This window comes from Schistocerca piceifrons, chromosome 2 (genome assembly GCF_021461385.2).
Source record: "Schistocerca piceifrons isolate TAMUIC-IGC-003096 chromosome 2, iqSchPice1.1, whole genome shotgun sequence".
NCBI classification, from domain to species: Eukaryota; Metazoa; Arthropoda; class Insecta; order Orthoptera; family Acrididae; genus Schistocerca; species Schistocerca piceifrons.
Window position 1 is genome coordinate 228,910,841 of NC_060139.1, and position 288,358 is coordinate 229,199,198.

The following is a 288,358-nucleotide window of genomic DNA, read 5'->3' on the forward strand; positions in this document are numbered from 1 at the left end:
GACTTAATGACGTTTGTATTCAGCACATCTTGTTCTGCCTGTGGGCTTAAGATCTTAACCACATGTCAATGTAGCTTTTAGCTGTCTGCATTCGTGCACTAATCAATTGTTGACCAATAAAAAATCAGTCAGGCCGTACAGAGTAAGGCAAGTTTCACGCTAGAGCACGTATCGTTTGAAATTAGCTGATGTGATTCAGCAGAATTTCTAAGACCTTTGGTACTCATTTACCAAATCGGAGTTCCTACTGGTACGGACCGGACGTCAGTTCTAGTTGCTCGAGTGGCAGTGTATCAGATGCCTGGCAGGCGTTTCAGCTTCCGCAGACGGTGCACGGCGCTTAGTCCTCACGTTGCGTAATTACCAAAGCATTACTGGAACAACCACCCCTGGCTGTCACGTGGTCCGTTGCAGCAGCTTACTTCCAGCTATGTAGTCTTAGTGATATAAGTTCTGCAACTAGAAGGAGACCCGCCACTAGGAAGATGTTTTCTTAAAACAATAATTGGAGCGCATAATTGTCCAGAAGTGAAACCCAATGATAAGTAAACGAAGGGAGAAGAGTTGAAAACATTTCGACTGTGCACCTACATGCTCAAAGTTAAATCTTGATTTAAAATAAGAAAGAAAAAATGCCAAAGGAAGAAGTGTGAGACATGTTTTATGGGGAAAGGAATATAAAACAAAAAACATATTAGTTTCATGCCAGGTTATTTCGGAATGAACCCCTAATTTGTATTCAGATAGAATGTGAGATTCTTACGTAGTTAACTACTCGTGTGTTGAAACTGGAATGTAGAATGACGAGCGTCTCAGCTTCACAATTTAGTGTTACATGTAATCAATAAAGCCTTATAAAGGCTGCTGTTTTTACAATGGCACCATTGCACTAATCTATTTATACATCTACATGACTGCCCTGAAATTCACAATTAAGTGGCTGGAAGAGGGTCCATCGAAACATCTTCAGACTAGTTCTGAACCGTTCACTCGCGAAGAGCGTGCAGTAAAAACGAATACTTAAATCGTTCCGTGCACCCTCTGATTTCTGTAATTTTTCCACGATGACAATATTTCCTCTGTAAGTGGTTGGGATTCAACAAAATATTTTCGCATTCTGAGGTAGGAAGTTAATGACTGAAATATCGTGAGAAGACTTCGCAACGAAAAACGCCTTTGTTTTAATGGGTGGCACCGCAACTCGCGTATCGTTTTCGCGATGTTCTATCTTCGTTTCGTGGTAATACTAAACGAGCGGCCTTTCTTTTAACTTTTTCATTGTGCTCCATCAATCCTATCTCACAAGGATGCCATACCTTGCAGCTGTATTACGAGAGTGGACGGACAAGCGTAGTACAGGCAGTCTCGTAAGAGATCTGTCGCTCTAAGTGTTCTGATAATAAAACGCATTCAGCCTTCCCCATAATATTATGCTAGTGATTGTTCCTAATTAAGTTGTTCGTTCGTGTAATCCCTAAGTATTTAGTTGGATTGACAACCTTTAGATTTGTGTGATTTGTCATGTAATCGAAAATTAGGGATACCTTTTAGTACTACTGTTGGTTTTCGTTATTTGAAGTTATCACTTTTCACACCATACGGAAATCTTGTCTAAATCACTTTACAATTGGTTGTGATGGCTTTGGTAGACGGTAAATGACAGCATCATTTGCAAACTATTTAAGGAGACTATACAGATTGTCTCGTAACTCGTTTACGTAGATTACGAACAACAGAGGGTCTCCAGAACTTCCTTGCGGAACGCCAAATATCATTTGTGTTTTACTCGATGACTTTCGACAGTTACTGCTAACTGTGGCCTTTCGTACAATAAATCACAACTCTAGTCGCACAACTGGGACCACACCCCATTGGCACCCAATTTGATTCGATGCAACTTGTGTGGAGCGGTGCGAAAAGCGTTCTGGAAATCCAGAAATATAGAATCAGTGTGCGTTCCCTGTACTTCATGAGAATAAAGAGCTCGTTTCGTGTCACATGGACGATATTTTCTGCACCCGTGCTGTGTAGAAGTAGAGTTTTCTTCGAGGTAGTTCATAATCTGGAACACAATATATGATCCTCAATTCTGCTGCAAATCGATGACAGTGATATGGGTCTGTAATTCAGCGGATTACTCCCTTTTCCTTTCCCGAATATTAGTGTGACCTGTGCGACTTTTCAGACTTAGATAGCGATCTTTGGTCGAGCTAGCGGCTGTATATTGTTGCCTAGTAAGGAGCTGTTGTATCACCGCACTCTGAAAGAAACTTAACGAGTTTACAATGTGGATCGGAAGACTTACCTTCATTAGCCTTGTGGTGCAGCTGTCTACTGCAGTGGACAGATGTTAACGTCGCTTCTTTGGACCTCAAAAAATGGCTCCAAGCACTATGGGACTTAACATCTGAGGTTATTAGTCCCCTAGACTTAGAACTACTTGAACCTGACTAAACTAAGGACATCACACACATCCATGCCCGAGGCACGATTCTAAACGTAGACTGTAGCAGCAGCGCGGTACCGGACTGAAGCGGCTAGAGCCCCTCGGCCACAGCGGCCGACTCTTTCGAATTTTTAATGTCCTGAGGCTGCAAATGTACACAAGGCACACCACCAGTAGGGAGTGTCAACAGGAGGGGACTGCGTGCATTTACAGCCTCAGGCCTTATTAAAACCGCCAGAGAAGTGACATTAACAGCTGTCCACTGCAATGGACAGCTGCACCACAGACTTGTGGCTTAAGCTACGTCGCTACACAGAAGATATCGTTTCTAAGTTACTCATGTTGGAAACTGATCTTCGTTCGAATTCTGGAATTCTTACGTCGTTGTCTTTGGTGAAGGAATTTTGGGAAATCGATTTTAGCATCTTCGCTTTACACGCTCTGTCATCGATAATTTTACGATTGATGTCACATAGGGAAGGTAGTTTACTGACTATGCCCGGAACGAATTTTTCACTCTGCATCGGAGTGTGCACTGATGCCAAACTTCTTGGCAGATTAAAACCGCGTGCCGGTTTGGCAAATTGAAACTGGGACCTTTGCCTTTCGTGTGCAAGTGCTGTATCAACTAAGTTACCCAAGAACGAATCACGATCCGCACTCTTAGCTTTACTTCCGCCATCAAAGCTCTAAGGACGGGTAGCTCACTTGCTAGAGCACTTACACGCGAAAAGCAGAAGTCCCAAGTGCGAGTCCCGGATCGCCAGACAGTTGCAATGTACAGAAAGTTTCGTGTTGATTAAGTCTTTCCACAGGTGCACTTTACATTGGATCAGAATCTCTTTGGATTTTCTGCCATTTCTGTATGGTTCTGATTCTAGAGACTGAGAAGGTCCAAAGAAAAGCGGCAAGATTCATGACTGGTACATTTAGCCATCGCAAGAGCGTTACAAATCTCTGATAGACGACGCCCTAAACGAAATGGGCTGCTCACTAAATTCCGAAATCCCATCTTCGCCGAGGATGTAGAGCATATATTATTACCGCCAACTTCCAAATCACGCAATGATCACTATTCAAAGATAAGGGAAATCAGAGCTCGTACCGTGCCGTTCAGACAGTCGTTTTTCCCTCGCGCGATCCTCGAGTGGAAAAGAGGGGGGGGGGGGGCGGCGGCGTGTGTGGCCGAGCGGTTCTAGGCGCTTCAGTCTGGAACCGCGCGATCGCTGCGGTCGCAGGTTCGAATCCTGTCTAGGGCATGGCTGTGTTTAATGTCCTTAGGTTAGTTAGGTATAAGTAGTTCTAAGTTCTAGGGGACTGATGACCTCAGATGTTAAGTCCCATAGTGCTCAGAGCCATTAAAAGAGGGGGTGAGATATGACTTGGACGCGAATTGTGCCCTCCGCCACGCTCCACTTGGTGGCTAGCGGAGTATATATGTAGATGTAGACTTGCACTGTGAAACTATTGAATGCCTATCGCACTGATGTCCGAGCAGAGTTTCGAACTTCAGTAAAATATCGCCGATGTTGGAGATATCTTGTTGGTTTAAATTGGCATGCTTCTGCAGCAGAGTTCTGACCTGTTTTGTTTATCGTATATTTAACTATACTGATGCCATACGTAGTGAACTAGAGTGGTTAGGTCAGTTTCACTGCATTACGTAGCTTCCGAAAACATGGTTTTCTGCGACTTGGAAAATAGACAGGAATGTACACTACAACGAAATGCTTTTATATTATGAAAAGTTATAGTATTACAGTGCTAATATTAATTGCATTGAAACCTAGTACAGTGGGGTGGAAGGTGGTGCCCAACACTAAAATCTTTAATTCAGGATTATGTTAAGCCACCACATTTCCCCCACATGTTAGCAGCCTGATCAGCTTGATCTCAAAAGGAAAGGGAAATTTTCATATAATGCTGGTAGCACAATGTAGAAGTTAAAGAGTTCATACCGAAATTAACCTGGTTTTCAGTGAAAGCGTGGCTACCTGAAGTAAAGGAGTGGTACTCCGACGTCATCGCACAGATCTGAAATGCGAGTATATTACCATACTCCTCAGCTCGATGTCTGAAGAACACGGCATATATGACAGAAGTAGACAATAAAATGATTGTACACATCGTTACTAAGACGTAATAAGGATTTTGCAAAAACAGACATAATGTCTTATGGGATAACAGCAATCAGTGATTTTATAATGTTACTTTAAATCCGTCTTGATTGCAAATTTTTTTTTTATTATTCATATGACCGGTTTCGGTTCATTCAGAACCATCTTCAGATCTGATATTTAAGTTACAGGAGTAACCCGTCCAATTCAGCAACTTTCACATGCTACGTCACCTTTCGGCGAAGCTCTCGCCGGCAGTGGCCAAGAGGAATGACTGTTGATGGGCTGCTGTTACGGCCCTGCATACTGTGACGTAGCATGTGAAAGTTGCTGAATTGGACGGGTTACTCCTGTAACTTAAATATCAGATCTGAAGATGGTTCTGAATGAACCGAAACCGGTCATATGAATAATAAAAAAAATTTGCAATCAAGACGGATTTAAAGTAACATTACGTAATAAGGAGATGCAGTTCTTATGTAAGACGTTCTGTGGTGGAAATGTTCTTGTTGCATATGAAAAACGTCGTAGAATGCTCCCTGAAGGCTGAAAAGTGCATGTTCATGAAGGTCTTGAATAAATAGCTCATGGGGCAGGTTACCAGCATCTTGTACGGTGTACCACCGTTTCATCATAGAGTGCTTCTGTGTCCGGCGATGAAACCTGGTGGTGAGCAGGTGCTTTCTGTAGAAGTTGTTCCAAATGCGCCCATTTCGTTAGCAGCGACTGTGGAAGTGTCGTCTTTTTCTATTTCCATAGCGCCATAATGAAGTGGATATTAATGTGAATGCTGTTGAGATGTTCCACGAAATCGTGTTTTTCACGTCCGTAAAGCCAAGTGACAAACGACCCATGAACGTTTCGAGAGAAACAAGGAAGCTTTAATGGCACCGTGTCTAAGGCCATGTCTTCGAAGTTCTCCACAAAATGATTTACAACAGCCGGAGCAAATGAGCTTCCCACTACAAAGCTGCCCGTCTGATCATAATGCTGGCCGTTGTCAACGTATGTCCATATGTGGCACTACTGCGGCCACCACCGACGTCACAGGCGGCAGCTAGAGTATGCAGGGCCGTAACAGCAGCCCATCAACAGTCATTCCTCTTGGCCACTGCCGGCGAGAGCTTGGCCGAAAGGTCGAGTTGTTTTAATCATTTTCCGGGGGATGGACGCTCGAGAAAATGTTATTCACTTTTGTAGTATTTTCGCTGCAAATCATAAGAAATGAGGTACCAAGGAAGATGCACACTAACTGAAAGCACAGTATAATGTCTATGCCGTCTGTTAATTTCTCTTTGTCAAGTTTTCTATATACACTCCTGAATCAAGCAATCGAATAATTTTTCTTTCAGTATGCATGAAGGCCGCAAGTGAAGTACATTACAACTCTATAAACTATAGCAAGACAGCAAGACCATATTCAAACATATTATTTTCCTGGAAACGTTGTCTCAAGCATGATAGCTGGATTTATTTATGTTTTACCTCCCTGAAAAAAAGAATTAAAAAAAATCATGCTATGCACATGTCGGTGAAATATAAGAGATTCAGTTCACCCGAGAAGAGTAATACAGAGTTTCTTTCAAGATTTCTTTTTTAAACTGTTAATAGTAGGCATAGCCTCGTTATATACCTATTCCATTGGGTGCAGCGTTGTGTGACACTGATAAAGAAATACGGCTCATTAAATTATATCAAGTGCCCAATGGATGTTACTATGATTTCAAAATGACGGTCCAGGTAGTGGATTATATCAAATCTTCAGTAATAGCTACACAAACAGAGAGTGCTATTGCTAGTGACCTCAGGTTGTGAGCGAACATGGTTGGAAAACGAGAATCGAATTATGATCCCTGAAATGTAGATTTATTAGTTCATAACCTCTCTTATCTTAACTTGCTTATCATGTACCAAATACAGAATAAACTTATTTTTATGGCTTCTTAGAACAGGGTGGTTTTTCCAATACGTATCATCATCAATAAGAGCTTTTCACACAGAGCATATAATTCGTTGATCCACTTTGGAGTGTAATAAACTGTAACATTTGCAACATCACAGCATTTACACCGACTAACAAGAAGTTGCAGGAGGAAGGTACGTAAGTTTCGTACACCAATAAGCGACATCATTACAAGTGGATCAAAGGGGATCAGAAACCAAGTTCGTCATGTTGGATAAAATTCCGTTAATTCTGACGAATCCCAGAGTAGTGACATCTCCCCTAGCTTATAAGTAGTGATAATGATCAAGAATTTACGTAGGAGGCAACGGTACGGTATTGTCGCGGTTGGTCCATCACCTTAAGTTCGATCTGTTAAAAGCTTAGGAAAACTGGTAGAAATCGGTTATCGACCCAGACATTCATTCTGCTTGGCAACGAAGTCTCTCATTAACGGTTAGGATGAGAATTTGATCGATGAGACACTAAAGCTTCGCAGCATCTTCTACAGGGTATAATCGTAAACCGCATTTTTAAGAAGTGTGGGATGCATCTGCCCCTGGTCACCAAGCCAGAATTGAAAACAAATTCAACGGAAAGTCACCCAGTCTCCATAAAGAAAGATTAAAACAGAACTACTCTGATATTCTAGTTACATGTACACATCCAATTACTAACTCGTCCAGAATATTATGGAGCTTACCCAGGCTGTGAGTTATGGTGACGAAATAACACAATTTGCTGATGTGAAGTAAAGACAGATAAAATCAATAAACGATGGTCCTCTACGCAGTCCTTCTCCCAGATATGATTTATGTAAAACAAACTGCAGAAGAGTGATCTACTAGACTCAATGAATGTGAGTTAGGTATTCCAGAAAACATACAGAGGGGATAGTTCATGGATGCACTCTGGAGTGTAATAAACTGTCACATACGTAACATCGACTAAGAAGAAGTTACAGGAGGAAGGTACTTAGAATTCGTACACCAATAAGCAACATCATTACAAGTGGCTCAAAGCGAGCCAGAAACCAAGTTCACCAAGTTCGATAAAATTTCTATAATTCTGACGAATCCCAGAGTACTGGTATCTCCCTTAGTTTGTAAGTAGTGGTAACGATTAAGATGTTGCCTAGATGGCAACGGTATGGTCCATCGCTTTAAGTTCGATGTGTCAAAAGCATAGGAAAATTGATAGAAATCGGCACGCACAAATTTGGTTATCGATCCAGCCATTCGCTCTAATAGGCAACGAAGGCTCTGATTAACGGTTAGCATTCGCTAGATGAAACACTCATACTAGACATTCATGAGGATAGAAAATCAACGGATCTTCTACATAGGCTAACCGTAAATCGTACTTTTAAAAAGAGTGGGTGCACATGGTCCCTGGACACCAAGCCAGGTTTGAATAGAAATTCAACGGAAAGTTATCCAGCCTCTAAAACGAAAGAATAACTGCCCTGATACTCCAGTTATACGTGCGCATCCAATAACTACCTCACCCAAAAACTGTAGTGCTTATCCAGGCTGTGGATTATGGAGAGAGGGCAACACAGGTAATCTACTAAACAAACTGAATGTGAATTAGGTATTCCAGACAATAGTTACATGACAAGCGCTACGACAGGAACATTTGACAATGTATCTTAACCTTAGTGACACATTAAACAATTTAGTAGCTCGATATAATATTCAAAACCACTCAGCTGAAATTAAAGTTTGAATTCGCAACTTCTCTATTCACTTCTATCGGAAAAGAACCCTAAAGTTGTGAATCATTTAATATTGGGACTTGCGACACAGTTTGGTCTTTCAAAGCATTCAATCTCGTTGGTGCGAGTGGTGCACGTGTTTCCTTGACACGGCGTCGTCGGTAAGCCAAGTCGAGGACGAGAACATAACAGTATCCAGAAGTCATCAGCGACAGACGCTCGGGTACGTTCTACGCGAGGGGGCGGATTTCTCGCGCGGGTTTGTTATTCTAAACGCGTTATGACGAGAACGGGCTGGTGTGTGGCGAATGCAGAAGACGGATTTCAGCGCTAACGGGAAAGAAAACTCGAGGGCGAGACGGACGGCAGGTGAGCGAGAGACGGCCAAGTTAGGGTGGAGGGGCAAGTGTGGAGGCTGGGGTGGGTAAGGGGAGGCAGGACTGCCAGAGGCGGCTCTGAAGCCACCAATCCCAGGGGGCGGCGGAGCAGGCGGACCGCAAAAGATCGCCGGCAACGGCGAACAGTCTACCGTACACTGTGTCTGGTTGAAACGTTTCACTCACCTCATAGGCAACCAACGCTAGTCTGCAATTCGTGAGATTTGGAAAGCAGAATACGCCGAATCATGCATGTAAGTTCGTTTAAAGCAGAAATTTCCTTCGTGTGTTGACTGATTGTGTGATCATTATTTGTCCCATAAATGAATTTGAAATGAATTCAAAGTCACACTTTTCTCAAAATGAATGTTACGTAAATATTAGAAAGCTGACTAAGGGTTGTTTTAGTTGCAATAGGGGCCACAGCCACGATCAATTTCTTAACTGGTACACTATGTGATCAAAAGTATCCGGGCACCCCCAAGAACATACTCCTTTCATATTAAATGCATTGTGCTGCTACCTATTGTCAGGTACCCCGTATCAGCGACCACAGTAGTAATTAGACATCGTGAGAAAGCAGAATTGGACGCTCCGCGAAACTCACGGACTTCGAACGTGGTCAGGTGATTGGATGACACTTGTGTCATACGTCTGTGCGCGAGATTTACACAGTCCTAAACATCCCTAGGTCCACTGTTTCCGATGTGACAATGAAGTGGAAAAGTGAAGGGACACGCAAGGCACAAAAGCGTACAGGCCGACCTCGTCTGTTGACTGACAGAGACCGCCGATAGTTGAAGAGGGTCGTAATGTGTAATAGGTAGCCATCTATCCAGACCATCAAACAGGAATTCCAAACTGCATCAGCATCCACTGAAAGTGCTATGACAGATAGCCGGGAGGTGAGAAAACTTTGATTTCATGGTCAGGCGGAAACTGCATCAGCATCCACTGCAAGTACTATGCCAAATAGCCGGGAGGTGAGAAAACTTTGATTTCATGGTCGAGCGGCTGCTCATAAGCCACACATCGCAATGGTAAAAGGCAAACGACGCCTCGCTTGGTGTAAGTAGCGTAAACATTGGACGATTTGACAGTGGAAAAACGTTCTGTGGAGTGACGAATCACGGTACACAATGTGGCGATCCGATGACGGGGTGTGGGTATGGCGAATGTCCGGTGAACGTTATCTGCCAGCGTGTGTATTGCCAACAGTAAAATTCGGAGGGCCGGCCGGAGTGGCCGTGTGGTTCTAGGCGCTACAGTCTGGAACCGAGCGCCCGCTACTGTCGCAGATTCGAATCCTGCCTCGGGCATGGATGTGTGTGATGTCCTTAGGTTAGTTAGGTTTAATTAGTTCTAAGTTCTAGGCGACTGACGACCTCAGAATTTAAGTCGCATAGTGCTCAGAGCCATTTGAACCATTTGAACCAAAATTCGGAGGCGGTGGTATTATGGTGTGGTCGTGTTTTTCATGGAGGGGGCTTGCACCCCTTGTTGTTTTGCGTGGAACTATCACAGAACAGGGTTACATTGATCTTTTAAGGACCTTCTTTCTTCCCACTGTTGAAGAGTAATTTGGGGAAAAAAAAAATTCAAATGGTTCTGAGCACTATGGGACTTAACATCTGAGGTCATCAGTCCCCTAGAACTTAGAACTACTTAAACATAGCTAAGCTAAGGACATCACACACATCCATGCCCAAGGCAGGATTCGAACCTGCGACCGTAGCAGTCGCGGGGGTCCGGACTGAAGCGCCTAGAACAGCTCGGCCACAACGACCGGCGGCAATTCGGGGGTGAGGAGTGCATGTTTCATCACGATCGAGCACCTGTTCATATTGCACGGCATGTGGCAGAGTGGTTACACGACAATAACACCCATGTAATGGACCGGCCTATAGAAAACCTTTGGGATGTTTTGGAACGCGGAATTCGTGCCAGGCTTCACCGACCGACATCGATACATCTCCTCAGCGAAGCACCCCGTGAAGAACGGGCTGCCATTCCCCAAGAAACCTTCCAGCACCTGATTGAACGTACGCCTGCGAGAGTGGAAGTTGTCATTAAGGCTAAGGGTGGGCAAACACCATACTGAATTCCAGCGTTACCGATGGAGGGCGCCAGGAACTTGTAAATCATTTTAAGGTGACCGGATACTTTTGATCACGTAGTGTATCGGTTTACTGTACTGATTGTTATTCTTAGGATTAACCCATCTCCTTATTTCATATTTTGCAGTGCTACATTGTTTCATATCACATGTCTCATAATTAAAATATGAAGTACGTCATAATTGTTGGTTGTTTAGGTGACAAAATAAAAGGAGAATCACTGATTCAATTCACATACATATGTTACAGTCAACGTGCTTGTCTACATCGCACAACTTTGCAAGCACAGTGCGCTTGGCCTGATATAGAATGAAATAACCACAAGTAAAGTTGAGAGTGGTAAACACGCAAAAAGGGAGGATAACATACAATAAAATAGTGAACTATAAAATAAAAATAACTACAATACCGGACTTTAAAATTATAGGTACAACACAAGTTGTTACGAAAACAATAATTACGCAGAATGGTGACGAGTGTACGGCAGAAATGAATGTTGACAACATCAGGTGGTTGATTGATAAGAAATAACCCTAAGTGGAAGATCATCTACAACTTGATAGTATGCCGTTAACTGAACTTGAATAAACAGCAAGCAGCTGTTAAGTTGTGATTATGAACGACTGGTTTCGCTGTGTTAAAGTAGCATCTTCAGGTTGTTCTGCATAGGAAAGAAAGTATAATCTATATATTAAAAAATCGATTGAGGACAGGCACTAAAAGTAAATCCAAATGAAACCACTTACAGTAGTGTCACAAAGATAAGGACTTGGAGACGCCCCCAACGTTTGTTGTCACATAATCCTACCCATTAAGATGGGGTGATATCAACAACCATTAAGCGACAGAGCATTGGGGATGAGGCACTATGGCGAAAAGAAACGTGGTTAGAATAGAAAAGACGTTAAAATTTAGCACAAGAAGCATAAATAAGATAAATCAGTGGAATGTCTGTCTGTGGAATAATATGCTCTGTGTACTCATAGAATCTTTGTTAACCACTAAACTGACATACTAGGATACACAGGGTGAAGTGAAATTCGCGCATTCGAGCCTCGCAGAGCGACTCCTACATGCGAGCGATAAAAAAATGTCTGTCACAAAATTTCGTCCGGCGAGGTTAAAGAGTGACAATCTGGCAACGCTGTAACCATATTAAAGGTAACTTTCTCTGACAGCAACTGTAACTTCTCTCGTGCAGTTGGTACAGTGGCTAGAGTTTTGGGTTAGCATGCAGGAGGTCGAGGGATCAACCCTGCACTGGGGCGATGTTTAATTTTTTTTATTTTCTAATTTCATTCTGACATTTCATACTGTAATATATACCGTTTCTTATGTCACATGTATCTTAAATTTACAACATTTTGTAATGCTGATCACAACAGATACGTGGTTAGAGAGATAAGAAATAGACAGTTGAAACAATTAATGGGACCGTGGTGATAACACATAGAAATAGTAACCGAGTTTGGGAATTATTTGCAAAGCACGTTACTAGTAAGGCCCTAGCGGAGTGTAATGGACCTGAACGAGGCAAGAATAATAGTTGGTACTAATCTATGTGAACATTAGAGGAAGGTACAAAGAAAACAGTATCGCATCTATTAGATGAAGTGGTGCGAATAAATTCGAGCCCACGACGTGGAAAGGGTGTCTTTCAAAGCTGACCAATCTTTCCATTTCTATGATTGAATATGTAAGTGCAAATGTTTTCCAGAGGACCCGCTGCAATCGCTGTTGACGATGAAGATGCGAGATACCGTACCACCTGGAACTTATTTACCAAATAAAAAAATATACTTGAACCCAGGATCGAACCCTCGACCTCCTGCACGTCAACCCAAAACAGTATTCACTGCACCAGCTGCACAGCACAGATGATCTCTTTTGATAGAGGTAGTTACTGAACATGTGGTTACAGTGTTGCCAGATTTCCACTCTTTAACGTCCTTTTTCTGCTGGATGTACTCGCCGGACGATATTTTGTGGCATGTGAGGAGTCGATCTGCGACGCCCGAGTGCGCGAATTTCGCTCTACCCTGTATAAGTGGTGGGTGGGGAAAGAAGGAACGTTGTTTTTTCAATACGTACGCGAGATTCGTAGTGTGCCACATGCAAATCTATCTTTAAGTAGGACTAATTGATAGTTACAGTAATGACACTTTTGTGACTGTCACTTGGCTGATGTTGCTGATAATTACGAATTTAGGAATCAAATGATTGACACTCAGCCACCCGGAGTATGCCCAAGGCTTTCGTCAGTCTGTAATGTGCACCTTCAGCACACAAAGAATGTCGGAGTTGTGGTCAGTTCTACGTTGCATCTCAGTGTAAGGGAGCAGAACTACCACTTAGCCCTGTATTAAAGCTTACATCACGTTACAGTGTAGAGATTTTGATTATACTCAAAGGGAAGTGTCTAATTTCTTGTATATTAGATGGACAAAAGAGGGGTTTATAAAATTTTGTATTGGTATATGATAGAAAAATATTATGACCAGGGACGCTAAATATGCCTTATACTAAGGAGTAACGTCTCTCAACGAGAGAGGTGGGAACTCACGATGCCCACTGCAACGTTGTCGAGGGTGTTGGTTTTCGCGGTCTAGGTGCCATGATGTGGGGAGGCACAAGTAGCATTGGCGTACTCCTTCCGTATGTGTTATCTATTCAGGAGTGCATTCGGCCTGATTTCATTTCTGTCGATGAGAATGCGGCACCACACTGAACAGTGTAGGCGGAAAAGCTCCTGGAACGAGAGCATTTTCGGCGAATGGACTGGGCTACCGTACCCTCGACTTAAATCTCATCGAGAGCTTGTGGGATGCGTTGCGGGTACATGTTTCAGCATGGTCACGTGCACCGAAGACCATGCGGCAGGTGTCAGCTATGCTGTTGGAGGAATGCAACGCCGTACCGCAGGAACTTCGGCCGGCGTGTTTGATACTGGTTGTCGCTTTTGGGACATTCCCGCGAGCAACAACGTGTGTGTATTTAAGTCGGCTAAGATTCCAGCCGTCTTGCTGTGAAATTTAACTTAATTTATTCCCTGTTATGGAAGTTCACCAGCTGTATCTTCTGCCTTGTGGGCGTTGACGTTCCGGTTACCTGCCCTGGTCGTTGGCGTAATCTTAGGCAATGTATTTTCCTTGTCGTGTTGTTGCTGTCCAGCGCGGCGTGTAGTTCGACAGCTGAGGTGTTGTTGGTCGTTGTGGGCGCCAACATTCTGTGTGTCGTGTATTGAAATCTTGTGGTCGCTTTGCTGGTTGGGTGGAGCATAATTGATTTGGTTGATTGGTCGGTCGGCTGTCTGTCAGTTGGGTTGCCTCCAGATTAAGAAGTTGTTGGACGGGCGTTAGTGTTACAATCCCAGGCCGACCCTTGGAAACTTCTGAACGCCTTTCCTTGTGTGCTATGTAGTAATTTCTCTGTTTGGGTTTTAGTTATTTGGTTGAAATGTGGCTTTCAGCTAAGTATCAATATCTCTTAAATTTAATGTTCACGTCTTGCCCTTAAGGCATGAGATTGTTATTCTTCATTTTATATGAAGTGTTTTAAGATAGGGCCTTCTCCCTTATAATTGAAACTCTTCTTCTAGGGCTTAAGCCGTTACATTATTTGTTGATGAGTGGCCTTCAGCCGAGTTTTAATATCTCTTAAATTACTCTCCTTCTCTTGCCCTTAAGGCATAAGATTGTTATGCTTTTGAATGGGGCCTTCAGCCCAATTTGCAATTAATGTTTTAAGATAAGGCCTTCTGCCTTTTGATTGAAACTCCTCTTATTGCGTAATATGCGACCTCCAACTTAATTCCATTAAAATTAGATTGCTAAGCCCTTCAGCCGGTTAGATTGAAGATTTAGAAAATATTCTTGGGTGAAACCTCCAGAAGAACCTTGTATTTCAATTTTGCTTAAGTCTTGTGTCTTGGATACTGAATGTGGCCTTCAGCCGATCTAAAGTTAATCAAATGAGATCGATTAAAGTTTTGCGTGTCTTGCATCCTTGTTGTAATATTGTGTGTTGATAAATAAAGTTTGTATGTTGAGTGCAGCTGACAGGAACTCATTTTGGTCCCTTTTCACAACCTAATCCGCTTTGTCCCGCTAGCTGAGGCATTTCACTGTATCACGCGAAAGTTACTTTTGTCCTTACGTTTTACACACTAGTGTATATTGAGAATGTCCAACAGATAAGACAATTAATTATTTTTCACAGCAGATAACAGTTTTAAACAAACACGTCAGCGAAGATAACGTTTCGAAAACCGCACCAGGCTTTACATTATTGCACAGCTCTTGTTCTGCTTCTGCTTTAAGAAAACACTATATCACAAGTGCATTGATCTTTCGAGGCAACGAGTTTATAGATGGATGGGAAACAGTATGATTCGTAGCAAAACTACAGAGATTGATAACGAATTACGACTGTCACCCACCTTATTCCTTAGCGGTTTCCTTAAAACCTATCAACGTGGAATAATGCGGTTACTTTGATCATTGTGAATGGAATTGTACTCATAGTCTAAAAAACAATGTTACAGACCATGGGATAAGAACAATTTAAATTCGTGCGCATCCATGCCGTGCGAGAGCGAGCGACGTTCAATGCTGTGGTGTAAGGCAAGCTAAGAATGAGCAGTGGTATCACGACAAGTGATCGCAAAAGTTTTGTTAAAAAAATCAAACATCAACAAAAAATAAAAAATCAATAAAAAATCAATGAAGAGTTAGTGAATAATAATTCTCCGCACATTCCTTGGGAGCTGAATTTCACGTTTACTAGATATATGACCACATTAATTGAAAACTGTTTAATCGCCAAAGTGTGGAGGGCGTCTAACGAAGAATGGTGATGGTATCATCAGAAAGGTTCCTCGAAGAAATTAAAAATGAATGTGTCTCATTATTTCCCACACAATGCATTACTTAAAAAACAATGAATTAGCAAACGGGAAGAGAACTCAGTAATAATGGGCGATATCCAAACATTCTACTTGAAGGAAGTAGACAAGTAGACAAGTGTAATGTGCTGCGAATAGATAGAAAGAAAGATCCCTTATCATTTAGCTACAAAATAGCAGGTCAGCAATAGCAGCAGCAGTTAATTCCATAAATTATCTGGGAGTACGCATTAGGAGTGATTTAAAATGGAATGATCATATCAAGTTGATAGTTGGTAAAGCAGATGACAGACTGAGATTCATTGGAAGAATCCTAAGGAAATGCAATCCGAAAACAAAGGAAGTAGGTTACAGTACGCTTGTTCGCCCACTGCTTGAAAACTGCTCAGCAGTGTGGGACCCGTACCAGATAGGGTTGATAGAAGAGATAGAGAAGATCCAACGGAGAGCAGCGCGCTTCATTAGAGGATCATTCAGTAATCGCGAAAGCGTTACGGAGGTGATAGATAAACTCCAGTGAAAGACTCTGCAGGAGAGACGCTCAGTAGCTCGGTACGGGCTTTTGTTGAAGTTTTGAGAACATGCCTTCACCGAAGAGTCAAGGAGTATATTGCTCCCTCCTACGTATATCTCGCGAAGAGACCATGAGGATAAAATCAGAGAGATAAAAGCCCACACAGAAGCATACCGACAATCCTTCTTTCCACGAACAATACGAGACTGGAATAGAAGGGAGAACCGATAGAGGTACTGAAGGTACCCTCCGCCACACACCGTCAGGTGGCTTGTGGAGTATTTATGTAGATGTAGATGTAGAAGACAACACCTCAGCCAAGATTGCATTTCTAAAACTTTTATTTCCAATGAACGATTTCAGTTAAATGGAGTTATCATCAGATCTCGTTGAAGGTTAGTACAAGAGGTCAATTAAAGCAATAAATGTACTCCATATTTTAAATAGCCAGGTAATTGACGTAAGATGCATTGGCATGTCAAAGACAACAAAAAAGAAAAATAAATAAATAAAAATGTTCCAACTATAGACAGCACAGATCCGCACTGTAGGAAAGGATAAAGATTATTCAGATTGCTTTCCACCTTTTGCCGTTGTAGTTGCCTACTGCTTAAGGACTAGAATGTAACTGCGTTCCGATTCCTCGAACCCAATCTGAATGCTGCACTGATAAATGAAAAGCTTACGACGTCTCCAGTTGAAGGGGAGGAGCAGAGACGGGGAAAGAAAAGCATTCGCGTGCACGTGGAAGCAGCGCAAAGCTACTTGGCGGCGCACTCAAGAAATTGGTGTCGTAGTTAGCGACCACACAAAGCGGTGGTCCCCGCGGCCGGCGCGCCATTGAGAGATTGCGGCGTCGCGGTGGGCAGGCGTCCCTAATTGAAGAGGCAGCGGCGGCAGCGCCGCGGCGCCGAGACGCCGCCGGCCAATCAGAGCGCGCCGCGTGGCACAGTGGCGGGCGCCTCCCGCGCCATCAGCGCGAGCTTAGCCGGCCGGCTCGCGTAATCCCGCCGGAATGAGCCGCGCCGGCGCCGGTGCTCCCGCTGCCGTCCGATCCCGGCGCGGCGCTCGCCGTCCCGGCGCTTCCGTTTTCAATTACGCGCCACTCATTTGGCGCCGCGACGCTGCGCTGCGAGATTGCCGCTTTTAAAAGCCGCCGCTGCCACTGTTGTGTGCCAGCGTGTGGGCCCGCCCGTGTCTGGCGTATTATCGCCCTGCCCGGCCCGTACCGTACCGTCGTCGCACAGTGGTGGCTGTGGAAACGCATTATGAGCCTCGAAAAGGCGCCACAGTTTCGTTCTGATCCGTCTCCAGCGCCCTTCTTTACAGGTGACCTACGGATCCGTGTCTGTTTTATCACCGCGTCCAGGCAGCACCGTAATGTCATCGCACAGTAGTGGCTATGGAAATGCCACATGACCCTCGACAAGGCGCCAGGGTTTCATTCTGATCTACCTCCAGCACTCTTCTTTACAGCTGACTGTGGCAATCACGCCTCAAGTCAACAAACACTCTACCCGACAGTTTCACAGAGAACCTTCGGCGTTGGTCTCATATTTAGCTTGCTTTTCTTGCGAACCTCTCCTCCAGTGCAAAGCCCAAAGCTACAGCCAAAACGCTCTGTTGACTCCCGTGTATGAGAAGGGTGAAATTAAACTCGTGGCATTACAGACCAATGTCCTCAACCACTGGCTGGTGCTAATTTTACATCCTGAATAGACTGTTGTGTGTATCTAATAGTTCAGCCTGCTGCAATTAGTACTTGCCTTTTGTAATCCGGTCTTTGGAGCTTTTGCCGCGCCCCCTTCATCTGCTCTCCCCCAGTCGTTTGGTTCCATTACACTCACATCGTTTACACCACTTACCTAGTGTCTTCCCCAGCCATGAATCCATGTCATCTCCCCCGTCTCCCCCCCCCCCCCCCCGTTTCCAAAAACTACGTCTTAACAGGCCTCGTAAGGCCCAGCTTTGCCGACCGCCCGCCGTGACATCGACTGTCGGTAAGCGTCACGATGAGGAGGCATGTGGAGGGCATGTAGTCAGCACCCCTGTCTCCCAGCCCTTGTCAGTTTTCGTGACAAGAGCCGCTACTTCTCAGTCAGGTAGCTCCTCAAATGCCCTCACAAGACAAAGTGCACCCTGCCTGCCATCAGTGCTCGGCAGACCCGAACGGTGACCCATTCAAGCGCTTAACGTCGGCGATCTGATGGAACGAGTGTTGCCACTGCCGAAAAGCCGTTGGCCTAATTCTGATACGTGTACTTTGAACCCACTCAAACGTTTTCAGTCACCTCTCTACCACCATTGCCACACGCTATGTTCCCGGCTTCATTCCATGTCCAGGGCGCCTTCCATTGTAGTACACGGAGTTAACGGCGGTGAAACGCACGGCTGACTGACGATGGTTTACCAACTGGTGAATAACGTTGGTGCTCCGCGGAGACATTTTAAACGCAATTTGTTTTCAAGCGCGATCGTGGGACCGTGATTACCTTGCTTTTTGGCCGAGGCTTATGCACTCGGCCAATAGATCCTTTTTGTAAAAGAATTCGACAGACGGTTGTTTTCCGTCGTCATCATACGAGTAAATGTTCTACACTGCACTCCCTGACTGGCTGTTTCTTATTTAAACTAGTATACAGAGTGATTCAAAAAGAATACCACAACTTTGAAAATGTGTATTTAATGAAAGAAACATAATATAACCTTCTGTTATACATCATTACAAAGAGTATTTAAAAAGGTTTTTTTCACTCAAAAACAAGTTCAGAGATGTTCAATATGGCCCCCTCCAGACACTCGAGCAATATCAACCCGATACTCCAACTCGTTCCACACTCTCTGTAGCATATCAGGCGTAACAGTTTGGATAGCTGCTGTTGTTTCTCGTTTCAAATCATCAATGGTGGCTGGGAGAGGTGGCCGAAACACCATATCCTTAACATACCCCCATAAGAAAAAATCGCAGGGGGTAAGATCAAGGCTTCTTGGAGGCCAGTGATGAAGTGCTCTGTCACAGGCTGCCTGGCGGCCGATCCATCGCCTCGGATAGTTGACGTTCAGGTAGTTACGGACAGATAAGTGCCAGTGTGGTGGCGCTCCATCCTGCTGAAATATGAATTGTTGTGCTTCTTGTTCGAGCTGAGGGAACAGCCAATTCTCTAACATCTCCAGATACTGTAGTCCAGTTACAGTAGCACCTTCGAAGAAAAAGGGACCAAAAACTTTATTGGCTGAAATGGCACAGAAAACATTCACCTTAGGCGAGTTTATACCAACGTTTAATACACCGCCTATCAGGAGGTTTAACACCATACTTCGTTCGAAATGCACGCTGAACAACTGTCGTCGATTCACTTCTGCCATACTCAATAACACAAAAAGCTTTCTGTTGAGCGGTCGCCATCTTAGCATCAACTGACGCTGACGCCTAGTCAACAGCGCCTCAAGCGAACAAATGTACAACTAAATGAAGCTTTATAGCTCCCTTAATTCGCCGACAGATAGTGCTTAGCTCTGCCTTTTGTCGTTGCAGAGTTTTAAATTCCTAAAGTTGTGGTATTCTTTTTGAATCACCCTGTATAACAAAGGGCACTCCTTTCGGCATGATGTCATACTTTCGTGCTGTTCTTCAAAGGGTGTATTTACAGCAGTATTCACAATAACACAGTTCTTCAAAGGTTTATGACTTCGTGTAACTATGATCTTTCCGTAATCGTGGATTATGCAACCTATGCTGTTCCTCATTGAACGCCAGTCAGCCACTACCTTCCATAGTATATCGTAAGACTTCGTTCACTACACATTTACACTGATCAGCCACAACATTATGACCTCCTTCCTAAATGCCGGGATATCCACCTTTGGCACAGATATCAACGGTGACGCATCGTGGCTAATGCCGGTGTTCTTGGATTGAGTTCACTGAAATTAAAAGCAGCTGTGGTAACATTAAGAGTGCGACGGGTATTCTACAGTTAAATGCAGAAGAGGTGGAAAGAGTACATTGAAGGCCTCTATGAGGGGGAAGATTTGTGTGATGTAATAGAAGAAGAAGCAAGACTCGATTTAGAAGAGGTGGAGGATCGGGTATTAGAATCGGAATTTAAGGGAGCTTGGAGGACTAAGGTAATGCAGAAAGGATAGATAATATTCCATCAGAATTTCGAAAAACATTAGGGGAAGTGACAACAAAAAGGCTATTCATGCCGGTGTGCAGAATGTATGAGTCTGGCGACATGCCATCTGACTTTTGGAAAAATATCATTAACACAATTACGAAGAGAGCAATAGGTGAAAGGTGTGAGAATTATCGCAGAGTCAACTTAACAGCTCATACATTCAAGTTCCTCCCCCCATGAATCATGGACCTTGCCGTTGGTGGGGAGGCTTGCGTGCCTCAGCGATACAGATAGCCATACCGTAGGTGCAACCACAACGGAGGGGTATCTGTTGAGAGGCCAGACAAACGTGTGGTTCCTGAAGAGGGGCAGCAGCCATTTCAGTAGTTGCAAGGGCAACAGTCTGGATGATTGACTGATCTGGCCTTGTAACAATAACCAAAACGGCCTTGCTGTGCTGGTACTGCGAACGGCTGAAAGCAAGGGGAAACTACAGCCGTAATTTTTCCCGAGGGCATGCAGCTTTACTGTATGATTAAATGATGATGGCGTCCTCTTGGGTAAAATATTCCGGAGGTAAAATAGTCCCCCATTCGGATCTCCGGGCGGGCACTACTCAAGAGGATGTCGTTATCAGGAGAAAGAAAACTGGCGGTCTACGGATCGGAGCGTGGAATGTCAGATTCCTTAATCGGGCAGGTAGGTTAGAAAATTTAAAAAGGGAAATGGATAGGTTGAAGTTAGATATAGTGGGAATTAGTGAAGTTCGGTGGCAGGAGGAACAAGACTTCTGGTCAGGTAACTACAGGGTTATAAACACAAAATCAAATAGGGGTAATGCAGGAGTAGGTTTAATAATGAATAGGAAAATAGGAATGCGGGTAAGCTACTACAAACAGCATAGTGAACGCATTATTGTGGCCAAGATAGATACGAAACCCACACCTACTACAGTAGTACAAGTTTATATGCCAACTAGCTCTGCAGATGACGAAGAAATTGAAGAAATGTATGATGAAATAAAAGAAATTATTCAGATTGTGAAGGGAGACGAAAATTTAATAGTCATGGGTGACTGGAATTCAAGTGTAGGAAAAGGAAGAGAAGGAAACATAGTAGGTGAATATGGATTGGGGCTAAGAAATGAAAGAGGAAGCCGCCTGGTAGAATTTTGCACAGAGCACAACATAATCATAGCTAACACTTGGTTTAAGAATCATGAAAGAAGGTTGTATACATGGAAGAACCCTGGAGAGACTAAAAGGTATGGATTATATAATGGTAAGACAGAGATTTAGGAACCAGGTTTTAAATTGTAAGACATTTCCAGGGGCAGATGTGGATTCTGACCACAATCTATTGGTTATGACCTGTAAATAAAAACTGAAGAAACTGCAAAAAGGTGGGAATTTAAGGAGATGGGACCTGGATAAACTGAAAGAACCAGAGGTTGTACAGAGTTTCAGGGAGAGCATAAGGGAACAATTGACAGGAATGGGGGAAAGAAATACAGTAGAAGAAGAATGGGTAGCTTTGAGGGATGAAGTAGCGAAGGCAGCAGAGGGTCAAGTAGGTAAAACGACGAGGGTTAGTAGAAATCCTTGGGAAACAGAAGAAATATTGAATTTAATTGATGAAAGGAGAAAATATAAAAATGCAGTAAATGAGGCAGGCATAAAGGAATACAAACGTCTCAAAAATGAGATCGACAGGAAGTGCAAAATGGCTAAGCAGGGATGACTAGAGGACAAATGTAAGGATGTAGAGGCTTATCTCACTAGGGGTAAGATAGATACTGCCTACAGGAAAATTAAAGAGACCTTTGGAGATAAGAGAACGACTTGTATGAATATCAAGAGCTCAGATGGAAACCCAGTTCTAAGCAAAGAAGGGAAAGGAGAAAGGTGGAAGGAGTATATAGAGGGTCTATACAAGGGCGATGTACTTGAGGACAATATTATGGAATTGGAAGAGGATGTAGATGAAGATGAAATGGGAGATATGATACTGCGTGAAGAGTTTGACAGAGCACTGAAAGACCTGAGTCGAAACAAGGCCCCCGGAGTAGACAACATTCCATTGGAACTACTGATGGCCTCGGGAGAGGCAGTCCTGACAAAACTCTACCATCTGGTGAGCAAGATGTATGAAACAGGCGAAATACCCTCAGACTTCAAGAAGAATATAATAATTCCAATCCCAAAGAAAGCAGGTGTTGACAGATGTGAAAATTACCGAACTATCAGTTTAATAAGTCACAGCTGCAAAATACTAACACGAATTCTTTACAGACGATTGGAAAAACTAGTAGCAGCCAACCTCGGGGAAGATCAGTTTGGATTCCGTAGAAACACTGGAACACGTGAGGCAATGCTGACCTTACGACTTATCTTAGAAGAAAGATTAAGGAAAGGCAAACCTACGTTTCTAGCATTTGTAGACTTAGAGAAAGCTTTTCACAATGTTGACTGGAATACTCTCTTTCAATTTCTAAAGGTGGCAGGGGTAAAATACAGGGAGCGAAAGGCTATTTACAATTTGTACAGAAACCAGATGGCAGTTATATGAGTCAAGGGACATGAAAGGGAAGCAGTGGTTGGGAAGGGAGTAAGACAGGGTTGTATCCTCTACCCGATGTTGTTCAATCTGTATATTGAGCAAGCAGTAAAGGAAACAAAAGAAAAATTCGGAGTAGGTATTAAAATTCATGGAGAACAAATAAAAACTTGGAGGTTCGCCGATGACATTGTAATTCTGTCAGAGACAGCAAAGGACTTGGAAGAGCAGTTGAATGGAATGGGCAGTGTCTTGAAAGGAGTATATAAGATGAACATCAACAAAAGCAAAACAAGGATAATGGAATGTAGTCTAATTAAGTCGGGTGATGCTGAGGGAATTAGATTAGGAAATGAGACACTTAAAGTAGTAAAGGAGTTTTGCTATTTGGGGAGCAAAATAACTGATGATGGTCGAAGTAGAGAGGATATAAAACGTAGACTGGCAATGGCAAGGAAACGTTTGTGAAGAAGAAAAATTTGTTAACATCGAGTATAGATTTAAATGTCAGGAAGTCATTTCTGAAAGTATTTGTATGGAGTGTAGCCATGTATGGAAGTGAAACATGGACGATAAATAGTTTGGACAAGAAGAGAATAGAAGCTTTCGAAATGTGGTGTTACAGAAGAATGCTGAAGATTAGATGGGTAGATCACATAACTAATGAGGAAGTATTGAATAGGATTGGGGAGAAGAGAAGTTTGTGGCACAACTTGACCAGAAGAAGGGATCGGTTGGTAGGACATGTTCTGAGGTATCAAGGGATCACCAATTTAGTATTGGAGGGCAGCGTGGAGGGTAAACATCGTAGAGGGGGACCAAGAGATGAATACACTAAGCAGATGCAGAAGGATGTAGGTTGCAGTAGGTACTGGGAGATTAAAAAGCTTGCACACGATAGAGTAGCATGGAGAGCTGCCTCAAACCAGTCTCAGCACTGAAGACCACAACATCATCAACAACAACAACATTCAAGTTGCTTACATGAATAATATACAGAAGAATGGAAAAGAAAATTGAGGATGTGTAGATGACGATCAGTTTGGCTTAGGAAAGGTAAAGGCGCCAGAGAAGCAGTTCTGACGTTGCGGTTGATAATGCAAGCAAGACTAAAGAAAAATCAAGAGACATTCACTGGATTTGTCGATCTGGAAAAAGCGTTCGACAGTGTAAAATGGTGCAGGATGTTCGAACATCTGAGAAAGATAGGCGTATGCTACGGGGAGAAGCGGATAATATACAATACGTACAAGAGCAAAGAGGACATAATAAGAATGGACGACCGGGAACGAAGTGCTCGGATTCAAAAGGGTTGAAGAGAAGCATGTAGTCTTTCGACCCAACTGTTCAATCTGCACACCGAAGGAGTAGTGATGGAAATAAAAGAAAGGTTCAGGAGCGGAACAGAAAATCAAGGTGAAAGGGTATCAATGATGCGATTCGCGGATGACGTTGCTATCCTGAGTGAAAGTGAAGAAGTGTTACATGATCTGCTGAATGGAATTAACAGTGTAATGAGTACATAATACGGATTGGTAGTAAATCGAAGAAAGGCGAAAGTATCGAAAAGTAGCAGAAGTGACAACAGCTAGAAACTTATCAGGACTGATGGCCACGAAGTAGATGAAGTTAAGGAATTCTACTACCTATGAGTAATCAACGATGGACAGAGCAAGGAGGACATCAAAAGCATACCAGCACTGGCAATAAGGGCGTTCCTAGCCGAGAGAAGTCTACTCGTATCAAACAGAGGCCTTAATTTGAGGAAGAAAATTCTAAGAATGTGAGTTTGGAGCACAGAATAGTGTGGCCGTGAAACATGGACTGTGGGAAAACTAGAACAAAAGAGAATGGAAGCATTTCAGATGTGGTGGTGCTGACGAATGTTGAAAATTAGGTGGACTGACAAGGTAAGGAATGAGCAGGGTCTGCGAGGATCGGAGAGGAAAGGAACATGTGGAAAACACTGGCAGAGAGAAGGGACAGAGTGATAGGACATCTATTAAGACATCAGGGAATCACTCCCATGGTATTTGAGGGAGCTGTAGAGGGCCTAATCTGTAGAGGAAGATAGAGATTTGAACATGTCCAGGAAATAATTGAGGATAGAGGCTGGAAGTGCTACTGTGAGATGAAGAGGTTGGCACAGGAGGCGAACTCGTGGCGGGCAGCATCAAACCAGTCATGAGACTGATGACCCAAAGAGAGAGAGAGAGAGAGAGAGAGAGAGAGAGAGAGAGAGAGAGATGGTGTGATGGAGTGGGTCGAGGAACACAGTGTCGTAACCGAGTGGATGCGCTGGTCCCACAACTCGCCATATCTGAATCCTATCGAACGCATTTGAGATTTGAGTGAACGCGGCGTCAGAACTCATCCCCCCCCCCCAACCCCCCCCCCCCCCAGTCCCCGGAATTAGGTGACTTGTGTGTACAGGTGTGGTCCCAATTTCCTCCAGCGCCTACCAAGGCCTCATTAATTCCATGCGACGACATGGCGACACTGTTATCAGTGTCAAAGATGGACGTACAGACCTTTAGGTAGGTGGTCATAATATTCTGGCTGTTCAGTGCATCTGATTGTGTGAAAGATAAGCCGTGCTCCGGACGATCACCAACACGACTAGCTACATGTGTGGAGGTCGCAGAGTCTGTCGAACGCTCGCCCAAAACGTCCATTCGTAAGGAGTCACAGGAAATGGGAGTTCCATACTCAAGATTTCAAAAAACATGAGACGAATGATTCGGAGTTGAAGGCATTTGAACTTTCGTTAGTAAGCGAACTGATAATGATACTTCATCGAGCCGGTAAGAATGCTTTGCAACTCTTGTTTCAAAGGGGAGAGTATTTTTATCGGATGAGTGTGTGATATGTCGCAGTGCTAAACCGAGAAACATTTATTTCTGGAGTGAAGAATGCTTCAAATGGCTCTGAGCACTATTGGACTTAACATCTATGGTCATCAGTCCCCTAGAACTTAGAACTACTTAAACCTGACTAACCTAAGGACATCACACAACACCCAGTCATCACGAGGCAGAGAAAATCCCTGACCCCGTCTGGAGTGATGAAAACCTACGTTTCTGTATGTCATGATCCAGGCTGCAGTGTCTGCAACCCAGCTGGTAGATCCATATTTCTTTGGCGGTGCTGTGAACCACTTGCCGCATCTCACCACGTAGCGTGACTTGCGTAAACATCTGCAAGATCGTGGCTGCTCGGTCGTGTATGGTTGCAGCAGGATGTAGCGCCAGTCGATAATGCTATTGCTCTTGAGGATGCCTAAGTGTGGTTTCCTTTTCTCCTGATAAATGGACTGGAAGATCGTCTTTCCATTTGCCTGCAACTTTAGAGCGGACACACTGAAGTCCTGATCCTTGCCACAAAACATTATGGGGGTTCACTAAACTGAAGGCTCCCTCACACATTACTAACTAGAAGACGAACTTACGGATGCACATACTGCCTTCACGTCGGAACTGCTGAAAAGAACTTCACATCATACTTGTAGGAGAATCATTATACTATATGAAAACAATTGTGAACACACAGACACTCTGGAGTTTATAAAGAATAGTCACAGTACCTCAAAGTTGTCCTCGTCTACGAAACCCACGTTAAACAAAGTGACCATGGACGCGCGATAGGGGTTACTGGGAGTGTTTGTCATTCTGCATGTACATAAATGATCTGACGGACAGGGTTAGCAGCGATCTGTAACTGATTGGTGCGGCCACTGTGGTATAAGGAAGTGTTTGTCACTGAGTGACTATAGAAGAAGTCAGGATGACTTGCACACAATTTCTGTTTGGTATGATGAATGGAAACTTCCTCCACATGTATGAAAACTAAAACTGATACAGATGAGTGATGTTCGAATACAGTGTTAGTGGTATGCTGTTTGACACAATCACGTGTATTAAATACCTATGCGTAACGTTACACAGCAATGTGAAATGGAAAGAGCTCAAGTTAGTGTTTTGGGCAGACGAATGATAGATTTATTGGGAGAATTTTATGAAAGGGCTGACAGTCTGCAAAGGAGACCCAATACAGAACACTTGTAGAACCCATTCTTGAGTTTTCTCGAGTTTTCGGGATCCCTACCACATCGGATTAAAGGAAAGCACTGATATATTCAGAGGCGTGCTGCTAGATTTGTTACTGGTATATACGATCAACATAGGAGCTTGGACTCAAATGGATATTCCTGGATGAAAGAGGGCGTCGTTTTCGAGAAATAGTTTAGAATGTTTGGAGACCTGGCATTTGCAACACTCTGCTGAACGATTCTACTGTCACCAACATTCAACTCTCGCTAAGGGACGCGAAGTCAAGATACAAGAAATTTGGTCTCGTTCGGAGTCATATAGATAGTCGTTCTCCCTCGCTTCATTCGAGAGTGGAACAGTAAAAGCAATAACTAGCACTGGGAACAGGTATCCTCTGCCATGCACCGTACGGTGACTTGCGCAGATGCTGATGCAAATTACAGAGACCATCTGAGATCCTCCCAGTTACATGTCAAATAGAACTACTGTTGCTGAATGTAAACCCCACGTAGTAATTGCATACTGCAGTCTGGCAACCACACTAGTAAACACAAATAGTTCCCTATCACCGCCGGTGTTTATCTAACTTAAAATTTCCTCGTTTGGACGCCATTGTCACTTGTAACTCTATTTAAGAACATTTCGTCCCCATCTGCGAAATACATCTTCGGTGATAAAACTGGCTGTTTTACACATCTACCATACAAAATTTTATGGAAATGAGTTGAGTTTACTGGTTTTACTGAATTTGACGTCAAAAATCATATGGCTGGAACACAACGGAGGGATATCTAAGCAAAGGCCACACTAACTGTGGTTCCTGAGGAAGGGCAGCAGCCTTTTTATTACTTTCATGGACAACAGTCTGGGTAATTTGCCTGGCCTTGTAACGCTAGCAAACACCGCCTTATTATGTTTATACTGCGAACGGCTGGAAGTAAAAGCAGAAGTTATGTTTCTCGAGGACGGGCAGTTTTACCGTGCGGCTTAACGATGATGACATTTTAGATAAAATATTCTGGGGGTCAATATAGCCCTCTGTTCAGACCTCCGGTGGCGGCCTACTCATGAGAATGCGGTCGTCAGGAATAAGATCGCTACCATTCTACGGGTCGGAGTGCAAATGACAGACAAACGTGGAGAGCTCCATGAAATCAGTATTCGAGATGAACAACACTTACCACGCAAAGAAACAAAGACCATCTGATATCCTCCCAAAAATATCTCAAACAGTTAGGGGTGTCCTAAAGCAAAACCCCTTAAACTCCACACAGTACTTACACGTTGCGATCTAGAAAAGTTGTTATCTGTCATGTCAATGACACAAAATGTTGTGGATTGAAATAAATTGAACCTTCTTAATTTGGTTCAAATGGTTCAAATCGCTCTGAGCACTGTGGCTTCTGAGATCATCAGTCCTCTAGAACTTAGAACTACTTAAACCTAACAAAGCTAAGACGTCACACAAATCCATGCCCGAGGCAGGATTCGAACCTGCGATGGTAGCGGTCGCGCGGTTCCCGACTGTAGCGCCTAGAACCGCTCGGCCACTCCGGCCGGCATTAATTTGGTCCCACAGAACTTGTAACCGACAGTGAAATTCATTGTTTAACTCTAGTTTTCGAATAACTTTTAAAAATTATTTTACAGACAATAATACATAGTTCATCCAGGTAGTGTGTAACGAATTCCCGTTAAATCATCGAAGTTAAGCGCTGTCGGGCTTGGCTAACACTTGGATGGGTGACCGTCCGGTCTGCCCAGCGCTGTTGACAAGCAGGTGCACTCAGCCCTTGTGAGGTAAATTGAGTAGTTACTTGAGTGTACAGTAGCAGCTCTGGTCACGAAAACTGACAACGGCCGGGAGAGCGGTGTGCTGACCAAATGCCCATCCATATCCGCATCCAGTGAAGCCTACGAGCTGCGGATGACACGATAGCCGTCGGGCTTTCGAGAACAGTTCGGACGAAGTTTAGCTTTTTTTACTGTTCATTGAAAAGTAGTTAAGTTTTTCATTACAAAGTTTTATTTATTTTGCTTCATATCTGTTCTTCGATTTTCCTCTCGATCTCCACTATAAATACGGCTAGACCAAGTTTCCAGGCTGATGAGAAGTAATAAAGAAAAGAAGTAACGAGAGTTCTGTAGTCTACTTATTTCTTGGTCGGATTACATTTCCTTAGTATTTTGCCAATCAGTGACTGGAATATGCTTTTCCCACAATAGGTTCTCTGTGTAATCGTTCCACTTTCGATACCTCCAGGCGGGTAGTCTTAAATAATTTTTGGTTGTTATTGTTTCCACTGATATATCACCGAAACTGTAATCGAATAGTAACGTGTGTTTTTGGTTATTTCTGTCATATTCGTGACATTTACCGGTACTTATCTTCAGGATGAACAACCAATCTCTGCATCAAGTGACGTTATCTGCATGACAGCTTCACTATGGTTTTGTAGAAGGCTTCCTGTATACGACAGCTTTATCTGTGATGAGCTCAACTAAACTTTCAGGGTCATTACATATTTATAGATACCCCGAGCAGAAACGACCGTGTAACACTTTCCAGAGCTACCCCAGGAGCTACTTCTAGATCTTTCACGCATTTATACTCGTAAGATCTGTCAACCTAGAAAACAATGCAAAATAGTAGAAGATATTAGAAATTCTTAGCAAAATAGGAGTAATCCATACGGAAAAATAATATATAATACTAGCGACCGACTCCTGCTTCACAAGTGAAGCGCTGTCTGCGACTACAAGACTTATTTATAACATGTAGTGACCTGTGATCATCTTCCTCAGGAATCAGTCTATAGGCGAAAACCGGATCCAAATCCGTAGCTACAGAAATTAGTCTTCACATGAAGACAGAAAAAAGTGGCGGAGGAATTTATCATCAGCCCTTACCAACTGAAAAAGGGACTCATCGGACGAGGCCACGGTTTTCCAATCGATATGGTCACGAGCCCGAAACTTTCTGCTAAATCTTTGGTGCTCCCTGCGTGCAGTGGCTGTTCACTCATTTTCACTCTTGATGCTGCCTCCTCAGTAGCTGCCAGCCTATAGCTCGGGTCGATACAACGAGATGTCACTCCAAACGCCAGTTACATGTAGATGACCTTAAATACGTTGAGGTGACAAAAGTGATAGGGATAACGGTGCGCACTTATACAGATGGTAATAGTATCGGTTCACAAGTTATAAAAGGGCGTTGCATTGGTGAAATTGTCATTTTTACTCTGGTGATTCATGTGAAAAGGTTTCCGACGTGGTTACGGCCGCACGACACACAGACTTTGAAAGCGGAATGGTAGTTGGAGCTATACGCTTGGGACATTCCATTTTGGGAACCGTTAGGGAATTGAACATTCCGAGAGTGTTGTCAAGAGTGCACCTGGAATACCAAATTTCAGGCATTACTTCTTATCACTGACAACACAGTGGCCGACTGCCTTCACTTAACGACCGAGAACAGCGGAGTTTTAGTAGAGTTGTGAGAGCTGAGAGATAAGCACCGTTGCGTGAAATAATGGCAAAAATCAATATGGGACGTACGATGAACCTATCCGTTAGGACAGTGAGCCTAAATTTGGCAGCAAGCACCTTAGCCAACAGCACCACGTTGCCTGCAGAGGGTCTTCCGGGCTCTTGACCATATCGGTTGGGCCTTAGGCGACTGTAAAACCGTGGCCTCTTCCGATGAGTACGGTTTTCAGTCGGTAACGGCTGATGATAGGGTTCCAGTGTGTTGCAGATGCCATAAAACGATGGAACGACGATGTCAACAAGGCATTGTGCAAGCTGGTGGTGTTCCCATAATGGTATGGACTGCCTTTATGTGGAATGGACTGGGTCCTGTAGTGCAGATGAACCGGTCATTGACTGGAAATGTTTGCGTTCGGCTATTTGGAGATCGAAACTTCCTGGAAGTTAAAAAGTGTGTGCCGGACCGAGACTCGAACTCGGGATCTTTGCCTTTCGCGGGCAAGTGCTCTACCAACTGAGCTACCCAAGCAAGACTCACACCCCGTCCTCACAGCATTACTTCCGCCATTACATCGCCTCCTACCTTCCAAACTTTACAGAAGCTCTCCTGCGAACCTTGCAGAACTAGCACTCCTGAAAGAAAGGATATTGCGGAGACATGGCTTGGAGAGGGCGCAATGAAGAGGTCAGTTCGTGTACAGAATCCTGCTCCGACAACACTTTGTGAATGGCTGTAGAGGCAGCATGGCTAAATATTTCTGCAGGGCGCTTACGACGACTTCTCGAGTCCATGTCGAGCTACTGCACTACCCCGGAAAAAGGAGATTCGACGCGATATTGGGAGGTATTTCACGACTTTTGTCATCTCAGTGTGTATCATACGTCCATGATCACCACAACTACTAAAATATACACAAAAATCATCCTTATAAATTAAAATGACTACAGAATTTTCTGACATTAGCCTCAGTGCACAGAAAGAAAAACGCGGCGATGGCCTTTAGTATATAATAAGAATAGATAGTAAAGAACTACATCACTGTATCTTGGGTTACCATCGACTGGCAGCTAAATTGCAATTATCACCCGTCAACCATCCACTAGAAAACCCACATTGCGTTAAAACTAACAGGATCGCACACCTCCATTGTCTTCCAAATCTACAAAATATTGATCCAATCCATTCTCTGCTCTGTACATGTTGTGTGCATGTCCGTGACACCTAAGGTTTACAAATCCCACGAGGTCGCTGAACGTCGTGCATTCAGCCTCGCTTTCCACATCAGTTTACGTTCCCCCTCATGGATGATCCACCAAGTAATAGAATTCCCATCTCTCCTCCCTTACAGTGAACAGCCTACATCATCCATATACTCGACTTCAGTGACCCTATTGTCCGCATCCGTAGCGTAGTGGTAGCGTTTCCGCATATCACGCAGGGGGCTGGAGTTCTATTCCCGAGAGGGGACTGGGTGTTGAGTGTCCTCCATCATCATTTTCATCATCATTGACCCGAAAGTCGCCGACGTGGCGTCCACTAAAAAGGACTTGCAGTATGGCGCCCGAACTCCCCTCACCTGGGGCCTCCCGGCCAACAATTCCATACTATCATTTCATATCAGTCATCCTATTGATTACAATATAATTTACGTTCCTACTAAGTTGCCGTTCCTCTGCTGACACATCCTGCCAGCCTTATCCTCCATATCCTCTCCCAAAGAAATCGTAACAGTCTCCCAGACTACACCACGACGTTTACACGTCCTTCCAACCATAAATTCATCCTAACTACGCTACCTAATCAGGGCTTTATTTTCCTTCCTTACTCATATTTTCCAACCTCTCTTCCCCTTACCCCTGTCTTCCTCCCCCTTTTCACTCCTTCATATTATGATCATAACACCAACCTCAATCACTCCTCAAAAATGGTTCAAATGGCTCTGAGCACTATGGGACTTAACATCCATGGTCATCAGTCCCCTAGAACTTAGAACTACTTAAACCTAACTAACCTAAGGACATCACACAACACCCAGTCATCACGAGGCAGAGAAAATCCCTGACCCCGCCGGGAATCGAACCCGAGAACCCGGGCGTGGGAAGCGAGAACGCTACCGCACGACCAAGAGCTGCGGGCTCAATCACTCCTCCCTTCCTGTCTAACATCCATTCCATCTCCATCGATATTATCCATCCTTATGCCACCATTGTCCTACCCTCCTCAACTGACATTTTTTTTTTCTCTTCAGCATCACACGACGTCCTTTCAATTTTACTGACAGCGACAAACGTCTTCAAAGGGTCAGTGTTTTAAAAGTTATAATGGTATTCTTATTGTTTCCGTTGTACTTTTTTGTTATTCTTGTTTTAAAACGAAAATGAGAGCCAAGTTTTGTATATATGAACTTCTCCACTAATGTCATCTTTAAAAAAATTCTTAATTAAATTGTAAACATCTCAGTTTTAAAGTGAGTGTTATTTCGTCCTTGTTTTCCCTTCGACAAAGAGTGGAAGATTGAGTTGAATGTAGGGCTGCCCCCCCCCCCCCCTCCCACAGTAGGCGAGCGGGGGAATTGAAAAAAACATGTGTAAAAGAAGCAAGAGGGAAAAATAAGACTGGAAGATCAAGAACCCTAAATAATTTGAAAAGAGTGAAGTCATCCACGTGAGTGCTAAAAGGAATCCGTTCAGTTTCGGTTACACAATAAATCAATCAAATGTAAAGGCCTTTAATTCAACTAAATAGCTAGAAATTACAATTAAGAACAACTTAAATTGAAAAGAAAACGTAGAAAATCTTGCGGGAAAGGCAAACCAAACAATGTTTTCTATTGGCAGAACACTTAGAAGACCCAAGAAAGAGAGGCTGCCTACACTGTGCTTGTCACGTCCTCTTTTGGAGTTCTGCTGCGCGGTGTGGAATCCTCACCAGACAAGATTAACAGAATAAATCGAGAAATTTCAAAGAAGAGGAGGACACTTTCTCTTATCGACAAATAGGGGAGAGTGTGTCACTGACGTGATGCAGGTATTGCAGTGCACATTATTAAAACAAAGGCGGTTTTACTTTCCGCGGAATTTTTCTCACGAAATTTCGATTGCGAAAATCTTTTGCTAACGCCGACCGGGAGAAACGATCACCATCATAAGGGATATCAGAGCTAGCACGGAAAGATAAAGATGTTCGTTTTTTCCGCGCGCTGTTCGAGATTGCAAGAACTGTTGTGAAAGTGGTTCGACAAACACTCTACCAGGCACATAAGTGTGATTTTCAGAGTATCCAGGTAGATGTAGAGCTACCTGTCATCTCAATTGTCAAAAAAATGGACTTGTCCTTGAGCGTGCTACATTTTTTTTCCGCACGGTACTTCACGCACTTTAACGTGGGCAATCCAACCTACATCTTCTGCCCCATATGTGGAGTTAATAAGTTGCATTGCCTATCAAGCATTTCCCGCGTCTGTTTCATTTTTCCCAACTTGTACTTAACACGCTTCTTTATCCGGTGCGCTGTTGTGCGTTGGTGCCACGCAGCCTCTCCAGGAGAGAGGCTGTTCCGGGGCTTATTTTCGCACGTATACGGGGGCGGCCAGACGGCCGGCGACTGACTGCCTGGTGGAGGGAGGGCGCCGGCACGTTCTGCCGTGTTTACGGCCCCTCTGCTCCCCAGTTAGCGGGTCTGCGAGCGCCGCTGCTCGTTGCCGTACGCCGCGCCATCATCATGCGGCATTGATCCGCGCTCCATTAAGCGTCTGAAAAATTCATCCGGCGAGAACCGCGCCACGCTACGCGCGTTTGCAATTCACGCACAAAGCTGTTGCAAAGATAAACTCCATCTCTCCACCCTTGTAGCCGGCTCGGTGCTAACGACGTGAGGGCGCACGCGTAGGAACCTTCCCTATTCCTGAAGGTGTATCTGCGTTCAAGACACACACCATTATAACTACTAAACGACTTACTACAATGTCCCCAGACCATCATTGCAGGTTGTCCACCTGACGTCTTTTAGGGCTACTAAAAACTTGGTTTTCTTCATGTAATATTATTGAGGACCTAAATAAAATTTTTTAAATGTACTCATAATCTGTTCATCACGAAGTATAATCCGACGTTGGAGTTTTAACAAAATACACTGAGGTGACAAAAGTCGTGGGATACTTCACGATACCGTGTCGGATCTCCTTTTTCCCGGCGCCGTGCAACAGCTGGACGGGGCATGGACTCAACAATTAGTCGGAAGTGCCCTGAAGAAATACTGAGCCATACTGCTCTACAGCCAACAAGTTGTTGGCTTGGTAGTCTCCCCGAGAAATACTGAGCCATGCTCCCATTACAATCGTCCTTTCCGTATTTTGCTGGCTATAAGATGCACTTTTTTCTTCGAAAAATTTCCTTCAGAATTCAGGTGCGTCTTTCAGTCGAAATTATTATAAAAATGTCCAGTGTTTGATTCTAAATTCCTGCCAGTCTTAAAAACTGGTCTATCTCTATCGGGCAACACTGGATTCTACTGGCAACAGCAGTGCACCGATGCGATGAACATGAGTTGCGCGGATTCATAAGTTTGCTAACACTCTCCCCCTCACGCCCTGCCCTCAGAAACCCAGGTCACTGTCTAGCCTATGAACCGTCAATGCAGTCTACGGTACCAGTGAACTTGAAAGTGATTTATGTTATCGATAATAGTACAATATTTTTATTAGCAGCTAGTTTCGCAATGTAAAAAATAAAAGGTATTCATATGATGCGACTATAAATTGAAAGTAACTGCAGAAGAACGTGGAAACAGAGCAGCTGAGATGCATTTCGGCCCTCCACCAACAGAGAAAACCATTCGTGACTGGCAGGCTAGTAAAGAAGAACTGAAAAGAGTGAAGAATGCCAAATTTGTGAATAGAGGACTGAATGCAAAAAGCCCAAAACTAGAAGATAGCGTATTGAAACAGATTCGAGGACATCGTCAAAATGGCACTGGAGTTAATACACAAAAGATTCAATATACGCTCGTAAGCTAGCACTACAATGGAACTTAGCAGACTTTAAGGGTGGAGTTGGGTGGTTCTGCAGGTTTATGAAGCATCATAGACCTAGCATGAGAGAAAAAAGAAAACCCAAAATATCTCAGAAACTGTCACAAGAATATGAAGAGAAAATATTATCTTTCCATCGCTGTATTATTCAATATCGAAAAAAAGTGGAACTAAACCAAATAGCGAATGTGGACCAAACTCCTCTGACACTTTATGTGCCGAGTAACAAAACTGTTGCATGAAAGGTGCTAAAAATAAAAACTGGTGGCACTCGGTCTTCCATCATAACCGCGTCCATGAACATGAGGCAGCAAATATGAGGTAGTCAAGGAGGTGGAAACGTGGGTTCTACTATGCAAAGACTGCTTGGTAGCTGCAACATGAAAACACAGTTAATCAGCAGGAGTACAAAATAAGAACGTATTTATTATTTAACCTCGTTGTATCCATGATCTGTTGGTTGACAATTATAAAAGATATTGTAACAAATAAGCCCTCGGTCACAAATATTAAGTCAAAAATTGACCTGGTTTCGACGCTACTATGAGCGTCGTCTTCAGAATTAGACTAACTGTACTAAAATATTAGGTATATAGTACATTAATAAAATTAAAGTTTGTACTGACTCGAAAAGATGCAGTACTTACAAGTCACATATTAAAAAAGATCTCAGCCGGAAAGGCGACGTCATGAACACTCGTCAGATGGCGAGCCACACCTGTCTTCTAAGACCCAGACCTGTGCTTTCCACCTCCGAAACAGACAGGCTAGTAGAACCTTGCAGATAGATTGGGAAGGAACCTCTTTAGAACACTGCAAGACTCCAAAATACCTCGGAGTCACTCTGGACCGTGCTCTTACATATAAGGAACACTGCTTAAAAACAAAGGAAAAAGTGGCTGCCAGGAACAATGTGGTTAGGAAGCTGACTGGAACAACATGGGGAGCACAGCCAGACACAGTGCGCACATCCGCATTAGCCCTCTGCAACTCTGCAGCTGAGTACGCTTGTCCAGTATGGTGCAGATCTACACATACAAAGGAAGTTGATGTGGCTCTGATTGAGACATGTCGTATCAATACGGGTTGTCTAAAAGCCACACCTGTGGAAAAACTGTACTGCTTATCCGGCATAGCCCCCCGGACATCCGAAGAGATACAGCAGCACGGAGTGAAATGAAGAAGGCATTAACATCCGAAGCCCACCCACTACATGGCCACCAACCGGCACGGCAAAGACTTGTGTCTAGAAAGACCTTCCTTCACAGTACAGAACCACTCGCTGACACTCCACATCAACACCGGGAGAAGAGATGGCAGGTCAGATGCCAGCATCTGGAGGAGTGGCTGATCCCGCAAGAAGTTCTTCCCCCAGGCCACACAGAGAAATGGTCCACATGGAAATCACTCAACCGCCTGCGTTCTTCTGTCACAAGATCCAAGAGTAATCTGGAGAGGTGGGGCTTCCAGGTGGGCTCTCTCCAGTGTGACTGCGGAGCTGCCGTGCAGACATCAACACATCTACTACAATGCACATTACCTCCAACTATGTGCACCAAGGAGGACCTCGTAAACGCTAGACAAAGTGCACTGGACGTTGCAAATTTTTGGGCATTCACTGTATAGGTTAAAATTACCTTATGTTTGACAACACAATCTGTGTCTAATCGTTTATTTCATTCTTGACTAGTTTAATTTATAAACCATAATGTAAATATGTATGTAGTAATGTATCTAATATTGTTTTTTTTCAGTTTGCTTCTGACACGATAAATAAAAAATAAAAGATGGCGAGCCGCTAAGGGCTGCTCGTACTGTGGACAAGGGTTGCAACAAGACTCTTGTCTGTCCGTAGCATCTGAATTTGTTACAGCGATGCCCCATCTTCTGGCTTACCCACAGCCTCAGCTGATCGCCCTGTGACGTCACCCTCCATCTGCATTGCTATAGAATTAACTCTCGGTACAGCGGTCCGCTGCAGCACAAAATACGGCCGTTGCTAGCCTACTGTGAATCACTGCAATACCATCTGTCGCGGCAGGCCTTGTGTCTGGCATCTCATCTGCACTGTACTGCAGCGTATCGAAGCTTCTCTGTCTATGTCGAGCATATTTCTTGCGTTTGGGCCTGCTGTATCTTGTTCCCGTACCCGTCCGACCCCCAACGTTCGCGTTATTTAGTTTAACTCCTCTCTATGGGAGTTATTTCACAGTCTATGTCCTCTTCTGCAATGGTTAGAGGAAAATCTTCCTCTGCCTAACCGATAGTGGTTATCATTCTGCTCATCGTTGCTGTTATTCCGATCGTTCCTTTCATTCCGCCGGTTATTATTCTGACGGAAGTTGTTTTCTCGTCAATGGTCTTCGTCAATCACTTTTTCTAAAAACGCAGGGAAAGTGTGGTAGTTACTGCCTACATATGTTTTGCAATCTTCTGGTATGTACCTCCAAATTTCCCATGTGATCTCGGAATCACTTCTTCGATTCCTTGAGTGGGCTAATTTCCTATACCCTGACTCACAAAATTCTTTCATGTTCATTCAGCCTTTACCTTCATACATTCTCATTATAAACTCACAGCAGAGGCTATTTTCTTTCTGCTCGGACCAATAATCGTCCAAGAACTTCTGTATGAATTCACTGAAGGTCATTTCTTCAGTGCTTAAGTTAATTACACATCGTTTAGCATCTCCAGCTAAACCACTAATTATGATGTTAACTTCTTCCTGACATGTGATATTTTCAGGAAACGGCCTTTCGCAATTCTTAATAAAATCCACAGGGGATAATCCACTGTGTTTCACGGTAAAGGTCGAATTTTTATTTCTCCCTCTAGTACCTTTTCAGTTGATGTTTTGTCTACCACATAAAGGACACTACACGTAATCTTTCTTTCTAGGTAACTAACTTTTTCTTATACACTGGAAGTGTTATTAAAACACTTTTCTTCGCAATGCTCTCTACTTTCCATTCTAGGTTTTTCTCAGTCTCTTGGAGAGTCATTCTCAGTTGAGGAATCTGTTCTTCATTCGCTTTCATTATTGTTTTCATATTGTGGGAAAACTCTTCCTCAACCTTTGACTATACCATAGATTCAACCTTTCGGTTTCAAGCCTGTCATTAATGTCCATAAATTCTGCATGTATATTACTAATAGTTTCGCCAAAACCTTTCACATCTTCCTTCATCTTAATGAGTTTCTCGGTAAGAAAACCTGTTTTATTATTAACTTTCTCTAACGTTTGGTTATTCCTTTCCATTTGTTCACTTTGTTTCTTAAGTTTCTCGTTTATACTGGCAGTGTTTATAGACTGTGTTTCCATTAGATTTTCATTTTCAGTCTACATTTGTTCACTTAAAATTGAAGCGTTGTTGTTATGTGCTATCAGCTGTGTGTACATACTGTGTAGTAATGCATTCAAATCAATCGGTTGTTGTTCATTTTGTTGATTGTTGTATACGCTTTTGTCTTACTCCTCTGAATCAACTTCTTTCTTAATCTGAGATGGACTTAACAGCACAGAAGTGTCATCCCCCAAATCAATATTTTCTGCCTGCTTTTCCATCAATAAAATCGATTCCTCTCTGTCTTGCTCCTGATCACTGTTTACAGAAGTGTCGTTACTCTTATCCTCCTGCTTTACTTTTCTATACTGCAATCACTTATCTTTACCCATTTTAATGATTGCTCAAACCACACATATAATAATATATACTGCTGTACCTTTCTCCTAACTGGTTTAACGAATTCGTGAGATCTTTATATTTCTTCCAAAAGAATCCTGTCTATCCGTAAAAAGTCTAATTGTGCTTAACTACTTATGGACTCTTAACTGCTGGAAAAGATCCTGTCACCAGACGCCACGTATAACCCTACCACTACTCTTGTAATTTAGGATGCTTTTACCTAAATAACAGGAAACACTGTCTCCATATTGCCACGTATAACCCTCTCACTAAATTTAGACTCGTTTCCAAATGAAGTACACTATGGGGGGATAGTCCTGTTAATAGGAGAAGGTAATCAGTAGAGTTGTCCTTTTTACAGCGTTTAACCATGTGTTGTGTCTAATGGATAAGTAAATTAGACTATTCAGTTCTTTTACTAGGATCTTACCCAGCGCTTAGAAAGAAATGCTATATGAATAGTATTATGTTGAAGGTAGGGCAATTCAGTTCCAAGTTAATTTAATGGTTTAAAATATGTACTAACAGTCACCAGCCTACCCAAGCAATGAAACAGTAAAATATTGAAAAAGCAGAACTATGAATTTTGCCTACTTTCTTGCTACTGTTTAAGTTTCTTCTTCAACTAAATATTACTGCACGTAAACAAGGTTGGACTACACTCCTATACATTACGTTCTTAAAAAAGAAAAAGCCCAGTAGATAACTTCGAGGAAGCTAGAGAAAATTTGGCTGGGAGGCGGGGGGGGGGGGGGGGGGGGGAGACAATTAGAACAATTAGAAAAACACTTTCCATAACCAATAAACTTAAATACTAAAGTTCTTAGATACTAATGCACATACTTTTTATACTGAACATTTCGCTTCAGAAAAACCTCTTTCTTACTGTATTTTACTTTCAAAAGCTGTAACTCTTTGAATTAAATCTGTATAGTCATTTAACAGACTCCAGTAACTTTGTTTCATTCTGACCGAACTTAACGTAAGCAAACTTTTACTATAATACTTTGCAATAGTTACGAAAATTTGTAAAAGAAGAATAGCTGGACTTTATTTTTCTGTAATGTACTAAATCATGGACGTATTATTACTCTAACTAAAATTTTCATTACGCCTTTCAGTGAAATAACTAAGACAAATTTTCTTTAACTATTGCTCAAGATGAAAATATTTATGAGCTCTTTAACTTTATAATGAAATATTACATTTAAATTCACTCTATTCCATTTACACTCTTCAACTAGTGAGATATAATTTCATTACTACAGCATTTAGTACCTCACACATGTATCGTATTATTTACACAAAATAATTTAAATGGTGCCTATTTATATAAACTTGGCACTTCATAAGTCTGTAAAACAGGATACTCGGATTGATGAAATACCAGGAAGGGACCCATATAGGTGTATGATTAGGATGAATTAACAGGGTAAACCAGTTTCTTTAAAGTTCAAGAATGATTATTCAGTAATAAAACACTTTAAATTAATGGTTCACGCTGCACAAAAGTAAAATAAAAAAAAAATCTTATCTGGTACTTGTAGGCTTGCGTGTGGCGAACAAATGTGACGGCTACACTACCCACAGTACGGCCTGCAAGCATCTTGCTGTATGGGCTCATTTTTGCTTGTTGACGTCGTTCAGTTTTACATGCAGTAGCCTAACAACTCGCAGCTATGCCGTAATCCGTTTGCAGTCTTCATCCTAGGCATTTTTGTGCAAATTTTCAGGTAAAGCTTCTCCTGCTCCACAAGGGTGTTGCCTCAATCACTGCTGCCTACAGACTGTGTGTATTACTTACCGCGCTTGCTCTAGGTAACGTACTAATTCGCCCTTGCCACCTTTTCCACTCCCCAGAGCCACTTTCGTTTCAAACAAAAGCACAATGGCTTTTACATATCATTTATTTCTTACATTGTCCTTAAGCGTGACCATTTCTTACAATTGTCAAATTTGTATCAACACGAACAGTTTACACACACAAATATTTTTAAATACAAAAGTCATGAGAAAATTATTTAATCTGCTAAACAATTTACATAGTATTTTACATACGTTACTCACATACAACGCAAAGAAGTTCAGCCTCCAGTATTGCACACTTTATTTTACACATACGGAAAATATAGTATCTATATGCGAAAATTTTAAAGCAAAAAAATTTTAAAAAAATTAGATGGACAATAAACAAATAAGGTTATGTCTTAACACTGTGGATCTCGGAATATTGAATTCTCTAACATTCCCGAAATGGAATGTCCCATGCGTCTAGCTCCAATTACCATTCCGTGTTCTCAGTCTGTGTGGCCACTATCATGTCGGAAACCTTATCACATGAATAATCTGAGTACAAACGACGGTTTCGTCACTGCAGTGCCCTATTATACCTTGTCTACGCGTTACTACCGCCATATGTAAAGATGCATACTGCTATCGCATGACTTTTATCATCTCAGTGTATGTCAAGTATTAAACTCAGAAAGTATGTACTCATATGTCTGAAGGACGTGTCACTCACAGTGCGAAAATTTCCCGCACTATATTAATCATTATTTGAGAGCGAGATCACTTAGCGACTTCCAACAAAATTTTAATCTAATTTGACACCCTTCCGAAACTTTTCTCGCTAACACGCCTGTAATATAATTACAGGATTTGGGGCTTATTAAATTTTTAGTTTTGCAGCAGTAAAACGTAAGCACTAGGAATAAAGTCTTAGCTTATGACTTCTGTGCTATCAACTCTATTCGCAACAGATTCTGTAGACAGAATCCACATATACTTCTGAGCTTATATTGTTGTACAACACACAGTTTAGGAGATATGGCGCCATAAACAATTAAGTGCCTGAAAAACTGGCTTGTCTTAAAACGGAGTGTCTTCTGCTATAAAGGCTTTACGTACTCAACGTAAAATATTTAACACATCAACATATTTGTGAAGCAATCAGACGTTTGAAGTTGTTTTACTCAGTAGACTTCGAGTCTTTAAGGAATGTAGGGCGAGAAAGTTAAAAAAGCGTTCGATAATGTAACAGAAGGAAATCGCTAATGGCCTAGAAACGTAAATATTTACATTAAAAAGATATGAGTGGCAATCGAATGAAAACCAGACACTCACCACAACGTGTCTATGGAATGGTGCCATTCAAAAGTAATCACCACAGGCGTTAAGACATTTATCTCACTGAAGACGAGACGATCAATTCCTGTTTCGTAGGAAGCAGTCGGCCGCTCACGAATCAATAACCACACCCACTCTTGCACTCTCTCGTCCGACTGAAAAAAAGTCCATAAATGCAATTCATCAGGTCACCAGAAATGTGAAAATCACACGATGAAGGATCTGGGCTCCACGGAGGCTGATTTGCCAACCAACTCACTGAAGCATAGCCTTTGTCCGATTGTGGATCCACTCTCCAGGAACTTGTTTCTACGTGATCGCCTGTGTCCTTGTAGCAGGAGGGCGAGGAACACAGGCTACGTTTGCTACACAGGTTTGTGGAGGATAGTCGAATCGCAGGCGTTAGCCATACGATATTGCGATAGCTTGAAGACCTCATTTCACCAGAACGCCAATAATCAAGATCATCACACAACAACTTCGTGCATCAGTCAAGTCGCACTATGCGGTTGCCATACCATAGAGGTACAAATATCTAAACGTAGCAACAGTGGGGCCACCTGACACACGGACTGTTTTGTGGCAGGTGTTCGGTTGCCATTTCACGGTCTCTATTAAAAGTGAGGATAAAGACATTTTCTAATTCATCATGACATTACAAAATCAATTACGAAGTACAGGTTGTGAAAAGTACGCTGACACGATATGAAACTACTGAAAAAGGAAGTAAGTGCACAACGGAGCACATAGACTAGTTCAATCAAGAAGGGGGTGAAATCATTTGTATAAGAAGCTGCTGATAACAGGACATCGACACCGCACTTCGTGTTTGGGAAGCAAAATAGTTAATAGTGTATCAAACTGCGTGCAACCTGTGGCTATGTGATGACCAGTATCGTTGTGTCTCTAAGAGGCGATGAGTACGTTTACTCTTTGAGCGGCTTGGTTGTCTGAAAGTCACCACGATGCACAGATTAGACTGTACTCGGGGGTGGGGAGGTAGTTTATGCCCACCTCGTGAAAATGTAGTAATCTAGTTGGTTACATTACATATTAAAATTTTGAAAAGAATGTTTATTGTATTTAATGAATTCTCCTACCAGTTTCCATATATATTCAAAATTTTTCCATGAATATGAACCCAAAAATACAAGTGTCAGTAGCACATGTCACCTTCCACAATTATGGCGTATTGAATATTTCCAGGTTCATGGTCTTACTTACACGTCAATATATCTTTAAAAATCACTTAGAGAATAAAAGTCAAAACTAATTAAGTAAATTTCAATTTTTTAAGTTTTTGGTGGTGCCTAAGAAGTCGGTAGTACGTGTTATTGAAAGTGCGTTGATATTACTAAGAGTGTGCAAAACCCAAACTTCTCGTTCTGAACCCTACCTATACATCGGTAGCACTTTAAAAACTGTATTATTAGACTAATTCAATGACAGTTACGGCGTTTTTTATGTAATTGATTTCGGGATGGTGATATATGTCCCTCTTGGTAACGAGCGTTATGAAAAATGCCTTGGTACCTTGGTATTACATGCTTAATAATAATCATAAATGAAAATGACAACTACAATCATAATTAAAAGAATAAAAATACATGAGATGGTAAACTGTGCTAGTAGAACACTAAGCGATGTTGAACCATGTCATGTAACGCGTTCTCCGCGATATTTCGTCAAGCAGACTTATTAGCGTCTTCGGGTTGACGCTGATGACAGATGCTCTGCTCGTGTCGGCGTCCTATGTACGGTGATTAGAAACAGTCCGGAAAGCTTGTAAAGGTGTTCCAGGGTAGGTTGTGCTGAGAAATAATTCGGTACGTTGGGCCGTTTCCGAGTTAATTAACGCAGAAATTAGTCAGCCAAGCCGCCTTGCGGCCTACCGGAGACTGTGTGGCCAAATATGTTTTTCATTTGGTTTCCTAAAATCGAACAATATAGCGATAAAACCAGAGGCTCAGCAGTCTCTTGCGCTACCATATACGCTATGGGAGCAATTGAAACTACTTGTATATAGCGGCCCATTTGAAATTTCGCGCCGGTCGGTGTGGCCGTGCGGTTCTAAGCGCTTCAGTTTGGAACCGTGTGACCGCTACGGTCGCAGGTTCGAATCCTGCCTCGGGCATGGATGTGTGTGATGTCCTTAGGTTAGTTAGGTTTAAGTAGTTCTAAGTTCTAGGGGACTGATGACCTCAGAAGTTAAGTCCCATAGTACTCAGAGCAATTTTGAAATTTCGCACGCAACGGCCTGATGCGCTAACTTCAATGCTAATTAACTCACAAAACCTCACAATGTACCGTACTTTTATTCTTAACAATTATTTGTCACCATAACCTACCACGAAACTCCCTTGCATGCTTTTCAGACTGTTTCTGACCACCCTGTACGTGCTGGTTTTACCTCCTCCGTAACTCCGCTCCTGTCGCTATCTGTACAGCTGCCAAAAATGGTTCAAATGGCTCTGAGCACTATGGGACTTAACATCTGAGGTCATCAGTCCCCTAGAACTTGGAACTACTTAAACCTAACTAACCTCAGGACATCACACACACCATGCCGAGAGCAGGATTCGAACCTGCGACCGTAGCAGTCGCGCGGTTCCGGACTGAAGCGGTACAGCTGCCGCTATGGGTTGAGGTAGTGGTGGGGTTGGCGATGCTCTGCTACAAACTGCTCTCAACTGTCTCCGCACTATCACCATCGGCTGCAGAACTCACTGTACGGGTACGCTTCACTTTTTCTGTGTACATTACAGAGTTATACACCTGACACACTGACGAAAAATGCAACACCAAAAAATAGTTGATGTAGAGTAATGAAATTTCGGGAATAGATTTTGTCTGGGTAACATACGTAAGTGATTAACATGGCAAGATCACACGTTAATGTATGCGCGAGATAAGCCATCGCAAATGTGAGATGCTCTTATATTATAACCGGTGTGTCCGACACAGTGTTGAATGAAAGCATGCACATGCATGCAATGTGTTTTACAGGTGCCGGCTGTCAGTTTGTGGGACGTAGTTCCATGGCTGTTGCACGTGGTCGGTCAATACAGGGACTGTTTTTGTTTGCAGAATGAGATTTTCACTCTGCAGCGGAGTGTGCGCTGATATGAAACTTCCTGGCAGATTAAAACTGTGTGCCCGACCGAGACTCGAACTCGGGACCTTTGCCTTTCACGGGCAAGTGCTCTACCACTTGTGGATGATGCTGGAGGCGTCGACCGATGATGTCTCATATACGTATGTGCTCGCTTGGAGGCAGATCTGTTGATGAGTGGGCCAAGGCAACATTTCGACACTCTGTAGAGCGTATTGGAATACTACAACGGTATGTAGGCAAGCGTTATCCTCTTGGAAACATCCTCTGCAGTGCTGTTCATGAATAGCGGCACAACAGGTCGAATCACCGTGTTCACGTACAGTTTTGCAGTCAGCGTGCGTGGGATCACAGCGAGAGTTCTCCAGCTGTCATACGAAATCGCATCCCCGACTATAACTCCAGGTCTAAATCCAGCGTGTCTAGCATGTAGACAGGTTGGTTGCAGGTCTTCAACTGGCTTCCTTCTAACCAACAGACGGCCTTCACAGGCATCGAGGTAGAACCAGCTTTCATCAGGAAACATTACACACCTCCACACTGACCTCCAATGTTGTCAAGTGAGAGCTCATTGAAGTCGCTAACGGCAGTGGTTTGATGTCATTTGATGACAGTGGAATCCACGCAACGGAGCTTCTGTTCGGAGCTGTCCTTGAAGTAATCAATTTGTCTGAGTTCGTTGTTACACAGTGGTGCCAACTGCTGCTCAAATTGCTGCTGCAGATGCAGTATGAAGCGCTACAGACATAGGCCGAGCACAGTGATCTTCCCACTCAGTAGTGCTACGTGTCCGTCCGGAGCTGGGTCTTCTTGCGACCATACATTCCCCTGATCACTGCTACTAGCAGTCATGTACCGTGGCTGCATTCCTGCCAAGTCCTTTTGGGGTATTACAGATCGTACATCGAGCTTCTAGTGGCCCTAGTACACTACCTCAATCAAACTCATTGAAGCGTTGATAATGGTGTGTTTTTCACCTTAAAGACATTCTTGACTAACATCAACTCACCACGACCACTCTCAGAGGTAGCTAACGCTCACGATCGTTACAGCGTGTATTTAAAGCAAACCTGATTTACACCCTAAAAGTGGCGCTACTAGAGTCACTCTTATGTGACTGGCGCTAAATCTGAATAGACTTCATCTCTGAGTTGTAGAAACCCTCCTTCCAACTTACGTCGTACAACCCCTTGTTGGTGCTGCGACATTCTTATTTCCATGAATGTAGTTCTATGACGCTATCTTTGTCAGATAGATAATCTTAGACGCTAATTTCAAAGTCCTCTTTAATACCGCAATGCCAGAAGGAGGACGATTCCCTAGGTATCTTGCTTTTTTGTACAGAGTGGCCATTTTTTGTACTATTGTCGGCCTCTGGTGAACTGGTAGTTTGGCGTAATTCATTGTGGCGTATACGTTCGGGACACTTTCTTTTTTTCCTACCACACTTACAGTTTCCTCAACGTATGTTTTGCAACACTGTCTGGACAGCAGGTTATTAGATGGCCATTGTATGTCAGGACCTAGATCATCCTTTGCTGAAACTAGTAGTCTCAAGGTCTTGGGGAACTGGCGAAATGCACATTTGACATAGTGACACTTCAAAATATTGAAGTCTGTTGTGGAAGTATTGCCGACCAACGGGATGCACGCTAGTGACTGGTACTCCTCTTTTTCTTCTTATTGTTGCCTATTTACAGCCTGTTTAAACGTGTAACTAATCTGCTCGCTTCGGAATCTGATCTTCAGGTACTTCAGCTTAATTCGAAGAATGTCTTAGAGGCAAATGTATCGCGCTCCTTGAACAAGTGAGTCAAGTGAGTGTGAAACTCCTTCACGCTAGGAGTTGTGGTGACCACTGGAAGCGCGTAGATACAGATCAGTGTAGGCCTTCTGTACACACTATGTCGCAGCTTACCACTCGGTTTCTGGCTGACCAGGATGTCAATAAATGGGAGAATGCCATTCTGTTCCTCCACCCTGTTGAATTACTACGGTGAAGCGAGTTGAGAGAGAAATTCACCTAAACTGTCCCGACCATACGACCAAACGACGAACGTGTCATCCACGTAACGGTAGCAACAGATTATTTTTCCTTGGGCTTGCTCCGTGGCATTCTCATCGAAATCTTCGATAAACAAAATCACCAAAACCAATGACAGAGGACACGCAACAGAAACGCCATCCACAGAAGTAACTTGAGGTGTGCGCAGACTGTAAGAGATTCGTCAAGTTGGTCGCAAATACCTTGCTTATCAGCTCCATGACGTCCTTAAGTGATAGCCTGGTGAATGGCAGCACAGTGTCAGAAGTCATCGAACTATATCTACTATTGAGAGGAAGTTCTGGTAAGTGCTGCACACAACGAATCGAATTACGGATGTTATGTTGGCATTTCCTCAGACTCAGAAGGGCACTTAAGTGTCTACTGCTATTGGCCGCAGTGAGAAGCCCTCTTTGACGACTTTTGGCAACCGTTACAATTGTGGTGGACCTCTAGCTCCTGGTCGAAGTTTCTTGACGATTATCGCATCGAAGGTACTGCGAAGAAGTCCGACGGGTTTCCTCAGGACGCTACTGGTCGTAAAAACACCTAAGCGAACTGTGATCAGCTTTACAAGGAGAACAGTCAACGATGCCACAATGTCGGTGTTCGGCGAAGGACTCAACTTCTTCCCGACTCCCACATCACTACCAATTGTGGACGTCGTAAGCAAGGTGGAACAGGCCACCTGCGCTCTGACAGTCAACGAGGCCGAATAAACACGGCGTGAAATATGCCGCACGCTCTCCAGAGCCACGCCACTAAAGAGCAAAGTTTCAAAAGCGGAAAGAGCGGTCATCCATGAGATACGCGACCACCCAAATCTGTTGACTGCAAAGGGATGCCTAGTAGCTTTGTAAAGTGACTTTTGAAAATGAGGTTACTCTATGCCAAAGCAATACAAAAGCATTTAGTAACACAGAAAGGCACCATGGATTTATTTTTGAAATTTTACAGTGTTTCAGAAGTTGAAGCACGTTCCTTGGGTCGACATAATATAATCACTATTTTCAGATAGAATAACAGCTTGGGGCAATGTTCCCACCTTTAAATTTATTGTATTGGATTATAAGAGTATAGTAAACTATTATTTCTGTACTTTTTAGTATAAAAAGACATAAATATAAAAATTCAAGGTACTGCGATTTTGAAATTACATTGTAAAAATGCAACGAACACAAACGACATCCGGTGTTGTTTTGTTTTCAGGCAAAAGGCCAATGTTTCATTAGCTGTTTTTGTGTGGTAAAATATCAGTGACTATACCAGGAAAATATTTTGCACAAGATCATCATTATCGACCAACTCTCTCTCTCTGAGGCAATGCATATTCCACTTTAACGTTTCGAGGAGTTTATATCTTCAAATACACCCTCTCACTCGTTAAAGAGTACATCTTTTTTGCAGGCAGTTTCCAATTATCAAGAGATGACATTATGGTATCTTCGGTTGAGCTATATTCGTTAAAACTTTCAATAATACTAGGTAATGTTTATTTGCATACTATATAACCACAAACACACCACTCTGCCTCCTCTTTCTCTGTAGACGCTCTTAACACTCCCATTTCTTATCTTCTGCACGATTTCCAATCTTCGTCTGAACTTTCGTCAAGATTTTATTCATCAAACAAGTCTTCACCAGTAAATAATCAGGTATTATCTGGAGTTTTCTCTTCGTAAGTTGTCTGCTAGCACATGGCGCTGGGTTATAAACATTTTGTGACATTTCAAGCAAGTGTTCCTTTTCTTACAGATTCCAGGCTGTTTCAGAGTCTCAGTGCCGTATTCTGCATATCGGCGAGGTACTAGCTCCTCTTTGCACATATTCCGTACAACAACATCATTAATCTCCTGTCAGTACCCATTTTCGAATTAAAAAGACTCATCCGAGGGCCGTGTTTCAAACAATATAATGGGAATACTGTCAAGCTATTTTGATCCAAAACTTCCTGGCAGATTAAAACTGTGTGCCCGACCGAGACTCGAACTCGGGACCTTTGACTTTCGCGGGCAAGTGCTCTACCAACTGAGCTACCGAAGCACGACTGACGGCTGGTACTCACAGCTTTACTTCTGCGAGTATCTCGTCTCCTACCCTCCAAACTTTACAGAAGCTCTCCCGCGAACCTTGCAGAACTAGCACTCCTGAAAGAAAGGATATAGCGGAGACGTGGCTTAGCCACAGTCTGGGGGATGTTTCCAGAATGAGATTTTCACTCTGTCTCTTCTGCAAACATCCCCCAGGCTGTGGCTAAGCCACGTCTCCGCTATATCCCATCTTTCAGGAGTGCTAGTTCTGCAAGGTTCGCAGGAGAGATTCTGTAAAGTTTGGAAGGTAGGAGACGAGATACTGGCAGAAGTAAAGCTGTGAGTACCGGCATGAGTTGTGCTTCGGTAGCTCAGTTGGTAGAGCACTTTCCCGCGAACGTCAAAGGTGTCGAGTCTCGGTCGGGCGCACGGTTTTAATCTGCCAGGAAGTTTCATATCAGCCACACTCCGCTGCAGAGTGAAAATCTCGTTCTATTTTGATCCACTTCATCAATGGTGCCAAGTAGCCACAGTTTCCCCAGAAAATGACCTTTACTGCTGCTTCCGATCATGCAGTGATAAATAATGTATCGATTACAATTTTTTGGGTATATTTCTATACACAAATGAACGTAATTTCCCTTCTGTTTAAGTAGTTTTCTAGTAGTAAAAGTACCACTTCCGCTTGGCAAAAATTACCATAAACATACATAACTAGATGTTTGATTAGTAGAAAAAATCCAAGATAGCGAGTGGCAGAAGAACTCGATATATGCACTGTTAGAAACTGTAAACTTTTGGGTAGAATCGAAACCGTTCCGAAATGTTTGTTAGTAAGGGTGATAGGTGGGATTCAATCTTTACTCAATGTTGGAGTAAAGTTACCCCTATAGATGCCAAGGAGCCACGCTTGACGGCACATATTTTATTTAAGCTTCCTTCACAAGCACACATTTCCTCAACCATTGGAGATTGTTACTTCTTGGGGTGAGGAATCATGCGCAACTTCATTGTAGTATTTTTATATTTGATTTTGTATAGTAAAACTAAAGAAACACAGCCGTCTTACACTGAAACTAGTAGAGGCATGCGTATTCAAATACAGAGATATGAAAGCATGCAGAGTACGGGGCGGCGGTAGCCAACGCCTATATACGACAACAAGTGTCTCACGCAGTTGTTAGACCGGTTACTGCTGCTACAATGGCAGGTAATCAAGATTAAACTGAGTTTGAACGTGGCGTTATAGTCGGCACAAGAGCGATGGGACACAGCGTCTTCGAGGTAGTTAGGCTGTGGGGATTTTCCCGTACTACCATTTCACGAGTGCACCATCAATATCAGGAATCCGGTGAAACATCAAATCTCCGACACCGCTTCGGCCAGAAAAAGATCCTGCAAGGACGGGTCCAACGACGACTCAAGAGAATCGTTCAACGTAGCAAAAGTGAAACCATTCCGCAAATTGCTGCAGATTTCAATGATGGTCGATCAACAAGTGTCAGCGTGAGAACCATTCAACGAAATATAATCGATATGGGCTTCCGGAGACGAAGACCCACTCGTGTAACCTTGATGACTGCACGCCACAAAGCTTTACGCCTTGCAGGGGCCCGTCAACACCGACAATGGGCTGTTGATGACTGGAAACATGTCGCCTGGTCGGACGAGTCTTGTTTCAGATTGTATCGAGAGGATGGACGTCTTCGGGTATAGGGAAAACGTCATGAATTCTGAACCATTCATGTCAGCAGGGGACTGTTGAAGTTATAAAGGCTCTGTAATGCTGGAGGGCGTGTGCAGTTGGAGTGATACGGGACACCTGATATGTCTGATAAGACTCTGACAGGTGATACACACGTAAGCACCCTGTCTAATCAGCTTCATCCCTTCATGTTCATTTTGCATTCCGACGGGCTTGGCCAGTTCCAGCAGGACAATGCGTCACCCCAGAATTGCTACAGAGTGGCTCCAGGAACATTCGTCTGAGATTAAACGCTTCCGCTGATCACTCGACTCCTCAGACAAGAACGTTATTGAGCGTGTCTGGGGTAACTAGCAACGTATTATCCAGAACAGATCTCTACCCTTCGTACTCTACAGGGTTCATGGTGTCAGTTCCCTCCAGCACTGCCTCAGGCGTTTGTCGAGCCCATGTCATGTTGTGTAGCGGCACTTCTCGCGGGGGCCCTGCACAATATTAGGCAAGTGTACCAATTTCTTTGACTCCTCAGTGTATATACAGTTAGTTTTAGGTTATTTCTGATGAATATTAGCAGAGAACGCAGCATTGCCCGAGTACTTATTTATTCCAGCCTTCTATTAGTCCATGTCCTCCTGCCTCTCCTCACTATCTCCTCACCTGTTCCTTCTGTGTTCATCTCCTCTTCACTCTTTTCCCCATCGTCTCTCTCTGTTTCTTCCTGCACTTCCTCTGTCCATCTCCTCCTCTCACCTGTGTCCACTTCGCCCTCCCCTGTTTCTGTCCATCTCCTCCTCCTTCTTTGCCTTCGCTGTTCATCACCTAGGGGCTGTCCTTTCTCCCCGTGATCACAACCCAGTAGGAGGCTGGTGGTTCTGACCCATACAGTACTTCCTTACGGGTTGTAACTAATATGTATATGAAATTTGATTGACATCCTGCTGGGAGTTTGAGATGAGCATATTACACATAGCTTTGTTGGCATGTGCACATGCTTAATATATTTCACACACATTTAACATATTCCACACCTGTCTGTACAAATATTTCACTAGTATATCCAACGAATTTCGCCTTGCGGTTTGATTTTCACGCAGTTCAATGTTTGTTATGTCATACCCTCTGAACTATATGCTGTAGAGTGATTTAATTTTGCAGGTACATCCAGTGTTATATGTGCCTATTGTCTGAAAAATGTGTTGCGAAATGAGACAGTAGTAAGGAGTAATAAATTAAAACGTAGTTCATGATACGGCAGTTTTCCACACATCTGTATTCGACGTCGTATCTCCTGAACTAAGTGACGTACAATTATGCAATTCTTCTGGTATATTCAGTGGCGTATGTCAAGTATGCTGCAATATGCTTCACGAAGACATTTAGTAATAAAGAAGTAAAAAATTACGGTTTCATGTGGCAATTTTACTGCATGAACGTCTTTTTTTTATCATTTTGTTAGAGCAGAGGGCGACGAAAGTTTCGTAAACGTTTGAAATTATGTGCAAATTTTGTTGCAAGTCTGTAAGTGCTCTCACTCTCCAACACTGGACAAGCTCGCGTCGTGGACTACACTGCTTTTTTTACGCCAGCCCCCACCCCTTTGTTAGGTGGGTTGTTCTTACCCATGCAGATATTCTTTCAAAACAATAAATGATATGTACCAAGTTTGGTCTGTGTCGGTCGAAGGGTTTAGGAGGAGTGATACGTAGTTACAAACGTTCATCGCTCTTTATAATTAATGTGCGTTAAAACAACAATTCTTACTTAAGTCCGCACTATTTCCCCACTCTGCTGATATGGCCACAGGCCTCCTGCGCGACCTTGTGTGGCATGTTTAAGTCGACGTTTACTCTTGAGAATGACCAACAAGAACGAAATTGCAATCGCGTTGTGAGATAGCAAAGGCGCACTGTTGTCCTTCGCCAAGTACATCCACTAGCACTCTTTTTGCAAGTGTGTCGGCCAAGACGTTGGCGGGCAGCTCGTGCCATCGACCACGGACCGCCACTACGCCACGCCACGCCACGCCACGCCACGCCACGGAGCTGCCCCCGCTGCCGCCACCGCCCCCGCCGCCCCCACCGCCGCCTCCCGGTGCGCCACCTCCGGCAGGCAGCAGTCTGGCGTCGGCCACCGCGCGCGACGCTCCACTCGCCGCTCGGCTGCGCTCCGCCTCCGTCGCGACGCCCCTGCCGCGCGTCGGCGCGCCTGCCGAGATACCGCCCGCGCTACACGGCAGACGGCACCCGCGTCTGTGTCCCACGCGACACTTACCTCCATAGCTCGTGATTCCTTTCCGTACACCATGTGACTGACAGATACTTCATTTCCCTTCACTGTCCACTTACGGAGGATAGACATCAGGATAACATCGCCAATTTTTCGTGACTCTAAATCTTTAGAGCGCATGCAAATTACGTGACATTTGGGTGTGTGTTGTGACTGCAACTGCAGGGAAAAGGACTAAACCATCAAAGATTCAGTGTGGCGTGTCTGCGCTGGCAGTCTCCAACAATTCAGAATATAAACATATACGCCGAGGGATGGAGTAGAAGTATGTACACATACACTTGTGTAACTTTCGCACGTATTTCTAGTTAATGCACATTTCGTTTCTTATTTTCAGCAATTTGTCGGTAAGGCAGACAATTATTCTCTACCGTGCGTAAACGCAGGAATGATTTAGGTTCGCGCAAAGCGCATAACTCGAACAACATGGCCCAATTTCTTCAATACGTACTCATATGCCTGTTCTCTGTCATGCAGTATGTGAAGGTGGCGTTCCATGAAATTTTATTCCACTGATACACACATGAACAGACGTTGAGATTCTTAATTTTTGAGCGATTGCATAACCAACACGGTAAACATAAGTCAATGGAATGTAACAATCCATCACAGTTGACTATTATTAGCTCCTCTCATTTTACAAGAAAAGCCTCTATTAAGTACGTAGTCACACGTTGCTATGTATTTTGTGTCCCAGCTCAGAAAGAAAATTGTTAACACGCCGTTAGTAGCATCGTGGATGTGAGTTGTGTCCCCACTGGAAACCAGTTCGTTCAGCGCCGATTCTGCTTGCCAACAACAGTTGCTCGCAATCCTATGCCGCTGGTGGACTAGATAAGCGCTACCCCCAAGTTACGCTTCAAACGAGCTGGAAGGACACACGAAAAGAGACTACTGCAGCAGAACACTAACAGAGAAATTGATGTTAACACTCTTACATCGACTTGTAGAGTTGGTCATCCAGTTCGATCACACTGTTTTTATATCGCAAATGTTCAGAAGTGTAACGTACAACACCACTTCGTAAATACCTAAGAACAGTCAGTGTTTCCACTCACATTACTTGCAGCTGGGCTGCGAAAGTGTATTCATTTCGACATTTACACATCAGTCACAAAATTTTTACAAAAATTTGGACCACTATCTACTTAGTCTACCTGTACACTGAAACTGACCAAGTGACCAACGCGATCGTACCCTTCTTGTGAGGAGAATAAAATAATGTACTCATTTTGTAAGGTCCTATTGTTGTTATAACTGCAGGCAACAGTAACTACTATTATTTGCCGTTTGAGGCGTTGACGTGAACGGACTGTCTCGAAATATTGGGATCCCTGAGAGGGCGTAATCTTTAGTATGTGCTAAGTGCTATATGGCTAAACCGCCAGTGCTTGAACGGTATTGTTCACATGGGTACTGGACAAATAATGCCAGTGCCATTAATGACTATCTACTGTAGGAATTTCTTAATTTATAGTAAGTTTAAGTGCGAGAAATTACTTACGTAGGTATGCTCAGCTTGGGTTTTAAGACGGATTTATGCCGCTACCAGCTGACGTGCGAAATAACGATAGTAGTGTGGCGGGAGTATTCAGAGACGGGCGTGCAACACGTGATTGAGATATCGCATGACAACGAGCTGGAGAAACGCTGTTTGTACTATTCCGTAAGATAAATGGCTTATGCCGCATTAACGACCGCATAAATCACTTTGTCGAGACACGTTTGGTGTCAATAATGAGAATTTTTTGTTTTTTGCTAGGTATTACACTAAAGCTTTATTTTGTTGTAGTGTACCTTTCTGCGAATGCGTGTTAGCTCTAACAGATAACAGCAGTGGAAATAAGGTATTTTTCCGGTTTTTGACATCTTTACTACGCCATTTGAATCGTTTTTATGGAAAATGCGGGATGAGCTATATGTTAAATATTCCGGTAATCTTCTTTCATACCTACTTTCGCTGCCTCGGTGGTTGTCGTTTGTTGTGAGGCAATCAGCTCTTCATTAGCAGTACCGCCAATGAAATATAGCCATTGTTGAATTGTTTTGTCGTAGCGGAGTAACCAATTTCCCATTCATAAAATTCATAGAATCGGTAGAGGCATTGGTATAAATAAACATTATTCTCATTACCTATACAGTATTAGCAAATCTAATGTCACCCTGTTACATAATTTCTGGAGACTATGGCACTAACTAAAAAGACGTAGAAATGATCTGTTAATTAATAACAATTAGATTAATATGGTTCTTGTACGAATGAAACAATATGGTTTCACTGAGTGTCAGTGATCTGTGAATGACAATACGCAACAGAGAAATATCTTTGAGAGTTGCCGAAGACATCCACAAGATGTCGCATTTGAGATGCCGAAGAACAACATTAACATTTAAATTTTAAACCTACTTAAGTTTCATGACAAATAACCGCAATGTACTGACAGATTTTTTTCTAAAAAACTGCCTCATTCGTGTGGATTTTTATGCTTACTACAGATATCATTTGGGTTCGCCATTAGCAATGAAATTTCTCGAAAGATTTAACTTTTGTGGCAAGCTAGTGCTCGTACCCACGTACTTTCAACTATGTTCGTAAGAAATACGTTTGATACAGAAAGATTGTTGGTGTCCAACAATCCGTCATTGCAAAGATCCCGTTTTACTCAACTTTCCACTGTCTGTATTAATTAAGGAACCTTACGCTTTTATTTACATCTTGAAGAGATTGATTGATCGATGTAGAGATAACAGTGCTTTCCATAGGCTGATATTCTATCACGAACTTGTAATAACAGACAAGTGATAATAGTTCCGTCTTCCATGCACGTCTCCATGTCATGAGATTGAGACAAAATAAAAAGTCGGAAAACAAGTAGAGTTTTCGGTTTCTGACTGTTCTTCTTGAGATAAACATGAAGATAAAAAGTATTAAATGAGGTTTAACGTGTAGATATACGTAAGAGGCGAAATCTTTGTATCTTTCACGTGATGCTGATACTTTCCGAAGATGATCTTAGCCATGAATAGCTTCAAATAAATTTATCAATGATGTGTTTCTGCTCCTCAAACTTTTGCACAATGGGCAGTTAAGAAATGGTACAGACATTGCTTGAAATCCTTCCTTTTAACTTTGCTATATCTCCTCGATTGTGTTCAACTGAACATACCTTCCACCGGCTCCCATCATGACAGTTGCCTCGAGCAACGGTAACGTACATCACAAACCCAAAATAATATTTTCACTCGTCAGTGATACCCATTATACATTCTCTGTGCCGTGGTTTAATTACTTTCCGAAAGATTACCGTCGTTGCCTCACCTGACTTCAGTTTAACAGTTATGATTTTATATGTTTACAACATGAAAAGGGTTTTGATAGAGGACAGATAGAAGTCAGCTTTCAAAAGTTTTTGGATTAACTACATGAAACGGAATGGTTGAAATACATCATTAAATGCAGTTGCAACGAGGACAGTTACAGGCTAACTTCGGAACGCTTACGAATGGAATACATGAAGCAGAATTGTTGAACAGGTATGACTCGCAATCCGGAAAACATCAGTCTGAATGAAAGCGGGCTCGTCCTGTGGTGATTTGGGTCATTCTGTAACGTACTGGCCATGCTGGACATGACCTTTAATTCTGTTTGAACAAAATAATTTATATTTTATGAAAATCATGATGAAGACCATACAGACTGTTTCTAAGAGCATTTTTTATATTGATCTACCAGTTTCGAGTTACAGTTTTTTAGGAATGATTTCAATAATTTCCATTAGATCTTAAGATTAAAAACATGTGAAATCAAAACCGCTGAACTGTCAAGTACGAGCAAAAGTTGTTTATATGTAATAGATACTGTCAAACAGTTTAATTTGAAAATTCATTACGTCAAAGAGAATCAAAGAGCGTGTTGTACCTGACACTGATTATTTGAGACGCCTTACTTCCATATTACGAGTGCTTCAGTGATGGCCATTGTATCACGATGTGACAACGTCTGATTACTTTTTAGAACAGATTGTTTAGTAACGTATATCACGTACTTCCAACTTCTATTTCTGCTCGTTTCTGCCATTACGAAACAAGAGAATTAGAAACTGATATTGTTAAGCATATTTTTATATACTGAAATCATATTGGACTGTACTTGCCTATTCCTGGTGATGAATTTGTAGATCGAAACAGGCAGCATAAGAAGAGAGATTTACTCAGTAGCTGTCACTGTTCCTTCCATGATTACTTTCATATAAAACGTTACAGCGGTGGAGAACAGCCTGTAGAAATTATTTAATATCGAATTTTTCTTTAAGGAACTTCTCAAGAAATATCGAAATTAACTGCAATATATGGAAAATGATGTTGAAGCATAAATTCGATAAGTTCAAGATTACAGACTTTTCTTATTAATTCATGTCATTATTTAATCACTTGTGTCACAGACTGAATACATCCAACTAAATATTTCTCTTCCTTTTCAAAGACGTTCAAAACTACAAAATTTACATCGCTGAGTTGCAAGCTCTTAAGGTTCTACTTACGTTATGACGAGATATAGTAAGTGTGGCCGGGTCTTCCTTGAATGTACTGGTAAAGAGCAGATGAGTATAACACTGTGTGTCATGATTCATATTATGCACTTGTTGTAATAATGAAATCGACTCTGTGGGTATGAATTTACATATTTTCAGAAACAGTTCCTTTCCATGGCTCCAGTAAAACAAATTTCACATACATTCTCATCTCATTCGCCAATTAATTTACTATTGACGCAACTGTCTTCTTTGTCTCCATCTTTATCATTCGCCGTTTAAAGACACATATTTCTGCAGGAAAATGTATCTACAAATTCCCCTCTACAACCTCTAGAAGAATATAATAGTTATACAATACCCTCTTTATAAAGGCACAAGCGTTTCTTACTACGTTCAGTCAGTCAGTTAGTACTGACTCTGCATTTGAGTCGTTGATACTCTGATTTACGTAATATTTTATTTGGATCCCTGTTAAAATTTTCTTTTTAATGCGTGACAAATTCCAGTGTAAGACAAAGTTAATTATTTTTTGAAGCTGGAACTGTTTCAAATGGTATAATGTAGTCCTACATATTTTCGTATGTTGTTTTCATCTTTTTACGTCTATGTAACCACCCAGCTTCGTATTAAACATGAATGTGTCTATATATGACGTGAAATCGTTGTACGAGTCCTTGGGCATTGTTATTATCAATATAATTGTCCACTTTGATCCATATTTTTATTTTTTAAAGTTGTATACCTTCGTAATATTCGTCCACAACCATTCTCAGAATATGTCAGTTAACAATACAAAATTTGAGAAATGGTATTGTATAAATTTTACTGTAATATATATATAGCCCAAAACGAAAACTAATAAAATTTAAAGCCTCGATACGTAGGATCATCTCACTTCTCATAGACTAGTGCTGTTCAGTTGGAAATATACCTTACGTTTCGTAACATGCAAATAGAGGTGTCACATTACAATACAAATTAAAGTCATCAGCCTTTTTTATGTGAAACATAGAGTGATATCATAAAGATACTCTACAAAAGTAATGAAATACATCTATGTGACGGTAAAAAATTTAATATCTGGATTATGATGTGTAAGGTACGGTGTAAAGTAATTTTATCCCTTTACTGCACAGCATGTGAAACACATTATCTGGCCCTTTTTGGATTTTTGTAAAATTATGATTTAAAATATAATAACTTTACTATTAAAAACCATGGCAAGGACGTTCAAATATCAACATCAAAATATTTGGGCTGTAGACTTCAGTATTGTCACCGTCTCACGTATACTGTGTTTGCTTCTATTGTTGACGTTACAAGTGTGGCCACATCTGTCGTGGTGCGTGGCCGCCGCGGCCGCATACACGGCGGACGAAAGGCATGCACCGTCTTCGACCGAGCTCCACCCACTTTCTGAATTGCTACATTTGCGTGTCCTTGAAGATGTCCAAATACAATTTTTCTTTTTTTACAGGCGCTTTGATTCTTTCCTGTGGTTAACAACGGTTTCCATTTCCTCTACAACATTTATGGTTCCTTCAGAAATGTTATTAAAGGCACCTAAAAGTTACAGCTTTAATTATGGTATATTTTCATTTCACCTTATATACGTATCACTATAAAAATTTAAGGAACGCTATTTCTTATTCGTTCTGTCATCCAAGAGATTGTAAGCATGGCTGTGATCAAAACGCTTTTAGGTGTACGACTGTTAAAAATCTAAAATTAGTTTTGAAGACGGTCAAGAATATCAAAGTATATAGCTATTCTCCTCTCTGACAGCCTCTGCTACTTTACCTACTTGGTGCTCTGCCCAGCATGTAAGGTTACCGATGCCGTTTCTGCCTCATAAATCCCATACGTGTTCCTCATTCACCAATCTTATTTTGCTGTTTATTAGGTATTTGAAACTGACTAACATAACAGTGTCGAGTTCACGCTTTTCTTCATTTACATTAATAGTTTTCAAACACACAAAGATCACCTTTCGACTTCTTGTGCAGCAAAAGTCAGAAAGATGCAAAGGCTATGAGTAGTCTAACAAAATTTTACATAAGTGGAGACACTGGTAACTAACATAGTAAATTTGATCTTATATTCCTACTCAACGACTGAGTAGCTAAATGAACAAACTAAGTAACTAACGTGAAAACTTACTACACCAGCCACTCTAAATACTTACGTGTTGAATATTCGGTACAGGGTTATTCTGGCGCCCTGCGCGAGGTCTATATGAAAACTAGCGTAGTACAGGAAATACAAAATGTTAAAATACCTGGTAATTACATCTACAGTAATAACATGAAAGGAAGTAAAACAGGTAATATGTATGCGCATTAGTGAATGAAGTATTTTGATCCAAATATAATATGTGTAACCAAAAAATGGCAAATATTGCACGTGCTATTGTACAAGTATGATATTTCAAGAAGGGTCGAGGATTCTAAAGCTCACCAAGAATCTTCTGGAAAGTTGCATTTTCTGATGGAAATATTTAACGAACTGATATTTGATTCTAGGAAGCGATACATTTTTGTAATGAGAAAAAGTTTGGCTACAAAATTTTAATACCGAGTCTTGAAAGGATTCCGTTTTAAGCTTCTAACTTCTGGAAGACGACAATTTTGAGTAGGAAAAGGTTTTTAAATACGCTGTTTTAGGAAAAAGTAAAATGTACGTTAGAAAGAGGGGACTTTCAATTGATCTTTGTCAGTTCTAAAATGAACAATTATACATAGGGTCGAATTTTGAACAGCGCCTGATTTTACTGAATCGTAAATTTATATTTCGTCACAGAAAATATTTCCTCAAAAACGAATGATAGTGTTATCATCAGTGGTGCGGGAAATATACATATAATTACGAGTTTTTCTAGGTTCGTCTTAAATAATAGCTCATTACCTTCAAGTATTCATGGTTTATGCATTAGGAGCACAGTAGAACACTGAAAATAAAATAAAAAATCGTCTTAAGGAGTGTAATTGTAACAGTTGTTGTTATTCCACTTTGCTACATTTGATGAGGCAGCAGATGCCTCATTGACCAGTGCCCGCCTCTTCCTCATCAGTAGATTTCAGCTCATACCTTTTCTCTTGCGTACTTCATCTGTCCAATTAGTTTTCAATGTTCTCCATAAGTAGCACATTTCAAGTGCTTCTAATTTATATTTGTTTCCGATAGTCAGTGTTTCTCTTTTATACAACGCTAATCAAAATTTCGAAAGTGACTTAATGTAAAGACAGTACATAGTTGCGAAATATTTGCTGAATGAATTTAATTATGTAGCACAACCTATCATACTGTTCAATAGAACAGTAGCATGAAGTTGACGTTGAAGCATCATTATGTAGCAACCACGTATAAACACATCGTCACGTAACAGGACACGCTAACGCCTAGAGTAACCACTTACAAAATTTAGTCCTAATGTTACGTTTCCTTTTGAAAAATAAATTTCAAACTAACTAAACGTAGCCTGATCATATTTGTTACTTCCAAGGCAATCATAATTTCCAAAAGTAAAAAACAGAGAAGCATGACCGTTTATAAAGCACACTAAAATAGAAATTTCCACTGCTTACCGGCGAAATGCTTCAGTTTGTTGTTTTTCACCTCAGGACCGCACCGCCTGCACATAAAACCAACGTAAGGACTCTTGAAAATTTATTGTAATTGTAATACGTCGTGAGAGCCGACAGGAAACAGTTTTCAGCTGTAATCACTTTTGTATCAGTTCGAGCAAATTTTTCTACTGCTGTATAGACTAAGCACTATCTCCCTGCCATCACACAATACCACGTATCTTTCCCAATTATCAAATGTAGTGCACCTATGTGCAGCTAGAATCACTTTGAACTATTCCACTACTCATCCGTGAAGGAGCAGCAGACGGAAACGTTCTTTTACGGTAATATTAGTAAAATTTGTGTCTCTCGTAGTTCAACACTACCTACAGACACACAAGCAAAGGTAACTTATATCAAAGGCGCCACATTAAAATTGTTTAAGTTAAAGCATTATAGTGTCTGGACACTGTTCAACAAAATGCAAATGTGTCTCACAAATAAAAATAATTGTTTAAACATCATAAAACGAACGGATGTTTGTATGAAAGATTCACGTTTCAATAATTACATATATAATACTAAAATTTTCTTTTTCAAATATGAGAAGTAAGAAGGAAAACTGCTAGTCTTCCTTTAAAAAACTGAAAGGCACGATCTTGTGTTGTTATATCTGGACAAGAAATATAACGCTGCCTCCTCACACTTTCAAACCACACGATGTCAATACTGATCATGACTGCATGGTGATTTATAAATCTTATTGTTCACTCTATATTAAACGTAGTCAATCGTCAGCAGATGGTGGAGCAAGCTTCAACGCGATCTACTTGCCTCCAGATTAATTTAATTTAAGTGGAATACAGCAGAGTGTCCTTACCAGGGATGTTAATAAAATATCGATATATCGACACCATCACCAAAAATATCGATATACGGTGGCGATGTTTAACCCCAATACATGTATGTCAAAATGGCAATATCGAGTGTGAATATCTTTATTTTACATTATATTTTTCACAATTCGTGGAAAATATTTGAAGGTGTTCTTTTGAAGCTGTAGTAGGACATAATTTTACTTTCACAATGTGAATGAGTCTTACAACTTCTTAGGCTTTCGTCATGTCTAGTCTTTCTCTTTGACAGTGTGAGGAAAGTACATCTGGCACAAAAGAAGTACTCTGATTATACTAGGAGGGGGCGGTGTGAGTGGAATAACAAGATTTCCAATGTGAAGAAACAGCACACCAGCTGAGATAAGAATCAATTTTCTCGCAACTAGTGTGCTATTTGTCACATCGACATTCTTCAAAAACAGTTGCTGAGATTAAACAAAAATCTAAACGACAAGATTGGTCATTGTGTTACACGACGACATGTGGAAGAAACGCTGACGTTTTCTTCCCAAAACCTCTTCATAATTTCACTGTGTTTTTTACTTATTTCGTCTGTCCATTTTTTCCCTGTTGTTTCCCAGGTTGGGCCTTTTTCAAGTTCCTTGTTTTTAATGTTACTTCTGAACTGTTCACTGTTCTCAATTTCTTCTTCTGAAATTCTCAGTTTTTTCAGATCTTCTTGTGTTTCACTTATCTAGTTGGTATTTAATTTGTCTGCATTAACGATGTTAAAAATTTTCTTCGTGAGTCTGTTTTCATCAATCTTATATACGTGTTGTGGTAGTTGCCTTCTTTGTTTCTTCGCTTGTTGTCCTTGGTGTCGACATAGTGCGTTGTTACACTCGTTGAAAAATGGGTCGTGGAAGTACAACACTGACTACTTTAAATGATGTAGCCGACAGGTGCACATTTGCATTTCACAGTACTTTATTCTCACTGTTCACAATCCCCACCCTAACAATAAAAAGTTATATATGACCAGTGCACTATAGATTTAACTTTTGATAAGCCTCATTAATAGTTTTCAGGTGAACATCCACATACTGCTACAATAGTTTACTATTGAACGTTTTAGAACAGTAAAAACCTAACCACAAAGTTCACAGATCTTGAAGAATAGAAAGGTACATATGGAGCAGACACAGTCATTGTTTTAACACATGGCCTAATTGTGTGACACTTATTTCACAATTACGTTGTTGCACAGTTGTTGTCCTAAAAAGCATAGGGATATGGAGCAGACACAGTCATTGTTTTAACACACAGCCTAATTGTTTGACACTTATCACACAATTACGTTGCTGCACAGTTGTTGTTCTAAGAAGCACAGGGTTCTCTTCTGAAACTCGGCCATGGACTGACTGTCTCAGGACCAAACGTCCGGTCCTTATATATCATCACAATAACAGCCCCTGAAACGACACATTGTTCGATGTTTATTTTACAGAAATTGCAATTAAAACTTACCTCATTAAATTAACTGTATACATCGAAAATTGGTTCTTTTTAACAGTTTCATCTACTACAAGGGTTAGCCCAAATTATTTGTTTAAATCATGAAATTAAGATATATAGTTATGTAAACAATACTTTTGAGAAAAATGTTAATTACTTTGGAATTAATGAAGAAATGGCTTTGCTAAAATGTTTTCGAATAGAACCAAATAAATCCTTTAAGAATAGTTGTTCCTCCAAATGTTTATAATTATTACAGAATTTTTATTTGTTTATGCATCAACAGTGGAATTTAAGTTACGAAACAATTACTGATTGTGCCCTATAATGAAAGATATTAACTAGTCATCATCATCATCTTGGACAGTTTCCAGCCTCTGACCAGGTCTGTATGGAACATAGGGCTCTCCATCGTCTTTTGTCTTGCCACCATCTTCCGTCTTCACCTTGGTCCAGTCTTCCCCTTTCTTCTGGGAGCATTACTCTACTCCTCTCAGCCATCAGTCTCTCGGTCTTCCTCTTGGTCTCTTTCCTTCCAGTTTCATCTCGTGTATCCTCTTGGGTGTCCTCTTTCCTCCATTCTTTTAACGTGTCCATACAATCTCAACCTTGATTTCTCTATCTATTCCTGTAATGGTTCCACCTTCATTAACTCTCTGATCCTCTCATTTCTTAAGCTGTCTATCTTTGTCACTCCAACACTGTTTCTCAAGAATTTCATCTAACTGGCTTGTACTTTGCTTTTCTCTCTTCATTGCATAACCCAGATTTCTGATGCAAATGTCAGGATTGGGACGTAGTACGACCATTATATAAACTTTATACTAATTTGGGGTACATCCTTGCTCCATATCAGGCTTCTGACTCTCTTCCGAAATGCTTCCGCTTTTCTACCCCACTCGTTTGTTTCTCTGTCATTTTTTCCCTCCTCAACCGTTCCTCACCAATTGTTATTCCAGTTGTTCCTCTCTCCCTATTTCTTGTTGTGATAATCATCTCAGTCTTACTTATACTAAATTTCATCCCATATTCATGTGCTGTTCATTCCCATATGTCCAACTGCTCTTGTACTTCTTCCTCCTTATTCCCCCAAATCATCAAATCATCTGCAAACATCATAGCTTTCATCTTCCTTTTAGCAATTACTTGTGCTACTGTACTCATTATATCATCTATCACTACAATGAAGAGTAATGGTGGAAGTGCACTTCCCTGCCTCAAGCCATTCTTCTGTTCAATTCAAGCTGATCTGTCTCCTCCCACTTTCACATTACTAACTAGCAATAGTCAAAATAGATTAGAAAATCAATCACATACATAAAACTAAGCACAAAATTAGATCTGGTGCTACATTCCTTAAAACTGAGGGCCAAACTTTCTCTTTTACGAAAATGCAGATTATATCCACACATGTTCATGGTTATTAGTTCAAAGTGACAAATTGAATTCTAAGGTGGCAGATGGCCAAACAAGAGGGGAAGTAAAAATATCCCAGCTTGCTTCGTCACACCACCCCCTCATTGGATTGACCAGATAGATACTGCAAAATTCTAACTGGCCAATTCAATGACCACAAGAGACCCCAGACATTTGGTTTAACAATCTATACAGGAAAATATTACATACGAAATCTTATCAAAAACTACAGTACATACATAGATTTTTTCAAATTTATACTTATATCAACTGGCCACATGAAAATCCCTATAAACATGTTTACATACAGTGTATTGTACATTTCCAGAAAACATCTACAAGCTATACTTTTAATAAAAATTAGGCATCTTCATCATAAGTGATGTTCTCCTTCTGTAAACAAGGATTGCATTCAAAGCTACATATTACTTTATACAAGTCCTGTCTTGCTAAACAAAATAAATCCTCATGAGTTCCAAAAACTACATTACACTGTGCATTGCAGTTCAATATCTTTTACAGAAAATTTCACTTACTCAATGTTTAGTAATTTTTACAAGCACTTCGACTTTTTCAATGAGCTTTAACACAGGTCCAAGTGGCAGTTAGTAAGGAAATGCACTGCTGTCAGTTGCCTTGGAGATGGTTCATCTTCACCACAGTACATGAAATAATCAGACAAAATACATAACTTTATTACACTTTCTTTTTATTTTTAACTTAAGTCTGAGAAAAAAATGTTTAATACTAATGGCAAATGATAGTCATTACGTCATAAATAGATACTAGTTCTTATAACATTACAATAATCAGCACTAAATTTGACTATAGTATGAAAGGTGTGGAGTAGAAAAAAACTTAAAATCAAATGCACATTACACTACAAAGCATTACTCCAGGTCATAACTGTCTGAAACTGCATAAACGTTAAAGATTTGGGTTTCTTTTCGATTTGCAAAATAGCAAAAACTCAATCTACATCTACATCTACATTTATACTCCGCAAGCCACCCAACGGTGTGTGTTGGAGGGCACTTTACGTGCCACTGTCATTACCTCCCTTTCCTGTTCCAGTCGCGTATGGTTCGTCGGAAGAACGACTGTCTGAAAGCCTCCGTGCGCGCTCTAATCTCTCTAATTTTACATTCGTGATCTCCTCGGGAGGTGTAAGTAGGGGGAAGCAATATATTCGATACCTCATCCAGAAACGCACCCTCTCGAAACCTGGCGAGCAAGCTACACCGCGATACAGAGCGCCTCTCTTGCAGAGTCTGCCACTTGAGTTTGTTAAACATCTCCGTAACGCTATCACGGTTACCAAATAACCCTGTGACGAAACGCGCCGCTCTTCTTTGGATCTTCTCTATCTCCTCCGTCAACCCGATCTGGTACGGATCCCACACTGATGAGCAATACTCAAGTATAAGTCGAACGAGTGTTTTGTAAGCCACCTCCTTTGTTGATGGACTACATTTTCTAAGGACTCTCCCAATGAATCTCAACCTGGTACCCGCCTTACCAACAATTAATTTTATATGATCATTCCACTTCAAATCGTTCGGCACGCATACTCCCAGATATTTTACAGAAGTAACTGTTACCAGTGTTTGTTCCGCTATCATATAATCATACAATAAAGGATCCTTCTTTCTATGTATTCGCAATACATTACATTTGTCTATGTTAAGGGTCAGTTGCCACTCCCTGCGCAAAGTGCCTATCCGCTGCAGATCTTCCTGTATTTCGCTACAATTTTCTAATGCTGCAACTTCTCTGTATACTACAGCATCATCCGCGAAAAGCCGCATTACCTCTATTAAAAACTCAAGATGTGCAGTGCATAGATTTACTGATCATTACTATATGTAAAAAGGATAGAGTCACCATCACATAACTTATTTACTATTCAGATCAAAATTACTGGGATGGAAGTTGTACCAAATCATCGCCACACTTCTCAACTCTGAGCATTACTTTCTATTGTGTTGGCAGAAGAACCAACACCGTGTTACTAGAGGAGGCCGAAATGCACGCTTTTTAGATCACGCAGGCTGGGGTGAGGAGGGAAGAACTATACTGACGTGATCTGGAACATGACAAGGAATTAGAATTAAGAAATCGGACGTAATTAGTTTCATACTTAACTTTAATCCATTAATGGTGAACGTCGCTCTTGACGGTACATGAGTCACAATATTATCTGTTCACAATAGTAACTGAATATGGCGCCTTGCTAGGTCGTAGCAAATGACGTAGCTGAAGGCTATGCTAAACTGTCGTCTCGGCAAATGAGAGAGTATGTAGTCAGTGAACCATCGCTAGCAAAGTCGCCTGTACAACTGGGGCGAGTGCTAGGGAGTCTCTCTAGACCTGCCGTGTGGCGGCACTCGGTGTGCAATCGCTAATGGTGGCGACACGCGGGTCCGACGTATACTAACGGACCACGGCCGATTTAGAGGCTACCACCAAGCAAGCGTGGTGACTGGCGGTGACACCACACTTTCATTCAAATACAAAATTAAATCCTCACAAAAATCACAAATTTTTACCAAATGGTTGACCTCTCTGAATATTCACATCAATCTGGCACCACAATTGTCAGTTAATCAGAAAAATTACTTTTCTTCGTTCCAGTATTTCCACTTTAAGCTCGTAATTCCTCAGAACACAAATGAAAGTTTTCAGATAACCTATAGATCTGATGATGAAGCATTATATTACTTGCACGTCACTAAAATATTGTTCTTTCTGTTAAGCTCTCATTACCTGCTGCATTGTCATGAATTACACAATATAAACAGTACCCAAGTTTGCTTGGTTCAAAAGTAGATCATCAGGATAGTTACACCACATTTATGTTCCATTACTCATTCAGTTCCATTATTTTACTTACCTCTCTTACCTCATTAGCTAGTGGAGTGCATTCTCAAAAAACATCCCTACTGCAGAGACAGGCTTCCTAAACATTAAGACCCTAACATTATCAATTATTTTATTATTGTTCCATTATCTAATAAATAAACACCTGCTGTGCTTATCTAATGCAAAATTGATTCTACTGACAAACCCTCCACTGTAACAGATACTTATGTTAAGGAAAACTTAACACTCATTACTGATCAGACATTTTATCACTTTGAAAAACTATTACTTTACTGTATTCCATCAAGCAGATTAAGATTCCAGCCTGAAGGGCAATGTGCATACACATCTTGCTTACTCTTTCCACACATGTTACTCCAGACAATTGTGTTTAAAGTTCTAATTCCTTAATGTTATGAAAGGCAGAACCATGACACCTCTATGAGTATATACTTATCTCAATATACTGATGGCATTGACCACAAACATGTCTATTATACCACAATTAATATTAACATCTGGTATTCAAGATGATTTTTGCTGCATTTTGCCTCTGCTGCTACACCCATGAGCTGATTACTTCAGATGTTAATTATCTTCCACCTTTGCTGACATCTTTCATTTTCTGTTTACCTTATCTCCTTTTTTAGTAGAAATTCTTTAACCATGCTACCACATTATTTTCTTCCATCCTCTTATGGTTTCATCACTTATAAGTAACAGAACATAATATATTATATCCACAAATAACATTGGAGAAACCTTTTCTAAAATATTTCTATACTAAACGATCCTGCTGTCTAAAATCACATGAAAGTAGACGATAAAATGTTTGTGATTAACTTATAAACTACAGATAGAACAGTAGAAGAGTTTGGCTGCCTCAGGAAACGTGAAAAATGAGACAGATAGCTGGGGTAAGCATTATTGTCACATAATAAATCCAACACAGAATGTTGAACCCACTACTTGCTATTTGCACAAGAAATTAGTTCCAAATATTACATCAATGCTGAGATTTTGGATCACCAACAAATTGCACTCCAACAGCTTTCCTGCCAATTCCACAGCTAATAGGGCCTCTGGTTTCACATTCTTTGGTAGCTTACCAGTGGCACCAATAATTTTTATTCCACACACATGTATCACCACTGTACCGTCTATGTTCTTAATAGATTCAAAAAAATGCCTATGAAATACCGTTCAAATCACTACCACTGTCTACTAAATACTTAACATGTATACCTTGTACATTTGCTGTTATTACAGGGTGCCAAACATCCTTTTTACTTACCAGTTGATCTTCTTCGTACAACAAATCCACATAAATCATTTCCATCCTGCTTACCAAAATAATTATCAGGCACAGTGAAATTACAGATAGCATGGTCCTCTCCCTCAGTACTACTCTCAAACTCTTACTCTGCGTTAAGCCTAACATTATCCTCCTTTACTATTTTTTACTTAACACATTGGCATCATTATCAATTATAAATTCAAATACCTCATCCTCATCACTACTGGATTCGTCATTACTGTCATCATTACAACTGCTGTCAGAATGAGACCCTTTTTCACTTTCTCTATGCTTTAGATTGTGTACCTCTTCCACCTTTTTCTCAATTTCAGTCAATTTTGAATCTACATTTCCATTTACTTTTACCGGTTTTTCCTCTACCACTGCTGCATACTTGATCTCTATCTCAGTTTCAGAATCTTTTTAATGTGACTCTTTTGGTTCTCAAGTTTAACTCTACTTTCAGCACAAAAATTCTCGGAAGTCTCCACCCTCCTACTACAGTCATCACAAAGTTTCTACCTCTCTTCTACACATTTACTAATTATTACTGTCAATTTCTCATTAGTGTTAGGTACTACTTTCTTTATACTACTCTCAACCTGATAATGTCCTTTACCATACTATTTTTCCATCTAGTAATGTTCGCTTTCGTACACATACTACTTATAATTTGCCTTAACATTGCTTCCACTTTCCCGTAACGACTATTATCCTGCGAATCAGTCCCCATTAAGTCTTTCTGTTTATTTAACAAGTTAATATGTACAGCTTTGTCCTCAGTCACACTCTCTTGTTCGTTAAAGTCACTCATTACGTATCACTTATTACAAAAGAGCTTTTGCTATGAAATAATTTATTTTTCAATCACTCGTCTCCTGCTGCTGCTGTTGCTGCAGTTGTCATCTCGATCCATCGTTTGCACGGCAGCGGCAAGTTGTAACTCTCTCGGTGAAGCATCCTGTTTATTCCCGTCAGCTGTGTCCACCTGCGTGCTAATTGGCTACTCCTGTACTCAGTGGCTGCTTCGATAAAACCCCCTCACTGATTGGTTGCTGTTAGACTGTGGCCATGAAACAGACGCACTGATTGGCTGTTGCACCACTGCACGGTAAACCGCTGCTGATTTCACTGTTCAAAGTTCGCGAGTCCTTGTTTATTGTCATACAATGTTCCTCACGTCGGGGCACCACATGTGGTGGTTTTCCTTCTTTGTTTCTTCGCATGTTGACCTCGGTGTCGATGTACTGCATTTCTACACTGGTTGAAAAATGGATTGTAGAAGTACAACATTGACTACTTTAAATGATGTAGCTGACGTGTGCACATTTGTGTTTCACAGTAATTTTCCAATAATACATAGTTATATATGGCCAGTGCAATACTGTATTAACTTTCGATAAGCCTCATCATACTGCTACAATAGTTTACTATTGGACATTTTAGAGCAGTAAAAACCTAACCACGAAGTTCACAGTTCTTGAAGAATAGAAAGGTACATATGGAGCAGACACAGTCATTGTTTTAACACACAACCTAATTGTGTAAGACTTATTGCACAGTTACATTGAGGCATTGTTGTTGTTCTAACCACCTCAGGATTCTCGTCTGAAGCTTGGCTGTGGACAGACTGTCTCGTGACCAAAAATAGGGCCCTTATGTATCATCACAATAATAGGCCCTGAAAGTACACATTGTTCGATGTTCAATTTACAGATATTAAAATTAAAAGTTAACTCATTAAATTAAGCGAATAAATCGAAAAATTGGCTCTTTTTAACAGTGTATTCTACTACAAGGTTTAGGCCGAATTATTTGTTTAAATCATGAAATTAACATATATAGTTATGCAAACAATACTTTTGGCGAAACTGTCAGTTAGTTTGGAATTAATAGAGGGCTGACTTTGCTAACAAGTTTTCGAATAGAACCAAATAAATCCTTTAAGAATATTATTAGTTGTTCCTTCAAATGATTATAATTAGTACAGAATTTATATTTATTTGTGCATCAACAATTGAAAATAAGTTACGAAATAATTACTGATTTCCCCGTAAAATGTAAGATAGAAATGTTAATAGTCAAAATAAATTAGAAAATCAGTTATATACATAAAACTAAGCACAAAATTAGATCTGGTGTTATATTCTTTAAAACTGAGAGCCAATCTTTCTCTTTTATGAAAATGAAGATTACACCCACGTATGTTAATAGTAACTATTTAAAAGTGAAAAAATGAAATTTAAGGAGGCAGATGGCAGAACAACAGGGGGAAATAAAACTATCCCAGCTTGCTTCGTTACATTGTCCAACAGAACTGAAGATGTCTGTGATGTTTGTGTGTTCGTAGAACTTCTTTGTAGGTTGTTTGATCCACGTTACTCTCTTAGTACAGGGTCGCAGATTTTTCTTAGAATATTTCGTTCTTGTTTTTCTACGTCATGAATTATTGTCATCTCTCTTAATAACTGTCGTTTCTGCCGAATATAAAGCTTGTGGGGAACAACCGTGTTGTAGTGACGTAGTTTTGTATTATGAGACGTTGCTCTTTCGTCGCACTGTTTTCACGTCAGTTTGTAAGACTTTTGCAGTTTGAATACTTCTATGTGTGGATGGTTTCTCCTAAGTACTTACAGGATGTGAGATTTTTCCATGCTGTGTTTTCAGAGAAAGTTTTCCAGCTGATCTAGTGTCCATATACTGAGTTTTTTCATAGGAAATTTGGAGAACAGTTTTAAACGACGTTTTTTGTAGTTCATATAGCGCCAGCCTCGCGCCATCTTTGTGTTGTTTCGCCGGTTCACGTCGATTTTTTCCCTCTCTCTTTTGTAATTTGGTTATTTTTGACACGTTTTACCCAGTGTCTGATATATAGTGAACACTGATAAAATGATATATAGTGAACACTGATAAAACCAACAAACTGCAGGGACGGATTCCTCTCTGGAAATGGACCAAAAAATGTCCAGTGAAGATGTGTCCTGACGAGTGGAAGTTCCTCTAACCTCGTGCCATGTGTTCCTCGTGTGCTTCTGCTGTGTTACTGACGCAGCGTAATGTAAAAAGCAGAAAGGTCAAGTATTCATGTCGGAAATAAGCCAAGATGGAAACGGTCGACAGCCAACACGACTATACCGAAACAAGTACCCTCACAGACAAATACCATATCACACAGCATTTCAAGCCCTTTTTGGCGGTTTGTGTGGTCATGGGTATTATCTGACAGAAGAACGTGCAGGGAGGCGGCGTCTTGTGCGTACACCAGACTTGGAGGACTAAGTTCTACAGGATATTGAGACGAACCCCAGAACAAGCTCCAGGAAAGTCACCTGCCAACATGGTGTAAGCCAAGTACAGCTGTGTATGCCCTTCATAACAGCCGCTACTATTCCCATCACCTGCAACGAGTCAAGGATTATCAGCAGCGTATTTCTCTCTTCAGGAAGGGTCTTGTCGATGGTTTTTGCGCCAGACTATCACAATTATGGGTTTTCTGTCACCATTCCTCTTTACTGGCGAAGCAACACAAAACATGCTGGCATCATCAGTCTGCATAATCTTCGTCTGTGGGCTACAGACAATCCTCGGGGAGCGTCTGAGGCCTGTAATCGGCATCGCTTCAGCATCAATGTGTGGGCAGGGATTCTTGGTGACCACGTACTTGGACCGGTTATTATTCCACAATGCCTTAGCTGACGAATGTACCTGGCCATCCTGCGGAATATTCAGTCTGGGCTGCTTGAGAATGTGCGTTTGGCAGTACGAGAGAATATATGGTTTCTGCATAAAGGAGCAGCACCTCACTTCCGCTTTTCAGTTTGCCGACATTTCAACACCTTCTCCAAATGTTGAATACGACGCGGAGGACCTGTAGCATCCCCTGCTATATCACTGGACTTAAATCTCCTGGATTTCTACCTCTGGGGGCATTTGAAATGCTTTGAGTGTGCTGAACCAGTTTCTGATGTGCAGACCCTTGAACAGCGTGTTCACGCCACGTGTGAGTGTATTAGGAGAGAGACCGGAATGTGCTAAGAGTGTGGTAATCCATGATGTGACGTGTGAACGCGTGCATTGTACCTCATGGAGGCCATATTGAGCATCTGTTGTGACGTGGATGCGATGCAGCTCTGTACTGTGTTACATGACGACTTGTCGTTGCACACACATCGTTCATTTCTGAGCACATTTCTTAAGACCCTTTTTCCTCTATTTTCAGTCAGGGATCCGTTCCTGCACTGCAGTTTGTCGGTTTTATTGATGATCCCTCTATACAGGCTGGTGGACCATTTTAATCCATAATGGAGAATAACCCTGGATAGAGATGAAATACAGAAAAAGGTTTCGATAAAAGTTGTAATCAGCAAAGAGGGTCATGCGTTGCCAGCATTGCTACTGATCTTGCGAATGTTATTTTCAAGGTGATTTGGATTTTAAAATGATTTTTTTAATGGGAATCGTAACATATGACAAAAAGTTTTATGTATAAAATGATACATTATTCAAGGTCAAGGCAAAGTGAAATGATGGTTAAATAAGCAAATTTGTTTTTAGTTCTAGTACGTATTGATTTGGAATAGAGGAGCGATACATCAAAATACGATGCTACATACAAACTGGAAAGGGTATGTCGAGGAATGAGTTGCGAGGGAACTCATTCAACGACTTTATTTTTGTGTATTTTATCAGGTAAATGTCAAAATAACATTTTTACATTTGAATGTTGGGCTCCACAAGGGTCCCTTTCTGTGCAGCGACCGTGGAATATAAAATTATAAATAATGTAGAAACCAGTCGCGGAAACATAGTTTATTTATCTTGTTGCAGATCGATTTCGCCTGATATCAGTCAAAATCAGTGCATTTTTCTAACCTATACCTGGCATAAGTAGAAGTACTGTCCTGATAGAAATCTGCGAAGGACACTACTCCTACTTAGTAGCCAGATATTACTTCTGTATTACTCGACAACTTTCCGTCAATTACTACGAACTCTGACCTTTCTGACAGGAAATTACGAATCCAGTCGCACAACTGAGGCGATATTCCTTAGGCACGCAGTCTGGTTAGAAGATGCTTGTGAGGAACGGCGTCGAAAGCCTTCTGGAAATCTATAAATGTGGAATCAATTTGACATCCCCTGTCAGTGGCACTCATTACTTCATGAGTGTAAAGAGCTAGTTGTGTTTCACAAGAACGATATTTTCTAAATCCGTGCTGACAATGTGTCAATAAATCGCTTTCTTCGAGGTAATTCATAATGGTCGAACACAGTACATGTTCCAAAACCCTACTGCAAATCGACGTTAGTGAAATGGGCCTGTAATTCAGCGGATTACTCCTATTTCAATTTTTGGGTATTGGTATGACTTGAGCCACTTTTCAGTCTTTAGGCAAGGAACTTTCTGTGAGCGAGCGGTTGTATGTAATTTCTAAATATGGAAGTATTGTATCAGCGTACTTCTAAAAGGAACCTGACTGGTACACAATCTGGACACACCGGAGATGTGTGGATGACGACGACCCACCTCTCGCCTCCAGATCTAGTCGGCCAAAGGAATAATGTGTCCACTCCAGTTTCCGGTGTACGTCCCTCGTGTCTGGAAGATGCTCAGCCAAACTTTGAACTCACATTGGAGGTAGAGCAAACAGCCAGCCCATTGCCACGCAGACTTGCGCCGTCCGTGATGCTTCACTCACCGCCTCGCCACACCCTCTTCACGCCAAATATCGCATTCCAGGAGATGTGGCGCGAGCTGTTGCTCAGTTCAGTATGCTTATCGTTATCCCATGACTTTTGTCAACTCTATGTACTATGGCAATTGTGACAAGTTAATATTCCAAAGGAATTTTCGATTTGCAGTAACTTCCTGGCACATTGAAACTGTGAAGTGGACCTATGCCTTTCGCGGACAAGTTCCCAACCGAATGAGCAAGGATCTTGCGGTTTAAATGCAAAATCCCGAACGTAGTTTTAATCTGCCAGGATGTTTCAAGTTGATATTGCGTGTCTGACCAGAATACGAGCCAGCATTGCAGGCATCGCACCACCCATTACGCACAGCCGCAGAAAGACGACAACCGCGTTCGACTCCCAGACAGTTATGTACATTTGACGGCACTTTTTTTTCTCTTGAGGCCTACTAGTAATTGTCGTTCAGTTCAGTACATTTACTATTGTTTACTAGCGCTTAGGCAACTAATACCTCTTCCATATATGTTGTGCAACACTTATCTATATTCAGCGACGAACAAATAAGTAAGCAGTGGTTATGCACCAAAACTTAAACAACAGCATTCGAGCTACAACTGGCACAACTAAAAAAATCGTAAGTTCTTGTGCCGAATGTATTTAGAAACATGCAAAAGATCTTCGCGTCGCTATAAAACCTTCCACATATTGAGTTCAGACATAGTTAAGTGTCACTCTCATACAGTTCGATACTTGTAGGATGAAGAAAAGTGCAGTAGATATTGCAAGGGGATCCACTGCACTAACAACGTTTGGATGACCGTGTCTGTGTGTGTGTGTGTGTTTTATAAAATAATTGTCCCAGTCACAGAGACAGATGTAAAGCACCTTCTTTCTTATTTTTCTTGAGGTTATCGGACACGAGTACGGGACCCTTACATACAGAAAACGCCTGATCATGTGTCCACTACGAAAATGTGTCTCTTATACCTTTCAAATATTAAAATTGTTTAGCTCAAAAATGTAAAAATAACACTTTGAATAAATAACAGTACAAGCCAAGTTGCTTTCTTGTATTGACCCTTTAGCATGTTACACACTTCCGTAACAATGCCTAAATTCATAGTCTTGTGTTAGAACTTAAGCCCGTCTCACATTCAGATTGATATAACTATTTCAGTGTTGCGTTTCCACATTAATTAAACAAATAATCACAAAGCACGGTAGCCTTTTGATTTACGTCCTATTGTCAATACGTCCCTCCATGAAAGTTACTGATTAACAAACACGATACTTTTCCAGTCTTAAATCTAATGACTCATCCCTCGCGCCCATCCACGAAATAACTGAATTTCTCAAACAATTTCCTTCTACGAACAGGCGTAACAGTTTCAGATTTTAATTACATTCTCTAGAAAACTGTTCAGAGTAATGGGTTAGTGCATAAGGTCGTAACATTTTTCCTTATGTTTCATAAACACACTGACTTTGGTTATCAATAATATCTTCTCCGTCACTGTTTACAATAGTCCGCGAACGCTGGGGTAACTTTTCGATTCCGCGACTGTAGATGTGGTTTTGAGGCGAAGACCTCGTCGAGCCAGTTTGGAGCGAATTTTCACCCGGAAAGGAAGTTCCTCGAAGTTGTTCGATAGAGAGGGAAAAGGTGGAAACCTGAAGGCGCAAGATGATGTAGGTGCGGAATGACTTCCCAACCAAACTTCTTTGTAGTGCTTTTTGTCAGTCTAGCAGAATGCTGGCGGGCGTTATCGTGCAGTATTATCACTACACGCAGCCCTCCTGGTCGTGAATTGGACTGCGTCAGCAAGACGTCTCAGTAGTGGCCAATAAATGACAGTAGTGATGGTTACATCTCGCGGAAGTAATTCATAGTACACCACACCATTGCTGCTCCACCAGATGCGTAACAATTTTTGTGGATGCGCGCTGGTCTTTGTACGGAGGGTTTCTGCATTGTTTGGGCTCTTCCATTCCTTTCTTTTCGTTTTGTTAACATAAAGACACCACTTCTCGTCGCCAGTAACGATACCTAATGGGAATGATCGGTGTTTTTCATGAGCCATTTGATGACGAGCAACCAGATTTGCACACATTGTCACCTGCTGAATTTTGTGACTTTGGGCTTAGACCACGCGGTACCCATACACCGATTGTTGAACCTTCCCCATTGGACGCAAATGTCGCACGAAGGTGAAATGATAGCAGCTCATCACATTTACCAACACTGTAGTTCAAGGAAGTGGATCGATATGCAATAATGGGTTTAAACGATCTTCATAAAATCCCGAAGGTCTTCTTACACATGGAGAGTCACTAATGTCAAAACTATTTTACTTAAAACGAGAAAATTACTTTCTTGCCGTAGTTTTTCGAATGGAATTATCCATATACTTGGCATAAATGTTTCTGGCAACCTCCGCTGCTGCCACCTTTCTAGTGAATAACAGAAGAGTATATCGGAGGCGTTAAAATTTCCCTACTTGGCACTCCATTTCTAGCATCCACAGCTTCTTTCACTACCTCCAAATGGCAGAATGGCGCTATGTAAACTCAGATATCAACAGTGAACTGCAAATAAAAAATTACAATCTATAAGTAAACCCGCAGCGACAGGAACACGAACATGCAAAACGAAAACGGTACTACCTCATGCGATGCGGCTGCGTTCGACGTTTCACTGATAACGCTCAAGAACGACTACCCCATTCACTGCGCACGTAATCTGTTGTTATGGGGCACTGTCGACGCTACACAGCAAGACAATGCTGCTTCCAGAAAATAAAGCGTGCACAGCTTCGAAAATTCCAGAATCCAGAGACAAGTAAGAAGAATAAGATCGCTAAGATGTAACGCGAAAGATGGCACTATGCCTTACAGTGTGTGTGCACGTGCTACCCCGACACCCCCGGGATAACAAGGCCGCCCAGCAGTGTTAGTGACGTCACACTAAGCGGCCCATAGCCGACGCAGCAGTCCACGGACACCTCCGTACAGACGCGCCTGATACTAACCATCTTCTGTCCGTCATACAGAAAGGAGCGAACTATAATTCGAACTAAAGACCAAATTATATATATTCTTGTAAACAGCATAAAGGTTCATAACGAAATACCGATTACATATACGGGCAGGAATAAGTTTAATCGATTGAGGAACTTTGCCACTATTTTTTAAATGTCAGAACACTATTTAGCTTTAAAACTCGCATACAGGTGGTGACAAATGCCAAAGCAGGACTTAACATTTTCAAGCTATTAAACTGAAAGTAAATTATCTTAAACACTGTCATACAAAGCAAAACCCTCACAACTTTCGTTTACAATAAGGTAACAAGAGTTCGCTTTATCTCATAAAACACATGACTATTATGAATTTACTCATACGTTCATGGTGACAGCTCTTTCAAGAATTTTTACAGGTGTATCCCCAGTAATAAAGAATGGAAACAAAAGATAGATATCAAATATTCTCCTTTTAACATAGACATCACTGAACACAAGATTCTGTCTTGCACTGTGATACTAAGGGACTGCTCTTTCCTTTAAGAAAAGCCTCACAATTTGAAGTTCACTCTGCTATTGAAGAAACAATATTAAAAATGTTACGAAAGGTAAGGAAATGAAAAACAATCAAGTGCATTACATGTAAGAATGTGAGCAAAAGGCTGAGGCTCTCTTTACTTACCATTTTCAATCTCTCTACAGCTTATGTCCTTTTCCACGTAGAAATCACCAACTGCAAGTCTCATTATTGCTGTCTGTTACTAACAAAGTGCTTTTCTATTTAGAAAACCTGACAATTTGATGTTCATTCTGGTACTGAAGATAAACACTTTTCAGAGGAGTTCTAGAACCTATTCCTGCCCCTATATGTAATTGGTATGTCGTTATGAACCTCTATGCTGTTTACAAGAATACATATAATTTGGCCTTTGGTTGGAATTATAGTTCACTCCTTTCTGTATGACGGACAGAAGATCGTTAGCATCAGGCGCGTCTGTACGGAGGTGTCCGTGGACTGCTGCGTCGGCTATGGGCCGCTTAGTGTGGCGTCACTAACACTGCTGGGCGGTCTTGTTATCCCGGGGGTGTCGGCTACCCAATATTCGGAAATTTTTCTGTATCTGATAGCTCCTCTTCCAACTAAGGATATTCCACATTTCTTCAAAGCTGTTCGGATTGTAATGTGGGATAAAAGCCTTATCGTAATTTATCAGTATGCGTTCTCCATCTTCTGTCCCTCTTATTGCAGACAAAATACGACTGCTCCGCTAAATTGCACCACGCTGACCTATAGTGTTTCTTCTGTCGAAAAAAGTATGCGGCACTTAACAGCAGAATAGGAATGGTCAGAAGTGGGTCGCCGAGTCTCCAACAAACACACGCTGCAGTGGCAGCTGCTCCATGTAAAGCGATCGTTTCTGAGGTCTTGCGCATGAGTATCATTTGCGGTGACGTCATCGCGCGGCAGCATATAGCTGCTGACCGCCGATAAAACCGCAGTAGTGGTCACAAGCTCGATGCGGCCTCGGCGCGCCTTAAGCTCTCCTACAGCTAAATGCCGTACATTCCACTGTTTCATGTTGCGGATTATTTGTGGACGAAAGAGGATACAACGCAGCTCTTAAGTGAGAAATAAATTCCTCTCACACTAGGTTTAGACCCTTGTAAAATAACTTGTAATTTGATTTTAGCTGCGGCTCAATTTCTGTGGACATGAGAAATTTAAAACTGGTGCCATAGACAGGGATTCGAGTCAGATTGTTGTCAATGTCTTGACTGTAAAACTGCTTCCTACTGATCGAGAACTGACTCGTGTGGGTAACGCCATAGACCTTCCAGCAACTACGACATCGGAATTCTTCGACTCAGGTAACGTAGAGGACAGCGTCTACAAGCATCGGGTGTTGTAGCAAGGTTAAGAAAGGCAAGAACACACGTTTGATTGGAAAGAGCGACGGAATAAAAGCTGTAGAGTATCTGTGTAGTCATCATAAAGTATTCATCTGTGCTGAAGCGGTTGGTAGCGTAGATCGGTAAATCGAGATAGCGTTGTTCTGGACGTCTACGGTCAGTATGTACCGAGTGAAATTCTTAGAAATGTTTAAGATTCATCATGGTACAATAGCTGTGTTAGAAAGGTGTTTCGAAAGCAAAGAGAGCTTCATCAAAGATTTAAGCGAAGCCAAAGTCTACTTTCCAAACGAAAGTTGAAATAAACCAAAATTAGCTAAGGATAGTAATGGCAGGAGAGTTCAATGAATTCGAAAATAAAAGCCAACCGATCCTTCGAAAAATGTTAAGACGTTTTGAACTCATTTTTCAGTCAATCAGTGCCAGTAGGCACCAAAACAGAAGAAGACACAACACTGGCACGGTTAAGTCGGTCTTTCGAAATTGTTTACTGCGGTAGATTTTAACAAGGATACTACTCGTACTTTCAATCATCGCTCGAAAGGTGAAAAGGCCGTTAGTGGGATTTGTAATCACGGAATAGAAATTCATGGTTCACTAGTGGAAAGCAGCCGGTAGTGGGATTAGTAATCGTCTAATAGAAATTGATTGTTCAGTAGTGGAAAGCCATGTGTACTGGATGAGATATCTGTAAGATTGTAATGCGATTATCGAAATAACTTGCACACCTTGCATCAAAAAATTATTGTAGCTCGCTACGGCAACGAATAGTTCAAAACAATTGGCAAGCAGCGCGTGTCATTCGATATTTCATTCAAGACCCGTCAAACAGCTGCAAATAATTATAGGCCTCTATTGATGGTGCCAGTCTAGTGTAGTATTATGGTTCAAATGGCTCTGAGCACTATGGGACTTAACTTCTGAGGTCATCAATCCCCTAGAACTTAAAACTACTTAAACCGAACTAACCTAAGGACATCACACACATCCATGCCCGAGGCAGGATTCGAACATGATACCGTAGCGGTCGCGCGGCTCCAGACTGTAGTGCCTAGATCCGCTCGGCCACACCGGCCGGCGTAGTATTATGAATCTGACACCGACCAGCGAAGCAAACACAACGATCTGCTTTATTGCGTTATTTATTATAAATTTCAACGCTCTTGAACGCAATCCAACCCAACGGAATTACATGAACATTCCCGATTGACCTACAACCACTTTCAAATCTCTCTTTCGCTGTAATGGGCTCTTTTACCCCTTCTAATCGCGTTCGTATTTCACCTATGGCCTACTTTAACAATAAATACTGTGGTGTGCGTAACTTAAGAACGAAACTAACTTTCCCATTACATGTCACGGCCAAGCTGCATAGCTAGATCAAACAGGAACCGTACATAGAAAGAACTGCCATAGTGTAGTACAGATCGTAACTGAAATAAATACGTTATGAGATCAAAGGAAACGACACTTTTATTGAAAGACAATAATTACCGGTACATTGAAGTCACCGCGATTCATTATGTTCCCTTGATCATTACAGAAAGCGGGACACGGTTCTTACTAGGTTGTGTGGTCACCACCGACGGAAAATCTTTCATCCTGGCCAAAAGGTCGTTAAGGAATTCTTGCGGAAAGGCGTTCCATTTCGCCACCAGTACTGGTAAGACAAACGCTGGTTGCTCGTTGGGGCATGGGGACGTGCTGCAGTACGACACGGTACCACATCCCACACGCGCTCACTGGGATTTAAATCACTTGCTGCTACCAGGCCGCATTGCTGAAATTTTTTGTCGGTTGAATGTCTAAAATACCCGTGTTTGAATCACGTCCAAACTATACTGGCAAGAATCAGTGCTTTTTGTACAGCTCCACGAGGCGTCCAAACCTAAATATACGCGCCTAGCTGTCTGTTTGACCGGCACAGGTCAAAGCCTCCGCGTGTCTCTAAGGGCCCCGCACCGATCCGTCGCATGCGATATCCCATACAATTGGTCGCACGCCCAGCTCCGCCACACACGAGCGGTTTGTCAAGCTGCCTCAACCAGACTTAGAGCGCCGCGGCGTTGTGAAGTGACTTGCTGCTGCTGCAGTGGATACTGTATTGTTGTGTCTAGTAGAAGCCGTAGCAGTGCTGCGTGGGTCTAGTAACACTCGTAAAATAAGACTTGGACCAAGAAGTGGCTTTTAAAGAGAGAAAAGTTATCACATTCTATTTCACTCAAAGAATTACGATTTCACCAGAAAGACTTGTAGAATTTCATCTATATGACTGGAAGTGTTTATCTGGAGTTGCTAAAAATTTCTACAACGGAAATACGAAAAAGAGACGCAGATATGATGCAATGATATTAGCCGACCAGGGTTTCACAGCAATTTGAAGCTTCTTAGCAAGTGGGAGATCTTATGAAGATACTCAATTTTCGACACTGATAACGACACAATCTTTGGGGAAAATCATCTTATGTAGCTGCTGCATCCACTTCCCTCACTTTATTCACCAGCAGCGTCATAAACCTTTCTCTTTTTCTTTTGTTACGATACACTTTCGAAGTTATCTTCCACAATGCTTCTTGTTCTTTGACTAGCTCCACAAATTCGATGGTAAAATCTTTACCCAACTAGCCATCCTGTTCGATTTACACAGCAACGGTTCATCTGGGTACACAAACGAACACCAACTACTTTTACTAGCAATATGACATAAAAGCATCATCCACTGTCAGTTACATAACATAATTTTCTTTTAGTGTATATATTTGTAGTATTCTCTTTACATCGCGGTGGTTAACGAGCTATTTCAATTATTAGTATGATGTTAAAGTATCAGGACCAGTCTTTCTACTTTTTATAAAAGTATTTGATTTGCAAATTTCACTTTATTGTGGGACATGATAAAACTGTAAATAAACGAGTCGCAGCCATGTAACCATTCTGCGCACACGATTCGTGTGTACGATCCTGGAAATTGCATGCGACCAGCAACAGATCGCTACGATTTTCCAAAACACGTGTAATCTACGAAGAGACAGACTGGACGAGAGATGGGTCGCTGCGATAGAGCACACGTGTTTGGGGACCTTCGGAGATACTTCTCTACTCTTTTGCAAAAATGCACCGCTCCAACAGACCATCGACTAGCGTCCGATGGTCTTTAAGGTGAAACTTCCTTTCGTATTTAATGTGTGTGCCAGACCGAAACTCAACCTCGGGACATTTGCTGTTCGTGGACACGTACTCTACCGACTGAGCTATCCAAGTATGACTCACGAACAGTCCCCACAGCTCTGCTTCCCCCATTACCTCATGCCCTATCTGCCAAATTTCACACAAGTTGCCCTGCGAATCCTGCAGGACGGGCACTCAAGAAAGAAACGGTATTGCGGAGACTTGGCTTAGTTACAGCCCGGAGGGATGGTTTTAGAATGAAATTTTCACTCTGAAGCGGAATTGTGCTAGTATCAAACTTAACGGCAAATTAAAGCGGTGTGCCGGGCCGAGACTCGAACTCGGGACGTTTGCCTTTAGCGGACAAGTTCTTTCCCGAATCTTTTTCCTTTTTTATGCTTCAATTTTTCCCTTTTTCCGTTTCTGCCTTCAATGGCTGGCTTAATCGCCATCCATTATATTTTACTGAAGGTAGTTCTAATAAACTTTAACAGAATTATAATATTTTGTGCATGAGTTGGATTTTATTGTAATGAGGACCAAAATCCATAGAAAAACTCAAACAAAATCATTCTTGGAGACAGTAAGAAGTTGGCACCGACTGTTCTTGTTTCTTTTATGTGAATGGCTGTGGTACAATCAACCCTCACTTCAGCCAGTAGGCATTATTCTCTGACTTCGATGCTAAACTGAAAGCGAGGGCCGGCCGAAGTGGCCGTGCGGTTAAAGGCGCTGCAGTCTGGAACCGCAAGACCGCTACGGTCGCAGGTTCGAATCCTGCCTCGGGCATGGATTTTTGTGATGTCCTTAGGTTAGTTAGGTTTAACTAGTTCTAAGTTCTAGGGGACTAATGATCTCAGCAGTTGAGTCCTATAGTGCTCAGAGCCATTTGAACCATGTTTTGAAAGCGAGGAGATATATTTACCATGAATTTAAAATTATTTTAAGAGCCAATCTTAGGCGGAAAATGTAAGAAATAATGCTGTCTTTAAGGGTTTAAAAACAGTGACAGACACCACAGTTAAGAACACTTGAAGAACATTACACATTTGACAAAAACACCAGAGAAGCATTTCACGACAGAAGAGATACTGACCTTAGAAAGTGGGGCTCTGTACACTTTCATTATAAATGGAAAAATTCCTGACCTGGATGATAGGTTGTTGATGGAAAGAAAGGTGGGCTCTCTCTGAGCTCTATGGGATTTAACATCTGAGGTCATCAGTCCCCTAGAACTTAGAACTACTTAAGCAACTACTTAAGCCTAACCAACCTAAGGACATCACACACATCCATGCCCGAGACGGGATTCGAATCTGCGACCGTAGCGGTCGCGCGGTTCCAGACTGAAGCGCCTAGAACCGCTCTACTACACCGTCCGGCAGAAAGGTGGGTATGAAGGGAGAAAGGAGAATGGCGGTGATGAGGACTGAGGACTCGTGAGGTGGTGATGAGACAGGGATGGCTGTGGAAGACAAGGAAACCGTAAATGGATCTGTCGAGGCATGGTAGCTTGTTGATGAAAAAGATGAGTACAAAGTAGGAGAGTGGCGGTGATGAGGGCTGAGGACTGGGAAGAGGTGTTGATAGCGGGGCTGTGAGGGAGAAGGAGAGAGGGTAGCTGATACTGGGATCTATAAATTTGAAAAGAAAAGACAGTTGTTGGGGGTGACTGAGACGGAGGAAAGGAGAAGGCGTGGAATGGGGAGAGGACGAGGAGTCAGCCATTGGGAGGAGACTTGGGGGTTGGATAATGGAGGTGGATTCATTGATAGGGTGGGTATATGTTGGGACAGAGTTCGTGGTCCGGGAGAGGGTCGAAATTTGTTTGAGAGAGTATGTGGAGGATGTGCAAGTGGAGGGTTGGTGGGACCTGTAGGTAGAAGCGTGGCAGAAAACTAGGTTTGGATAGGACAGGGGAGGCACCGGCTGAGCTACCCAAGAGCGACTCACGAAACGTCCGCACAGCTCAGATGAGATCGTCGTTGAGACCTAAGCATGGGGCGCGAGTACACGATTTGAAGGTGTATGGTCGGCCGCTGTGGCCGAGTGGTTCTAGGCACTTCAGTCCGGAACCGCGCTTCTACTACGGTCGCATGTTCGAATCCTGCCTCGGGTATGGATGTGTGTGGTATTCTTAGGCTAGTTAGGTTTAAATAGTTCTAAGTCTAGGGGACTGATGACCTCAGATGTTAAGTCCCATAGTGCTTAAAGCCATTTGAACCATTCTGAAAGTGGACGTAATTCACACTTCACACCGATTAGAAATTTGTTCAATGTTTCTTCGTGGAATTGCAATTTTAATAGCCAGAAGCATATAACAGGATTGTACTGCGTTAAGCCACTGCAGGCGGACGCAGCGTTTCTCTTTAACTGTTGAGAAAGCGGCGCTTGCTTTCAGCGCCCCCTGGAAGGCCGGCTAGCTGCGAACCCTCTGATGTCAGCCTGGCCACTATGCGCGCGAGTAGCGGACGTCAGATGGACAGGCCAGAGAACCGCCGACACGACGCGGCCGAAGCAGCCCGGCCTCGCCTCATTTAGTGAGCGCGGTTTATGAGACCCCGCAGGTTGCTGCCAAAGAAGCGGGCGCTCTCTCTGCTCGGGGCAGAGGGCTTACCGCAGCTGCCGGGCTACAAAAGCCGCTCTGCGCCGAGCTGATTCCGGAAAATGTCATCCTTCTTCCATTAGCGGCTGCTGCCTGGAGACAGTACTGAAAAGGTGCCACATCGGCGCCAGGAGCTTTCACTTCCACCGCGTCACGTAAATAAATAAATACGTAATAAGAAATTTGCTTTACTTGCAGAAAGTCTACAAATTTGAAATGTAATATATTTGCTATTCCTTTGTTCTCATTAGTGGTTGGGAAAGCAGAAGACAGGGTTTTGGTGTTTCTCGCACATCATTTAACGTCTGCATACACCAAGGTGAAAGTGGTGGGATAGCGATATGCGCGTATATGGATGGCGATAGTATCACGTGCACAAGGTATAAAAGGGCAATGCAATTGCGGAGCTGTCATTTCTACCCAGATAGTTCATGTGAAAAGGTTTCCGAAGTTACTGTGGCTGCACGACGGGAATTAACAGGCTTTGAACGCAGAATGGTAGTTGGAGGTAGACACATGGAACATTTCACGTCGGATACCGTTATGAAATTCAATATTCTGTGAGCCACAGTGTCAAGTATATACCGAGAACACCAAATTTCACGCGTTACCTCTCACCACGGACAACGCAGTGTCCGACGGCCTTCACTTAACGACCGTGTCCAGGGTCAGTGCTAACAGAGCTAACAGACAAGCAACACTGTGGGGTGCATCCATTAGGACTGTACGGCGAAATTTGATGTTAATGGTCTATGGCAGCAGACGACTGACGCGAGCGCCATTTCTAACAGCACGACATCGCCTGCAGTGCCTCTCCTGGCCACGTGACCATATCGGTTGGACCAGCGACGAGTAGAAGAGCCTGGTCTGGTCAGAAGAGTCCCGATTTCAGTCACTAAGAGCCGATATGGTAGTGTTCGAGTGTGCCGCGGACCTCACGAAGCCACGGACCCAAGTTGTCAAGAAGCCACTGTGTAAGCTGGTGGTGGCTTGGTAATGGTGTGCGCTGTGTTTATATAGAACGGAATGCGTCCTCTGCTCCAACAGGACCGATCGTTATTCGACTACCTGTTTGCAAACAATGATGGAATTTTCATGGACGACAATGCGTCATGTCACCCTATTAACGATTGGTTTAAAGGACATTCTGGACAATTAGAGCGAACGGTTTCGCAACCCAGATCGACCGATATGAATCCCACAGATCATTTATGGGATATAATCGAGAGCGCGATTCGTGCACAAAATCTTGCACCGGCAACACTTTCGCAATTACGGGCGTCTAGAGGGGCAGCATGGCTCAATATTTCTGCAGTGCTCCCAATGGCTGGTGAGCACGGAACGTCGAGTTTTTGGACTACTTCACGCGAAAGGAGGTCCGACATGATATTAGCAGGTATCCTACGACTTTTGTCACACCAGAGTAGAGCAAGTAGTTAAGAAAAAAAAACACGGATAAATATGGAAAGGAGAGCTCAAGGATTTGAAGCATTGAATCTATGGAGGAGCAGGACTTGCAAAGTCAGCGTGACGAAATGGACACTCTCTTGACAATCCTCAGTAATAAAAGATGTAAATCAAGGGAATGAGATGAAGTTGCATTAAATCATATGTTAATGCGGACTACAATGTAAGTGAAGATGACAAAAGTAAAGAAATGTAGACAAAGGTAAGCCATAAAGAAGTAAGTATGATCAAGCACATAAATTTTTCAGCTGTTATTCAGATATGAAGGGTCTTGCACAACATAGGCTGCGTCTAACCTCTCTTCAGACTGACGACCATAAGAACTTTTAAATAACAAATCTGTTAAGTTACAGCAAACTGAAGACCATGCATAAGTAGTTAAGTATCTTTGAAGCCGTAAGTTTAGATATGCAAGGTCATTATTTACCTCGGCATTTATCCACAGCATGTTTTAAACTGTGCAAAATAAAAGTTTGATACGGAAAAAAGAGAAATATCGTTAAATGAGAATTCTACATTTATTACATGCAACAATACGAATTGAAACACACACCAGAAGAAATGATCTAGACGCGCACACAGCTTGCAATGCTTCCAACCACAACCAATAGAACTACCGCCCAAGCCCTTCTTCTTTCTGTACTCCACCTGGAAACCGATCAGTGCTCCGAGTAAGAAGAAGTGGCAGTAGCTGTAAATATAAATGGAATGAGTTAGGACTAAATGTAAGCAAAGTGGCCCACTTAATCCGGCTTAATTAATCATTGCCTTCCAAAGTAATAAATAGGTACAAAACTAATCAAGAATTACAATTAATTCTGCTTATTACATTGAATGTGCACGATAACACATCTAACAAAGATTGACAAATCAAGAAAAAAAGGACCTAGCCAAGGCTCGTTAAAGGATCTCGGGTCTGATTCTAATGGCTCTGAGCACTATGCGACTTAACTTCTGAGGTCATCAGTCGCCTAGAACTTAGAACTAATTAAACATAACTAACCTAACGATATCACGCACATCCATCCCCGAGGCAGGATTCGAACCTGCGACCGTAGCGGTCGCTCGGCTCCAGACTGCAGCGCCTAGAACCACACGGCCACTCCGACCGGCGGTCTGATTCTAATAAACACGTCTCAGTACAAAACAATTATGTTTACGAATACGCACCGTGATTGCCGACATATTAGTATTAAAAGGTAGCTAGCGCTATAGAAGAGTATACGTTTGCATCTACGGTCGGAGTAGAAAGCATACCGATTGTAAAATCTGCAAGGAAGCTTTCCAAATGAAGCATGAAATTACCGAAACTCAGTAAAAATGACCGGACTGTCCCTGTGCCTCATCTCGCTGTCAGAGCTATATCTCACCAACTTAATCCGCAGGTGAAGCCTGAAGTGTCTGCGAAATCACTTTGATCGCATCAGCGACTAAGCTCAGCTCAGCCGAAAAATGAAGTCACCTGCTCATCTGATCGGAGAGCCACCTGACTTTCGGCTAAAGAGGTGCAGAGAGAGAGTATGGCAGAGACAAACCTTGGCCATAAAGAACCCTGGCAATAAAGTGATTTTGTACCGACTGCTTCCAAAAAGGAAGGCTCTTATTTTCGTGTTTTCGTTCGTCACCTCAGTTGATTTGGCTATACAATGGATATTCTGAGTGCCGATCACTGAGAGATGCCTCAAAAGAAGCTGGTCCGGTACCCTGACAGTTGTTTCAGGCAGCTAACCAACAGCACACTCCCTCACTCCCTAACACTTACCACTAAAACACTGTGTCCTGCTCTCTTTCTTTCTGTGAGGTCAGTGAGGTGGAACCTTATCAGCAGATTTGAGCTTCTGTCCCTATCTTCTATTATTTACGTTATTCGGTCCTGGCTGTTCTTACATTATGTTAAATATTTAGTTTTTATAGTGCCTGCGTTCGGCAGGATCCAATTTCATCAAAGGTGGCTTAATACATGGGTTCTCCATCCGTTTGCTAACGTTAAATGCTGGGTGTCGATGAATTTCGAAGAAGCTTCTGCTTTCTGTATTTTGTTAGTAGTAGCACTCTTCTGGGCCTCACCGGAAACGGTACTCCTCCTCTTTCTACAATGAGGCTGTTCAGAACTGATATTTCCGGTGGTCCTACACTACAGAGGATCAGGGGATAGTATTTGTGACTTCTGGAGAGCAGTGCCCGGGGTGGTTCTCCAAAGCAAGGCCAGCTGACCAAGTGGCACTGATCTTTATCGCTTCCGCTGAGTGACTTCTGAGAATTCTCCCTCGGAATGGTCTGACCTGTTGACCTGCGTGACCAACTGCGCCCGTGCACTTGCAGCTCAGTTTATTGTGTCTGCACAGTGGCAACTGCTTTAGATGAATCATGGAGTTCAGCATAAATATATGAATTATAGTAATTGAGTACTAACATTCGCTGGTACTCATACACATCTCATTTATCGACGGGGGATTAATTATTCCTATTTGATTGGTATGTTTGATTCTTGTTTCTATCGGTTATCGGACAGTTCTGGAAAAAGAATGGCCGCATGATTAGCTACATTGCAAACCGAGATCAGCCGTAATGTGTCAAAACCTTCATGCAGCATGAGGGTTTACTGTATAATCGCCTACTGTTGGCAGTGCCTGCTGTGTCTCACCTCTGGCTACACCACAGGTACTTCGACGACAGCATCATGACTGTCATCACAGCTAATCATCATAGACTTCCCACATCATTCACTTCTGGGGCCGGTTCTCTCCATACTATTTATCTGTGATCTGAATCGTGACTTTCTCCATTACTTTATAACAATAATTTTTTTGTGTGCGTCTGTAACTTGTAAATTACATTGAAGCGCCAAAGAAACTGGTATAGGCATCCGTATCCAAATACAGAGGCATGTAAACAGGCAGAACCCGGCGCTGCGGTCAGCCACGCCAATGTAAGACAACAAATGTCTAGCGCAGTTGTTATTTAAATCGGTTACTACTGCTACAATTGCAGGTTTATCAAGATTTAATGGGGTTTGAACGTGGTGTTATACTCGGCGCACGAGCGCTAGGACACAACATCTCTGAGGTAGCGATAAAGTGGGGATTTTCCCTTACGATCATTTCACGAGTGTACCGTGAACATCGTAAATCCGGTAAAACATCAAATCTCCGAAATCGCTGCGGCCGGAAAAAGATCCTGCAAGAACGGGACCAACGACGACTGAAGAGAATCGTTCAACGTGACAGATGAGCAACCCTTCCGCAAATTGCAGCAGGTTTCAATGCTGGGCCATCAACAAGTGTCAGTGTGCTAACCATTCATCAACATGCGCTTTCGATTACATAAAATCTTACGCTTCGCCTGAGCCCGTCAACACCGACATTGCATTGTTGATGACTGAAAACATACTGCCTGGTCGGACGAGTCTCGTTTCAAATTGTATCGAACAGATGTACATGTACGGATATGGAGACAATCTCAGGAATCCATACACCCTGCATGTCAGCAGGTGACTGTTCAAGCTGGTGGAGGCTCTGTGACGGTGTGAGATGTGTGCGATTGGAGTGATATGTAACCCATGATACATCTAGTTACGACTCCGACAAGTGACACGTACGTAAGCATCCTGTCTGATCATCTGCATCCCGTCATGTCCATTATACATTCCGACAGCATTGGGCAATACCGTCACGACAATGCGACAGCCCACACGTCCGCAATTGCTACAGAGTGGCTCCAGGAACACACGTCTAAGTTTAAACACATCCGCTAGCCACCACGCTTCCCAGACATGAACATTATTGAGCATATCTGCGATGCCCTGCAGCATGCTGTTCAGAAAAGATCTCCACCCTCTCCCACTCTTACGGATTTATGGACAGCCCTGCAGGATTCATGGTGACAGTTCCCTCCAGTACTACTTCAACATTAGTCGAGTCCTTGCCACGTCGTGTTGCGGCACTTCTGCGCGCTCACAGGAGCCGTACACGATATCAGGCAGGTGTACCAGTTTCTTTGGCTCTTTACTGTATTTGCCCCTGAAAGTAACAGTTCCACAGATACATTGTTTTCTACGTTTCTTTTTCGCTATATATTCTCTTCCATTCATTATCAGTTACTCAATTGCAACGCTAAAGAGAATCAAACCGTTTGAGACGTGATGATACTATAGATGGGTGTTGACAGTTAGCTGAACTAATAAAATAAGAAATGACGTTCTCCGCTGAATCAATGACGGAAGAAATATATGGAAAGTAATAAGCAACAGGATGATAGGCGTATGTTAAAACATCAATAAATAGGCTCGATACTACGTGTTTAGGGGAAATATGTATGGAGACAGATTGGAATATATCTCATTACAGAATTATCGTGCATTTCCAGAAATGACTGGCTGTGAGTCAACTAAACTGCAGATTTAACTTTATCGAGCATGACAGGAAATCCTATGGCTTTAGCAGTAGCTGTAAGTATAATATGAGTCTTCTTAGTTGCCATGGCAGTCACGGCATATTACATGGCGATACCTTCCTGCAGCCGCGGTTCCAGTTCTGTCTGACAGTCCAGATGGATGCGAACTCAGTCCCACTGACTTCATCAAGCTACAGAAAGGAGTCGATCCAGTACCCTGGTGCTTGGATTTCGTCACCAACTACAAGCACACCATAAATATTGCAACTGGCTCATACCATAAAGACGCCCCTTCTCATGGAGACACAACGCCATCACAAAGGTAGGCTACCATTTATATGTGAACAAAAATTCTGTACGGCTTGCTGCAGTTCCACATGACAGAGGTACAGTAGTACGTCTGTCGATTCTAGCAACCACTTTTGGGGTATTTCTCCCGTATTTACCATGTATTTCAGTCATGTACTGTACGTGGACAACGCTGTTACCGAACCAATTCCCAAAAAAAGTACTAGGGCTAATCGAAAGTAAGGCCCGACAGGTACGAAATGGAAACTACCGAGAGGCATTGCACAGATGTGTTGGGCAGTGTCTCTTGTATGTCTGTTGATCGCATCATGTCGCTCTTTTCAGTAGTAAGCGTACAGTGAGCACGCGAAGATATCTAGAAAATAGTGTCTCCTCCCGACTATGATAGCCTGGTGAGACAGTTCGCCTGACGTCATGCAGTCCACATAACATAACTGTCATATGATTTCTTCTTCGTAAAAATTCTCGGCGGCATCCAGCATGAAGATATTCCTGCAGCGTTTTCAGTGGGAAATGTTTGAACAGCCACAATACAGCCAAATATTGGCTTCCCATGAGTTGCACCTCTGCTAGTATGAACCGTTTGGGATGAAAATATTATGCCACCGACAACGAACTGTAGACTGGCGTAGAAAATTGGCGGAAAGCACACGCGGCTGCCTTCTGTGACGAGGGCATTGGAAGGTTGTTACAACGCAACGACAAATATCTAATTCGGTGCGGGCACTATGTACAGAAGTAGCTGCAAGTTGTAGCAAAATTTCGCTCATTAAAACATTTTTGATTTTCACAGTAGTGATTTCCATCTTGCTATCGATCGGACCTTACTTTCAGTGTAGCTCTCGTATCCTTAAAACACGTTTTATTCAATTGTAGTTGCCAGTCAACATTAAAAAATAGAAGCATGAAAGAAAATAAAAATAAAATGAAAATAAATCCATTAACGTGATCAGACATGATGTTTTGTAAAGAAAGAAATTGAATAAGCTTTTTTTAGAAAGTTCCCCTCTTTCTCCACTTCCAGTGATATTAGTGTGGCGTTTTTGTTGATTAATTTTGTTGATATTCCACAGGCTATCCTCAGCCATTATGACATCATAATATAAGTAATTTATTGTGTGAATATTGTCTTTATTTCGTAACTTACTGGGCATTGTTGATTTAGTCATATGAGACTGTCGGATTAGTCAAGAAGGCAGCACACATTTTAAGATTATTCAATGTCTTAATTATACTCTTGTAAAAAATTAAAGTCGCCTAATTTTTCTTAATTCACAGGCAAATATCTGCAACCCTGCTTCACTCAGAAATCCCTACGCCACATTACCGTAGCACACCGTTATACTGTACCAACACAATATTTAGTGGCCCACTGATGAAGTGAAGTACAGTGTGGCAACAGCAGAAATGCAGATGCTGTGTGAGGTTACTCCAGACGCCCTTTGTTTCCTCTCCTCTAGCAGTGTGCTGCGGGAATGTGGCGTGAGGATTTCAGGGCGCACCTGGAAAGCAAACATTTGACAAGAAACAAACAACAAAATTTCAGTGTGGACCTGGAATGCAGACGTTTGCCAAGAGATAAACAAGAAAAATAAGCCGGCGCACACTGACTTACATCTTAACGCCCAGAATTTTCACCATCCATTCCAGAAGAAAGCAGAAATTTTTCGACGAGGACCACTTGGAAACCGAAATTAATCGTCTGAATTACGTGTTCCGAAAGAACGGCAATTGGTCAGGTGTTATGAAGACAGAGTTGTACAAGAAAGGAAACGTGAAAATGTTGAATATTCACGTGACGAAACATCTACTGCATTCCTTTCCTCCTGCGGCGCTACATCCAGCAAAATAGGCAGAGTCCTGGGAAGACAAGGTGTCAAATCCGTTTTCCGACTTCCTAAGAAGATAAAGGAGATGATGATAAGCCCTGTTAAGGACCCTCTCGGCCTCAGGATCTCTGGGATTTACATCCCTTGCGAGTGCGGATGCAATTACATCGGTCGGTCCATCCACACCGCCTCCGAAAACTGTGCATAACATCGACATATTTAAAATCGACAGCTGGAGAAACCTTCAGTTGCTGAGCATAGCCTCGCAAACAAAATACTGTTTCACGAAACAAAATTTTTGTCTCAAATTCCTACACACTAGTCGTCTGTGATTAGAGAGGCATATAAATAAGAGTGTGTGAGAAAATCTTTAACCGTGACAGCGGATATAATCTCAGCAGTGCATGGAAGCGAGATCTCGATCCAGAAAAGAGCCAGAGAAATTCGTCGTAATTTTACGCTACGGCTGGAGCAGTAGCGCAATCAGCGCAGACTTTGACACCAACTGCGATAGTGCGACGTAATTGCCGACCATTCAGAAGCCTTTTTTATGGTTAGAAGACCAGCACAGCAGCATTTTTGACTATCAGTTGCTCCTGACAAAAATGATGGAGGTAATTGTCGAATGCACGAGGTTGTACGCCAAACTGACGTTACATACACAAAATTAATTATGTATCTTTAGTTTTCCGAAGTTATAGTTAAAATTTCATAACTAAGCCTAGGGTCCGTGTTAGCAACATGAAAGGGAGTAGTTGGCTGTCTCTATACTGTTGTTCCCACGTAGGTATTAAAGCAATCCACACTGAACATATTAGTAAATATCTATCCCTTGTTTGAGGTAAAATAAGTCTTGTGAACTTTTCAAATTTAGTTCTTGGGGGCACGTCACATTTTCAAACTCATAGAATCAGTTCTGTCAAAACTGGAAAATTCAGAACTTTGCTTTTTCAGGTAAACATTTTTACCCGCATGATCATTTGTAGCTGAGAGGCAGACTGCCGAGTACATTCGTGGGAACTTTCACCAACACTACTATTATTGTAAATTTCCTTAAGTACAGTTGTTTACGTAATGGTCCCCATATTATCGTAGCACACTCAATATTTGATATTCATACCAATACTCTTAATATCGGTATTATCGAGGGTTCTTGAGCATGATGTTAGTTCTAATACAATAAATTTCCTTCAGAGAGAAAGTCTCCAGAAATAAGCACGAATTTAGAAAAGGATCACTCGTGCAGAACTCAGCTTGCGCTTTTCTCGCACCATACCCTGTGAATCATGGATGAAGGCTAACAAGCAGCTTCCACGCTGTGGGAAAGCGTTTTATGTAGTGCCAGAGTGTAGGCTCTTATCGAAGGTTCGAGCATAGAGAATACAGTCTGAGACACGTAAGTTTTAAGCAACAGAATCCAGTAGGTTGTCCTCGACGGCGAGTGTCCATCACAGCGAAGGGTGTCGTCAGGAGGGTCCCAGGGAAGTGTGGTTGGACTGCTCTCGTTCTCTTCATACAAAAACGATCTGATGGACAGCGTAAGTAGCGATTTGTGTAGTGACAAAGCTGAACTGTACGGAGAAGTGTCGTCCTTTCGTGAATGCAGGAAGATACGGGATGACTTTGATCGAATTTCTACTGGCTGTGACGAACACCACATTTTTTTTTTTTTTTAATTTGGTAATTAATGCTGATCAGTAGGAGAAACAATCTTTTTATAAGGCAGTATTAATACATGCTGCTTGGCATATTCACGTCGATTAAATATCTAGGCGTAATGTTGCAGAGCAAAATGAAATGGAAGAAGCAGGTGAAGACGACTGTAGCGAATGCCAGTGCTCAACCTCTTTATTGAGACGATTCTAGGAAAGTGTAGTTCGGCTTCAACGGAAAACGCGTACAGAAAAATAGTGCCACCCATGCTGGAGTGCTGATCGAGTGCTAGGGTTCCCTGCCAGGACGGATTAAAAGAAGTCGTCGAATAAATTCAGAGACGTGCTTCTAGATTTGTTAGCGGTAGATTCGGTGAACATAGGAGTGTTACGGAAATGCTCCATTAAGTCAAATAGGATTAAGAGAAACATTCAACAGCCTAGATCGCATAAAATATTTCATTGCTTACAACCGTTTCGACAGACTTTGATGTCATCTTCAGGCCTTAAAAATCTTTTTGTTGTAAAACGTTTTCATTTTACGTTGAATCTCACGCCAAGCTGTCAAGTCAAAAAAATTCAATCATATACGAATGCCTAGAGAGGAAGATCCTGTTTTCGTGAGAAACTGGTTTAGAGAACCGGCGTTTGCGACAAACTACAGAAGTATTTTACTGACACCAACGTATATCTCGTAAAGGTAATGAAGACGTAGCTAAGGTATAGACTGTCGCTTTTCTCTGGCTCTGTTTGTGAGTGGAAGAGGAAAGGGAATGACTAGGATCAGTACATTGTACCCTTCGCCATACACCGTATCGTGAATTCCGGATTATGTATGTAGATGTAAATTCACCATTCGTGTTAGCAGCGTCCGACATTTTGACAGAAGCGGAGCCTTCGATTCAGTTTCTCGCTGGGCAATTATCGCTGTCATCCGGCACGGTTCGGCGTCTGGAAGCGGTCCAAATATCGGCCGGCCCTTGTCGCACACAGCAGCGGAGCGTACCGGCTGTTATGTACTGCCCGAAACACGACGACTTGTTTGCCGCTGGGCCGTCGCCTGTTCTGAACAGGCCCCACTACTGCAAAACTATAATCAAATACTATCGTATTATTTGGTGCGCCCGATAAAACCGCTGCGACGAAAGTTAATAATTTCTGTACAGGTACATCAGGATCATTTTATACATTAAAATTCCTGCAAATAATGAATATGGCCCACAAACATTCGTTGTAATTCACTAATGATTTTTAATTCAATGCGCTAAACAATTTATCTCCATAAAAGCGTCAATCGGTAAAATTTTATAAATTGTTAATTTGTTCGACGAAACAAGCGCATGGCTTTCAAATTTATTACACTGGTAATTTGTTTGATAAAATACAGATGGTGGCTATCGTAGTTTCCCGAAATTCAAAGCCTGTATTTACACTTCTGTTAGAAAATATTTTGCAGATGGCTACAATTTCCGTTTACTTACTTCGCGACTGCAGGGTGGTAATAATTAAACTTTCGCTACTTGAGGCACTGCAAACGGAAGATTATTTACCGTATGGATTCGTAACTTTATAGGAATGATGTTCAGGCTGTGCGCTACAGGATTTGTGTTGTCAGTAGTGTTAATGTCACGACATGCCGTTACGCACCGGTAATGGTACGGCGACGAAGGGTTGAACCACATGCATTCGTACACATTACTGTTGCAGACACACAGCATGGATCCGGACAAGGTGAGCAGGGCTTTATTCGTAAAGCTGTTTTATCAAAACAACAATAACCGTGTTGGGGCTCTTCGCGAGTACGACGCATTAAAGGAATAGGGAGAGGTCCTCTATCCGCACCTAGGTTGAACAACATGATTCGGAAATAGAACATGATTCGGAAGTTCAAATCAACTGACGGAATTTCGGAACTACTGGTGGGAGAGGCCGACGGTCAATTGCGCAATAGTTGAAGATGTTACTGTTCGCGTGGCTGAAAGACACGAAATAACAGACGATCTAAACGTTATTATGTGTAAGCTGCCCTCTGAGGACCTTTGTATGAACTCGCTGAAAGTAATCGTTCAGGTGCGTGCTCTTGCGAACCTTGCTCCGTCCGCCGACACCGCCACATCGTAGTTTGTTATTATTGTTCGTTCTATTTTAGATGTATTTTAACGATATTACCATCTCTTTATACAGAAATCTCTCTGAATATGTATTACTATTATACCGCACTGCTTATGGTCTAAACTACAGACGGAAACTAATTGCCTACAAAATAAACATCAGTTGGGATCGACACTGTTTTACTGACTTTTAATATTTTACACCGATTGCTGTTTTACTCTCCATTGAGAGAATTTTGTTTTTTAATTTTAAATACTAAATAAAAAAATAATTACGGTGTTGGATTTGAACTGGCGACCCACAGCACGCAGGCCAGTGACGCTAACCACTACGGCACTCTGCATGAAACACACTTTGTGTCAGTATCATTCAGCAACAGACTTGTCGCGGCTGTATCAAAAATTTAGTGACGTTCATGATCTTTAGGATTCCGTTAGATACGGGTTATTTCATTTCTTTACTATCGCAGTTGCGAGGGAAGTGTTAAAGAGAGGTTATAAGGTGCCAACAAAAGTGAAACGAGGTTAATGGAGTGCAGTGAAATACCATAAAGTGTCTGAATTTGGTTAGGATTGAGACACTGAAGTAGCAGGTGAATCATGCCATAGCAGCAGAAAAATAACTGACCGTGGCCAAAGAAGAGAGGACAAAAACTGAAGATTGACAGTAGCAAGAAATGAATTTCAAGATAAATTTTTAAACATAGAATATATGTCTAGGCGTTAGGAATTTTCTGTATGTATTTGTCTGCAGCGTCATCTCGAAGGGAAGTGAAACATGGACGATAAGCTGCTCAGATAAGAAGAGATTAGAAACTTTTGAAACATGGTGTTTTACAGAGCAATGCTTCAGACTGCATGGGTAGATCGCATGATGAATGAGATAATGAATAGAATTGGTGAGAAAAGGAAATCCTTGCAAGACTAAAGAAGGGGGTGGTTCAGACGACAGATCGTGGGACATCGTTGAATCATCAGTTTGGTAATGGAGGCGACAATGGATGGTTAAAATTTTGCAGGAAGGCTAAGGTCTGACTACAGCGCGTTCAAACTGATGCAGCTTGTTGTAGTTGTGTAGCGATGAAAAGGCTTGCACAGAATAGAGTTTTGTGGAGAGCTGCATAAAACCAAACTGAAGACCATAACGATAACAACAACAATACCAATAACAACGATAACAAGAACAAATTGATTAGTTTCTATTATATAGTTTATTTTTGGATGTTAGCAGCTGCTTCTTTTGATAGCCTTCTTGCCTTTTGTAATTTCTGGTACTATGTCTTATGTCCATTGTTTGCCTGGTACTATACATTCGTTTCTCTTTCTCGTGTCTTAGAGCTAAAGGCTTTCCAAATACAGATTATTCTAACACATGTTTGTTAATATCTCCCAAAGTAATTCTCTATATCTGGATTTTCGAAATAGTATGCCACATAATAATTAAAATGAATAATTGTTAAAATTTCGTTTATAAATGCAATGCTTCCTTTAGTGGTGTGAGCCTGCTATCTGTCTAGTAGCACGTCGCTTCAATATGATTGCCATAGTGTAGTGTGGGGGACATCTACGCAAATAAATAATCCAAGAACAATAGCTGCTTTTATTAGGACACAATTAGCCCTTCTTGGGGAAGGTAATTTGCAATTACTGATTCCAAAACTTGACATGCAGTACAAGTATGACAGTTGCTCATACAAGTCGGTATTCACCAAATTATATTCCAAGGTGACCTCCTGGAGGTCCACTGTACTGGCAGTGGTACCACTCTCCGATGACTGCCATAGACAGTAGCTCGCTGGCTTCTTAGTGTTGACGCCAACCGTGGACTGGCCTCACAGTGAACTCTTTGTGAACTCAAGGGAGACAGAGCGTAGTCGCATTCTAGGGCCTGGCGGTACTACTTAACTCAGTCCGAGCAATTGGGTGCCACTGGACGGGATGATAAGTTGCTTGCTCATTGGCCCTCAGCGTAACGTGATCTCATCTAGTGGATGACTGGAGTCTACGGAAAGGGTGGCAGTGTAGTTCAGTTCACTGCGGTGCCCTCTTGTGGTGGCCTTCGCTACCAGTCTTCCCGGAATGCAGTGCGTGCTGCTTAGCCATTCGATAGACAAATTGCATGAAAATGGAAAATTATCAGTGGTTCTCATCTTTGCCTTGCTTGTAATTTAAAGTCTGTCCACTCATCATTTCTGTTCAACCACATGAAGTTTTAGTAATCACTATAAGATAACTGTATATTAAGTTCTTACAAAGACTAGTCAGCTAGGCTGTATTTGTGCAGCCTTTTCATCGCCAATAAATATATTCTCTTTTCAACTTGTGTTCACCAACTACATTATACAAACAGAACTGACCAACGCCCACTTTCTTCTGTCATATTTCTTTCTCATATATTCGCAATCAAACGACGAAGACGTATCAGTAGCAAGCACCCCCGATATCAAACGAAGACGCAGGTAATTACGCCACTTGACCTCTGGCTATGCGAGTCGGTCGTCTTGGGGATTGTGAAAATGGCAGTATAAGCGATCGCACAGCCGGTGGAAGTGAGTTCTGTTCTGCCAGCTACCTCAAGTAGCCCACCATGTAAAAGAAATGCGCACATCAACAAACACCGGCCGAGTGAAGGAAAGCTCGGAACACAGTCTCAATCCTGTTTACCCGGCGTAACAAACCAGGTGGATTCTTTCAATCTGTTATATTTCTCTCAACCTCCACCCCCCCCCCCACAACCCCCACCCTTCCACCGAAAGTTTTTATTTATTTATTTATACATTTATTTATTTATACATTTACTTTTTTTGCAATTATCTTCGAAATTATCACTGGTGTGGCATCTGCACACAAACAAGAATCTCAAATATTAACTCAGAGCTTACCTATCTCGACTTAATTATCTGGTACATTCATTTAGTTAAACAGAACGTCCTGTGTAACTAGTTTATCTAAAATTATGCTTATTACAAGTAACTGGAATTTCCAAATTCCGTTACCACTGTTCATACGTAAACATGTATCTCATTACTAACTTTCAGTAAAGTAGATAAAAAGTATGCATTAATAAATGAAGTATACCTACAGTTAACGTTGGAAATATTTTAGTAACATTTGCCCTCATTTAATTCAGAGTAATTACAATTTTTAGTTAAACATTGTTACTGAAATAGAACCCCATATTTTTGGCAAACCAAGACAGTAGATTTTAATAGCAGTTGCTGTTTTATCTAAAAGCCCACATTTCGAGAAACCTTCCCTTACAATTCATTTCCTCAGAGACATATATCTTTAATTGTAAGATAGCAAACAACAATAGCTGAAAGTAGTATTCATTATTGTAATCTTATAAAAAAGAGGCTTCTGGGGGCCATTTCAGTCACTCTGCGCCAAGTTACGGAACGACCAAGATCTGTATCTAAAAAGTATCGCTGATGAATTAGCACAAATTACAATTTGTACAATGTTCGCAGTTTCATTTAAATTTCGCATCCGGAATTCTTTCTATAATGCAGTGAGCATTTCTCAGTGATTGGCTGTAAACTTGCACTTAATCTCAAGATATGTGTGTAACTTCGATAATGCATTCTGAAAACTGTGACGATAGTACTGAAGAGTGAACTGTGTTATTTCAAAATATTTACTGTGCACATCATTTTTCATTTAGATGTGACTTTATATATGGAAGGACAGTGTAACTAGAGAATTTGCTGTGATTTAGTTGCCACATGTTAAGTTATGGATCACTTTAGAGCTAGGTTACAGCGCTCAAACAAACACAATATAGGACCTTTACTGACTGTAGTATGAGGCTAGCTGCTTCTCCGTGCATAAATTATAATGAATGAGACTCGATCTGGCCATAAACCGTAGGCTATTCAACAACAAAGATCAATTAAAATATCCGACCTGAAAACTTGATGTAGATCACACGTACTTGAGACAGTCACTTTTCAGCCAGATTCGGCATTGTCGCACTTAGCAGTTACTGAAAGCACATTTACACAGATAAATATAGCAGCGTCTCACTGTGCAGCTCTAAATCAATAGATCATCATGTCTAAGCGTTATCAAACAGCATCCGCATCTGCATTGCTACAGATTAACAGCTGTGCCCAGGTTAAAGCACCCCAATGAGCTTTCGCAAGTTTAGTTTTGCTGGTGCTTCCTGAATGGAGTGAAATCGGGGCTTTTGGGGGCTCAGTTTTTCGTTTCGGAGGATGAGTCGTGATTTAGCCTGTCAGAGTACGTGATCTCACAGAGCATGCGCCATTATGCTACAGTATTCCGATCAGTATCTAGACAAGCCGTAGGATAATCTCAAGATTAGTGTCTGTTATTTTCAACGTAAAATGATTCTCTTACCAAACAGTTTAATGCTACCCTGTGTGTCCAGAAACATTTTAAAACGTATGTGAATCAAGTAACAGAAGGTGAACGACCATATAAATATTTTTAGCAAGAGGGAGCAACAGCATACACCGTCCTAAGAACACTTTCACTTGTGGATAAGATATTAAGTGTCATGTGCACTCAAATAACCATCACACAGTGCAAGAGTGCTATCCCTCAGGAAAAGTTGCTAATCGTGTCTCACAGTTTGATCAGTTGTGCACAGGCGTCAACACTGGTCATTTCCTGCATCTTCAGTCTCGCCTCAGTTCTTTTGTAAATGTTTTCCAGGTCAGCCTTTTTTTGTCGACCTTGTACAATTAGTCTAGCATATGGATTAGACATCAACCTCAGGAAGTCCAAACTCAAGATAGTTGATTCAGAAGAACAAACCCATCTCACAGGTCGATTAAAGGAACTGGAAGTCGTGCATTCCTTCATCTACGTTTTGTGAACCATCAGCAGCACGGGAAGTTGCGAAGATGAGATAAGAAGACGGATCACGCTTGGGCGAATGGCGATGAAGCAGTTCACCAAGATCTGTCAGAATTGAGCAATAACAAATAGCACAAAGATCCGGCTAGTAGAAACACTCATCTTTTCTCTCTTCTTTTATGGTTGCGAAACATGGACACTCAAGGCCAGAGACAAAAAATGGCTCTGAGCACTATGGGACTTATCATCTGAGGTCATCAGCCCCACAGAACATAAAACTAATTAAACTAACTAACCTAAGGACATCACACACATCCATGCCCGAGGCAGGATTCGAATCTGCGACCGTAGCGGTCCCGCGGTTCCAGACTGAAGCGTCTAGAACCGCTCGGCCACTCCGGCCGGCGGCCAGAGACAAACAGTTCATTGATGCGTTTAAGCTTTGGTACTGGCGTAGGGTGCTACGCGTAAAATGGACCAAAAGAAGAACAAATGTGTCCATTATTGAACAGCTCGATATCTCCAGACGCCGTTCTTTTCGAGTCACCGAAAAAATACTGTAGTTCTTTGGCCGTATTCTGAGAAGAGATGGAGAAAATGTAGACAAAATAATCTTACAAGGAAAGATCGAAGGCACGAGACCAAGAGGAAGAGCAGCGAGCAGATGGATAGCAACCGTCCGAGATGGAGACGCTTGGTTCATGGGGTCACGACGCTTAGCAGTGAGCACAACGATTTATGATGATGATGATGACGTAGAATACAATGCAATAAATAATAAATCCTAATTGACTGTCAATGAAAATATTAAATTAAGCAGAAATATATGAAAGTAATAACTTAGTTTTTAAAATTTTCACCAGTGTAGCATTCTGTTGACTTTCGGCTGGTCTCTGCATCGATATGACTCCGGATCATGCGCCATGAGAGAATATTTTCTCCATGTACAGCTACGTGCACATGTTTTATTTACGTAATGAAAACTGCACCAGTTACTTATGTTTTGATGCTTAGCGCAACGCGTTTCGAGAGCTTATTCTCATTTTAAGTGTATTTGTTTACGTGAACATGTTTGGTGATATTTGCATGTGTGATTTTCTGCTTCTCTTGCGTCGTTTCAGACAAAATAAATCTTTGAGTGTTTCTAAATGCTAATGTTAGAGATGGTATTTTTGATTTTCTAATTACGAATATTGTGCCTCCTCCACTATACAGAATACCACATATACGCAAATCATCACTTACACTGCTTGATTACAAAACATGCTACAAAGACATTACGAGACTATGGTTTACAAAGAGTTTGTACACAGTCTGATGTGCTACCGTGGTTTCGGATTACATTATTCATGATTGTCAATTATAAAATGTCCTTATGCTTATGTTGCATAGATTTCTGATACAATAGAAACGAACCTTCACTGATCTCACATTTTACCTATTTTGTCTGCTACAATGGATTTATGCACGAGGATTCGTGTCCATTAACTACAATCAATTTCTTCCGAACTTCCACGAAACTTTAGTAAAAGTTAATCAGCTATTATGGGTGCACTGCAAGTTGAATAAATCACAGATAAACTGTGAACTAAGTTACTTTATCCACAGTACAGTGCACATTGCACTTAGCATCGGTGGTAAACTGAAATAACGTACCACACCTGGAGGTCAAAGAATTTTTACTTCCATTGGCATGTTCCACCAATTCTGTGGAGGTGGATCTCTCGGATGCGGAAATAAGTCGATGTACGTTCCGTTTCAGAGCAATTTTACTGTATTACAATGTTAGGATTAAATACATAATAACGTAAACCATTAATTTTTAGATTTTTGTGGAATACGAGAAATTTCAGAACAGGGAGTTCTGTAACTCAGTTTTTGATTTCACCACATTGCCCAAAAGATATTTAATATGCTCTGGCAAGTTGCTGAATACATGTGTACGCATGTGTCAGACTCTAGTCTGTAAAAATGTAAGCCTTTATAATGGGTTTCCGTCTTCGTCGTAGTATTATATTCACATTAAGCACTACTTTTTTGATAAATGAAAAATACTGTTAATGACAAAGCACATTGCTGAAAACAGTAGCATGCTGGTTTTGAGAAGTATTTACAAGATGTTTTGGAATTAACATGTAAAACAGTCTTGATAGTCTGTATTCTGAAAATGCTACACTTGTATTTTGTGTTATCCAAAATGTGATACTGTAATCCATTAGTGAATGGTAAAATGCAGAATAAATTGTGTACTTCATGTTCACCTATACCCATGAACATACATACTACAGATGTAGGAAATTTGCTTTATCAGATTTAGGGTTGACTGTTTCTCCAGTCAGTTGGCAGATAATGGTTACAGTGCTGACACTTAAGTTTTCAGGCTTCAATATGGCGCATTCACGCGCTGAAACTCTTTGCAAAAAAATAAATACTGCACTACTTTAACGTGTTTCTGGAGTTCTACGAAAGGTATCGTATTGCAAAAAATTTACCAACTTTCGAAATACTTCATTATTTGTCGTTTCAGTAAGGATAAAGTACTAATCCGAATTCCTGTCTGGAATCGTCTGGACAAAATATGAATTTTATTACACTGGAAATGAAAATAATTTACGTTTATCATAAACCAGAGTGGGCCTAAACTATACCCCTTCTGTACGTTAAGCATGATTGCTTCGTCGTTTCCTAAGTTCCTATTCTTACGGAATCAATACAGAACCAATACGCTATACTTTCCGCCCTCCAAAGAATATAAAAACCTCACCCTTTGCCATTTGAGCCACAAGATAATGTCTCAGGGATCCTCTATGTAATGTTGTATGTTGTGTAGAATTTTTCCCAGGGATCCTCTACGTAATGTTGTATAGTGTCTAGAATTTGTAAAGTGATCTTGATAAAAATATGAGTATGCTGTGACTGTAATACGAGCGGTATTTGTAAGAGGAATAGAACAAAGCAAAGCGAATTCATCAAATTTCGGCAGCGAAATAAATACACGAACCTCCTGCTTCATGTAATTCGATTTTACGAAGCTTTTAAACGATTCATTCCGGTGTCTAAACAGCTTTAGCCGCGTGTAAAGGGAAAAATTCAATTTATCTCTTAGAGGCTATTGGTTTTTCATCTCATGTGGCGCGAGAGAGGTCGGTCCGATCCCCGACATGAAAGGACTCGATATTTGCTCGATTTCACGAGTGTAGCCAGACAAATGTTTGAAACGGGATTGCAGCCGATGTTGAGCGAACCGTTTATTTTCTTGTATGTGCATGTAGTCAGGCGGAATAGTCCATCTCTTTAACATGTTCGGCTGAGATTAAGTTAGGGTGTATATGAATATATTCTTCCTTCTCACGTTTGTTAAATGAAACGGCATGTACTAAACATAGCAAAAATTTTCTTTTTCTCTTTTTACTCTGTGAAGGAATGTGGTGCTCACAAACATGCAGCTTTCCACTCAATGGTACACCGTCTCATATCTATCCCCACGTCCAGAGATGATTTTAAAGCAGAGTTAGATACAATAAAATTTATTGCCACAGCCAATGGCTACAATCCAGTTCTTATAGACCACATCTTGCACAGGAAACAAAAACGGAAAATTATACCCCTCCTCTATGCTCCACCTGCTTCCCCATCCATTTTCTGCAAGAAAAGGTGTACACTACCAATTCTAGGTCAGGTATCACAGATTGTAGCCAAAGCACTGAAATCCTGCAAGTATAGGCTTTCCTACTATGTCAGGTACACAACAGCCCGGTGTGTTTTTAATAGCAAAGACAAGATCCAGTTATTAGCCAACAGTGGGGTATACAAAATCACCCGTTCTGATTGTGACAAATTTTACATTGGTCAGTCAGGCAGGGATATATCAACTAGGCTGGCTCAACATGAATGCAGCTAGAGGTTGCAGAATTCAGACTCTGCATTTGCTGAGCATGTACTGAGTGACGGTCACAACTACCAGCCAGTGTCCCATGTACTTCACTTAGCAAACAAAGGCCATAAACTCAACCTGCTGGAAGCCCTGGAAATTAACAAACATCTTGCTCACAGTCCAGATCTCATCCTAAATGACCAGACACAGGCTCAACACTTCCCCTCTCCTACACTTCATATAATCATCTTTGTTGTTCATTACTTCCCACACTCTCTCTTCCTACATATTCCCATTTTCCTGTATTCATTAAGTTGTTTTGTTTGGTGAAGTTGTCTTTGTATTCCACATAGACTGTAATTTCAATAGTTAAGGCTTTCTTTTAACTGGTACTTGTATTACTGTCCATGTTTAACACCCCTTGTAGTTGTCTCATCAAAAACTGTTCATATTTTACTTTGCTCATTTATTTAATGAAAATTGGTACACAGCCATTGCTTTGAATGTAATGTTAATGTTAAAATGCACCACACTCTCAAACTGTAGGTTCCCTGAAACACCTCCATTTTCCTGCATTTATTAATTTCTGTTTATCTTATTGATATGTATTCTGAATTTACGTTGATAACTGTCTCTTCTTTTAATTGGTTGTGTATCACTCTCCATGTTTCATACCTCCTGATGCAGCCTTGTCTAGTACTAATTTTATTTTATTAGATTTGTTTATTAATAGAAACTTATGTAGGCATGCTATTCCTATTTTGTGCTAAAGGTTTTCCTGTCTACTCCACTGTTATTTATGTACTGTTCAGTTTTTACTTTTTCATTGCAAAGATGTTACTTACTGTATATATGTTTCTACTTCAGTCTAGATGTGTTACTTCTCTTCCAATTTTGTCTGCTAACATGTAACTTATTTGGTGATAATACTCAGTAAATGTCTGAAGATGGCCTTGTAAGCCGAAAACCGGTTAACAATAAAAGTAATATTGTAGAACGAAAGCAAACTGGTGCTTTTCATTTATCAAATAAACAGTTTTTAGTCCGAAAAGATTATGAGAATAAGGTACTCACATGTAGTAATTTACGACGAAATTTAAGAGCAGTAATGCTCTCGCCACATAAAATAGTTCATTAGGAAGTTAATATTGAAATCCCATAGAATTAAAAACACTGAAACTGACATAAGTCTGGTAACGTGGTGTAGCACGGGACGCGCCGCTGAGTGCAGCAAGAGGCAGCAGTCACTGGAGGTGGCATCAGACTGAAACGCACATATGCCGAAGTTAACACGAAGTGAACAAGAAATAAGTCGTGCCATCTAGTAGCAATGTAAAATACCAACTTCCTAGTTAACGAAAAAATACTTTAAATAGCATGTAAGTGGTCATCTCACATACCAGTACCCAGTATTAAGCAAAATGAAAAATTATGTAGGACAATGCAACAGGAAATATTAGGTATATTTTTCTACGAAACGATTACAATGCAATAAATGAAGAAAACAGAGGAAAACGATATTTTAGAGTCTACTCTGAGGAAAAAAAAGGAGTGACCTATAGGCATTTCTATGTATTCCATGAAAAAATTTTGTTACGTAGCTGCAACTATTTATTAAGGAAACCGTCTTTAAGACAAAGGTGTTGGAAAATTTCTAATTTCTCAAGAATATTAAAAAGATTGTCTGAAGACAAGCCGATTAAAGAACAAATATTTCAGTGGGTTTTACAAAAAAGGGACAAGTATCGTTAACTCACCGAAATATTAGAGAACAAGTATTTCGATAGGTTGATAATACCTATCGTAAAAAACAGAAAAAAAGCGATAGGTATTGCTAACCCACTAAAATATTAGAGAATAAATATTTCGTTGGGTTAACAATACCTATAGCATTTTTTTTTTTGAAAACCCACAGAAATATTTGTTCTTTAATTGGTTTTTCAAACCACGATAGATCCAATAGGGGGACTCAGGGTAGAATGGGTAACGGGTTACGGGGGCATAACGTGATTTTGCTGTTTTCTAGTCTAGAGAATGGTAGAACTTACGGCAGTGGCATGTAACTACCTGTACGTCTCTGAATAAGGAATACCTTTTTATTTGTTTTGGAGTGAGATTTGTAAATGACTGGATGTCCTTCACGTTATCCGTGGTGTTTTTAAATTTTTGATGAGTTTAAACGCAAGATGAGACGTTAATAATTAACTGAACACCTTTAAATGAAATCCAAATGGTTCGCGTGCCTGGTATAATTTTGTAATACAAGAAAGGCCAAGTTTTTATGCCTGTGGTACAGTAATGCTAGAACCGTAACAGAGCTAAAGAGTAAAAGAGCTTCCATTAAGAAATTGACCGTCCTGACCGTCAGTGGGATAAATGTACTTTTTAGCAGCTACGGCGATTAATTCTGAAATAATAAGCGGAGTTCTTACTTTTCTTCCATCTGCCTTATGTACATTTGACTGCCCCTTATAAAATGTTCCTCTGCCACAGACTATTTTTTTTGGTTCCTACAGTTTAAATTCTAAACGTAACACATTCATTCAACTTTCCACGCCGTCTTTGAGAAATTACATGATAACACCGACCAACATCTTGCCCACAGGAGGGAAATACCAGCGGTATACGAAGCTGCTCTCAGTCAATACTTGTGAGGAACAACTTCTCTTTTATAGACGAATATTTTATTTCCAGGAGATTAACAAGCATTAGTCGTCCGGTTGGACAGTACAAACATTAGAAATAGTAGCTGCTATTAATGTTACCTGAAATGGTTAAAAGATGAAACGGTGGTAATTGAGAGAGACACACTGTGCATTTGTCCGTCATTGCCACACGCGATGGACTAGTGCAGGCATATGTTTCCCTTTTTTTTCTACTGTAACCATGTGTTTTTTAATTTCTGAAAATACTTAGCGATAGCTTTTCCTGCTCATGAATTCTGCATTACGGAAACATTATTTAGATTTTTGTCCACAGTTTCACATCATTCTCTCAATTTGTACTGCACGTGTTTCCATAATACTAGTTTTAATGACCCTAAAAGTGCCGTTTCCACTCTTAAAGCGAATATTGCAAATGCAAAATGCGTTAAAACCGGTGTTCCAGCGCACATTTAATATCACAACGCTCTGATAAAGCTATTGTGGCTGGTCCTGTGCTCGTAAAATTATTACTCTTACATGAATAATTATCATACCTGTTTGCAATTTCATTGTGGACGGCAACTGTGTTTCAGAGCAGGTTATAATATTAATGTACGGTCTCACGATTTAGTGGCAAATGTATCCGCAGACAATAAGGGATCAAGCAGTGGTCAGCTTCACATACACTTGACAACAATATTATGCTCACATTTTCCGTGCGATTTCGACCAAGAGACTTCTACGCTCGTAGGAATTATGAGTCAGACGGATGCTTCATCTTTCGACGCCATATTTAGAGATTCTGAATGTCTAACAAGAAGCAAAATTTCAAAACTCTCGAATGTGAGCACTGTTGCTTAGCCACTCTGCCATCTTACTCTTAACGAGGTACTGAAGAGTTAGCGATATTAGGAGGGTCATTCACATGAAAACTTTAATTCTTTGTGTAAATAAAGTAACACATAAAAATTAAAAAGGAAACTTAACTCCACCCGAAAAGACCATGAAGGCCTAACGGTACCGACCAGCCGCCGTGTCATCCTCAGCCCAAAGGCATCACAGGATGCGGAAAAAAAAGATATATAATTTTTCGGTGTGGACTACGTGACGTGTAAGGTTCGCATTCTACCTCTTCGGAGGTGCATTGGTACTCGTTAGAAGAATTCTTTTGGTTGCGAACGTAGTCACTCATGTACTGTGGCTTGCACCTCTTTATCGCTTCTGAAATGCTTTTCTTACCATTACGGACATATGACAATCTAAAGGACCAGTGGTTTGCTGAAATGGCCCAATAAACCAATTTCAAATAAACAAAAATCAGTAGAACAAAATCTGTGTACTTGTTATTCAACCTTAAGTTTCTGGAGGGTTACGTGGGTGTGTGAGACATTCAAATTTGATATCCTGCACTGCTTCCACAGTTGAACGTGCAATAAGGATACGAGCATTGTAGTGTTATACCAGAACACGCAGTGTCCGTCTTTTATTCGTGTATGGAGGGGAAGTGTCTATGTAGCAGATTTGAGTATGAATGTGGTACGACTGTTTAGATTTTACGAATTGTCCGACTTGTTACCTAAAATTACAGGGCGACGTCTTTAATGTGTTATCAGGATGGCTGGTTCAGGCGAGATTTTGTAAGTGATCATCCAGTCACATATTCCTGTCGATCTATTTTAGTTTTCCTCTTGTCTTACTCAGATTTATTTCACATTTTTAGAAAAGCTGAACAATTTTGAACTCTGTCTCCCATTATGTGAGCTAGTGTGATCGCATGGATGATCATGGTTGAGGCTGGGGGAGAGTGAATGGGATTTTACCACAGACTGCTTTTTACCTCTACTCTCACATTTTCTCCGTTTAAACCACGTTCGTTTTCCACTGATTTATAAGCACTCATCACCCCGTCATCGAATGCCCCTAACCCACAAACACAAACACATGAATTACTCGTCACTGTTAACACCAAATACCAAAAAAGCCGCTGTTGCGTCCCAAAACATACTGAGCATGACTGTTCCTGTCATTGGTTCAGTGAGGAATACTTTTCGTTTTGGTCATAAGACATACGCTATTTCTTGCTCTATCTTTTCGTTTCATGTTATTGATAGTGCACCCAGTTCTCATTTCATGTAACAATTCAGTCCGAACTCGTACCCGCCAGTTAATTTATAACTGAGATGACACCGATCTCGCTGACACATCATTGATTCGCAGCACAGACGATGTTGTGTGCTGAAACAACATTAATATCCAAATCGATTATCAAACTCTGTAGCACTGGTACAGCAACCATGGTACTGTTACAGAGAGATTTCAATCGTGCTTGGTTCAAATGGTTCAAATGGCTCTGAGCGCTATGGGACTTAACATGAGAGGTCATCAGTCCCTTAGAACGTAGAACTACTTAAACCTAACTAACCTAAGGACATCACACACATCCATGCCCGAGACAGGATTCGAACCTGTGACCGTAGCGGTCGCGCGGTTCCAGACAGAAGCGCCTCACCGGCCGACGGTCGTGCTTGGAGTAACGATGGTTTTATTACTTCTTCATTTGTGAAGCGTGTCGCCTGTATCTGAAGGTAGCTTCAGACAATCGAACTATGGGTAAATAACCATTTTTGCCTGGGTGTAATTTTATACGTTTGACACATCATTTCATGAGATGATTATTTACCCATAGTTCGTTTGTCTAAAGATGCCTTTAAATACAGGCGAAACACGTTCCAAATAAAGAACCAATAAAATCATTTTTATTGCCGCCACGACCGAATTCCCTCCTAATAGCTAAATCGTAGATATTTCGCTTGCAGTAACACGCTGTTTGACTTCGCAAGCTCTTCCAACGCGGTACTGTGTTCGTTCGTCTCTGCGTTGTTTGACCTGCTCAAGCGCAAAGCAGATCCCGTAGAAGTTAAGCCACTTTCAAAATTTCTGCACCATTCTTACACTTGCTTCAGGAACACATAGGAATATTCGTACCGTGAGTCCATCCAGTGATTTATTTCCACATCCACATCACAGATCGCTGATCCAACACGGTGTAAAACGAGAATGGGGAGGTCATCTCGCACTGACACAGCTTTCTTGTCTGTGATGCAACCATCGGCTGCCAAGTGTTGCTTGTTTGCCACGCAAGGCTGGTTCCTACCGACTCTCAAATCGACAGTACAACTATTATGACGTTTATTGTATTTTGAAGGCTCTCAGCCGGCCGGAGTGACCGAGCGGTTCTAGGCGATACAGTCTGGAACCGCGCGACCGCTACGGTCGCAGGTTCGAATCCTGCCTCGGGTATGGATGTGTGTGATGTTAGGTTTAAGTAGTTCTAAGTTCTAGGGGCTGATGACCTCAGAAGTTAAGTCCCATAGTGCTCAGAGCCATTTGAAGCATTTTTTTGAAGGCTCTCATTTGAATCAGCTTCGTAGTTTAGCACCATCTGTTACGACTCCTCTTGCCCTTGATAACTTATGAGCGAGTAAACAGCCTCTAGATCTGGTGTCTAGTTGTTGATGCAACAGTTAAAGCGTCTAATTAAGACAAGGTTGGTGGAGTTAGCAGAATGTAACCTTCGTTCTTTATAAAAATTCTAAGTGAATTTATTGAGCCAGGCACCGAGTATTCTACTCTTGTAGTTTAACCCTTTCATGGATAAAATTCATTTTTTCAGATTTTTAAAATATTAAGGTGATAACAGTTTCTTTTCAGTCCCGTTATTATATTTTCACTACCAAAATATTTTTTAAGTCCTCCATTTTTTCACAACAGGAAGTGGGACATTTTTGTCCCATGAACCAACGCAAGATACCTTTTCTGGTGACTGACTGATTTTGTAATTTTATTTTTTTAGCCATAAACAGGATTTTCCAGAGAATAAAATAACTACAAATTATACATGCATGTAATCTTTTTATTTGTATAGATCCAGTGTAAAAAATATTCATTACATTTCAGTTTTCAAGATACATGATCAATACTTACAAAACTTTACATGCCATGAAACTTGGAAAAACAAGGTGTGGCACAGAGTGGTACACCACAAGCAGTGCAAACAACATTTCTTCTCTTCTCTTTAGAGTGCTGCAGAATCTGCATCGCTTCCTAGTGCCACTGTCTTTCTGTACATGTTTGCCTACGTTCACGAGCCGGACGTCATCTGGCACACTAGAGACTCCTCTCTTTGCTGGGAAGAAAGTGGGCATTGATCCCCTCTTTCTCCTGGATGAATACCCATTAATCAATTGTCTTGCTAATCTTTACAAATAATGTCTGCTGGGACACATGTGTCCCACTAATTTTATTTCGATTATAAGATAGTACAGCCGCTGAGAAGTACATTCCACACAATGATTATTAAGTTAATAATAAGATGAATTACTTACTTCAGACATCGCTGGAAAGTGAGAAATGATGAAAACTGAAGAATGACACAAATAAGTGGCGTTGCAACGGTCAAATATACACGCCAGTCAACAAAAGTAGTCACCGCTTCTCTATTGCCTTTGCAGTGCAGTCCCGATTTTTTTCTTAGGTTCAGTACAGTCGTCCCTAGATGGCAGCACCGTGCAGAGCTGGGTAGCATATATCCCGACTTCGAATTGGCGCTCAAAGTTAGTGGGACATATATGACCCATCAACCACGAAAGGGTTAACTTGTACCTAGAAGGAGCAGTGAAGAGAGTTAAAGGAAACGCCGAATGAAGAATAAACGCGAAGCGAAATCATATTCCAATGCTTAAGTTCACAAACGATAAAGCCCTTGTGGATACATGTAAGGATGCCTTAGCGGACTTGGGGCGTTCAATAAATAATGCGATAGTTCCTGTTTCTCAAAGAAGGTTAGTTTGATTCGAGATTTAAAAAAAAAATGGCTCTGAGCACTATGGGACTTAACTTCTGAGGCCATCAGTCCTCTAAAACTTATAACTACTTAAACTCAACCAACCCAAGGACATCACACACATCCATGCCCAAGGCAGGATTCGAACCTGCGACCGTAGCTTTCGCACGGTTCCAGACTGTAGTGCCTAGAACCACTCGGCCACTCCGGCCGACTCGGGATTCGAATACACCACATTATTCTTCACTCCATTGGCTAAAAAGCCCTATGTTTCAACATAACTTCTGTTCAGTGCGACAGCCTTACAACACCTTACTGGGAGGGCCTGTATGCCCCTGTGGTACCACTCTACTGGTCGATGTTGGAACCAACGTCTTGTTGCATCAATAACATTACCACCAGTCTCATGGAGAGCATCCTTCAATCAACCAAACAGATGGAGGTTGGAAGGCGCGAGACCCCGACTGTAGGGTGGATGAGGAAGAACAGTCCAATAAAGTTTTATGAGATCTTCTCTGGAACGCAGACTTACGTGAGGCCTTGCGTTGTCATGGAGAAGGAGAGTTGGTTTGCGCTCTTGTGGCAACGAACACGCTGAAGTCGTTTCTTTAACTTCCCGACGGTAGCGCAATACAATTCAGAGTTGATCGTTACACCGTGAGGGAGGAAATCAAGCAGAATAACCCGTTAAGAGCCCTAGAAGACTGTTGCCATGCCGTCATCGGCTGGGGATGCGGCTTTGAACTTTCTCTTCGAAGGTGAGGTGGCATGGTGCTACTCCATGGCTTGTCATTTTGTTTCCGGCTCAAAGGGATGAACACACGTTCCAAGGCCTGCGACGACGTACGACAGAACATTATCGCGATCAGCTTCGCAACGCGCAAGCAATTCCGCAGAGATGGTTCTTCGTTGCTCCTTATGGTCTTCTGCTATGGTGGCGAGGAACCCAACGACCACACACATTTGAGTACCCCTACTAGGGGATGAGTGTGTAAGTACCGCCAACAGAGACGTCAAGTCGTGCGGCGAGGTGTTCGATTGTGATCCGTTGACCACCTGCAATGAGAGTGTCCACACGTTCCAACATTGTGGAGTACAGCTGTGTACGGCCGGCCGGCACGCGACGGATCGACAGTTTTGCGCGTTGTGTAAGCACATACGAGTATCTACGTTGCTCTGGTTTTCCGCAAAAGAAACTCAGTAACAGCTCTCTGCTTGGAACGCACCTCAGCTATAGGCGTCATTTTGAAGGCTATATATAGCGCCGCTATCCATCGGAACTTCATGAAATTATAGGAACAGAAGTGGGAATATTCCACAATATCTCACAACAAATTCCGCATTATTTCAGTCGGAATTTAGCAGGGAAGACTATGTCGTATTACTTATTGAACGCCCCTTGTAGACAGCACAACAAAATGTGACAAAGAGAACAAAAGCAAAGTCAGTGGGGTGGAAAGGAAAAAAAAAATCTATTTGTTTATCAAAATTTGGAACGACACATTAAGGGAAGCTGTGAAATAACAGCGTCTGGGAATCAAGATTACAAAGGTCGGCCGTGCAGAAAGATGGACTAAGCATTATTCAATGAAAGAGAATTAGAAATATTTGCGGCTTTCGAATATACTTTTTTACTACTTCAGCCTACCTTACCTGCTGTTAACGGACAGCACAGGTAGCTTATTCAGCGCAGTGAGAATAGTTCTATTACAGATAGCTATGCATTCCTATGGTATTCCTTTTGTTTCCGCCATATGTTTCTGAGTGTAATAGTCCTCGTCAATGATTAAATTCTGAAGCGGGAATTTCATGCATTTAAGAAATCTTAGATCTGTTCAGTTACTAAGTGCTTGTGATCCATGCCCATAAACCAATTTTGAATGGGAGTTCATACTTGTTAGTCCACTTTTGATAGAAAGTTAAAATTCCTGCATTTATTTTGACTTGTAATTTTGACAAGTGTAGTGTGGTTGTATGTGGTAGAGTTTGTGGAACTCTGTTTCATTTCCGTTGAGTCTCTGGTTATAAAAAACCGATTTCAGTCCATATGTTCTTACTTGAAAAATGGGATTTGAAGAGGTATTGGAAGTGAAACTACCTTTCTTAATGCAAATAAAATTTTCTTCATGAGTGTGAATTTATTTTATTCCATAATTAATTTCTGAATAATTAATTTTTTGTTTTATCCTTAAATGCCACTCTGTTGTGCAGAACATCCGATTAGGGCTCCTAGGCAAACAGAACAAGGTTAAAAATAATTCTACTCTCTATGATAATTTTTGATTTCTCAGCATCTCTATTACAGTAGTGTTTGTTTGTCTATACGTGTGCGTACGTGCATGCGTGTGTGGGGGGGGGGGGGGGGAGGGGGTGCCCTGACATCTGCCACCTTTTACAATCGTCAGTTTAAATGTAGAATAACTGTTATACAAATATAAGCTAAACACTTATAGATGTTCAGCACATAGGTACACTTAACGGTGATAATTTATGTTACTTTTATAAAGCTCCTGGGGCGTCCTAAATCGTAACAACGAATCGCTGGTATAATTCAAGGAGTAAAGCTGATGAATATGTGATGTTTGCATGTCACTTACCCATATCAATGTTTAGAACCCTATAATATATCACTGTTTTCAACATAGCTAACAGCAGCAATAATAAATAAATTTTCAACGAATGTAGTATACAGCCAACCGCTTGCGTAAGTTTACTGTAAGAACCTTGACTAAGTTTCAGTATCACTAAGGGTATCTTTGTCAGAAGGGGAAGTCGCCTATAAAGTTTTAACATATTATAACTTAAAGGCTAAAATACGTAACTCTTTACAACGCTGAAATGGAGTACGTGGAACAAAACTGGACTGACATAAATAAATTACATGACGTTAAAATTGTAAACACAGATGATGAGTTAAGAAGCTCAAGCTAAAAAGCAGAAAATATGAAATACATTCATCTAAGGAAACAGTAAAAATTGTTACACAGTAACAACTTGTTAAAAGACCAAACATTAGACTCAACGTGTAAAAATTACTTGCAATGCCAGCTAAACGTGTTGTAGAGCGTAATACGTCAGTATGATACTTATTTAGATGTTTTAAACAGGGTAAATTGTGTGTAGCATAAAAGAAAGCATATTTGAAATACACAAAGGGAATAAAATAAAATATCAGAAGGAAAAACAATGTTTCCGAAATGGAAGTGGAAAGAAACATGAGCCAACAAATCATGCAGTTGCGAGCAATGACTTAAAAGAGTTAAAGAATCTTTTATTTTTTAACTTTAGTTGTTCATTTAAAGTGAGGCCATCTTTGATGATCTATATCCAAAGATATAAAGTTCTTTCACGACATTAAACTTTCACACTTTTTTTCTCTCTATGTAGAATCGCCATTTCGTCTACACCTTTTGGACTGTGTTCCGGTATTAATGCTCCGTGACAGTAGAATTATGAACATTGGTACCCTTCTTCCCTTAAAAGTATTCTTTATATCTTATGTTAAAAGCCCCATGAGTTTGTCAGATGTAAAAAAAACAGGGCACGTATCACAGGCAATACTGTAACTCCTGAGCTACGAAAATTTTGATTTGAAATTTTTAAATTGTGAAGTAATTGGCTTGATTCAAATGGCTCTGAGCACTATGGGACTCAACTGCTGTGGTCATCAGTCCCCTAGAACTTAGAACTACTTAAACCTAACCAACCTAAGGACATCACACACATCCATGCCCGAGGCAGGATTCGAACCTGCGACCGTAGCAGTCGCACGGTTCCGGACTGCGCGCCTAGAACCGCGAGACCACCGCGGCCGGCTGAAGTAATTCATTTGAGAACTGTTGTAATTGGAGAACACAACCTTCCATCCCTATTTATTAACTAGCAGACGCTGAATCCTATATGCTACGTTACCTAAGTAAGGTACTGAAGTACATTTTCCTTTAATAATCTCTCCATTCAGAATAATTCAGAATAATGAGTAATCCATAATTTAAAAACTTCAGATGAATGTTTACGTAGCTCCGGAATTTACGAAATTGCTTGCGGCGTGTGGCTGGTGTTTTATATCGGACAGACCGGTAGAGTCTTTAACATAAATTACGAGGAACACCTGTTACGAAATAATGGTACCAATTTTCAGAATTCCACCTTCGTGGCACATTTATTAATATCGGGACACTATCCAAAAGCAGCAGACGAAATGACGAAACTACATAGAGAGAAAAAAGTGTGGAAATTTGATGTCTCGAAAGAACTTGAGATATTTAGACATGTGATTTGTAAAGACGGCCTCATTTTAAATCAACAACTGCATGATGTTTTGGCTCAAGTTTCTCTTCGCTTCCATTTCGGAACATTGTCTTTTCCGTTTACGAAGTTTACTCTGTTTTTTCTTAATGATAGAACGCCAGACGGCACTGTATATGACGTCCGGTTTCTCGGATTCTATGTACAGTTTGTTTCCCCTACTCCTGCTACAGTACAATCTTTATTCTTTGCTTGTTTTTGTATTTAACAATTTTATTCTTGTTTTATGCTATATATTGTAGTAGTCATATTTACAAAAAAATGTTTTATTTCTTTTGTGTATTTTATACGTGCTTTCTTTTATCCTACATCCAATTTTCCCTGTTTAATATATTTAAATAAGTGTCATACTGTTTCATTACGGTAACAGTTGCGTATTTCATACCGTTGAACGTTTACTAGGCTACTAGCGCCCAGTAAGTGACGCGCTCTACACTATGGTTATCTGGCGTCGCTACTAACTGCTTTACGTTCAGTCCAGTGTCTGCACTTTAAACAAGTTGTACCTGTGTAAAAAATTTTGCTGTTTCCATGGAGGCCTGTATTCCATATTTCCTGCTGTTTAACTTCAGCTCCTTAGCTCATCAAATATGTTTGCAATTTTAACGTCATGTAATTTATGTAACTGCCACTTTTGTTCCATTACTCCATTTCCGTGATGTAAGGTACTAAATGTTTCACGCGTTTTTTTTATTACATGTCTAAAACTTTACAAGTGACATAGGTGACTTACCTTCTGAAGAAGATATCCCTAGTTGTACTGACACATAGTCAAGAGTTTTACAATAAACGTATACAACCGGTTAAAACGTATATCTGTAAGTATCTTCAGCAGCTTTCGCTGTCCCACATTATAACTGTTAAACAAACAAGGCCAACAACTGTTGTGTCTAGACAAGACACCCTAGACACAATGAGAGGAAGCCGAAAGGCACGCGTTTAGCGGCAAGAGATAGGTCTGTAACAGGATACGTAATGAATGCTATAAAGAAAAGTACGTAGCTTCTGTAGTACTTAACTTTAATCCATCCTTGGTACATCTGGAGATTGTGGCGATACAAGTGAGACTCTTTAGATACATGCAATGTTACTAATGGCGCCTTGCTAGGTCGTAGCCATTGACTTAGCTGAAGGCTATTCTAACTATCGGCTCGGCAAATGAGCAAGGCTACGTCAGTGTAGTCGCTAGCAAAGTCGTTCGTACAACTGCGGCGAGTGCTAGTCCGTCTCTCGAGACCTGCCTTGTGGTGGCGCTCGGTCTGCGATCACACAGTGGCGACACGCGGGTCCGACATGTACTAATGGACCGCGGCCGATTTAAAACTACCACCTAGCAAGTGTGGTGTCTGGCGGTGACACCACATTCCTCCCCAGCAAATCGGCGAACGGTCTGTTATAAGGCTTCCGCCCGCTGTGGGGAGGACCCCATGTTGACGTATGCGATGAGGTGGGGAGCCTAACAACAGGCGAGGCTGTGCCACCCGCACCCGGCCATTCGGTCCGAGGGGATCTAGGAAACGCCTGAAAACCTAGTCCAGGGTGCACGTCAACATGCGGTTTATGCGCCCGTAAAGAGACAGGAGGGGCCGAAGGGTCGACCTCCATTGCGTCGGGGTATCCGACGCGCGATGACGTCATGTGGTCCGGAGCGGTCAAGAGTTCCATGGCGGAGGACAGCTGGTCACGGGAAGCGATCGGCAGCGTCGGTAACACCTGGGGATGAGGCGAGCCAGTAGATGGGTCCCCAGGGCGCTGACCGGACGGCACCGTCGCTGAAAGCAGACGGGGAGCGGCAGAACCCGTGCGACGACAGAGGCGCAGCTGATTGAGATGCCGACGCACCTCACCAGAGGCCCCCAAAACCAAATACATCGCGCGGCCGAGGCAGCGAAGAATGCCCCCTGCGAGCCAACGCTGTGAACCTCGATAGTTGCGATAGAATACAACGTCGCCTGGAGCAAAAGCAGGAGTCTGCCGCTGCACAGGAACCTGATGCGGCGGATGCAGCAAAGACATCAAGGTTCGATGAGGACGACCGTGGAGCAACTCAGCCGGCGAGCGACCATCACGGGGCTGAGAGCGATACGAAGACAAAAAGAGCAACAATGCGTCCTCCCGAGAATGCGACTCTTTCAACTTCAACATCTGTGACTTGAATGTCCGGACCAATCGTTCAGCGGCACCGTTTGACTAAGGCGAAAACGGCGCGGATGTCAGATGTTGAATACCATTGGCCTGGCAGAATGACTGAAATTCTGCGGACATGAATTGTGGGCCATTGTCGTAAACAATAGTCTGCGGAAGACCTTCAATGCAAAAGATAGCAGACAACGCTTGGATGGTGGCAGTTGACGTCGTGGAAGACATCCGGACAACAAAAGGAAAATTACTGAAGGCATCTACCGGAACCAACCATCGAGCATTCCAGAATGGACCAGCAAAATCGATGTGCAAGCGTTGCCAAGGGGAAGTGGCTTTTGGTCATGCAAAGACTTTCCGCGGCGGTGCGGATTGTTGTTCGGCACACGCCATGCAAGAAGAACACATATTCGTAATTGCAGCATCGATTCTGAACCAAGTACAGTGCTGACGAGCAAGTTGTTTCGTTCGTACGATACCCCAATGTCCTTGGTGAAGAAGCCGTAAAACAGAGGACTGTAACGAACGTGGGACCACGACTCTGGACTGATCATTATCAGAACGCAACAACAAAACACCACGTCGAACAAAAAGTCTCTCCTTGTGAGCAAAACATCGGCGAACCAACTGATCCTCGATCCGGGACTTTGACAAAGGCCATTGCGTAGCAACAAAACGCAAAACGGTAGCAAGGACCGGGTCAGCAGCTGTGGCTGTAGCTACACTACGAAAATCAATCGGAAACGATTCGACCACTTCATCGGTTTCCGAATCAATGAACATGCAAGCAAGTTCGGAAGAATCGAATGCTCTATCCTCAGCAACAGGCAAACGGGACAACGCATCGGCGTTTCCGTGCTTAGCAGTGGACCGATACAAGATATCGTAGTGGTACTGCGAGAGGAAAATAGACCAGCGAATGAATTTCTGCGCTGTACGCGGAGGTACAGGCTTGTTCGGATGAAAAAGCGACGTCAAGGGTTTGTGGTCTGTGATGATGGTAAAGTGACGACCATACAAGAAATCATGGAACTTAGTAACACCAAACACGAGAGCCAAAGCTTCTTCCTCTATCTGTGAATAATTTCTTTGCGCAAACGAGAGCAATTTTGACGCAAAGGCAATAGGGCGATCATGCGATCCATCTCTGTGCGCAAGCACAGCACCGATCCCGAAATCCGATGCATCTACCATCAACAAAAGGGATTTCTGGGGATCGAATGGCGTAAGGCAAGTATTAGAAAGCAACGCCGATTTCAACTTTCGAAAGGCGCGTCGGCAATCCGTCGTCCAGACGAACGGAACACCTGTACAGCGTAAGCGATGAAGTGGAGCTGAAATGGAAGAGGCATTGCGCACATTCACTCACACCTTGTGATTCCAAATCGTGTAATGTGCTTGCGACCTCATCACGCAATGCGTGGGGAACATTGCGCGCTCTGAAAAATTTCGGTTGCGCGTTGACTTTCAGTTCCAAATGTGCTTCATAGTTCTGAGCGCAACCTAAGCCCGGTGCAAAAATGTCTGCAAATGCTTCAGACAGACGAGAAACGCTGTCTGAAGGCACAGTCTGATTCACTGATAGGACCTGATTTACAATAGACATGTTAAACAACTGAAATAAAACTAAACCAAACAAGTTCACTGCAGAAGAAGAACGAAGAACGTAAAATGACACAAGTTTTGTTTGTCCCTTGTATGTTGCAAGAAGAGTGCACTGTCCTAACACAGGGATATTCTGACCTGAATAATTATTTAACTTAACATTTGCGGCACGCAACGGAGGTTTGCCCAGTTGTTTGTACGTGTCGTGATTGAGCAATGAAACTGCAGCTCCGGTATCGAGCTGGAATGGTATGACCTTGCCATTAAAGTCCAAATCTACAAAAAGTTTATTGTCCTGCCAACGACAAGAGCGACTGTCTCGTGCAATTTCAACTGATACAGGTACAGCATCACTTGCTAATTGACGTGATTTCCGGCGACGTCGACGCACACTTTGTGTGGGACGAACACAGTCACTGTTAGAGAAAGTGGCACTGGACGAAGCGGAATTAACTACATGAATGCCCATGGGCGAAGGTTCACGAGCCTGAGTGTCCTTGGTTCGATTCCGGCGCGAAGCAAAGGGCCTGGAATGATTAAGAGTGTCTGATCGGAGCTTTTTCTGGCAAACACTTTGAACATGTCCTTTCTTATTACAGAAAAAGCAAATAGCTTGGCGTGACGGGCAATTTTCACGCGAATGTCTAGTAGCACACCGCGGGCATGATTTCACTGCATTTGTATGCTTGCTCGGCACACGTGGCTTAGAGCGTGGCGGCAGCTGCGCGGACGTGTGCGAGGGCAGTTTACCGGGCCGTGCAGCGCGCCCGGCGGGCCGGGTAATGTTACACACGGCTGGCGAAGTTGCAAATGATTCCTGAGCAAAGTCAAGCGTGTCTTGTCTATCCAATATGTCTATCACCTGTTGAAGGGAGGGATTGACTAGTTTCAAAATCTGTTCCCGTATATGAACATCAGAAACGTTCTGTGCAATTGCATCACGTACCATTGTATCTGAATAAGGGAGTCCACATTCACACTCAAAAGCACAATCCCTTGTAAGGCCTTGCAATGTTGCAACCCACTCCCTATTGGTTTGACCGGCCGTACGTTTTGTACGAAAGAAAGTATACCTTTTTGCAACTACATTAACTGTTTCCTTGAAATAGGCATCTAAAGCAGACAAAATTTCCTCGTAGGACAGAGTTGCTACGTCGCGTCGGGGAAATAATTGCACTATCATACAGTACGTTTGCACCCCTACACACGACAATAAGTGAGGCTACCGCTCGTTACCTTGAATTCTGTAGGCGGCGAGATGAAATCGAAACTGGCGTGACCACTCCGTCCATGTTTCCTTAGCTGGGTCAAACGGCCTAAAAGGCAGTGCAACTGCGAGTTGTGGCTGCGGTAGCGGTGGAGCGGCGGCTGCCGCATCGTTTTGCAGTGCACGTTGACCCTGGACGAGCTGTCCAAGGGCATCCAATAACGCCTGCGTCTGCTGATTCTGCAAGCGATAAAATTCGGACAGTACATCTGGCGAAGCCATGACACAAGTAAATGTAAGCAATTAGAAAGAACAAGACCCTTTCCGTTGACTCGTCGCCAAAATTGTTGTGTCTAGACAAGACAGCCTAGACACAATGAGAGGAAGCCGAAAGGCACGCGTTTAGCGGCAAGGGATAGGTCTGTAACAGGATACGTAATGTATGCTATAAAGAAAAGTACGTAGCTTCTGTAATACTTAACTTTAATCCATCCTTGGTACATCTGGAGATTGTGGCGATACAAGTGAGACTCTTTAGATACATGCAATGTTACTAATGGCGCCTTGCTAGGTCGTAGCCATTGACTTAGCTGAAGGCTATTCTAACTATCGGCTCGGCAAATGAGCGAGGCTTCGTCAGTGTAGTCGCTAGCAAAGTCGTTCGTACAACTGGGGCGAGTGCTAGTCCGTCTCTCGAGACCTGCCTTGTGGTGGCGCTCGGTCTGCGATCACACAGTGGCGACACGCGGGTCCGACATGTACTAATGGACCGCGGCCGATTTAAAACTACCACCTAGCAAGTGTGGTGTCTGGCGGTGACACCACAACAACAATGACCGCTTGTACAAAATTTTAGGCTAGTCTCTTGGAAAATGACACAAACGCCATTCGGATGTCATGTACATGTACATACAAGCAAATGATTACAATTTCAGAAAACTTGTATGTCCACCTCTGGCCCTTGTGCGAGCAGTCAGTCGGCTTGGCATTGATTAAGAGGTTTGTTGGATGTCCACCTGGAGGATACCGTGCCAAATTCTGTCCTTTGGCCCTCTAGATCGACAAAAACCCGAGCTCGTTAGAGGGCCCTGCCCATAACGGTCCAAACGTTCCCAATTGGTCAGAGATCCGCCGATCCTGCTGGCCATGGTAAGGTTTTGGCAAGCACGAAACAAGTAATAGACAAGTAATAGAAACCCTAGTCGCATGCGGGCGCGAGCTGCCTTGCTGAAATATAAGCCCGGTGAGCCGTTCGTGGCTCGTGTTCCCGCCACCATGTATTTTACACCCTGTTTTGAACGCACTTCCGTCTCACCATGTTGATTAAATTACTACTGTCAATGAGTTGCTGCTTTGCCTGTCCGTGACCGGCGCTAACAGCTCGTATCGATACACCCCTCTCGTAGTATCTTTGCTCGACTGCTATTACTTACCAGTCGTTGTCTGTCGTAAGGCAGATCGGATCGCGAGTTTGGGCTGCCAGTGAGTTGGAACGCGTTTGGAGCGCAGTCCAAACCTGCCAGTCGGAGAGTTGCAATGCTGCACTAGTGCAGTCTGGTTGGAGCAACAGTGAGGTCTGCGTCGACATGGCTCGCCCGACCATTGCCGCCATGCATTACTTGAGCTGGGCCACGGTCTTGGTGGATCGTCGGTCGGTCGTCCTACCGGACGACTCGTTTTGGCTCGCGGATCTTTCATGAGTCGGCTGTGTGTGCGTATCGACTCCCGATGAGTCTTCGTGCGTGCTAAGTTACTGTTGGGTATCTTTCAAGTCTTCGTTGAGTCGGTTGGTTGCTGCGGACCAGGGAAGTTATCTCCTTGCGGTGCAGTTGGCTGGGTTTGCTGGCGGTCCCTGCACAATGTCGGTGCGTGTATGGAGCTGTCCGATCGCTACGAGCTTCGTGGTTCACCGACCCATGGACGTCAAAGTTGAGTAGTGGTTTCAAGTACCCAAGCCACGTCCATTCACGTTGTGTGGTTCGCTTCGGTGGTTAGCTGTTGGGGAGGTTTTCCTGTGAGCAACACCGAGTGTTTGCATTGCTGAAACCGCCATGCGGTGGAATTAGCTATACTGGTTGACTGCAATTCAAGTGCACCAGCGGAATTTTCTGCCTTGTGGCCGTTAGCGTTCCGGTTACCTGGCCTGGCCATAACGTAATTTCAGGCAGTGTTCTTTCCTCACCTGTTGTCGCCGTCCAGCACAGTGTGTATTCTTGATAGCTTAATACATATACATATTTGATTGTGGATAATCACGCTCGTAAGATTTTGTGTTTGAATTCTCACGTACCGAATGGTGGCAAGCAAGTCGTTTGTCGGTAGGTGTGTGGCTGTCCCTTGGTTGGGTTCCGAAGGATCAAGTGTAGTAGGGCTCACCACCTGCCTTACGTAAGTGAATGAGAGCAGACCGACCCCCTGCAGCTTTCTGAGTGCTGTTGTCTTTTCTGTCTTTCTTACCGGTGTTTAATTGTCTGTTTATAGTCTATCATAGCCAATAATAAAAAAAAGTTCTTGGTTTTACTGTGTTTTATGTAAGTAAGTTTCAGTTCTGTAAAGTGGATATTTGCTCAAAGGTTATTGCCGTTGTGTTGTCGTTTCTTTTCTTTTAGTCCGGTTTCAGCTACATAAAATTTGAGGCTTATGGTTATATTTCTTTTAAAATTTTGGAAAATTAATTGTTCACCTTCAGCCTTGGAACCTTATTCTTAAAATTACCTGTCAAGCTTAAACATAACGGCCTTCTGCCTTTGAAAGGTTACGGTAATTTATTTTAAAATCTTGGAAGTTTTATTTTGGGCCTTCAGCCGTTTGTATTGCATCTTGTTGTTGTTTGTCTATCCACTTTTGCCTTGAGGCTTTCCGCCTAGCTGCCATATTTGTATATATAATTTAATTATTTTATTTTTAGTTTTAACAGCACGTTTTTGCCACTTGAGATTTATCTTTTTGTTTTTAAGATTTCTTGTTTGGAGGCCTTCAGCTCTGAAAGAATTGCTTTTTTGAAACTCGTAGTTGTAAAGTTTCGGCTACGTGCCGTTTTGGTTTAAAGGTGTTATTAAGTTCCAGTAAATTACAATTTTGAAATGAAACTGACCCCAACCTTATTTAGCCCTTTCTACAATCTTAATCACCCGTTCTGCACAGCGGGTTTAGCGGGCGTCTCACCCAGGATGGCTCTGAGCACTATGGGACTTAACATCTGAGGACATCAGTCCCCTAGAACTTACAACTACTTAAACCTAACTAACATAAGGACATCACACACACCCATGCCAGAGGCAGATTCGAACCTGCGACCGTAGCGGTCTCGCGGTTCCAGACTGAAGAGCCTAGAACCGCACGTCCACACCAGCCGGCTCACCCAGGATGGTTTGCGATGAAGGGCAACAAAATGGGGCATAGAATATCGTCGACTTGTCGCTATGACGTAATGGTGCCGCAGATGACAACCAAAGTCTGAAAAGAAATGTCACCCCGGAATATGACTCCTGGCTGTCGTGCTGTATGGCGGTCGACAATTAGTTTGGTATCCAGTTAGACTGGTACCCACCACCGGGGTATCTCCAGACACTTCTTCGCTCGTGTTCGTGGCTCATTTAAAAGCTTGACTCATCACTAAAGACAATTCTACTCCATTCGATGAGATTCCAAGCCGAAGATGTGTCTGGAATCGCCCTGGACGCGAGGCAGTAAGTACATCTTCAATAAATACTCCGCGACTTTTACACCTCATTTCGTTGAAACAATTTGAGCTTGCCATGAACATTAAATCTGCAAGCCAGACTGTTGTGCATGGCAGAGGATACCTCCCTATGTACGGGTTATAAGAATTCTTCTTGTTCCAATGACGTATGGAGCACGGGATGAATGACTGTGGGAATGCCTCGGTGCGCGGTGTAAATAGTCTAATCTTGACCCGGCGAGCCCTTGCTGAGCAAAACATAAGGTTCTTGAAAAAATGTAAGTAGGATCTATCGGGATATTTTTTCCATCTATCAGCAAGCGTCTGCCAGTTTCTTCAGCATCTCTGTGAAACTCTCCCTCAGGTAAAACAATCCTGTTACCATTCGTATTGCCCCTCTCAGAAAACGTCCAATATCCCCTGTTGGTCATATATGATACGGGTCCCACACATATGAGTAATATACTAGGATGCGTCGCACAACTGTTTTGTGAGCAATCTCATCTGCAGATTGATTCCATTTCTACCAATGAACGAAGATCGCCACACGAGCCTTCAAAATCAATAAATTTCATATTCCAACAAACTGTTGCACCAAAGTATCCGTATGAGTTAACCGATTCAAACAGTTACTTACTGAAATTAAAGTTGTGGGTTATTACGTGTTTTCTTTTTACGATCCACAAAATTTTACATTTCTGAACATTTTAATCACTTTACCAACCTGTGCACTAATGTGAAATCATAACGTGTTCCGACTGAGTATTTGTGCAGCTTTTGTTCAGACAAGCCTTCATTCTAGATAAGCGGATGAACCGCGAAAATGTAAGATTGCTATTAATGTTAAGTGCAGGGTCATTAACATACAATCTGAACAGCAAGGGTACACAGTTGAAACTGCTTCTACATCTGTCGATGGCCCTCTATCCAAGATAGCATGCTGCATCCTTCCTACCAGGAAGTGCTCACTGGATTCACAAATTTTGTTTGATGTCCCATACGACAATACCTTCGACAGTAAGCATAGATACTTGTGAATGTCGCCCAGATTAATTTTAGAAGTCGCTTCTCCTTTCGTGACTATTCCTTAAGATCGGGAGACGAATGTATCTAATCATAGAATATTTATTTTGTCTTTCGGAAAAGCAGTAACAACCAACCACGATTTCAATGCGGTACTTGAATGCAACTTACATTCCTACACGATTTCAAAGAGTGAGATAGCAGTACGATGATTCTGAGGGCCATGAATAAGAACTGACAGTAACGAAGTAACGAACAAAATCATGCTACTCAATGTTCAGCACTGACAGTGCCATTCGTAAACATTTTGAGCGATAAAAACAAGTTTTACCCCGAGTTAATGCAAGTAGTTGCTGGTGACTAATTAACATCACGCACAAATGAACCGAATCTTTGCGTGTGTTTGAGTAGAGGTAGATTTCAATTTATCATATGGAATGTCACATTGCAATGACCGTGTCTCATTCGTTACTGGAAAGATAATTTCTTCACTAATTTGTACGACTGAACCTTCTTGATGCAAGAGCTACGTGAGATTTATTTAAATTATGTGTTCCTGTTCCTTAGCTTCTTCCAAATTGTATGTTCAAGTCTTAACTGAGAAGTATCAGAGTATACGCCTATACGTACAGTAGAGGCAAACGATCGGAAACCAACATACTAATTTCGTATTGAGGAAATTCAGGAGTTGGATAAAAACTTCTTTCTTGACTTCCGGTTGTTAATCCATATCGTTCAGTTACTTCCGACGTAGTCGTTCCCACGAGGAAAAAGTAGCTGATTAAGAGGGGATCTGATTTATAATTACTTCAACTTCTAGTACAGTTCATAAAAATCGTTCTTCACCAAAATAGATATTGATTTTTAACAAAAATATATAATGCAATAAATGTTGAAAATAATACATAGGTGACGATTACATGTCTTAAATTATTAGGTCATTTTGCACGTCAGTTAGAAATACATGAACGTGAAGAAGGAGATAATGCTGTACAATTGTGGTGCTGCTGATGAAGCTTATGATGAACATGGAAATATGTTTGTTTTAATCATGTTCAGAGCAACCACAGGACTACGTAAGAGGACCAAATGTAAACGACAGGATGGGTTAGACTTTGGCAAGGGCGTAACACTTTTTTGAGAACTGGTAGGAAAGGAAACGTTCTGCAGAGATTTCATTCTTGAATATTTATTAATGAATTCAAAACTTGGAAACATCCAGACTGGAAGAAAGGAAAATGGCAATTGCATCATGTCCGTATGGATGAAAGTTACCACAGGAAAATCTACAATGTGAAAGTTCTGAGAGGGACAGTTTCTGGATAAGTTCAAAAAAATGGTTCAAATGGCTCTGAGCACTATGGGACTCAACTGCTGAGGTCATTAGTCCCCTAGAACTTACAACTAGTTAAACCTAACTAACCTAAGGACATCACAAACATCCATGCCCGAGGCAGGATTCGAACCTGCGACCGTAGCGGTCTTGCGGTTCCAGACTGCAGCGCCTTTAACAGCACGGCCACTTCGGCCGGCTGGATAAGTTCCTTACGTGATAAAAATAAAAACTGGATCCTATAGAGAATGAAACTTTCACCCTGCAGCCGAATGGGAGCTGAGCGTGCCGGACCGAGACTCGAACTCGGGAACTTTGACTTTCGCGGTAAAGCACTTGCCCACGAAAGGCAAAGGTCCAGAAATCGAGCATCGGTCAGGCAATCAGTTTTAATCTGCCGTTAAGTTTTAGATTCACTCCGTTAATTTTATATCAAATTGAAAAATTTAAAATTGCGGGTGTAATATGGGGAGAAACAATTAATAAAGTGGACAAAAAAAGTTTTTGGTGAAAATTTAGAATTTTAATGGCAAGCCTCTATTACTCTCTTTATTGCAGGAAATACATATAGTAACAAAAATTGAAAGCTTTACATAGTAACCTTCTTCCTCTTGTGCTTCTTGTTCATCATCTGCTTCTTCATCATCTTTCCCACAGACATCTGTATTCTCGTAATCATCCTTTCCTAGGAGATGGTTTCCACGAAGAAGGAATATGTAATAGTAAAATATTATTTAAGAAAAATACATTTATTAAGGAAAAGCTTATGGACATGAAATAAAATACAAAAAGTACTATTTATAAAATAATTATCTTAAGTTATTTAAAATACATGTAAGTATTCAGTGATTATGTTTTTAATTAGTAGTAGCTTATTAACAGTGTTGTAAAATTTTATGTGCATGTGTGACTTTCGCGTATTTTATTAAAATTTGCAATTCTATTTTCTCACTGTAAACAACAGTATTATGAAACTGTCGCTTACAATATGCTTCGAAGCCGAAGTTATAGCTTGTAGATGGATTTTTAAGCGTGATTCGAGACAATATTAGTACATTCATAAGTACAGAACAAAAAAATGGCGGAATTTAAAACTTACCTACCTTTTTTCGTTCGTTTTTCTTTTTTTTCTTTTTTCCCCTTGAATTACGGTCAATAATGAATTAACAAAAACCAGCTGTTAATTACTTACTAAATAACGAAATAAGTGTTATTTATTAAGGACGTACTTTCTGGAATAGTCTCTGTTTAAAAAAAATTCGGTCTGATTTCGCCAACAAAAAAATATTTCACCTCAATGAAGTTCAACTTTGGGAAGAAAAGTCCTTTACCCAACCTGCGAAACGAAAATCCTTAAATCTGAACTCTTGTTCCATAGTCACTTTTTCTGGTTTCTGACCCAGTGAGTGCCACAATGTGAACTAGTGTGAAATCTGTACTGGCTTAGCAAGGCTACAAAATATGTTCTTTTCAATGGTTATTAGTACATAAGCGTGGGTGTTGTGTATTTAAAGCTATAAGATGTCAAATCTCATTTTTCAAAACTATTTTTCTTAAATCTTAGTTTTTGCATGGGCTTCATTCTTAACAGCATCTTCTGCCTCAGCCTATAAGGCTGGTGAAGTATATTTTCGTCTTCCCAAAGGCTTCCTGAGGACATTCTCGTAGAGTTCCAGGTAAGGAAGTAGTATTAAGTGTGTTTGTGTGCCGAGAGCGCTCTCGTGGGTCAATCATTAGCGCCGAGCGGTTAACCACAACTCTTGTTTTTTTCTAGTGTTTCTCGTAGTACATTTACGGCCTTAAATATAGAGCGATTGTTGACGTGAGGGTCCTTTTTTCGGTCGTGGAGCGGTCTTTGATCAGCGGAGCGTTGTCACGGCAGGCGGGCTTCTCAAAGGTCGCCGAAAATTAAGGCGCCCCGGCGCGAGGGAGGCGGAAGCACATTTAGCTCCCAGGAAGGGCTGGAGTTCCCGGCTGGTCTCTGCCGGCAACGGGAAATCTCGTCAATGAAGGCACACGGAAGCTACGGTTACAGCAGCGTTCAGTTTGCTAACAGTCTGAAAACACGCAATTGTTAGTTCTTGTGAAACGGGTAGCTAACAAATGAAACTTCTACCGCAGAGTGACCTTGTAGACGTAAAACTTATAAGGGTACAGATGCTGATACCGCTTCGATGTGTCGATTTCTACCCTACCCGTCTCTTCTGTACTCAAGATCACAGATGACGCCCCGGGATGCCCCCAGGTACGGTGTAGGAAGACGTTTGGTCGCTACAGAAAAGGAAGTATAGAGTCTGCGAAATAGGCTGATGCAGGGAACCGAGTACAGATAACAGAGCAGCCCCCGTTGGTGCGAATACAGGCGCGAATTATTTATCCTATGTTCCTTACGGCGATCGAAAAGCAATTTTAACGGCAAATGGCTAGCATCCAAACTTAGCCTAAAAGTAAACGACCGGAAAACAAAACACATGATAGATGAGGGATGTAGATATTAACCAATCGTTTCTAATAATCAGCAAACATAAAATCGAACACGTTGAACTGTCCAAGTTTCGGGGCGTAACAATAGACAATAAAATCAGAGACTTGAAAATGCTAATAGAGCCTACTACTCCATTCAGAAACTTCTAGGGTCTAAACTACGGACAAGAGAAACTAAAATGAAGCTATAATAACACTGCCAGCAGACTAGTCTTAACCTATGGAACAAATAGGTGAAAATAACTTTTACAGGAAAAGCTTTGGCCCACACTAATGATAAAGAATAGAAAAACTGAAGGATAAATCACAGAATGTCATATACTAGCAAAACAAGTAACAATAATGAGGATAATAAATTCTTGAAGAGTTCAATGGGCAGGTCATCTCATAACAATGAAAGAGAATCTAGTTGTTTCAAGAATACTTGTGGAGAGGTAATTTGGTAAGCGGCCAAGAGGGAGATCCAGAAGTATATTGGTAAATGAATTTAAAATAACATGAAACAGGTTGGGTGTAAATAATTGACAGTAAGCAGCATGAGGTAGCATTTGGAGCCAACATGTGACATCACCATGAGAGCTTCGAGAATCAATAACTGAAGTTAAAATGTGAATTGCTTCCATATGCAAGTATTTCGAGTAGAATTTTGATCGACGTAGGAACTTTTTTCATGAACGGAAGACTTAATGAATCCAGTTTTGTTCACTGTATGATTTGAAGCTCCTTTTTAATAACTGTATGTTTGAGCCGTAATGAAGAGTGGAAGCACTACATCGAAAGAACACGTATCACATAGACACAGGGATGTGATAGTTTTTATGACGTAGCTCAGGAGTAAGTTTCTTATCACCGGCAATTAGTGCAATACCGAATGAACTCGAGAACAAATAGGCAAACAAGCAATTGAACAGTCCATACAATCCTCAAATACGACAGAGTAACTAACTGATTCGTCAAAATTATCTTCCAGATAAAGCACAAAAGGACAGAATGATATAAAGAACTGTCCCAGTGGCTAAGAAACCTGACAGCTATTACTGGAATAAACACAAGACGATTCTGATTAGCTGAATATAACGAGATGGTGAACTCGATACGCCACGAGTATTCTACTAATACTTCGATTCAATATCAGGAAAGCTTGACATGTTTGAATAAACACACAAAAATAAAAATAAGAAGCACTGGAAAATATAGACTGAGGTCTAGGGAACGAGGAAGATAGCAAGAAGCTGTATGTTATGCAAATACGGCAATAAATTTCCAGGAAAGTAAACGACGTAAGAAAGAAAAGGTGTCGCTAAATCGAATCAGTTTCCGCATTGATCAATAAGCATTTAATTACGGAAAGTTGTTTGAAATTAATGAAATTTGTTTAATAAACAAACAAAACGACACGAAAAATAAGTCGCACAATTGCTTGAATTTATATCCCAACGCTTTGCATGGGGAGAGGAGAGATAGAGAGAGAGGTGAAGGAGGGAGGGAGGGAGGGAGGAAGAGAGAGAGTTTAAATAATAAATATCGTAGCGAGAGCTTCATTTAGTTGCCACAGCATTCATTATAAGCCTAAATCACTCAACCGTCGAAGTAGGTATTGTGTTGTCCAATGGCGGTGAAGTGCTTGTCGTAGTCCAATGCGACGCCCTTACTGGCTATTCAATTTTAATAATACATCGTTTACATCGCAATTTGCATGTCTTATACTACAAAATCATTCACGTGCGTGTGGCAAATAAATAACAGCACAACAACAAAATACATGTAAGAGATCGGCACTTCGTTACACCATGAAAGATAATCCACATTCAGTTCAGCCTATATGTGGAGGTGTAGAGAATAATTTAACAGCGAGTTACAATGGCAACCAACGCATAAAAAACGTTTAAACGTCTGATTCGCATTTCGCTGCTCCGCGTAAAAAATTCATTTGAAAAACATTTTATGATTCACAGTCAGTATGTGGCATTCTGCATATTAATTCAGCTATGAGTAGTAACAGGAACCAATGTACGACGCACTCTTAACGTCTAAATTATCTTTCACAGGTAACGATTTATTTAAGTGAAATGTTAACTAGAGTAAAAACATCGTGTAAACCTTCAAGCCATAGAAGGTTGCATCACAGAAAACCGTGCACTTAGAGGCAGCTTCAATCTTACTGTCTGTTGACAATATTCCACGCCACTATTGAAGAAATATTTGCCAATGACAATGAACGCAAAAATAATTGAATAGGAATATTGAAAAACGACACATTTCCAAAAAACTAAACTTTTTAGTAGATAGGAAAAACTTTCCAAATCTTAAAATTGTGCTGAAATTCCGTTGTTCTTCTCATTTTTCGGTAAAATGGTGTAGAGGGTAGAATGCCAATGCGCTGTAGACACTCTCGATACACTTCCTTACCGTTAAGTTAAAATTTATGTAGTAACGTGTGTGCTTTCTCAGTTTTTGTAACACGTAAACGGCAATTATTACTTAACTAGTATTTCATTGCTAATACGCAGATTAAACAAACAAATGATTTTCCATTCTCTTTGATATTGTACTCCACACATAGTTCATTCTTAGAAACATGTTGGCCAGATGCATTTGTCACAGCAGAAGTTCTGGACAATTTCTTCTTTTGGAAGGAGTGGTAGAAATAGCAGTAGGCCACTATTTTCTTCTCCTTTGTAGGCACCTGATCTTGACAAGCCTGATTTACTCGGGTTGATGGCATTACAGGTGAATCTGCCAGCTGGAACGTGTCCTCTTCCATGAGTTGCAGCGGAAATAGCATCTTTCGGTAGAACTTCGGCGACCATTCCTTAAAAGTTAGCAGATCTGCTTCTTGTATTTTCACTTCAAATTTCATCTTATGACAGGCTATATTACTAATTCAGTATATTCCTTCACAAAGTATTCACTTCTGTAATTTTCCTTTTTACCATGCTGAAATCTCTATCACAAGAGAGGTAAGAGATGGCCTCTTATTGGGAAGCAGTAGGTGATGAACTGAAGTCTTGCCTTCACCACTAGCTTTAAACAAAATCTCACAGTTTTATCGTTTTTATTTTGACCCCAACAACAGAAGAAGTAAAGGTGTGTAACATGTCATCCAACATTTTCTTTTATATAACCAAAACGAAATAAACAGTCTTCATTGGGGCTTCTTCGTGTTATTCTTTCATGATAGAGGTAATACCCGGCAGCCGGCCGCGGTGGTCTAGCGGTTCTAGGCCCTCAGTCCGGAACCGCGCGACTGCTACGGTCGCAGGTTCGAATCCTGCTTCGGGCATGGATGTGTGTGATGTCCTTAGGTTAGTTAGGTTTAAGTAGTTCTAGGTTCTAGGGGACTGATGACCACAGATGTTAAGTCCCATAGTGCTCAGAGCCATTTGAACCATAATACCCGGCAATTCCACTCCGTACGTCATGCACATTAAACACATTTACTGAAAGATCATGCAAGTAAAACTGTCTTGTATTGGCATCCTAGGCAATTACAGGTTCTGTGATAAATCAAATGAAACGCCTGCAATAATAGATGTTTCAGTTTATCTGAGACAGTTGTAGATTCAGTACAAAATCAAGTGAGAAGAGTGCAATAGTGGAATCTATTTCAGTTTCTTCTTTAACATCATGTAATTTCTTGAAGCGTTCAAATGGTTCAAATTGCTTTGAGCATTATGGGACTTAACATCTGAAGTCATCAGTCCCCTAGAACTTAGAACTACTTAAACCTAACTAACCTAAGGACATCACACACATCCATGCCCGAGGGACGATTCGAACCTGCAACCGTAGCGGTCGCATGGTTCCAGACTGAAGCGCCGAGAACAGCTCGGCCACTGCGGCCGGCCTTGAAGAGTTTATTGGCAGGCCTCTTGTGCACCGTTAACTCAACTTTTGCTGCCCTTGAAGCGGTGATAATTAAACCTTAATTTTGAAGCGATACGAAGTTTGAGGCTAGAGCTTATCTGTAGTCATAACTGGTTGATATGGTTCATCTCTGTCCCCTTTCCAGTTTATATACTATGTTTCATTTTTTAATCTTCCTCGTTTTATGTCTGTATATATAGGAAACTCCACTGCATTTTTCCTTTTCTTCATTACTTCCTGATTTTTCTCACTAGCATCACCATTGTGTGACGTTTTTCCACCAATAATAATAGAAATCAAATAAAATGAAGTGTATGGAAAATACTGATTATTCTCTATGTTTAAAACAGCGCTGAAATCTTAAAATTTTGAAACAGCCCATATCTTTTGTACATGTGGTGTTTCTCTTCAGCAGAGGTGGTGCAATGGCTACATAGCAACACAGAAAATTCTATAACATATGAGTTTCTTCACAATATGACTGGCTTACCTGTTTAAAGTACAAAGCCACACATAATTTAATTTTGAGAAAAAATGGTCATTTGGTGTTTTTAAAAATTCCCATTCAATTCTCCTTCTTTCATTCCGTACTTCACATGTAAATAAGGGCACATTGCCTTATGCAGCTACGTTTTTCACACCACGGCATGCTCACTCAACACTGAGTTTCCACTGCTCTTGCCAGGCTGTTTTTTTAACACTTCGTATAGCACTCTAATACAAAGGTCATCTACCTCGCAAAATACTGCATAAATTACAACCCTTTAAAGTTTTCAGACGAATATAAAATATTACACATAAAAATACTTTGCTGAGATATCAGATCTTAGTAAAAGTTTAACCATTTACAAGCACAAAATGAAAAACGATAATGCCGTAGACGGCAATTAGAGAACATAACTTGACGTACTCTGTTGCTATTATGCTATGGATGTGAAAGGAAAAGATAAATAATGGAAAAGAAATTACCATCGGACAGATGCAGTACATTCACACACTACGAGAATTATCTACGTTCCACACCCAAGCGGAATTACAATTGAATATCTTGCCATTCAAGCAGGAAACGTTTACGTTTCGAAACAACCACTCACCAGAATAGTTAAATTACATTACAAGACAGTAATCTGACGAGAATGCGGCATGCTTGAGAAATGTTAATTCTGGGATACATGAAACGAAAGTAACCGTAGAAAAAAAAAATTCATTTTATTCTTTATTAAATGATAGTTGTAAGTCTGTAACTGTAAAATGAACTTCAAAAACTGCTGCTGCCAGTCAAGATTTTTTTTTTTTTAATGGGCCACTCGTTTCCGGAAATAATTTCCTTTACTAATCGCTGTTTTCGTGTACTATGAGGCTTTAGGGGAGATTTTTGCGGTAAGTGAGATGTTCCATCATTCGGCTGACTTTTTGTAACAACGGTAAATCTTAGCAAATTAGTGATTTATCTTTTCCTGAAGAAAAGTTCAAAGTGAGGTTTGGGATTTTTTGTTCTCTTATTAAAAACTCATACATATTGTATTTCACATACTATACACACACACACACACACACACATATATATATATATATATATATATATATATATATATATATATATATATATATATATAGTATACAAAATTATAGTAGCATACGTTGCCTTCTGCTTCTCCATTCCTCTATAATTATTTATGAAATAAGTGATTTCATTACTCGTTTACTAAGTTCTAAATTTTATTTGATAAAAAAAACTACAAGAAAAAAGCTGAACCACTTATTTGACTGTATCCAGCTTTTTTGGGCCCATATCTCTACGCAGAAACTTCGTATAAAATGGAAAGTCAATAAATTTTGCTTCTTAGTTTCTCTTTTGTAAGACACACAACTTTCCTGAGCTAAGAAAGCACTTCACTTGTCAGTGTTCTGGCAGAGGTCGGTCCTAAAAAGAATCGATCCGACTTGGCAAGTATGTAAGGTATCGATCTCGTTTTCTGAAGCAGCTTCAGCATTTCTTGTCAGCCGTACCTGTTACGAGTGTACCTTTAGTCTTCTCCTCTTAGTTCCTCTCTAACAGAAAAATCTCTATTTATGAAACTACCTCCTTTTCTAACATTGTTACATCTAGATAGTTTCCAATCCATTTCTTCCTACTTTTATCTGGTGAATAATTTTGTTTCTCTGTTTTACCCAGATATACACAGCCCTAAAGTAAAAAACTGTTGTGATGTCTGTCACTGGTGATAAATGAAATTATTATTGAATGCAACCAAGACAGTGATGTGGAGGTATGTTTGAGATAAAATGCTCCATTGTAATAAAATATTAAGGACACTACTACGTTTTGCCCCAGTACGTTTTTGGTGTAATGAAAGTAGGCTCAACACTATACATTTCTCTGGTTTCTGACTTGTGGAAAAATATACGAAATATTCCAGCCAGAGATAGTGACGAATCAGCTGAAAATAAAAGAAGTGTTTGGGATGTTTACATCGTTTTTGTAGTCGATAATTCATGGACATATTTTCAAAAGCTTTTACAAATGTCAGATGAAATATTAGAACATTGTGGAAAACAGAACTCACTATAAATGAAAGCCCGGTACTGCTGCACATACTATTAATGAGTAATTTGAAAACAGTTGCACAAAACAAGGCTCCTGTTGCTGATGTGTCCCACGTATGTATTTGAAATCGGAGAGCGTACGGTATAATTATCGTGATCGATTTTCTACTTCAAGTCTCTTGTTCTCTTGATCTGAGAATGCGCTCCGTCTTTAATATGACCCAAAATCGACGTAAAAATTAAATAATCAACATCCTTCCTTTTGAAACCGAAAATAATAACGCTACTTCAACATGTGATCAATTTAATCGCGTTAGAGCTTGAATGGTGCTCTGTTCCTTTTCTCTATGCGTCTTTGTTCTTTGCTGAAGAGCAGGAAACAAATTTGAGGGAAAAAGCCGGTGAGAGAGAGTGAAAATGCAATACATGTGTACATTTCCGTCCGCCATTATGTAGGGTTCTAGTAGCTTACTTAATTTGAAAGACTATGTGCGTATATTGCAAGTATTCTGGCAGATGGACTGGCGAACGCCCACATCGTCCTGCAGTACTGGATAGCCATAATAGCCGTCGCAGGCATTATCAGGGGACATAAATTAATCTGAATAGAAATAATGCTACCAAAAACGTGCAGATGTTAAACTATTGGGATGTAGTACCGGTCATTAGACGGCGTTACTGTGAGAGCAACTAAAATATTTCGGTAACAGGTGAAACAAAGTATCTCAGTACTAGTCAGGCGCGAAGCATTAAGCGTGATTACGGAAAACGCGAAATAATGCGGGCACTAGCTCGCTCGGGAACGGAACATAATAGCAGCTTTTAATTAGTGCAGTGAAACATCAGTCCACCGGCCATTGTGGCCATAGCAACGAAAATAGCATGCTGGCAATTAGCCCGTCCGAAACGGCGTCGGGTGCTCTAAAGCGACAGACGCCGTGACGTCACGACGCCTGCCTGTCCCATGAGACACCATTGGTCGCTCTGTGGCGATCGAAGAGGCAATGGGAGATGAGCGCCCGCTGAGAGATTCCCGCATGGATCATTTGTCTCTTCCTATCTCCGGGTCTCTACAGAGAGAGAAAAAGAGATACAGCACAGATCCTGCACGATGCGTGGAAGTGACTTTCGTTAAACAGGAAGAACTGAGTAGCATGTGATGTTAGATCACAACCGGGAGGATATGTGGTCGGAATCAGGAAGTGGCTCCCATCTACTGTCATAAAGCAGTGCCGTAACCTTAACATCTGTGCCAGGTTAAACTGTGTGTCAGAAGGAGATTCGAATCCTTAACGTTTGAGTCATGGAAAGGGGGGAGGGGGAGGGGAGCGTACCCTGATAGCTTGAATCCCAATGGAATGCTCACGAAAAACAGGAAACTGTGTTCGAACAGAACTAGCTATAACGTATCGCGGACGTTGTAAAATATGACTATTAGGCCTATTTTTTAATCACTTGTGCACCAGCGCAGTCAAACAATTATATCGACTCTCCATTTAATTTCACAATCGATCTTCCTTGTAACTTTCTGCTGCATTAGAGAAGTCTTTAAACCGTATGCTACTCCTTGCTTTGTGCGACACTAATTTGTTCACTTTTCAGAATGAAATTTTCACTCTGCAGCGTAGTGTGTGCCGGTGGATTAAAACTGTGTGACTGACGGAGGCTCGAACTCGGGGCCGCTGCTTTTCGCGAGCAGGTGCTCTACCGACTGAACTATCTTAGTACGATGCACAACCCGTCCTCACAGCTTTTATTCTGCCAGTACCTTCTCTCCCGTCTTCTAAACTTCACAGAAGCTCTCCTACGAATCTTGCAGAACGAGCACTCCCGAAAGAAAGGATTGTTCACTTTTGTTGTCCGAGTTCTTCGATGGCCAAATTTATTGCAAAAGCACCTTTTCTCGCAAATCGTGATGTATGAAGACGGCCAGCGATGCTACAAGCTCGATAGCGTGTCCAAAAATAAATTCAGCAGGACATAAACTCGCTTTGAAGCTAATACCGCTGCTAGGTAAGTCTAAACCTGGACACCTGCCTACCAGGAAGGTGAACTGACCACTACACGATCCGGACACAGTGGTCAACACAACTGCACGGACCCCCCTAGAACGCCTCCCATCAGACCGATATCCTCAGCCTATACACATGCTACTGATGTAGTCCCCTTTGTCCATTATCCTCATTAATCGCGACATTTCGATGATTCCCGCAAAATTTCGAGCTTGGTGTTCAACTGCAATGAAGGGGTCATTGGCCGTCCTAATAACTGAAGCTAGAATTCATTTTTCAGAAATTTGATGAGAAGACCACCCACCTAATTAGGCATGACCTAGCCTATTTAATGGAGAGCACTACGACGAAATGGTGAGAGTCGCAATGAGCAGTGGCTGCGAAATTTTATGTGACGAACTTCTAAGTAGAAGCCTTGACATCATTCAGATGGAAACGTACCTGCTTTTTCTGTTATGTGCGTCACCTGGTCCCATGGAAGGGACAAACTTCTTTACTCCCTTGTACATCTAAACTCCATACATCCAAAGATCAATTTCACTACGGACCTCGAAGAAGAAGGAAGGCTTCATTCCTGGAAATGGGAAATTTGTGGTAAGGTCCCCGGGGCCAAACTGCTGAGGTCATTGGTCCCTAGGCTTACTCACTACTTAATCTAACTTAAACTAACTTACGCTAAGGACAACACACCCACCCATGTCCAAGGGAGACTCGAACCTCCGACGGGGGAAGCCGCGCGAACCGTGGCAAGGCGCCCCCTAGAGCGCACGGCTACCCCGCGCCGCACCATTCCTGGGCTTGCCGGTCAATAGAAGAGCTGATGGGATCCTGGGCCACGGTGTATATCGGAAGAAAACGCACGCAGACATGCGTTTGCATGCAGGCAGTTGTCACGATCCTGCGTAGAAGAATCGGGTACTAAAAACACTAGTGCAAAGCGCAGTAAGTGGAACACCTCGGAATTGTGTTCCTAAAAAGGAATGGCACAATAAGCACGCTCTTTGTCCCACCAATACAGTATAACCTACAGAGATGGAAGAAAGGAGGAGGAATTGGTCGCCAAGGCCTTTATACTGTTTACCGATGCGCTATCGGGAAAAGTCGGGCGCATACTAAAGAAGCACTGCAGAAGAACTGTCTTTCACTCAATCAATAAAACACGGGCATTACTGAAGAGCATCAGAGATGTCAGGTTTGCGGAAGGAAGGAATATATCAGATCCCCTGCCATTGTGGCAAGACATATATTGGACAAACAGTGTGCATTGTGGAATACCAGCCGAGAATACCAGCGGCAAACTCGACTAATGTACAAGTTGTCGGTTGCAGAGCACTGATTGTCAGAGAATTACGTGATGGACTACGAACGTACCAGGGTTTTAGCGCACACTTCTAAACATTGGGACAGTGTCGTGACAGAAGCCATCGAAATTCGGGTCAGGAATAATCACATGAATCGGGATTGTGGCTGTATTCTCAGCAAGGCTTGGGAACCAGCACTGGGTCCTGTTAAGAAGATGCTCGGGAAACACAACGATCTGGTGACCAGGGCGGACGGAGAAACAACGTCGACTCTGGGACAGACGATGAAGCAAGAATCTCACCGAACAAAGTGGCTCAGTGGTTAACACACTGGACTCGCATTCTGAAGAACACGACGGTTCAAACGAGCGTCCGGCCAACCTCATTTGGGTTTCCCACGATTTCCTTAAGTCGCTTAAGGCAAACGCCGGGATGGTTCAATTGAAAGGGCACGCCCGACTTTCTTCCCTATCCTTCCAATAATCCGATGGGACGGATGACCTTGCTGTTCGATCCCTTCCTACAAGCCAACCGACTAACCAACCAGAAAGCGTCTCCGTGACTGTCAACGCGAATCCTTGGACGGGGACTGTGGAGGAAACGGCTGGCAGTAGAAGGAGATAAAGGAAGGCTTTTCGGAAGGTAAGGTCTGATGGGGCCCGAAATGGAAACCACAGTGAAAATCCGAAGAGACTTTGCGCAGACGTCTTGGGCAGTGTCTCTAGCGTTCTCGTTGATCGAATTACGTTGATCTTTTTGAATTCAGAGCCCACAGTGAGCTCGTAAAGGTACCTAGGTAAATAGTGTCTCCCACCTGATGGGAGATTTCATCTGATGTCAAGCAACCCACATATCAGTCATGCGCTTCCCTCTTCATGACAATATTATAGGCCGCACTCCACAGGGGCAACGAAGATGATCCTGCAGAGTTCTCGATGAGAAGTATTTAATCACCCAAAAGACACCCCAGAGGTTGATCTCAGCTCACATGAGCCGCTGACTACGAAGACAACGTTTTGGCACAGACAACGAGCTGCAGTCCAGCGTAGAAATTTGTCGGAAAGCACAGGAGGCTGCCTCCGGTGACGAGGGTGTTGGAAAGTTGGAGCAGCGACTATATAGAGAAGTAGCTGGAACGTGTAGCTAACTGTTGATAGTAAAGCATATTTAATTTTCACAGAGGTTTCCATTCCGCGGCTGACCGGGTGTTATTTTCCGCATAGCCCTCATAAATCGCCTGTGCGTCCTCATGAACTCAGTTCTTCAGCCCACCTCATGAAGGCGACATGCCTGAACGCCGAAATACTCTGCCCGCTGGAAACTATAGACTGGCAGTGCAGTCGTGGTATGATCGATCAGTTATCCTTCTTAATCAGTGTACCTAGAAAAACCGTAACTTTCATGTAATGCAGTGAGATTTTAATGGTGCATTCTGTGCGGATACATTGCTAGATCGACCTTCAGCATTACTTCCTTGCTGTCATTAATATACGGTAAAGAGTGCATGAAATAAAACTGACCCGGAAAATATTTCATACAGCTTTCGATACGCAACCCAATTAACTTTATCTGGCCTGTCTTAAGGTGCACGAAGGGAAGCGTGCTGCCCTTCAGGAAATTTTCGATCCAGTCGCAAATCTTGTTAGAAATCCCTTTAGGGAGTGTTTGGTTGGGAATGCATCATTCGTTTTTTATTTTTTTATTTTGTCTTTTCCACCTGGACCCGGACGTGCTCCCAGAGCTCGAGACCTGTGCGACCTGCCGTTTAGCGCACGGCTTGCTCCGTTCGCGGTCCTCCACTGAGTGAGGAACCATTTGCCACTCACCGCCAGAGCCATGCATCCGTCTCCTCCCGCCTGGAGCGCTGCCGTCGTCCCAGCCACAGACTGCGGAATAATGGCCAACTTGCGGCGACTTTTAACCGCCGCGGCAAGTTGGCCGGCTGCGAGCTCTTCACAGGAAAGGCCTCGGGGCGAAAGAGCTGCTACGACGTTTGCGACACTTTCCAATAGAGTTTCGCTCCATTAGCATCGTGGCTGGAGCAGGGAAATGCCTCCGAATTCTCTGGCATTATGGCAAACGCAACGGTCTGCCACCGCAGCCCAATCTCCTTACACAGATTCAGTAAGTATTATTCTGTATTCGGTGGAGAATAGGGTTAACAAACTGTATAGTATACTAAATTTTGCGGCATAGGGAAAACAATAAAAAAAGATTTTGCGTAGGTCATGAGGCTGAAAATTTAGGTAATAAATCTTGGCGGAAACGAAACACAAAATTAAGGTAAAGTAAAATAATTAATAGTTGAACATAAAATTTATTCAAAAGTTAGGAATTTGGTGGAGCAGTATAGTACATGTTTATATTTCAGTTATTGATGTTTGACAGTGAAATATGGATTTTTTTTAAAGAAATAGTCATTTAAAAGAAATGGAGGATGACTCAGTAAACAATAGATCTACCCTTTGGAAATTGCAAAGTGAGTCACGAAAATAAACAAATTGAGTCACGAAAATAAACAAATTGATTGGTAAACTGAATAGAGTGCTACCCGTGACGGCCTATCACGAGTCGATTCATCGCTGCTTGCGTCTATTTGGTTTGTCTAGGTGGCGCTCCGGTGCTGCAGGCGAGTGTAGCGTAAGGGAGTTGGCGTAGGGGTAATAAGGCGAATCCAGCGAGCCTGGTTAGATTCTTTACAAGGAAGTGTCTGTTATTTGGCGTGTTGTACACCGGTGGTAGTTCCGTGTATCTGATCTGTTGTACACTCGTGGGCTCACTGTTGTAACTGTGGTAAACCATAAGATATTAAAACTTAATTTTTTTTTTTTTTTAAGTTTTGGAATTTTATGTGTAGCATGTTGCGCAGAATTATTGGCCTTGCTGGTTTTAATTTTGTAACCTAGTTAATGTGTTATTCCAAAATATATATTTAACATTTCTGCATTTTACGGCATTTGTGAGCTCATTCATGTTATTGAGATTTCAAGATAATAACCCCTGTTATTTTAGGGGAGTGCTTAAATTTTTATCAGTCCAAGCATGGTATCTTGGTACGAGGTTTTGCTAATGAAAATTCCATATCTAAACTGTAGCTCAAATTTGGCCTGTCTCTCTGTACAATTAATACGAGTTTTACCTTGTGTCTCAACTATTAAGTTTTTGTATTATTGGTCTACTTTCCAACCTAGTTGCATGTACTTGCTTGTGCGGGGCTACCTTGCTTGCGTTAATATTCCACGCTTGTGCCACTGAGAGGGCCGCGCTATGCAGTCCACACTCCTGCGTTCCGCAATGGACACCTAGACAACGGACGACATGCCTTGTTGTGTGTGATCATCCCAGGGGCTAAGCCAGTATGTAATGACCATTGCAACTAGTCCACGTAGATAACGGAAAAATTTAAGTTGTGCCTCATTGTGGTTTGAAACAGTTGAACAGGCCCGTGCTCTTTAATATCTCACAGAATAACTAAAACTTCAGTTTTCATATTCCATGAAGTTGTTTATTGTACTGTTTCAAGTTCTTGTATCTGGTCTATTACTATGTTGATTAATAGATTTATGGGATTAGTCTTTCCTTCTTAATATGTTGTTCTGGTCATATTTCTCTAAGGCAATATTGTTGGTCAAATGTTAATTATTTTTGCCCAGTTGATCCAGTTAAATGTCTTAGAGGGTGAAATCTTTTTGTTTGTCTAATTGTGGCCCCGGGACTGGTCCTCTGTGACTTTTTTGTTCTAAAACGATATTTAATGTACAGATTTATTCTAAGAATTAATCGACCTGTGAATCTTGGTTTCATGTTATTAATTATTCACATTACATTGTTTTGATGTTGGTAAAAGAAATTTGGATTAACTTATCTCTTAAATTAACCTTCTTTAGTTGATTAATTTTTAACTAAATTGATTGTTTCCTGAGTTGCGTGGGAAATTAAACGAGGAATGCTGTTGGACAACCATGGGGTTAAACCCTTCCAGGTAGCTGTTTCCCTCGAAATTCCTTGGAGCATAATTTGTCCCTCCCAGAGTGGACTGTGTAATTATGGCTGAAAGATAATGAAATGCAAATGAACGGGAAGAATAAATAATTATATGAACTGCATACTAAAGAAGCTAAAGAAGCTTTCTGTTGAATTCCAAGACAACAGTCTAATAGATGTTGAGTGGATGACGTGGTGCTAATGAACGTTAGCCACCTTCTTCCCTTTCCATGAAATTAATACAATTTGGCTCAACAATACAAGTTGCAGAAGTGGATCATTTGGCATGATCTACAATTCACTGCACGGTTTTAATTATTTCCAGAGAACTGGAACATGATAGCGAATTCTAAGCGAAATCTCAACTTATCACAGGCAAAATTTATATCTTCTGAAACTGCAAATAGAAGATCATTTACGTACTGCAAAAACATCAGAGGACCTAAATTTGAACTCTTTGGAACGCCATGTGCGATTGCTCCATATTCTGAATGCCTATTGTTATTTAATGGGACGATGCAATTTGCTTTCCGTTATTCAGGTAATACGGGAACCATGTACCTGATGTACCTTCTCCTCTTCTTCTTATGGCATTACAGCCCTGTATCCCTAATTTGTTCTACGTGTTTCCTCCTTTATGACATTTGACATTAAGCGTCTGCTTTTCTATAGTAACTTTTACAGAGGTTCTCATAATTCAGACAAGGAAAGAGCTCTTACAAAGTCACATAACATTTTAATTATAATATTCCTCATTTGTTGCTTCTAGTATGTTATCTACTATCTATAAATAACCTCTCTTCAGTTGACATTCGTCTCTGAAATACAGACGTTATTCTACTGCGTATTTTTTTCTGTAGTAAGTCTTCACAAAGTCTATCGCTCACCATATTCTGCAGTTTTAATGTACATGCTGGGTTCAATATGATTTTGTCTTCTTGACAACTGTATGTGGAAATCTGTCTTGGTCAGTACATCGTGAAATGATTCATTATATAAGTTATTCAGTACGTTATATACTTAGGTCTAAAATAATTTCACTCTTTTGCTACTGACGTAATTTTATAAACATATCAGCTTTTTCGGAACTTCCTTCTCAGATTTACGATGGAAGAGAATTTTATCAAACGGGTTGGTTAGAAACTATGAGCTAACCACTAACAAGGTGTGCGAACCAAAATGTAGCAGAAAAAGGTCGTTATTAACCGTGTTTGGATCTTTGGAACTATCTTTGAAACATTCATTGTCTACATGTAAAGAAAAGTCTTCGTTTTCTTCATTCGTTTTCCTATCGCTTTTTAAAAAAAATTATGATACATAAGGTTCTCATGTTGGTGGAAAAGCTGGTTTTCTTTTTGAAAGTAGATACATTGTGATGCTCTGATGTCCTTGCTCAGAATTTTACCATAGAGTTCACGCTACGCCCATCGCTAACCAGCGAAGACATTTATGTACAGCAAATCAGGTGTCCTGTAGCACTTGCAGCTCACTGACTGAATGAATAGCGATACACTCTGATTAACACTTTATGCACAGTTATACACCGTATACTATGCTATTTTGTTTCTAGTGAGATGTTATCGGATGCGTTAAACCATTTGTAAGAGTCGGGTGTCTAGGGCCGAAAGCTCCGTCACTTGTACCACAGAGCTGAAATCAGAAATCCGGCGCTCGAAAATTGCACCCGATATTTTGCCACAGACAGCGGGACACGCGCTGAATGCTAATTGAGAGGGAACACAGAAGTCCGATAGCGAACTGCCGCCTGTTTTCAGTATCAGAAGACATGGGGGAGGCTGTCGTCGGAATATGCAAAAGGGATTCCGTAGCCGTCCCGAAACAGGAATTTACTTTATTTGCAAATCTGTCTTCATGAATGCGCATCGTGGCGTCCTTCAGCAGCACATAAATATTCCGGCGACGAGTGGAACGCGAAGTCGGCTGCTTGCGATTCAACAGGTCCCTGTCGATACCCGCCACCGCCTGGACCGCCAAGGGGCAAACAACGCGGCGCCTCTACGCACACTAAGAGAACACTGCAACTACTTCCTTCAACTATTACTACCAGAGTTTCATACTTTCAAAACTTCACGATAAGACAAGCGAATCGCTTAATGTCATAACTCATAACAAATGCTATCGACAAAGATGGTCTACATCTACATGCATACTCCGCAGTACGTTGGATGCTGGAGGGTGCCTTGCAGCACTACTAGTCATTCCTGTTCTGTTCTACTTCCAAACAGAGCGCGAAAAACAACTTATGTCTACAGGGTGATTTTTTTCCCCACTATTTACATACTCTAGGGATTGATCGATGAGAGGTTACGGAACAATGAACTTACGTCCAGAAATGCATGGTTTCCATGCTAGAGACCATTTATTGAGTTATACATTGTTATAGAGTCTGCGGTGTAATACACGCTGTACCATTCAGCCTGAGTTACAGTATGTGTTGAATATGGTTTCCTTGCGGCTCTCTGCGTGCGTACACGCGCCACCGCCCCGTAATATGTCCTGTCTCACGCGTTCATATAGACAAGGCTGCATCCTAACAGTGCGAAAGGCAGCATGAATACGCTGCTCCAGTGTCTCCACATCTGGAATGGGCTGTGCATACAAGATACTTTTGAGATGGCTCCATAACCAGAAGTCGCACGGGTTGAGATCCACTGAATGAGCCGGCCATGCAACTGGACCTTCTCATCCGATCCATGGATCAGGCAAGACACTATTGAGATGCATCTGGACGTTAACGCCGAAGTGGGCTGGAGCACCGTCATGTGGCAGCCACATAACCAACACCCCTTCGAATGATCAATGGCACTTCTTCTAGCAGGAGGTGGCAGTCACTGCAAGAAATGCTGCTAGTTCCAGCCTGTTAGGCGAAGTGGAATGAAGACTGGTCCCAAAATACTGTCGCGAATTACCCCTGCCCACAGGTTCCGGCTCTGACGATTCGTTGTCACTGTACTGGCCCACACACGATTTTTATGAATGTTGGAGACACCATTCCGCATAAAGGTGGCCTCATCTATGAACAGGACGAATGACACAAATTCCGGAATCTTGGTTGCTTGGTGAGGAAACCAGTGACAAAATTACTCCGATCTGGAAAGTCCGTCGCTAGTAAGCCCTGCACACGCTGTAAGTGATAAGGATAGTAACAGTTGTCATGGAGAATGTTCCACACGGTCGTCTGGCTTACCCTGTACTGGTGGGCTAACTGCCTTCCACAGTCTAATCACATTGTCCTCCAAGTCTGGTGTTTGAATATTTCGGGTATGTTCTTCAAAATTTCTGGCTGTCTCAAACGGCCAAACCCTGTAGCAAACACTGAATCCTGCGATTGTTGCCGACGGGGAAAGGTCTCCTGATACAACCTTGCTGCCCGCAGCCCATTGCCATTTGCGTTTCCGTAAGTGAACACCATGTCGGCAAGCACTTGATCCGAATACGGAATCATTGTGTACAACGCTGTATTACATTTACTACAAGGTGAGTAACCAGGAAAACAATCGTACGCAACATTACCGATTACTATGGCAGGAGTACGAAGAACAGTACCAACCTCTACGAGGAAACCATGCACACTGTAACTGCAGCTACGTGGTACAGCACGTACTAGACCGCAGTCTCTGTAACAGTGTATAATTCAGTTAATGGCCTTTAGCATGAAAATCGTGCCCTATCCTCTCGTATATCAACCCCTAAAGTTTGTATATGGTGCGTAGGAGCTATTACCCTCTCACATCTTATCTTTGTGGCCCATACGCGAAATGTACGTTTGCGGCAGTAGAATCACTCTGCATTCAGCCTCAAATGCCGTTTCTCTAAGTTTTTTCAATAATTCTCCTCGAAAAGAGCGTTGCCAGTGAGCCCCATCTGAGTTCCAAAAGCATCTCCGTAATACTTGCGCACTGTTCGAAACTACAAGTAACAAATCTAGCTGTCCGCCATCGAGTCGTATATAGGGCACTAGTGCGGAACAATGTTGAGTACTGTTCGAGTGTTTGGTATCCGCACCAGTTCGATGTCTCCCTAAAATTCGTATGGGAGGTACAGTACAAGGGGAAATAAAAAAGTTTCCGTTTGCGAGCGTTTCTGCAGCGTATATGCAACGAAAGGCGACTCCGATGCACGCATATAAGCACCGACGTGAAGGTAAGAGATTAAGGTGATATTCCTGTCTTTCCAACGTGCGTGCGGTAAACGCGGGTACCTGAACTATATGGGGCAGCATGTCAATCGGAAACCACCGTTTTGGAATGGAAATTGCGAGAAGGGGTGGTGCTGCTTCATCCACGCACGTCCCGGAATCGGAAATATAGTAATGCAGTAGTTATTCCAACTCGATTGGGAGACACTAGTGCACCCGTGCTGTAGGCTTGATATCTCTCATGCGATGATCACGCTTTCCGACCATTAAAAAAAGCGTTGAACGGTTGACATTCCTGTCGGACGAGGATGTGTGGCAGCCAGTTACGGACTTCTTCATGCAGCAGGATAAGGTGTTTTACAGCGTAAATATCTTCAACCCGATGTATCGATGGGATAATTGCCTCAATACTCAAACCGATTATGCCTGACTAGCTTACCGATTGCATGACCTTCGAACGGAGATCTCTTGCTAGCCCCTTAAAAAGTGGCCGGTTAAGTATTTCATGCACCTCAAGTTAGGCAACACAACTTCCATATTCCACAAACAGGGGCAGATCGGGATGCGTATCTTAAAGCGCATGAAATGTTTCCCAGGCCAGTTCTGTTTTGCCCAGCCTGTATATCGGTTAAATAATGTGATACCGCATTGTGGTGCCACACTCGCTAGTTGTGACTGAATTTAATAAATAGACGATAATTAGGGCAATTAAAACATAGCAAGCATTTCAGGATGGAAATAACAGAAAATTTGTTACTGAGTGCTAATTTTTTTTTTTTAGTTTTATATGTGCTGCGAAGGCAGACGAGAGGTACTACACAGATAGTAATAATATGTTGGTATAGATGTAATGTTTTCATAATTTTTGCGCATCGTAATTCCATTTTATGAAGATGTAAGAAACTGCGCAGATATGGCGTTTGCCGTTGAAAGTATACCCTTGTGAGAACTTGAACGCTGACTTTTGCGTTCATACATCGGCGGGACGGTGTCAGCCGCTAGGTAACGTCAGTGTTCGGCAACGTGACGGGTCTGAGCATCATACTCAAATTTGTGGAAACGAACAGAGGTTGGAACACAAGGTGACATCTTTCTGGGTGTCGACCGTTTACTTTGAGTGCCGAAGTTTTGAATAGCACCTAAGCTGGTGGTCACTCTCTTTGCTGGTTTGACCTGTAGGAAACGCGCATCTTCTGCACTTGGGACAATCAGCCTGCAGATCGAGGTCACCAACAGATTTACAGTCCTGTTTTTCGCTACTCCTGACAAGTAAGTAGACTGGTTGGTTTCTCAAAATTATGACACCAACCGAACCATATATACCACCTCTATAACGGCGCTAAGGTATTCTTTGTCATCTTATAATACTTACGAATATCGTCACAGGAAACATTTCTCACTACGCCTTCAACTTTTTATTTCTATATTTGTTTATGCTACATGATTCATTACGACTGGTTTTTCAATATAATCCGAACGCTATCTCTTGGTCCCTTAACCACCGATTCTATAAAGTGACAGCACTTTACCCACTTACTGTAGTACTTTCTACTTTATTCAGTGTTTGAGCCATCTTTTCCACAGCTTTGACCAACCTCAGAAGTGTTTGGAAGGTAGGAGACGAGGTACTGGCAGAAGTAAAGCTGTGAGTACCGGCCGTGAGTCGTGCTTCGGTAGCTCAGTTGGTAGAGGACTTGCCCGCGAAAGGCAAAGGTCCCGAGTTCGAGTCTCGGTCGGGCACACAGTTTTAATCTGCCAGGAAGTTTCATATCAGCGCACACTCCGCTGCAGAGTGAAAATCTCATTCTGGAAACCTCAGAAGTGACACTATACATAGTGAAGTGAAATTCGCCATCTCGGGCATCACAATGTGATTTCTTGCGTATTTACACTACAAAAATGTCTAAAACAAAATTTCGTTCCCCTCATATCTTCGAAGAAAATAGATGTCGTAGGAAGATAACTGTGGTAGCGTATACGGAAAGTATATTAATTCAGTACTGGGTAGCTGTCTAACGAACTTGGTGCAGTGGGCTTAATTTTCAATTAGAGTACTTAGATTCCTGGGTTAGGTGTTTTATTTTCAGCTTCTAATTTTAGACTGCGTGATATAGAAAAATGGTTTTTAACAGCTATTAGTGCGGTTGTTACACAAAACATGCAGTTGTTGAATACTAATACAGAAATAGAGCAATCGTATTTATTATCCCACTCTCACAGACTTAATATGAAGCTGCCTTGGTACCTAAAGGTGGGCTTAATTTTCAATTAGAGTACTTAGATTCCTGGGTTAGGTGTTTTATTTTCAGCTTCTAATTTTAGACTGTGTGATATAGAAAAATGGTTTTTAACAGCTATTAGTGCGGTTGTTACACAAAACATGCAGTTGTTGAATACTAATACAGAAATAGAGCAATCGTATTTATTATCCCACTCTCACAGACTTAATATGAAGCTGCCTTGGTACCTAAAGGTATCTTCAATATGCACAACGCCCGTCATTGGTGGGAAGTTAATTCGCACGTCGCTAGTGACTCTGGATATCATGTCCGCTTTAACGTCAACGTGTTTGCCTGAGTTGTGTGAGACAGTGTCTTCGGTCCTTACACGCTGCCAGATTTGATAAGTGAGTCGAAGTATCATTTATTTCTCAACAAGTAATCGATGTTCGGGAGAGGTTCTGGTTCCAACATTACGGTGCACCTGCACACGTTGGAAGAAATGTGCAACGGTATCAGTGAAACAACGGTCGTGGAGATTCTGTTTTGAGGCCTCTGCCATGACCTGTCCTATATCCGTGCTATTTCTTCCTGTGGGGGCTATTGAAGGCTCAAGTATGTGGCTGAAGAATGTGTCATTACTGGTGATGCGCTACAGCGCTGTGTTTGTAACTGTGGATGCATATGTTCTATGAAGAGTTCGCAGAAGCATGGTCCATCGAGTCGCCAAATTCCTGGAGGTAGAGGGTGATCCTTTTAACCCTCTGATCTGAAGACTACAGTTTTGAAAGACATTTTTAAATCGGTAGTTCAATTAAAATATCAAAACTGCTACTTACTGAATGTAGTATGTGTGATTAACATCGCCACCTTGCAAAGTTTTGTAGCTTTTCCCGCTTAAACTGATTATTGCTGTTTATGCATAGTTCTGATATGTCTGTCTATTACTTGTTATCATTATAAATATTTTGGTGTACAGGCACTAATATTAGGAATATAATCCAGAAAAACTATTTCGGGAGTCAAGGTCCCATCATCTGATTGTACAAGTTAATTTATACTAATAATAAAAGCGTTAAACTGTTGTGTCTGTTTGTATTTTTGAACACACTTCTCCAAAATTACTAGACAAATATTCATGGGGTATTTCGCAGATAACATGTCTGGGGGCACCGTCAAAGCTTTATTTCTTCATAACCGCATCAAGGGAGAAAAAGATTAGGTGGTTGAAAGTTTTGTCTACAATTGTCGTGTTCGTTTTTCTGAACGTTCTAATCTGCAAAGCTACTAGATGAATTTTCATAGGTTTCCACAGGTAACTTGAACATGGCCTGGGGTACCATATAGGCTTCATTTCATCAAAATCGGGTCACGGAAAAACAAATACCGTGATTTCAAGTGTTATCTAAAGCCACCGTATCTGTTTCCCTGTTGGAACTCGCTGGTCTCTAAAACTACTACATCAGGTTTCACGGTGTCTTCACGGGTAACTTTAGCATAACTTGAGGCACCATATAGGACCTGTATCATCAAAATCAGATAACGGAAGAAAAGATATCGTGATTTAAAGTTCTTTCTGAAATCTTCGAATCAGTTTGTATATTTGAGCAACAAATTTTCGTCGGGTTTTCACATGTAACGTCAGTGTAGCTCGGAGCACTGTACAGGCTTTAGTTCATCAAAATCTAATCACTGGAAAATGGTATCGTAATTGGATATGTGGTGTGTAGATAGCTTGAACAAGGAAAACATAGATTAATTCTGCTTAGGAAAAATGTAGTGCAAGGTATTTATTGATTTGAAGAAAATTACGTGAATTAAGGGAAAGTATGTACTACTTCAAAAAACGATTTACTCTTTGACTTTTGAATTTCATCACACTTGTGAAAATGCTTTTATTGGTTGATACGTGCTACGTGTTAACGTGCTACGTGTTATGATTCAAAGTAATGAATATAATGCTTACACGATCTTTAACATGTTTAATCCATTCTTCTACACTATTCGTTGTATTATGTATATGTTGTATGACGTATAGCTGTTTCAATAGCACAATTCATAGATGCACGCTCTAACCCATACCCCTGTGTCTGCACTGCTAGACAAGGCTGTGCATTCTGATGCACCGACCGTTGTGACGATTTGGGCTGGGGGACGGCTGGGTGCACATCACGAGCTGTGATTACCCTAGCAGGAAAACACTTTGAGGACAGCTGTGTTATTGTTCGTACAGAGCTCACTTACCGTCACGCAACATAACGAAACCACTGATATGTGAGTACAGCTGTGGGTAACAGCTAGTCCTACATAAAGTGCACTTCAAAAGCACTCAAGGTCAAAATACATATAAAAAAAATTATTCTCACATGGAATCGTCGTCTTACTTTAAAAATGGCAACACTAGATTCCCTGCTCACGCTTATTCACGTTACTGCACATCCTCTGAAGTTTTGCTTCCTTAATGCGGCAAGCACTGATCACATCGGCTGCCTCCCCATGCATCTCTAGTGCGTAAATATATATGTATGGCTCTGACAGGCTGCACTGACCCATCAACTATTCCATTACATTTCGAAGATTTTACGTGGGCACTTTACATCCGATAATTTCATTCGTTTTTATACCTTGAGTGCTCTTGAAGTACATTTTATGCAGGATTACCGTAGACAAGCAGATGATGGGAGTCTGACTACCAGTACGTGTTGCTGCGACTAATGTTCCTGATATTAATGGTTGTATACTACAATATCTATAATGATTACTTTAAGAATTGCTGCTTCTGGTCCTTAAGATGCCAACATAGAGGTAAATGTTATTTTGATGTATCGTTTAAGGCACAGTCTGTTCTACTGTATCATTAGGCATATAAAAATTAACAATACACACACACACACACACACACACACACACACACACACACACAAGCACGCGCGCGCACACACCTAGAACAAAAGTCTACACCTCGAGTATTCTAACGCAAAGCTCTACACACTACACTTTCTTGAATGAAGAACATCTGCTACCTGTAAGTACAGTGTTATAAAAGTGACATCATTTGATGTCGATTTTCTACTGAAAACATAAAACAGACGAAATTTTGTGACAGACTTTCTTTGTGTTGTTACTGTGCAAAGAATTAAGCATCTGAGTATCTTAGTATGTGAAGTCTGGTTTAACCCTATATATATATATATATATATATATATATATATATATATATATATATATATATATATGTGTGTGTGTGTGTGTGTGTGTGTGTGTGTGTGCGTGTTTGTGTGTTTGTAAGACACATAATTTTACAGGTCCATTCAGTGGTATATCTGGATGCTATCTGCAAAATATGTTGTGACTGGAGTTAGTAGTGAAGAATTTATAAAATGCTGAAATTTTAATGCGTGAACAGCGGAAGCGTAGTAATCGATAAACGTTTTTTTTTTTTCTTATCACTACGTTATGTGGGACGCCAGCGAAAAGTTTGAAGTTGTGGGTTACGTTTCTTAGATGTCACTAACTGGAGTAATTCTCGAATACTGGATGAATGTAGTCTGGATAATTTGAATGTTGCAAGCTACCCTGGCTCAGGTCATACACAAAGCTTATAACTTTGATAATTATTGTCTTACCCTTATTAAAATTTTAATGTAGAATTATACCTCTTAATGAGTATTTTATGTCAGAATTTTTAATTTTTAAAATCCGTGTATAATTACATGAAGTGCTGAAAATGAAATTTTTGTGATCTGGTGGATAGACAACTTGCAACAAGGATCGGGTGTCTGGGTAACCGTTTCAGGCGGTTTGTCTAACGTATTAAGCAGAATTGTACGTCAGTAGCATAGCTCATTCCAGAATCAAGATAACGCGTAGTAATCAGTCAATGAATGTATCAGTAAATTAACAATCGTGCCAACACCGTTGGTTAATCCGTCTGGAAACTCTTGTAACATACTGAGGCAAGTAGCACAGAGAAGCTGAAAGCTGAAGAACAGATCGCCTGTAGATACTTCAGCACATTTTTCGAGGCTTACGTACACCGTCCATCAAGCTGAAACCGTAGCTCCTTTCGAAAGAAACCGTAATAAACACCCTCGCAACTCCAAGCCATCGTCGAGGGTACTGTCGAAGGAACCTTACGAAGCTATTACATCGGCTCTGGAATCTGCGGTCTTTGGAGGGATTTGGTCCGGCAGCGCAGTAAGAGATTAGCCTTAGATGTAGGACGGCCAGAGAAGACATAACTCAGGACAATCGGACAATAAATTCACCTAAGTGCTTTGCGGATAAGGTTCCAGTGTTCGGGGAACATTTCACGCCACAAGGAGACAATGGCTATTACTCTAATGCACCGTCGCAATAAATACCACTCAGTTTGGATTCAAGAAACCAGAAAGCAATAAATACAACAATCAAATGGCACTAAAATACCTATCATTTGCAAAGTGCATACTGTAAACAGTTGTAAAACGAGCGTTCTTCTTTTTCTTTAGATTTTTAAGGATGTTCCCCCGTAGCATACAACACGTATGATGCGTTTCCTTCAAACCTATGTTCAAGTTTTTCATCGACAAATTTATTGTAACACTTCACAAAGCTCCATATCCTTTGATATATAATTTTCTTTCTCGCTAATTATTTACAAGCACTTTTATCTTTCTTCCGTATTCGTTGACATCGTTCTCCTCTTCGTTGTAACAATTAGTTACATCGTCATTTCAAGATCACTCAACAAGCTATCTCCTACCTACGAGGTCTTCTCCGTATTATTTTTATTTTATTTTGCGAGGACACAGTCATTTACGGGTTCACAACATCTTAGTAGTAAATTTTTTTCTTCCTGTAGTCCCATGTAATACCTTTCCGCGCAGTATTCCATGTAGTTATAGGTTCCACCTTTTTGCAAAACCACTGTCTTTTCATTTTACCAAAACACGTTTCTGCACATCTGTGCCATCATCTGTGAGTTTTGTTTACTGAAAACTGTAAAAAGTGAACCGATCTAACAAAGTGAGACCTAAACAACGCTTTTGTTCGTTTTTCTTCTTACTGTGATTTTACATTATATGGTTTTGCAGAACCATCTGTATGATGTCCTGCGCTGATAGCTCGTCATCTGCAAACCAAACGATGTAAATGTGAATTTCATAGGAGAATTAATAGATTCTTTGATTTTTAAAGAACGTGATTTTAGCGTTCGTTGAAGGATTAAACACAACAAAACTTGAGCATTCACAAATACATACACAAAACATTTTGCCATGCCAAAATCACATTTACATCGTTCGGTTTGCAGATGACAAGCTATTAGTGCAGGACACCGTACAGATGGTCGTGCAAAACCATACAACGAACAAAAACTTTCTTTAGGTCTCACTTTGTTAGTTCAGTTAGCGCCTAAAATATGTTCACTTTTTACAGTTTTCAATAAAGAAAACCCACTAAAGATGGGACTAAGGACCAAACCATGTTTGGGTAAAAAAAACAGTACTTTTGCATAAAGACGGAACCTATAAACTATAATTTAACTATAATTTAGCTGCAAATACGTAAAGAAACACAAGAGCTGCAGATCCAAAAGATGAATATTCTCTCTACATTTTTATCTTTAGCTCGTCGCTTGTCCCCCGTTTCTCCTTTCCCGCTCATTTCGTTGTTCATATTTTCACTCCCAAGTACCGTGGTGTCTTTCCGTCACTGTCGAGTATCAAAAGAAGTTCGTTCAATCGCATTCAATTGGCATTTCAATAGATTATCAAAGGTATTTGATGACTGATCGCAGTGGACTCACACGATTTCTGATAGCGCTTCCACTACAGGAAATTATAATTTTTCGTTGAAATATTTCATAGTTAGTGGATGTTTGTTAAGCTAAGCACTAAAACATCAAGGCAATAGATTTAAAATTTATTGTCAAAAACTATGAAGGATTATGGAGCTTTCCGTCTATATATTTAATCACGTTGCTGTAAATGAAGTCCCTGCATCATTAAGTATTTAAGATATTTAAGGTCTTTGCGACTGGTTGTTGCCTTCAGTAATAGCAGCATATCCGGAAACCATCGAACGGATGTAACAAGAAACTTGGTTCATCCAACGAGCCGACTATTTTCCATTGACCCAGGCCCCAATCTCGACCATCCCGTGCTCACTGCTATTGTAAATGACAATGTCGTTGGAACGACATGGCAATATGTAGGGGTTGTCTACTGCAGGACGTCGTGTTCAACATTGTGTGACAAACATTGTGGTCCGAAACATGTGTGCTTCCACGAGCACTGTAGTCAAAACTGGCTATATCACTTTAGAGAAAATTCTGTGATACGGTGTGATCCAGCACCTTGTCGCCTTCTCGTGGTTCCACCGGTCTTCAACCACTCTTTATGAGTTCTCACGCGAACAACCGACTAGCTTCGCTGTTTCCAAAATAGTCGTTCCCAGGCAGCGGGCTATAATAGTCTGCGTTGTGTTTGTCTATTTGTGGCCCACGTGGTAGCCTATTCGTGTCAGCTTCGCTTACAAACGAGAGCTAATCAATAAAGACTCTGATTTTCTTCTGTAGCTACCGTGATAGTTTTCTGCCATGAATATTTGAAAATGGTGTTTTTTTATGTATGATGGCCATCCCGTGCTCACTGCTATTGTAAATGACAATGTCGTTGGAACGACATGGCAATATGTAGGGGTTGTCTACTGCAGGACGTCGTGTTCAACATTGTGTGACAAACATTGTGGTCCGAAACATGTGTGCTTCCACGAGCACTGTAGTCAAAACTGGCTATATCACTTTAGAGAAAATTCTGTGATACGGTGTGATCCAGCACCTTGTCGCCTTCTCGTGGTTCCACCGGTCTTCAACCACTCTTTATGAGTTCTCACGCGAACAACCGACTAGCTTCGCTGTTTCCAAAATAGTCGTTCCCAGGCAGCGGGCTATAATAGTCTGCGTTGTGTTTGTCTATTTGTGGCCCACGTGGTAGCCTATTCGTGTCAGCTTCGCTTACAAACGAGAGCTAATCAATAAAGACTCTGATTTTCTTCTGTAGCTACCGTGATAGTTTTCTGCCATGAATATTTGAAAATGGTGTTTTTTTATGTATGATGGCCACAGGCGGCAGCACTCTGGTATCAGTAGGTTGCTCCAATTTGTAGGCGCTCTTTGCATTTCGCTTACCAAACAATGCAGGTAACGGGAAAGGAGCATTACGGCGCTATAAAATTCCGTTTTCGCATAAACCATACAGTCATTGAAACTAACTAAAAACCCCAGCAAGCGTACTATGAAGGTAAACTATCTCGTGCAAAAGTGTTTAAGTGGTTCAAGGGCTTCAAAGAAGGACGACTTCTCTGTCTTAAGCAAAGTGGGCCGGGTGTTTCGGCTCCTGATGTGACCGAAGTCAATATCAACGCAGCGGCTTTGACTGTCCTTGATGATGCGGATAAGGTCGCGTAACCTCTGAAGTGTTGAGAATTTCATATGGCTTACGATTATGTGTGATACTCTCCATATTACTCGTGTTTGTGCTCGTTGGGTGCCTTGTCTGTTGACTCCAGAACGAAAGGCTGTGCGAATGGAGACAATCGTGTATTAAAAGGTGGAGTCCCTCCACGTCGACGTGGTGACCATCTCAAAAGACTTATTATCACCTCTGTATTTGTTAGTTACTAAACAAGGACTTCACGGATGTGCGGCCGGGATGTTACTCGTGCGACTGTGTAGGATTACCCGTCAACACGGTAGCATCGAGGAAAGCGAAGGGTAGCTCATTCATGGGAGGAGAAAAAAAAGTGGCAAGGCAAGCGCCAAGGGAGAAAACCTCTGCGACAGTCTCGTCGGGTAATAAGAGCAGTAGGGCAGTAAGAGCAGTTACTATCTGCGACAGATCATGCAAGATTAGAGTGGTTGTTATTTTTGTGTATCGTGTAATGCTCGGTACCGTTGTCGTAGCTTAGGTCGTCCTAGAGAATGTCAGTACTTTCGAGGAGGATAGTGCTTGGCTGATCATCTGTCCGAAGTCTCCTGGGATAGCTGCATCGTCTATATCTGTAATACGCCAAGATTGTCATATAAATGACGATAGCACATAAATGGATCACTGTATAGGGATTTTGGTTGAGTTAAAACATGTCAACTTTTTCCGACGTTACCGACTTTTTTGTTTCGTGTCGCTTTCTTGTGTTGTCGGTCGGTCGGCTAGTTTACAGCTGGTGGTGCCAGTTAATTTTGCTGTGCTGCAGGGGTTCACAGTGTTGGCCATGTTGTGTAATGGTGTTGTCCTTAGGCGGTTAATTGTCCCTAAGTAGTAGTGTTTTTGGGCTGTTGTGGCTCTGAGGACTATGGGACTTAGCTTCTGTGGTCATCAGTCCCCTAGAACTTAGAACTACTTAAACCTAACTAACCTAAGGACATCACAGGATTCGAACCTGCGACCGTAGCAGTTGCGCGGTTCCGGACTGAGCGCCTTAACCGCGAGACCACCGCAGCCGGCTGGGCTGTTGTGTTTCCACCGATGGTTGAGATCTTAGTTACGCAGGTTAAGGATGAAAGGATTGTTCGAGTGTCTCGTTTTCTTGTACAACTGTGTGGCAAGTTTTTTGGAGACGGCCGTGACGTGCTGTATCTTTTTGCTGATGGAGGGGATGCGTGTCCGAAATCGATTACCTCCGGTGATCAGTCATGGCAACATCATTATGATTCTAAACGAAAAAGATTGACCGCTGGAAACCGCCAGGTTCTCCATCACCAAACAAAGGTGAAAATTTTTCCACATACAGGGAAAGTGATGGTGATTGCATTTTTTTGACTGTCGTCGATTGATTCACCCGTGTGCAGTTCCCCATTACGCTAGTGTTAGAGCACCGTACTACACGTCAGTATTGGCTAAACTGAGGAAACTCATTTGAAGTAAGCGACCAGAACTTTCTCGGAGTTGGTGGCGACCTCATCTCGACAATTTGCGGCCTCACGTCGCCAATCAAATCATGATGCAGTTTCTGGCTCAGTTCAACATTGTATGTGCACCGAATCCGCCTTATAGCCTCGATCTTGCATTCTGAGATGCTTTTATTCCCATCACAAAAGGCAAAGTTTCGGGGCATTCTATTAGAGAAATCTGAAGCAGTACTCAAGCAAAATGAGGTTATTCGCAAGGACAGACCAAAGAATAGCTTGCACCATTTGTTCGAGGGCTCACAAGGGACTCCACTGCAATGCAGTAATAAGCGTCTGTGGAAAAAAAGACAGTCTCAGTCTTTGCCCTCGAACTTTCCTTACGCGATACGTGCCTGCGTCGCTATCAGGCAGCATCCTGTCGTAGTATTTTCGTTGTTCGTTGTATGAACTTCTCCATCGTCTTCCTAATATAGTAGCATCTTCAAGGGACCAGCGCGTCAACACTCGAAATAGAGGTGACGTCACAGAGTGCAGAGCGTTACGGTCGCTGTGGACCGGTTCACACTGCTATAGCTCGACATAATTAACCGCCAGCTATTTGCAGGCGCATGCCACATGTGCACGCCGATCAAACGCTGGTATCTGGGCGCTAATCATCGGCCGATTAAATCAGTGCAGACTCGCGTCACATAAACGCGGGCGACGTGTTTGTTTTGCGCAAATCGCCGGCGTCCGCCGCTGCTATTGACAGCAGAAATTCCTAATCGCGGCGGGCAGTAAATTTGTGAATTAATCGCAACTGATCTCTTGGCTGCAGCGATATAAGCCCCGTTAAAACATGTCAAATTTTTCCGACGTTACAGACTTTTTTGTTTCGTGTCGCTGACGTACTTTTTACAGTAAATTAAACACTGAAAACGACGCCACAGATGGATTAAAATGCTTAGTATCGTTTTCAAATCAGTACGCTCGTAAAAAGCTAAAATTATGCGCCGACAGAGAATAAATATCCAGCACTGCCAACACTCACATTGGTTAAACTTCTTACTTCTCGTTCTTCGCCTTTCCTCCTTCGTCGACTTCTTTGCTCCACGGTTAATCATTATACAGAATCGATGAGTGTGTCAAAGCTAGTAATATGTCGTTGATTACAGTAGCAGCCAATCAGAATGTTTTCATTTAATAAACTTCCATGCGATAGGTTCACAAAAGATGGGGTACACTACATAAGTATTTTCGGACATATATCTGAAAAGCACACTGGGTGTTTCAAAAAGATACAACCGATTTTATATGGCTTTACATACTGCGGCGAGTCGGTGCACTGCGTAGTTCCACTCACCTGGTGGAGAGTTTCTTCTTACTTGCACGCCTCCTTGAAGTTTCTGACATGCAGTATTCAGCCGGGAAAAGCTACAGAAAAACAGCTGTACACGTCATAACTTCTAGTCGTATTGAAATTGTTTTGTCGGGCAAGGGTTATTTAAATGAAAGTATTCATGTGCGTATTATTTCACTCTATTACGATAATCTTGCATACACCGGCTACTACCAAGCCTTGCTTTAAGCTGTACAAAGTATGAAAAACGCACACTTCATTTATAGCCGTAGCCAGGTTATGGAAATTAAGAACTACCCTTCACAGGAAGATTACAAACGGTTTGTTTCTTTTAGAATTGCTCGCTCAAATGCTGCTGATACCAGCCTCACAGAACAAAATTTTCAAGTTCGCGAGTCAGCAACACGCCAAACGGTATTTATTTATTTTAAACGTCGCAATAAGTTCTGAATTTCATCCTGTGCATTAACTCGAACTCTGTTCCACAGTTTACGGCACTTCTCAAGCATTTTAGTATCGAAATATCGCAATACTAATAGTTTCAACGGAGCTCGTATCAATAGGTCTGATCAGTATGAGATCCAAGCCCCGACTCTACTCTTTCTACACAAAAGAATTTTCTAGTTTCCTAAAAAACGCGCAAATATGTTAATTTCTAATTGGCAGAGAAACATCACAGCCAATCGGAAAGCAGCATTAAACACGCTCAATCCCGCGCATATGTACAGAACCAATCAAAATTCGTCACTAAATCAGAACAGTAAATTAAGATAAATAAATTTTGAAAACCCACAAATATAAAATTAATTCCCTCTGAACAAAAAAACTTTACCGAAAGCATAATCTCTTTTCGGGAGCACCATACACAGACGAAATAGTTTATACCCAGTTCCCCAGTGAGAATGACTAACACACACTTTATTCTCGAACATCCCTCACGTGACCAATTACTTCACTGTATAGTGTAAAAACTTAATATAAACAGTATTTCACATTCACTCCTTCTTTCACTCTCACAACTAAACACTATAATAGTAGTAATTAATAAACAACTAGAAAATTAAATAAACAAACCCGGCAATAAACTTGACAGTACTTTGACTGCAGCTCGAACAGAGTCAATCATATCGCACAGAATCTACATACACTCGACCCATATGACGCCACCTGTCTTGCTCATGACTCACACCGCATGCTTGTTTACAGATCTCCCATCTCAACAGGGACGACATAGAAGCGCTACGCCTCAGTACCTCTCGAAGGTTTTTTGGCTAATAGAACCCAGTATGTCGTCCAGGACTTCGAGCGTTCATCAGAGACAAGTACATTGCCAGAAGCGCCCCAGGAAAAGTGTGATAGGGTCACTCTGATTCTTTATGCACACCAATGATGTGACGCTCAGGGCGAACAGTAATTTGCAGCTTTTGGTAGAGATGATATGGTGTGCGGGAAGTTATCGTCATTGTAGGATTGTAAGAGATAGAATTTCTAGGTGGGGTGATGAATAGCATTTATTCTACATGCAGAAAAATACAAGTTAACGCGGCTGAGAAGGAGAAACAATCCTTAACGATCGAATACAGCTTTAGTAGCGTGCTGCTTGTCATAATCGTGTCGATTAAATATCCAGGCGTAACGTTCCAAAGCGATATGTAATGGAATGAGAACCTCAGGCTGGTAGTAGGGAAAGCCAATGCTCGACTTCGTTTATTGGGAGAATTTTGGGTAGTGTAGTTCGTCTTTAAAGCAGACAGCATATAGATCGCTAGTGCGACCCATTATTGAGTACTGCTCAAGTGTTTCGGATACCCAACAGATCGACTTAAAGAAATACATGGAAAAGATTCAGAGGCGTGCTCGTAGATTTGTTGCTGATACGTTCGAATAGTATGATTTGTCAACTCAGATGGAAATACTTGCAGGAAATACGGCGCTCTTTTTGCAATGCATTATTGCTGAAATTCAGAGAGTCGGTCTTTGAGGTCGACTGCAGAACGATTCTACTGCCGCTAACCCGTATTTCACCTAAGGACCATTAAGACAAGACGAGACAAATTAGAGCTTGTGCAGAGGCTTATAGACAGTCGTTTCTTCCTCGTTGTATTTGCGAGTGACAGGAAAGGAAATGACTAGTAGTGGTATTTGGTGCCGCCCGTCATGCACAATACGGTGGCTTATGGCGTATTTATAGATATACAAGTAGCCTATGTGAATGGAGATACAAATTTGACGGTGATTATAAATCACGCATAGAACTATGAAATTTTTATATCATAAAGAACGATCAGAATTTACAACCGAATACCTTCCACATGCATCTTTCTGATACATATACAAATTTCGGATGCTTTTTTACAATTACGTTTAGGAACAAATATTTCATTTACTCTTCACACAAATTCCATATACCCTCTGCCAGACACACTAAATATATCCAGGCATTAGGTAGTTCATCATGCGTCTTTTCATGTCAGGTGTGCCAGATAAGTTATCGCATGTGGAAAATGCCGGATCTCCAATGTAGTTCAGGAGACTCTTACTGGCAGTCATATAAACCTGTAATTTAAAACTGGCACCATGGTAACTTTTAGTTATGGCCAGTGAACCCCCCCAAATTAGATCAATAATCATATGAAATCGTAAAAATTTTTTGCCCTTGGGAGCCGTTAGGTACGCAAATTGAACTGGGACCGAGTGTAGGAATATAGTTCCCTAACTTAAAATGCATCCCAGGTTTCCGTTTTTATTCGTGCTGAAGATGTAGACTAGTGAAACTCCCTGCTTATGAGGAGAGACTCGTAATACAAAAGAAATAAGAAATGCTACACACACACACACACACACACACACACACACGTAGAAGTGCACAGAAAAATCTTGCGACAAATAGCGTATCCTGTGAAGGAGTTCGTTGAGAAACCGATGCATTTCGGACGGAGACGATTTTTCACTGGCTGACCTCTACTGAAACAACCATTTCTATGCTGTACCAGATAAAAGTAAAACTGTTGCGGAACTTTTCCAGGGCGTATTTTTACCTGATGGTGCCATCACGTTTCGATGTCACGTATGTTCTGGCCGATGTCTAGGTTCGGATGTTGGCGGGTACGATAGTCGATAGCTTGCGCTATCCTTTCGTCCAGCACAGTGTTTTGGAATTTTATCTGTGAGGATACCGCGGAGAACTAACAAATAAGTAAGAAAAAAACGTATGATCACTTTATCAGTTTGTACCGGAACCTTGCAAATTGGACACGTTAGGAGATTTTGCTGACGAATTCTAATCTCTAAGATAAAGAGTTAGTTAGTTACATGTTCCATAAATCGTTTTAACGATTCTTTCATAGGAATGATGTGGAACAAGTCAGTTTACATCATAAGTATACATGTTTAATGTAAACATTAATCAACGCATTTTTTATTTTAGTTCCTCCTACAAGTTTTTAAGTAGAAATTCGTCAGGAGAAACGGTTCTCAATTAGATTTGAAACTTGGGCCACGTAATCATGAGGTCGAGCCCAGAGCGGCGATGAGTGATCCTGCGGAACACAGGGGTGCTCGTGTGATGTCATTCAATTACCAACCATTTACTAACGAGAGTTGTACTACAGCTCGATCTTATTCCCAGGGCTGCCTAGCAGTGGCCATGCCAAGCCTACGCAGGATGGGGTCCAGTAGCTGGTGCATCGCTGCAGCCTGCATGACAGCGGAAGTCTTTCAGAGCCTCAGCACTCTCGAAGAGTGAAGCTGGGCTTAGGCTCAGACCCAGATATCTATACCGCTCAAAAATGGTGGCACACGTCCCCGGCTACCAAGTTGAACACCTCGCAGAGGGGCAGGGGTGGGGGGGGGGGGGGTTCTTCATCCAAGGAAAATCGCCCCGCACCTCGTCTTCAGTCAGCCATCGTTATGGCCGGTAGGACTGCAGCTTGCAGTTTCCTTCACAGCCAGATTATACGGTGACAGTAGCTGTAGACACTTCGTTTTAGTCTCCAGGGCATCCTGCAAATAGTAGAGCTGACCTACTATCGGTATCAGGGATGATGATGAAGCGGCCTAAGAATGAGTGAGAAGGAAGGCAGGGGTTTTAACCCAGTCAACGTCATGATTCACCACATACAGGCGACCAAATGTGCTCCCATTTTCTGAGCCAGTCAGCTCTCTTGGATGGCCTAATGTTTAACTTCAGAGCTTCAGAATGTTTCCTTACGCAAAATGTACACCCTGAAAGACGTTCTTACGTCATCCCTAGGTGAAATTACCACATGTAGCCGTGTTACTGAAGTGCGTTGCGTCTGCTCCGCACTGTTCTCAAGTTGCTGAATCACTGGTATCCGGCGCCCTGTCTCGCACGCTATGAGACAATAAGCTGGCAGGCGGTATTTAGGCACTCCTGAGTGTCCACGTTGGTTACATCACTGTTGGATCACCCGTAGGGGAGTTCCACTTATTGTCATCCCAGACGGTCATGACAAAATTTTATTTCTGTACTTACTTCCTGTTCTGTTGTGCAACACTGGCATTGCTACCTATCAGAAATGTTATGTTATACGGCAAATGATCAAAGATTTTTTTTCTGCATATTGAATTCCTTGATGAGCCGTTGATAGCTTTAATAACTGGTAATTAAGGTCATTTTTCCCCTCTAGTGTTGTAGGTATGGATTGTTGTTGTTCTCAAATTATGATAAGTTATTTTTGATGGATTTCATTATTAAATACATGTGCTGACGCAGTTAAAATACCTAGACCTTACTGCTCGCTTTTGTATAATCAATATTTTTAAGTGATGACTTACCATGATTCAATACGACATTACTGAGTGGAAATCTGAAAAAGATAGAAGGAGGTTGATTCATTTGTCTCCAAATGTAATAACGATAAAAAGAAAAATTAGTTGAACTTAATTGTTTCAGAAGCTCAGTAACTCGCTTCTTCCAGTTCAAGTTTTTATCAGTATGTACATCCAGATCTTTTGAGCATTATACCCTATTTGCTGACTCCTGCTCATGTGTTACATCTGTTGCTGGTACAGCTCTGTATGTTGTAATGGATGAAATATAGTGAGTTTCTTCAAAATTTAGGAAGGGTCGAATTCTTCTGAAAACATAATTTACCATCTCTTCTGCATTTTTCACTCTAATGTGATTTAATACAATACTAGCGTAGTCTGCAAAAATGTACCAATTCTACTTTGTGAATGTTCAGTGAAAAAGCACACACATATATAAGGAATAGGAGTTGACACACAAAATTGAAGCCTGTGGGATTCCCTTTGTGATTTCTCAACAATCATTAAAGTTTTCTGCCCTTCCGACATCGTTGACTTAATTCAACACATCCTTTTGCATTCTGTTTCTATGTATGATTCAAACCAGCGGTGTGTCAAGCCATCGGTTCTATAGAACTTGAATTTTCTAGGAGATTAACATGATCTACACAGTAAAACGCATTTGAACGATCACAAAAACACCAAATGTCGATTTAAGGCTTGCGCTATTTAATGAGTGAATGCATAAATAGCATTCTCAGTCAGACAGCCCTTGCAGAATCCAAACTGTGATTACTACATAAACTGTTTCTTTTAAGTCTAAGACCACTCTTGAATAACATTTGGAATACTCTGGAAAAAGATGTTAGTAGGGAAACTGAACGATCGTTGTTTCAATCTGCCTTGTCACTTTTCTTAAGGAGAGGTTTGACGAGAGCATATTCTAATCTGTCTGATTGAGCTTTTGTATTTTAGAATTTTTATAATTCTGTTACCTTCAGTAAACGATGTTGATGCTACTTCTAGTGTGGTGGAATGACAGTTTTGATATGTTCTCTTGCTTCTTCAACTGAACCACATAATCCTGCTTTCCCTGTTACATTTAGAAAATGATTGTTAAAAGTGATTGTGGCTTGTGAATTATCAGTCACATCATTGTCATTTAGTTTCATTGTTAAGGTCTCTTGTACAATGACTGGAAGTCTTGTGTACTGTATGACAGTATTCGATATAGTTTTAATCTTATTATCTGCATTATTTATTTCTGTCAGGATATGCATACTTCTGGACATTTTAATGACTTTCCTTAAATTACTACAGTGTTTTTTTGTAGTATACAAGTAATGTTGGATCTTGACTTACTCTGGCCTTCATATAAATTTCCCTCTTCCTCTTATACGAAATTTTAATTCCGTTAGTTAACTACGCCTCGTTATGCATACCTTACTTTTTTTTTAATTGATTTCTTTAGGAAAGCAACTATCAAGTATTGACATCAACTTACGTCAGAATAAACAGAATTTAGCAGTAGTGTCCCTTTCTATGTGTACCTCATCCCGTACTACCCCTTTTAACTTACTCTTAAAACACTTTATCCTCTCATTAATTAGGCTCACTGCTGTGTATGAGCCTGTGTCGGGTTTTAGAGCGGCATATTGTTAATTTTCATTAACTTTGCATCATGAGCAGATGGTCAGTTAGTATTGGGTACACATTAATTGTTTCAGCCTGAGCACTGCCTATAAAAATGTTATCAATCAGTGTCCTAGTATCTTGCTGCACAAGAGTTGGAAAACAGATTACTGAAATTAGATTGAAACACACAAATATTAAGTTTGCATCATTATTCCTACCTGCATCTTTTAAGAATTCTACATTGAAATCTCAACGTATTAATAACTGCTTCTTCTTCTTTGGGATGTCTAAAATTCTACACTTTCACGGCTACAATGACTCCACGAGGCTATTAATTACTCCTTATAATAGGATATAGGTTCAGTATTATTATTAACCTGCTTGAAATTAAACACTAGGAGGCTAAAGACAATAAAAGAGGTAGGTTACCTTGTAATCAGAAACGCCAGTTTTTTTACGGACTGAGAGATTCATTCAGGAAATTATAAGTCACTTGACTGTAGATAGTTACAAAGAAATTCTTTATGATTATAGTATTAATTTTAAACTTAATTTTATTCATTTACTTTATGGTACCGGCGTTAAATTGTATAGTGAAATAGACAACCTTTAATAAAGTTTGTTGTGGCACAGAGGACTTCAAATTAATCTGATTTAACCAGGTATCTGGACACTAATGATGTCGACATAAGTTATCATTTCCAACATCGAACTTTCAAACAACGCCTTGTCCGTCCTTGACAGAATGCTACTGAAATTAAGCTGGTGGAAATCAATCGGCGTAGTAGCGCGTGACATAAAGCGCGACCTAATTATAGAGTGGCTAGCTGCGTGCGGCAGACCAGCTGGTCAGCTGGTCTAGTTAGGCACCACCTGTGCTGTGGTGAGGCCTGCACATAGCGTGCGGACCCGCCGGATATCGACCGCTGCAGCCGGCCGGCGTGCAACATTGATGGAAGCGGTCGCATGCAGAAGGGAGGGAAGGGAAGGGAAGGACGCTCAAATATTCAGCGGCAAGAACGGGAACGGCACGCGCCGGCCCACAACTACAAGCGCAAGCAGCAGCAGAAGCAGCGCGGCCCGGTGCCCTCGGAGTCGGCCACCCGCGGTACGACGTTGGCATGTACCGCGGGCTCACCTGCCTCAGGGACGAGGTCACCCTGCCGACCAAGTAATTGGCACTCTCTACCACCAAGGAACTATATCTGCATCAGAATAAGAATGCAACTGACGGTGAAGCGCAGTTCGTTGTTGGTTCGCTAGTATGTGGGCGCGCGGTACGGCTGTAACGGCAACAGATGTGCATTTCTGTACTATCGTCTGATGCTCCCTGTTACCTTGCAGTATTAAGTTTGTTTTATGGGAACGTAATATCCCTGTTCTTTAAAGAATACACTTCTTCTCCTACACTTTTCGTACTAACAATATTGTTCACTGCTTTGGTTTCCATCTGTCTCTCAGTCTGCCGGGATCTCCTTCCCCTTTTGGTTTAAAGTCCTTCATGTTACGTAGTAGTCTTTGTGCATACATTCTTGGTAAATATCATTCATTTTTGTTTCGAACCAGTTTTTCAACTCCTTCCGAATAACTTCAGTTCGTATTTTATCTATTGTTCGAATCTCTTCACCGTTAGGGAAAGGTCATTTCTGTTTCTTATGCTTGTTTTTCTTGTCTTCTTTTCCATACCCACTATTCACCTCCATACAATAGGGTTGGCAATGCGAGAGTTTAACATGAATTGTCTTTATTTCTGTGCTTTATGCTTTAAATTTCCATTACGTATTCTACAGATACTTTAAAATCTATTCAAATTGCGTATCCTACCCCTATTCATACGATATCTTACATCCAAGCTGGTTGAAGTGTCTTACCTATTCAATTGTTTCTTCATTAACTACCTTCTTTGTTCGGGGTGAATATAGTCGCAAAATGCCATTGACTTAGATTTACTAAAAGATATTTCCGTACTAAATTCTGAACATATTTGATGTAGTTCATAAATTCCTTTTCGTAAAATATCTTCTCCTAGAAATAATCATCGTAAGACTGTCAACATGCAGGAAAGTTTTTGGCTTTACCAAAATGTTTAGTTGGACTCCATTATTTATCTTAGAATTTCATCTGTGAACTGTATCGCCAATGTAAAAATTGGCCGGCCGGTGTGGCCAAGCGGTTAAAGGCGCTACAGTCTGGAACCGCGTGGCCGCTACGGTCGCAGGTTCGAATCCTGCCTCGGGCATGGATGTGTGTGATGTCCTTAGGTTAGTTAGGTTTAAGTAGTTCTAAGTTCTAGGGGACTGATGACCTTAGAAGTTAAGTCCCATAGTGCTCAGAGCCATTTGAACCATTTTTTTGTAAAAATTGAACAATGGGGCGAGAGGGGAGGAGGTAAAGTACAGCCCCCCCCCCTCTCTCTCTCTCTCTCTCTACATATATATACCTTCTATGTCTAAGAAAACCCATGATTGTTTATATAGTCGAGTGCTCCATTTTTTTGACAGCGCCTTTGTATGAAATGGTAGTGTTTTATTCATTATTTGTATACCTAAACAACGCAATTGGACGTGCAATGTCTCTTACAGTAACCAATACGACTCACTTTTAATTGGCGTATTCGACAAATGCGAAAAGGATACTCTAATGGATTTTAATGCTTTATGCGAATAAAGTAATTACCAACAGCATTAAATAAACTGCTTAAATACCTAGCCTTTGGTACATAATACTTGTGGAGACGGGTATTCCTGAATAACGAGATAATATTTATGATGGAAGTGTAGTAAACGTACTCACTCAAAATATTAAAGGCAAACCGACTCTAGAAACAATGAAAAAGACGAGTTAAGACAAAGGGTAAATGCCACTTAGTTTAGAGTCACTTGCTCCTTCTCCACTGTTGTTCTATATAGTATCGTCCATGGAAGAGAAACTAGACTTGCCCAAGAATGTATTTCCGTTATTATTTTCTACAGTCGCTTCACTTTTCCAGGCTATTTTAATAACTGTTTGCTTGTAGCGTACAATATTACTCCAATTCTCTGGTGCTTTTTGTGTCACTGTCTCCTATAGAAACTTCTTTTTGTAAACTCTCGTCTACAGTTTTTTAAACGCTTCGTCACTGCTGCTGTGGAGGCCGAGCCACTATTTTTACGGCAGGCCGAGTTCGTTAGTTCGTGAAACGGCTCCTGGTGCAGAACACCGTAACAAAATTTCTCCCTACCACTATTACACAGCTATGTCCCAGTGTCAGGTAAGTGGCTAGGACAAAGGTTCTACAACACTCCAACAAATTAGTAATAAAGTTAAAGTAATAAAGTTAAAGGGTTTACTTATCTTTGTGACTTGTCGAATGATGAAGTCTGCAACACTGAATATAATATAACACAAAAAGGTCCTCAATGGCTAAGTGCAAATAATTGTAGGTAAACTTCACCGTACATAGCAAACGTAATTTACAATAACTGTCTGTTTGCTTCTAAGAGTTCACTAAACGACGTTCTCTGTCTAAGTCAGCCCAGGACGACGATCTGTCACCCATGTGGCGATAGCTGCTCTTCTATCTTCCGAATAGGCTCCTGTTTGTTGTCGTCCGGTCATTGGCGTATTGTACTCGGCCGGTAATTGGCTGAAGCGAAGTCGATATCTTCATTCTCAGCGCCGCCCATGGCGCTGGTGGAATTCGCCCAAGTGGGGAGTGTCTATGGCAATTGCACCAGCTCGCACCTTTGCGCCTGCGGTGCTTTTGCCCTGGCTGTGTCTCGTTCAGACGACACAGCACTTTTGAATTCTTGTCTCTATCAAGTTTTTATTATTTTTCTATCCCGTAATACACTGTTGTCCAGAATTAAAGCAACAGAAGCATATTTTGCAGGGTTGCATTTATTTTGCCACAAAACAGTATAATCAGCTCATAGTAAAGTAGAAACAATGTAAAGAATACAGAACGTAAACCACTGCAACGTGTATAGGGATAAAAACACTCTTTAAAACTTCCTGGCACATTAAAACTGTGTGCCAGACCGAGACATGCACTCGGGACCTTTGCCTCTCGCGGGCAAGTGCTCGACCATCTGAGCTACCCACACACGACTCACGGCCCGTCGTCACAACTTCGCTTCCGCCAGTGCCTCGTCTCCTACCTTCCAAACTCCACACAAGGTCTCCTGCGAAACCTGCTGATCTGCATGTTTCGCAGGAGAGCTTCTGTTCGAGTCCCGGTCCGGCACACAGTTTTAATCCGCCAGGAAGTTTCATATCAGCGCACACACCACCGCAGAGAGAAAATTTAATTCTGGAAACATCCCCCAGGCTGTGGCAAAACCATGTCTTCGCAATATCCTTTCTTCCTCGTTCTGCAAATTTCGCAGATCTTGTTCTGCAAAAATATTCTTTGTTTTTTTCCAACTTAACTGATTTGTACACACATTTCAACAACTGGTTAATGTGGTCTGTACGGGATCTGACCACCCCTGGCAGCAATGACAATGACGGGGCATGCTGCGAATGATGTCATCAGTTCATGCTGAGGCAATAACGCCCATTCTTCCTGCAGAATTGCTCGCAGTCTTGTAGACTCGTTGATGGATGCTGACGTAATGCAAGCCGTCTCCATGCTTCATTCCATATAGCCCTATGGGACTGATATCGGAAGAGCAAGAAGGCCACGGCATACGTGCAGTATCTAACGTTTCCAAGAAAACATCGACGAGCCGTGCTCTATGAAATCGATCATTATCGTCCAAAAATACGAAATCTGGGCCCACAGCACCTCGTAACAACCGCAAATGAGGTCCCAAGATATCGTCACGATAATCTACAGAAGTTAAACGTTGCCGATTCAACCGTACAATTTCATGAAGAGGGGTTCGAGTGGTCAACATAATCCCTGCCCACACCAACGGGGAAATAGTGTTCCGTGTTCGCTCCAGATGTGAATCCGTAGAGAATCGCTCTTAAAATACATCTGGACTCACGTGTGAAAACAACATTGGCCCGTTGTTCGACCGTCCAGGTGGCATGTTGATGACTCCACTCTAGGCGTTCCCTTCTCTGAAGACGCATCAGAGATAAACGTATAGCAAGTCTTCGACAATAAAGGCCGCTCTGCAGAAGCCTTCTACAAACCGTTTGTCTCTATAAAACTCGTCCAGTGGCTGCTGCGAGCTCACTTGCCAGTTGCCGTGCCAAACTAGGGCGGTACTGTGGTCTGCTTACTACGAAATAACGGCCCCCTGTTCTAAAGTCACGCTTAGTCGGTCCTTTTCTGCTCTGTGGGATACAGTTTCAGTCTCTATAAACTATCGCCACATCCGAGAAACAACAGAACAATTGAAGCGTGCGCACGAAAAACGCTGTATGGCACATTTTGCAGTTGTTGGGAAATTGACAAAAACTGTTAGTTCCAGAGAATTAATACGACATAATAATATAACAGCAGATATGTATTGTTTGTGCATACAGACTGTGGAAAATACTAATTTCTGGTTTTTAAAATTGCGCTAAGCACAGATTTTTCGAAAATAAGTAAGTTTTAAAATGGAATAACGCTGTGTGGCAATGGATATACAGCGTTATTCCAGATCAGTCAGTGCTCTGCTGTAATTATAAGGTGTTTAGAATCCAAAAATAGTAAGTAAGAGATTTACAACAAGATACTAAATAATATATATTGTAAACTGAATTGCTTAATCTTAAAAAAAATACAACATCAGTTTATCAAGTTTAGGCTCAAATCTAGTACATTATAGTCAGTTGTCACACTGCAGGTTTTCATAAAACTGCCTGTATTTTGGTTCCATATATTTCATCATGTCCAATAGATCCCTTTTCTTCTCCTTATGAACTTTCAGTGTCCCGTTATAGAGCAACCGGAATTCAAAAGGCAGTGGACAATTTTTTACGTGACGTTCACAACCATGCTTTACAATACAGTGTCTATCCCATGGGCAAAACACATTGTGGGTACGGCACACGTTTAAACCTCGAGGATCGTCACTAAACAGCTTCAACCAAAGTACATCGGTAATTTTCAAAGCAGGCGGCTTCTTGAAAAGCAAATCGATGGATCCTATGTCCTTGAAGTCTTCCATCATCATCTCGTGAATGGTTAGATTTGAAGGATAAACAAAGGCCTCAGCAATGACATACTTCCATTCTGAAGGAACCATAACTTTCGACACTTTCTTTCTTTTCTCGATGACTGCAAAATCGCTGTCACAACGTGGGAAACTGTGACCCTAACATAAAAACTTCTGATGTATTTCTGTAAAGTACTTGCAGTTGATCAGATATAAATAAAGCCCTAAAACTCTCCAGTTGTTCTGCCGGACACAGCGGTCTGACCAAGCAATCAGTTTTCGTTCAATACCTTCTTCAAGCGTATCATAATTGTGCGTCACAAATTTAAGCAGACAGGAAACTATTTCGGCTGAACCTCTCCTTGCGGTGGATTCATCCCATAAATTTACGGTGATGTTTCCAGAATCGTGAAATTATACGACGACAGCTGTCTCTGGCAGAATACCGTGGAATGAGTCAATGTAGGACAAAGTAAAACCTGTTGTAGGTCAACACATATAACATCTATATTGTTATTCCTCTTAGCCATTTCCATATCGTTTTTTTGGGCTTTGTATGCTTGGTCTGCTCTTGAATGATGCAATTGACTCTCAATTTCGATCTTGTGCAGTTCTATTTCATCTGAAGCTGCAATCATTTTGTTAAACAACAAATCGCACAGTCTGCAAGTATCTGATCTAGGTGTTCCGAAACGCAGATTAAAATCTGTTTGAAACACTCTTTGATAGTATGACCTGCTTATTGACTTATCAGGAAACTTTTCGGTTAGCAACCAATACATTCTACAGAGGTTAAGATCGTGGTGCAGACATTTTTTTTGAGGATTTACTCCTGCTGTAATGGCTCATCTGCTTTGGGAAAATCGATATGTGTTGCCGAATAAGAGCCCTGTCGTCATTTGACACGGCATGTGGCCTATTGCAATGTTTTCCTCTACCGTCTTTAGGAGTGGTTATTCCACCTTTTACTTTATGTTGCAGAGTCTGCATTCGTCACCGAGCGAGGTGGCGCAGTGGTTAGACACTGGACTCGCATTCGGGAGGACGACGGTTCAATCCCGCGTCCGGCCATCCTGATTTAGGTTTTCCGTGATTTCCCTAAATCGCTCCAGGCAAATGCCGGGATGGTTCCTTCCAAAGGGCACGGCCGACTTCCTTCCCCGTCCTTCCCTAATCCGATGAGACCGATGACCTTGCTGTCTGGTCTCCTTCCCCGAAACAACCAACCAACCTTCGTCGCTGGGTGATGGAGAATATGTCAAGCAATGTTTTTTGACACACTTCTTTTGAGTAAACTTTGTATTTGAAAGTAGCTTGTTTCCGTGAAGTATTGTCTGTCTTACCTCTCTTGCGCCTGGCTGGCACGCCTATTTCCGTGGATTTTATTAAGTATATGGACTGCTCATCGTATGTTAAGATATGATATTCTTCGCACAACTTTAACTTCATTTCCAGGTTTATGTCCTTGCATCCTTCTTTTAAGCACACTTCTGCATCGCATACATGATCCTGAATCTTGAAAAAAAAACACTATTACTACCTAATATTCAACTAGATTATCAAATTTCACATTCTCTTTTAATAATATAGCATTACTCAGACTGAGTTATTCTATTTTTTCGCCAATGATAACTACAGAACTGTAGTTAATTTCATTCAGTTACATACTTTTACTGTAATGTTTTCAGAAGATAGACATAACATGTCATTAGAGCCATGTACTCTACAGGGCACGTCGCCGATTTACAGGACACATATGCTTCTCTAAAGACTTACACCTTTTTACAGAACCCATACAGCATTATTCCACTCCCCTGTGTTGTAGGCAGTTTCGCAGGAACTACCTTTCCTTTTCATGATTTATGTTCCAGTCCAGCATCACGAAGCCTTTTCCTCTTAATAACCTGCCAACTACCAATGTTAATTTCCCTTTTCCGTTCATTATTTGCACTTTTCAAACCACTTGCGGTAAGCGTCACCTTATTGCACTCCGCCATTCTTGTAACATACAGCATTGTTCGCGCAGAGGCGCGAAAACTGTGCGCGTCTCGTCGCTGTTTAGTGCTGCCCTCGGACGGTGAACATGTCAATTATAACAGCAGGCGATGCCGTACACAGCATTATTCCACGCGATTCTACGAAATGTCAAAATGTGCCATACAGCGTTATTCGTGCGCACGCTTCAATTCACATTACGTCATCGGGACACATTAGTTTGCGACTGTCCTGCTTCCTTTCTTTGTATGACTCGTCAACTTAGAGAGTCTTGTAGGCATCTTCTCTGTGCCATACTGCACTGTCTGTGACTGTGTACACAGCGATTGTTGATGTGGGGCTACCCGGTAAACAATACCTCGTTTCATATCTGCCCTGACGTCATCGTTGGCATGGTTATCCGTTGACCGGAATGCCGTCTTCCGCGCAGAATACGATCGTGCCGACATCTGGTTGACAGTTTGTATCCGTATTTCGTGAATTAGACACAGGACTGGGAAACACCTGTTTGTTGCTTTAATTTTGGACACCAGTGTATTTAATCTGCGCCCAAATCATTTCGAAAGCGTTAAAGTCGTAGTGATATGACTGCTGTCACCGTTGTGTTTAACCATCTTGTCAAATACGTACTGCTAAGCGAAATACTGTACATCACATGTTTCATGAGCTCTCCATACGCAGATCGTCTTGAACATGTGCATTGTTATGTGTTAACCTATCAGCTTTGTCGGCTTTTTTCGTTGCCATCATCGGAGCTTTATCTTTAATAACTGAATGGTCATTACAATGAGGGGCATCAATTTTATTTTTCCTATTATTGTGCCTTGAACCATTTCAGAAACCTTTCGTGATTCACCTCCTCATAATGTTCACTCGTTTCCCTTGATTTGTGAACTAGGAAACAACTCAGTTCAACAACAGAGGAAGCTCCAGCATGTAAGACAATAATTCTTGCGCTCTTTCACGTGGGACAGCAATACTCGCGCATATACTGTCTGACAAGTCTTTTCTGACGAAATGGCCGTAGTCTAACCTTGTCTCGTCGAGTCACGCAATGTCTTCAAACAGTACCTCATCAATGTCTCTTAAAAATTGACAGTGATATCATTTCTCTTCATTCTAATTTTACGTTCATTAAGTTATTGTACCTGAAACCGATGATTGACAAATCTTAACAGAAGTATCTTGCTCTCGACAAAGAATTCAACCAGGCTAAGAGTACTGCACAGTTTCTTTTTCTGTTATTTCTAATGATTGTATTTTCTTTTATCTCTTAAAGCATATATGTCACTTACATGAACCAGGGCCTCCTTATTCTCCATAGTATTTTCCCTTTTTCTACCTGTTCTTAGAAATATTACATCACCGAGCGCACAGATTCACACGTCTGGGTAAGCGAAACGTAAGCGAATCGCTCCGCTACCTCTTTAGCAATCATACTTTTCTCCACATTGGCTCTGCGAACTTCAGATCTTTTGTGGGGCAAAATAATCTCGCTGCACAGAGAAAAAAAAACATACATCTAAAACTGGATATAACTGTTAGGTACCAGCCGCAATCATCGTCTGCAACTGGATAGTGACCAGATTGAGTTGTAAGGGCTGTTGCTGTGGTTGCAGCCTTGTAAAAAGCTATCTGTCAATCAATTCGTTCTGCTAATCGGGGTATAAATATCATTCATTCTATTCTGACCGAGCGTCTGACGACGTTCTCGATATACACTGCCGGATCTAAATCGATCGAAGAAATAGGATCTGATATTTCTGTCCCACTGTAGAAACCGAAGCTGACGTACCAGCTGCCCTGATACGAACAGCTTTATAGTTCAGGCTCTAGCAACAAGAGAGCCTCTTGCTTACGTGTTGCATGCTATCAGCAATATTCAGATGATAAGAGATTCATGGAGCGCCCACGGAAAACTGGAACGTCAGTCCTAGAACTTGAAAACTAACTATAATCTCTTCAATATACAAGAACTGATCTATCAGTGTATCGATCACTACAAAGTGTAGAACTTACATAGATTTTGTAACTACTGCAACGAAAGGGACATATGGTGAGTGTTACCGATTCTGGTAAATCTTTCAGATGACAAGAGAACAAAAGTTTCCAAGAATTCAACGATTAATTCCTAAAAGAACATGGCGTTCAAATTTAAAACTTTCACATGACGCACAACATCAGTCATAAGAATACTAAATGGAAACCTCTGTTATCGGGCCCAGCTGTACAGAATCAAAGTATTACCCTTTGCATATTGTTATGACCAGGCTTCAGAACTAGCAGATGTAAATTATATATTGCTGGCCTCTTCCTGCTATACAAGTCAGAAGGCAAAACTCTATAAGGTAGTGTATAAATCTCACAAACTTTGCCAGACATCCAAAAATCTGTGTCCTCGTCTCAAGACACTTGCGACAGGCAGACACTCACCACTAAATCCCAATATTTCAAGACACCGAGGAAAGGCAAACGTAGTACTTATTTGACTCCACAGATGCACGGCAGCAACTGATACCGGAAGAAGAAACCGTCTACAGTTAACTGTTATTTGTCTACAGTGTTAATCACTTGCTCGATTCGTTATTTGTTTCGAACGATTAAACACAAAAAACTTACTTAAGTCAGATGTGGTTTCCAATCATTAACATTTTCAGAATAAGTAAAAGTAAATTTATATATCTGTGTTATTTGTAGTGACAAAATGTAATTAAGAAATATTGAAATGTGTATAAAATCCACTGTAGGCATAAAATGAATACTAAATTTTAAATGTGTTATATACCAGGACCATTGGCCAAGCAGCTGAACTGCTATGGGCCAATAAATACAATAAGAAACTAATCGGCACTCCTCAACCCACACGGTGTGGCGAACTACCTATCGAGACGAGAATATGATACTCGGTGTTCGTAGCCAGCTCACTCCATACCTTCTCCAGACTGGAAGCGCAAGGACTCTAAAACCTGATCTAGGGGGCAGGGCCAATTAAAGAACCTGAGACCTATCACCTGAAAATGTGTAGTGATTAATTGTTAGAGGACACTGATATAGATGCCCACATAACTAAATGATGAAACCACTTTAACCAGCTTAGGCTGTCAGTCTCATTCATTTAAAGCACTAGGCATATAATTTACAATACAGGCCTAAGTTATATCCTTGGCTGTATGCGAATATAATACTAAAAAGAAAATACGGTAAATAGGTAATACGCATTACTAGACAACAACAGACTTGCGTGTTACATTTATTGTTTAAAGTATTTACATGATATCCGTAACGTGTGCGTCACATTTAATTTTTTACTTTTTGTTTCGTGTTATGTGGGGACACCCACGTTCCCAATACACGTGTTGAATGTTATAAATCTAGAGTTGCACATACCGGCCAGCAATACTATATTTGTCATGTTAGACATGTGTGTGCGTGTGTGTGTGTGTGTGTGTGTGTGTGTGTGTGTGTGTGTGTGTGTTTGTGTGTATGTGTGTGTGTAAGCGTGGCTGTCCCTACATAACACGAAACAAGGAAAAGGAAAAAAAGAAAAAAGAAAAAGTATGTGACACACACATCGTCAGTATCATGGACTCTTGAGGTAACGTATGTGCACATATATAGATTCCAGTCTTATCGCATACCAAGATATAAAAGGTCAGTGCATTGGCGAAGCTGTCATTTGCACTCAAGTGATTCATGAGATAAGATTGCTGACATGATTATGATGGCACGACGGCCATTGACAGACTTTGAAAGCAGAGTGGTAGTTGGAGGCTGATGCGCTAGACATTTCATTTCGGAAATCGTAAGGAAATTCAATACTCCGAGATCCACACTGTCCAGAGTGTGCCGAGAATACCTGATTTCAGGCATTACCTCTCACCACTGAGAACGCAGTGGCCGATGGCCGTCACTTAACGACTGAGAGCACCGACGTTCGCGTAAGAGACAAGCAACACTGTGTGACATAACCACAGAAATCAATGTAGGACGTACGACGAACGTATATGTTAGGTCAGTGAAGCGAAATATGGCGTTAAAGGCCTATGACAGAAGGCCGAGTACCTTTGCTAACAGCCCGACTTAGGTTGCAGCACCTCTCCTCGTCTGGTTGGACCCTCCACAACTAGAAAAGAGTGGCCTAGTTAGTCCCGATTTCAGTTGGTAAGAGCTGATGGTATAGCCCGAGTGTGACGCAGACTCCACTAAGCCATGGCGTCAAGCTGTCAACAAGGCACTGTACAAGCTGGTGGTGACTCCATAATGGTGTAGACTGTTTTTACATGGAATAGACTGAATCCTGTGGTCCAAGTGAACCGATCATTGACAGGGAATGGTTCTGTTGGGCTACTTGGAGACCACTTGTTGCCATTAATTGACATGGTGTTCCCAAACAACCATGGAATTTTCATGGATTACAGTCCGGCATGTCACCAGGCCACAGTTGTTGGCGTTTGGTTTGAAGAACGTTCTGGAAAATTCGAGAGAATGGTTTGGCCATACAGATCGCCCGACATGAATCCCATCGAGCATTTATGGAACATAATCGAGAAGTCAGTTGGTGCACTTCATTCTGCATCGTCAACACTTTCTTAGTTATCAACGGCTATAAAGGCACAATACTCAATATTTGTGCAGTGGATTTCCAACGATATATTAGGTCCGTGCGACGTCGAGTTACTCTACAATATCGGCAAAAAGTAAGTTCGAGTAGATATTATGAGATATTCCATGACATTTGTCACCGCAATGCAATACTTCATCAACAAATGTTGTTTACTAATGTATCTACTTAAGTACTGCATTTTTACTTTTGGTGTTGCATTACAGACAGTCAAAATGGCCCAAAGCCGAAACTTGTCAGTAATGTATGTTACAGGGTTCGTTCATAAGAAATAAAACTGACAGCCTGCGGTGGTTAAAATAGCTCTGACATTTATATGTGTAGGCTGTGGATCAGAACATGGAGAAATTATGTTCTTCTAACTGCTTGAACCCGTCACGATTAATAAAAGTTCTACTCAGACGGAGATTCTATGCATGCATGGAAGAAATAATTTGACGCAAAATCACGTTAATTAGATTCAGTTCAAAATTACAGTGTTAAATCTATAAAATTTCAATCAACGATCAGTTGTAGAACGATGCCAATTCAAAATGCACCAGTCAACGAAACACATAGTCACGACTGTTGTAAGAAAAACGTTCAAGAAACATGCGCTCTAACATGCATACTTTCAGAACTAAGCACTATGTTAGTCTTTGCTACTGTGAAACATATGTCTTTCATTGAACAAGTGATCATAGCTCCACGAATTCCTCTCCTGTGCTAACATTTTAACTTCAGAGTTGCACTTGCAAACTACGACCTCAGTTATTAGCTGGATGTATTTTAGCCTCTGTTTCCCTCTACAGTTTTTATCCTCTACAGCTCCCTATACTAACATGGAAGTTATTACTTGATGTCTCAACGGGTTTCCTACCGTCCTGTCCATTCTTTTTGTCAGTGTTTTCCACATAGTCCTTTCCTCATTGTTTGCCTGTCAGACCACCTTATTTTGAACATTTGTCTGTAGCACCACGTCTCAAATGCTTGGATTCTCTTTCGTTCGGGTTTTCTCGCAGTCCATGTTTCACTACCAAACAATGCCGTGCCGCAAATCTACATTCTCAGAAATTTCTTCCTCAAAATAAGGCCTATGTTTCATTCTAGTAGACATCTGTTGGCCAGCAATGCCTTTTTTCCCATTGCTAGTCTGCTTTTGATATTCTGCTTGCTCCGGTCGTCACGGGCTGTTTTATTGCTTAGGTAGAGGAATTCCTTTACTTCGTCCACTATGTGACCATCAGTCCTCATGTTAAAATCTTTTTATTTTCATTTCTGCTACTTTTCATTAATTCCGTTTTTCTTCGACTTACTGTCTGTCCCTATTCTGCACTCATTAGAATGTTCATTTAATTCAGCAGATCGTGTAACTCTTCTTCACTTTCACTGAGGATAGCAATGTCAACAAATAATTTTATCACTGACGTCCTTTCGCCTTGAATTTTAGTTCCACTCTTGAACCTTTCCTTTATTTTCATCACTATTTCTTTGATGTTTGGATTGAACGGTAGGCCGAAATATGACACACCTGTCTTACACACTTTTAATCCTAGCACTTCGTTTTCGCTTTCTTATTATCCCTCTTGGGTCTTGCATACGTTGTATACCACTCGTCTCTCCCTATAGCTTACCTCTATTTTCAAATATATTGCATCGTTTCACGTTGTGGAACGCTTTTTGCAGGCTGACAAATCCTATGAACGTCTCTTGAATTTTATTTAGTCTTGCTTCCATTATCAACGGCAATGGCAGAACTGCCTCTCTGGTGTGTTTACCTTCCCTGAAGCAAAATTTATCGTCAAATAACAAACCTACAGTTTTTCTTTCCAGACTTCTAGTTCAGTTTCTTTTTCCATTCTTCTACTTCACATAGCAAACACTTTAGGCATCAGGTTTATCATTTCTGGCTTGTTAACTCCATATTGCTAATGTATTTTAAGGCACACCGAGGAGCAGATATAGTTTTAGATCTGGATATTTAGTAATGGTGAGGAACAGACAAGAGTTTAAGAGGCCCTAAGGAAGAATCATTGTGGATGGAAGGGGGATAATGAAGTACTCAAGGATAATGAGACGTATTTTCAGGTCGCTAGAACTGCGTTTTTTGAATATCAGAGTAGACCCTTCAGCTTATGAGGATTAAAATTTCCTAGAAACGGCAATCGAAGACGCTGTACAATAAGACATAGGTACAGGGCAGGTAACTGCCAAGAAATATAAGGTAACAAAAGAAATATTTCATATGATTGACGAAAGAAAAGAGCACAAAGATGTTCAGAGAAAGATGGCAATGCTGTAATATAAATCCCGTAGGAATGAAGTAAATAGAATGTGCAGGGAAATGGCTCCAGGAAAAATGTGAACAAATCTAAATAGAAGTAATCATCGGAAGGAGTGACTCAGTGCGTAGAATAGTCGAAACAACGTGCGGTGAAGCTAAAAGCAAGAGTGGTAACAGTGAGATCGGAATTCCACAGCTAAACGCAGAAGAGAACTCGGAAGTAGGAGGAGAGCACTGAAGGCCTATATGAGAGAGAGGGGACTTTTACTTATGATTTGACAGAAGAAGAAATTGGAACCGATACGGAAAACATAGGGGTCCTGTACTAAAGTCAGAATTAAAAGACTTGTCATCAAATAAGGCAGAAGCAATAGATAAGATTCCACCGAAATCCCTAGAACCATTGATGAAAATGGTAACCGAAGGACTATCCGGACAGTGAGTAGAATCTATGAGACTGCAAAGTGGAATGAGACTTTCGGAAAAATATAATCCACATAATTCCGAAGACAGCCAAGCCAGATAAGTGAGAGGACTTCTGCACTATCAGCTTAACAGCTCAGGCATCCAGGTCGGTGACAAGAATAATATACGAAAAAAATGGCTCTGAGCACTATGGGACTTAACATCTATGGTCATCAGTCCCCTAGAACTTAGAACTACTCAAACCTAATTAACCTAAAGTCATCACACAACACCCAGCCATCACGAGGCAGAGAAAATCCCTGACCCCGCCGGGAATCGAATCCGGGAACCCGGGCGTGGGAAGCGAGAACGCTACCGCACGAATAATATACGGAATAACAGAACAGAAAAATGAATATCTGTTAGATGATGGGAAGAAAAATCAAGCCACGTTCATAGGAGCGTTCCACAATGTAAAATGGTGCAAGATGTTATAAATTCTGAGAAAAATAGGAGTAAGATGTAGGGAAAGACGGGTAATATACAGTATGAACAAGAAACAAGAGGGAACAGTAGCATTGGAAGACGAAGATCGAAGTGCTCAGATTCAAAATTATGTAAGACGTGGGTGCAGCCTTTCGCCTCTGCTATGCTATTTACACATCTAAGAAACATTGACAGAAATAAAAGAGATGTTCTACAACTGGATTAAAATTCAAATGAAAGAATGTCGTTGGTAAGGTTCGCCGATGACGCTGCTGTCCTTATAAAAAGCAAAGAAGGATTACAGGGTCTGTTGAATGGAATTAACATTCTGCTGAAAACAGAGTATGTATTGAGTGTGAACTAGAACAAGACGAAAGTAATTATGAGTCGTAGAAATAAGAAAAACAAGACACCTAACATCAAAATTTGTGGTCAGGAAGTAGAAGATGTTTGATAATGGTGCTACGTTGGAAAAAAGTGCCCCATGACGGACGAAACAAAGAGGACACAAAGAATAAAGTAGCATGGGTGAAGGGGGCTTTTCTTTCCAAGAAGAAGTCTTCTAATGTCAAACATAGGTATTAATTTGAACAAGAGAATGTATATTTAAAGCACAGTATTGTACGACAGTAGATCAAGGTCTATGGGAAGACCGATACAACAGAGAATATAAGCGCTTGAGATGTGGTACTACAGCAGAAAGATAAGGCAATTAATGAGGAAGAAGAAAGAAACCATTGGGAGACAGTGACGAGAAGAACGGACAGGATGATAGGACATGATTTAAGACATCAGGGAATAGCCTCCATGTTACTGGAGGGTGAAAACTATAGAGGAAGACAGAGACAGGAATACATGGATTAAATAATTGAGGATATTCTGGACCGAAGAGGTTGGTGCAGGAGAGGAATACGTGACGGGCCACATCAAATCAGACGGAAGGATAATGGCAAAAAACAAGAAATAAAATATACAGGGGCTTCCCCGCATGTATCTCTGTGGCAAGATAACATAAGACAATGATGTCCTCATCGACCTCGATCCAGAGATGGATCACTGTTGTCCTAGCCAGCACTTTCTCCACACCTCCCACCCAATGAAAACATCACATCTTCAGTTGCTACGAAACTGTTACGCTAACACTCGCGATCGACTACAATCGACCAGGAGTGACACTGAGCCGAAGCAGCATTGAATGACGTACCTGTATCTCTTGTATGAGCTCACTTCAACTCAATAATTAGATGAGTTGGGATCAGTTTTGTCACTAGCGGTTTGTGTACCGAATTTCTCGTCCCGTTTATCCCAACGTACTTGCGGGTGTGTCACATATACTTCCTGTTGTACGGCCCAACAAAAAATAGCCCAAATTTCGTTAATTGCGCTGCTTGAATTTTAGTGGCCAATCGTTAACTTTTTTACAGATGTTGCCCCACACAACACAGATATTTGAAAGCAGCTACATTTCGGGGCTACCCATGCTGCAGAGGCAATATACTTTTATCACCTATAGATTAGCATTATATTTTCATCGTTATCTAACATATAATAATTCCCATCTTTATGCATAATAACTGCTTGACGATGGCTGCGTACGCAGAATATTTAACTATCTTCATACACACAGTACACAGAGGTGACAAAAGTGATGGGATACTTCATAATATCGTGTCGGACTTCCTTTTGCCCGGCGAAGTGCAACAGCTCGACATGATATGGACTCAGCAAGTCGTTGGAAGTACCCTGTAGAAGTACAGAGCCTTGCTGCCTCTACAACCGTCCATTGTTGCAAAAGTGTTGCCAGTGCAGGATCCTATGCACGAACAGACCTCTCGATTATGTCCCATAAATTTTCGATGGGATCATGACGGGCGATCTAGGTGGCCAAATCATTCGCTCTAATTGTCCATAAAGTTCTTCCAACCAATCGCTAATAACTATGGCCCAGTGACATGACGTTGTTGTTTGGAAACCGAGGCCTATGAATGGCTCCAAACGGTCTCCTAGTAGCCGAACCCTACTATTTCCAGTCCACTATCGGTTCAGTTAGAACAGAGGACACAGTCCATTCTATGCCAACACAGCCCACACTATTATGGAGCCACCACAAGCTTGGAAATTACCTTGTTGACAACATGCGTCGATGGCTTCTAGGGGTCTGCACCGCATTTGAACCATATCATCAGCTCTTACCAACTGATATCGTGACTCATCTCACCAGACCACGGTTTTCCAGTCATCCACGGTCCAACTGACTCGGTCATGAGCCCAATAGAGGAGCTGCAGGTGATGTCGTGCTGTTAGCAATGGCACTCGCGCCACCGTTAACGCCAAATTTCGCCTCACTGCTCTAACGTATACGTTCATCTTACGTCCCACATTGATTTCTCTGGTTTTTTCGCGCAGTGCTGCCTGTCTCTTAGCTCTGACAACTGTAAGGAAACACTGCTGCTCCCGGTCGTTAAGTGAAGGCCGACGGCCACTGCGTTGTCTGTGGTGGGATGTAATGCTTGAAATTTGGCATTCTCGGCACACTTTTGACACTGTGGACTTTGAAATTATGGATTCCCAAACGATTTCCGAAATTGAATGTCCCGTGCGTCTGGTTCCAACTACCACTCCGCGATCAAACTCTGTTAATTTCCATCGTGCTGCCATAATCCCGTCGAAACCCTGTTCACGTGAATCACCTGAGAACAAGTGACAGTTCCGCCAATGCACTGCCCTTTTGTACCTTGTGTACGCGATACTACCGCCATCTGTATATGTGTCTAACGCAGTACCATGACTTTTGTTACCGCAGTGTATATTTTCGAGTTGACTGTACGAATACATAGCGTTTTATTCCTGACGGCAGTTACGCAGGGTGACTGATTTATAGACGCCACAGCATGAAAATTGCCATGCAGGTTCCTGTAAATAATTTTATGATACCTGACGACGTTCAGATTATCGAAACTGATAGATAATAAATATTGTATCATCAGTAGATCAGGCACGTGTGAGGTCACATGCAACACTCGCCAGCCAGTGTACGTAGGAGAATCATACAGGAAGTTTAAAATAATATATTCAGTGCACCTCACAATTGTAAAATACATCAGCTTCCGTAGCACATTTCCAGACCACATGATAATCCATAACTCCCACCCGGCTAAGATAAATAGAAACACACTGGCACAAATTTTCATTAGTCTTTTCAGTCTGTGTATATACGTTATTTATGTCTTTAGCACCATATTTTCCTGTTACTGCACTGCTGATGAGTAGCTATAGAATACTAAAATCTAGCTGCAGCCTATTGTTATTTACATGCTTTTACCTAACTAACAGAAACCCTATTTTTATGTTGCCACGTATACTATACCCCAACAGAACAAAAAGTCCTGTCACGGGAAAATGCACGTCTAACTCTCTTACTAAAATTTTGTTTAGTTTTCAAATAAAGTACACTGAATGATCTAGTGGATGTTAATGGCTTTGAGCACTATGGGACTCAACTTCTGAGGTCATTAGTCCCCTAGAACTTAGAACTAGTTAAACCTAACTAACCTAAGGACGTCACACACATCCATACCCGAGGCAGGATTCGAACCTGCGACCGTAGCGATCTCGCGGTTCCAGACTGCAGCGCCTAGAACCGCACGACCACTTCGGCCGGCTAGTGGATGTTAGGGACTCCTTGAAGTTATTAGCAAAGTGTATGTTGTCTATACGAAGGTGCAACGTCGGAAGTGCATTCTGGAATGTAGTACCTGCAGAGGCTCGACGATTGCGCAGATACTGTTAGTTGGCCCTGAACGTAAATGAACTGTTCCGCAGTACTAGACGAACAGCCCGACTACCGTTCGACTACACTACTGACGACAAGTATCTGGAAACAGTATCTACCGCAGTATACCTACGAGCTGTCACCTGGAGCGACCAAAAGAGGAATGAGAACATAAAAGAAATAATATGAAAAGCAGATCCCAGGTTGAGAAGGAAATATAACTGTTTGAGGAAGGATGTGGTTTACTTAACACTCATCCTATCGATTCTTTAGTAACAGTCATCAGCCTGGAACGATTATGAAATAGGGTTAACAGGAGGGAGTGAGAGAGAGAGAGAGAGAGAGAGAAGATGCAACGAATAGCGGAGCGTACTGTCGAGGGAACGTCCACGCGGCCTCAGAGCGTTACGCATACACACTAAATAAACTCCTGTGGCGGACGTTACAAAATGGAAGTTGTGAATCATGGAGAGGTTTACTGTCGTAAATCTGGGAGCATACTTTCCTCGAAAATGTCGTACGGCGTATTGCATGCTTCCACTTACGTCTCGCATAATGACCACAACAAAAAAGTCAGAGGAATCAGAGATCGCGAGGTACTTTATCTAAGTTCATTTTTTTCCGCGCACCTTTTCTGAATGGAACACGAAAAAGACGAAAAGACAGCTACCGGAAGTACTATTAGATGGCTTCGGGAGCACAGATGGAAATTTACAGCGGTTGGACAAAATTATGGAAGCACGACACACTGAGCGCATTATCATATCTAATACGACGTAGGAATACAGCTTCCAGTCGTCTCGGAATGCATACATAGAGGTACAGTATGGTTTTCGAACGAATCTTATACCAAATTATTCCTAAAATTAAACTCAACAATAGTAGGTATACGTGATCTACGTCAAGTGAGACGAGAATTTGTGCCGGTCCGAGACTCGAACGTTAATTTCCCCTTATCACGAGCAGTCGCCTTCCACTTAGGCTAATTGAACATGCTCCTCGAAACGACCTAAGCTTTCATGTGTCACCCGCCTATCTATTTCTTCTCATAGATTGCTGATTCATTCATCCACACTCGCACATGTCATGGTCCCAATGTCGGAATCAAGACAATGACAAGTCACAACCCCGTCATCGCCTTAAACGTATTTATATTTGATGACCATCTATACTTTCAAATATTGAAATTTATTCCTAAGCTTACTGTAATGTGTATAGATGCACTGCATAAAGAGAAATAAATTGAATTTTAGGAATAAATTTCAGTATTTTGAACTGTTACTCTTAATCAAATATAAAAATCTTCCTTCAAAATAGTGGCGATTTCAGGTAGCGATGATGCAGGTGGACAGCGATCAGGTACCCGTCTCGCCAAAGTTGACTACAAAGGCCCAATAATTTTGAGATAAGGTGACCGTGGCGGTCCAGGGAGATTCTCCAGTTCACCCTCGTGTTCACAAGAAAGGATGTGGTCTATGCGAACTGCGCAAACAATGGTCCCCTCTTCTTTGAACACTGTATCATCAGTGGGTGAACAAACATTGTACCAGGAGATGGACCTGATCAACCAAAATGGTCACATAAACCTTGACAGCAATGCTAAGCTGCAGACTAACCGTGGAGCCCATGGAATATAAATTTACAACTCTCCAATTCATCACCGAACAGCCGCCAAGTCTCACTCTTGGTACAATACTAAACCGAGCAAATCACTTTCTTCCTTTGTCCAAATTTTATGTCTTCGATCAAATGAAACTGTATAGTTCCAGAGACCTTGCCCAGTCTCATACATCTGTGATGAATCTGTGCAGACGGAAGCAATGAATAAATTTTTTTTAGTAAAACTGGGATTTGAACTCGGGTCTCCTGCTCACTCGGAAGATCGCTAACCGCTATGCCACCCTGACACAGTGTCTTTGCACGAAGTACCCTAGCATGCCACTGGGGTTCTAATCCCGGCCTTGGTAAATATTTTCATTTGTCGCCTCTGCTTGCCTTTATACATAATAGAAATTCAGACTTTAAAAGGTTTCTGGAACCTTGTGGTTAAATCTGATTAACGCACCCATGCTTGGCTTTCAGGCAGGATCCCAAGTTTTGTTCGATGCTGAGGTACTATTCAAATATATTTGCCATGCTAGGGTATTCTTTGAGGTTACACAACGCCACCGTGCCGGGGTGGCGTAGTGGTTAGCGCATTTGACTAGTAAGCAGGTGATCCCAGTTCGAACCCCGGCATTGGCACAAATTTTCACTCGCCGCTTCAGTTTGCATATGTAAGTCATTTATGTCTACGGCAACACATTTTCCTGCTATGGGTATTTGCACCGCTAATGAGTGGGTTTGGAGTACCAGCTCGCCCTAAAATTAGCAGCTTGCGGAGCTCCTTTCTTGTTGTTTTGGTTCAGACAGTACTCGCGTCTGCCACATTCTGTTCTACATTGACTGTTGCAGCCGCCATCCCTTATTTTACACCACAGTCTTCTTCAATGACCTTCCGTCACGATCACTCAACACACGCACATTCTTCCCCGTTGCGACTTAGCTGAACATGGTTCTCCGCTTCCCCAGTATCCAGTATAAATGACAGATACGATGCCACTTGAAACAACAACACTTCGAGTCTCTTGGTTACGGTAGCAACAGCCATACGATCACCAATAATATGTCCACATCTCTGAGGTAATGCATTATCACTAAAAATATGCCCACATCTCTGACATAACGCACTCAGAACTATAAAGAACACTGTTCTGACACGACTGACACTTGCAACGTATTCAGGACACTGCACAGGTGCCGTTCGTGGCGAGATGCAACAGCCCTACCTGCAGCCTTCTCTAGCATCTTCATGTACGTTACAACGTGATTTTCTCTCTGTGTTCATAATGTTTCTGTCTAATCCTTGTAAATGTAGATGAAGCTCTTTCTGACTTACGTACACGAGCGTCAACTTACGTAATGAACTTCTTCCGCTGGACACTGATAACATTCAGTTTCGCTTTGCGAACTACTGTTCACTCTGCATTCGATAATGCGACAATTTTTTTATCTGTTTTAATGTATAGCGATTAAAGCTATTCTCGTGAGATTTTCATCCAGTGACTGTACTTTTATGCCGCGGAAAGAAACCAACCTTTTAAGAATGCTTATTGCGAGAAATATCGGGCACTTTGAGTTAATAGGTTTATTCCTCTCCAAAAGAGAGAAATATTCATTCTTTCCCTCTGAAAATCTCTGCCGCGCCATCGTTCCCCAGTAAGTTCTGAATTAAACTCGATTCTACTGTATCAGTTTTCTGGTAAACTTTCGCCGAGATTCTTCTTTTACAGCGAAGTTTTTCCCACCGGCAAAACATTAACTTTTTAATGTGTTCCATTTTATGACTATAGCCGCCCCCTCGGTTCTTAAAACATCGATACACACCGCTTCGTCTGGACGAGAGAATATCAACGAACGTGCACCAGAATGGCAACCCACTTCGCAATAATATCCATCTTCATAGCTCAATAAACGTCCCTGCCCTTTGCGTCACTTTTATTGCCATGTCGATTACGATGCAGTACTTTTCCAGAATAAAGCGAGATCCGTTGTTTTGAAGTTAATCTGGTCTCACTGTATCGTTAATGGGGATCATCCAGTTCCTCTTAGCACATTGAGACAAGCAATGGGCGATAACGTGGACAGTTTCTGGAACCAAAATGGCTACCTGGTCCTAATGTGTGGATAGCATTCGTTGAGAAAACCGCCTAAATAGTAAGATACATTTTTCCAGCCGGCACTGCAGTGCTTTAACTCGACACGTTCTGTCTGACGTCAGACACTGCATTGGAGAATATATACAGAGGCAAACGTACATCAACAAAATAAAAACATTTTGTACGTAGTTCTAAGATTTATTTTTGGTTCAAATGGCTCTGAGCACTATGGAACTTAACATCTATGGTCATAAGTCCCCTAGAACTTGGAACTACTTAAACTTAACTAACCTAAGGACATCACACAATACCCAGTCATCACGAGGTCGGGAATCGAACCCGGGAACCCGGGCGCGCGAAGCGAGAACGCTACCGCACGACCACGAGCTGCGGACTGATTGGTTTCCTTAGTTCTATTATCATTTTGTTTTCATGACTGGAACAAGAGGTGTTAATTGTGGATGCCTACGCTCCTACAATGAAACTGAAATGGTGTGTCCCACTCCCATAAACGCCGTGTTAAGCAAAATGCTTTTCAATATACGAATTAAGGTTTTAACTGAAAAGATCCTGCAAAATGAAACTGTTATCAGAGACATATACGTAACGGAGTCTAGCGTATAAACAGATTATGATAGAATGAAACAGATGTTCACACAGAAACTTGATCCGGATGTATAGCATTAAAATTTCCGTTCGCCCAATACCTAATAATAACATAAAGGTTTTATTGCTGCTGGAAGATAATCGACTAGGATTTGATTAAAACATATTTCCAAGCGGTCTCTAAATATACGCAGTTGCGCTTGCAACCGTTGCCCAGAACGTCGTTCGTTGAGCAGTCGGTTGTCCCACATTAAACGAAAGTCTCACTTTTTGCAGTAGAGGCTACCACTATAAGAGAAGCATTGATTTTCTGAAGACAGACAGGGCGTCTGAATTTGTTAATCATGACTGATTTGCATTATAAAATATAGTCAATAGAAAATAAAAAATGTAACAGTAGATTGAATTTCTATATAACAAACATTATTAAGGAGACGGAGAAAATTAGCTGCAGATTATTAACTCTCACCTTTTGCTGAAGTTCTTCCGTAATTGAGAACTGTTACGTAGGCGAAAGACAATGCTTGAAAAATTTGGAAAGAAAAGTGGAAATTTATTCATGATGCTGAAGCAAATCAAGCGTTGTATTATGTGTGAGATACAGAGGCGAGCAAGTGTGCCGTGACTTACCCCAGTTCACTGCTAGCAGCGTCACGTCACCTCAACGTGTCTGCACGTAGCGCGAAAGTATTGCGTAACAATTAAGTTTCAAACAAAAAAATCAAAATTTATGTTTAAAACTTTGTTAGAATATAGTTTAGTATAATGATGTTTCAAATATCAAGTCGTTATGTACCTTGCCCTAATAGTTTACGTAAAAAATGCAGTTTTAACAGAAAAATAAGTGGCGCTAAATAATAAGGCTAGAAGGCCAGACTTTGGTCAGAAGATGCCTATAGTGCTTATAAATACGTGGTGCAAGTTTCAAAACCAAAGAACGATAAATACCACCGAAATCCACGTTTTTATGAAAAATGAAAAGCGCTAACCATGGAACGTAGAAACATGAAAATCGCGTATCTGCGGTAAAAACGGATAGTGAGCCAACTTTCATTCAGTCAAGATGGTGTACTCAGTAATGAAACAAAGCAGTAGGCTCTGCCGGAAATATCGACTCTTAGACAATGTGTCTAATAGTGTGTTTTAATACGAAAGTATGTCATCTTAGGCAATTTATAACACTTAAAACACTTGATAATGACACTTTGAAGCCGAAATCATGACTGTCTAAACAACAGTCTAATGGCGGTACTGACTTTAGGGAAATATATAATGACTGTGGCCGCGCATTATGAAAAAATTATTACACATGATTTTATTTTGAAAAAAACCCATATTCGTACCATCAGGTGTCAGTTGTATTTTTATTCCCTACCGCTTTCAGTTATTACAACTATCTTAACAGGAGCAAGGCAGTATACATCAGTGGATCAAAAATTACATTTTCGCCAAATAATGACTCCATCAAATGTAGAACATAGATAACTGTCATAATAGTGTGTCTGAACATAGTCCATTTCAATCTGCTGTGCTTTGACACGATGGTGATAAAAGTGTTCTAAGTACAGAGTTACCACCAAGAGTGCGTTACTGTAATTGTGCCAAGGCACAGAACTTTTATATGGACTGTGTCAGACAGACTATTATGACAGCTATGTAAGTACTACATTTGGTTGCGTCGCATTTGACGAAAATGTATTTTTAATCCATTGACGCTCACTGGTTTTTTTTCCTGTGAAGAAGGTGGCAATAACTGAAAGCGGTAGGAAATAAACGTACAATTAGTACGACTGATGAAACAAATATGCTTTTTTCAAAATAATGAACAGCTTTAGACGCACATCTACGAAACGTTTTATCTTTACATACAAATTTATATATGTTTGGTGTCCATCCTTTTGGACTACTACGAAAGAACAGACACCGTTCTTGATCCCGCAGCTGTACATACCTATGACGAAATGAAATAGTAATTCTGATATTTACCGCAGTCGGGCATTAAAATGAAATTCGTGTCGGACCAGGAATCGAATCCAGATTTCCAGTTTTATGTGAGTGGCAACTTTCAGTGCTTCGGGTATCTGGGCACGCTTCCCGTCCATCCCAGTTGTGTGTGACAAGTCGAGACTTTGGATTGGACAGAAAACGTGCACGGATAGCCGATGCGGTTAAGGCACCGCTTGCGTAAAGTGGGATATCCGCTTTCGATTCTCGGTCTGGGACAAATTTTCACTTACAGCCATTGAATTATGTTCAAGGTCGAATAGCGGCCAATGTCAGAATTTCTATTCCATTTCATCGTACCTGCAAATTTATCACAATGTGAAGCTTTACAAATATCTCACTGTAGCACTAACTCAATCACAAAATGAAATATATGTCAAGTTAACATTCGAACTACAGATAGAATTTTGTAATATTTCTATGTATATGTATGCACACTACCAGTGAATTATTTTTATTTGTTTTATTTTGTGTAAGAAAGATGAATACATGGTGTAACAAATATCATACTCCAAAAACGTAACTTAAAAACCATTCACATCAAAACATGGCTGTTAGGACTGGTGGCAAAATGAAGTCTGGACACAATTGTAATGTATCGTTTTATCAATTTTCTGTCCTTTTTCGGGTAACAAACGCCCAAATATATGGTCGAAAGTTCCTCTGAGTGTTTGCAACAGTGAGAACTTTTTACACCCGAGCTGACTGCCCAGGGTTAACGTAAAACCATTTTCGGGAACATTTGTCTCTGGCAGTGCGGCGTAATGTACGCCAGTTCTGTGAGTTGTAGAGAGGTAGGCTAGCTGGGGCTGCAGACATCGATCTGGACGGGTCGACAATGTGCTCTGGCGAACACTTGCGGCCCCAAAAAACGCGTTCCCGTCGCAGCGCCCGTCCGACGATCCATTGACAGCACTGGTGTGACGATGAATGATGGCCTGTTAGGCCGAGTGCTGCCACCCCTCCCCCCTCCCTCCTCTTCCTCCTCCCCCTCCCCCTAGTTATTCTGTATGTCCGCGTGTCTGTTGTTGTCGTGACGCTGCCCCCATCCCTCCGCTCGTAGCGGTTTTCCCTCTATTTGTGCTTCTGCTGCCGTTATTAATCACACGCCTGCAGCAACACAGTGTACGTAAATACTGGGCCCGACTTTTGGCATCTGTAAAGCACGCCTCTTTCCCAAGCACTGCAGTCCGCTGTGTGTCGCAGTCTGCCTTCTTTTCAGCGGTCGCGGCGATGCCAAAGCTGCGCCGGTTATCCAAAAGCTTGATTCTAGGAAAGCGGGCGTGCGTGGCTAAACGATTCTTCTAACGATCAGCGCTCTTCCCGGAACCGAATTATTCCGCCCTTTCCCCTTAGCCCCTCCTCCTCTCACCCGACCAGCCCATTCCACTCCCTGCTGCGAGCAGACAAGCAAGCGCACAGTAGACTCAATCACGAACGCGGCCCAGCGTACACTAATTCCTATGGAGCTGCTGATTCAGCTGAACTCGAGATGTGGAGCACATAACACACTTAGCTTGGATCGCATTTATTCTGAGAGTGAAAACGCACACAGTTGTAATCAAGAAGGTAATTGCAACTGCTTTGTTATCGGACACATAGATGTCTCAAGCCAAAGAAAAATAAACGAGCTATGTTCGAAGCGTAACGGCAAATTCGTAATAGCACGAGTCTTTCGTAGTTTTGTTGGTAAAAACAGTTAAAAGTGTTTGTACAGTGATAGCAATATTGAATATTTATTTGAACAAGTTTGATTCCATCGCAACCATCAGGCGCAGCGGATGTGGTGTATATCAATAAAGGAAAAGCAATTCAGCAATCAGGCGTAAATCCAATCAGTATCGTACACGTATATTACATCAATTCAATAGCCATCTTCAGTGCTAAAAGTTCAAGAAAAGACGTAAAGTAAAACCACATTTTATAATTGTAGTGACAACATGTTATGTAACGTGGCGTTAAATCTGAGTCACCTACACCTAGACTCGTCCAAAAAATAGCTCTGAGCACTGTGGGACTTAACATCTGAGGTCATCAGTCCCCTAGAACTTAGAACTACTTAAACATAACTAACCTAAGGACATCACAAACATCCATGCCCGAGGCAGGATTCGAACCTGCGACCGTAGCGGTCGCGCGGTTCCAGACTGAAGCGCCTAGAACCGCTCGGCCACACCGGCCGGCTAGGCTCGTCATGTTTGTGACAACACACGTTCGTTAACACGTACATAAACATATTTTGTGGCTGTTGTTGACACTTAAAGCAGCCACAGATTACGTCATACGAGTAGAGCAACGCCCGCTTTATCACTAACATGAAACTTGAACGTAGATGCGAATACGACCAATCGTCAGCTGTATGAGGGAATGACGATAATGAAAATTTGTGCCGGACCAGGAGTCGAACCCACATTTCCCATTTTAGGCTAGCAACGCCCTAACCGCTTTTTTTTGAAAAAAAATTGTTATGAGAATGACTTGGTACTATCATGACACTTCAGTAGACTATAGTCAAATCATCATGCAATATAAGTTCCAAATGAGTGAAAAAATTATGATAACAGAATAATAAGTGAAAGGAGTAAGAAAAAAGAAACGGAGAACGTATCCGACAAACCACCACGAAGCACACATGATATGTATCAACAATTATCTTTATATGTTTTCTCTAGAAATTTAATTTTTTATTTTGTGTCTTTTATATGCCTCTATATTTTATAATAGAATCTAAAAATAGAAGGAAAACGAAACCTGATTACATTCGAAGTAGCGAACTACCAAAAATCCCAATTTGATTGCAAGGATTTTAGACGCTCATGTGTATCTATACTACATCTATACACATTTTACTATAGAACTGGAGCGATGCTGAGTCAACACACAATATAAAACGAACAGGGAAACCTGGAGAGGACAAGCGGATGAAAATCGGATTGGAACATACATAACTAAGAAAAACACTTATCATCAGAAAAATTAAATTAACCAACACCTTGCCGACGGAAAACAAGATTCAACATGTTGGCGAAGAGGTCTCGATATCGAGGCATTCGCAAACATGTCCAATAGGCAGTGATCATGTACTGAAGTTCATGTTATCTTGCCCCTCGCCTTCTACAACGTAGTGAACGGTATGGGTTTTCGACCGTGGAAAGAAAGAAGAATCTGGCCCCAATATGATATCCGTATTGTATGCAAGTCTCAGAAGATCGAGTAAGGAAGTTAAATTGTGTCCTGATCCAAGACCAGTAATTAGGAATATCATGTTGTGACAGGTCTCCATAAGATCTCAGTCCCTAAATAGCTCACCGCAAGATAGAAGTCACGAATGTGTTTTAACTTATAATTTACGCGACCAACATCAATAGGGGATTCAAGATCGGCAGGACGGACACAGTGAAATAAACGAGACGTGCATGTGAGAGTTTCTTAAGTTATAATCAAAGCAGTACGTCGGACATATGCTCGTAGCATCTGCGTCTTCCTTCGTACGTCAGCCTGGCCCAACACCCCAAAGGAACGAGGCTTTGTGACCACCTCATACCGTAAGCGAAAGATATGTTTTTCCATAAGAAACTACCGGACAGTTGCTGTAGGTTCTTCGCCGTCACCGAGGGAAGCAGATAAATGTGGGCCACGTAATAAGTTTTGCATAAAACATATGTATTCAGTATTCAGACTTCCTGGAGCAGAGTAAGAGAACACCTTTCATGTTCTAGTATCGCTCCCTGCAATTTTTTCCTTAACGGACTTCCAGTTGAGCGCCGTCATTTTGATTGGACAACGATCAGTTATGATTCCGAGAGACGTATGACGACGCATCGCAGTAGCCCATGGAACAACCGCGTCATCAAAACCTCGCAAGGGAAGCAGCTAGCATTTACCTTCATTAAGCTTTGCACCTGAACTCCGACAAGAATCATAGATTACAGCCTTCAGTACAGGTATCTCAGCAGGATTGTGCAGTAGAACCATCACGTCATCCACGTATTCACGAACAGCTATAATCCCGCCTGTCAGCTGGGATGCTAGCATCCGACGTAGGGGCTCCAGAGACAACACAAAGTCATTGACCGCGGACTTCCTTGAGGCACTCCCCTAAGGATATTTATTGGGGGCGTCAGTTGGTCACTAACAACCACCGAAGCAGAAATAACCATGGACAGATTTGAGAGCACTTGCCGTGTGTCAACAGTGAAACCAACTGCCTCCACAATCCGAAGTAGAAAGCCGTGATTAACACGATCAAATGCCTTATCGATGTCTAGAAAACAAGGGCACAAGGAACGGATGTTACAGCAGCAACCAAAACAACGTCAAGACACTCGAATATAGGGGTAAGAATGGTACGACCAGGTTTGATGTTTTGCAACAATCGGCTCCATCAGAGCCAACATCCTACTATTAACTGCCCTCGTCACAGTACTATAATCAAAGTTTAACAAAGTAAGTGGGCGAAAGCTATAAGGGACAGCCGGTCCATTGCGTTTCGGGATCAAATTTTCCCACTTTGAACGACATCGGCACTACTATACCCTGTAACACTTCATTCAAAAGGGAGGTAAAGGTAGCATTCAACAACGGCCAAAAACGCACGTAAAATTGCTTGGGAAGTCCATCCAAACCAGGGGACTTTTGAGAAGGCGATACCACAATAAGTTTGTAAACTTCCCCAGGCTGAAAGGCAACTAAGAGTGTTGTATTATGTTCAGGTGTAATTGTAGTATCCAAGACGCTGACAAGTAGGTCCTAAAAGGTTTCATTGAACTCATCGGTGTCGTAGATATCTATATAATACTGGTGTAAGATACGCGCTATCAGCCTGCACCGTTACGATACGTCCATCATTTGTCGTGAGAGAATAAATACAAGCGCGTCGGCCACGGGTCTGTTCCTGAAGCAAATGATATAAGGAAGTCAGTTCTTACGTCGCAAATGAACGCCGTTTCAATCGGATTTTCAAACCTTCCATTTTTATTTTCTTCAAGGCCAACAATTTTGCCTTTACACGCCTAACATCTGCAATTCTCACAGTGGCGTGATCCAAAGCAGCATAAAGTTCATGCAGGATGGAATAGTAATATTCATAAGTTCTGATAGTCTCGCACATTGGCAGCGCAGAATAGTATCAAAGTTTGCCTGAGCCTCGGTTTTGGTAGCTGTGCCCACCAATCAAGGATGGAAGATTATTTCCCAGTGGACTGTAGAGTACGCTTCTACGTGACTCGCATCATGTCATTTACAGAGAGGTCATCCACGTAGGGCGAAACAATTTGACTGGTTTCCACAACACAGTGATCCGTAAAGGAAGCTGAGATGGCTTCAACATTAAGAATACTATCGCTCAGGCAGTCTGGTAAGTAAAACCTATCTATCCCGCTACTAGAAGTCGTAGTAACGTGAGTAAATTTAACTTACGACAGGTATTTACATATCCAGCTGTCTTTTAGGCGTAAGGAGTGGACCAATTCAGCTAATTAACGAGAGAAATTAAAATGATTGACTAGCAGGACGCAATACACAAAATCACCACCCCAGGGAATACCCGGAGAAATCCTACGCAATAGCTAAGCAATGTCCTCTTTATAAGAACGCGAACGATCCACTGCATGACTAGTGCCAGAAGGGGCACATAGAAAAACCGAGGTAAGCTTAAAAAGTTGACAACCTGTGTCCCTGCCAGGATCCAACATTTCCACCGCAGCAATAGGAAGGCCTTCGTGAAAGAATAAGGCGGTCCACGTAGAATATTCGGGTTCTTCATTGAAGATCATACGAAAATCAGGTAAGGAGGAATTACTAACACACCCTGTAAGAACATTATGTCCGCACATGAATCATAAATGAACTGACACAGCGGAGCCAATCGCAATTCTGATTCCACACGATTAACATATAAGGAAAGGAAAGTGTAGACCTAGGTCATTGATCACAGCTACACGTGGATGTACGGAACTTATTGAGCAGAGTTAGGTAGACAGCTGAGCATCAAGGTCCATTACGGAGTCAACAGATGAAACTGACATGGGGGGACCAGAACCCCCATCAAAATAACTTTTTTTTTTTCTTAGATTTCTTACGTGCCACCGCACGGTCAGGTTGTATAGGCTGTTTTCTACATCTACATCTTCATCCATACTCCGCAAACCACCTGACGGTGTGTGGCGGAGGGTACCCTGAGTACCTCTATCGATTCTGCCTTCTATTCCAGTCTCGTATTGTGCGTGGAAAGAAGGATTGTCGGTATGCTTCTGTGTGGGCTCTAATCTCTCTGATTTTATCCTCATAGTCTCTTCGCGAGATATACGTAGGAGGGAGCAATATACTGCTTGACTCTTCGGTGAAGGGCACGTGGCACGGCGGGCTCTGCAGACGGAGATGTGGGAGGGGGTTATAGGCACAGCCTCCTGCCCCTCAGAACAATGGTCATGTACTGCAGGTCCAATAACTAAGGCGAAGGAATTCTGTGGAACTACTAATACAGCAAGTGAGTTGTTGTGGGCGGCAAATTCGGGAAACCATCGGCGTCCGAAGACTAAGGAGCAGGAGGATATTGCGTTGTCTCAGACTGTAACGGAAGACACAAAGACGAAGTGGGGGACTCCGCTCTCTCTCCCCACACACAGGCAGCTCAGGAGGAGCCATTTGCGAGCAGGAGGGATGCCGGAGATAATTTCTTCGCCACTCACCGTATCACGGATGGGAGGTATCGTAGCATCGGTAGGAGCAGGGGACAGAATCGATGCAGAGGAGGTTGGGGCAGAAGGCAGCCAAATTCTTACCCTCACCATCTTGACTGCGATGTCGCTTGTTTGTCACTATTACGTATTCCATCCTGGGGGCAATAGGATTCTAAACCGGTCGCGGAGGTAAGGACAGAAATTCAGTTACACAATAATCAGAACTGACTTTTTGTTCATTATGATCTGAAGCAAAAATAACGTCGGGAAGTAGACGTCGGGAGTAGGAGGAACAAGATCAGCAACCGTCAATTTGCGACGCTGCATTAATGACAGCTTTAATACAAAAACCCTCCGCGGGCAATTAGACCGAACGTGCTAACTTTCATTACATAGGAAGCAGGTTCTCTCTTGACCAGTATACATGACACGAACGCGATAAACACACATTAGTAAATGTGATGGAATATTGCGTTTGACCTGCATTTCCACTGCAATCTGTGTTGAGTAGACCAACGTTCACGACCGACGTTTTAGCACATCCATAAGGAGTCAATATATCCTTTAGAAAGTTGTCATCAACCTCCGGCGGGAGGTTGAACACTCGAACATTGATATATTCAATTTCAGCATCTGTGAGTGACACCATATTAACCGAACTATCGCAATGCTTGGACGGGACTTTAGAACCATGTCGCGACAATAATCTTTCAACGTGAAGGGGTTCAATAAATTTCGAGAAAAAGACACGTACTCGTCTGCATCAAAATAAGCGGTGTGCATCCGATCAGAGTTCACATGAATTGTATCGACAAGCCAATCGTGGATTTCTACAGGCCTGAGCTGCAAATGTCGCATTGTTTTATCGAAAGTGAAGCTCACAGTACCTTTTCGTGCAATACACATGGAAACCATGGTAGCCAAAGCGGTGCGGCCGACGCCGTTGCAAGTAGACGAACACCAGCAGACGGTAAGGCGGAGCGGGGGCCCTACGACTCACTCGGCAGACAGGACAAAACTAACGAGGAGAACTTCACACAAGTGACGTTGCGGCAAGCAAAATAAACGAGAACCTTCCCGCTCGGCGGCCGGAGTGGAACTGGTGGCTATCCGTGCACGACTCACGGTCAAACCCAAACTTCACGAGTTAAAACTTGTCCTCGTACGCACAATACGTAGCTGCCTGATATCGGCAGATAAATATGATATTGCTGTGCCTTTGTTGTGTCTCTTCGGCCATGCACGCGTATATATTGCTAACATCGACGCAAACTTACCAGTTAATTATTTTCATAAAATTGATATTAACTAAAATCAAATAACCATTATTATAATTAAGAGTTTTGGCCCACAGCAAGTACATTTTAGAATATTTCGGGTTACACTGAATTAGCAGAAAAACTAATCCACTAAATAAATGTGGAAAACCAATTTAAAACTTGTTATAAGAATTGTAACTTGAAAGAAATCCTAGAGCAACCAGTCATTAACCATTATCACTACAGTGTCATCTGTTAAAAATAACGTACCTCTCTTAGTTAACGTAATAACATCGAATGAGTTGCAGTCAGTTAGCTGCAGAGAAGAAAATACGTGCAAAACTCCCTAATACCTGAACTTTCAATTGAAAATATTTAGTATCGTATGGACTTTAAAAACAGTAACAAGTAAGATAACAGCAAAAAATTAAAAGACAAACACCCTCAAACACATAAATTTTGTTCTTATATGTTGAATTTCCAGGTTTTGTCATATAAAGAGGAGAGCTAGTAGACATGCTATGCCCCTTCTCCTTCCTGACTGTCCTTGCCAATTTCTACAACGTCATCCTCTCTACTGGCCTCTACTGTCCTTGCCAATTTCTACAACGTCATCCTCTCTACCGGCCTCTACCCCGACTGTGGAAGACTTCCTGCATCCTCTTTTTCCTCAAACCCAAAAATCTCCCATCCGTCGCCTCTTCCTATCGTCCCATCTGCCTCACCTCCGTCTTCAGTAAGGTCTTCGAATCCATGATCTCCCGTCGTATCCGTCACTTCCTTAATTAACACAACCTCCTCCGCCCCCCCCCCTCCCCAAATGTGGCTTCCGACCCTCCTTCTCCGTCGGAGACCAACTCCTTAGCCTCGTCCACCTTCCCTCCCTCCAACTTAACTCCAAACTCCCGTCGCTCCCCATTTTTGTTTCCCTCAACCTTCAAAATGCCTACGACCGTGTATGGCATCCAGTGTCCTCTTTAAAATCCAAACCTACGCCCTGCCTATCAATTTAGTCCTTCTGATCGCTTCCTCCTTCCTCTCAGACTGTCCTGTCTATGTCACCCTTCATGACACCGCCTCCCATATCTATTATCCCACTGCTGGCGTCCCCCAGGTCTCTGTCCTCTCCCCACTCTTCTATCTCCTGTATACAGCAGACATGCCCAAGCCGCCCACACCTGTCCTCCTACTCCAATACGCTGATGATACCGCCTTCGTGGCTCTCTATCCTACCCTTCAATGGTCCCAACGTACCCTCCAAAACCACCTTGACCAGTACACCACTTGGGGTAACCTGTGGTTCGTTTGTATCAACCCTTCCAAAACCCAGGCAATCATTATAGGCTGCACCACCAGTTCCTTTCATCTCCATGATTTCTGCCTAACCATTTATGGTCGTTCTATCTAGGTCACCCCCACCCTGTGATACCTTGGCCTCACCCTTGACCATCACCTCACCTGGACCCCTCATCTCCTGAACATCCATGCAGAAAGCCCATTCACACCTCTGCCTCCTGAAATCCCAGTCTGGCCGCACATTGAGATTGCATCCTCCCACCATCCTCCACACCTACAAATCCCTCATCCATCCTATCCACTGTTATTCCAGTGTTGCCTGGATGTAACCCCCCCCCCCTCTACTTTTATAAGGCCCTCTAAATCCTAGAATGCCACGCACTCCACATTGTGTTCAATATCCGCCTTCCTTCTCTCACACGACTTCTGTATGACTTCATCCCCTTCCCCCACCTCCTCCTTTTCCTCCAACAAATCCACATCCTTTACACTGCCCACAGGCTGGATCCCCCCACCCCCTGGTCTCCTCCCTCCTCACCACCCCCACCCATTGCTGCACCACTATCGCTCTCTCCCTCCCTCTCACCACCCCCATACCCTCCATCTCCTTCATCAGGGCAATTCCCAGCTCCTCCCTCTCCCAGATATTGATCTCTACCCTTACTACCAAATGTACTCTGGCCTTGTTCCTCCCCCTCCCCAGGGCCTGACCTTTTTCCCTCCCCCCTCCTTCTCACACAGCGGATTTTCCTCCTTCCCCCATGAGTCTCCGTACCCCCTGCTCGACTGTTTCCCTCCCATGTCCTTCCCTCACTGGCCCGTTTCGGCGCGCCCCCGCCTGTCTCCTCCCTCTACTCCCTTTCTTCCCTTCTCCCTCGTCTCCATCCCCCTGTCAGATCTCCTCAGTTTGTTCAGTGCTATGTCAGTGTTGTGTTTGGTGCTGTCCTCCCTTGACGTCGAGCTGTGATTTTAATTGTGTGCTGGACTTGTAAATAGTGTAGTTGTCAGTGATTGTTATGTGCTACGCCGCCCATCGCTACTTTAATGCTCTGGCCATACTTCGCCTTGTGTTTCTTTTGATCGTTACAGTACGTGGTATTTTGTGTACGTTTCTAGCTTTTTAGCACCATTTTACAGTCACCCCCTTTTTTACGTCATCTTCCATTATGCTTCCCATTTTTATGTCTCTTTTGTCGTATTTCCTCCTTTCTGTTTTTTTTTTAAATGTCTCCATGTTCGGTACTTACCGTCTGTCTCTTTGCTGAATAGCGGCGCCTTTGGTGCCGCCAACCTGCCCCGTATAGGGTATTGTAATACAACAAAGAAAAAAGAAAAAGAAAAAAAAAACAATATTCTACGTCCTTCCTCATTCGTGTCGTTTTCTTTCTGCAAGCTACCAAGTATGGTCGCTTTTCATCATCACCAGCCCATTAAGCAGGAGGATACACAAAGACATCAGATGACACATGGCAGAAAATCCCGATTTCCTTCAAGAACTGCATTAATCTACCTCTTTCAGATCTATGAAGCCACCTTACACAAAAGCGCAAGAACGAAGCGCTATGTGCGATCTCAGGAAGGCTCAAAAACGAAATGCTATGTCCGATCTCAATAAGGTAGGCAGCGAAGTCAGATTCTTCAACGCTATGTACACTCCTGGAAATTGAAATAAGAACACCGTGAATTCATTGTCCCAGGAAGGGGAAACTTTATTGACACATTCCTGGGGTCAGATACATCACATGATCACACTGACAGAACCACAGGCACATAGACACAGGCAACAGAGCATGCACAATGTCGGCACTAGTACAGTGTATATCCACCTTTCGCAGCAATGCAGGCTGCTATTCTCCCATGCAGACGATCGTAGAGATGCTGGATGTAGTCCTGTGGAACGGCTTGCCATGCCATTTCCACCTGGCGCCTCAGTTGGACCAGCGTTCGTGCTGGACGTGCAGACCGCGTGAGACGACTCTTCATCCAGTCCCAAACATGCTCAATGGGGGACAGATCCAGAGATCTTGCTGGCCAGGGTAGTTGACTTACACCTTCTAGAGCATGTTGGGTGGCACGGGATACATGCGGACGTGCATTGTCCTGTTGGAACAGCAAGTTCCCTTGCCGGTCTAGGAATGGTAGAACGATGGGTTCGATGACGGTTTGGATGTACCGTGCACTATTCAGTGTCCCCTCGACGATCACCAGTGGTGTACGGCCAGTGTAGGAGATCGCTCCCCACACCATGATGCCGGGTGTTGGCCCTGTGTGCCTCGGTCGTATGCAGTCCTGATTGTGGCGCTCACCTGCACGGCGCCAAACACGCATACGACCATCATTGGCACCAAGGCAGAAGCGACTCTCATCGCTGAAGACGACACGTCTCCATTCGTCCCTCCATTCACGCCTGTCGCGACACCACTGGAGGCGGGCTGCACGATGTTGGGGCGTGAGCGGAAGACGGCCTAACGGTGTGCGGGACCGTAGCCCAGCTTCATGGAGACGGTTGCGAATGGTCCTCGCCGATACCCCAGGAGCAACAGTGTCCCTAATTTGCTGGGAAGTGGCGGTGCGGTCCCCTACGGCACTGCGTAGGATCCTACGGTCTTGGCGTGCATCCATGCGTCGCTGCGGTCCGGTCCCAGGTCGACGGGCACGTGCACCTTCCGCCGACCACTGGCGACAACATCGATGTACTGTGGAGACCTCACGCCCCACGTGTTGAGCAATTCGGTGGTACGTCCACCCGGCCTCCCGCATGCCCACTATACGTCCTCGCTCAAAGTCCGTCAACTGCACATACGGTTCACGTCCACGCTGTCGCGGCATGCTACCAGTGTTGAAGACTGCGATGGAGCTCCGTATCCCACGGCAAACTGGCTGACACTGACGGCGGCGGTGCACAAATGCTGCGCAGCTAGCGCCATTCGGCGGCCAACACCGCGGTTCTTGGTGTGTCCGCTGTGCCGTGCGTGTGATCATTGCTTGTACAGCCCTCTCGCAGTGTCCAGAGCAAGTATGGTGGGTCTGACACACCGGTGTCAATGTGTTCTTTTTTCCATTTCCAGGAGTGTATCTTACAGAAAGCCACATGTTCGCCAAACCTAACGTCAAGTCTTCTGCCTCTCTGTTCCACATAATAGATGTACCAATGTGAAACATTTAGTTTTGTACACACCTGATTAGTGCCAAATAATTCTTTTGTCAAGCTGTTAGTTAAAATACGCGAAGGTGTAACTGAGAAAGTAACCACTATTTTACTTTCCTAAAAACGTATGCTATTCTCGTACTAATTTTACTGTAATGATAATACACTGTAACAATAATCGCTTAGTAGACTGGTAAATCTAGGCTTTTTATCAATTTACAATTCTTATGTTTTCCAGAATTTAAATTGTTTCTCCACATTTATTTAGTTGATCGATCTTTCCACTAATTCAATGTCACCTATAATATTTTAACATTTATTTGCCTTATGCCACAATTGTTAATTGCAGTAAAGGTCATTTGGTTTCAATTTTTAATTTTAATATCAAGTTTACACAAAAAAGTGGAAAGCAGTTTTGCATTGGTGTTAGTGGTATAGAGGGTGTTGCCTGCCATATGACACTGCTCTGTAAACAGCAGCCTCAGCTAGAATCTGGCTACCTATGTGTTTAAGTCGTGTAGTAACATGTGACAATAGCGACGAGTGTATATCACTCTGTTTGAACGGCACATTACCTAATGTGTTGTCAGTACTATTGAAAATTTGGTTTTAGTTTATCTTTCAAATACTGATTCTTGTATTTCCCTTGTATTTTTAGCATACCTATTCAGTAGAGCTGCTGTAAAGCACAGGTCGGATTTGCGACTGCTTGCTGAATTCCTTTCCCTTTCTTGAGATATTTATTAGTTATAAATTTACTTCACCTGACAAGCTTGTGATCTGCAGGGCCTCACTTTGTTTTAACCAGTCTTGCTCAATGGTTAAAAATTTCAATTTGTTTGGTACATGACTAAAATTAATCGTTGTTACTGAGGTCTTAAATCCCAAGAATGGTTTGATACAGCTCTCCGCACTTCTGCATCCCCTGCAAGTATATTCATCTCCGAATAACTATCGCAGCCTACATCCTTTTGAATCTTCTCACTGTATTCACCTCTTGGTCTCCCTGTAGAACATTTTAACATTTTACCCTTCGCAGTTCCTTCCAATAATAAATTCGTGATCCCTTAATCTCTTAAATTATGTCGTATCAACCGATTCCTTCTTTTACTCAGTTTATGCCAAAAATTTCTTTTCTCTACTACTCTATCATCCATTTCTTGCTATAGAATTACTGTCCCCCCCATTACCTTCTCTTCAGTTACAGGATTTACCCACTAATTTTCAATATTCTTCTGTAGCACCACATTCTACATACCAAGGCGAATCATCGTTCTTTTTATCAGTTTTCTCAGTAATTTTAGAAATTCTATTGAAATGTTATCGATCCCTTCTGTCTTATTTGATCTCAGGTCTTCCGATCCCCTTTGTCTTCCATATCGAATTCAGTTTCTTCTGCTGTTACGTTTTCAGACAAATTGTTCCCCTAGTATATTTCTTCATTGTTCTCTTTTCATCTAGCTGCTCTCTCCTCCGCGTTTAACAGTGGAATTCCAGTTGCATTCTTAATGTTATCGTCCTTGCTTCTAATTTCGCCGAAGATTGTTTTGACTTTTATGTATGCTGAATCAGTCCTCCCGACGATTTTTGACTCCTTTACATTGTTCCTGCAGCTCATTCGATTTGGCTGCGCTGCACTTCGTATTTATTCTTTTCGATTGCCTTCCGTCCTCATGTCGTTGATCAGTGCTGATACTTCCGACTGTTAATAGCAGTTTCCCATCCCAAGGGCGAGAGAGTGCCTTGTGCCTCAGTCCAACCCTTCGCCCTCTTTGCAAGGCCACTGGCAGACGAGGGCGAATTTTTTATTCAGATCCGGGACAGAGGACTTTTTATTACTAGTCAAAGACGCTACCCGTACAGCATGTGTACGGAACCCCAGTGCAGATTCACTTACTATTTTCCTCCTATGATCCATTTCTTGCTATCGAATTACTGACCCCCATCACTATTAATTTTTCTCTCCTTATCTAAATAATTTCCCTTATCTCATCATACTTTTTTCTATCGCTTCATTACCTGATTTGCTAGTTGGCTTATAAACTTGTACTACTGTGGGAGGTGCTGTCTTTGAGCCCATATTGGTTAGCATAATGCGTTCATTATGCTGTTCGTATTTTCTTATTACTTGCTAGCCTTATTCCTGCACTACCCCTAAGTGATTCTGTGTTTATTATTCTGTACTCACCTGACCAGAAGTCCTATTCCTCCTGCCAGCAAACTTTACCGATTCCACTGTACCCAACTTCAACCTGTCCTTTCCTTTTTATATTTTCTAACGTACCTACCCGATTAAGGGATCTAGCATTAAATTCTCCGACCTGTAAAATTCGTTTTGTTTGCCGCCTGTAGATCCTAATAGAGGACTATTTTACATCGAGATGCCGTCATCATATAATCATAGAGCAGACCTGCATGACAACGCTAAAAATAACGGCTGTAGTTTCCCCTTGTTTCCAGCCATTTGTAGTATCACCACAGCAAGTACATGTTGGATTATGTAAAAAGGCCAGATCACTCAATCATTAAGACTGTTGCCCCTGGAAGTACTTGAAAGCGGCTGCCGCCTTCAGGAACTACACATATGTCTGGCCTCTCAATATACACCACTCCTTTGTGGTTGCACCTTCGGTTCGGCTATATGTGTCGCAGAAGCACGGCAGCCAAACTGCTATGGCAATGGCAGTAATAATTAAAATGATAGTATTTCAGATTACAAACACACGAGTCGCTGATAATGTCAGCGTGCCAACTGCCTCATGCTATGAAATTTTTTCAAGTATTTTGCATATCAAACTTATGACACAAAATTTTTTTGCAAAACTTTTGCATTTTCAACAAAAAAAATCAACGCATACCAGCTTCTCAGGAGTTGCTAGATGAAGTCAACAACGTCGCAGACTCACTGGAACGTGATATAGCAGGTAATGAAACATTTTTTTGCGGATGTGACTTCGAAAATTAAATAAAAAATAATTATATACAAGCAAGATCGAAAAAAGTTCGCAAATATGGTCAAATGCAAATATTACGCTGACTGTGTGGTGGGTTTAGGGTTCCACTGAATAGCTCAGGTGTCCACTATACGCAGGAAGCGGCTAACTGGTGGCAGGGGCTGTGTGGCGTGGACTGGGCGATTTTTTAGGTTAGAGAGTCTCGGGAAAACACAAGAAGGGCTTCAGTCACAAAGGGTGCAGGCCGAACACAGGAAGAATGTAGATACCGGGACCATCGGTATAACAGTTGTAAATTGTCGTAGCTGTGTTGGGAAAGTACCAGAGCTCCAAGCGCTAATAGGAAACACTTATTATCAAATCGCAATAGCCACTGAAAGCTGGCTAAAGCCGGAGATAAGTTCAGCCGAAATTTTTGCGTACAACCTAACCGTGTTCCGAAAGGATAGGCTAAACACGATCGGAGTGGCGTATTTGTTGCTGTTAGAAGTAGCTTACCTTGTCGCAAAATTGAAGTTGATAGTTCCTGTCAGTTAGTACGGTCAGAGATCATTGTTGGCACCCGGAATAAAATAGTAACGGGATCCTTATACTGATCTGCCAATTAATATGATACAGTTGCTGAAGGGTTGAAACAAAACTTGAGTTTCAATTCAAACACGAACCCGAATCATACGATTATATTTGGTGGTGACTTTCATTTAACCTCGATATGTTGTCGAAAATACATGTTTAATTCCGGAGGTAAGCATAAAACATCATCTGAAATTGTGCTACACGCATTCTCTGAAGATTATTTCGAGCAGTTAGTTCATGAGCCCACGCGAGTATTAAACGGTTGTGAAAACACACTTGACCTCTTAGCAACAAATAATCCTGAGTTAATAACGAGCATCAAAACGGACCCAGGGATTACTGAACACAGGGTTGTCGTAGCGCGATTGAATATTGTAACCCCCAAATCCGCCAAAAATAAACGAAAAATATTCGAAAAAGCAGATAAAAATTCACTTGAGAGACAATCTCCACGCCTTCCAAATTAATAATAAAGTACAGATCAGATGTGGGTTGAATTCAAAGAAATAGTATCGGCAGCAATTGAGAGATTCATACCAAATAAATTGACAAACGACGCAGCTGATCCTCCTTGGTACACAAAACGGGTTAGAACACTATTGCAGAAACAACGAAACAAACATGCCAAATTTAAACAGACGCAAAATCCCCAAGATTGACGATCTTTTATAGACGCTCGAAATTTAGATCGTACTTCAGTACGAGATGATTTTAGCTGATCCCACTATGAAACTGACTCGAAACCTGGAAGAGAATCCAAGGAGACTCTGGTCGTATGTGAAGTATGTTAGCGGCAAGGAACAATTCATGCCTTCTGTTCACGATAGCAATGGAGATACTGTCGAAGACAGTGCTGCTACAGCAGAGTTGCTGAACACAGCCTTCTGAAATGCCTTCACAAGAGAAGACGAAGTAAATATCCCCGAACTTCAATCAAGAACAGCTGCCATCATGAGTAATATAGAAGTAAACATCCTCGGAGTGCTGGAGCAAATTAAATCACTTAATGAAATTAAGTCTTCTGGTCCAGACTGCATACCGGTTAGGTTCCTTTCAGAGTATGCTGATGTATTAGCTCCATAGCAAACAATCATATACAACAGTTCGCTCGACGGAAGATACGTACCCAAAGACTGGAAAGTCGCACAGGTCACACCAATATTCAAGGAAGGTAGTAAGAGTAATCCACTTAATTACAGACCCATTTCATTAACGTCGATATGCAACAGGATTCTGGAACATATATTGTGTTGGAACATTATGAATTACCTCGAAGAAGACGGTCTATTGACACACAGTCAACATGGGTTCAGAAAACATCGTTTTTGTGAAACAAAACTAGCTCTTTATTCGCATGAAGTTTTGAGTGCTACTGACAAGGGATTTCAGATCGATTCCGTATTTTTGGATTTTCGGAAGGCTTTTGACATTGTACCACAGAAGCCGCTCATGGTGAAATTGTGTGCTTATGGAATATCGATTCAGTTATGTGACCGGATTTGTGACCTTCCCCAAGGTAATGTTTTAGGCCCTTTGCTGCTCCTTATCTGTATAAACGATTTGGGACACCATCCGAGCAGCCGTCTTAGGTTGTTTGCCGATGATACTGTCGTTTATCGACCAATAAAGTTATCAGAAGATCAAAGCAAATTGCAAAACGATTTAGAAAAGATATCTGAATGGTGCTAAAAGTGGCAGTTGACCCTAAATAAAGAAAAGTGTGAGGTCATCCACATGAGTGCTAAAAGGAACTCGTTAAACTCCGGTTACACGATAAATCAGTGTAATCTGAAACCCGTAAATTCAACTAAATACCTAGGTATTACAATTACGAACAACTTAAATTGGAACAAACAGATAGAAAATGTTGTGAGGAAGGCTAACCAAAGACTATGTTTTATTGGCAGGACACGAAATATGGGAGAGAGTGTCACTGAAATGATACCGGATTTGGGCTGGACATCATTAAAAGAAATGCGTTTTTCGTTGAGGAGGAATCTTCTCACGAAATTCCAGTCAACAACTTTCTCCTCCGAATGCGAAAATATTTTGTTGACGCCGACCTACATAGGGAGGAAAGATCACCTTGATAAAATACAGGAAATCAGAGCTCGTACGGAAAGATATAAGTGTTCGTTCTTTCCGCGCGCTTTACGAGACTGGAATAACAGAGAAATGTGAAGGTGGTTCGATGAACCCTCTGCCAGGCACTTAAATGTGATTTGTAGAGTATCCATGTAGATGTAGATTTTAACAGCGTAGTGCCTCATGAGCTACGGTTACAGAGCCAGAATGACGAAACCACTCACGAATCGCCACGAAAACATTCCCCACACCTTAACGCTCCCCTCCACCGCCCTAGACCCTTCTGACGATTGTTGATTGGTTTGCGTCCACTTGCGGCAATCGGGTGCAAATTTCTGCCTTCGTCGTCGCTGAATAGGAGTGTATGAACCAGGTGCTTTTTGCCGTATCGTGAGCGGTCACTGGCCACTTGGTTCATATTGGCATGAATTGCTCAACTGCTGCCCGCACACATTTCCACAGCCGTCGTTCACGCCTGCCACCTATGACCCTTGGCGCATCACAGTTGTCTTGGGCCGGATTAGGATAGCACCATTTTGCCGTTCATGGTATACTTTCACCACAGCGGCAAGCGAAATGCTTCCAGATTTAGACGTTTCGCAGATGCTTCCACCTTTGGCCCCAAAGTCAACGATCATGCCCTTTTGAACTGCCGGTAAATCGCTCCGTTACTGCATTACAACAACGACTCTACTTTTTTCCGCATCCCTCCGACACGCTTTATATACCCTCCACTGCTAATGGTGCCAACTGCCATCTGTGAGTGGTTATTAGACGTAGACGTCGAACATAGGTCGTGATCAAATTAATGTGGCTGGACCGTGTATTATCTTCTTCCTCCTCAGTTTCCCGAATTCCTGTGATGTTCTTTCTTCTTTCGGAAATAAAAACGAAGTATCGTTGAAAACATGAATGAACAGTAGAAAATGGTATCGACTGTCAGTGGTACTTAGTTATCTTAAGTAAGGACATACCAAGATCTGAAGCAAACAAATTTGACTAACTAAAATCAATCTTCCATAGCTTTCGCTAGCATAACTGAAAACAGGATGAGATTTTCACTCTGCAGCGGAGTGTGCGCTGATACGAAACTTCCTGACAGATTAAAACTGTGTGCCGGACCGAGACTCGAACTCTGGAACTTTGCCTTTCGCGGGCAAGTAGGCAGGTACTGGCAGAATTGAAGCTGTGAGGACCGGTCGTAAGTCGTGCTTGGGTAGCTCTGTTGGTAGAGCACTTTCCCGCGAAAGGCAAAGGTCCTGAGTTCCAGTCTCGGTCCGGCACATAGTTTTAATCTGTCAGGAAGTTTCATAACTGAAAACAGACAACTATTACGAACATTGCAGCTTTGTTTTAGATTTAAATAAAGCTGAATCGTAAATATTAACAGTTACTTATTGTTATATTTAGTAGTGTCAATATTATACAGAGTGCTCAGAAACGATCTGAAAATCTTGTAAGGGTGTTTCAGGGAATGTCATGCTGAAAAATAACTTAAGAAAATAAAATCTGTACAATGTGACGTTTCCGATGAAATCGGTCAATTGGGGTGCTTCTCGCGCCTATACATTTAGTGTCAATTGTTCTCGCAGCGTAGATTGTAGGGCACGAGACCGCTCACCCTTTGGCCAGGTTCGACCGTTACTACCGTTCCACATCTAATTATTGCATCGCTCTCTTATCCGGTTTTAGAAAATCAACCGAGGAACACATTTGGCAACACCATCTCAGGCGTGCCGCTTTAATTCTCGAGCGCAAAGACCTGACAGGCTAGCTTCAATGCTGATTAACACGGTAATGACGCAAGTTATCAAATATTTTTTGAACATTTATGTCTCAGCAAAACCCACCCCATTCCACCCTTACAAGTTTTTCAGAATACTTCTGATCATCCTGCTAAGCAATTTTCAGTGTAGGCAGATTTGTATTTATGTACCTTCCATACCGTTATCAGCCTATCAACATATCCATAGTCAGTGATACAATATTCAATTTTACATACGTACAATGCTGTAGATGACGAGCATACGAAAAGTCTCCATGGTCAAAGTTTCTCTCTTTTCACTGCTCATCGCCTTCTACACATTATACGTATAAAAGAAGGAAAGGTGGTAGATTAGGGCTTGACGTCCTGTAGTCATCAATTTCATTAGAGATGGAGAACAAGAGCAAAATCCAAGAATGACCTTTTCTGTCCACATCCCTTTCCTAATCCATAACATAAGCAACCATTTCTTTACTACTTTCTTGCATTCATAGCGCCAGATTTGCACTCAATGGCCAAAATTGGAACTACGATTACAAACATCAAAAACAGTTTTGCATCATCCCGGTTCCCAGAACTCCTGAAGATAGACCTTTACTGTGGATATTGCATCACAGACACAGTCCCTATGATTGTTCAGAGATGTCACTAAACCCGCCCAAACATGTAAACAACCATGCACGAGCAGCGGTTACTACACGGAGGGGTCCGACAACCGACCAGTTCCAGTCATTCCACCAGGAAGGAGGTACACGGCTCGTTTTGTCTGTAGTTCAACCATGCCTAAACGGTCAATAACACGGTTCGATCGCGTCCGCGTTTTTACTTTGAGTCAATAATGGCTCTCAACAACGGAAGTTTCCAGGCGTCTCGGAGTGAACCAAAGCGATGTTGTTCGGACATGGAGGAGATACAGGGAAACAAGAACTGTCGATGAGATGCCTCGCTCAGGCCGCCCAAGGGATACTGGTGTAATGGATGACCGCTACCTACGGATTATGGATGAGAGGAACCCTGAAGGCAACCCCACAATGTTGTATAGTGCTTTTCGTGTACCCACAGGACGTCGTGTTACCACTAAAACTATGCCCAGTAGTCTGCATGATGCGCAACTTCACTCCCGATGTCCAAGGCGAGGTTCATGGGCCCAACAACATGCCGAATGGACCGCTCAGGACTGGCATCACGTTCTCTTCACCGATGAGTGTCGCGTATGTCTTCGACCAGACAATCGTGGGAGACGTGTTTGGAGGTAACCCTCAGGCTGAATGCCTTTGACACACTGTCCAACGAGTGCAGGAAGGTGGAGTTTCCATGATGTTTTGGGGTGGCATTATGTGGGGCCGACATACGCCGATGATGGTCATGGAAGGCTCCGTAACGGCTGTACGATATGTGAATGCCTCAACTACATCGGCAATATATTGGCGAGGCATTCGTCTTCATGGTAGACAATTCGCGCCACCATCGTGCACATCTTGTGAATGACTTCATTGAGGATAATGACATCGCTCGACTAGAGTGGCCAGCATGTTCTCCAGGCATGAATCCTATCGAACATGCCTCGAATAGTTTGAAAAGGGCTGTTTATGCATGACGTGACGCACCAACCACTCTAAGGCATCTACGCCGAATCGCCTTTAAGGAGCGCGACTGTTTGGACCAACAGGCATGCATCGGTGCAAGCGGAAGTGCTACTGGGTATTAGAGGTACCGGTGTGTACAGAATTCTGGACCACCACCTCAAAGTTGTCGCTGTATGGTGGTTCAAAATGCAATGTGTGATTTTCTTGAACAATAAAGAGGGCGGAAATGATGTTTATGTTGATCTCTATTCCAATTTTCTGTACAGGTTCCGGAACTCTTGGAACCGAGATGATGAAAAACTTTTCTTGATGTGTGTATTTTTTCCAGCATGAATCGGTTCCGCAATAACAAATGAGATCTGCCAAGTTTCGCTGCCGTACGAAAATTACAGCCCACTCTGGGCCTCGGTGAGTAGCTGGAATTTAATTACGAGCACCTAATATTTGTCTCACTGATTGTGGCTGCACTGCCAAGTACAGAATACCTCTGTCCTCTCACTCTAATCGTGTGAGATCTCTGAGGTCCAGCGTGGCTTTGGATATAACTCTTACGAATCCATCGAATCCATATTCATATGACAATTATGCGATGCTGATCACCATGAGCAGCATTATCGCGGGCCGATAAAATAAAGTCTTGCTTGGCCACGATCAATTGAAATTCAAATGCGTCTTCTGGGTGAGAAATCAGATGCGTAATCTTTCTTCCTGTACAGGATGTAACGGTGTTACAGGAGTGCAGTTGCTCTGAAATGCTAATAATTTGCCTATCCAAGCACGTAGCACACATTATGCCAGTTTTTTGTTGCTCACAGCCTTCATGGTGTTGCAGTTTTAGTTGTGAGAAGTGTATTAATCTTCGTCTTCTTCCTTCCTTCCTAGATAAGGCCTGCGTCCTTCAGTACCCCTCTGTCTACCCTGAGATTATCACTCCATCTTTCCCTTGGACGACCAATAATTCTTTCACCAGCTGGGGATTTATTTATGTTCATCCATCTTGTCTATGTGTTCGTTCCATTCATATGAAACTTCCTGGCAGATTAAAACTGTGTGCCCGACCGAGGCTCGAACTCGGGACCTTTGCCTTTCGCGGGCAAGTGCTCTACCAACTGAGCTACCGAAGCACGACTCCATTCATGTTTTCCCTTACGTATCCTCTAATTAATGGAGCCCACTTATCTCTCCCTCTCCTAATGTCTCCTCTGAAATATCTCACAGAATTTTCATTTCAACAGCTTACAAAATTATTTTTATTTTTGATTTGTCTCTTCATGACTCAGCTGTGTAGGTAATAATTTCTCCCTCTTAACTTTGCACGCACTGAAGGGAAAATATACATTGTTATGCATGTGGGATCATTGTGGTGGCTCTCCTTCGATTTATATTTTCTGGAGTTGAGAACAAGCAGGCGTTTGCTCATATAACAGTAAATCTTACAGTGGACATTTGGGGCTTGGAAGCTATTAGAGAGACGTAAATCTCGAAACACTTACCAGGGACAGAATGCTGGTTCCAAGAACAGTGCTTTCAGTCGAAGAGGTGGAAAAAGTGCCTACCTGGATCTACCTGTTAGGAGCCTCTGGTCACAGCAGGGACAGGGACATACGAGAGAAGTAGGTCACACAGCTAGGGTGTTTCAACAGTGTCATAAACACCTTTGTGTAAACGGATGGCAGCCATAAAAATTCACGAATGTTCACCTTGGACCGGACGCTATCCAGGGAGCCAAAAGTTGGTCTCCTCTGTGCCTGCCAAGTTTTTCGGAAAGCCTCATGCCTTCAGAAAAAAATTTACGATGGAACGCAACATTTATGATGGATCTGAAATGGTCTATGTGTGACACAACAGCACTTCTCTTAGCCGGGCCCCTGGTCGAACATGCTGTTACGATCGGCTCGCCCAGATAGTGATCTCTGTGATAAGTGTGTTGTTCACATTAGGCCTAAACGAAAAGTCAAACTACACTTCCTAATGTGACCGTGGGAAAAATATGTTGGGAGAGTGATGTCGTTTTCTCCCTGCACCGGAATTAACGAATCAGGGTTAGGCTGCTTCTCCAGAAAAGAAAACACTATTATTTACATTCAACAGGACTGGCCAGTGGGTAGAGCAGACGAGTTAGAGGGGAGACATGGAGCTCGTGGAGTCTTGTAATTAACACGAAACCCTTGTTGTGGTAGTGATGTGCGCGTTTTTTGCGAGTTTACCGACTTGTGATTGAGAGGGAGGAGCAGAGAAACTTGGTATTCAGATTCAGATTGTGGTCTGGATTGGAGTTGCTGGTTTCAACTCTTGTTGTGAGGGGGTTGCTCTTGGGCACTCATCGTGAGCTTGCTTTGCACTGGCATTGGTCTTTATTGGGGAGCCGGAGGTGAAGTGTTAGCTGTACCGAAAGCCTAGACCTCACTCAGTCATCTCGGACAACACGCTGTACCATGGTCAATCTTATTCTTGTCAGGTCTTCTGCCTTGACTTTTGATCTTCAACTTTGTTTCCTTTTGCTACTTGTTTTATAGGTTCTTTTTCGACACTTCCACTGCTGGACAATTCAGTACCAAGATAGTTAAACGTCATTACCCGCTGAACAATTTCTCCATCCTCTTCCAGTTTGTATATTTTTGAGTAGATATGACCATATTCAGGTCTTCGGCTGCAATGTTCAATATATGTAAATGGTTCTACAAGTCATCTTCAATGATTTACAGCAGAACCGCATCGTCAGCACAACGAATGATTTCATTTCCTCGTCCGCCATTTATAACAACTACCAGCCAATATCTTTTTATAACCTCATCCATGACTATATTAAAAAGTAGTGGCCTCAAAGAGTCACAATGCTTTAATACCACTATTCACTGCTTTTCAGGCATTTAACTTGGAAGCAGTTTTCGCCTGGATGTAAAATGGCTCTGAGCACTATGGGACTTAACTACTGTGGTCATCAGTCCCCTAGAACTTAGAACTACTTAAACCAAACTAACCTAAGGACATCACACACATCCATGCCCGAGGCAGGATTCGAACCTGCGACCGTAGCGGTCACGCGGTTCCAGACTGTAGCGCCTATAACCGCACGGCCACTCCGGCCGGCCTCGGGAGATACACCTGCTCCAAGAAATGGAAGAGCAGAATCTCATACAGAGGCCAGTCAAACACTCATCATAAGACTTAGTGATCCCAACTACATCAGGAGAACAGAGCTATCTGCACAAGTCAAATTCCTTCATGGACACATCTTCGGGCACCACTCCTACTGAATCAAAAACATCGAACTGATTGCACCTACGCCAGTACATACAAAACTTTTAGAAGAGACAACATTTGTTCCTTCTATTGATTAAAACATGAATTTGAACAGAAAGGCCGCAACTGTATCTAGGGGCCTAGACACTGCTGAAAATATTGAAACTGTAAAGGAAAATGGGGATAGAAAAGGAAGGAAACAGAAAAATGCACAAAAAGATCAGCAAATGAAAATGTTAGTGAAGGTAACATCAGACTAATTTTGATGAATGGGATGAAGATGATTGCGTTGGGTATGCTGAAATCAATCACGAAACTAATAAAAGTTGCGATTGGATTAAGTTTCCTGTTCACGATGGTTATGTGAATGTTGTTCAACATTTGGTAATAAATGGAATTGCTATGGCGAGTGGATGGCCTAATGCTTAACGAAAGCAATAACTCATTAAAAAAGTCAAGGTTCAATGAATATTTATAATAAACCAATAAAATTAATTTTGACAAAAGTATTTAATAATATAGCTCTGTACTCATTACAATATATTCCAAACAAAAATGTGTAATTTTAATTGACTCTTTTCTTCAAGTATAGCCATTTTTATAATATCCATCTTGCCCTCTACACTGGTCCATGTTATCTGTACACCAATGGGCAAGATGGACCGCTCATGCATATTTTCATTTTATCGCGTCTCTTGTATTTCCAGTGACAATGCCTCAGTATTATATTGTACTTATGTTTATATGATACTCTGTACGAACATGCTGCCAGAGGTCAGAAAAAGTTGAAAAATACACAAACTTCACGCTAAAAAATGTGGTCCAAATATCTCGTACTTACCCTAATGCATTTTATTTCATTTTCTTTAATTTTTGTTGTGAGTTTGAGAACTGAAATCAGTAGAGTTATCACTCCGTAGTAGGATGAGTCTTTCTTATTTCCTTTTTTGTGGTTGAGAATTGTAATACTGTTTCTCCATTCGTTTAGAATTTTATTACAAGTTGTAACAACGTGAACCAACTTGGTCAATTGATTAGTAAGTGGATATCCACCACACTTCAGTAATTCGTTGGGGATCCTATAATTCCCTCGAGACTTCCTATTTTTAACGGACATACAGCTTCTTCTAGGATCCTATCTTTCCCTGGAGATTTCTTATTTTTTAACAGACATACAGTTTCTTCTACTTCTGCGTGTGAAACAGTTACACAATAATTTGCTTGTATTAATCATCTCACGTAATCGGTATTTCCTTCTACTTTTTCAGATTTCACTTCACTTGCAGGCACCTACTAAGTGGAACAATCTGTACGTATAAGACTGTAAATGCGGCAAAATCTCCCTGGAGGTTCAGTCCTCGTGGGGAAGTTTCGCGGTGTGGGGATTTGGCTGCTGTGTGGCGGGTGCTGCGTCAGCGGCAGGTGGCCTCGCGAAGACAAGCTGCTGCCGCCTGGACGGCCAAACGTCGAGCCACGAAATTGAATTTGAGCGAAACGATTACGGCCGACGTCGACCGCAGAAACTGTAGCTCCCCATGGCGAGGCCACAAATAAGAGGCTTCCGAATCGGTAGCGGTTACAAGTCTAGAAAATACATTGTTCTGTCTGGTGGAAAGCCACTAGGGCTTCGGGCCTACTTCCTGTACGGAGATTAATAAAGCAAGATTTTTCAAAGTATAGTATGTCTGAGGAAGAGACGCTAGTTTCAATTTCTGTAATCTAGTCGTAAAGATAAAATCTGAAGTTGGCATAAAGCGATTAAAACTCCTCTCTAAAATCGAGTCTTTCTTTCTTTTCTGTTTTTTTTAAGTTTCCTCTGTAGCTTTTCGTTAGGAAATGGGAATGGTTGAATTTCCTCCAAAGTACCGAAAATTGATACATTTTTGTTCAGAGATCAAATTCGAATAGCGTTGTAACGTTTTTCCCACCTGTTGTTTATCATGAACGATAAAATTCGCTACAGCCGTAAAAGTGATTTATTTGTAAAGAGCGCAACCCGGCTTCTGGACATGTATCTGATCTTCAGGTGCATACTAAAATATGAGTCCACGAAGACTGCATAACTGAAGTTAAAATATGTTAAAGTAGTGCATCCCTTGTACATGGCACGCACAGTTTATCCTACACTATTTCAAAATCTTTTAACGTCAGTTATGGATCCGTTGTTGACTTTCATTTTAATATGCACCTGAAGATGAGATAGATGTCCTGAATCCGGGTTGTACATTCCTTTTTGAAAATAATTTTTACAACCGTAGTGGATTTAACCATTGATGATGAATAACTATGTGGATGTCCTGTCAAGAGAAACGTGTACTCTTCATCTCTACTAGTAGTAACGATCATTATTTGCAGAGTTCGGTGCTCTATCTCCCTTTTTATGTTCTATTTAGACTTTTTCGATGTTATTGTCTATATTTTTCTTTCAGCTTTTCACTTCATCTCTGCCTAACTACTATTCTCAACATAACTGTAATCTACTTTGGATAAGCTTGTTTCTTTCTCTGTCCCTGTTATTTTTGCCTCTGTTGCTCCATCCAGTGCAAGTTATGTGGTCCCTGATGGTCTAGCAGATGTCACACTGACTTGTCTATCTTGCACTGGTTGTTAGCATGGGCAAATTATAACTCATTGAATTTCTAGGAAAAGCACTTACATGCATGGGGTTGACCCCAAGCTTGTTCAAGAATATTCTCCGTTTAATTTCACATACAACGTATATTATTACAACAATTCAGAAAACAACCAATTTCGTTAAACAATTAACCAATTAAAGAACTTTACTTTAAACCATCAATTAATCCAGAATTTATATTACCAGTCTCAAAATGGTGTACTGTGACTAATTAATAACATCAAATAATACAAATAATTCTCAGAATAAAACTGTGCTTTAAAATTCCTCTCTTTAAAAAAACCAAAATTCATTTACCACAGGGAACTCGCCCCTGAAGCGAATTAAACAAATAGGACTGTTGTACGCTTTAAGAAATTTCACTGGATCAATTTTACAAGAATAATTAACATTTGACCAACAGTATTACCCTAGAGAAACATGAGCCAGAACAAAATATTATCAAGGAAAAACTAGATGTGTAAAACTTTTAGTCAACTAAATCACAGACGAGATACAAAAACGTGAAATAGTACATCACGCAGCTTTATGGAACATGAAAATTAAAGTTTTAATTATTATATTAAATGTTAAAGGCCTCCGGCGAGTTTCAAAACACAACGAAGGAAATCTTAATTTGGCCCATTATTTACGTGGACTAGTTGCAATAGGCACAATATACAGATGGAGTCCTTGGGATGATCACACACAGAAAGGTGTGTCACCAGACTTTTTGGTGTCCGTTGCGGATCGCAGTTGTGTGGACTGCGGAGCGCGACCATCTTGGTAATCAAAGCATGGACGTTAAACGCAGGCAAGGTAGCACCGCACAACTACGATGAGAGGCCATACCGGAATACAAAATCTTATTAATCGAGGTACAAGGAAAACTTTAGTTTGCTGCCCATAGGAGTAAACCAAATCTTAACTACAGTATAGACTTCAATTTTCATTAGCCAAACTTGCACCAGGCCACTGTGCTTGGGACTGACAAAAATTTGAGCAATTGCCTCAGATACCTGGGGCGTACTATCGTGAAACCTCAGTAAGATGAATGAGCTCACAAATGCAATAGAATCATATTAATCTGGTAGAGAGAACAATAAATTTACAGAGATCTTAAACATATAAATTGCAACATCATATCAACTAGGTTGCAAATTTACATCACAAAGACCTGCGATTCTGTGCAGCATGATAAATGCAAAATTCCAAAACTTAAAACAAGGTAAATTAAATTTGTTCAAAAATGTTCAAATGTGTGTGAAATCTTATGGGACTGCTAAGGTCATCAGTCCCTAAGCTTACACGCTACTTAACCTAAATCATCCTAAGGACAAACACAAACACACCCATGCCCGAGGGAGGACTCGAACCACCGCCGGGACCAGACGCACAGTCCATGACAGTCCTAGACTACTCGGCTAATCCCGCGCGGCGTAAATTAAGTTTCAATGTCTTGTAGTTTACCACAGTTCCAGCAGTGAGCCCACGAGTATACGACAGATGAGATACACGCTGGAGAACAACCGTCCAGCGACGTAACTGTAATTTAAACTTAGCAGACCACGTGGGCAGTACTAGTACACACCAACATTTCCATAAATTTTAATATAAATGAATACATGAATTTAAAAAAAAGAATCGCTCAATTGCAAACTTAACCGTGTCTCCTTGCACAGAGCAGGAGCCAATGTAAGTGAAGGCAGTAATTTAAAATGCAGTCTCAAGCCAGCCAGCACTCAGCCACGCTGGCGATACACATTCAAGAGGAGGCACTTACATTGCTTGGATCTAGTGGTAGAGACAGTGGTACCTTCGCTTCCAGAAAATCGTCTTCTTTCTCCACAACACGGCTTCAGTAGACAAACGGAAGGCCCACAAAATCAGTACTACCAGTCGGCCAACGTGCAACAGAAATACGGCACGACGCTGCGTCCTCACAGCCCGCGGAACTACTACCGGCGTACAACAAGCCCAACAGCGCAGACTTCCTCGTAAGCGGTCTAGCCGGGTTCTGTGCACTCACATCACTGCCCCTACGCCAGCACCCTTCGCTCCGCTGGCCGCCAGCCGCAGACCACCACATAGCTACACCGTACCACACAAAACCGAAGATACGCAAGCAGTGACGGACCGAATCGAGAAGAGGCGTCATTTTTCTGCTCAATAAAACTAGTCCAGAAAATATTACACGCTCCTTGATATAGGCAACTCACTTTACACGTGATGTAAGTTGGGTTGACTATCTCAAGGTGCGTGAAATATTTTTTGTGTGTTTGGCCCAACCTGTAGTAACGGTCAGGCGTATACTGACTTCCTCGATATTATTTTCGATCGCAAGTTCGAATCCTGCCTCGGGCATGGATGTCTGTGATTTCCTTAGGTTAGTTAGGTTTAAGTAGTTCTACGTTCTAGGGAACTGATGCCCTCAGAAGTTAAGTCCAATAGTGCTCAGAGCCATTTGAACCATTTGATATTATCTTTAGTATCTCTTTGTGTCATACATAACCTGTCCACTTACTTCCAGTTTCATTAGTTATTCCCCTTCATGCTAATCTCCATCATGTTCATTTCTGCGCTTTTTTTGTTAAGAAGCTGTATCCTGTGCTAAATAATCTGTACATTCGTTTCGAAGTCTTCGAACTCTTGCTTACAACCGGCCACAAAGTGCTTGCGGTCTGCTAACCTCAGCATTGCACTTTTATTCGTCTGCCGATGCCCCTATGGTCAAACTGGTGTCGAGAAAAAAATCTTACGCGACCTATGATCAGCGTAGCTTAACCCTCACACTACCATCAGGACGTATGTACTCACGATAGGTTATCAGAGAACCAGTTGGAATTTGCTACATCTTATTGATGTGTATCATTGTCACACTGGTAAAGGGATGACTGCTAATGGTTTGCAGTCTTCACGTTTCATTCGTAACCTTCTGTTCTGTTCGGTACCGTCGAATTCAATTACTTCGCGCCTGCTGATAGGCAAACCGGTGAACAGATCTGTGTATCGAACCTTTCTCGACAATTCGTGCTCTACATACGTTTGTCGTATGATAAACGGCGTCAATACTGAGACCTGTAATGTGACTTAAAAACGTGGAGAAATGCTATATGCGCCAATATGCGTCTGTTTTCTGCAGTCTTATAGTTTTTCAACAGTCGTCTTCTAAAAACATCCCTCGTATGTCTTACCGCTCCTCGTGTTTGAAAACGAAACTGAGGAATACGTATTTTTATATGTTACTTCTGACTGTGAAATTAATTATCATAACCTTACATTGAGGTCTTTCACTTCTAAAAAAACTTATAGTCACAGGGTTAATGTCTTTGGTGAATACACAAAATAATATTAAAAAAGAAAGCGGGTGCTGTTTACAGCGCTAAAAAGTATTTATATATATATATATTTTTTTACCGCAGTGTTACTATAGACTGTTTGAACAGCAACTATAATAAGGGATCAGAATGAAGGGGCATTCCATGCGTATAAATTTATCAAGTGTTCCAAAAACAGTATTTTACATGATCTTATTTTTCTGTGGCGCCTACAATCTCTCACGGATCTTACTATCGGAACTAGTCGTGGTTGTCTTCCTGCCAGGAGACCCACTTGATGCAACTTTTATGATATTACGAGCGCTTTGGCTGTCTAGTAAGATTTTTATTCCGACAGTCCACCAAAGAATCGGTCCTGCCTTGATGGTGTAGACTGCGTTTGGTGGCGTCCTTTGATCTTTCGAATGCAGTCATCAGTACTACAACGCAACTTTATGCCCGTAACATTCTCATATTTTTTTATTGTTAAACTGCAGAAAACTGATTATTAAAATTATTTAGGCTGTTGTAGCTCGCCATTATATAAAATATTTCAATTATAAACAGTAAAAACCAATGTTTCGACCGTATTACAACAGCCTTCCTCAGGGGTAGTCTGGTTTTGGTGGAGGAAAGCTGCCTCTGTCTATTCCAGACCATCGGCGTCAGTACTTCATAGGGTCCTAGCTTTTGCACGGTCACGTCCCCGTTGTTGGCTACGGTATGCAGACGACACACTCATTATCTGGTCACTAGGTAAGGCAGAGTTGGGAAGCTATCTGGTGAAGTAACGCGCCAGTTGCGCCGCCCTGGAAATATTATAAGTTCTGGCCGCTGGGCAAACCGCGGCTCGTTAACAACGGCGTGATACTGCACAACGTCCGGACCACGTGGTCCATCGGCCACGTGGCTGGGAATTCCGTAGTGACGCTGTGTCGGTGAAGGAGACACGCCGGTAGTGTCAAAGATGGCGGACGTTGTGAAACCATCATGGCAGACATTTCACAGTTCGTATAGAAATTAATAGTAGCCAGATGAATCATGGTACCTCAAAAAGAAACATGTACATTACTATTATTTGCACGATTCTGATGGTGTAATCAGATTTTCAATATCTTTATTAGTTTAAAGTTTAGTATCTGACGGTAAATTATACAAGTAACACCCAGCAAAGAATTTCCAAAATTTAAACGCTTCGTCTGATTTCGTCGATCGACGTGTCTTTAGAAAGCTATTAGTGTAAACCTAAATTGGTATAAATTACAGGTATGTAAATTGAATAGTACAGGAGTCGTTGGAGGTCAGAGTGGCCGATTACTATCGATCGCGTCAGGCCTTAAGTACTCCACAGTTACACGAAAAAACGGTAGCAGCACGCTTATAAATATTTTTATTCATCTATGTCTTTGTTTATTCAAGAAGAAATTGGTAATAATATTTACTGTGTTTTAGAAAGCACAGACATATTAGGCTGCTGGCCTACCTTTTGGTCTATTCCTTTGATATATGTTTATTTAGTTTGTTTATGCATCTAATAATGTGTGTTAGAGCGTATTTATGGTCCAGCCGTAGGAATATTTATTTAATTTCAAGTTATTTAAATTTAAATCCATTATGTTTGTGAATGTGCCTTCGCTTGAAGATATGGCGGGAGCGCTCTAACCAACCACAGCGTTCGTGAATGGGGAGACTATGGAGGTGGGAGGAGAGCATAGTTTCCCGAGAGGACACGAGGTAGTTCTGGGCAGGACGGCTCAGGAAAAGGGGTGCTGGACGCGGCGGCGCGGAGAGACTTGGAGAGTGAGGAGCGGTTTGCGCGTGGTTACGGCAGATAGAAATACTTCAGAGTGTCGCCCTGGGCACGTGTGAGATTTCCGTGGCTTCTGCAGTGGAGACGTAGTGTGCGTTTAGAAGTGAATATCTCGCGATCTATGTTGTCCTTCATAACTATTCGACACCAATAAGTCTTTTGCAGAAATATACCACATTCTTAAAAGTACTTCTACTATCGTACTCATCATTTAAAGTCGTTAAGGTAGTACCTGCAGATTTTATTTAATTGCAATCTTTAATTTATAAATTTATGTTTTACATCCATAATTCGCAGTTGCCGAGTGATAGAAACCTTTGAGCATTCGATTAATGTGTGTATTCTTATCGTATGCTGTAGACTCAGCAGTATTTGGCCTGTGATGCAGCAACTACGTATCCCAGCCCCTAGACAACGAAACCAGCCAAAACTTTTAATATTGCAACTCTGAGTCGGAGGGTGTGTAGTTATTTGAAACCCCACAATTGGGGGCTCGTCCGGGAATTGTGTCCTGAAAAGTGGTAATTCATTTGCTCTCTGTTATTCAGTGTACTAAGCGAAGTGTAAGAAACCTTTGCAACACCAGTAGTGATTTCTGTAGAATGAAGCTCTCACAATACACAGTGTGAGATCGTTTTTTTTTTCCACAAGTAGGTTTCTGGAGATAGTGAAATTACGCAGTAATTTTCACAATTAACACATGCTATCGGTAGAGGTCCTAATTTATCACGTTAAAGGTAGTTTGTGTGGGGGCTCAGAATCTAAATAAGTTGACTGCAGGGAAGAGTAGCGGCTCTCACGTTTAACGGACAGCTGTATCGGATACGGTTGGAACACGCGGTAATGGGTGGCAACTACGTATCCCCCAGCCCCTAGACATCGAAACCAGCCAAAACGTTTAATATTGCAACGTTAAGTCGGAGCGTTCGTAGTTGAGGACCCACATCCTTTCATCATTTCATATTTTGGAAGCCCGCAACCTTCAGCATTAGCTTCTGCACGGTCAAGACCCGTTGTTGTCTACGGTATGCTGACGACACACTCACTATCTGGCCACAAGGTCAGGCAGAGTTGGGAAGCTACCTTCAGCATTTAAACAGCCTGCATAAGAATATACAGCTCACTTACGAAACCGACAACAACAATGCGGTAGCATTTTTGGGCGTGAATGGTACACAGAACGCGAAGTGTACTGGAAGCCAACCCACGCAGACAGGCACCTGAACTCGGAGAGCTACCATCACCCAGCTCAGAAGTATTCAGTTTCACACCACGCTGACTGCCCATGCCTACCGGATAAGTGACACTAATAACATCAAAGAAGAATTGCGGGAGCTACACCACACATTTTGCGTTTATTAAAACGACGTCATAAAAATGGCGACCGAGGCCAGCCGAAATAAAACGAGGGGAAGAGAAGATTTCGCTAATGTGACAGGCGTCAGTGAACCTCTAGGCAATGTTTTCCTCCGACAAGTTTTCGGTCCTATTTTCCACAGCAGCCGCAGGTTCCACAACATGATAGGTTCCACTAAGGATAAGGTCAATAAACTAAATACTGTAGGAGTATGTGAAGAACAACAACATCGTGAGTGCGGAGCTACCTACATAGAGGAGACAGGGAGACCACTTAGTACACGAGACACAGAGCATGAATACTATATGCGGTAAGTGAAGCATAATAAATAGGCGACAGTGAAACACCACCGTGACTGTGGACAGCCTATCTTATTCCAGAAAGCCCGCGCGCTGGCGTTAAGAGTCGTGGACGCACCAACGAAAAATTCAAGAGGCGGATGAAGTTATTAAGCAGTCTGACAACATCAATAGACAGAACGTCTACAGACTTCCGGCGATCTCCCTGTCTCACGTGCCACGAGCGGTCGCGGGCAGAAGCCTCGCCAAGCACGGACGCAACAGCCTAAACAAACAGCTATAAAGGGATTGTCAGTGTGCTTCAGCCCACACCAGGAAGTAAACATGCCCACGCGAAACTAAACGCCGATTTGCAGACTGACGAGCCGGTTAGAGCACAAATAGCTTCTTTCCTTGCCTCTCCCTTCTGTTCTGACAAGCCTGTTGTGTTCTAGGACCAACAAAGTTCACAAATATGACGTATTGACACCGACTGACTGCAATTAAAATTATCTCCGTTGTGAATGTTTAGACAAGAAAATATTTTTAAACACTCTTTCTGGGTATGGTAACGTGGCGTATTGGAAGACACTGTTATTGGTGAAACCAGTGTTTCGGTCACTATGACAGTGGCCTTGTTCTGGATCACACGTGTCCGAAATTTTGGTTTCACCAATAATAGTTTTTATTACTAATTGAGGCTATACGATAACACGCAAACCTTTATGTCAACTTACTGTGCCTACGCAAAACCACGCAGTTACACTTACTATCATTACTTGACTGTCATCGACTATTTTTGTAAAAAAGATGTTGATTTGTAATAAATGTGTACAACATTATTCGTGCAATAACTGCATTCTCATAAAACATGCTTTACATATATATATATATATATATATATATATGTACATAGTTAAAGCGCATAAAATGTTAGTTCGAAATACACACATAAATCATTAAAAACAGCTCACTAATTTTATTTTAATTAGAGTGTTATTCCAAATCTTTTACTGTCGTAAAAATGACGCAATCTGCCAGCGCCCATCTCGCCACGCAGTTGTCTAGTGGCCGTTACTGTATTTCGGCTACAGTTTGCTCTGAATGGACATCACTTACGAAGACTGTACTGTATATCATCATGGAAGGAAAGATTTACAGCGACAGGACTAGATACGTGTGGACACCGTTTGTCAAAAAAGAATGGCTCTGAGCACTATGGGACTCAACATCTGTGGTCAGCAGTCCCCTAGGACTTAGAACTACTTAAACCTAACTAACCTAAGGACATCACACACATCCATGCCCGAGGCAGGATTCGAACCTGCGACCGTAGCGGTCACGCGGTTCCAAACTGACGCGCCTAGAACCGCACGGCCACACTGGCCGGCACCGTTTGTCCTTGTACCTGTATCGCACAGAACATATCTGCACGGCAGAGAAAATGTAGACGGCTCTGAGCACAATGGGACTTAATAGAAAATGTAGACCGTGCGCGGCGTATGTGTCACACTTATTCCGTTCACTACCTGTTCTGTAGCAGCAGCGCCCTCTTACCTCTTCTCCCTGACGTTTCCTTTCAGTACTGCGCTCTTCTCTTTGAAGTTTGCTTCCCCCATAGTGTTATTTGCGTTAAAAGACAGCAGTACAGATAGGATTACTGATGAAGAGCTGCAAATTTACCGATGCAAAATTATTGCGACGTTGTTGATGTTGCTGTGAGAACGGGCAGCGTAGGATTGCCGTTCTGTTATTCCAACACATTCGGTGAACATATACACGAAGGTGTATACTGGCAATCTCGTCATCAGTAAACATATTCATATTGACTGCTGTATATCGCTGTTAACGTATGACTAACACTGCCAGAAAAACAAACACGATACACGACCGTGCAGGACTGAATGCAGGTTTGAGGGCAAAGAGTAAAAAAGGCACTCCGTTGACATTTTTACTGTTCTGCTGATATTTGCAGTACAAGGTCTACAACATTGCTTCCATCGTTTTTACTCAATATTTGAGGTTTCAATGAAACAAATTGTTTACACATATATCATTCAAAGTATTTTCCGTCGCTGGCCACTACTTTCTCCCATCTCTCGGGCAGTGTACGAATCCCGCGTCGAAAAAATTGTTCATCTTTTGAAGCGATCCACGAATTGATACAATTTGTGACTTCTTCATGAGATCAGAAGTGTTGGTCAGTCAGGCCATGCGCCATTCATCTAAACACGTGATAGTCAGAGGGAGAAATGTCTGGAGAATACGGCGGGTGGTATAGGACTACCAATTCAACGTTTGCAAGTGCGTTTTGACCTCTTTTGCAACTTGGGGTTGAGCGATGTCGTGCTGCAAAATCACTTCATCGTGCATCTCGATGTACTGCAGCCGTTTGTCTTTTAATGCTCTGCTCAAACGCATTAATTGCGTTCGATAACGAGCGCCTGTGATTTTTTCAATTGGTTTTAACACCTCGTAATACACGACTCCGTGCTGGTCCCACCAAATACAGAGCATGATCTTGGAGCCGTGAATATTCGGTCTGGCCGTCGACGTGGAAGCATGGCCGGGATATCCCCATGTTTTTTTGCGTTTAGGGTTATCGTACTGAACCCATTATTCGTCCACGGTCACAATGCGATGCAGAAATCCCTCCCGTGTTTGCCTCTGAAGCAACTGTTCACAAACACGCAAACGCTGTTCAACCTCTATTGGTTTCAACTCACACGGGACCCAAGTTCCTTGTTTCTGAATCATGCCTACAGCCTTGAGACGTTTTGAAATGGCTTGCTGTGTCGCTCCCACTAATCAAGTCATTTCTTCTTGAGCTTCACTCAGCAATGTCTCCAATTCTGCATCTTCGAAAACATTATCTCTTCCACCACTATGCCGGTCTACGACATTAAAATCACCGTTCGTGATGCGGTAAAACAACTCACGACACGTTCTTTCACTAATAGCGTCCTTACCATACGTACTTGAGAGCATTCGATGAGACTCAGCCGCTGTTTTCTTCATACTGAGACAAAACAGCAACACCTCCTGCAAAAGACGGGAATTAGGCTCGTAAACTGACATTTTCACTCAAGAACATCTTTATGATGCAGACACAAATCGACTAACGTTTGAATGAGGTTATGTTGACCGAGGCCCAAGCTAACTGTCTGACGTCTGCGATCTGTTTCTTTCGACCGCTACTTACCGTTGTCTCCACCTATAGATAAACGGTGGAAGCAAAGTTGTACACCTTGTACAATACATATACGAGAATATATAGGTTCTATGACGTTAAATTTACTAACGAAAGGGGCGAATAGAAGACAATAAAGAATCAAATACTCCGCTTACTAGCAGAGGTCTGAAAACCAATGGAGCCCTGATATAACGTACGTAGAAGTGGAATGTTACAATACTGTGTAGTCTGAGGCTACGTTTATTTAGAAATACCGAAATGAGGCTTAAATAAAAAGTGATAAACTGCTCTCGTTTGAACGGGTAGAGACATGGACGACGAGACAATGTGATGCCTACCTTCACATGAATGGTGGCCATGTGGACCACGTGTTATAATGTTTTTGCTGTCAATTGCATATCTCCAGTATGGATCCTCGGGGACTTTATTGTAAGCTGTTCACGTGTACAGCTGTCATGCGTCATATCGGGGATACCGTTGGTTCCTGAACCTGTTTGTTAGGATCGGTAAAGTGATGACCATAAGTGATTTCAACACAGACTGGACATTCATCACTCATGCTAGCCTTTATCAACTGCAGAACGCTGAGAACTCTGCCTAGTCACCTTGTGGGGCGGCGGCTAATTTGTAAAAATTAATTTGCGGTATAAATGCTTGCATGTTGAATCCGTTTCAGGCTTTTAGAATGTTGTTAATGCTGTCTTTCGCCGTTCTCAACACTGGCTCTCTATTTACTTTTTTAGCACCCAGAAAGTGATTTAACAAAACGTGAAGCCTGTAATTAGAGTTCCTAGTGCCCACTTCATCTGAGAATACCATTAAGCTGCAGCTTATAGCACTGAGGAATTAGGAGATTGTCCGGGATTTCTAATCAAAAACGATTTTCCAAAATAGTTGAGTATATTCTGAAGTTCACTGATAAAAAACACAAGTATCCTTTCAACCTAACTAACAGAGCAGTTCAGAGTCTAATGCGCTGATGCAACTATAAATGTCCGAATTAAATGTTGAAATGAATGCTCGCTATAATTTGATGAGAGTATTTCATCAAATGCCACACTAAATAGTTGGTAGAATGTCTGTCCCGCGACGGCACGTGAAAATACGACAATACGCAAACTGAAGCTAGATAATGAAAATCATCCCAGAATTAACACTTCACTTGAAATGATTTCATGGTTCCGTGTATCTCTAGTAACTTAATACGGCACCCGAGGCTGTTTGTAGCAGTGATACCGATGCGACGCGACTCCCGACACAGATGGCGTGTTATTCAGCGTCTGGAGAGAACTGGGGCCTTGCTTCCTCGCGCAGCGTTCTTATATATAAAGCCACGGTGCGGACGGCTAAGGGAACGCCTGATCAAATCGGCTCTCCCGACTAGCCGCTGGGCTAGTAACGCACCACTTCGAGTTACATAATAAATTATAGCTTCTTTTGCTGATGGCCGATAAAGCTCTTAATTTAAATGTGCATTCAGCACGCAGGTATGTATTGATAATAAATTTTTGATGTGGCTAAGTTAAATATTTTGGGCGAGAGAATTAATTAAATTACACTGCACGCAGTAGATGAGCTCTGAACTGGCCCTTTTGAGATCCGCTATCGCTATAATTTTATAGGTATTCAAAAGAAACTTTTCGCATCTTCATAGTCATAGCGGACCTCCAACCTATTTAAATCTAAACATCCTAGCCTTATTTATTAGCCTACTTAATCTATCTTGCTTCCTTCAGTTTTCAGACGAAAACCAGAAAATCATGAATTTCCACTAAAGTCTTAATTTGTGAAATCCAAAGTACTGTTTTTATTAAATCATTATGAAAGATGAATCTAAATATAAATTTTGAAGTCTCTAGCTCTTTTCTGTTGCGCCAATGGTTTTTTTAGAAAAACGTCCAAATTTCGAAAATGGCTGAAGTTATCGAACTGATATTTAACACACATTAATTTAGTATTATTCCTGACATGCTAGAGAAGTTTTAGGTTCTTTGCTTGATTTTTAAGGTATTGCGCAACATTTATGACGTCAGAGCTAGTTACAGCAGACTGGCTGGCACACAATGGAAACTGATGTGAATTTACTACAGCGTGAGTAGGCTGCTTCCCTACATCACCCTCTACTTAAATTTTTTGTTTTGTTTATGAATGTTAATGAATGAAAAAAAATTTAATTACAAAAAGGGAAGCAAGAGTACAGTTTAACTCCCTATAAAAAATCAAAATTGAAATATAAACATGTAGAAACATTAAAGAAAACTGATTACCTACATTAATTATTTAAATTGTGGGCATGTTCACTGCCTTTTAAACAATGTCATCACTCAAAATTTTAAGCAAAGTCAATGAAATATTTTGGCATACATATTGCCTTAGACAAACAAACACATACAAATTGAAAAATTATGAAAATCTTAGATCCATTAAATACATTAAATACATTTTTACATACACAAATTCAAAGAAAATAACATGATACATAAACAGATGATTATCTCTTAGCAGTCTTTTCTAAACCTGAAAGAAAAGTGCACAAATAATTTTTACACACGTGGTTGTAGCTGCTTTGGCTGGCGTCCTACACTTCCATTCACAAGGGTAGAGGAGGGGAAGTTGCTATGGTGTGCATCCTTCACGTTCTCTCTAAATTACATGGGGGAAAGGGGAGGGGTCACTGTGAGTTGTGTTCAAGTCACTCCACGCTTTCACGCAGCTACCAGGCTGCCATTACCTGGTTTGTCCTGTAGAACAAACAAAAAGAGTGCCTCAGACTCTGTTCACTTAATATCTATGGGTGGGTCACGATGAAATGGGGATATATACATTTTATCCTTCAATATTTTGCTGGAACAAAGTTAACAGAACTTTTTCAATTTTACTCTTATGGTTACTTAACTGTCATAAAATCGTTAAACAAATGGCTCAAAACGCCTTTAGTCATGTACTAGAGAAAATTTATGCTCCTAAGGCATACAATCATAAATCATATTTAATCTGAATTTATTATTTCTTTGCCGGAACACTGAACCAATGCTCGGTACATTCCTGATACATTTGTATTTTAAGCGCTTAACTGACTCATCTTTGATTACCTTATTCTTAGAGATAGTATGAGTATGATTAGTGGTTGTTTTCTCAGCTTCTTTGTACATGTGAATAACTTTTGGTAATAGTACAGTTGTGAGTGTTCAAAACACACTACGTTTAGTTAACTACTAAATCCACTTATTGGTCCTCTGCTGTTGTCAGTTCCACATCTGCAATTAGGTACTTACTTACTTTGAAGTGTATTTATGCTGAGCTAAAATAATGTTTCACGTCTGTCACTATGTTATTTATTTACTTTGCTAGTGTATGAACTTATTTAACACTTACTTTATTAACATTTAAAGCATAGGATAGCACATTTATTTCATATTCATAGTATATTGCAGCTGATTAGTTTGCTCACGTGGCAATCCATTTCCACTCGATCGGACGCGGAAACCTCAGGTAGTCTCTCTCAGACCTACCACTAAAGTGCATCAAGTAATTATGGACGAGCGTAATGCTAAATTCCTTAAACCTATAGGACACCATGAGCTGCTCTGTCTCATCTAACGTAAGGGTACCTATGGTCGCATTCACGCCTCCAACTCATAACATCCTGTCACACACTACACTAAAATAATGGCCAGCTCCAACCTTATAAATACTTCAAGGACGTGTCCTTCACGTCTCAACCACAAACACTGCTCAATTCTATTACACTGCCTTTCCTTGCTACACCAGGTGAGTTTAATCTTACAACTTATCTGCATATTTTTCCTAACACTAAGCAATCTCTTTTACTATTTCTTAGTTAGCTCTAATGCATACACTAGGTTTCACTACCACTTCAGATCCTGCTTGTACATGAATTCATATATCTTTTTAAATTACTGTTGGTGGACCATTTCCAATGAAACAACACTTTGTACTTACTATATTACCAGGGTACTATACATAATTGTTACTCAAATACATTTGTATCTTAATTACGTCATACTTCTCTATTGTTTGTCACTATTAGGTTTGTCACATTAGGTATTTTTCTTCACTAATCGGTAGAGAGAATGTTTACATAACTCATGGCTTGATAGCCATAACAGAAAATTTTCATGTCTGGAAAGAAGAGGTCGAAATTTTTGTGGATAGGAAAGATGAAGAGTGAGTGAGACCTGAAAAGGAAGGAAGATCTCACACAGCTGTGACTGCACAGCTGCCACACTGTGTAGAGGTTACAGAACAACCTCCTCCCTACAGCATTCATTGGTTTAATGCTGTATTGATAGTCATAACGGAACATTTTAGTATTTGGAAAGAAAAGGTCGAAATTTTTGAGGACAGGAAAGAGGCAGAATGAGTGAGACCTGAAAGGGAAAGAAGATCTCACACAGCTGGGATTGCACAGCTGCCACACTGTGTAGAGCTTACAGAACAACCTCCTCCCTACAGCATTCATTGGTTTAATGCTGTATTGATAACCATACCGGAAAATTTAATGTATGAAAGAAGAGGTCGAAATTTTTGAGGACAGGAAAGAGGCAGAATGAGTGAGACCTGAAAGGGAAAGAAGATCTCACACAGCTGGGACTGCACAGCTGCCATACTGTGTAGAGGTTACAGAAAAACCTCCTCCCTACAGCATTCATTCATAACCTTTGACTACGCCACGTCGATCTGAAAATACCTTATGATGCCTTTTTAGAGCCTGTCTCAGTTCTTCCTTCTGATTGGCTGAAATCTTATCGATTTCCTGCAATTTAGCTTCTATTTTATCTAAAATAATTGCTTCTTCTTCTTCTTCTGTGTTCAGCTTACTGCTACTAAGATTAACACCTTCGTCCCAATACCTCCTATTTTTCAGAACTCGTATAGGCAGCTCCCAAGTTTCATGATCAGTTACTACATGTTTATCACTAAAAGGTACTATAATTACTCCAGTTATTGGCAAGACCATTTTTAACTGGCTTCTTTCAAAGTCAACATCACTCTGATATTTTGACAAGAAATCTATGCCAATTAAAACCTCAATACTGAGATTGTTTACAATTAAACATGGATGATCAATTAAATTACCATTAATGTTAAAGAGTAGTAAAGCTTCTTGCTTTACCGTTTTTGAAACCTTGCCAGTAGCACCAATTATTCTTAGTCCTGATACCCTCATTACTGTAAGCTTGTCTTTACCAGGTAATGCATCAAAGAAGGACTGAGATATCGCACTCACTTCATTTCCACTGTCTAAGAGACAACGTACATTGATACCCAACATATTCACTATTATTATAGGGTGGCTTATTCTAGGTTGTACAGGTGGCTCCTCAAACTCATCCAATAGTTCCTTTTGGATTTGTCTCCAACTAAAGTGATCGACATCTGTCTTCATTACATTTAGGTCACAGTGTGTAGGGGTTTCCTGAATTACATTTTCAGCTGCCTTTTCCAGTCGGTCTATTAATTTCAAATCGAAACACCGCACGACTTCATTACATTTAGTTTGCTGAACATAACCCAAATTACTGTAGTCTGAGCGATTCTGCGTCTCCAGACCGGGCATAACACTAGTTACAGCTAAATCACTTTTACCATTATCGTCGGTTTCCTTCTCAAGTGACAACTGGTCACAGCTACTGGGTTCATCGACCCTCAACAGCCTACCCTGTACATTCTCACTTATCTCCTGTCCTAAATCTATTAGTACATTATCAACATCCTGCACAGGCACTTTAGATAAGAGCACATCATCTTCATCGTAAATATAAGCATGAATTTCTTCTGCTTCTTCACCTGTCAATTCAGTATTTTGTAGCTCCTCCCTATCGTTACACTGCTGCGCCTTCTCTTTCTCTTCCCACTTAGAAAGCGTCTCTAACACGGTATCTATCAAATACTGTGAGTTATCTAATATTTCTGTTGTATCCTTAGATGCTACCGACACTTCAATCATCTGTTCAGTTTGAGTATTCTGATTTGTCTTAACAATTCCCGTAACTACTGGCTTAGGAAAAGTAACCGCCTGGTGAGCGCCAGTGTCGTCATAGACGGGAACTAGTTTTCCCGCCTCGGCCTACTGCTGTTTCCTTTATTTTCATTATAGTTAACTGACATAGCATTGCTTTTCGTACTGTTGTTTACATGCATAATTTTGTTTGGAACAAAGTTATTATCACTTGGATGCCATTGTTGGTCCTGATAATTATTTCTACAATTCCTACCTCTCTTAGGATGGCGAACACCTACTGTTCTGATGTTTACATTGCCATTTTGCTCGTTCCTAAAATTACTACTATTGTTATTAGCATTTCTGTTATTACGTGCTTGCTCCTCATTGGCAGCAACACGTTCTACACGTTCCAGATACTCAATGAAACGATCCAGATTGTCTCTAGGGGCAGATATAATTCTAGTTTGCCAATACCATGGCAGTTTGGCTTCAAGACCTAGTATAATCATTTTCGGTTTTAGCCTTTCCGCCAAATGTGACAAACGTGAGATCCATGACCTAGCAAACTCTTTAATTGATTCCTTGCCTGCATTGAAGCGTTTTCCACTCCAAAATTCTCTCAACACTTTATTTTGCTTATTACTAGACCAATACTCATTAATGAAAGCTGTTTTAAATTCCGCTAATGTTTTACGCTTTAACATAACATCAGCTGACCAACGCATGGCGTCACCTGCTAAATGGATTCTAATAAATGAGATTTTCTCTCGTTCAGACCAAGTTGGTGGAATCACATCTTCAAAATCGTTCCAGAAATCTAGCGGGTGGATATTTTTATCTGGATCGAACCGCAAGAACTGCCGACACCCGATAAAAGCGGCGTTTGCAGCTATAACTTGTTGTATACTACCATTACCAGAAGTTACTGAAGCTACTTTACTCTCAATGTTAGCAATGTTAGTACTGATATTTTCTACTTTCATTTCAACATTATCTACACTTTGTACAATATGAGTAGTGTCAGTTTTGATTGCTTCTACTTCTGCTTGACATATGTTTACTTTTATATTAACATCTTTAAATGTATCTGAGCACAGTTCAGATTCCGCCTCGATCTTTTCTGTTAACTTGTGCTCCAGCTTCGCATCTTCCATTTGGAAGTCTCTGCGAACCTCAGCAACTTCGGATTTAACTGTTTTATACATTTCAGAAAACTGTTGAGCAACCTTTTTCTTAATATCCTCATGATTGTAATCAATTTTACAATTCAAACTGTGTAGATCCTCTTTCAACTTATTGCAACCAGCCTTGAAGGTATCGTCCATTACCTCCAATCGTTTATTAAAATTAGTTTGACTGGCCACAATCCTATTATTTACCTCAATTATATCAGATTTTACTTCAGCTGTCATTTTTGCATTACTGGCAGCTATTGCTTGTAATATAACATTTAAATCAATAGCCCCAGCATCTTTGGGTTGCTCACTAGCTGGCTTTTTATCACACTCAGGTGACGAAAAACTAGCTCCAACACCAGAATCATCAAAACTAAATGAAACTTCTGATTGATTAGTCATATCTAACTGCTCCCTCTTAAACTCTACCATCTCTGATGACTGTTTCATTTTTAATTCATCAGAGAAACTATCATCCAATAAATTTACAATTTCTACTTTCTGCTTTACTACAGGGGTCTCCATTATTGAATCATTGCCCCTTCGCACACTAATGTCTCAGGAGACAATACTTCATATTTCACTTTAACATTACTACTTTCATGCATGTTTATACTTGAAACGTTGTCTGAATTTACAGTTCCCTCAACAGACATAGGTTCTAATTTAAGTTTAACCTCAGTTTCTTTTGGCGGTTCCATCGTCGACAGTCTTTTAGTGCAGGTTAGTAAAATTTTCAACAGCTTTTCACTTAACTTAGTTCCTTCTGCACGACGTATGGAGTTGCCGGCGCGGCGTACCAGGATTCCGGATGCGACGTGGCACGTTGAACTGCAGACGGCTCTCCGACGGCTGTTGTGTGTTTGCGTGGCCCGCAATTGCAGGCGCTGCGCCGGCTGCTCCAGCGGACGACTGCGGTGAGGCGAGACTGGCTTCTCGCGATGCCGGCAGCACCGCTAGACTCAGTGCCAGCTCCGTCAATCCAGATGTGTTGTTAATCCAATTGCGTCGTCCACATGCACACGTAACACATTCACTGTTCTATACTCAGTTGCACGTCGCATTTCACTCGCGAATCCGAATAGTTAAAAATCACGTTCACTTACTTGATTTCCCGGCCGATGCACCATATGTGGGGCGGCGGTTAATTTGTAAAAATTAATTTGCTGTATAAATGCTTGCATGTTGAATCCGTTTCAGGCTTTTAGAATGTTGTTAATGCTGTCTTTCGCCGTTCTCAACACTGGCTCTCTATTTACTTTTTTAGCACCCAGAAAGTGATTTAACAAAACGTGAAGCCTGTAATTAGAGTTCCTAGTGCCCACTTCATCTGAGAATACCATTAAGCTGCAGCTTATAGCTCTGAGTAATTAGGAGATTGTCCGGGATTTCTAATCAAAAACGATTTTCCAAAATAGTTGAGTATATTCTGAAGTTCACTGATAAAAAACACAAGTACCCTTTCAACCTAACTAACAGAGCAGTTCAGAGTCTAATGCGCTGATGCAACTATAAATGTCCGAATTAAATGTTGAAATGAATGCTCGCCATAATTTGATGAGAGTATTTCATCAAACGCCACGCTAAATAGTTGGTAGAATGTCTGTCCCGCGACGGCACGTGAAAATACGACAATACGCAAACTGAAGCTAGATAATGAAAATCATCCCAGAATTAACACTTCACTTGAAATGATTTCATGGTTCCGCGTATCTCTAGTAACTTAATACGGCACCCGAGGCTGTTTGTAGCAGTGATACCGATGCGACGCGACTCCCGACACAGATGGCGTGTTATTCAGCGTCTGGAGAGAACTGGGGCCTTGCTTCCTCGCGCAGCGTTCTTATATATAAAGCCACGGTGCGGACGGCTAAGGGAACGCCTGATCAAATCGGCTCTCCCGACTAGCCGCTGGGCTAGTAACGCACCACTTCGAGTTACATAATAAATTATAGCTTCTTTTGCTGATGGCCGATGAAGCTCTTAATTTAAATGTGCATTCAGCACGCAGGTAAGTATTGATAATAAATTTTTGATGTGGCTAAGTTAAATATTTTGGGCGAGAGAATTAATTAAATTACACTGCACGCAGTAGATGAGCTCTGAACTGGCCCTTTTGAGATCCGCTATCGCTATAATTTTATAGGTATTCAAAAGAAACTTTTCGCATCTTCATAGTCATAGCGGACCTCCAACCTATTTAAATCTAAACATCCTAGTCTTATTTATTAGCCTACTTAATCTATCTTGCTTCCTTCAGTTTTGAGACGAAAACCAGAAAATCATGAATTTCCACTAAAGTCTTAATTTGTGAAATCCAAAGTACTGTTTTTATTAAATCATTATGAAAGATGAATCTAAATATAAATTTTGAAGTCTCTAGCTCTTTTCTGTTGCGCCAATGGTTTTTTTAGAATAACGTCCAAATTTCGAAAATGGCTGAAGTTATCGAACTGATATTTAACACACATTAATTTAGTATTATTCCTGACATGCTAGAGAAGTTTTAGGTTCTTTGCTTGATTTTTAAGGTATTGTGCAACATTTATGACGTCAGAGCTAGTTACAGCAGACTGGCTGGCACACAATGGAAACTGATGTGAATTTACTACAGCGTGAGTAGGCTACTTCCCTACAACCTCAATTGTTACTCTGCGGCAATCTGCAATAACTCCCTATCCTGTGTGACATAGCATTGAATACACCACAAGATGCTAATTAGAAGCTGCGAAACTCTTTGTGTGAGTCTCCGATCGACTTAAATAAATTAAGATACAGCGGACTATAGGACTCTTCATTCAGTTTTATATTTTAATAGTTTTAACACCTGTATGTAAACACTTGTTATACTGTGTGGACTGGTAAATCAGTTATGTACGAGGGTTGGAACGTTAATAGTTTCAACGATTTACTTGCAGCTCGTGCAAAATAGATACGTGTTTCAAAGTTCTACTGACCTTCAAAGTAGTCACCAGAATTGTTTATAACCAGTTGCAAGCGATGTGGAATTTGTAGCAGTGCCAGTTGTGATGACATTCGAGCGGCGCGATCTATTGCCCGTCAGATCTGTAGCAGTTCTGAAGCGAATGCCGTGAAGCGTATCCTTTAGCTTAGAAATCGAGTTGAACTCACGAGGGCTTAAGTCAGAGGAGTGCAATATGTGGTATGGCACTTATGAGCCCCATCAGTCAAACAAATCAGTAACAGCTTGCACTGTACGTGCTTGAGCATTGTCCTGCAAAATGATGGTCAGGTCCTCCAGAAAGTGTCATCACTTCTGTCTCTATGGTCTTCATTTTTGGAACACTACCTACGACCAGCTTAGAGACAGAAGTGATGACACATTCTGCACGATCTGACCATCATTATACAGGACAATGCTCAAGCAGGTACAGTGCAACCAGTTATCAATTTGCTTGACTGGAGGGGCTGCTAAGTGCTATACCACTTACTGCACTCCTCTGACTTAAGCCGTCGTGAGTTCAACTCGATTTCTAAACTGAAGGAAATACTTCACGGCATCGCTTCAGAACTGCTACAGATTCGTCGGGCAATAGATCGCGCCGCTCGAACTGTCAACATTACTGGCACTGCTACGACTTCCACATCGCTGGCAACTGGTTATACACAATGCTGGTGACTACTTTGAAGGTCAGTAAAACTTTGAAACACGTATCTATTTTGTACGAGCCGTAAATAAGTAGTCGCCACTATTGAGGTTCCAACCCTCATACAATTTCTTTAGCTGTGGATACCACAGTTTCAAGATAATATCTGATTCATTACATATGGAAACATTTTATACGTCAATATTTTGAATGTGGCTGCACTTCAGTAACGGTTACAGAATAGCAGTTGAGTAACACAGTCAAACAGATGCAATAAATAGTGGTTTTAAATTAACCTTAACCATGGTCTCAACTGATTTAAATCTGTCGCCTTCAGAAGGACAAGCAACAAATTTCACATTGGCAAACAGTTAGTAAAGCGATCTAACATCTCCGTATCAAATGTGTAGGCAACAATTTGTACATACATTTCTGAAGGGTTTGTAACGTCAGTAAAATCATTGACATAAAACACCAGACCATGTTAAGAGCGACGTGGTTTGCCATTTTATGTGACTGATTTTACTGATGTGACAAGCCACTGATTTTAGCGGCCTTAATTTTGCAAATGGGTGTACAAGCCGTTGCCGACACATTTGATATAGAGACGTTCGATCACTTTACTGACTGTTTGCAAATGTGAAATTTGTTTCTTGTCCTTCTGAAGAAGATGGGTTTAAATCCGTTGAAACCATGGTTAAGGTCAACTGAAAACCATCATTTAATGCAACGTTGGCTGTCTGATTCACCTGCTATTTCTATACGTCTTTCTTGCGTTTAGAACTCCTGATTTGCACTTGGAGGTCAAAATTGGAGCTTTTTTTCCAGCGTAAATCGGTACATAAACGTAATAGAATATCAACCAAATTTCACTGCCATACGACAATTACAGCCCACACTGGACCTCTGTGAGTAGCTGCACTTTAATTATAAACACCACAATAGCTGTAGTCAACCAAGCGATACCTTGAATTAAAATATCATTATAACCAATACTAAAATTAAAATTACAGTCCACAAATACACAAGAACCACCAACGATAGAGGTTACGTTTGTTAGGAAGCAAATAGCTTCGCACGTCACACGACCTATAGCGGCGCTGTTAGGGCGGAAATTGGTTAGCTGGAAAGCAGGTAACCTCCGACACTTGTATGTACGACGTGTTGTCGACCTCACAGGCGTAAAGTGGCGACAGTGGCACACCACGTGAGAGCGCCCAGCGATATTGCTGGAGCCGGCCGAGGTAATGCTGTGTGGCAGAGTAGGTTACTTCGGCACGAAAACAGAAGGCAAGAGCGTGGCGCTCTTTCGCATTTAATGGCAGGAGTCGCCGAGGACAGCCGACGTTTCAACTGTTAATTACGAATCATTCCACCTCTGCTGACAGGTACTAATTGCACAGCAGTCATTACGGACTCCACTTGCAGAGGCCTTCGCCAGGAAGCGGCCTGGATGCCAGGAACAGCAGGAGCAGCAGCGGCAGATAATGGTCCAGTCCGGTGAGGGGAACGCAGAGTTCTGAGCCCATCCGTCTCGCTAATAGAGCAGCTGGCGCGGGGCTCAACCCGCGGCCGGTACGTGCCCGGGCGTCTCTGTGCCTCCACGCCTCCGACGCGGCCACCATCAGTCGTGCCGCGGTCCACGGCACGGTCTTCCCCCGCCCCCACCCTCTGCCACTCTGGTCGGTCCCCGCCCCTGGGCAGTACGCGGCTGCCCGTCTGGCCCCTAATGGAAACGTCACAGCCCGGCGCGCGTCCGTCTCCCGCCGCTCTGATTCCTCCTCTCCTCCGCCTGGAATTACTTCCTCGTCTGGCGGCGGCCCCTTTGTATTCCCGCATACACTCTGCTGTGGAGTGTCCTCCGGAGCCACAGGGCCGTGAGACAGTTGCTGAATGGGTAAAATGTCTGCCGGGATGCACGGTTCGGTCGTCGTAGTTCGTTACCCACGATAATGATAACTCTCCATCCCACTCCACAGGAGGACAGCAAACGGATGACATTCTCACCTCAAAACTACTACAAAATGCCGTGACTCGAGCTCTGTTCTTACTTGCAAGATTCTTCAGGCGTTTTCCCTGAAAAATAACTCCTCCGTTGCACTTTCATCCGTTGCTCATGAGGTAATAATACACTAGTGTGCAAAACGGTTTTACAGGTTGGTTGGTTGGTTGATGTTTTTTTTTTTTGGGGGGGGGGGGGGAGAGATCAAACAGCGAGATCGTCGGTCTCATCGGATTAGGGAAGGATGGGTAAGTAAGACGACCGAACCCTTTCAGAGGAACCATACCGGCATTTGCATGAAGAGATTTAGGGAAATCACGGTAAACCTAAAGCAGGACGGCCGGACGCGGGTTTGAACCGTCGTCCTGGCGAATGCGAGTCCAGTGTGCTAATTATTGCACCACGTCGTACTGTGCATGAATAGAAATGACACTCTCATTCGAATACAAAAATTACATACCATGACTTAAGATGGTCCCCCTCCCCTTTCCCTTGGATATTAGAAAAGGCGGAACGTGGTTCTTAATTGGATCTGAGATCACCACGAGCGGCAATACATGCTCTGAAACGTGCCACCCTGGTGGCTACAATGCTGGTAAGGTGTTCCTGTCGTCGGACACTCAGTTCCTCCATCAGCGCGGTTGACAATTGCAGGATCGTCACTGGTGTAAGTCGACGTGCCGCTATACGTCTCCGCAACGCATCCCTCACGTGCTCGACGGGATTTAAGACGGGGGAACGGGCAGGACAGTCCATTCTCTGAATATATCATTCCAAGAGATTCTCCACTTGTGCTGTTTGACAAGGTCGCGAATTGTCACATATACAGGTTGTCTCAAACCTTTCGGATCAAACCGTAACAGGTTATGGTGGTCCACAACCAAGTATATTGAGCTAGAGAATCGATGGAGGGAAATACATGTTTATTGAGTCACAGAAATAACGCAGCGTACACTTCATAATAGCAACGTAGCTCACAGTAAATGTCCAAGGCGGCGACCGCCAGTCTCAATCCATGCAAAGCAACGCCGCTTGAAGTTCCACCGCACTCACTCAAAGATCCCTGTGTCTGTTGCACCAGTAGACAGACATCTTAGAATGTTGCACTCAGGTCCTGATTCATTTCTACGGGGTTTCATACGCCAACGACTTGGCGCAATCCGAGAAGCAAAGGTCCAGAGGTGTGAGATACGACGATCGCTTTAACCATGGGCAAGACTTCACCTCCACTCGAACGATGAGTGTACGTGTTGTCCAGATGCTCTCGGACATTAACGTGGAAGTGGGCTGGTGATCCGTGATCTTGAAACCATATAATTTTCCGGACAAGTAGTACAATCTCCAAGAACTACGGCAGCATGTGTCGCTGTAACACCAGGTAACGTGGACCGGTCGAACGGTGAGGAAGGATGTAACATCCTCCCAAGTGATCTTGGGCAATGCCCGCGCATACGCTGCCCGTTTGTGGATTGTCGTCACTACCGTTGTGGCTGTTGCAAACACCATCACGGGTGAATGAAGCCTCATTCGCAGAGAACACAAACTGTACGAAATTCGGCATTTCCGATTGTGGTGGATAATCCATTGACTGAAGTGAACGTGAGGTTAAAAATCCATTGCTCCCAGCGTTTGCACACGTTCTTTACGATATGGGTATAACACCTGTTGCACTAGTACTCTCCACACTGTAATATTCGAAGCGTGCGTTCCACGGGCAAGCTAACGGGTGCTTATTGCTGGGTGGTCGGCCACAGGATTCAACGCCATCTCCTCAAAATATGGTGTTTGGACACGTCTTTGAGGAGAAACTTCGCCGGCTCTCTGTAGCGTGAGCGACGCTGTCTCTTGTCACCTGGTTTCCAAGTAGATAAACGTCTTCCAATTAGGATAACACCTGTTAGTTCTCTGTATATTCGTGTTGCTTTAGGGGCATTACATCCTGCCGCACTGTACATTAAATGAATGTCTGCCAACTCTCGTGACGAGGAACTTTACATCTTTGACTATGCGCCATGTACTGTATACAGTAACACACTTCATCATGGACGCATAACAAGCTGTTTGATGCAATGGACTACTGACACGAGGGATAGTGGTTTGTACATGCAACTGGTTTATGCACTGGTACGATGCATGTGGTCATCACATGACACAGGCGCTGTGAGCTAAGTCATGTACAGTATGTTTGTTTGGCGCTCACGTTTGTGTACTGTACATCACCCATTGTCTGTTACAGTGTACAACAGACACCCGGTATCTCTGTTAAAGTGCAGCAGAACGGCCAAGTTTGCAATGTCACTTTGAACAATTACTACGAACTGAGTTGTTATTACACAGTGTATACTGTGTATGTCCAGAGCACAATAAATATGCATTTCCGACCGTTGGTTCCCTGTCTCAACATAATCGACTGTGGACCCACTATCACCTGTTTCAAATTGACTCGAAAGATTTGGGGGGATCAGGGGAAGCTCGGCCGCCGACTTACGTGTCGGTGATGAGGATGAAAGGATGATGAGGACAACACAACGCCGGCCGGTGTGGCCGAGCGGTTCTAGGCGCTACAGTCCGGAACCGCGCGACCGCTACGATCGCAGGTTCGAATCCCTCCTCGGGCATGGATATATGTGATGTCCTCAGGTTTGTTAGGTTTAAGTAGTTCTAAGTTGTAGGGGACTGATGACTTCAGAAGTTAAGTCCCATAGTGCCCAGAGCCATTTGAACCATTTTTGACAGTACAACACCTTGTCCACGACCAGAGAAAATCTCCAGCCCGGTTGGGAATCGAACCCGGGCCCGGTACTTGGTAGGTAAACATGTTACCACTCAACTAAGCAGTCGGACAGACAGCCTGTATAAATAGAAAGAGCACAGCGTGACAATGATGTTGTCCATTCAGTGTTAAATGATTTGGAGGACAGTACGCCCATTCAACACTACGCTTCTGATTGGAGAGTGGAAAGATGAAATTCAATTAAAATCTTATAGTGAGAAAATACACCAGAGAGGGGATCACAATCAGCAGAAACATTTTAAAATTTCAAAAACCTGTAGCACAAATAGTTAACAAGGGATGAGACCAATAGCAAGCAAATAAGTGGCTTAAGAGCAAATAACAAGAGACTTGCACAACTAAACTCAGAGTTTTGAATTGATACAGTGACAAGAAAAGAATTATGAATGAAATTGCTGCTAAAAAGTCCATCGCCTTGTGGCTTTGTTCATAGGCAGAAAAAGAAATCAGATGGCAAACTTAGAAACTGTAAAACTGACTTAAGGTCTCCCAAAGGTGCGTTTCGCACGATAAAAAAAATAATAATAAAAAAAGGTAAGGTTAAAATCCAAAATTTTTCTCAGCAACAGCGCCAACCCCGTAAGTCCTAATGATATGATCCCATGATAATAAGGTAAGCACAGACAAAGAACAATTATAGGCGAAGAATATAAATGCTGAAACCAATTATTATACTTGACAATTTCCATAAACGCCATATGGCTCAATAAAACCTACTAACCACAAAGAGGGCAAACAAAATATTCAGTGGCTACTTAACATTAAAAAAATGTTCCCATATAATCAGATTCAATTCAGATAACTGAAAATTTCAAGTGGAACAGCCAGCAGCAGTGAGAATACCTATAGCAACTGTAGATTAGGAACATAAATACTAAACATACATTGTAGTCGGAAACGAATTTTAAAATTTTACTGACAAGGAACTTTAACGTTATCTTAAAAGAAAGGCATGTACTGAGTTAAAGACCCGAGGGCATGTAAACCAGCTACACAATTGATGAATATGCTTTAGGATTTGCTTGGAATTTGTGGAAAACACAAGAGATACGTAAGTAGCTGTACAACAGGTTCCTTCTGCACGATGGCCAAGTAAATCATTAGCGTAAACTAATAATAAGGATGTATTTTAGGCAAAGTTTCATAGATATGGTAAAATGTTTAAAGGCGCTTTATAGGACAAACATATAAATTACTGAAATAGTTTTACTGAGACTAACACTTAACCTCAAGGAAGCTGACAGCGGCAGTAACCGCTCAAATATAAAGAGAGCATGGGAAAGGACCAGAAGACCGCATGCCAAAAATAATTAACAGACAGATGGTAAAAAGAAGTAACAAATGGCAAGTAATATGGATTTAATGTACTCAGCTGGACAGTTGTCTTATCAGGAACAGATCTCTTTTAACGAACGTAATAGCAGTTCTGTTTGGTATCTCTCAAAGCACTACGCATACAATGACGAGCCATGACAATAAAATTTAAAGCCAATGCGTAAAATAAGTTTAACATGTACTGAAAGCAACAGCAAAAGAAATTAAATAAACACTGCCTTCATAACACGTGAGCCAGGAAAACTGTAGGCATCTTTTTTACAGTAGGTGTCTAGAACATTGTTTATACAAAACCACAAACACATAAAACACTCCCACACGTGAGACAAAAGCAGGCTAGGTTAGCTACAAAATTGTTAGATTTGTGCATAAATTCGCAGAGTTTTCCTTTTGCACTTTAGCAGTCCCGTTGCCATGGGCTTATTTATCGATTGCCATTTTTTATTTGTAGTTCACTGTTACTATTTTTAAGCTAACATACATTTGGAGACAGCGAGAGGAGCTGTGAACGCTAGAAAATGGAGTGCCAAGTGAATAAATCGGAACATATTCTCCTATCTGAGTTCAGTAAAGGGAAACATTTGTGTCGTGTATGAGAATAATGCCACTGAACAAAGCACGGCAACAAAATAGTTTTCTCGTTTAAAGGAGAATCGTTTTGACATTAGTGACTCTCCACGCTGAGGAATATCTTCGAGGCCGATGAAGATTGTTTAAACGCATTAATCCACAATGATCCAACCTAGTGTCCTCGAGAACTATCAAATGTGATGAACTATGATCATTCCACCATCGTGCGACGGTTGCTTGCAATGGTGTTGGTTCAAAAATCGGGTGTATGGGTACCGCTTGCTCTAAGCCAAAATCACAAAAGTCTTCACCAATTGGCCACTATCCTGTGCCGTTACTGGTGAAGAAAAATGATGTCTTCATGCTAGCATAGGGAAAGGAATGGACTGGTTGAGCTCAAACAAAGCAGTAACTCCCCCGTATAAAGACGAGTGCACATCCACAAAAGATAACGTTATGCATCTGGTGGAACAGCGACGATGTAGTGTGCTACAAAGTGCTTCCCCGAGGTGTAATCATCCCTGCTGACATTATCAACAATTGAGACGTCTTGCAGACGCAATACGAGACCAGCGACAAGGAGGACTGTGTGCAGTGATGATATTCCTCTATAAAGCCCGCCCGCATAAGGCTAAGACATCATTACGCACCCACCTTATTCATCTGATCCTGCGCCCCCAAATTTTCACCTATTATGATCTCTGTCGAAAAACCTTCAAGGAACTTCCTTTCCGGACCAAAATGCGTTCCAAACATGGCTCGACGACTTCTTCGCCTCAAAACCGAAAGTTACGCGAGTACTGCCAGAGTGCTCTAAATAGTGGAGGAGAATATATTATTGGTAACTAAAGTCTCTGTTATCTGTATCTCATTGATAAGCGCTATGAACTTATGCACCAACTGCGCCTCTTACACACGCCACTTTTCAGCCACGCTGATCAACAACGTGGCGAGAAATAATTTTTTTTTATTTTTTACTTTTTTTCAGTTTCAAGGTGCGTTTGCCACAAGTCACGACGGCTTGGTTGGGAATCAAATACAAGCAGGTATCCAGAATGAGAGTTTCACTCTGCAGCGGAGTGTGCGCTGATATAAAACTTCCTGGCAGATTAAAACTGTGTGCCCGACCGAGACTCGAACTCGGGACCTTTGCCTTTCTCGGGAAAGTGCTCTACCATCTGAGCTACCGAAGCACGACTCACGCCCGGTCTCACAGCTTTACTTCTGCCAGTATCTCGTCTCCTACCTTCCAAACTTTACAGAAGCTCTCCTGCGAACCTGCAGAACTAGCACTCCTGAAAGAAAGGATATTGCGGAGACATGGCTTAGCCTGGTTCGCAGGAGAGATTCTGTAAAGTTTGGAAGGTAGGAGACGAGATACTGGCAGAAGTAAAGCTGTGAGACCGGGCGTGAGTCGTGCTTCGGTAGCTCAGATGGTAGAGCACTTTCCCGCGAAAGGCAAAGTTCCGAGTTCGAGTCTCGGTCGGGCACACAGTTTTAATCTGCCAGGAAGTTTCATACAAGCAGATAGTTTTGGCCAAAAGTATCAGACCATAGAATGAGAGATATATAAAGAAGGTGCCAGAGATACCAGGAAGCACCAGATTAGATGGACAGGCAACAGGTCCCCAAGCAGGCTCTCTTCCTTGTACCGTCAGGTCACGTTCACACGCAGGGAGATGGCACCAATAACTCTTCGCAAGCGACGGCGCCGCCTTGCAGCAATGTTCGGCCAACACCGAGCGATCCCACGTCCTCAGTCAACACAGACGTCCAACTGCCACTGCTGTGAGCCGGTCACTATCACTATAGCAAGCAAACCGACCAGCGTTATACAACCACTCAGCGGCTGCTCACGCAAGCACCTTCGTGGCTCGATAACCTCCCGTCGCCTAGAAACGTGCCAGAGGCAAACCTAGCGCACGCACAATCGATATCGGAAAAGAAATGACGTGCACTCGCCTCAGCCTCCTAACACTGTAACACCTGGACCACGAAAAATATCATGTTCGTCATTATGCCTTGGTACATCACGTACTCTCACTATCACAAATAGTGAACTACGAAGACAGAGCAGCACTCATCCACGCAGACATTTAAACCAGTCAATAAGTGTCTCTGGGACATTATGACAGACACACTAGAAGAGCACATGTAGGCTGCGTTGGGGATACGTAATACTCAAATGGTTCAAATGGCTCTAAGCACTATGGGACTTAACATCTGAGGTCATCAGTCCCCTAGACTTAGAACTACTTAAACCTACCTAACCTAAGAACATCACACACATCCATGTCCGAGGCAGGATTCGAGCCAGTGACTGTAGCAGCAGCGCGGTTCCTGACTGAAGCGCCTAGAACCACTCGGTCACAGTGGCCGGCAGACATACTGCACCACGATCACATCCACCAACGACCTTCCAGAGTTGCCAACAGCACTGATAAAGGAATGGAACATCCTACCATGAGAACGTCTTGTCAGCCTCGTGACCAGCATGGGAGGACGTTGCAGAGTGTGCTCTGCTGTCCACGATGACCATACGCTCTACTATGTACCACGCCACACCTTTTGCAAGGTCCAGGGAAGCATCATGAATCACTGTTACTTCAGTGTAATTGTTGTCTTACAATAAAAGTGTTATTTTTCGTAACACCGAGCATTTCTGTGTTATATTCTGCGCTATACTGTAATAGTTCCTAGTGTGTATGGTCCACTGGCACACCGGAGTGTTTACTACGCAAGCTTTCCTTAGCAGCTTTTAAACGAGTGCACAACGGACTGTGGCGTTTCCGCTGCGGTCTCGGTGCGGACAACGGACAGAGCGTTCGGTTACGTGTCTAAAAACTGTTGCTGACCGGAAGAAACACTCGCTTGCTTCCCTGCATATTGTCGCTAGTATTACCTGAAGTACTAGCCTCATTGCAGACGGAGTTATTTTTATTCGTTTTTCGTTATAGTTCCTCATTTATATTTTGGATATGTTCCCACCTGTCTACCCCCAAAAAATTTATCCTCTACAGCTGCCACTAGTGCCAAGAAAGTTATTCTCCGATGTCTTACAACGTGCCCTATCATCTTGTTTCTTCTTCTTGTAAGGGTTTCACACACTCCTGTCCTAGCAGATCAAGTGCAGAAGCTTAGTCCTTATTATAGTCGTCGTCGTCGTTGTCGTCGTTGTTGTTGTCGTTGTTCTGGTCTTCAGTTTGAAGAGTAGTTTGCTGCAGCTCTTCAAGCTAGGGTAACCAGGGCAGGAGTCCTCGTCTCCAAATAACTACTAAAACTATCATCCGTTAGCATAAGCTTACTATATTCAACCCCTTTGGGACCGTTTACAATTTCTGCCCTCCAAATCTCCTTACTTATCTTACTCACTGATCTTTGGTACCTTAAAAATTGAGCCATGATGTTCCTTTTTCCCCAATTTGATTGAGTACGTCCTCATCAGTTATTCAATCTACCCGTCTAAACATCAGCATTCCTCTATAAAACCACATTTCAGAAGCTTGCATTCTTTTCCTGGTTGAACTGATTATCGGTCATATTTCACTTCCATCCAAGGCTACACTCAACACGGATACTTCCAGAAAAGATTTCCGAACACTTAATTTGGTTTTAAACGTTAATAAATTCATCTGTTCACAAATTCTTCTCTTGCTGTTGCCAATCTGAATTTTATATCAATTATTTTGATGACCAAAATTCGTCTATTACCTTTATAATATAATCCCCTCAGCATAGCCTGTTCTAAATCTACCACATTATCTTAGTTTTGTTGATGTTCATCTTACAGTCTCTTTTCAAGACACTGTCTTTTTCGTATATTGCTCTTCCAAGTCCTTTGCGGTCTTTGGCAGAATAACAATTTCATCAGCGACTCGTAAAGTTTTTTTTTTTTTTCCCATGAACTTTAACTCCGTTCCAGTTGATCTAAATCTCAACATCCTTCCATAGCACAACATCTCTAGCGCTTCGATTAACTTCAATTCTGGTTTTCCCATGGTCCATGAGTTACTTCCATACAACGTTAGATCTGATACCAGTTGAATTCTTTCAGTGATGAACGCCGTCCTTCCTTGGGCTACTCTGCTTCATATACGCACCTTGAATCGTTCAAAAATGGTCCAAATGGCTCTGAGCACTATGGGACTTAACATCTATGGTCATCAGTCCCCTAGAACTTAGAACTACTTAAACCTAACTAACCTAAGGACATCACACACATCCATGCCCGAGGCAGGATTCGAACCTGCGACCGTAGCAGTCGCGCGGCTCCGGACTGAGGCCTAGAACCTCTAGACCACCGCGGCCGGCTCCTTGAATCGTATGTAATACCCTATTTTGCTTCCAAGATAGGAGACTCACATCATTTTTTTCTACGTAATGGTCCCCTATTATAAAACTAAGCTTTTTCGGTAACCTCATTTCTGCTATTCCTCATTAGTACAGTCATCTATGATCAACATTTTTTCCTGTAAAAATATAATAACATCACTTTCTCATTACGAAGTTGATGCACCACAAGACCGCGTACAATATGTTCAGGGAAATACTCATTACAACATCCCTAAAAGTATTATGCCATTAGGTGCAGTCAAATACACTGACCAGGCAAAACATTACGACCCCTACATACAATCGACATAAACCCGTGTCCAGGCGATAGCTGCATCACCTGGCGAGGAATGACTGTTAGACATACGCACTGTGCATGTACTATAAAGAAAATAATTTCAAATGGCTCTAAGCACTATGGGACTTAACATCTGAGGTGATCTTCAGTCCCCTAGTTTTAGAACTACTTGAACCCAACTAACCTAAGGACATCACACACAGCCGGCCGGTGTGGCCGAGCGGTTCTAGGTGCTACAGTGTGGAACCGCGCGACCGCTACGGTCGCAGGTTCGAATCCTGCCTCGGGCATGGATGTGTGTGATGTCCTTAGATTTAAGTAGTTCTAAGTTCTATGGGACTGATGACCTAAGAAGTTAAGTCCCATAGTGCTCAGAGCCATTAGAACATCACACACATCCACGCCCGAGGCAGGACTCGAACCTGCGACCATAGCAGCAGAGCGGTTCCGGAAGGAAGCGCCTAGAACCGCTCGGCCACAGCGGCCGGCGCACGTAGTGTCAGTGAGCGTGCTGTCCAAGTGTAGTTTGGGGAAAGCGTGCGATCTCAGTTTGTCCGAGTGCAGACTATGATGGCGCGGACGCTCGGAACGAGCCTTTCGGAAGTTATCGACTTCAAGGAATGCTGCGGTGTCTTAAACACGTGGCGAGACCAACGTGAAACATCTTCCAGATATCGTGTAGTTGGGCGACCACCCCTCTTTACAGATGTCAGACGTCGTAGACTGGACAGACCGGTAAAACAAGATAGGTGGCGAGCTGTAGCGGAACTAATGTCAGACTTCATGGTGGAAAAAGTGCAAGAGTGTCTGTATACAGAGTGCATCGAACCGCAGCCGACGACCCATGCATGTGCCAATGTTAACACCACGACAACGGTAACGACGACTAAAATTGGCACGTGGTCATCGGCACTAGACGTTGAAATAGTGGCAGAGCGTTGCATGGTCTGAAGATTCCTTCTTCTCATGCCGATGGAAGCGCGAAAATCCGTCATCTTCCAGGGGAACAGCTCCTTGACACCTGTACTGGGCGACGGAGACAACCTGGCGACAGCTCCATTATACTCTGGGAAATACGAGGGTTATTCCAAAAGTAAGGTCCGATCGGTCGCGAAATGGAAACGACTATGAAAATCCGATAAAGCTTTGCACAGATGTGTTGGGTAGTGTCTCTAGTATAACCCCAGTTAGCATCACGTCGCTCTTCTCATTTCTGAGCTCGCAGTGAGTGCGTAAAGATGTCTAGAAAATAGTGTCTGCCGCCAAGTACGAGGGCCTGGTGAGAAATTTCGCCTGAAGCTATGCAGCCAACATTACATAACTGTCGTGCTGTTTCGTCTTCACGGCAATTCTCAGCCGCATTCTGCAGGGGCAATGAAGATGCTCCTGCATCGTTTTCAAATGGAAATGTTAGATTACCCACAATACAGTCCGCAATTGTCTCCCCCTGAGTTTCATCTCTGGTCACATGAACCGCTGTCTTTGAAGACAACATTTGGACACAGACAACGAGGTGTAGGCCAGCGTGGAGAATTGGCGGAAAGCACTGGCGGCTGCCTTCTATGATGAGGCTATTGAAAAGTTGGTACAACGCTATGACAAAAGTCTAAGTCAGAACGGCGACTTCGTAGAGAAGTAGCTGAAAGGTGTAGCTAATTGTTACAAGTAAAACATTTCTGATGTTCATTGTGGTTTCAATTTGGCAATCAATCGGACCTTACTTTTGGAATAACCCTCCTATTCACGTGGGCATTCATGGCTCTATTGGAACTCGTGCAAGGCACCATGGCGACCAAGGACCATTTCATGCCGATAATGTTTCCCGCCGCCCACTGTGACCGAGCAGTTCTAGGCGCTTCAGTCCGGAACCGCGCTGCTGCTACGGTCGCGGATTCGCATCCTACCTCGGGCATGGATGTGTGTGATGTCCTTCGGTTAGTTACGTTTATGTAGTTCTAAGTCTAGGGGACTGATGACCTCAGATGTTGTCCCATAGCGCTTAGAGCCATTTGAACCATTTGAATGTTTCTCGAAGACACCGTCATTCTTCAAAGAGATAATCAGCCATGTCACAAATCCAAGAATGTGATGCAGTTGCTCGAGGAATCCAGTGGCCTGTGCTAATTAGTGTGCTGCCCCCGTAACCCCCCCCCCCCCCACACACACACACACACTTGCCTGATCTGACCCAGTCGAATAATCTCCACTCTCTCCAGAATTTAGGCGAATTAGGTGACTGGCTTGTGCAGATGTGGTGCCAACTCCCCCTGGGCGACCTACCAATGCCTCATTGCTTCCATGCCACGAAGTGCCATGGCTTTAATGAGCTGTGACAAGAACAAGAACAAAAGATGTAGACGTACAAGGGCGTGTATAACAACTACAAAATATTGCGTTGATGATGACTGGTTACGAGCCAAAATCTGGATCTGCTCTGGTAAAGCGAGAACGGAAACGACTACTGATTGCCGCTCTCTACCATTTTGAAAGTTATACCACAGTCGCGGAACACATACACTCGCCTAATGGAAGATAATTTCATCCCCTTAGTTCTCTCGTGCGAAAACTGGCAACAATTTCTTAATGTAAATAAATTTTCAATGTAGCATAAAAGCCTTGCTTTCTTAGACTACCGGGTGAACGATTCACAACTTTAATCACTATGCCTTACAGAAACACGTCAGCAGAAACGTAAACATATGGAATAGACCGAGGACTTAATCTAATTTGTAAGGAAAGCAAATGGGGATAACATTCATTGCACGACAATGGGAAACTAAAATTTTTCTATCAAAGGGACAGCACATAAAACACTTATATGACTTTTACTTGAATACTGCTCCAGTATACCACCAATATCAAGTCGGGGTATCATGGGACATGAAGCATAAGCAAAGAAACATAGTGCAAATAGTAGGAGGTTCGTTTGACTGGTGTCAGACGTAACTGAAATGTTAAAAGTCTTAACTGGCAGACACTCCAAGAAAGGCACTTTACATCTAATCGAGAAAATCCTTAGGCAACACTCTTTCGCGGCAGAAATTACGTATAATCTTTAGTTCCTTACTATCAAGCAGAGAAAATTAGGCCATTAGTAACTCGCATTGGGACTTACGGTCTAACGTTCCACATTCCATCCGTGTACGAAACGCATTTTTGCATGTTCGCTTTACTGAGTGTGGTAAACATTAAACTTTTGTGAAATCTGCAAAATTGAAGTTAACTGAAAATTGGAAATGCAGTGAAAGAAAACGCAGACACACAAAAACTTAAAAATTACGAACGATGAATGTACAACCACCTTTTATTCGACTTCAACACCAGTAACACCGAAGACATAATCAGTGGAGTTCACGAAACGTAAACAAAAATATGCCAAAGAGTAACCAAGAGGCTTCACAAATAACAGCGAAACGTGTCTAGTGAAAAAACACTGGGGAACTCCAGTACACTTAAGCCGAAGAAAACAATAACTGATAAACCTGATCTATGATTCATTACTTCTGTACAGGTGTAAACCCTGCATTGTGGTGTTTCACCAACTATAAAGCAGTCTCGTAGATAACACTCTCACATAGCACTGCAGTAAAAAGTTTTACGTGGTAATCTGCGGGGACCTTTGGACTCAACATAGATTGTTAGTATGCTTCGACGTGTTCTGCCGGGTTGCACAGAAGGTAAAATCATCTCGGCAGTACAACGTTGTCGTTTCATCTTTTTAAAGCCAAGTTTCTTTACAAATGTTCAATTACACTCCTTCCAAGAACTGTAATAGAGCTTCCTGCTATAAGATGAACATCTGATCGAATAGGAGCGTATGAAGAATTTTCATCCCAAACATGCCGAAATGAATGATTCTTGTCCATTTATACACTATTTGGTCAAAAATGTCCGACACCTATTAAGATATGCGAATGTGGAGTGGTTCCACTCTTCGCCTTATGACGGCTAGAATTCTGGTGGAGACGTTTCCAAAGAGGTGTCTGAAAATCTGGAAAAATAGCAGCCAATTCTTCCTCAAAACCGAAACCAGAGAAGACTGTGTCGTGGATGCCGGCGTGAGGCGCGGCATCGATAACTCCTTCCAAATATTTTCTGTTGAATAAAGGTCGGGATTGTGGCAATGTGTATTTTAACCACATATTTTGTCTCACAGATTCTGCTCCTTGACAAGGCGCACTAAGCTGATACAAATAACCAATGCCTCTAAACTCTTCCTCTGCTGCACGCAGTACATAGTGCTATAACATGTTTCCATATCCATTCGCATTCACCGTTTTCTACTAGGGCTGCACTCTAACCACCGACAAACATCCCCATACGGTAACACCAACTCCTGCTTCGCTGTTGGCCATACGCGTGATGGCAGTTCACATTCTCCACGTATTTGCCAAATCCAGATCGTTCCATTGGATTGCCACAGGGTACGGCGTAATTCGTCACTTCGAATCGCTCATCGTCCTGTGTGCACTGGCTTGGCTCTTTACACCTCCTCAAGCGTCCCTTAGCACTGACAGCAAAAATATGTCGTCTACTCGGCCCTTGTACCACTCTGTTTTTAACTCTCTTCCCACAGTCCGTGTGTCAGCTGGAAGTCCTATAGGACTCATGACTGGTTCCTTCACGTGATTTCGGTCGATTATTTACGACCTCCCTCCACAGAGCTCTATCGTCCGTGTCTGTCAGCACATGAGGTATGTCTTGACCTGGTTCAGCTGTAGCTGTTTCCACTTCACAACCACATCATGAATAGACAATCTGGGCAGCGTTTGACGGGGGCTGAAATGTTCCTGATGAATATGTTACCCAGCTGAGTCCAGTGACAAGCCCATGTTGGAAGTCACTGTAACTCTTCTTATCCACCCGTTCTACTGTCACTACTTCTCAATTGAGAACACAGTACTCCCCGCCTCCTTTTATACTGGTGCGTCCGCTTCTCGTGATATGTATTGGTCCACACCACATTACATAGGGTTGTCCGGATAATTTCAGGTGTCCAAAGTGTCAAGAAATAAAAAGGAGACTGTTGTTCGAGGATTTACATCATGCCAAACCTAGATGTTTCGTCTGTTGAACACAATTTTGCTGCTGCAGTGCAACAGAGTAGCAAGTGACAGTCGGTAGGATGAAGCAAAATGTATACGGAAGACATAGCATTATGAGACGCACGCTAAATTCACCACACTGAAAAATCAGGTAATGGTAACTAATACTAAAATTGGAGTTAGATACGTTATATGATTATTGGTCTTGTATCATGAAAACTAGGTCCCTGTGAAACATTTCGCTTTCTAAGTCCTTTTTGCAGCCTATAGCACTATACAGGGTAGTGCTATAGGCCTTTTGCTGCTCCTTATGTATACAAACGATTTGGGAGACAATCTGAGCAGCCGTCTTCGGTTTTTTGCATATGACGCTGTCGTTTATGGACTAATAAAGTCATCAGAAGATCAAAACAAACTGCAAAACGATTTAGAAAAGATATCTGAATGGTGCGAAAAGTGTGAGGTCATTCACAGGAGTGCTAAAAGGAACTCAAACTTCGGTTCCACGATAAATCAGTCTAATCTAAAAAGCCGTAAATTCAACTAAATACCTAGGTATTACAGTTACGAACAACTTAAATTGGAAAGGACACGTAGAAAATACTGTGGGGAAGGCTAGCCAACGAATGCGTTTTATTGGCAGGACACTTAGAAAATGTAACAGACCTACTAAGGAGATTGCCTAAACTACGCTTGTCCGTCCTCTTTTCCTCTTTTAGAATACTGCTGCGCGGTTTGAGATCCTTACCAGATAGGACTGACGGAGTACATTTAAAAAGTTCAAAGAAAGGCAGCACGTTTTGTATTATAGCGAAATATGGGAGAGAGTGTCACAGAAATGATACAAGATTTGGGCTGGACATCATTTAAAGAAAGGCGTTTTTCGTTGCGACGAAATCTTCTCACTAAATTTCAATCAGCAACTTTCTCCTCCGAATGCGAAAATATTTTGTTGACACCGACCTACATAGGGAGGAACGATCAACACGATAAAATAAGGAAAATCAGAGCTCGTATGGAAGGATATAGGTGTTCATTCTTTCCTCGCGCTATGCGAGATTGGAATAATAGAGAATAGTGAAGATGGTTCGAGGAACCCTCTTCCAGGCACTTAAATGTGATTTTCAGAGTATCCATGTACATGTAGATGTAGATGTAGATTTAGCTGCTTCCACCTATAGGTTTTATGCAACCCACAATGCCTTCAAATAACAGCACATGATATTCATTACCCTGTCGCTCGACGTGCGTAAACCGTTAGTCCTATACAAAAGGTGAACATGACCTTTTTGTAGCAAATTTAATGTAGTTAAATATTAAACTGGGATATGTTCACGCCGGAGGCTGTAGTTTTAGAATTATTCAAGAAAAACATACAAAAGTGACGTTCAAACATTTTGTTCTTGAATAACTTTTCAGCAGTGGCCTCCAACGAAAACTTATGCTAGTACAAAAGTTAACTACATTAAATTTCCTACAAAAGAGTCCTGTCATTTTTCCTGTAGGACTAACAGTTGGCCCACAGCTAGCGAGAGAATAAGAAATTCTCATGTGGGGTGTTTGAAGGCATTTCGGTTTGTTTAGAAGCGATAGGTAGGGAGCTCTGAATGACACTGTACAGTACAAAACGTTAAAAACGTATTTTCTTTTTATTGCAGCCGTTAAACTGACCTATTTATCTTCTCTTATACGTAGATGTTCGCCTTTATCTAGCGGGTGGAACTTCCGCCAGTTGTTTGGTGGTCTAGCAGCCATTAATACCCAGTTTCAGATATATAGGGCACCAGCTCTCCTTGTATGCTTTAACTCTACTCGAAGACTAATGAATAGTCGTACAAATGCAGCAGACGGACAAATTTCACAAGATAACAACTGGTTCAGTATGTGGGGCTATGCAGAAAAACCAACTGGAAGCATTGCTCACAGATGTCTCAACCTTTTCCGATGTTTGATGCAGTGACACTATACTGACGTATTTCTCATTACGCAGGCACTCCTCTGTCGTACGTACAGCGTGGTAAAAATTGTAAAGAATCGAACGAAATAAAGAAATAAACACGTCAAAAAAAGTTTTGGGTCACCCCGGTTCCCAGAACTCCTGAAGATAGACGTCGACTATGGATATTGTATCACATACACAGTCCCTTTGACTGTTGAGAGATGTCAATAAACCTGCCCAGAGGTGGAAACAACCATGCATCAGCAGCGCCTATTAGACAGAGGGTGTCCGACAGCCGGTCAGTTCCAGTCATTCCACCAGGAAGGAGGTACACGGCTCGTGTTGCCTGTATTTCAACCATGCCTAGACAGTCAATACCGCGGTTCGATCGCGTCCGCATTGTTGTTTGTGCCGGGAAGGGCTCTCAGCAAGGGAAATGTCCAGGCGTCTCGGAGTGAAACAAAGCGATGTTGTTCGAACAGGGAGGAGATACACAGAGACAGGAACTGTTTATGACATGCCTCCCTCAGGCCACCCAAGGGCTACTACTGCACTGGATGACAGCTACCTACGCATTATGGCTCGGAGGAACCCTGACAGCAACACCACAATGTTGAATAATACTTTTCGTGCAGCCACAGGACGTCGTATTACGACTCAAACTGTGCGCAATAGGCTGCATGATGCGCAACTTCACTACCGATGTCCAAGGCGAGGACCATCTTTGCAAACACGACACCATGCATCGCGGTACAGATGGTCCCAACAACATGCCGAATGGACCGCTCAATATTGGCATCAAGTGTTCTTCATCGATGAGTGTCGCATATGCCTTCAATCAGACGATCGTCTGAGACATGTTTGGAGGAAATCGGTCAGGCTGAACGCCTTAGACACACTGTCCATCGAGTGCAGCGAGGTGGAGGTTCCCTGCTGTTTTCGGGTGTCATTATGTGGGGCCGACGAACGCCGCTGGGGATCATAGAAGGCGCCTTAACGACTGTACATATGTGAATGACATCATACGACCGATAGTGTAATCATATCGGCAGCATGTTGGCGAGACATTCGTCTTCATGGACGACAATTCGGGCCCCCATCGTGCACATGTTGTGAATGACTTCATTCAAGATAACGATATCGCTCAGACAGATTGGCAGCATGTTCTCCAGACATGAGCCCTATCGAACGTGCCGGGGATAAATTGAAAAGGGCTGTTTATGGACGACGTGATCCACCAACCACTATGAGGGATCTACGCCGAATCGCCGGACCAACAGTGCCTTGATGAACCTGTGGATAGTGTGCCACAACGAACACAGGCATGCATCAATGCAAGAGGACATGCTACTGGGTATTACAGGTACCGGTGCGTACAGCATTCTGGACCACCACCTCTAAAGGTCTCGCTGTATAGTGGTAACATGCAATGTGTGGTTTCCATGACTAATAAAAAGGGCGAAAATGATGTTTATGTTGACCTCTATTCCAATTTTCTGTACAGGTTCCGAATCTCTCGGAACCGAGGTGATACAAAACTTTTTTGATGTGTGTATGATCGTTCCAGTTGAGATTGCCCTGTAGCATGCTCCTAGTATTTTAGTGGAAGTAACTGCTTCTGGTGATTATTCAATAATCGAGTAATTATACAATAATGGGTCTTTCGTAGAATACGTTACATTTATTTATGTTGAGGGTCAATTTACTTACACTCCGTGCACGAAGTGTCATCCTCTGCCAGTTTTCCTGCATTTCACTACAATTTTCTAGCGTTGTAAATTCTCTGTATATAACATTGGGACTTTTCTGTATACAGCAGCATCCGAGAAAAGCCTCATGGAACTTTCGGCGTTATCTACTAGGTCCTTTATATATATTGTGAAAGTAATGGTCCTACAACGTTCCCTTGCGGTACGCCCGAAGTTACTTTCACGTCTGAAGCCTTCTTATTATTTTGAAAGACATGTTGTGCTTGCTAGAAAACCTTCAATCCAGTCCTATAGTTTGTCTGATATTGCGTACACTAGTGTTTCGTTCATTAGGCGGCAGTGCGAACCCATTCTGGAAGTCAAGGAATAAAGCATCTACCCTGGTGCTGTCTGGGTCTCGTGGACGAACAGAGCATTGCTTTTGGAACCCGTAACGATTATTAGAGTGAACAGCTTTGGCCTACAGAAAAGTCATAATAGGCGAACATAAAATATGTTTCAAGATTCTGCAACAGAGTGACGTCAGAGATATAGGCCTAGAGTTTTGTAGGTCTGTTCAAGGAACCCTCTAAAACGTGAATATTCCATTGTTTTTCCCAACCATTATGAATGCGTCGCTCCTCCAGAGACATGTGGTATACCGCTGCTAAAATAGGGGCAAGTTCGTTTGCATGCTCTACGTTCGTTAATTGTGACAGTTCAGCAGAACATGATGAGTAAGATACTCGTTGAAACGTCGTGGCTGGAAATCCGACAGTATAAACAGACAAAGTCTACATTCACACAATATGCTTGATGTTGCGGAGTACGTAGGACAGTAAGTACACAGTACAAAAATGGCAGCCATAATTTTTCGGGAAGTTCGTGCAAGAAGTCCTCGGAGAAGCAGTCACAACATAGCAAGTAACTCGCACAAAATGAGCTGCTACAGAGTTTGGAGAAGCGATTCATCAGCGACTATAACTGTCGCTTCATCAGCGACTACAGCTGACAATGCTTATTAATCACGCGTGGTCGTCCCCATCCCTAACGACATTCTCAGACACTCTGATTAATCAACAGCCCCTTATCGATGTCGTCCATTCTGTGTACTTTGAAAGCGAGCTCACTGCCGAAATTAAAGCCTTGCAGCTACTCTCATTTACCGGGAAAAATTGTACGAGTAATTATCCGTTCGCTCTCTCTCTCTCTCTCTCTCTCTCTCTCTCTCTCTCTGTGTGTGTGTGTGTGTGTGTGTGTGTCTTTCCTTGAAGAAACAGGTAGACGAAAAGTCCTGAAGCGGGTCCTGCTGTGGCAATGCATCTTAGTCGGCCTTGCGACGTGAGTTACTTCCACGCTATTAATCACGCTTTTTCAGCGTTTTCTTCGGAAACTTCCCGCCAGCGAATCGGCTACCCTTCATCTGTCATTCTACGGGCCCGTGGCGCAGTGTACTGCATCTGACTTGCAGTTTATGGAGGTTTACTGCAGCGGACGAACTGATGAGATTGGAATTGGGTTCCGCATTTCTTGGCAGGCAAAGAGTAGATTTCCACTGGACCCAGAGTCACTGATAGACAAAGAGTGATACGCTGCTCCAAATATCCCTGCGAAAGTATTGCTATCTCTGATGGGAAGGGAAGAGCAGAAGATTAATCTGGCTATTGGCCACGAGAGATAGTGGTGAATCGCTTACTTTAATTGTTATGCAGGTATAAATAATTACAAATTAAATTTTATGTTCACCTTAACGATATTTACTACAGTTGTTTAATACTCGTTCCACAGGCACTATTGAGACAACTCTCATTCATTTACTCTCAGGATCGTTTTCAAGAAATCCAATCTGATTATCAAATATTATCTGTACAGTAACACAAAAACGTCAGTGATGTATTTTTATTGATTATGCTGTTATTTTATACCATCCCTATCAGCTGATTTTTACATCTATGTATGTTAGCAGCACTCAATAAATAAGGGTAAAACGCTTTTGAAAACATGTAACTTTACACATCATTCTCGATCGAATCATCGAAGCGAGGAGTTACAGTGGTACAAGGTCTCCACCACACACCATCAGGTAGCTTTCAGGGCTACACCTGTAGATTTGGAGGTAGAAATGCATCATATGCCCGCGCAGCATCTGAAATTTATTTACCAGTACACAGTACATTTCCTTATCCTTATTCAACAACTTCCAGATGCAGATGTTGGTGATGCAGCGTACAGATTACAACGTTAGTTGTCTCTATATATTGATGATTTGATGTAGCCAAAGAGGCTAAAATCAGTTGATCGGTGTTTATTAATAAATATTCTAATTCAGAGGAAGTTTTGACACTTATTGACGATATACACGTTGTGGACCCTAGCACTGAGAAGCAAGTTCATAAAGGTCCAGGAATGTAGTAAAATATATCTAAACTGTACACCTACAATGCAAAATACAGCAAAGGGTCAATGTGCCGGATTGAGAAAATTACGGAAAAGTGATACGGTGCTATGATCGCGACTTTTTTGCATATTACGACTGAGAGAAACGAATATTAAGTGGCATTATACATTACACCTACATACTTTTCAAGTTAACCATCCCTATTTGTGTAGAAACTATAGATATGTGGGAGTGATTATCACGCAAGACTTGATTTCTACAGTGTGACAGTTCGAGCATTAGGTTGTGGGTGGATGATGGAATTTACCAACACAGAAAAAGATGACATGTTCATGATGTATGGAGCGGGTAGGAAGAATGCAGTTCTTTCTTGTACAGTGTATGGTACATGATATCCCGATAGACGTCAACCATCGAAGCAGTTATCTATCAACCTCTTCAACCATTTACGTGACAGTGTTAGTGTAACACCTAGACAACGTAACAGAAGGAAACATGTGGTGACAGAAGAGGGGGAATTAACGTTCCCGCTGCCGTTGCAGTTGATCCTCCCGAGAAATCGCACGAGAAAGTGACATGAGTCGGTCAAGTGTCCTAAGCATTCTCCACCGACATAGGCTCCATCCCTGTCATATCTTTTATCACCAACAGCTGCAAGGAAACGACTATGACTATCGTGTTAGCTTCTGTATATGGGCATAGCAGATGTATCACGTACCTTGTTTAGTAATGAAGGCATATTTACCAATCACGGCCAAGTAAACAGCCGGAACATGCACTACAAGTCTGTTGACAATCCCCGTTGGCTTCGTCAGATGGAACGTCAGCGTCCATGGAGTGTAAGCGTGTGGTGTGGGATAGTGAACCATTAGCTCATCGGCCGCTTTTTCATAGACGGAAGACTGAACGCGCAGTCCATAGTGCACGAACTACTACAACGTGGCTTCACGAATTATTTCCAAATCATTGGATTGGAGGAAGAGGATTTGTACCTTTGCCGGCTCGTTCCCCAGATTTGACGTTGCAGACTTTTTTCTGTGGTGAAAGCTGAAAACCGCAGTCTACAAGAACATGCTGGTAAAACCGATGATATGCAATGACGTATTACTGGAGCCTGTTCGGAAAACTCCGCTGAAATGCTAGCACGTGTGTAGCAGTCGTTCCATACTAGACTGCCGGCCGCGGTGGCCAAGCGGTTCTAGGCGCCTCAGTCCGGAACCGCGCGACCACTACGGTCGCAGGTTCGAATCCTGCCTCGGGCATGGATGTGTGTGATGTCCTTAGGTTAGTTAGGTTTAAGTAGTTCTAAGTTCTAGGGGACTAATGGCCTCAGATGTTAAGTCCCAGGCCGGCCGGAGTGGACGAGCGGTTGCAGGCACTACAGTCTGGAACCGCACGACAGCTACGGTCGCAGGTTCGAATCCTGCCTCGGGCATGGATGTGTGTGATGTCATTAGGTTAGTTAGGTTGAAGTAGTTCTAAGTTCTAGGGGACTTATGACCACAGCAGTTGAGTCCCATAGTGCTCAGAGCCATTTGAACCATTTTTTTTGTTAAGTCCCATAGTGCTCAGAGCCATTTAAACCATACTAGACTGGAAGTGTGTATTGCCACTGAGGGTGGTTATTTTGAACAAAACCTATGAAGGTTATTTGTCTCCTTACTGGTCAGAATCCACATAACTAGCATATGCACTTGTGTTGTTCCTCAGAGTGTGCTACCCCAGGTATTGTACAAGTATCGGTGTGGGAACTTTTCAAAATACGACATCTCGTAAACCACTCCCAGTAGAATCATGCCACAAATGCCACTGACATTCTAATTTACTCTACTTGAGCCTTTTAATGTCAATAGACACTGTTCCATTTAAAGAAGTGAATGTTTGCTCGAAAAATACACTCTCTTTGTATTATTACAATCCGTTGATTGGCTAACAATACGAGTCCCTAACTAATAGTCCATTATGTGGAACTACGTATAAGTAGCACTTTCCATTTCAGCAATATTTGCAGCGTAAGGTTTAGATCATTCATCCTGTACAAATCCGACAAAAGGCAGATTTCAGCTGATTTTTGTTCTCAACAATGTCACATTTCCTTCTGTTTCCCTACGTTCTCGACAGGAGACTCTTCACGTCAAATCAGTGAGTGTGCATGTTTTCCTTGTTTCACAGCTTTTTCCTCTCCTTTCCTTTTATCAAGCAGTATCTCATTAATATCTATCTGACACTCTTTCGAATACTGTCTTACTCCCGAGCCTCAGTAAGCATTCACTTTTCTACATTTTTCTCTGCAGCCAGATATCAAATCTTTCCAAATATTTAAGATATGTAACTACAGCCAATATAAAACATTTTGCAGATCTCTTGTTACATGACTCCTTATTTTCCTTTTTGTCAGCAATCCTCGTACTCTGGTTTCACTGGTACAACAGCCATTTGCATTATGCATGCTTCCTAAGAGAGTGAAGTTTGTTGTTTCTGTTTTCTTATAGCAGGCTTCTGTTTACTAAGCTGTGTGTCTTTTCTGTTTTCATTGCTTACTGTTAATTGTTTATGTTCATAAATTTATCGATATTTTTCGCTTTTATATTATTTCCTTCAGCACTTTCTGAAAATCTTCATTTTCAGCTTGAACGGCTTCATCACCTATATTATTCGAGATGTCGTCAACAAAGCTGTCGCCGGCCGATGTAGCCGAGTGGTTCTAGGCGCTTCAGTCTGGAACCGCGAGACCGCTACGGTCGCAGGTTCGAATCCTGCCTCGGGCATGGATGTGTGTGATGCCCTTCGGTTAGTTAGGTTTAAGTAGTTCTAAGTTCTAGGGGACTGTTGACCTCAGATGTTAAGTCCCATAGTGCTCAGAGCCATTTGAACCATTTGAACAAAGCTGTCAAGTAGGTATCAAACAGGTTTGGATACGTGGAGCAACTGTGTACTACACATTTTTATGTAGTATTTCATCCATTTCTTTCTCTTGAATTCTTGCCACTGGTCTCTGCCCTACGTATAATCCCGTTATCGGTCTCTTGTGTTTTCAGTCTATTCTTCTACCGATATTTCAAACACTATTTTCCTTTTTACATTTATTTATTCCAATTTTTGTATACTATTTCAAATTGCATCCTAATTCTATGAAACTGCCTACTTCCATCACTCTTTCCATCAACCATTTCACACATTCAATGGTATCTTTCTTTTCTTTCTCTGCCCTGATTCCTGACTAATTCTCTGACAAGTTGATCTTTTGTCAGGATGAATATAATCACAACAGACATGGGCTGCAAAGACAGTTAAGTGATTCATTTGTGTCATCCATTTGGTGACTGGTGCATACTTAATAGTCACAAGAGGCGTGGACTGCAAATACAATAAAATGATTTGTTTATGTCAACTATTTGGTGACTGGTAGCTATTGACACTGGCGATAAACCATCAGCCTTTCAGAAAAACGTCAATTCTGGAGATTGCAAGAGACAGGAAAGTGCGAGGATTATCGCACAGTCAGCGTAACAGCACATGTATCCAAGTTGCCACAAGAATAATATACAGAAGAACGGGATATAAAATTGAGGAACTGTTATGTAACGATCAGTTTGGTTTGAGGAAAGATAAAGGCATCAGAGAGGCAGTTCTGACGTTGCAGCTGATAATGGAAGCAAGACTGAAGAAAAATCAAGGCACGTTCATAGGTTTTTATCTACCTGGAAAAAAATTTCAACATTGTAAAATGGCGCAAGGTGTTCGAAGTTCTGAGAAAAGCAGGGATGAGTTACAGCGAACGACGGGTAATATATAATATGTACGAGAACAAAGAAGGAACAGTAAGGGTGGAAGATCAAGAGCTAATTGATCGGATTAAAATAGTGTACCACAGGGATGTACTCTGCCGCCACTACTGTTCAATCTATACATCGTAGAAGCAATGACGGAAATAAAAGAAAAGTTGAAGAGTGGGATTAAAATTCTAGGCGAAGGTATATCAATGATAAGATTCGCATCTGGTGAATGGAATGTACCGTCTAATAAGAACAGCATATGTACTGACAGTAAATCGAAGAAAGACGAAAGTAATGAGAAGTAGCAGAAATGAAAACATCGAGAGACTTAACATCTGAATTGGTGATCACAGTGTAGATGAAATTAAGGAATTCTGCTATCTAAGCAGCAAAATAATCCTGACGGATGCAGCAAGGAGAACATAAAAAAGCAGACTAGCGCCGGCCAAAATGTCATTCCTGGCCAAGGGAAGTCTGCTAGTGTCAAATATAGGCCTCAATTTGAGTAAGAAAGGTCTGGGAAAGTACGTTTTGGGCACTGCATTGTATTGTAGAGCATCATGGAATGTGGGAAAACCGCAACAGCAGGGAATCGAAGTATTTGAGATGTGGTGTTGCAAAAGAATGTTGAAAATTAGGTAATGAAAAGGTATGGAGTGAGGAGGTTCTCCAGAGAATAGGTGAGGAAGGGAATATCTCGAAAACACTGACAAGAAGAAGGGGCGGGATGGTAGGACATCTGTTAAGACATCAGGGAAAATCTTCCATGGTTCTAGAGGAACCCATACCTGGTAATAATTTTAGGGGAAGACAGAGACTGGAATTCATCCAGCAGCTAACTGAGGACGTAGGCGGCAATTGCTACTCCGAGATCAAAAGTTTGTCACAGGAGAGGAATTCGCAGCAGGCTGCATCAGACCAGTCGGAGGACTCAAAAAAAGAAAAAAAGTATTCACAATTATCAACAGCAATGACTTCATCATCTACTTATAAAACAGCGTTAGTGCGACTTGTACTGGACTCGTGGAGGCCCTGCAGGGCACGCTGCACAGGGTGTCTCGTAACTTCGCCGGCAGCGTGCCACTCGCACGCCGTTTGCCGCGGAGGACACGAGTCAATACAGGCTGGGCGCGTCGCTTACCAGCGCACAATTACGGCGATAGCATCAGCCGGCACTTGTTCCGGTTCGCCTGACGGAAGCCAATCCGCAGCGCCTAATGCGAGCCACGTGGGCGCCCGGCTGTAATCCACATCCAATCTCTCTCTCTCTCTCTCCATCTCTCTCTCTCCATCTCTCTCGCTCCTCGTGCGTCGATAGCCGATAGGCCTTCCGGAAACGAGTACCGCCCCTTCGCCCGCTTCTAAACATCTTCCCTGACAGCTGTCGGCCACAAATTGACGACGCTCCGTTTTAAGATTCAAACTTCTGCCGATTACCCAGCAGTTTCACTGCGTGTAGGTTCTAGAGTGATCACGCGACTCCTTAGTTCTCAGAAGGCGCCCAAGCGACGAAGGGAGGCATAGAAGCCGGAAGGAATATGTAGAAGGGCTGTCCAAGGGAAACGAACAAGGAGGAATCATTAGAGAGAGAGAAGTAGATGAAGATGAGTTGGCACATACGTAAGTGCGGGAAGAATGTGACACAACACTGAAGGACCTAGGCCGAAACAAGGTCCCTGCGGCAGACGATATTCCGTCATAATTTGGAAACGATCATTAGAAGCAAAAAAGTCTAGGTATCATGGGGTCTAATATGCTTACCGTCCTGATAAAAATTTGACCAAACAATAAGTATATTTTGATCTCTATGTGAAAAAAATTTGGAAACTGTTGAATAAATTATAGAGTAAATATTGATTTTTTTATGGTACGTACTGAATTATACATAATGAAACGCCTGTTTAAATCCGCAGGACATAGAAGGTGGATGGAATTGTGGAAATGGGACAAAAATGAGCGGCTGTCAGTTACACTCGAAGACATATAGCTCTGTTTAGTTGCCAAAACATTACAGCGCAAATTTCCGAGCTTAACTATCGACTGAATGTGTCACACAATCTTATGGCTTATGGGCACAACCTTTTTAATTTTTTAAATGGCTGAAGGCCCATGATTTAAAACACAACTACAATAAATTTTCAAAGGCAGAAAGTGCAAGGTTTTATCATTAAATAATATTTCAAATGAGGCTGAAGGCCCAAAAAAATTTAAGACTTAACAAGTAATAAATTTTATTTTTAAAACGGCAGAATGCCCATGATTTTAAAACACAACTACAATAAATTTTCAAAGGCAGAAGGCCCAAAGCTTTATCCTTAAATAATTTTAAAAGGGAGGCTGAAGGCACAAACAGTCTAAGACTTGACAATAAGGAATTTTACTTTTACATGGTTCAAAACACAACTACAATAAATTTTTACAAGGCGACCTTTTCGAACAAAAAAGTTTCAAGTATTTACCAAACAGCATATGTACCTCATTGCGTGCCATCATTTGCAAAAAAATCTCGTTCCGATATATTTCAGCACAGCCATGTCAAAAGCTACCCTCAGCGCGAAACTCAGAGAGCATGTCTGTAGTAGCGGAACGGTTAAGGAACCCAGGTAGAGTATTCCACAGAAAATCCAGATATATTTCACCGTCGAGGCATTGTGGAATAATTACCTTTCCGAGGGTCGTCTGTAGTCCACAGGCGACGATTATGCCATATAGACCACGCCAGTTGTGGTAAAGGTTGCTTCGTCGCTTCGTCGGTAAATAGAGCTGATGAGAGACATACAATAATTGTGATGGTCTGGTGCAAAAACCACCGACAAAATCCTTCCCGTAGAAGGAAATCCTCTGGTGATAAACCTTGGACTCGCCGCAGATGATAGGGATAGTAGCGGGTGTCATGCAGGATACACGTAATTGTACTTTGGCTTATACCACGTTGGTAGGCCACTTGGCTGGAACTCATGTTAGAGTTCGCCTCAATATCTTGTACAACCCGGTCCTACGGATCTGGTGTACGCACAGTCCGCCGCCTCCCTGCACGTTCGTCTGTCTGAAAAGACTCATGATCACGCAAACTAAATCGTCATGAAATATTGTGTGATTGGTGCCCATGAGGGTATTTGTTTTGGTACAACCGTACTCTCACTCGACCGTTTCCATTTTCTTGGCCGAACACAAACAACAAAATGGTCCAAATGGTTCTGAGCACTATGGGACGCAACATCTGAGGTCACCAGTCCCCTAGACTTAGAACTATTTAAACTAACCTAAGGACGTCAGACACATCCTTGCCCGAGGCAGGATTCGAACCTGCGACAGTAACAGCTGCGCGGCTCCGGACTGAAGCACCTAGAACCGCTCGTCCACCGCGGCCGGCCACAAACAACATCTCCGCTTGTTCCCTACATGAATACCGGACCATTCTGCTGCGTGATTCAAGCAGCCTCTAACATACAAGGACCACACGGCACGTGGTCAAAGGGACTATCATTCGTCAGCGCCATCTACCGTGGCGACGATGCGTTTCCAGACATAGGTTCATCAGACCTCTTTTGCTCCATTTCTAATCAGGGATCCTACCCTGCAATTTTCAATGCCAATATTGACACTGAAAATTACTTACTAGTCGATATCCCCAGGCCACGATGAACCATCAGAGATATTCTCAGCAATTTGCCTTTTTTTTTGTTTTCAATGTTCAGCTTGTATATATATTGCATGATTTGTAAAAAAGGAGGTTTCGGTATTGTTATCTCCCAGAGTGTGTTTTCGAAATTTAGACTTCTTGAGACATTTTAACGCTCTTCTAAGTATTTTAAAATGTGGATACAACATTTGTTTTACATCGCTTCAACCACAGCAAAAGCACTATCGTATCACATCTCAAAATCTTCGCTTCTGATTTTTTCGTTAGACATACCGCATAGCGGTACATAGCCTACATATTAATAACTCAGGGGAAAAAATATAATCGAGTTTGGTCCGAAATGACAGGGTCTTAAACAGAGGAGACCTTATATGGTAGAAGACAGGTTGGAAAAGAAAGGCATTTGTAGAAATGAAGAAAGCCTTTGACGATGTTTATTGGCATACCGTCTTTGAAATTAAAATGTACCAGGAATAAAATACAGGGTGCCAAAGGTTATTTACAACTTGTATAGAAGATAAGATTTGAAGAACGTGAAAGGGAAGCCATGGAGGGGAAACGATAAGAAAGTTTTGTAGCCAGTTATTCCCTGCAAGGTGACCAATAAGCGAAGGAAAACAAGGAGAAATTTTCAAAAGGAATTAATGTCATGGAGAAGATTTTGTTTGCCAATGGCAAAATGTAACTGTGTTATGGACAGTAAAGGTTTTGGGACACCGTTTGAACATAATGGACAGTATCTTGAAGAGAAGTGAAACACGGGTAATGAAATGTAGTCGAATTAAATCAGACAATGTTGAGATACTTAGATTTGGAGATGGGGCAGTGTAGTTAGTCGATGAATTCTGCTATTTGGGCAGCGAAACAACAGATGATGGCCGAAGTAGAGAGGATATAAAATACAAGCTGAACGTTCATGGGTTGGATAAAAAAGTAGTGGCAACACGGTTATAATCCATTCTACATAGACGTTCAGCGTATTACATGACCTCAATATAATCGCCCTACATCTCCATCACCATTCCCCACGAGATGGAAGGCGTCGTACACAATCAGCGCATCCATCTCTGTCGATGTCTCACAAGGACCGCCCTAAGGCACGAATGATCTCTTTTCTCTTGCTGTAGTGCGTTCCACGAAGAGGTTCCTTCATTTTGGAGAACAGATCGAAATAGAACGTACTCAGATCGCGTGAATACGGTGGGTGTTCCGGTACCTCCCACCCCCCACACACGCAGAAGCTCATGTACGGGATTCGTCGTGTGGCACCGTGCATTGTCATGAAGAATGACGGGCTCCAGTTCCATAAGGAAACGTTTAAATGTGCTCTGCGACCAGGAGCTTCTTCAATCTTGATCAGTCGTGATAGGTAGCTGCGCGGTCTTAGGTGCCATGCCACGGTTCGAGTGGCTCCCCCCCCCCGTCGGAGGTTCGAGTCCTCCCTCTGGCATAGCTGTGTGTGTGTGTGTGTGTGTGTGTGTGTGTGTGTGTGTGTGTGTGTTGTCTTTAGAGGAAGTTAGTTTAAGTTATATTACGTGATGTGTAAGCCTAGGGACCGATGACTTCAGCAGTTTGGTCCCATAGGAACTTCCCACAAATTACCAATTTCCAATCTTGATCCATGCACGTTGTTCGTGTTTCCTAAACATACCATTAGGGTGCCCTAATATGGCATCTGCATTTTTAGGTAGTACACACACCAACTGAATCAAGTCAAAAATGTTTCAAATGGGTCAGAGCACTATGGGACTTAACATCTGAGGTCATCAGTCCCCTAGAACTTAGAACTACTTAAACCTAACTAACCTAATGCCATCACACACATCCATGCCCGAGGCTGGATTCGAACCTGCGACCGTAGTAGTCGTGCGGTTCCAGACTGATGTGCCTCGAACCGCTCGGCCTCATCGGCCGGCCAGGCATTGCCGTACACGTCTCTACTTCAACTGATCTTCTGCTATCATCTGTAGACAGCTAGCGTGCCATGTGACGCCCATTCTTCATATTACGACAGTTTTGTCGATACTTTTTACCAAACCATGTGGAAAGAAATGTATTTCTGAAAAACAAGCACTTCTTAACATCTAATATCAAGGATGTTTTTTCTGAAATTAGGAAATTTGTGGTAAGGTCTTATGGGACCAAACTGCTGAGCTCATCGTTCCCTAAGCCTACACACTACTTTAACTTAACTTACGCTATGGACAACACACACACACGTGCCCGAGGGAGGACTCGAACCTCCGACGGAGGAGCCGCGCGGACCGTCACAAGACGCCCAAGACCGCGCGGTTACTCCGCGTGGCGAAGTTTTTTCTGAACATATTTCTCTGCAGTGTCGTGCTGTGCGGAAGTGAAACGTGGGCGAGTTCAGACCGTTTATGAGCGTTATCACAGAACTAACACTAAACTTTGAAACACCGAAAAAGCAGATAAAATAATGTTTACTGTGGTGTCACCGCCAGACACCTCACTTGCTAGGTGGTAGCCTTCAAATCGGCCGCGTTCCGCCAGTATACGTCGGACCCGCGTGTCGCCACTATTAGTGATTGCAGACCGAGCACCGCCACACGGCAGGTCTAGAGAGACTTCCTAGCACTCGCCCCAGTTGTACAGTCGACATTGCTAGCGATGGTTCACTGACAAATTACGCTCTCATTTGCCGAGACGATAGTTAACATAGCCTTCAGCTACGTCATTTGCTACGACCTAGCAAGGCGCCATTATCATTTGCTATTTATCTTGTGATGCATGTACCGTCAGACTGATGTTCACCAATTATGGATTAAAGTTAAGTATTCCAGCAGCTACGTACTTTATTTGCTAGTCTCAATTACTTTACCTGTTCCAGACCTCACGCCAGCCTGCGTGAGCTTAAACGCGTGCCTTCGGCTTCCTCCTAGTGGCTTGGCTGTCTTGCCAAGTCACAACATCTACAACATCCAAGATTTTTCGCCGTTTAATATCCGTTTTTTAACTTGCACTGTACTTGTAATTCTGAATCTGTTGCCTTTGTTACAGAAACTATAGTTCATATGTAATGGATGTGATAATGTATTTATTTCTGAGTGTATAAAGTTTATTGAAATTATAATGAAAATATTGTAGCCGGGCGGAGTGTCCGAGCGGTTCTGGAACCACACGACCGCTACGGTCGTAGGTTCGAATCCTGCCTCGGGCATGGATGTATGTGATGTCCTTAGGTTAGTTAGGTTTAAGTAGTTCTAAGTTCCAGGGGACTGATGACCTCAGAAGTTAAGTCCCATGGCGCTCAGAGCCATTTGTACCATTTGAAAATATTGTAAGCTGCTGGGTAATAGCCGACCACACTTTATTTACATATATCGATAGCAACGGCGAAATGGCAGTAGCGGTGCCATTATTTATCTTTGCGTATGGTGACTCACTGTCGCACTGCGCGCAGAACTGAAGCAGAGCAGCTTGAGTCATGACATACAGCAGAAGTGTTTGTTGGGCGATCCCACAGACGTAGTGTGCAGCTGTGATCGCGCCAGTGTAGGCGCGCCTACTTCCTTAACCCGCTAGTATTGAGAGCACGGTAGGAGTGAACCGGCGGAGGGAAGCTGCAATTCTGTTGCCTATCTCAAAATAATCCTTGGCTCTGTAAACAACTAGTGGTTCTCAACCAGCAGCTGCAGCAGTAGCAGCTCAGCATTGTCGCCGGCTACATTCGTCATCGTCTGCACAGCTACAACGCCGTAAGACTGTTAACTGATAAGAGTATAACTAATATCCTACAGGCATTGCCTAGCGGCATTTCTTTCACAAACTTGAATTACTAATTTTCTTGAATCATAATCTGCAACAGTTAAAACTAGTACGGTACCTGTTTTGTCATTGTCCTCAGACATTATTACCAAGCGGGGTCCTTTTCCTTTCCACACAATCAACGAGTATCTTAAAAATATGAAAATTGATTATCTACTTAGTACCAGTTTTATTATTTTGTTAATGTCCAGTTTCAGTTTAAATTTTGCGGCCTCAGTAAATTTTCATTCTTGTATTCCATAACAGAAGCTTAACTGATGTGGAATTTTGAGTGTTAACTTCACTCTCTTAAAGTAACGTAGAATTTCGCTGGCAAAACTAATAAGCCCACACAGAGGCATACCGACAATCTTTTTTCCACGAACAATACGAGACTGGAATAGAAGGGAGAACCGGTAGATGTGCTCAAGGTACCCTCCGCCACACACCATCAGGTGGCTTGCAGAGTATGGATGTAGATGTAGAGGTAGAACTGAAGATACAGCACAAATTAAGAGTGCTCCATTTCATTTATTCTGTATTTAGCGTAGCTACTGACTTCTGCTGCCTTAGTGTGTATTTTATTATTCTTAAGTTTCAAGTAAACTAGTTGCTCATTTGCTTAAAGTAAATTCAATTCGGTTTTTCGATCATTAAAACCATATTGCTTGCCTTTTTCCAAATTTTGTGTTACGTTGCTCCGAGGTTACTAAAACTCAATTTTTATGTAACAAAATTCCAATTATAGCCAGTCATTTATTTCACCACCAACTTCATTTAACGTTATTTTAAAAATCAGTATTTCAGGATAGGTAACTGCTAACTCAGTGCTTTCTGATTCATTTATTTTGTTGCGAACTGTTGTGAAATAGTGGGACAACCTTCTGTCGCCACGCCAGTGATTGTTTGCTTAATTTTCTTTGCCACTGCCTTTCTTACCGTTCTGGAAATTCATTGCCCTAGTGTGCTGACAAACGTTTAATTATCCTTTTTTTCTGCTAATCAGTATTTTTTGTGTTAAATATTAGCGGAAACCCTTTTTCCCCCTGTGTGGTTCCTGAGCAATTGCACTATATTCCACTATTTTAAAATTGTCAGTATTTAGGTTTAGAATAGGTTCTTCCTTCAGAATGGTCTGTTGTACACTTTCCTTCTACTAGCAGGCATTATTTTCCTTCCATAATGAGTGCCTTACTCACTGTAAAATGTCATTAGGCGTACACGATCACGGTCATTTATATACCGCAATCAAATAGGCCGATTAGGAAGGGGCAGGTTACAACTTGTCTCTTCAGATATGGGTCCCACATCCACGGCGGTATGCCGTGTGTGCCCGTAGAAAAAAACGCAAATTATTTCCCACCCATGCTGTCGATACCGCTTGGAAATAGGATAGCAACTGAAACTGGCTTATCGCCACACGTCCCACTCCAGTTCGCGTAACTGGGAAGCGGATTTCACGTTCGACACGCCGGCCGCCCAGATGGAGTTGCCTTCGGCGAATGAGGTCAGTGTACACTGCACGGGCCAAACCAGCCGTGATCGGCATGCAGGACGATAACCGCCGATCCGCATTAGCATGCGCGCCCGTCGACGTGTTATCGACGAGCTCGGCCGGGCGGCGGTCTCTTTGTGCTGCTACACGCAATGCCGGAGCCCTAAGTGAGCCACGCGCCACTTGCTGTGGCTACTTGGCGCAGCGCGCGCTGTTACATCCAAACAAAAGACGCAATTTGCAGCGGTGTCCGCGCCACCGCGCCTCTCCCGCCGACGGCCGTTATCTCGTGATTGGTTCTGATGGCTACGGGCTTCATTGAAAGAGACGAGAGCACGCGGAGTGCCTGTTCATCCTGGCAGCCAGTCGTTCGGAGATAACACTGACCAATCAAAATATTTATTTTTATTCGTTTTTGCGATTCGTAGCAATGTAAAGGAAATAATTTTTTTCATAACAGTAACGCTCGATAGATCTGGCCACTGGTCATATTAGCTCTTCAATCCTTCCCTTTAATACACTCCTGGAAATTGAAATAAGAACACCGTGAATTCATTGTCCCAGGAAGGGGAAACTTTATTGACACATTCCTGGGGTCAGATACATCACATGATCACACTGACAGAACCACAGGCACATAGACACAGGCAACAGAGCATGCACAATGTCGGCACTAGTACAGTGTATATCCACCTTTCGCAGCAATGCAGGCTGCTATTCTCCCATGGAGACGATCGTAGAGATGCTGGATGTAGTCCTGTGGAACGGCTTGCCATGCCATTTCCACCTGGCGCCTCAGCTGGACCAGCGTTCGTGCTGGACGTGCAGACCGCGTGAGACGACGCTTCATCGAGTCCCAAACATGCTCAATGGGGGACAGATCCGGAGATCTTGCTGGCCAGGGTAGTTGACTTACACCTTCTAGACCACGTTGGGTGGCACGGGATACATGTGGACGTGCATTGTCCTGTTGGAACAGCAAGTTCCCTTGCCGGTCTAGGAATGGTAGAACGATGGGTTCGATGACGGTTTGGATGTACCGTGCACTATTCAGTGTCCCCTCGACGATCACCAGTGGTGTACGGCCAGTGTAGGAGATCGCTCCCCACACCATGATGCCGGGTGTTGGCCCTGTGTGCCTCGGTCGTATGCAGTCCTGATTGTGGCGCTCACCTGCACGGCGCCAAACACGCATACGACCATCATTGGCACCAAGGCAGAAGCGACTCTCATCGCTGAAGACGACACGTCTCCATTCATCCCTCCATTCACGCCTGTCGCGACACCACTGGAGGCGGGCTGCACGATGTTGGGGTGTGAGCGGAAGACGGCCTAACGGTGTGCGGGACCGTAGCCCAGCTTCATGGAGACGGTTGCGAATGGTCCTCGCAGATACCCCAGGAGCAACAGTGCCCCTAATTTGCTGGGAAGTGGCGGTGCGGTCCCCTACGGCACTGCGTAGGATCCTACGGTCTTGGCGTGCATCCGTGCATCGCTGCGGTCCAGTCCCAGGTCGACGGGCACGTGCACCTTCCGCCGACCACTGGCGACAACATCGATGTACTGTGGAGACCTCACGCCCCACGTGTTGAGCAATTCGGCGGTACGTCCACCCGGCCTCCCGCATGCCCACTATACGCCCTCGCTCAAAGTCCGTCAACTGCACATACGGTTCACGTCCACGCTGTCGCGGCATGCTACCAGTGTTAAAGACTGCGATGGAGCTCCGTATGCCACGGCAAACTGGCTGACACTGACGGCGGCGGTGCACAAATGCTGCGCAGCTAGCGCCATTCGACGGCCAACACCGCGGTTCCTGGTGTGTCCGCTGTGCTGTGCGTGTGATCATTGCTTGTACAGCCCTCTCGCAGTGTCCGGAGCAAGTATGGTGGGTCTGACACACCGGTGTCAATGTGTTCTTTTTCCATTTCCAGGAGTGTATTTTCCATTGCTATTTTGGTCACTGACTCCATATCCGACAATAGCTTTTTTTCTATTTCTTTTTTTTTGCCGCGAATGGCTTTTTATTCATAAAAAAAGCACTCCATCTTCTGGCCACGAGTGGCCTACCGGGACCATCCGACCGCCGTGTCATCCTCAGAGGAGGATGCGGGTAGGAGGGGCACCACACCGCTCTCCCGGTCGTTATGATGGTATTCTTGACCGAAGTCGCTACTATTCGGTCGAGTAGCTCCTCAATTGGCAACATGAGGCTGGGTGCACCCCGGAAAATGGTAACAGCGTATTCCGGCTGGATGGTCACCCATCTCAGTGCCAGCCACGCCCAACAGCGCTAAACTTCGGTGATCTCATGGGAACCAGCGTATCCACTGCAGCAAGGCCGTTGCCTTTTTATTCATAATCAGAAAAAATTTTCGGTATCAGTGAACGATTATCATGAACGTTGTATCAATCAAACCGTCTAGATCGCTAGATAAAATGTCTTTATTTTATTACGACGTTTCGGCATCTGCCAATATCAGGTACGTGTAATTGAGATGAAAGGAACATAAAGAGTGAAGTTCGTTATACAACATCAAACAACAAATATTAAAAATGCTGAAAAAACTTTGCACCTTCGAAACAGAGCGGAAACGTTCACATCCATACCTAATCAGGACGTCCACTAACAACTGGTTGAAAAATTCTACAAGCTTATCTAAACTCCAAAAAAATGGTTCAAATGGCTCTGAGCACTATGGGACTTAACAGCTGAGGTCATCAGTCCCCTAACTAACCTAAGTACATCACACACATCCATGCCCGTGGCAGGATTCGAACCTGAGACCGTAGCGGTCGCGCGGTTCCAGGCTGAAGTATCTAGAACCGCTCGGCCACTCCGGCCAGCTCTAAACTCCACATGGACCAAATGTCACCATATGAAAATATATCGTAAGGCAGTTATAATCAAAACGGTGTTTTGTAATTTAACTGTGTATATTTGTGATTTAAAGTATGTCTGTCATTTTATTAGTGGAAGGGAAAAATAGAACAACAGAAAAACAACGGGACCTGTAAGAAACTTTCGCACTTTTATAGTATAAATAATGGTAGTATTTGCAATAACTGTAGTCCTTTGGATGAAGATAGTTGTGGGAATAGAGAGAAAACATCTTTAAAAATAAACCGAACGTGAAATAATAATTATGAATTTACGACACATGTATGTCCAAAAATGTGTTTTGCATTCGGAATGTTTTTCACTACTTGTACGACAGGCAGATATGAGACACTGGCAGTAGGACCACTTAACCAATAACTTCAGCACAACAAACATTTTAAATTACAGTAAGCACCTTAGGCCTTAGTAGCAATAGGTAAATCACAATTCATTTCGGCAATGACAAATATGTGTGTCGTTTCTAAAAGTATGCTCATTTAGAAAAGTCAGCTTATACGACGGGCAGAGAGAATGGAATAGCGCGGTGATGACGGTTACTATCTACGACAATACCGTATAAAATATTCCAGTTAATGAGTACTTCAAAACAAATAAAATGGTATTTGTAATAAGATAATATGAAAAAGGATTCTCATACTGGTGTTTTCTTGGTAAAAAAGGTATGAAGCTGGCAATCCATGGTACCCTTTAGCCAATGAGATTTAAAGTCTCTTTTAGATTACAATTTTCTATAAATGGAAAGTTTCAGCGCAGCAACCGTGTACAATGTCAGAAGGCGGTTAAAAAACCTTTCTAACGATATGTCATGCTCCTGTATTACGAGGTGCATTCAAGTTCTAAGGCCTCCGATTTTTTTTCTAATTAACTACTCACCCGAAATCGATGAAACTGGCGTTACTTCTCGACGTAATCGCCCTGCAGACGTACACATTTTTTACAACGCTGACGCCATGATTCCATGGCAGCGGCGAAGTCTTCTTTAGGAGTCTGTTTTGACCACTGGAAAATCGCTGAGGCAATAGCAGCACGGCTGGTGAATGTGCGGCCACGGAGAGTGTCTTTCATTGTTGGAAAAAGCCAAAAGTCACTAGGAGCAAGGCCAGGTGAGTAGGGAGCATGAGGAATAACTTCAAAGTTGTTATCACGAAGAAACTGTTGCGTAACGTTAGCTCGATGTGTGGGTGTGTTGTCTTGGTGAAACAGCACACACGCAGCCCTTCCCGGACGTTTTTGTTGCAGTGCAGGAAGGAATTTGTTCTTCAAAACATTTTCGTAGGATGCACCTGTTACCGTAGTGCCCTTTGGAACGCAATGGGTAAGGATTACGCCCTCGCTGTCCCAGAACATGGACACCATCATTTTTTCAGCACTAGCGGTTACCCGAATTTTTTTGGTGGCGGTGAATCTGTGTGCTTCCATTGAGCTGACTGGCGCTTTGTTTCTTGATTGAAAAATGGCATCCACGACTCATCCATTGTCACAACCGACGAAAAGAAAGTCCCATTCATGCTGTCGTTGCGCGTCAACATTGCTTGGCAACATGCCACACGGGCAGCCATGTGGTAGTCCGTCAGCATTCGTGGCACCCACCTGGATGACACTTTTCGCATTTTCAGGTCGTCATGCAGGATTGTGTGCACAGAACCCACAGAAATGTCAACTCTGGAGATGATCTGTTCAACAGTCATTCGGCGATCCCCCAAAACAATTCTCTCCACTTTCTCGATCATGTCGTCAGACCGGCTTGTGCGAGTCCGAGGTTGTTTCGGTTTGTTGTCACGCAATGCTCTGCCTTCATTAAGCTGTCACACCCACGAACCCACTTTCGACACATCCATATCTCCATCACCACATGTCTCCTACAACTGTCGATGAATTTCAATTGGTTTCACACCACGCAAATTCAGAAAACGAATGATTGCACGCTGTTCAAGTAAGGAAAACGTCTCCATTTTAAGTATTTAAAACAGTTCTCATCCTCGCCGCTGGGGGTAAAATTCCATCTGCCGTACGGTCTGCCATCTCTGGGACGTACTGACAATGAGCACGGCCTCATTTTAAAACAATGCGCATGTCTCTATCTCTTTCCAGTCCGGAGAAAAAAAAGTTCGAGGCCTTAGAACTTGAATGCACCTCGTATTAGCATTTGTTGAGAAGGAAAGATATTGACATGAGAAATAATACATATGATGAAAGTAAAATTTGATGGCAACCCCACACTTCCGCCACATGTCGTCTAGAACATATAATTTTGTATAATTTTTGAACCAGTTGTTAGCTGACAAACGTTTAGCTGTAGAATTTAATACTCGTTTCGCAAGTTCAAACATTTTGGTGAGTGAACCTTTCATAACATTTTTTAACTTTTTAAAATTTTGGAGTATGATATTTCATTGCAAACGACTGTCATTCTTTATGTTCCTTTCCTCTTAATTATAGGTGTCTGAAGACGGCAGATTCAGAAACATCGGAATAAAGACACTCTGCTTAGCGACCTAAGTTGTTTAGTTCATAAGAAGCAAACAGTTTTGTCACAATGTCTCTTCGCCTATAAATTAGAAAATTAGCAAACCACCCCTGAATACACTGAAGGGTCAAATAAACGGGTAGACCTGCCTAATATCGGTAGATCCCCCGCGATAATGTAGAAGTGCTGCAACAGAACGTGGCATGGTCTCGTCTAATGTCTGAAGTCGTGCTGGAGGGAACTTGCACCAAGAATCCTGCAGGGCTTGTAACCTCCCCCTCACTTATCGACCTTAATGACAGTGAAAAATTAAACCGCGTGTACCTAATGGAAATTTGGGAAAAGCAATCGTCACCGAAGTTAATCTGTTGGTAAAGAGGGAGGAAAGGGCTACATCTAAATGAAAGGAAAAATGCAAATGAAATTGGTGGAAATTAATTTTGAAAAGGGGTAAAGTTAATAAAGAAAGTAACTGTGCGGCCGTTACGTTAACAATTAACTAGCGGTAATTAGATATTTGAGATTTGGGGGAAATTACGGTCGCCAGTCCTGTGGACAATTACTATAGTAACTGAAAAAGAAAGGTTATTACACATATAATTAGCACTAGAAGCGTGGCAACTGAAGGTTGACACGTGTAGTGTGAAAACTGAGTGTTTGTCAGAAGTAATAAATTTCGCTACACTCTGACTTAATTTAGCAAAAGAATTAATAAAACCGGAAAATCGAAAGTTAATTTAGTGACTAAAGTTAATAGTGAGCTTTTTTTCTGAAGCACATCGAAATTCAGTAAGATACAGTTAGTCTTGGGCTACCTCGACAAATAATTCCAAAAGCTACTTGAATCTACTCAATTTAGAAATAAGAGATTTAACTTCGAACTTGAATTAAATGATTCTGAACAATTAACAATAGTAAAATTTAGTACGTACCAAGCTGAGCTGCAGTCACAGGTAAGCTAAAATATGCTAACAAAACTCGCACTCTTAATTTGTGCTCGTGTAATCTAAATATTGTAGCCAGCTATGAATACTTTAACTGGACTTTGAAATTAAAGCAGTGAAATCGAATTATATTATTTTAATGGTGGCGTTGGAATTTCAACGACACTCGGGTTCATTTCGGAAAAGGAAAGGACCCTGCTTGGCAATGCAATTGGGACAATGAGCAACAAAGGTTCATGCTAAGTTGCTGTAATTTTGTGATGCAACAATTTTAAAAGCTGAGGTCTGCCATACAGTTATGAAACTTTACGTGCTTCCAGTCTTCCTTGTTGGTTGATTGAAGGTTTGAAACCGTCGATCGAGGAGGTGGCGACAGTCACTCATTGTCGGCCGTCGCTGTTGCAGAAGCTGGGTGTTGGCGCGCCTTCTTCTCGACACGGTCTCCAGCCGAAACGGGCTCTTGATGTGTGCCGGCTAACGCTTCCCGTCCGCGACACCATGTCAGAGGCTAACATAGCAAGTCGAGCGCAATTACATGCTGCCAAACCCCGAAAGCGCGGCAACTCGCGGGAGCATCACACAACACACCTGCTCCACTGCACTACTCCAGCCAGACTCCCTCTCCGCCCGCGCTCCACGCGACACAGTTAACACTACTAAAGATCCTAAACACTTGGGTTCTCCACACGACCTATCGATGTATTCGTTCGATAGCATAGTTTTCCCTAGGCCAGACCCAGCGTATGAATACAAATAATATTCACAAAACAAACCAATTATAAATCGACATAAATGCATAAATAAATATATACAAATAGTAAAACAATTACAATACATAAAGACACAGAAATGTCATATCTTGGGGGTAACAAAATAAGGAAAAATCTATAGTACAATAGATGGAAATAGAAGGATATGCATTTCCGGCGTTACACGTGCCCCTCATTGTCTGAGGATGTTCGTGTAACGTAAACAGACTCAGAAAATGTCCCAAAAAAGAAACAGCGGAAATGCATATGCTCAAAACATCAAGTAAATTTAGCATTCGTTTAATTAACCATAAACCAATTTTTAAACCATAATAATTGAGTGGAGACACTCCTAATCTTATTCCACTCTGTCATCTTACACAAAAGAAAAACAGGTTGGCAACATATTAAAATTCATAGAAAACGTAGAAAAATGGTTTAGCTATTCCAAAATCATTAAAATTCGTAACACTATAAGAAATGGAATACTATTTACAAAATTAATTAGAGTGCATGATCATAAAAACAGGTAGATCAAAATACGCAAATAAATAATTACATAGACTACACATTTTGTATAACCTTTTCATAATTAATATTCTCGTCATGAGAATCTACTTAACGCTAAAAAACAAAATAATATACAGCAGATCGACAAAAACATAAATATTAACAGCAGAATTCTTTTACATCAGCTGTCCGGGAAATAAAACTATTCCGCTTTTCGTACCCGCAAGTGCAAAGAATGCCGACAGCGGCACAAGAGCCGACAGCGACTCCGCCTCGCCAGTATTGTTGCGCCCGCCTGTGCGGCACGCTTGATCTCACTCGCCTGTGTAACGGCATTTCCAGAACGTCCGTTTCACTGAATTCTTTCGGAAAAACTCACTCCCGAGTAATCTCAAGGAGTCCATTAACACTATCACAGTGGATAACTCAACACTGTCCATCATCATACGCAATGTAGTAGCCTGAAACTTAAAACAGCGTCTAAGTACATCGGCAATGACTAGTAAATCACATATTTATGAAGTCTTACAGCTAGTTACAAAATCATATTTACATTCCTTAATCTACTGTGACTCAGCTGAAAACTTAAAATAGCAGCTAGGATTTTTCGATTGATTGTTAATCAATTCCTCTTAAATCATTTAGTCAAAATTAATTACTTATTAATTACAACTTCTTTAATGTCCTCTTGGTCAGGCAAAAGCATGGCAATCTAGCAAGTCGTTTAAATCTTACACTCTATATTTACATATTGTACAAATTACCCATTCTGTGGTATTAATCAATCCTAGGTTGCCACAATTTCAAGTCTACAATGTTCCGTATACATAATAGTTTTCCAGAGCTTGGATACTCTAAGCAATAAGCATTTGTGTGAGGTATACCAATGACTTTATATGGTCCATTATAAACAAACTTAAATTTAGAGATTTCATTGTCTATCTCGCTCGATTTCTCATGAGCTTTTACAAGTACTAAGTCTCCGATTGCAAACTTTGCAAAACGCGCATTAGCGTCATGACGACGTATGCGAGCATCGGCTTTTAGCTTCATCACTTCTCGCAAACGATCTTTTTTCACACCTATACTAATGTCAATCTGTGGAGGGAATTTGATTATCTCTTCCACTAAACTTTTACTTCTGTCATCCAACAGGATTTCCTCTGGAGAAAATCCCGTCGATTCATGTCTCAAGGTGTTCATAATTCTCTCAAATACTGCTACATATTTGCCCCATGTGCTATGGTTGTGATGGCAATAGGTACGGCAAAGTCGGCCTAGCTCGCGCATATACCTCTCAGCGGGATTCCCAGCCGGACAATAAGCTGAAATATGGATCACCTCGACCCCATTACTTTCCATGCCTTCATTCCACAACTTAGAAGTATATTGTGCCCCATTGTCTGATAGAATCGCCTTGGGCTTACCAATATGAACAAAATAATCGTTCACAAGCTTGCTGTAGACCGCTTTGGCTGCAGTTTTCCTAATCGGGTATAGCTTGATGAACTTGGAAAAAACTTCTATTACTACTAAAATGTAGACAAAGTTTCCTGATGACTTGGGCAAAGGTCCGTACAAGTCCACGCACAGTAATTCAAAGGTGTCGTTAGGCCTTATACTTTGCATAGGACCACGACTCGTACAGTTGGTAACCTTCACCTTCTGACATAAATCGCAAGTTTTCACTCTGTCAGTAACGCGTTTTAACATGTTGTTAAAATGCACTACTTCACTCAGCTTTTCCGTACATTTCTTTGGTCCACAGTGACCACACGCCAAATGGTAGTAGTCTATTATTTCCGTGACGAATTTGGTGGGCCAGCATACCCGCCAAATATTACTATCTTCACCCTTACGTATGTACAAGATATGATCGTATATCTTGTAATACTTCCTTAATTTCTCTCCTTCTGGACTCCTTTCGTCATACCGGGTTTTCACCATATTTAAACAACCATCCTCGTTCGGCTGACGACGTAGATTCTTACAGATGTTCACTATTAATTTGCGTTCCTCAACTTCTTTAAAATAGTATAATTTGACCACTCCATCTGACTCATCTTTCAATACGTCTTGATTAGACTCGGGCAACCGCGATAGCGCATCCGCTACGTAATTGTCGGTCCCTTTTACGTAACAGATGTCATAGTTAAATTGCTGTAAATACAGCGATCACCTAGTCAGTCTTTCGTGAAGTAGTTTACAATCCTTCAGATAAGTGAGCGCCTTATGGTCCGTATGAATAATCACCTTACCGTCCCATAGGTAACCCTTGAACTTCTTGAATCCCCACACGATAGCGAGACACTCTTTCTCAGAAATCGTGTAGTTTCGCTCACTTTTTGATAAAGTTCGACTCGCGAACGCTATCGTCCGGTGTTCCTTATCCTCTCCTTTCCCAACTTCTTGGAACAGTTCTACCCCCACCCCGTAATTCGACGAATCCGTTCCCAGATGGAAGGGTAGCGATAAATCAGGATGAAATAGTGTGTTAGATCCTAACAACTCGTCTTTTAATCTCTCGAAAGCGGCCTGACACCCGTCAGTCCACACAAACGGAACATTTTTGCGTAAGAGGTTATTCAAATTTTCATCATTAAACACTTGTCCTTTTACAAATTTACGGTAAAATCCTGTGAGCCCTAGAAAACTTTTTAACTGTTTCCTAGGCTTGGGTGGAGGACAATTCCTTATTGCCTCTAGTTTCTCTGGGTCCTTCGTAATACCAGCAGTGGCAATTACATGCCCTAAAAATTTCAGTTCCTGATTCACAAATTCGCATTTCTTTAGCTTTAGAGTCATTCCGACACGGCGCAGTGCTCTAAAAACTTCATCTAACAGGTCACAATGGTCATGCCAAGTGGCATTGGCCAACAATAGGTCGTCAACATATACAGTTAATCTTGAACTCAAAGGCGGTCCTAGCACTTCATCTAGGGCCCTGATGAATACGGACACAGATATATTAAGTCCAAACGGCAGTACTCTATACTGATAACACCTGCCCGCAAACAAGAAGGCGGTGTATGGCCTAGATTCTTCTTCGAGTTCTATTTGCCAGTAACTAGCCGTCAGATCGAGGCTAGTCATGAACTTAACGTCATGAAAACGTTGCAAAATCTCCTCCATACTCTCTGGTCTGTCTGTTTCGCGTTGAACGACTCTATTCAACGTGCGTGCGTCAATCACAATACGCACACTACCATCCCGTTTTGTTACAATAACCAAACCGTTATTGTATGGACTCGTACTTCTTTCAATCACTCCCCATTCGATCATCTTATCTATCTCCCGTTGCACTGTTTCCTTTTTGGACAGCGGCATAGTATACGGTCTCACGAAGAATGGTTCGTGCGGAATTACATGCAACTTGCATTTATATCCTTCCACAAGTCCCGGTTTGTCTGAAAACACACTCTTATTCCTCATTATTACTTCATACAGGCCTCGTCTTTGTTCGTGTGTTACGTTTGACACACCGTCTACAATACTTTCCAATTCACTTTCTACACTATTGTCAATGCCGAGATTCCTCACATTACAGTAGTTCAAATTCATACCTACGTCAATACCATCCGGCCAGTTAACAATGTGTATAGGCTGGTATTGCCTATGCACA